The sequence below is a fragment of the Sphaeramia orbicularis genome, chromosome 3 (genome assembly GCF_902148855.1).
Source record: "Sphaeramia orbicularis chromosome 3, fSphaOr1.1, whole genome shotgun sequence".
In the NCBI taxonomy this organism is placed as follows: Eukaryota; Metazoa; Chordata; class Actinopteri; order Kurtiformes; family Apogonidae; genus Sphaeramia; species Sphaeramia orbicularis.
This window is the reverse complement of record NC_043959.1, coordinates 36,942,533-37,177,774: the sequence shown is the minus strand read 5'-3', so window position 1 is coordinate 37,177,774 and position 235,242 is coordinate 36,942,533. Positions and strand designations below refer to the sequence as shown.

Genomic DNA, 235,242 nt, shown 5'->3' with positions numbered 1-235,242 from the left:
CATACGGAAAAAAAGCATGAATTTGTCCACGTTACCAAAAATAATGATATATTTTTGCACTAATAATAGACTGTAAATTATTTATTAAAAAAAAAAAAAATTAAAACAAATAGAACATTGATTTTCGTTTATGCTTCTCCCCTTTTGTGAATCAAAAGCAGCCACTTTCATCTGAGACTAGGTGTAAAAATAGCAATAATACGTTAAATATGCACCAGTTCATGTCTCGCCAACCTTCTTTCAACTCCTCCATGCTTCTCAAAGCCAGGTGCTTTTCTGTCTGTCTGTGTGGGCAACTATGTCAGTCCTTTTCAACTCACTCCTGCTCATGAAAGTGCACCGTACAACGCCTGTGTGGCTGCCTCCATGTATCACCCGACGTTAAGTGCTCTCTCAGGGTTCATCCAGATTGCTCATAACATGTTTTGAATTGTGCTGAAAAGTACTCTTTCCATTGTTCCTATCCGAACACATGTGAAATACAGGAGAGATTTTCACGGATAGAGCAGCAGCAGTGGGAGGGTGGTGCAAGGGCAGATTGCAGGGGTCTGAAACACCTGTTACATATTACCATTACAGACTTTGATCAGTGTCTTCATTAGTTTCCTTTGTAATCTCTTTTCTTTTATGGTAGAGCTGACCCAAGTGAGCCGGGTGCTGTGATTTAACACACATGTTTCTTTCACCTGTCTTGTAAAATGCTCAAAAGCTCTCCCACTTTCAAAGATGTCTGTGTCTCTGGCATCCCTTACTAATAAACGAAGGGGGTTCTTTTGATTCCTATTTATAACCTACATTTCCTCTCCTCTGTCCTCGTCTTTCACGGGGAAAATATGTTTGAAAAAATACCCTTGGAATCATTTTCCGCAAACTAAATCCATGTGCACCCAATTTTTTTTTTCACATAAACATATGGGAGCCTATAGCACCTTTTAAAGCTACTATTGGGGGAAAAAAATACGATGTTGTAAATTATGTCTTTGTTTCATCTCATGATGTCAAAAGCTGCCTTCATCCAACCTCAATCACCCCGATCCATCATTACACCATGTTCTTTTTATGCGTCAAACTATCAGTCACATATTCCCATTGTGAATCATAGCTGTGGATATTTTCAAGGAACAGAGGGTTCTCTGCATGATTCTTTTGGCTGGGATTGTCAAATCTGGGGCTCTACGAGTGAATATTAGTGCACAGGGTCTTTAAAGACAGTCAGACCACTTAGCTTGTCTAAGAATTCATGTACTCGTAGAAGCTGGGGGTTTTTTGTTGTTTTTTTTTTTAAATTCCACTGCGGGTGGCCCAGCGCTGAAATAGTATTAATATTCCCTAAAACTGAAGAGTCAAATGGCACAGTGGGCCCTATTAAGTCATTCATAGAGTGTATAAACCATCTTATACATACAATATAGGCCTATAGGAGTTAGATTTGCTTGGATATTAAATAAGTGAATGGTTGTCTTTTAAAGGTGGATGTAGGTAATGGAGAGATTATCATTACCATAATTGTAATTTAGTGCTATACACGTGTACACAAGCAAGTCTCTGATTTTTAGGTATACTTGCAAAAATGCACAAAATTTCAGCCACTCAGTGCCTCATAATGTGTTTGTGTATTCGTTGACATATAGCCAGGGATCATGAGAGTTGTTGTTCACACCTGTAAAATGAAAATTAAATTCTGAAATGATGATCAATCTGACTTTATTCAGATAACAAAACAAAAGGTTTAGTAACACATCTTTATGTTTCATCCTATTCCACTCTGATAAAAATAGTTACGAACAATGCATACAATATACTCCCATGCAACCAAATGAAATGGGCTGCTACAATCAATAAAACTACATAATTTTGAACACTGTTGGAAACACATGTAAAAATGTGAGTATACAGGTATATGTTTTTCAGTATATTTTATAATTTAATGTGAAGATTTTACACATTACAGGGTGGGGAAGCAAAATTTACAATATTTTGAGGCAGGGGTTGAAAGACAGTTTATGACCAATTAATTTATTGAAAGTCATGAGAATTTATTTGCCACGAGAAAATTTACATAATAGAAAATGTTTTTTTCAATGTGTCCTCCTTCTTTCTCAATAACTGCCTTCACACGCTTCCTGAAACTTGTGCAAGTGTTCCTCAAATATTCGGGTGACAACTTCTCCCATTCTTCTTTGATAGTATCTTCCAGACTTTCTCGTAATAGTTTTGCTCATAGTCAGTCTCTTCTTTACATTATAAACAGTCTTTATGGACACTCCAACTATTTTTGAAATCTCCTTTGGTGTGACGAGTGCATTCAGCAAATCACACACTCTTTGACGTTTGCTTTCCTGATTACTCATATGGGCAAAAGTTTCTGAAAAGGTATGGATAATAGTGTTAGTTATGATTATGACATCAATATATGTTTGGTTTCAAAACAGTTGACGTAGTGCCTGCTGAGAAAAAACAACTAAATGTTCATTGTAAATTTCGCTTCCCCACCCTGTATACCTTAAAATACACTACACTTTAGCTACAATGTTAAAAATGCTTTTTTTGTGTGTGTTCTGTGATGTAAAAAAAAAAAAAAAAAACCCCCCAAAACCTCAAGCTCAAAATTGGTTCTTTGATGAGCCTCATTCACATGTTCTCACTGTCAGTCAATGTGATGAGGAACATGTCATAGAGTAGAAAGTTCTCTGGATCTTTTTGGCTTGATGGTCAGATCTGAGGATCTGTGAACAATCATAACGTACAGGCTCTTTACATGGAGGGAAGCCAATTACCTTCTTCAACAATGCCTGTCATTTGTCCTACAGTGAATCAGGCTCTGAAGCAGGCACCTCTCCTCTCATGTCCGACCTGCTGGGTTCAGCGCAAGGCAAGGTCACCCCTGTACACATTCTGATGTGGTATCCTGCAAGGTAGAGGAAAAAATCACTTTGAACTTCTTCTGTCATCATATAGCCCTCTCTACTGGTCTGGTGAATATGTGTGCGCTCAGGATGGGGGTATGTTTTCTGTTATTGTGCATTGCATCAGCTCAGGATGACCCTTTGACAAGGCTTCTTTTTGTGATATAATGAGCATCTAAAGGAACTTGGGAAGAATAAAATATGAGCAGAGCACTGAGCCAGAATGTGCTAAAGCAGAGTAAAGGAAGACAGAGACCATTGTGTTGTGTCTGTATTAAAACCAGAGCCCACAGCCCTGCAATCATCTCCCCCTGACGCTCCAAACTATTGTATGACCTGCAAAATCAGAAATACAAGAGACAGGCCTTTTTGTGAATAATGATATCTTTCCAGTGCAGGAATTTCTATTGGGCCACCTAGATTTTATTATTGCGTTATCAAGTTAAGCTGTGGTTTGTGTATGAAAGAGAGGAAGCAAACTACTGGGAAAACTGAAAACAATACAGTCAAGCTTTGTCCTGCACCACACAAGACCTCTGGTGAAGGTACCGTTAAGAATTGTAAACAGCATTTTTCACCCACCGCAACTTTGTCCAAGGACTATCCTCGACATATTGTGCTGCCTCCATGAAGGCAAGCTTTTCTTTAATTTTTTTTTTTTTTTTTACTATTTTTATTTATATCAAATAAGCATATGGAACAAGTATGTGCCTTCTCTGCTTGCTAGTCTTAAATGCTTAGCCGTAGGAAACTGTTATTTGTCAGTGCTATAAAGCAGATTGCTGCCCAGTGGTTTCAATTAACATCAAAGAGCTCTTCACAGGCAGTAATAGTTATATCAAAACCTGAAATGTATTATTTAGGTTATGTGCTGTAATCCACCAAACGATTATGCCCTTGTGCAGAAGGGGGTTTTCGTTTTTATTTTTTTTTGCTGAGTTTTTCCATTCCATATACTGCACCGCCTTGGCTATATTTCTTTGAAGTAGCCCCACATCCCTCCTCTTTGTACCACCAGGATACCTGCGTGTCTCACACCCGGTGGCCTATTAGTTACAGGGCATTAAAAGTGGTACTGCAACAGATAGAGCAGATTAAAAGTCCGGTTTGCTGAGTGGGTAGATTTGGGGCGGACTTTGGAACCACTTCCAGGTGTAGCCATTTAATTACCCCTGAAACCATCTATATGCTGATGGTCCTATTATTTTACATGTGTTATAGTATAAAGCATTAAAACAGGTGGAAAAGGTTCAAATTTGAGAATGCTAAATGCTCTGTTGATATTTTTAATCATTTTTTAATGTCAGTCTTTGCCTTTTTGTCTTATATTACCAGGTGTGGACGAATCGGAGGAGGCCCAGACTTGGTGTGAATTAGCTCACACCTCAGCTTGTTTCTTGAGCCCACAAGGACAAAAGTGCCAGAACTGAGAAGCACCTGCCGTCTAGCTGATGTATATAACCTTTCTTTAAATCTCACCGGGAAATATTGTTTCTTAAAGCCCCTATAAAAGCTCTGCAGGGACAGTGGCTTTTTTTTTTTTTTTTTTTCTTATTGTCTTGCCTTTAGCTAGAATGTCATTAAAACCTTTGCAACCCTGTGGCCGAGGCTTAAAGTGCACAGAGGGCCTTTTAAAATTGTTCAAATAGTACATACACCATTCAATACATGTTGATTAAGCCTCAATAAATGATCACATAGCACCACAGGAAGAAGCCCTTTGGTTAGCGAACAGAGAGAGCGTGCAGCCTTAGTCTAAGATGTGGTACACCTCCTCGCCTGGGATAACTTCCAGACACCGAAATGAGGAAGCGCTTTGCTATTGCTGTGATTTGAATACCATGATCACTGAGCACTTTTATAGGAAACCCATTAAAAGTGAGGTTTTGACATACAAAAGAGCCCCTGTTTAAATCTCACGCACAATGTCAGGCTGAAAGACATTATAAAACTCTATACAGAAGCATACATCCATGTGTGTGTCCTTGCCTCGCGCGCCATCAGGAGGGAATATCTTTTGTAGAAGCAGAAATGACCCTTTTTTTTTCTCTGGAAAAGCCTGTACCCTATCGCTCAGCACCATGTGGCAGATTAATCGCACATTTGTTCAGTGTGTGATACGATCACTCAGACCAGACTTAACTTTTAACAAAGACGGCTGGATGAAATATGCTGATTTGTCAAAATACACCGTGATCTAAGGAAACGGGGCAGCTGAGGTGGACACAATGGCCCAGTGTGACCCCTCACTCCACCTGCTCTTGACAGTGTTTATAAAGTGCCAACTCCTCTCATTAGTGTTACCATTACCCCAGAGTTATAGCAGCACTGCAGATCAAACGCAGCCTGAGAGAACAATGGCTGAAATGGCATTAATATGATATGTAAGAGTTCAACAAATATTTGGAGGGATCTCTTTGATGGGGACTGTTTTACATTAAGGGCTTTTTATTAGGGCTTTTCTGGTCTTTAATGTGCATGTTTTCCCCCTGAGTCAGTGTTACCAGGTTTAGGTCTTGTGTGACCAGTTGCTGAATTCAGTAGAAAATGCACATGCGGCAAACATACATCAGTACTTGTTACACTCAGGATATTAAATTGGTTCTACATAAGCAAAACAATGTCATAAAAAGGGGTCTTTTTTATGTGCAAATCAAAAACAAGTCGAGGTACATGAAAATCTACTGTAGTCTTCTGTCATTGTTTTCGGGTTAATTTTGTTCTATTCTTTGAGATTCTATTTTCAGTGTCATGTGTAAATGAAACCACACAGTGCAGTTAATTTGTTGCTAAATGTTAAAAGTGTGCTGTAATAAATGTGGAAGCAAGTCACTAGAAATTCATCTGACAGCCCGAACTGTACCCAGACCAGACAGAACACTGAAATGAACCCTGAAAAGTGTTTATTTATCCGCACACATTTTTCCTCATTTCAAAATTAGCTGACATTACGGAGCGTGCTTGTAATGACAGACATATTTAACACAAGCTGAAAGGTATAAATCACACCCAACTTCCCATATACAAAGCTTCTTATATTCTCATCGAGGCCGCCTTCATATCTAATTACTGTACGTCCAGCTGAATGGCAGGTTGGTTTATAGTAGAACATAGGCACTTTACAGCCCCTCTTTTCAGGCCACCCTCAAAGGTTAAATTGAGATTTTGTAGAACTTGTGTAACATAAATTCTGTCTGTTTTCGTTTCCTTCTCATTTGGTCTTAGTGGCTTTCTTTGCTATATATTCTTTTCTTCTCCTCTCTTTTCCTAAAGGCAGTGGAAATAGAGTTCACGAAAGAATGAGGTGCAAAGGAGTGCAAAAGGCATATCTAGAAAAACAACTGCCTTTACTTTAAAATAGATGAACTGTGTGCTATAAAAGTGTTTTAACTACACATTCCCTATTACTTTAGCCACATTTCGAGACTGTCCCCGAGAATTCCACTCTGTCAACTGTCTCAAATGAGATGTTTTTGCCGCCGCCATAGGTTAGTCAAGAGGGAAGAATTAGATTAGATGTAATGTAGCTATAATTCTCTAAACAGTATTGAAAATCTTTTGGACGCAGTGCCACATGTGTTTGCATGTCTGTTTGGTTTGGCTACAAACTGACAGCAGCTTCTGGTTATCCAGAACCCATTAGATGCTTTGATCCCAAATGGGCCTTGTTTCCATTTGCTGAAAATAGTGTTCTGTATTTATGCTGCGGTACATGGATCGGACCTCTGTGATTTGTTTCTATGTGTTAAATATGATGCCCTGCCAGCTCTTTTTAGGAAATGCGGGAATGCTGTCATCTCCCTGCTCCTCGAGGGGCGCATTGTCATCATTACCGTCATCAATAAGTGACGCTATTTTAGAAATATGACTGAAAAATGATCATCTGTTTTGGAAACATCAGGTTTAGGTAGTTTCAGACATTTCCAGTATAATTGACAGTGTCTGTTCATTGATCATTTTCTAGGAGATTCAGTGCAGCGTGTTTGTGTAATTACTCATGTTTTGATGATGTCACAGTGTCAAACTAACATCCTGACCTCTGAAAATCTGTATAACATACATCACAAACGTACCACACACCTAGAGGTAATACTTTCCATGCACCACCAACACAAAAGCAGCCCCCGGCTATAATTTGAAGCCATTGAACAGTTCTGCAAATTATGTTGTTTTGTGGTGTATGGTTGAGGCAGATTAATAAAGAATGTGGCTTGTCCCGCTGGACTGAGGACAAGCATCTGACAATATCAGGGGAAAAAAAGAGAAAAAAACGCCACAGCTTTTTTACACATGTAGATCATATATATCACGGAGCCAAGTCCCTATTTCAACATTGTGTCAAAGGCTGCTCTGGACCACATCCCAAGCTCTTTGCTTGTTTGTCTTTTGTAAAAAAGGACAACTACCCCAGCAGTGCCAAAGCACCCCAGGCTCTTTGATATGTGAAAGCCTAACAGTGGGACTGCTCCCTGCTCAGCTGGTACGCAGATGTGTATGTGTGCGAGTGTGTAGGGGGAGCCCGCTGTCTGAACCGAACACAGATTAGTGACTCCTTTTTTTATTCCTAATAAATAAACCCCAGTGCATGCTGGGGTATGTGTGAGGGGAAAATAACATGCCACTAGCCAATCAGAAGCAGGTGGTAGGGCTTGGTGGCTCTAGACCCCGTAGCTCTTATCATAAAACAACTGCACTTTTAACTTTAATTGTAGTTGTGGATATATTTTGGGGTTTTGGTTAGAAGTGTTTTATTACTTCAGACTGGAATCAAAGGAACAGAAATATAATTATGTTAAAAACAGGCAACAATTTTGTTGTAGTGGATGGTGGCCAACTTTCAAGCTGAACCCTTTGATAAGAGTCCTGCCACATGCAAAAGAAAGAGGAAAATATGTTTTCTGTATGTTGTATCAAAAACCTATTTATGTCACTGTTTTTAAATATATTAAAACTGGTCAGAATACTAAATATATTTTTAAGTTTTTTGCTTGAAGTGGCATGATCTTTCATTTTCAAAGTGTAAAATATTCTCTATGAATTATGTGTGTTTCGTGGTGCTCACAGTCTACTGTTTGTATGGCATTTGAGTGTGTGTTCGTCTGTGCAGCCTGTCAGTCATCAGCGAGTGCACAAAATAACAGCTGCATGGTAGAGGTGACAATCCTGCTGAGGCGGTCAAACACACACACACACACACACACACACACACACACACACACACACACACACACACACACACACACGGATACATCCACACAGGCACTTATTCGACTGTACATTTGACTTCTTTTGCTCTCTTCCAACTTTTGAGATGTTAGCTGTTAATCCATAAGCTCGCTGTATAGTGAATTGTCGAAATAGGCCATAGGTAGATCCCTGTGTGATGTTCCAGGCTGCAGTTCGGGTTGATGGCCTCCAGTGAGCGTTCCTCTGAACATAGTGGGGGAGATTATGATGAAAGGAGCAGAGAATGAGATGACACACCCTGTCTCCATAATTCGCTGCTTCATCATGAACAGAGGCATTAAGCGCCACCCTTTCTTTCTCCGGAGAATCGTACATGTCACACTGCACAGTGGCTCTATATGAGTCAGTCACCTCAGGTGTTTCGCACACACATCAGTGGAAGCTTGGCAGGTCGTCAGATTACTTCATCCACAGCATCTGAGATCACAGAGGGAAAAGTATGATTGATAATGCCAATCACTGATGCTTTGCTTCTTTGCAGAGTTTCCCCAGCTACTAAAAAGCATGGTTGGATTCTGTGCCTTAAGGGTCTTCCAACATTTACACAACAATTTCATTTTTTTTTTAGGATTTCAATAACGAGTTTTAGTGTTTCTTTGTTTCACTGCTGAAACATATGAGATTTTTTCAGCTTGCCAGGAAACTCTTGTGAAAAACTACCCCGATTTATGACACATTATACGCCTTTGCTTCTTTTATATACTAAAGGACCAGACTGGATCCTAATGCTTAAATTCACACCCGAACCATACATTTTTAGACTGGTGTTTCATGTATTCTAAAGTCAGTCTGTAATTATTTTATCCATTTAAATGATTGAATTACAGCTGCTTGAACCACTGACATACTGATAAATAGAACTGTTCCATGCCAGTAGTAACATGCACTCTGAGTTGGCAGCACTTGAAAAGGACATAAGCATAATATGGGCAACAATAAATACCATAAATACATATCTTTATTATTTCTATACTGTACATAAATACATTTTTGTTTTTGTCCTGCACATTGTCAGTGTCTCTAATTAAAAACCAGAAAAAGTTGACCTAGTTTTGACCTGTCTTACATCTGACCCAAGTTTCACACTGTAAATCGACAAACAATTAAATAAAGCAGCAATCCAAATGCTGAACCACAAAAACATCAGACTGCCATTTTTGGGGCCTTTCCCATAACCCTTAGCTCTTGGTAATTAGTCAGCAATTGGAGATAAAGCATGTGATTGGGAGTGAAAACAACGTGGGGATCGCAGACTGTGGTTTGGAATGGCAAATTCCTATGGGAGACACAAGTCTGTCACAAAAGGAAACACTTGATTTAAAGGCGTTGATTCAGTAAATTGCTCTCTCTGAGAGACAGCACAAGAGTTTTTAATTGCAAACATTAAATTACAGACTGAGAAACTGTGGCGTGTACTGTGCAGTATGTATTTAGACAGACTTGCAGCTGCAGCTTTGGTCCTGATAAGTGTTAGCGTCATCAAGATCAAAATTGTTGCTCATGGTGTTATCAAAATGTATAATTGATTGCACAGACACAGCCGTTTAAAATTGCTCCATCTGCAATAAATTAAAAAAACAAAACAATGTTTATTTTACAGGTCTGTTTTCTATAGATATTACCTGGGTCAAGTGAATAATACATTTAGGCTTTTTTGGGCCTTTAAATTTACAGGTGGCTTCAAAATCAGCTGGTTATACTAAAAATATCTCTGTCATTGTATTTACATTGCATATTATTGTCTTTTTTGTTTTTTGGTGGACTGTGATGCTTATTGTATTTGACTAATTCCTTTTTTTTTTATAACAATAGTCAAATTATTTCTCAAGAATACTAAGGGTTTTCATTCTAAATGATCACAGTAAATATTTTCTCCGCATCTGGCATGTTTTAGTGTGTGGTAACCCATTTGTATTGTTAGTATGTTGTATATAATTAACTCACTTATCCTCTTAAGAATCGAAATGTTCTCTCACATATATCCTTTTTTTGGTTTTCAGAGCAGTTGCACTAATCTTCCAGTGGCACCAAACAGATTTGTGTCTCTATATTGGGCTTGGAAATGGTTACCACTCAACTATGTTGATCACTTTGTGGACGGATGTGTGTTTTTATGCTGTGTGTGTGCTCCAACCCAAATGTAATGTGTCCTCTAATGTGTGAAAGTGTGTGTGGATGTGCACACATGTAGGCGAGTTGTAGTTGGGTGTAAATGACTCGGTCCTAACTGTATGTGCATGTGACAAGTGTGTTGTGGGGGAGGACTATGTAATGTCAACAAACAGCAACAACAACAACAACAGTTACGCTGGCTGCCACTGAGCCTCAGCTATGTTGTAATTAGAAGTGGATGAAAATGTGGGACAACAGTGCCTTTAACCATAACCAAACATTTCTCTCAGGCGGAGGATTACAGACAGAAACTGAATGTGGTCTGCTCGCCCCTCTGCGTGCCACATGTCACCGCTCCTCTGGCCACCAATCCTCGTCCTCTTCTCAGCCACCGGCCATTTAGGTCTGCACCCCAGATGTGTGATATGGTCACCGTCAACCACTTAAGTGACTCACCCTGTGTACACATCCGTGCAAGTGCGTGCTGTGCAGTCCTATTATCCTCCAGTCTATGCTGCCTCCCACTGGTTGGGGATGATACTGACACAGTGACACTAATGTCTTTTAAAACTTTAGCCTCTCTAGAGAGACAAATAAAACTTAAATTATAATCCAAATTATACATTTTGAGTTTGTTTAGGAGTTAACAACATAATTTGGATGTCTCTGTGGTTTAAGAAATGCATTTAATATACTTCACGTATCAAGTCCCAACCATTTGTAAGTACAAGAAGTTAAATAAATGTTAACAAGGAGGTGCAAATCCAATGTTACCTCATGTCTGTATTTCTCCATGTCACAGAGTGAATGATTTTTCACTGCAGCTGGATCTAAAACAAGACCACCACATGCATGAATGAGTGTCAGACTTTGAGCTCTACCACCATGTCCTGGCATGGGGAGCACATCTGAGAAACTTGTAAACAGTCAACCATAATCATATGTACCCCGAACAGAGACATGATTAATCTAATCCCCGCCTGTCGGAAAATGCCAGAAAATGTCTCTATTTTGGAAAGCAATCAAGACATGCTTGCCCCGTGAATATACATCGTAATGGCTGTGAAAAGATAGAGTAAAAGAGTTTTATCCAATTTACTGAGTCGATCAGGTTACAGTGAAGGCATGCTGTGTTTAACCCGGTGAAATGTGTAGCCTGGGGATTACTGAGGTCTGTTAAGTGTTCCTGCCCCTCTCTGTTTCCCTTGCACATCTCGGGCTGACCTCTGTGCATCCTCTCGAAGACAGATATCAAATTCAAGTTTAATTGGCTGCAATAAAACAACACAAAGCCTGCTTTGTTTTCCAAACACTCCATCCAAATAAGTGAGTCCGTTGCCAGCATCCTGAGCCGTGCATGGGACTGCATCTCAGCAGGGAACGAGGGCTGCAAGTTTAAGTTTGGGTCTGACCCTCTACATTCCTGTTACCCATGTTTGTCCTGCTCAGCCTCCTCTGGGGTTGGGTCAGGTGGGAGCAAGCCCCGAGCCTATACAGCAGCAGCAGGAGAGGGGGTTTGAATGTGGACAGAATGGTTTGCTCAGCAGCCTGTTGCTTTGGTTTGTTTGGAGCTGCGGTCCTCTCTGGAATATGTAACTGAATTCCTTTCCCTGTCCCACAATCAGAGTTTGCTGCCAGCTTCCCTGGCAATGAGGCCCTGAATTAGGGCCAGTCCTCCTGCTCATCCCACAAAGCCTTTCATGTTCCCAAACCGCAGCCTGAGCGAGGCGCCTCGGTTTCAACAGCAGCAGACCAGCATATGTTTGCCTAATTCCTGAGACATGATGACAGTGGTCTCCCAGCCACGAAAAGACAGCTTCACTTTTTTTTTTCTTCATCCTGCACTTTAATTATTATTTTCTGTTGTTGATGACTTCCAATAGTTACACACCACATGTTTTCTCATTACATATGTTTTTATTCTTTTTTTATGAGCAACCCCTCAACCCACACCCCTAAACTTTTCCTCCCCCCCTCCTCCTCTCTCTCCACCTCGGTCACCCTTCTCTTCCCACAATGCTTTGCTAACGCATGACCCTACGGCTGGAAAAAAACCAAAGAGCAGCGGGGGAGGCTTTTCATTGCCCAGCAGGAGATGGAATTATGGTTGGTTATTACCCACAACTGCTAGGTGTAAGAAAGGATCACAGAGCTGAGAGGTGGACACAGTCTTCCTGCCACAGGTCACAGCAGATCACCAAAAAAGCCAGGCCTGATCTCATAAAGACAGGGCGTTGGAAAACAACACCCAGTTCTGCACCCGCCGATGCCCTCTTGAACTTGCATTCACACTAACTGGCGCCTGGTAAATAATCAGAGCCTTTGTTTTGCGCTGTCTAGGGAGGTTCACTAATTTTACATTTTTATGAAATATAGAGCACTTTAATCAGGCGCTGTAAGTAGGATTACAAATTAAATATACTGTACGTCTTCACCACAGTGGAGGTGGCGGCCAGTCAGAGCAGGATGGTGTTCACCGAAACTTTGCGTTTGATGAATGAATTAGGCTGGATTCGAACTTGCAACCTTGCAGTTTTTTTGTTTTTTTTTTAACCTAACAGCCAAGACCACTCGTCAGAAAAACAAGAACAACACCCAGTGACATCCCATGATCCCTTCTTGACCTTCCCTTCACACTTACTGGCGCCTGCAGTAGCGCGTAGTGTTAGAGACTTTGCCTTTGGTGTCTGTGGAGGTTTTATTGATGCCGTGATGATCATAAAACCCACAAGAAGTGCTGCTCTTAATAACCACACAATCTACAGTGTAATCTTCAATTTCATTCTTATTAAACACAGAGTCTATTTGCTGGTAAGGTGAAACACAGAGCCACAAATCTTTTGCAGAGCTAGAAAAGGCTTCTGTGCAGCCAAGAGAAATAAGCAACAGAATCACAGTGAAAATAATCAGAATTTAGTGGCACATAATGGTTTGCTTTGAAGGGGAAGGTATTCATTTTTTCTGCTCTTTATTCCACTTATCAGTAGCCCTGCTCTCTTTCCCCGCAGGCCAGTCTTTTGGGAGCTAAGACTCTTTGGCTCACATCAACTGCCTGTGGCTGTCATTGCATGTGTTGAGTTTCACCACTAGTTTCCTATGGCTTACTGTGGCCCTGCTATCCTCTCAGATGGCGTGTGACACACACTTATCCCAGGCAAATCTGTGCCATCCCCTCCTGCCAAGTCAAACAGCTCTCTGTATATTGCTGATGTCCAACCCAATATCTGTGGACTTTTACAGAGGCATGCTTTTTTCTGCTTTTTCATGTACAAATCTGACCATAGTTCCAAATACTCAATCATTAAATTCTCAGTACTGCTTGCTGAAACATTCAGAGTTTATTTTATTCCTGCATGTACAGACAGCCGCAATACAATTTTAGCAGCCACGGCAGGAGCCGTGTGTATTTTAACGCGCTGGCCATATGTGGCACCCTGACCTCTTTCATAAACAGAACAGTCTGCAGTGTACCATGGGTCTGTTTCACCCGTTTGCAAGGGAAAAAAGGGGTGGTGAAGGGACACTTTAGGAGGGGTTCTATTGGGGTAGTTTCAATGGAAGTCATGTTGGAGCTGTTCCCCTTTGAGGAAAGATGGGCAGCACTTGAAACTACATTTAACTGGGGTCCAGCTCATTCTTGTATTAGTAAAGCCAAAGACTTCATCCGTCTGTTCACCAGAAGGTTGACAGAATTAACTTGAAAAGGATCCCCTGTCCTTAAACTGTCAGGCAACATCCAGTCCTTCAGGCAAGTCCAAATATATTGGACTATTTCAATTCCAATCCTCTGTGCTTTGTGCTTTGTAGTGCAGTTTTGGATGTAGAACAGTAGCTAGGTAGAACAATTAGCTTTCCACGAATAAACAGTTTTTTCCCTCCAAAACAGATGATCATTCTGTGTGTTAAGGGGGTCTTTGATTGATGTGGGTGGCCAGAGTTGAATGCTAGTACTCAAAGCAGACCCCTGGGCCTTTGAGCCCTATCATTGCAAGGGCCCCCCTGTGGCGATCTACCTGCGGGTATCAGGTGTTCTGAGAGCTTTCGTGGGGGGTGAGGCGGGGCAGGGTGGGGTGTAATTACACATGCATGTGAAGGAAAGGCCTCTGAGGGTAATGAGGTTTGGAGGATGCTGCCATCTCAGAGGGTGGTCCCTCCCTCCACTCTGACACCGATCCCCTTGCCTCTGTGTCTGCGGCTGCTCACGCGAGTCGCCCCAGACCCCGCGGTCCCCTCCTTTCCCTTTGCCTGGACAATCGGATGGGCTTCGGAGGGGGTCTGGAAGTGGCACATACCCCAGTCATTCTAGCCAAGCGGGCTCCTAGAGCTGCTTCCAGGCATTTCATCACATTACATCAGATCAAAAGCAATAAGCTAATTACAAACGACTGTGGGCATGCAAGCAGTAAATACAGAATCAACATAATTGATTTAATCCTCTCAATGCTAAGTGAAAAACTTATCAATGCCGGGGCCAAAATTACAGCCCTGTTTTCCAGGGCAACAGTGACAATTGGATAAATTAGAAGATCACATGAAGTTCATTCAACCAAAGTAAACTCCAGTGACGCCAACACAATTCATACAGAAACGCTCAGCTAAATGGAAAATGAGAGACATGTAATTTTAGGCCTCAGCCTTGTGCCTAAGACACATTTAGACTTACTTGTTTTGTTTGTTCATCTGTTTTCTTTTGCCGTGAAGAGATTTTTGTGCGCACAAGTTTCTTCCATCATTCACTGCTGCTGCAGACAGGGGGGAAAAGGATGTTTTATGCATGCTTCAATATGCATCTTAAAAGCAAAAGCATTAGGAACGATAGCGAAAATGCAAAGGGTTTTCGTCAACGTTTACTTATTCATGATGCGCTGAGAAAAGCAGCGTATTTTAGAGCAAATCCATGTTATCATTGGAGAAGCTCCCCCACAGAAGTCATTTTCCACCTGAGGACATGCGCTTTAATGACAGTTTGAGGTGATGCCGCTGGAACAGAGATACAGCCTCCATGTTCACAACACATGCAATATCAAAGCAGAGGGGAGGAGGGGAGTTTTCCATATAAAACTTCAGCTGTATGATAATGATGATGGGATTCTTCTCCGTCTTATCTTCTTTTTAATCACCACACTGGAATGAACGTGCACCTTATTTATCTGCACCTTAACAGCTGTGTCTGAGTCTTTTTCTTTTTGTATTTTCACATTACCTCATATCTAATTGCATTATGACATTTATATTCAGATTTTTATTGTCTTTATTACGTCCTTTAAGATTGTATTTCAAGTGCTAAAAATGCCAGATGCACTTGTTTAAAGACCTTTACAGTGATTCAGTGGAGCACTTCATTATTACCATTTTCTGATCATGTACACTGCAGAAGACGTGAAAGCACGAGTGTGTATGAGTTTGTGTATGAGCAATAATGTGTGTCAATTTGGCTTGCCCCCTTCCTTGTCTTTTGGCTTTTGCTCAGCGGTGGCAGCCCTCTCCCTGACCTCTCATATGTCACACAGCGCTCTTAGCCAGCATTGTTTTCCTGGAAGATGTAGACTGTGGCCTGATCATGAACTATGAGCCTCCAACCTCACCAGTGCACTAGCTGGGACTCAGTAGAACAAGTAAGCCATCTAATGGACAACAATGGAAACAATTTTGTTTTTGGTCCAACGCTTATTCTATCTATCTATCTATCTATCTATCTATCTATCTATCTATCTATCTATCTATCTATCTATCTATCTATCTATCTATCTATCTATCTATCTATCTATCTATCTATCTATCTATCTATCTATCTATCTATCTATCTATCTATCTATCTATCTATCTATCTCTGTGTCTGTCTGTCTGTCTGTCTGTCTGTCTGTCAGTCTGTCAAGGGTTTACAGAGTTTGTGAAAATTAGTGCTCTGAAGTGAAGTAATTGCAGTAAATGAATGTCCAAATAACAACCAGTGTCCCCTGCACTGCTGTCTGGGCCTCGTTATTTTCTTATTTATCCTGAATAAATAACCTCAAATTATCCATAAAAACATAATGCCTTAGAAATCTTCCCACTTCATCTGGTTCTGATTAATGTTTTTACAGCATGGAATTAAATGTGCTGGAGACACGATCCCGTGCATGTATGGGCCCCAGAGGAGGGAGCAGAGCTGTGACTCCTTTAGAGGAAAAAAAAAAAAGTTCCCTTTGTTTTCTGTTCGGGACACGTCGTTCTTAACTGCTTCCATGTGGCCTCAGTCAGTACGGATCTGAAGAGTGAGGTGGCAACAGATAATAACGCAAATAAAACGCATGGCAGTTAAAGCGAATATACCAGCTGTGCTGTTTGAAATCGCTCGTCGTCACTCAGCCGGTTGTGTAGGCGTGTGATTGGTGGAATGGGACAGAGCACAGTGTGATAAACTTACAGTCTCACTTATGGAAATGTTTGCATGAGCTCTTGACGGATGAGCGGCACTTGTGTTGCTGCAGTTTAAAAGAGTTCCCTATCTGTGTCTACCAAGACCACAGTAGCAGGTGTCTAATGTGACCATTTTGGTTATTCAACACATGAGTCCATTATGACCGCTGAGCCGTGAGAAGAATGGGGGAAGGAGGGCTGCTCCTTTAAATGGAATCTTTAATTTCACAGGCCTCTTGATATCCCGCCGCAGTTGCGATTGTGTAACAGAAAAGAGGAATCAAGGCTTTTGAAAGCACATTAAGCAGAAAGCAATTAACCAACACACAGTAGTTAATTTTTGTATTAATACTTCAACAGCTGGTGCAGATTGCTTCCTCATTTTTATCTCCGCTCCAGCTGTTCTTCCACCGACAAGAACATTAAAGAGGATTTGTCCGTAATAAAGTGGCTCCATATATAGATACCTCGCTGAGAAACAGACCCGTAGGGAACGTGGATTTACATATAGAGAAAGTTGGAAGAACCGACATCTTTTCAATACCCTGCTGGTCTTCCTCTCAGCGAGCACCTCCAATGGGAACTGTTTCAAAGACCCTTTTTCTTGTCTACCGAGTGTTGGCGTTGGTGTACATTTCAAAGTCCTTTATTGACATCCTCTACAGATGTGCTGCTCGGAGGAACATTTGTTATATTGTGAATTGGCTACTAAAGGCAAGGCCCAGGAACATTTGATTAATGCTCATACATATGGTTGAACTGCCTGTGTGTATCTCAGTTCTATTCTATGAAGCCAGAAGGCAGAAGGATAAAAAAAAAAAAAAAAAAAAAAAAAGAAAAAACAAATTAAGTGACTTTTTTCATACTTTTCTCTGGGCAACAGCTTTCCATATTTGAAGGATAATGTGGGTTCTATTTCTGTCTCTGAAAACCAAATGTATTATGTTTTTAGATCAGGCGAGGTAAGAAGGGTCTGCCCATGGGGTCTTAGCTGACTGTCAAAACAAACATACCAGGAACAAGTTAAGACAGGCTGCCACTAGTGCCACATCCGTCCTGTCTTAAACCAGCGTAAACCACAAGACATATACTTATGCACCCAGGCAGTTGCCACACAATGCCACATGCCTACTTGATTAAGTGAGCGCTGGGTACGGCTGAGTGACAAGCCCGAGGCTGGAGAAGAACTGTTTTCACAGACCATCGTCTACTTTTGCAGCATTAATTTCACTGTTAGATGTCAGGTCCTTGTACGATGATTGTCATGTGGTCTCATATATATTTACTCGAAAACACAAATGTTACTTGTCGTAGGTCAAGACCTCTCTCTGAGTCAACCAATCAGAAAAGGTTTGCTTGACAGAAAAAAAATTTTTTCTTTACAGCAACACACTCATGATAAGAGCAGAACTTGTATGAAAGGAGGATTTAGAAGATTTATGTTGTGCTCTGTAAATGAACATAATTGAGAAAGTGCCTGACACTTGATAAGGATTTATAGTGCCACTTATCTAAAAAATGTTTTTCTGCTGGTTTTCTAAATGCTCGTCTTAACCGAGATCACTGAGTTTGTTTATTGGCGTATCATGATTCTCAGCGCTAATTAAAACAATATTGCGTGGGCAACTGTGTCTTTACAGTCATCGGAGTGTTTAATCATTCCAGAGAAAATTATTTACAAAGGAGCACCTAATGATTTTTGCAATCTCAACACACGCTGTATTTGCTTTGTTGCTTAGATACTTAGTGTTAATAAAAGTGATGCACAGGGAAGAAAAAGTGCACTGTTGCTGTTTTTGTAGCACAGAATTAGTGGCAAACATTATGAGAGAGCAAGCCATTAAAGTAAGAAATAAGTCTTAATTTATGGTTCTGGTCTGTTTGTCATTTGGCTTGGCTACTGCTTTGTTGCATAAGCATGTGTGGAATAATTATGGACACACTAAGATGGGATTTATAACGAGTGTGAGGATGATGAGGGCTGTGTAGGGGGAGGAAGGGACTGCAACCCTTTGCAACAGCACCTCCAGATGTGCAGACGGAGGCCGCAACCTTTGTGTGGTTCTACTTTAAAAGCAGTGGGAGAGTGAACATGGCCCGTGAAGGTGATGCACCAGGTCTAACGTGTGCATTCGTGTGTGTTGGTACAATCTTACGATCAAGTATCTCAACCCACATGTCACGGGAACATGTGTGTGTGTTTCAGAAAACGTGTTGGCCGGACTTTGTTCTCGCAGCTGATAGTTTTACAGACGCAGCCAGAGAAAGCTGTGCTGTCTGTAAAGCATATGTTAAAGGACACAAAGATTTATTGGTGACAGGTTACCTGATTTCACCCTGCTAGTCCTGACACACAATCAAAACACATTCTTTCACTTACACACAGACGCACCAATTCCCCCAAACACCCAGCCTCACCTTGATGTTTAAAAGTCAATGCTAAGTGCCTCTTGCCCCAGATCATCTTCTCAGCTGCTTTCACTGGTAATGCACTTCAACTTCAAGTATCCAGCAGCTGATTGTCGTCCAAGCCACTCAAAGAGGGACTGCACTATCTCTGGTACTCACTATCCCTTTCCAGGGTTCTGAATGCAGCTCTGGGGAACCAGGTGTTACTTCCTCTTGCTCTTTTTCAATATGATGGAGGTGGCAATTCTGGTCAGAGGGATGGAAAGCATTAACGCTAAGGCCGCAGCTTTGTTAAGTCAACTGGTTTTTCCAGCTGCTCAACATGAGAGCGAAACAAGATTCACAAAGCAGAACATTTATTAGCCTTTTTCCTTTGTCGGAAAAGAACTGTTTTGTCAATTTTTACTCTAATTGTCATGTTGTGTGCATTTTTTTTTTACGTCAAATCTGTGCATTTCATTCAAGAAATATTAGAGCAAACAACTGCTTCCATACAACTTCCACAACTTCCATAGTTTGGTCTGAAATTTTGCAGGATTTTTGTATTTAACCCTTTCATGCATGAATTATGAGAACCACAGTCAAGATTTTTATTCCTCTTAGGGCATGAAAAAAAACCCCAATGCAATAGAATTTTTTCTTAATGAACCGATTTTTCATGGAGTTACAAAAATGTCCACTCAGCTGGACACCAAGTGTTTATTCATTTTTGAAGCAAAGAAACATGTATTTAAAACGCAATATCAGAAAGTGATATACTGTGTGAAACCTATGACATAATATTTTTAATGCAGCAGATCTGATGTTTTCTCACATTTCATCATACTCTAATAGTAGTTATTACTCACTTCATGGAAATAATATATATTTTAAAAAAACTTTTTGTTTAAGTAACCTGTTAATTACAGTCTAGTAACTGAAAATTGATTTACACTCAAACATGTTAGTGCAGATCAGATTTATCAAGAACAGCAAAGATACAGTAATGGTATGAATGTCAGTGTATGGAATGGTGCAAAAGTGTCCACTGTGTTGGCTGATATAAAACTAAAACAAAATCCATAAATATACAAGAGAACAGCTGGAGAATAGCTGTCCACTGTAGTGACCAGTATGCATGACAGGGTTAAAGCTGCAGGAGCTGAAATCAGGACACTGTATTAAATGTCTTGACATGTATTTCCTTCCAGAGTTGAATTAACATTTGACCAAGGACTTAAACTGATGATCGGTTGCAGCGCAAAGTCTTCTCTGTCACATTCAACAGATGCTCAATAGGGTTCAGGTGTGGACTCTGTGGTGTTCAATCCATGTGTGACATTCTTGAACCACTATGTCAAAGCCAAGGAACTTGATGATTCCTGGCATTGTATGTTCATGCTGTTTGGCAAATTAATAGTTGTTTTAGAAATGAGATGCAACTCAATGCATCAGTTAAATAATTAATTGTAGAAATGATCAAATGGAAGGCTCTTACCTATTTCCTTTATTAAATCCAGGTGGGGATGTTTTTTTGGGTGTTTTTTTTTGTCTTTGCCAGGCAATATATAAATGCAAATGAGCTGTTGACGTTTCATGCTGTTATTGAAAAGAGAAGCCACGTTTTCAAGCTTCTGTTTCGAGACATGGAGTAAAGCAGGTCACATCTGACAGAGTCCGATCAGTGATTGGTAATTACAGCTGTCAATCATGCATTTAAACAGCCCCTGCCTGTCTGAAAATTCCTGTGATGAGCCAAAATCTGTGTGTTGTGGGATAGATTTTCTACATCTGGAAATGACATATAAGGAGTAGATGCATAAGACTCAGACCACTTTAATTACAATTTACAGAAAGGAAAAAAACTATCAAGTACTGGATCTTTAAAGGTCCAGTGTGCACTATCTCATCCTCCTGGTGACTAAAAATGTGATAAACATGAAAACACAAAGAAGAGAAAAACCATAAAAGGTCCATCCTAGAGTCTGTAGTCGCTTCACCATTGGACATCTGCGCAAAACTTTACCGATATTTACTAAATGTCGAAAAAATAGAAGTGCGTAATGTCGATTTTTCCATTAAATCACAAATGTGATGATTTGTTTATTTATTATCGCAAGATGACACGAAAAGTCATTCCATAAACATGGCAACAAATGTAAATATGGTGTTGATTGACAGATATATTCATTATTATTATATATTACCCCTCTATCCCGTACTAATTCTAAAATGATTGGGTTTCCTGGTGTGTCCACACATACCATGATTCTTTTAAAACTCTTCTTCTCTTGTTGTAACGTCCGTCAACATCCTTTTTTTTTTTTTTTATTCACGTGACTCTACTTGCAGAAAAAATTCTTTCCATTGCAGTTTTGCGTGATATACCAATTGCGCTACACCCAAAAAACCACCTCTTTTTTTGGCGAAATATTCGTTTTTCCATTAGTCAAATTTTTATGTGCAACTAGAGTCACGTGAAAAAAAAAAAAAGGATGTTGACGGACGTTACAACAAGAGAAGAAGAGTTTTAAAAGATTCATGGTATGTGTGGACACACCAGGAAACCCAATCATTTTAGAATTAGTACAGGATAGAGGGGTAATATATAATAATAATAATAATAATAATAATAACAATAATAATAATAATGAATATATCTGTAAATCAACACCATGTTCCGTTGCAGTTTTGCGTGATATACCAATTGCGCTACACCCAAAAAACCACCTCTTTTTTTTGGCGAAATATTCATTTTTCCATTAGTCAAATTTTTATGTGCAAGTTATATTCACGCAATTTGAGGGTCAATGGAAAAGTGACTATTGTTTGTTTTAGTCTGCGCTTTTTGGTTGAGGATATAAGAACTGTTCTCCTCTCTTAAACATAGTTGGCACCACCTGCTGCAAAACAGAAAAAAAAGAAGAGGAAGTACATTGTGGTCTGCAGATCTTAGCTCCTGTATTAGATATAAACAACTCAGGTAATAAACTGAAAACATAATGATGACTATTAGAGTATGTTCCATCTCCTTAAATATTACTCACTCAACCTTGCATAAATCATTTTCTTCCTTGTGCCAGCCGGTAGTCTCAGATGCAAGTTCTTTTGTTGGTAATAACAGTAAATTGGCAGTGCTGTAGTTGTATATTTCTGCGTTCCAGTTCTGACAACTACATCGGATAAATCCAGTGTCAGTGTGGGTGCCATTGCCACTGTTTTAGCCACACACGCAGCTGTGTTAGGACACGGTGGCCCTCTACTTCGAACTATGGGCCATGCACCAACTCTTTCCATAACTCCCAAGTGTTGTATTAAGACTTTATAGCCCTATATTCAAGTATATGTGAGCATAGGTTTAACATGCCAAAACAATCTGCCCTCTTTGTACTCTGTCAGCAGCTCAGACTGTACTTTTTCCATGGCTGCTTTTATTCACTGAGCATGTCTCCTGACTTTCCTGTGATCACCTGTGATATAGTAATAGAGCGCAGAGCCTTTGATGGACTGAAACAACAGCCAAAATGATGATTATATGCCATGCCTGGTCATGAAGAGACGGCAACAAAGTTCACATTTTGTTCTAAAAAGCTTTCCTTTGATTTTTCCATTTCAAAGTCTGGTATCATACAAATATGCCGGGCAGAGATTATGCCCCCCCCCCCCCCCCCCCCCCATTTTATACATGCTGCTCTCATCACTGAGAATAGAGTGTATCCATAATAACTTGCACATGTCCCACTTTTGTCTTTGTGGTTTTCATTCGGCTATAAATTGAAGGTAGACACTTTTTTTTCTGGGTCTCTTTGGGTGATGTGTAAGACAGGTTTAAATGGATGTAATTTCACTTTGAAGCAATTGTGTGAGTCATTAAGTGGTGCCAGTTTGCTGTACATTGCTGGTGGTTTTTGGAGCAGCGTAAGGGCACTCCAAGTCACCGTACTTCAGGTCCATATCCCAAAAAAAAAAAAAAAAAAAAAAAGACATCTGGCAGTCATTCTGGTGAGAAGGCGAGTGCCAACACGAACACATTAGGCGATGGACCAAATGCTCTAAACCCTAGACTAACACAGAGCGCATGACAACCAAAATCGAAACCTTTCGCGAGCTCCCGCATTTGCACTTTATTCCGCGTTGTGTTCCTCTAAAGATTTCCCTTCCCTGACGCCAGCGCTCTCTGTAGTGAAACCGATCCTTATTGAATTATGAAGGAAGCATTCGCAACCGTGTAGCCTAGCCACTCTCAAATCCGCTGTGGTCGGCATAAAGGAGATGGTTAATTTTTACATTAGAGGGACTAGGAATGATTTGGTGAGTGGCATGTTGTCACTACTCCCCAAATGACCCCTAAACCCTCTGGTTCCTATTGGTACATCATGGTTACAGTTTAGTTGACAACCCACATATTCTAGGAACACAAAATAACATGTTTTTCCTGACAAAGATGTTGAAATCCCTGCTTTCTGATTTATCCAGTAGTATCCCTGGTTATTTGTTCTACAATATTCCTTTGGACAGCATATTTGCATTTTTTGTACACCCTTTTATTTATAGGATTACAATACACTTGTAAAATTTTGAATTACTTGACTTTAAATTCACTGAGTGAGAGTCATTTAATAATCTTGGCCACATTTATCCAACTTCTGATCATGAATGTTTAATAAAGAAGCTACATGGCTTGTGTCCATCCGTTTCTCTGAAGCAGCTTCAAATTTGCTTATCGTAATTTATCTTAACAGCGTTTTGCTTTTGAATAAAACTTCTCCCTAAACAATTTTATAAATCCTTTCTGTCAGACAGATTTGTGGTATTTGAATCGAAACGCTCTCTGGAATCCTTTCACCCAGCAGATTTATAGTACATCATCTGAATCAGCGGGGCTGGTGTCGTTTGCCAATAACACTCTGGAAAAGGAACCGTACTGCTTTTCAGTTATTTTTCAAAACTGGTGAAGAAATACCCTTTGAAGTCCTGAAGTGATAAGTTGTAAATCAGTGACAAATATATACTCTTAACCTGGTATCTATTACATTTGAAGGCGAGGTCGAGAAATTAGAAATGTACATTTTGTTTTTAAACTCAGCACTATGTAAAGCACATTATTCAACACAGTAACATAATAAAAGTCCGTAATATGTTATTTAATTCAAAATGTTGCTGATATTTTATTACTGCAAAAATATTACCAGCTACCCTCCACTTTTTCCTAATCTTTTGTTCTTTACCCAACTACCCAACAACCCACCCACCCATCCAACTACTGTTGCCCTCATCCTTGTCTTCCCACAACAGGACTGGGGCCTACTGGCAAGAAGCTCAAGGTAAGGCATCGTTTTTATCCCAGCAGAAGATATCTCATTTCAGACCAAAACATCTTGAATGTGACTCTGGATGGAAAAATCTGGAGCAGTGGTCCACTTCTGACCTTGGGGAAATGCTAACTCTGTGGCTTCACAGAGATTTAACAGTTGTCATGAAAACATTAAATTGAGACCACTGCATCTGGCAGTCAGACATTAATGCCGGTACATCACAATGCTGCTTTTCAGTGCCAAGCAGCGGTGACTCATTTCTGATAAACATCTGCATCATAAAATAAAAGCGTGGCCTTGCTTGCATCTCTGCAATGGTACAGTGAATATCAGTAATGCGAGCAAGCAATTTTTTCACTGAATTATGCCTTTATTCAAAGCATACAGCTGCAACATATTGGGCACAGCTCTGGAGCAAAAATTGGGTCCTCTTTCATGGTTTCATTATAAACACACAGATTAGTCAATTATTGGTATAATTAAAGACGTTCTAGGCTACATTTCCATAAACACACTGGCATTGTCTATATTAGCACTGAATATGTTTGTATTTTACAATATATTTAATTGAAGAAGTGCAAACATTTGACACTCATACATCTTGGATACAATGAAAACTGGCTAAACTTTATTTACCTCACCTCACAACTTTTTGGAAAGAAGTTGGCTTGTGCAACGGAAAAGCTGAAACACAATGTATTATGCGTACACAAAGGCATGAGCCCTATAACCTTTCCATAATATTTTCACTTAAATATAAATCATACATGATGTTGGTCATATTCTTTGGGGTTGGATTTATTAAGAGTACTTCAAAGTATTAATAAATTAAACTTTACTTGATGTAAAAGGACAATGATGAATTTCCCAGTGGAAATTAATGTGGCTTAGAGCATTGAAGGGACCCCAGTTGATTTTCAATTCCTGGAAAAAAAAAAAAAAAAAGTTTACTTAGACTGAGTGCATCTGTAGAAGTCAATAAGATCACTTAAACGCAGTTTGTTGATGATTGCACTGAGCTGCAGCAGAAGACTGAACTTAATCTTAACTTGTCCCTCCACATGCCAATGTCTGTTCCATTAAGTGGTAGACACAATTTAAAAAAACAAACAAACAAACAAAAAAAACAACAACTCTGCAAGCCAAGTGATAATCAATAGCTTTCTCTCTTCTGTTTAATCAGATGGTGATATTTTTAATTTGTTTGTTTGTTTGTTGCTCAGATACATGGCTGTATCTAGATATTCATTTGCCCCAGAGGTTTCTCTTGCTTTGGTTTGAGTCAGCGTTTTGCATCGTTTGCGCTCCCTGTGGAATTCTCTAATGACAGTCCCAATTTGGAGCTTTAATGCAGCGCTGAACAGAAATCACTCTTCTCTTCAAATGGCTGGTATGAAAAATTGCCTCCATCGCAGGCCAAAGCCATTGTTTTACAAGTGGAAACCCCAGCGACAATTATGCCTTGCTGGTTATGGTTTGGCCGGCTGAGATCGCAAAAGCCTTGTGTTCATGCTCGTTTTCAGAATGTGGCTTTCCACAGTTAAGGCGAAACAAACATACAAAAACAAACAAACAAACAGACAAAAAGACCAAAACTCTGACAAACTAGAGGGGATAACATCACCAGAGATGCAGTTACATGGGTGAGAGTTTCCAGAGCTGTCATTCTACTGAGTTCTAGAGATGTGATAATGCACATAAATGGAGGATTAGTGGTCAACCTTGGAAACACATGTGCTGAAAGCAAAGGAAGTGGAGCAGAGAAGGAAGTTTGGCACGTGCAGCAGCTGTGTGGTTTTAGGCGCTGCAGGGTTCTTTGATCTGCTGTACTCAGGTGTGACAGGGCTTTGGCAGACGGCGAGCCTGGTGCAGGCTGAGGCTGAGGCTGGACGAGCCCATATGGTCTCATCGAGAGCATGAGAAAGGGCACCTGCCATGGAGCAAAGAACAATGATGGAGCTCTTAACATGTACTGTAACTTCTGGGGTAATATTAGCACCTAGACCTTGTTATGTGGGCCCTGAAATGAAGATCTGGAGACTCTTTGAACCTCCTTGATACTTTAATTGTTCCCTTCCTTCCTTCCTTCCTTCCTTCCTTCCTTCCGTCCTTCCTCCTTCCTTCTATCTATTCATCCATCTGTCCACACAACTGAGGGACTGTTGAAACCATGCCACTCCAAAATGCAGTGAAAAAAGCTGTGGAATAATACGTGTGAGCTGATAGTGAAGTGGCATATCACCTTTGAATAGACAGAAAAATTGGCATAATGCAGGAAAATGAAGACTCGGAATTTTGCCAGTCTGAGTGTTCCAACATTCCAGCTCTTTTCCCAAAGTAATACCTTTAGAAAACATCTCAGGAGTTTTCTCATCACAGTGAGGACGTTACCCAGACCATCATCTCCACCAAGCTGAAGGAGATACAATATGGGCAAGGAATAGACTCCAGGGAGAAGAACAGTTAAAGCTATTAGTATGAGTGCAGGTATACTCTGAAATTACAAACCAAAACTCCTTTTTACCACAGAGAACACTGAGGGTTTAAATGTCTTTTCTTGTCCATTTTCAGATACCTAAAACTGCTTTTCATGCATTTGAAAGACCAAAATGCACTGTGCACTATGGAGGATGATTACCCCAGCATTACTGTAATGGTCCCAGGGCTGACTGCAACTGTCATTGTGTTGACCCTTTCATCAGCAGTGATCAGCTAAGCTCCAAAGGAGCCTAATAGGCTGTGGTATAAAAACATGGTGCCATCATCAACTCAGCAAATTCACAGTTCGTCTGGTAACGCGTCTTATGGTCTTTCAATAAATCAGTCCAAGTAAGGATTTATGAAAATGACTGAGTGAACCCGGAGGTCACAGGCAGTTTAATTTGATACTTGGCAGTAAATCCTCTAATTGTTTCTCAATGCGCCTTTACAGTTGTACAATAATACCACAAGAATACTAGCTTGCATATCTGGATACATAAAAGGAAACAAAATATCATTTTTATGTGCTGTCTGCTGGACACACCTATGTTTAATAAAACTGTGCATTTGATTTTGTCCTATAAACCTTGTCTGCAAAATAGGAAATTAGCCTGTTACTCCGATGCTTAATGAGCTGCATGTTTTTTAGGAATCCAAGTGAACCATTACTACCATTTTGTCATGATTTGGCGGGCTGTGTTTCAGTCCTGGGCTCTATTATTTCTTATGGGCTAATTAAGACATTAGCCATTATAGAAATTCCTCCACACTCTTTGTGGAGTCAAACCGTAGACTTGTCTTTCGACTTGTTCCAACTCCCTTGGTGCCTGGGCAGAGCTTAGGCCTGAGGTTTTCTCCCTCTGCAGCTGCAATTTCTTGAGCAGAGATTCAAGTTAGCAAATGCTGTGACCTTTCTGACCCCGTCAGTGGCCGTCCAACATGACAACCAGAGGATTTAGACAGATAAAACTTACACTTCCTTTAATGTATCCTGAGCAGTAAGGCCCTCTGTTTCTGTTCCAGCTTCCACTACACCCTGACTGGAGTTTGTTAACTCTGTCATTTGCAGGGAGACTTTACAAAGGTCACTGTCTGTGTATTTTTCATTAACAACCCAGCGCTGCTCACTCCTCAGCAGGATAATGAGAACCATCGCCTCGGCAGATCTGGAGAAACATTTTTGGTGTCAGCAAATGTCGCAGCTTGATGGCATATAAATGTAATTTATCAGCGTGTTTATGTTGCCGGTTTAGTAGGACATTTTTATGCCCCACTGGAGCAGGGATGCTGTGTCAGTTCATAATGACAATGTCACTTGCAATAACAGACAGATTTGGTATTTGTGCCGTCATCTCATAAAGCAGCCTTGCACAGTTTGTGAACTGTGACAACTTTATGATTATATTTTACTCTCTTAAGCATAACTTCTCAATATGAATATACTGCCACATTGCATGAGAAAGAACTGTGAGTGAACTCTATTTGAGACTGAAATACCCTTTAGGTTCCTTTTATTCTTGGGCTATAGGAATGTACACAACAAGCGTGTCTTTTTCCTTAAAAAAAACAAACAAAACAAAACTGGGCATTACATCCTAATTGAAACCACTCCATAATGTGTTACACAAAGAATTCACAGTAGACAAATGCAATTGGTCATTGTAGTGTTAAACTGTAGCCCTGTGTGCATTTGGTACATGCATATCAAGATACTGTAATCTTCAAACAATATGAGGGATTGATCTTCTCCAGCTCTCACATCATATCTGTGAGGAAGGGACAGTTTTATGGCAGCACTAAAAGAATCTGGCTGAACTTCTAGGTTTGATCCTCCCAGGGAGAAGAAAAAAGGGTAACACTTTAATCATTTCAATACCTTTTGTTTTTTGCATGGACTTAACCGCATCGTCACTGAGTAATTGTCAGACTAATTTTGCCTTTTAACCCAATTCCTTTGCAGATGCAAAATCTTCCAAAGCATCGTCTTCCTTTTACTTTTAGTCATGTCCCTTGTGTCGTGGGCCAAACGATGCTGTCAGTGACAATTATACAGACTGACAGCTACTAAAAGGGAGGAGGCTCCGTACTAACTTGTAAACAAGTTGCAAAATGGAAAAGAATAGTCTAAGCCTCAGCAAGGCCTATGATGCTCTTAATGGTTATTACTGATCAAAGACTTTATACTATTGGATAATGGCCATGCTTGCAGTCCAGCCATTGGCAAGCCACCATGGAGAAGCTTGATAACAGAACTCATTAGAATTTAGCCTTCTTGCAAAAGAGGTTTTGCATGCCAGCTTATTCATGAGGTGTGCATTCCCCACTGCTGCTGTCATTGCTGCTGAGATGGATTTCATATGGATGGCTGCCATTATATCAGAACCAGAGCAGTCTGACAATTATCACTCTCTCAAACTGATGGCTTGTGCTTTTCTTTCAAGTGAAAGGAACCAACAAGTAAAACAGAACAAAATATGGAAAAAAATACAAAACAGAAAAACACTGAACCAAGAAACAGAGTGTGCAATGGCAAGTAGAAGAGTCATAAATCCTTCCCTGGGTTTGAATGTAATCAACAAGAGTTTTTCCCCAATTGTTTGCTGTTGCCAGATTTGATTGATAGGTCAGCCATTTTTTATGGATCATTTCACTTCCAGTAAATATGTGCACAATCATGCTGCCTTCTTGAAATGAGAAAAAGAAACATGATTTCTTTTTGTTTTCAATCTTGTAAACCACAACATTTGTATGTTGTCCAGTAATGACAATGTCAGACCGAACGAGCCCCTGAGGGCTTTCTGGGCTTGAGTTCTGAAGGCCATGGGCTGACAGATACATGCTACGAGAACAAGGCCGACAGGAAGCTTCACCATGACTCTGGGCAACCACCACCCCTGCCCCTCAATAGTCTGCTTTTATGGTGACCGGGAGAGTATAACCTCAACTGAATGATATATTGTGATGGCAGACACTCACAAAGAAATGTTGTTTTTATGCAAGTGTGCGACTGTTATTTATCACCAGCATTTCCACAGCGACTGCAATCTATCATTTTAGTCTTTGCTGAAAGTTCAGCCTGATGAACTGGGTCAAATACAGAACCATATGTCTTTCATTAAATTTAAGAATTAATGTAATGTCTTTACACCATCTCTTGAATCTCGCCAAAAATGGGAGGGAAACAACAGCAGAAAAAGCTACATTACTCTGATCCATTTATCTCAACTTGTAATATGTTTCTGTTGGTATATCCTCTTTAAAATAAGAGGAAACTGTCTTTAACACAGCAGGTGTTACAAAACAGGTCAATAAACAGAAAGTCAAACAGACCCAAAATATACACAAATGCACACTAATTACTGTAGTGATTCCTATGTTTTTACTTGTAACAAGATCTTTAACCCTTTAACTGATGCAGCAAGTTGCTTTTCACTTCTTAAACAAACATCAGGTTAATAGATAACAGAAAGTCACAGGAAAAAAATATTAGACCACTCTTGTTTTCTTCAGTTTCTTGTTCATTTTAATGCCTGGTACAACTAAAGGTACAATTGTTTGGACAAATATAATGACAACAACAAAAATAGCTCATATGAGTTTAATTTCAGAGCTGATGTCTATCCATTTTCCATGTTTTCTCGATAATGACCAAAATCAGTTAATTTCTTACATTAATATCAATGGCATTGTACTGCTAAAACAGTGCTTTTAGGCATTCCATGTTTTCCTTTCTGTCTGTTTTAGTCACATGATACACACAGGAGTTCGTACTTGACTGGATAACCACTGTTTTTGATGACTTTTGATGGTCTAATAATTTTTTTTGCAACTATATACAGGGGTTGGACAAAATAATGGAAACACCTTTAAAAATCAACAAAATATAATTTAATGTGGTGTAGGTCCGCCTTTTGCGGCAATTACAGCCTCAATTCTCCGAGGTATTGATTCATACAACTTGTGAATTGTTTCCAAAGGAATTTTAAGCCGTTCTTCAGTTAGAATACCCTCCAACAAGAGACGATGGCGGTGGAAATCGATGTCTTACTTGAATCTCTAAAACTGACCATAAATGCTCAATAATGTTGAGGTCTGGGGACTGTGCCGGCCATACGAGATGCTCAACTTCATTAGAATGTTCCTCATGCCATTCTTTAACAGTTCTAGCTGTATGGATTGGGGCATTATCATCTTGAGGTGAAGGTGTTTCCATTATTTTGTCCAACCCCTGTATTTTAGAATATGTTTCAATGGAAAAGGGCCAAGTGGTCTGATGAGTCCAGACTGACCATTTTCCAGAGTTATGGATGCATCAGGGTGAGAAGAGAGGTAAATTAAGTGATTACCCATCATGCTTAGTGCCTACAGTACAATCGTGCGAGGACAGTGTTGTGATCTTGCGTTGATTTGGTTGGTCAGGTCTGGGTTCAGCAACGATATGTATCCATAAAGTGAGGTCAGCTGAACCAGAATATACTGGGTGACCAGGTTTTGCCATCAACCATCACTTTTCTTCCCTGATGGTACAGGTATATTCAAAGATGACATTACCAGGATTCATCAGACTAAAATAGTAAGAGTGGTTTAGTGAGCACAAGACACTATTTTCACACATGGACTGGCTACCACACAGTCCAGACCTGAACCCCAGTGAGAATTTTTGGGATATTCTTGGGAAGACTGCACATAGTGGTCTGCCTCTCTCATCATCCCTCCCTCCCTCTCATCTCTCCCTCACCCTCACCTGCCTGGATGGACCTCCTCACCCTCATCTGACTAGATGGATGCCCTCATGTGCCCCCACCCTACTGCATTTTTACAGACTGGGACTACATCAGCAAATGGATGTCCATCAGTCCTGGTCTCATCTATAGCCTGTCCGCCCATGGGAGTGGATCTCTCCTTCACTGAGGTTTCTCTTTTCCAACTGGGTTTTTGGAGGTTTTCCTTGCTGAGAAGGAGGGTCTAAAGATGGGTGATGCCCGGGACATTGATCCATTTGCTTCATCGACTGTTTATTTGACTGTTGCTAATTTTCATATTCAACAAATTCTGTAAAGCCCTCTGAGGCAACCTTGTTGTGATATTGGACTCTACAAATAAAACTGAATTGAATAGAATTAAAATTGAATTTAATCATCAATACAAAGTCTTAGCTAAAAATGAATCTAACAATTCTGGATGGAAATAAATGTTGTGACATTGCATAAACATTGCACTGCAGAAATGATACCACAGTGAATTTGTCTTGTAATCAAAGCTAAAGGCAGTCCAAAGAAATATTGTGTGTAGGGTTTTTATTTTCTGGCCATGCAGTGTATTTCTCATTGAAAACCCAGTTTCTAAAAGTTTTGGGACATTTTTTGTTTGTTGATTTGTGTGATTTTTTTTTTTTTTTTAATCTAACTGAAAAGGTGTTTTTGCTAATCAGCTTAGGTCAGGACAGAGGCAGATTTTTCATTTATTTATTTTCATTTTCCTGTACTTCTGCAAGTGGAATTTTTGCTTACTCTTTCAGCATGTAGGATTTTATATCTGTTCATCTCGGACAGTCCAGTACAGTCTGTGACTATGAAGCCACACGGTTGGAACTCATGCAGAATCACATCTGAAATACACCACAGGCTTCATGGAAACAAGTATATTTTCAACTTGACTGCAGCATATGTCTCTGTAAAATATAAATGTACAACTTCACATCAGTGTTACCACAACACACAACACACTAATGCAACCCCAGACCATCACAGATGCTGCTTTTGTACAACTTACCTGATGGTGTTTTTCATTTCATTTTTCATCGTTGGTCTGTAGAACCAGTCATCTGTACAGAATCTGCACCAAATTGACATAGGGCTTCCTCCAGAGTAATAGAGTTTCTGATTGCATCTCTGGATGCAACGGTAGACTCTGTTCTCCAAACCCACATGGCTATATTCAGCATATTAGGATGACAGTTTTTCATATCATGGCACCTGAGGGCTTGAGGGTCACTGACACTTTAAAGTGGTTTCTTCCCTCAGATTTCCCCAACCTCCCTGGAAATATTTTTGCCTGTTAATGTTGACATACTTACTGTAAGTACTTTGCAATTTTGTGTTGAAAACATTGCTTTATGAACCAGAATGACAATTCTCTCACTGAGCTGAACTTGATCTGATCCTTGTTCAGACTGAGCCTTTGGTTGTGGATGCTCCTTGTATGTCCAGTCATGATTCCTTCAACTGTTATCAAATAACCTGAACTGTAGAATCTAACAGAACGGTGTTTCTACAGTAGTCTATACAAGTTTCACTCCTCTGTTGTGTTTATCTAAAAATTTAGTGTTAGCTGGCATCGAGATTTAAATTTGTCTATATCTATAAAATACAATTTGGATGGTCTGTGAAAACATTAAAAATATATTCATTGTATTTATGTATGGTTTAAGTGAACGAATAAATCACAGGTGTGTTGATTTGTTTATTATTTCTATCTTTTTAAATTGTCCCAACTTTTCCGGAACTGGGATCTGTAGACCACCAAACTACAAAATACGTAACATATAAGGTGTGACATATGGAAGATTCTCTCTCTGTAATAAATTTCTGTAATTTCTACAGTAAAAAATTACAATAGCTTCTTGTTCTAAGAAGTTACAGTGTGTAACTGTATATTGCAATGCATTCTGGGTAAAAAATAATTACAGTAACTTCAAGCATTTAGTTCACAGTATCACACTGTAAAATTACAGGATGGTTGTGTTTTCACTTGGTTCATTACACACTGTTAGTATTAGAAAGAGGACATGAAGGCGAACACAGGGGAGCAAACCCCATGTCCATCCACTCACTAAAGTGTAAGTAAGACATTATTAACCCACAAAATTAAAATGTGATTCAAGTAGTAGCTTCATGTAATACAATTTGACCATGTAGACGTCTATTTTAACTTGCTGTGTGATATAGAAAAGTCAAAACCAGCATTTTAGTAAGAATAATGTTTATTTATGTGAGTGACTGTATTTCACATTATTTTATTTATCTCAGTCGTGTTTCATACGGAATATATGGGGTGTGGGACTCAGAATGCATAATTTTTGCAAATGTTAGGTAGCGAAAAACTGTTTAAGTTAAGCTAATGCTAGCTGCATGCGTTAGCCCTGTTCAAAAATGCCTCCGATAGTCCAGGCTCTGTTAGCACCGTTAGCATGACTACAGTCAAACTGGAGCAGTCAAAACTAAAAAAAACTAAAATACAATTAATGGTTGTTTCTAGTACAAAATAACAATACACTGCTGTAATTTATAAACTGCACAAACCTGTAAAAAGTATCCAGTAATATACTGTAATTTTTAGAGTAATTAGCAAACAATTTTACAGCACTTTATTGGCAACTTTTTTGTCTGGTATTTACTATAAATTCTACAGGAAATTTGTTACAGTGTGGTACTCTGGCTTCTTACCACTGTCCAAAGATATGGACTTAAATGGACGTATGGATGTAAATCTAAATCAACCATTGAATGTGAGAGTGAATGGTTGTTCATCTGTATACGTTTACACCACCTTCACCCAATGGTAGCTGGCATAGGCTAAAGCAAACCACAGCACCCTTGAAAGTGAAGCCATACAGAAGATGAATGAATGAATATGGCTGATTCTGTGAATTTTACATACACACCAGCTTGACTGACAACATAAAAATAGATGATAAAATATTGTAAATCATTTAACATCTCAAAGGTTGTTTCTGTCCCATTAATATTTATGGGTTGCAATATTTAAGCTTTTAAGGCAAAATGTAAGTTAGGTAGCACAATATTTTGATCATGATGGAAGTCTGGACTGTCACAGTCTGAAGGTGTTTGGGCTTAATCCCAGTTAAATCCAGATGTCTAGTCCATTTCTGGGGTTTTAATATGGTTGCCATATTTAGCACAACTAGAGAAAAGGGAGATAGAGAAGCAAGTTCACTACATCAAAGGCTGCTGGACCCTTTTTTTGTTTTGTTTTACTGATTCCATTTGTTAAATAGACCAAGGTGCAGTTGTACAAAAATGCATGGAGACAGGTTTAAAACATATGTTTTCAAAATGGGTGATATGCATTTTGCAAAATAAAGTATGTCATCGAGTTAAAAAAGTGACATTTTCTTTGATAAAATGACTGGAATATTAAGCAACACTTGTGATCATTTTATACATTTGCTTCTTGGAGAAAAATGATGTGAAATAAAAACACATCATATATGTGAAAGAGCCAGGACTGTCAAAGTTTCTTCATTTCCGCGACTCTGAGAAAACACAGAGCTCCACTTGGGCCCAGAGCGGATTATACCTGTGTCAAAATGCTCAATGCATCTTCACAAGTCCCTCACAAGTGCAAGTTCTGCATAACAGTGAGATTTCAAAGACTTACACCAAGAGCTGTGATAGTACACACAACTGACTGTGTAAGTGATGAATCTTTACAAAGAGGCCTTCAGCGTCCCAGGAGATGTCCTCATCTTGGCAGAGAGAGGTAACACAGAGGACAAACCATAGCAGATACTGCAACTATCTCTCTAATGTATATTTATAGCACTTCACTTTCATTTAAAAAGTTTAAAAACTTATCAAAGAATGCTAAAGATCTTTCATGTCCCTCTGAGTCTAATGCAAACAGATAATTATGTTTACTTTTTTATGCCTTGATATATACACTGTTTTCCCTATGAATGTTCCAGTCACTATCAAAGATAAGACTGCTCCTACATGGAAGCTTTGTGACTACTCTCTAGTCTGCAATTTGTCAGAGTAATATTTATATTTGCTTTCATGTTTCCACTTGTAATAATAGCTTCTGGTCCAATATATGAGAAAAGACACAGGAAAAACATAAAGTAATTTATTGGTTTGGCTGGTTCTTTCTTTATTCTCTTTCTTACAATATATATAAGGAGGGGTTATGGGTTAAACATATATCCTTACTGAGCTCAGTTATAAATGATGGATTCAGCCATTACTTCTTTAAATGCTCAACTTTAGAGTTTAACCAGCCATCAGTCAATGCTGCCGACTCTGTCTGTCTCCTCCTGTTTAAAGATAAAATCAACTTGAGCTGAAGCACTGTACATTCTAGGTCATTTTCTGCACTTAATTAATTATTAATATACCAAAAAAAATCAAGCTAAGAGGATAAAGTCATAACAAGCATTAAAATATAATGGAGGACATTATGGAGTGGGTTTACCTCTGACAGCTGATCAGTCGCGCTCCTTCTCCTGAGTTTGATCTGGTCTCTGTTCCATGCTAGTCAATCATCTGGAACAATAAACTAAGTTGCTGCAGGCGTGACGGCGTGGAGCGCAGAGAGGAGCACGGTGGCTACTCGACAGACTAATTAACCATACAGACAGGGCCTGGCGCCATAACCCAAGACAATTCCAATCTGAGGGGCTGTAATTGAAGTGACAAGTTAATTACAGGCTGATAATATCGTGCGTTCCTTGTAACACCCCTCGCTAACCCCCTCCCCACTTCTCTCTTTCCTGCTTCCTCTGTCTTCCTCTGGTCTCTGGAACCTGCTCTACCTCCCATCCTCAGATGTGTTAATTAACAACAGTGGCCCAACAGGTTTTGAGCTTGCGCACATGACCCCCTATACCCCTGACCTTCTCACCTGTGCTGGATGTATAATTAAACGGAAATAAGTCCACTTTGTCTCATTTTCATTTACAACATTTATGAGCTGCACTTTGTAGACTCCAAACTCCCAGTAGCCACAGCGGCAGCACTGCCACCACAAGCCCCTCAGCACAGCCCTCTCCAACCAATCCCACCCAGCACCTCTCTGCACCTCTGTAATTAGTGTTAGCATCTTCTTTAAACAAGCTACATAAAGTTTAGTGGCAGGATTAAATCAGATCATTACCATAATATGGCTGTGCAATTTGCCCCTATCTTTCTGCTTTTCCGCCACATCAAAGCCCGGTGGAGCACTGGTGTAATTGGGCCATGCCGCCTTGTCAAGATGATTCAGCCTGATGGCTGCTCCTCTCCCTGAAAAACCTCCTGGGCATGATAATTAATGGAGAAGAAAGTCAAGTCAACGAGAAGAGAAGAAGGAGGAGAGAAAAGGAATTTAAAAAAAACCTTTGGACAGCTCCACATAAATATTTCACACCTCTGACTTATTCAAAATTAACATTATCAATTTGATGTATAATGGATATTAACTTTGTCAGTGCTGTTTCCTTTTAATTCAGATGTGTTTTTCATGATGTTCCTCAATCTAATTCCTTATGCTGTGACCTTATGAATGGATCTAATGATGTAAGTGAAGAGAAATCAAAGTTTGTTTGGCTCATTGTATCCCTTTCAGATCACTGTTGTCATTTTTGATGAGGTGTCGACATATAAGGACAGATGCCATTCAATGAGTTCACTTGGAGATGATTTTGAAGCTGATTTCCCTTTGGAGTTAAGGTAACAAACAGTGCCTTGTGTATCTATTATAATTTCCTTTTTGAATAGTCTCTTGAGACCAATGCCAATGGCATTACAACAACCTCGGCGTCTTACACTAAATCAGTTTTCTTTGATAATTTACATCATTATGTCACCTTGTAGGAAGAATGCAAATTATAGGCCTGCTGTGCCTTTGTTGACACTCTTTGCCAACACACTTTGGTAATGAATAAGGCAAGGCTTCAAACACAGACAGGTGCTGGGCGTCTAGTAACTCTCACTATGAATATCCGAAGTAGAAAGTCAGCCTGGGTCACTGTTGATTTGTTGCAAATTAGCACCATATGTTTTATCTCTGCGTTTACATATGAATGACTCAAAACACTGAAAGGGAGGCTGGAGGTGGGTGAAGGGATGAATATCGATGATTCCTCTGTATGCTGGGTCTGGGGGGGAGAGGTGTGGGGACAGAATGGAGCCTGCCATTCAAATGTCCATCATCTGTTCAGCCAGTGAGGGAGGAGAGACAATGCCAGTGACAGTTGGTGACAGAGACAGCTGGTTGTCCCGCTAGCCCCGGCCTGTGATCCACAGTGAGGTGACACCTCAGCCGAGAAAAGAAAACCAAAGTGGAAAAAAACATCTTTGACTAATCAAAACAGCAGGCCAGACGCTCTGCCTGCGCCAACAGGAGACCAATGCCACGAGGACGCCTAGCTGGCACATCAGACAATACTTCCTCTGTCACAGCGCCCCCCTTCTCCTTCTTCCATCTGCCCTTGCTTGAATCTTCACCCACCAGCGTAGGGGCACTGGGGGTTGTCAGCTAAACCAAGTAACCTTTTCGCTCTTTCATTTCTTCCACCCCAAATTTGAATATGAAAAGGGACTCTCTCTTACCCAGTCAAAGACCATCACTTTAATGACATTTGGCAGTCATTTGATTTATTAGGTTTTGGAGGGAGGGGAGAAGAAATCCACTAAATATTTCATATGCCATGCTAATCCTTGTAATATTGCCAGCTGAAGCCATGTACCTGCACTGCTAAGACGTGAAGCACATGGATTTCTCGCAGTGAGATGGCTGGAAATGCCTGTGAGTCTGCTGAATAATAAAATAGCTGTATTGAAATATTTAGACTTTGATTCCCATTAAAGGAATCTTTAAAACATGAGATTTACGTTTCAGAAAGAAAAGAATAGTGATAGTGGAGACAGCAATCACACTACACTCACACCGAGAACCTTCAGCCAGTCTGGATAACAGCGTCTCCCTCTGTGCTCCCTCTCAAAAGTGGATTTGGGGAGAAACAGACGGCATAAGTTCAAACAAAGAGCACGCTACCAAGGCAGAACAAATGGCTCACAAGAAGCGGTTTGCGTGATAGCATGTGTTGTGTTTCTACGGTTGACGTCGGGTGAAAAGCACAAGTGAAGAGAGATAGGACCTATACATATATAAAACATTCTCTGACAAAAGTAGCTTCAGAACTGGGAATGAAAGGAAATGAGGTGTCAGCAGTTTCATCCCACTCGCGACACTTCTCTCATCTCAACCCTGTTTGACATTTCCACAGCTGCTCCGAGCAGTAAGTGTCGCACTGAGGATAGCAATGCTGCCTTTGTTTTGCAGAGCACTTTGTCCATTTGACTACGATCCAGATACACCAAGAGAAGAGACAAAGAATGACAGAGACATAAACGGAAGCATGTGGTTGAATATCTGCATCTCCAGACCTTGAGGCCTGCAGTTGGCTGACAGTACACTGCCTGACATGCTGGTGCGTAGGCGAACGTGCCACATGGTGCCTTCTTGCTTCCCATCTCAGGACACTTATGTTAAATTTGTCTCTCCCCACAACTCCTTGGCAGCCACTGCTCCTTCTTTCATATTTGACATTGACCTTGCTGTGACATCACCCCCTCTGGGCAATGTGGCATCACTGAGCGATATGATGAAAGCATCCAACGGCAGGCCACCATGACTACACACAAAACAGACGCTACTTTGAACTCTCTGTCTCCTTTTGTTTTCACTGCAGTTTAAAAGTTGGGGTGGTCAGAGGCCAACGCAGCTCCTCGTAATGTGCGGCTCACATGTGGCCAAAGCCTGAGTAATGCTGCTTCTTTGGTCGAGCCATGTCAAGAGACGTGCCACAAATATCCGCAGACTGAAATAACAACAACTGTACGACAATAAACGCTAAAGATCTAACATTTCATTTTTAACCAACCAAAACCGGCGTACTTTTCTATTCTGTTCCTCCTAACTGCACTGCTCTAGGCTATTTGCAGTATGCAATACCCAAAGGCTTTGGAGCTGGTAGGATGAGAATTCGCTCTGTTGACTAGAGAGGAAACTGTGATCTTTGCGTTCCCTGAAGATTCTTTTACTTTGGGAATATGTGTCATAGTGGCATATGTCACATAATAGTACTGTTTGTAAGTTTAAATCTGTATTCACCTGCATTCCTGTTAAGAAAAGATCATGCACTTTAGATGTAGTGTGAAATAATTACATCTAAAATATATATATAACATGTCACTTATTAGTTGATAGCTTCACCAAGCCCATTGCAGAGCAGACTGAAGGTCCCTAGGAGGCTTTAAGAAGAAGATAAAAACCCAGTGGAGACACTATGAGGTGAATCTGGGTAATGAAGCAGATGTGTGTCTGTATTTGTGTGTAGCGATGTACTGTATATACTACACATGCATGTGCACGGGTGCTAATGCTGAAGCTGCTAGTTATACATGCTAATCACAGCTACTGGGTGTGTAATTGGACATAACAGGCGTCACTCGGATGGGGTGGGCGGGAAGAGGCAGTGCAGCTCCTTGAAGGCCCAGCGAGCTAATTTGCACACAGTGATATTCCCGCGTTGACAACTGGAGGCAAATAAATGAGATGGGGAAAGGCAGCCAGACAATATGCCACTGTGCACCCGCTGCTTGATTTGCCACCAGGGCTTCGGCACCCAGGTAGCACAATTACTGCCCATCCTCTCTCCCTAAATTGTGAAGCGGAAGAGAAGTGACACCCATAAGGCGTGCATCACTGTAATCGAATCTAAATGAAGGCTGTGCATAACCAGAGCTCCCACCTGAGACAGTAGGAGAGATGTGACCGCGCCAGCCTGTCAACACCGTGTCAACACACCCGTTCACAGCCCCGTCCGCATGCATAATCACACCGATCATTACAGTGTCAATGATGATAATGTAAAAATAAAGAGTGGAAGCAAGAACGAACAAAAAGAGAAAGGTTGCAGGAACGATGGGCAAAACCTCAAATTAGAAGGCAGAAATAGTGACCGTAACCAACACCGATGTGACAGTGTGAAGGAAGATGTTTCAGCTCAGTTTTAATCTGTACCGTAACATTAAAGCTGTGTTACATAGTTGCAGTACAGGTATTACGAGCACATACTACACTTGTTGAAAAACTCTTGCAACACGGTGGATTGTAACTTTTAGCCAACATGTCAGTGTCAGGTGATGGGATGCTGACCACAGTACACTAACCTTGTCATAATGTTTAGGTGATGCCATTTAAAAAGCAACCCCGTTCACAATATTATTAAGGAGTGAATAACACCCTTCTCAACAGCCATATTACCCATTATTAGCTAATATGGCCTTGGCAGTGGTGAGCAGTTGACAGAAAAAAAAAAATTGAGCACTAACTCAAACGTTCACAGTTTATTGATGTGCACTGTGACAGCTAAATGTAATTGGACTTTTTTTTTTAAACACCACTGTATTGCATGTTACAATCTCAAATAATGAGCTATATGCATAAAATACGCCTAGCTTCTGGTTTTTGACATGCTTTGACTGTGACATGTGTAACACAGGTCATTGCACATGGTTGTATCTAATAGCTGGTTAGCAAGGTAGCTTGTTAGCCCAAAAATGCTGCACAGAAATTGTACACTCTTGTCACAAAGCCAATTACTCCTATTGAAATCTATACAAAAGAGCCATCACCTGGGCCCTTCAGTTTTCCTGCCATTGGTATGCTACTGTATGTCACATCTTGCTTGTCTAGAGTTGGGCAAAGCACAAGTAGGCTACAATCTACTTGTACTGCAGAAATTCAGGTAGACCATTCTACAGTTTAAAGATACTACACTGTTGCTCATAAAGTTGGAATAATTTGGTTTTCAGACACATACCTTGCTTTATTGCTATTTATACACATCGGTAATGGTGCAATGATTACATACTGAGTCACCGAGTCCCAGTTACACTTCATCTAAGAAGAATAAGTCTCAGGGTCACAATCATTTTATGAGAAGTGGTAAAAATATTTTTATCCAGCTTTATGGTTAACACTGTATATCAGTGGTTCCCAACCTTTTTTTTAGCTCGTGACTCCATTTTAACATCACAAATTTCTGGTGACCCCAGACATTCAAAACTGAGACAAAACAAATTAATTTGTTTCTGATCATGTAATAGTTTGTTGTTCTATGTTGCAAATAAATGTTAATTTTAGATGACATTTAGGCTATATAATGTATATTATTATGGACGGAGGCAGCACAGCCAGGTGTAGATTACTGCACAAAGTGAGAATTTTATTTTCCTTAGTCAGGATATGTACAGTCAGTCCAGCTTGTATTTACAAGGCTGACAATTAATACTGAACAAAGAAGTCAAACTATGAATTATGAAAGAACTGCAGCATCTGAAACCGACCACAATGAACATTTGAAAGACAAACAGTACCACAGTGCTTCAGTTTCAGCTTCAGAGTTTGTCATGTCTTTTATGTATTATGATTGGCTCTCTCAACTCACCATATATTTTTATTAGTATTTTTATTTTAATCAATTACTAGAAATTTTAGGCGGCCCCATTTGAATTCCAGTTGACCCCACGTTGAAAAACACTGCTGTATATGCTATTGTATATAACAGCATCATCTCCCTTTTGGACATTGTTATGATTTTTGGACATATATAGGTTATCGGATATGTAGCCAAAGTGCCTTGTTTATTCTCTGCGGTAAATTATCAAGACAGAATAGGCCTGAATACCTAATACTGACTATCTGCTAGTAGTCTCATGTATAGTATGGATGTATATATCTGTGTGAATGTGTTTCACTGTGAAGGCCTAACTGAGTTCTTGACATTTTAATGGTTTTTACCGCCATGACCCACGTTTACAGGTTACATCAGTCCATTGATTAATGGTTGTTGTCCTTGTTAAAACTGAAGAAGCCAACTGGTTGTGTGAAGCATCATTTGGACACAAAAGCTGTGTGTGTATGTGTGTGTTCGTTTGTCTACCTCTGTGTGTGTATGTGTGCGCCTACGTATGAACTTGCTCACCATTGCAGGAGTTTAAATCATTGCTGATGTCAGAAGGGACACGCTCCATGCCACCCAGCATCATTATCAGCACTTCCTGGTGCTAAAGGGGAAGCATTAAATCCACTCCACCACCCCAGCGATTGAGACTGTCACTGTCATTAACCTGAGGTGACGTCGGTGCGGGCCGCTCAGCCTGTTAGCCATGATCCCCATTGACATCTACACACTACTAACCTGCCAGCAACAGAGACGTATGTCTGTATAATGCTCAAGCCTGAAACCAAGCTGTTTCTGTTACTGCCACGTCTGGAATGAAACTTAACTCCGCTGCTAAATAGAGACCACTATGAACCTTATAGGACTTACTGGTGATGAAAAGGAGTTGCAGGTAACATCTGCTGGACTTTGCAGCTGAGTGGACTAGCATATGCACAAGATGCTTTTGAGATCATCAAGGTTAAAGGTAAATGTGTGATGAAAATACGAACGGGTTATATTTTCCATAAAGTTAAAAAAAAAAAAAGTAAAGGTCAGTCAGTTTTCACATGTGACTCTGTAAACTGAAACTAAGAGCTTGAATAAATGTAAATATCTATATATGATATTGAATAAAAGACATGTATTACGTAATATGTGATTGTGCAAAAATATTAAGTTAAATTGTCAGATATTCCGGTAATACACCAATGTAAAACTAACTTAATGTGAAAAAATGTAACTGTCATGCTATGTTTGATTTAACATCACTTCTGTAGCCAAACAGCAAGGTGCTAAATTTGGTTTTCCGTGTTTTTGTTCCATAATCCAATCATTCTTGTATTTCAGTCATCCTGTTGGCCTAAACAGTCTCCTCAGCGAGTGATTTCCTTCCCTGTCATGAGCACCAGTGGGGGGAAAAAAAAACAATAGACAGCACAGTTCTGGTCAAAGTGAGGATGGCGACACCCAGTTTAACGGCGGTGTGTACTTGTGCTGTAAGCGTAACACATGATTTACAGTACAGTGGATTTATTTTAAGGGATCCGACTGCCTTCTTGGGTGATGATGAAGTGGCAGAGCAGGGATATAGGAAGTCGGCCAGTCTCTCGAGGCTTTGACCAGACATGTTTTTCTCTTTCTTTAGCCCACAATTAGAAGCGATAGTCTCCCACTCCTACGATGGCTCCCTCTCCTCAGCAGAGATATATTTATCTGAGGATAATTGGCCATTAAATCCTCACTTGACAACTGTGAAAATGCCACCCCAAGAGTAATCTGGCTGCCAGAAAATGACAACGGTTGGCAGAGCTGTCGACTGCTGGGAGCCACATCAGGAAAGGATGGATCTATTCCACACACTCACACCCATTCACATACACATCGAACAGAACGGGCTGTCCTAATCAAATTCCTTACTGTTCACAGGCATGTGATTTTATTTTTTATTTAGTTATTGTTTGAAAAAGGAAACCTCTTATTATGATCCTTATTAAAAGACAGGTCTCAGCACTTGGATAAAACAGCATCCTTTTAAACCCTTCAGTCACTAAAGAGGAATGCACATTTTAGAGTTATTTTCATTAACTTTGCAAGCTCTGTGCTTTGATCACTTTATCGTGGCACTCTATATTCAATTACTGATGTCGCACTTCTTTGAAAGTCCTTATGTAAAATTTGATTCTTTATAGCCTAACGTCTGTCTGAGTCAAGCTGATCCTTATCTTATGGTTCAAAGTATCTGAGCTTACCAGCTTTTCGAGGCTGTCGAAAGCCTGGCCAAAGCAAATGAGAAGACAGGGATTGCGCTATACATTTCTGTTCTTTCCATCCAAGTGCCTTGGCTGTCTCACAAGCTGCTAACTCAAATCAGACCGAGCGGCACATACAGTAAGTGTAATTATTCTCAAAGGACAGGGAGACCAGATCTTTGATTCTGTTTCAGATACTGGCCATAGTTAGCCCCTGGCTGAACATTTTTCTGTATACACTATGTATTGTCTCTTTCACTCAAATCCATGCCAGATCTTTTCTACATTTGAAGCATTAATTAAATTTTGTTTGGATAGAGGGAGTGTTTGATGAGAACATCATGGAAAAGGTGGAAACAAAAGTAAATCACGTTCAACAAGGTTAGATTTGTACTTTGGGTGACTGTGGTTGGGATTGTTGTTATTGACATTTTGGATCAGCGAAGAGTGTGTTTGATTGTCTGGCAAGAAAATCGCTGACCATGACAGAGCGGTTGCCATTGGAATGTGAACATTATCTCTCACAGAGGAGGTTGAGGTGGTCTCTTTCACTTTGTCTGGTAAACATGTGTTGGAAATAGAAGGCTGATTGAGTTACTGTATTTGTTGGGGAAGTGTGAGGTTATGGCAGAGTGACAGAGTTTTATAAAACTGCCATAAATTTATGGTTGGAAAAAGTGTGTGTTCAGTTTGTGTCCCCTGCAGTGAAATACTTTTCAGTGCAGGATTAGAAAGCCATGTCTCTACGCTGCTTCCAATCTAGGCCAGAGCCTGAGCACGACATTTACAGCACCTCACCTGTGTAGGAGATATTGCAGGCTTTTAGACAAAGGTAGCTGAGAGAATGAGGAAACTATGCTTTGAGTGTAGCCTGTCTTTTCAGATGTCATTTGCGTTGCAGATCTGGGGGTTACTCGGATCGCAGCACCCTGCCAAAGCATGTTTCAGGAAACACCCATCTCTGATTTCCATCCAGGAAGCTGAGAGCTTTCTTTAATATTACTCAGATGGTACCGGACAAAAGGCGGAGGATGAAAAAGTAATATTACTTATAATATGGTGAGCTTCAGGAAAAGGGTGGATTCTACCCTAAAAGCTCTGGAATATGATGTTTATTAATTCAAAACAGTGTTTCAGTTTCACAATCCATGTTATCAAAAATTCCGACATTGTGTTGAGTGCAATTTCATGTTGGAGTGATAATGGGACAGAAAGTACAGCAGAGGTGAATAGAAGGTATGTCGCATAAACTATTCACTAGAGAGAATTGTATAGGAGGAGAGGGAGTGAGAGAAAGCAGTGTTTTTCTATTCCCCTACCTCTGCCCACCAGGGACAACACCCAAAACAGACGCACTTTACGTTTTAACAGTTTGTCGAAGAAGCTTTTGTTTGTTCCATTGTGTTTTTTTTCCTCTGTTGCTTTTTTAACACCCCTCCTTTCACATCAGTCCTTTACTCTGGAGGCTTCCTTGCCGCTCACAAACAACAGCACTCTCCCAGTCGGCTCTGTTTGATGACCTACATTACATTCTCTTTGCATGGAGGTACAGCGGGCTTACATGTTGTGTGTGCATAAACTGTGGTGTAAATGACTTGAACAAAAGGGAGGAGCAGCCGTATGAGGATGGAAATGAAAGTGTGTACCATTGTAGGGGACACATTTCATCAAGAGAGCTGAGTGTAGTCTAAACACCACCACTGAGGGTTTGTGTCACTGATGATGGCTTGCATTGGTACGACGTGTGTCTGAACATGTTCTGTGTGAGTGGGTGCTAGTTTGTACATACAGGACACGTGTGCTCATCACATGTTTGTCCCTAGAAGATAAAACAAAGATAAAACTCCTCCGGGACCTACCGGCAGCCACTTCTTTCTTCAGGTTTGACAAGTTGTATGTAAAAACAATTCACAGTAGTTCAGTTCAATTCTACCTTTGGGGTTGGGTGTGGAAGTGTCAAACTAACGTGCATCTGTGGCTCTGATTCAGAAAATCAGACCAAATGGGTTTCATCTGGTTAGATGCTGACAATACTGGGACAAGCTTTGATCCTATGAGCGTGCCCCAGCGTTGTGCAGGCCCTCCAGCACCGTGCATCATGGTTAAGTCATGTACTCACTTCTATTGTATGTAGTGATTGTGCTCAACAACCCAGTGTGCCTCTTTGAGCAAAACCACATATGTTCAGCATGGCTGAAAAGTCAACTCCATGATGTTCATCCAACAACAGCCTCTTTGATTACTGCTTTTCAAGCACGGGCAATTTCGCCATCTGAAACCCATGTCTCTGCTCTGCGCAGACACAGCGTACACCCATGACAGTGTCACAACTTGTGTAATGTGTCATGTGGACGTCTGTTCATTTGGAAGTAAAAGCTCACTTCTGAAAGAGCCGTCACACAAATTAAACCCCTTCATTTCCCCTATCCAAAAACTAAAAGTTTGGTGTTATCCCTGAGAGCAGCACTAAAGCAGAAAGCCGGTTAAGCCCCATTAGGAGCCTGTGCGCTGTGACGATCTCATTGGAAGTGCTGGATGAAAATTGCCCGGATTAATGTGTTAATCCACCTCTTTAAAATGCTAATGTCCATTTTATGCCCATTAAATCTCAGTGTGCGTTTTCTTTGATGCGTGCAATTTCTATCAATTAAACACAGAGGAGTGAAACAGGCAGGAGGGAGATTAGTTTCTTTGCTTCAAGCATGAATTTCTCCTTTTGGTTTCATATTTATCTTGAATGGGGAGTAGGGGGGGTTGTTTGGAATTGGCTTGTGAAATACAGAAGGAGCAATGTGGTGATACGAAGAATTCTGGAAGGATTGCGTGCCTTTCACAGAGCTTATAACAAACCCTCAAACAACCACCAGTAAGAGGGAATATGTAAACATATTATGGAAGTGATTTTACATTTCAATGGTGTATCTGTAAAATATGACATACAATTTAGCTATGCATTTAAAACACTCTTTAATATCTTTTCTTTGTATCTGTTTTTATTTCTTGTTTTAAATACAGTATCTTGTATATTTTTGACAGCATCCATTACTATATGACAGTGTTACCTAAACTTTATCCCCTTGAATCCCGAAAGAGAAATTCAGTGTTTCCCTGGGACTTAAACTTACAAAACTACATCTTAAATTGCTGTGTGTGTGTGTGTGTGTGTGTGTGTGTGTGTGTGTGTGTGTGTGTGTGTGTGTGTGTGTGCGCGCAGTTGCGTATTTTACAATATGTTATTTGTTATCTTATATTATAAAAGGGAAGTGACAAACTGCAGTTTGGCATACTTATGTATGTTTGGTCAAGGAAGAGACTTGCGAAAACGGCAAGCTGATAGGACCAATATTTTGAGAGATATTAGTAATTCTGGAATACAATGGCCTCCCAATGGCCAATCACGTTGCTATGCCCAGAATCATAGAATCATCAGTTGAAATGAGTTACCTAGCAACAGATAAACAATAGGGCCACACTGCCATGGTGTCAAATTTCATTTGCAGAAACAGACATGCCAGCTGAGAGGTTATCCAACTGAAAATGCCAGTGGAATGTAGAAAGTAAAGGAATGAACTGTATCAGAGGATCTAGAACCTATGGTTCCCTACAGGTCAACGCGCTAGTAGCAATATAAGATAGCAATGTTTTACACATGCTATGTGAGAAAAGTTTCTTGAATTGCAATTTCTGCCAATATGATTCTCTTAAATAAAAAATGACATATTAGCGGTAAAATAACATAGTAGTAAAATGTTATGAAGCAGTGTGGAGTAAATCACTCAGGCAAAAATCATGTTTACATACAAGATAATGCATCACAGTTTATATTTACTTTATATTTGGTATATATTCATGTAATTGAATTTCATTATAATGAAACAGTTTAAAGCTGCACATGACTTTCGTCACCAATTTCTCATTATATCTGTAAAACCCGAGTCATAGCCTAAGTATCACGAATCTGTAAGTCTTTTTGTGATTACTCACCTGAATCTCTTCCCTCATGGTGAACAATTTTGAAGTGTACTTTACCATAAACAACCCATTTGTTTACAAACACAGCTGGTAGGTCACTTGGGCATTTTCAGAAATTTGTCACGACTTGCACTGTGGGAGGTAGAGCTCTGTGCAGCTGCATTATGGCCGCGGTGGCAACAAACAGGGAAATGGCTTCATTGCCTCTTGCTATTGCGGCTACGTGTGGCTCTGCTTCTCACAATGCACGTCGCAACAAATTTCCAAAAGTGAGGGAAGAGATTCAGGTGCGTCAGATTTGACGAAAAATTGGTGACGAAAGTCATACACAGCTTTAACAGTATAATGCCATAAATGAAACAGCTCTTACACTGAATACAATTTTCTTAGATTCCTTTGTTTTTACAGTGTTTATTTTTTTTTTTTTTGAAAGAATGCAAGTTAAAAATATGTCATGCAGAACTAGTTGTTTTACATTTTTAAATGAGAAAATGTTATGATATAGGTTTAAACCTGCATTGAAATATGCTTTTTAATTAGCAGTTTGACATATAAGTGTGTGCATTACTTTGAACTCACAGTGAATTATAACCTCATTCTGCAGAAACATTTTAGTGTCTTTCACTTTCCAGCAGCAATTTCACCTGCAGGTGCATGTATAATACTGGGCTTCTAATTATAATCATTTTATTTCTGAACATCCTGAATTGTCAGATTTCATCTTTTGTATGTACACTTTTGTACGACCAGCTGATTTTCATGGATATGATGCTGACAGTTGCATGACGTCATAAACATAATGTCTGGACCTGTTATTTCATTTTTCTCAATAGCTTTTCCAACACTATGACTCACAATCAAACATAAACAAATGCTGAAAAGTTTATTTAGATATTAATACAAACAAACACATTCTAAACTGGTCCTGGAATTGACAGATAAGGGGGTGTGGATGTAGTTACCAGTGAGGTAATAGTCAGCACCTTATTCCTATAACACTGACTAATCCATTTTCAGCTTAGTCAGTGTGAAGCTCCGGAAAGCCATGGGTATTGATTATGGACCACAATCACAGTCACAAATTACCGAGCTGAATCATGTGTCTGCATGAGCCTGCAAATAGAATAAGCAGTTTGGATAGAAATGAACTATGCGGTGAATCCTGTGGAATTCCTCTTCCCACAAATGTAGGGATGACTCGCGGATGCCCTTACTGTTGTGCAAAGCCTTTTAAGACCAGGAGTGACATAGCTTGTCCAATCACAGAGGCCTCTGCGGCTGACCATAAAATGCTTCCAGATTTGTCACACACAGACACACACACACAGACTCATTGTTCAGAGTTAAAATGCTTCCAGTAAACTCGCATTTATCATGTGAGCACTATTTTTGAGGTAGAACGCAAGGAATGATTTATGGAGGCATTTCGACTTCTCTTGCGCTCACCCTCCATCATGAGCAAAATATGCTGCCGTAAAAGTAAAATACACCCTGTGCTACATGGTGAAAATGTACTAACTCATATTTTATTTACTCCGGCATTGTGTGACAAGTTGCAGTGTGCCAGTGGAATGGCCAGTGGCTTTTTGGGAGGTCCGGGCAGTTATAAGAATAGATTATTTAAATGTGGAAGTACCAGCCCTTGCAATTCAATGAAATTACTAAAGATAAAACCAAAGCCTCGTGCGCAAAAACGAATCCAAAGTCACTCAAGTGCTGAAATCCCTTTGCCGACGCACCCACCACCACCCTCTCCACTGGCTAGTCCTTCCCACTAGCAAAACAGCCCCTCCTCCTCCACCGTAGCCATATGTGGACGATTCAGTGGGATGGGTAATTTATTAAAATCAACCTAATTTTCCGTGATATATTAAATCTCTGCCTCAGTAATCGCGAGCCCCATTTCATTGAGCGAATTAGGTGCCCAATGCTTGGTGCGATCAGAGGCCTGGAAAATGAGGCCCAGTCTGGTATTAGTGAATGTTCACAGCCTGCTAATGGTTGGGGGATGAAATAGATTACCATAACATTCATTACAGTTCAGTTGAGCAAAGTTGAGGAGCCAAATATAAGTACACGGTCAGCACTGTCATTACAGCGGCCTCTTTAAACACACATATGGCTCCTGAAGACATTCAGTATGTAGTATGGAGATTTTTTTATGATAGAATGAGGCTGTGCTGAATAGGTATCAGTTACATACAATTAATTCATTCCTATACATTGTTTGGAATTTACCTTTTACCACAAATTTAAAAAAAAAAAAAAAAAGCTGAAAATGGCACAGATATCTTTACAAAATACTTACACAGATACATAATCATGAGACTGGGTCACAACCCGCAGGTGGATTGCAGGAAACTGTTTTTTTCATTTTACTTCATTTATTTTGTTCATGGTTGTGCATTTCATCAGCAGACATTCAGTAATCATCAGGTGAACAAACATATACACAACTATGCTTGAAAAGGAGCAGGATGAAGAAAATCTTAAATTTCCTGCCCTATTCTAAATAATAATAGCCTTAATGGTTAGCGTTACACAACTAGTTATAAAATCATACTGTATAAAGTCAGACAAACCAAACAAAACACATTCAAAGATTTTACAAAATGAATACAAAACCAAGTGCAAAACTACTTGTCCAGGATGTACAAAGCAAACAAAACATTGGTAAATATATACCTGACTAAATGATGCAAAACAGTTACAATACGAGATGAAAATAAGCAAATAAATATGTCACAAGATGCAAAACAAATACAAAGCAAAGTGTAAAAACTTTCTGGGTCACTGATAAATTAATTTATACACAGATTTGGGTCCCCGTTGTTTGTTGTTTTAAAACTGCATCCTTAAAAAAAAAAAAAACTCTGTGAATGACTGTGATGTCTCCGAAATGTGGCACTGCACACCCTGTTAAAAACTGGATGTATTTGCTGCCCTGTCTTTGTAGTAAACCACTTTGTAGATAAGAATAAAATCTGTAAGGTTTACAGTTTCACAATGTCAGTGATCTTCAGATCTTAACCTCTAATGTCACTGTGAAAAGGGGGCAGAGAGGAGGAACATCGTGCTGCAGGATAGCGGATCACAGTCTCTCGTTATGTATGAGCTTAACCCATAAAGACCCAAACAGTCACTGGCAACCAAAACCATCAACTGATGTAAATGTTTAATACCTATTGATCCACTAATCCTATCAATCCATGCAAATAATTGGTGTAAAATGCAGTTTGTCATCTTCTCATGGTCATCTGATATGACCCTTTTGGACATTCAGAGGCTCTGTAGTTACCGTGGAAACAAAGTCATCTTCTACAACATTGATTCACCAGTAAAACCCATGGAGTTTGACAAATGACAGTGGATGACACTTGGTTTATGTTCAGTTATTCATAGATTTTGTTGAAAAAGTCACGTTTTCTTAATTTTTCTCTGTTTCTGATATTATGACGATCATCTGTTATTGACATTATTAGGACTCTAAACAAATGTAACTTTATCATTAAGGAAGCTAAAGTAATGTGTTATGTTCTATAATGAGAGGTGGGGTGGGATTTAATAAGTTTCCTTCTTCCCACTCCTTTTTGAGCAATACATATTGAATTTATTTTGTTATTACTTGTGTACATGGCAGTTGCTATATTGTCTTGATCACCTCTATTTATTAATGTATTTGCTCTGCTATTAGTTCCTTGTACACATGAAAGTTTTGGTTTTTTTTTCTTCAGCTCGAAACAAATAAATGAATGAATGAAAATGAAATGACGATCAACTTTAATCCGATCTTTAATGAACATCTACATGATCAGTAAATTAAATATAGGAAAAAAATCTGATTTTCATTGAAAAAGGACAAAATGTAGAGGATAATATTGTAATTAATGGTGATAAATCACTTAAGAAGTGTTAAACAGAGAAAAAGTAATTTGGGAATTGACACAAAAGTAGCACTAGGTCTTTATGGGTTAAAATAGGAAGCAAATGCTGTACATAGTATAGCTTAGCCTAGCTTAGCAATCGGGAAATAACAAATCCTCTCTGTCCAAAGGTAAAACATTTGCCAAATCTTCTAAAAGCTCATTTATTAATATACCAAATCCTACATTTCCAGATGAAAATGTTTGGACATAATGTGACTTTAACACTGTGCAGAAACTGGCCTTTGCATTTGATACTCCACATAGAAAAAAAACCTGGGATATAAAATTGTATTGAGCTGGATGAAACATCAGTCAACTAATTCCTCACACCCTTTAACATTAGTATTTCCTTTCTAACATCTAATAGAGGATGACACTAATCTAATCCATGATCAGCCATATAAACAGTGGAATTCAGTCAGTAGTGAAGTTTCTCAAACACACTATGGCACCAAAGCGAGCGCTGTGTGCTAAGCATAAGTTTGTTCATGACCCAAAGTCATGTTGGATAAAATAGAAGAATACAAATGTGCACTTATTCTAAAAACTGTTCACAGCCTAGCAGAAATTGGATAACTACAAGTATAGCTCCCCTCACTTGTAGCCAAACCTCACAGACCATTTTGCGTGGAAACAGACAAAGCCTGGTCATTGTCATGTTGTTCTGCTTGTTTTGGGGTTGAAGCAAAATTAGTTGCAACTGAGTTTGAGGTCCAGAGACAGCACGCTCCCACGAGGTTCGGGCCACCATTTGTCATTATACAATTTGTCGGTACTGTTTTCGACAAACAGGAAGTCCCTTAAAACTAGCAGAGGACCTGGCAAGGACGTGTTTCCACCGACAGGCTCATAGTGGAGGACTGATGGGATTGGACAGATTCAAGATGGTGTGGTTATATCTGATGGCTGGGACTTTTCCCTCTCAGTTATTCTGAGGAAGGAGCCAGTACACTTGAACAGCCTGCCAGCCACTTTAGCTCGTGAGAGAGCAATCCCACAAAAAACATTGTCATTCTTGTATTGCTTTTGCCTCTGTTTTTTCTCCTGAAACACAAGCACCCATGCGTTCCAATAACTGAAGCAGCATTTTGGTTTACACTCCAAGATTTCCATTACTTCCCCTCCCTGTCTTCCAGTGGTTCCAGCTGGTGTTGTTGGATTGCATATTGCAGCATGATCCTCAGGGAAGGCATTGTTATGGAAGTTGGGTCTACTGCACTAGAATCTATTCTAACTCCATTCAACAGCCTCCCTGTCTTAACACCACAGCTGTCAGCAATGTCACTACATGATGAGCCGTGACACCACCGAATCTAGCAACGCTTTGTCACCCTGATACACTTAAGCATTGGTTACAGAGCTCCGGCTCGACAAAGACATGCTGTCAAGTAAGGAAAGACCATTATCTGCAATAGACACAAAAGTACAGGGGATCCCTGCAGACACAGAGATGATTAAGGGCTAAGTGTCATTCTTCCTGTCTTGGTGTATTTTTTTTAAAGCACTGTATCTCTTACTGTCCTTTTTACCATGCGCCTCAGACTTATAGTCCTATCTCTCATGCCTTCTCTGAAGGGACACAGACCCTGACAACCATGTTGGAGTATTATTCTGAGGTACCAGCTGTGGTCATACAGCACTTCTCCTCAAAACAACCCAAAGAAGAACAAAATATGAGAATGAATCTATGTGCAGATTTTTATGCATGTGGAAGGCTCTTGGTGATGAGCACCAGGACAGTGTGAGTGGAATCTGCATTGATGGGAAAGTATTTCAGGAATGCCCACCCACAACACCCCCCCCACCCCCACCCAAAAAAAAAAAAAAAAAAAATTGGCCCTTGGTTCTGGCGGCCAAAATAATGTAGCTAAGCCTGAATGACATGGGTTTGGTTATTGGTGTCTGATTTCTCAGAGATAATACTGCTAACATGCCTGATTTAGAAGTTAGATTCCCTACGGGTCTAACGCTGCTCAATTCATACGGTCATTTTAAAATAATGGAGTCTATTTAAGACAAACTGGAATGCATTGCTGTTTGATTTCTGACAGTATGATACAATCACACTTAAAATGTGATGTGGAAAAAGACCAGAACTGCAAACATTATTCTAAACATCAGGACATTGCTCAGGGGACCATCAGTAGTAGGTAACGGCAAATTTTTCATAATTTGTTCATTTTGCCCCATATTCCACAGCCAGTATGAAGCTCTGAACAGGAAATCTTAATGTAACAAGCCAGCTTCGCCAACCTCTAGGCTAACATGAATCTATCTAACAGCCCGAAGAGTGGCATTAGTATTCACAGAGACAGACAGACAATCAGAACCCAGTTTTATCACTCAGCATTTGTAAGAATCAGATCTGAGACGGAGAAGTATCAATAAAAGATCTCATTTCCAGCTTCACTCGAACAACTGCGCCTCTTTCAACCTACACTGTGAGTATCAATTGTGCACTGAATAATGAAAAGCAATTATGTTGCTAAACAAAGCCATGGCAGTAATAGGCCTTTGTTTTATTTTTATCCTCAAAATGAAAATAGATTTTTCGGCTGTGTGTGGTTTTCTTTTTCTAGATCCGGTGGGTCATGTTCAGGACACACTCCTCCTAACACCAGTCTGCCTGCAGCGTTATTACAATAGAAGTTCCAATCCTGATGAATTAGACAGCAAGTCAGTATGAATCTGGGGACAGCGGCAGACAATCTGGCTGAAATGAAGAGGAAACAGAAGTCGGCCGCTTAGATTGTGTCTCGATTAATTATTCAAGGACAAGATTCTATATCCAATGACCCCGGTAAAGAAGCACAAATTATTTAGCAAGCTGCCACATCGGTGCTTGGTGTGAGACCATGAAGCGTGGTCTCTGACTGAGGTATCATAGGAGGCATGTGAACCCCTGCACAGGCTGATTGCTGCATGACACATAGCCTCATGGGTATTGATGGTTGGATCAGGGTACAGGGCTTTGGTTTCTCTCACCGGTCACCCATCCAACTTGGCCCATATTGACCCGGCCTAAAAAGGAGGGGAAAATGTGTCCACTTGTTAACAACACTGAATAATTTTAACCAAAGAAACATGAGTGTATTTCTAAATTAAATAGTGAGAAGAGTGACATTCACTTCTTGAGAAAACTAATAATACAGAGTTTAAATGAGTGATTTTGCAGGCTGTGAAAGAGTCATTGTTGGATGAAATGTTGAAAAGATTTTTCCAGAAAGGGAACAGTTTGTAAACTTTTTTTTCATAGGCAAGTGTGTCTAAAATGGTGCACTCGGCCTTATTTTAAATGGTTTAAACTATTCATGTGACTGTTTCATGCCATATCTAAATATATTTTTCATGTCTAACAATAAAACATGCAGATGTATTTGTGTAGCAGTGTCACCACGACAAAGTTCTGAACTTGATGACATACAGTGAAATGAGACAGCCACGTCTGACAGCGTGATTGTCACCCTGTTATTTTTGTTGCTCTTAAAAAAGCTATATACTTTCCACAGCCACTCAAAATGTGTTATAATTTCAGAGTGTGCCAGAGACAGAGAGGGAGAGAAAGAGAGAGAGGGAGGGAGAGTTGGATGAACAGAAAAAAAAGGGACAAGCTGTTTGCAGGAATGTGAGCACACAGATGCAGGTGTGTTTGTATACTGTGAATGTGATCGAGAGTTAGCCTTGATCTTATTAGTGGTGATTGGGGACTCTGTGAGACCTCACACCGGGCTGTGGGTGTAATTGGCCCTGGCAGGCTGGCCCGTAAGCATGTGGAGACTTAGGGTAGAGGAATGGGGAGGAGAGTTCGGGGCCTTTGTTTGCGGCAGCCGCCACATGTCTGCCTGTGTGGCAGTGCCGAGCTCCCGGGTGTGGAGGCTTGGCTTTGGGGAGATGATTGTTATAGCACTGGTGTTGGCTTTAAAAATGCCTTTTTAATGGGAATGCATTTCACAGGCAAGAACAGCGAGGTCTGGGAAGCCAACATCACAGCCGTAGGGTACAGAAGTTCAGCATGTGCTCATGTTGGGAGACGGCTCATCAGTGGAAACAGCCTGCCATCTGCTGCTGGACACATGTATAACATACAGGCGTCAAGAAAATCCCCACACTCATGTAATACAGACTTTTTCTTTCTTTTTTTTAAGTCAGACAAATGTTGTAGAACAAAAATATTGAATTTTTGCATGTAGAAATATACTATAATTTTAAATTCTATCATTTATTAGCACATTATTTGCATGCACATAATCATATTTTTCAGTTTGAAACCTTGATTTTCATTTATTCCATTTTTCGCTTGGATCAACCTGACCGTTATTGCACTATTTGTACCTTAGTTGTTGTCTTTACCGATGCTAATTCTGCTTGTAAACAAACATGATGCATATGTCATCAGTCGTGTAACTGTGGTTGTAAAGTAGCTTAATTAAAGATCCATTCAATACATGACCTTTTCCACTTACCTCAAGCACTTTCCATGCTTTCCCTTAATGAATGAATGAATTATGCAGTAACCTAGGCTCAGCCAACAAAAGGCTTTTGCTGCCTAATGTGTTTGCCTAAATAGCAGTGAAGACCAAGCCTACCTTTAAGTGGATAAGGTACCTCTGTTCAGCTTGCAGTAAGTGTCTAGTTTAATTTAATTCAATAATCCTGATAAATGAAATAAATCCCTTTTGGGACATCCATTCCTTGAGTAGTGAGATAATATAAAATGAGGTTCACGGAGAAAAAATTAGGACATTATGGTTGATTGAGCTTTTACAAAAAGCAGAAATATTAATACAGAGATATTCTTTATGTTTATAATTTTGCAATAATGAATGAAGGCATCCATGTGGAAAACAATCAGAGCTCAAAATGGATGACAGTGATTGTGAGGCTTAGTGAAAGAATGCATTAGCATTTTCACACACTCCCAATGCAAATTGTTTCACTTAAACTTTTTAAATAGCATTTTGTGTTCCGACTTAATTTTAATAAGTTTGTAGATAAGAAAGCATAAGCATAGACTTGAAAGGCAGATCGTGAGTCGCTGCAACACATTTATTCACCATTTGATTCATGAGAGGAAAGGGGAAAATTGAAAAGAATGAAAGAACATGATCTTCTCTGAGAAATAATACACTTTGTGCTGAATCAAGATTATTTAAATATAATATCCATATCAAACATTAATTTGAATTCAGTATAGATGCTTGTATAATTGAATGCGCTACTTGCCTCAAATTAAGCAGGCCTGTGTGGAAGTTAGTCATCATTATACTGAGAATGTTTTTGTTTTTTTTTTTGCAATTTCACTTTTACTGAAATACATCTAAAGAATACATTTTGTACACTACATTTGTTTGTTTTAAATAACAGTCAGACTAAGTTTGTTTGTGTCTGACTCAGCCAGATGACTTAAGAATTTAGCACAGACCCTATAAAGTACATAATTATGAAGTGTAGCGCTACAGAACAGAATCCATTTGTTTACTTTAATAAAACTTGAATGTGTATATAGCAAATGCAAAGTGATTTTAAGCAATAACTTAAGCTCATAAAAGCAATAACTTTAATGAGCTTTAAGCTGCCAATTGTTAAAACTGCACCACCAAATCTTCTGATCATTTGGTAAACATCAAGAACATTTTAATTCATTAACTGTGTGTTTTAGTCACAGTGAACCCAGCCGTGATCTCACTCTGAATAATGGACTCACTGTGTTTGATTCTGATGTTCCTCTTTTTTTTTACCTGTACATTACCACACTGAACTGTTTTTATTTAACCCTTCTGCCTTCCCTCACATACCTATCACTTGTTTCCGGTGACTGCAGCCTCTTGTAAGTCAAATTGATTGAGTTGTCCTTGAACATCTGTTGTTCAGCCAAGCCTCAAAGGTAATCCTGCTAATGGCCCTCTAAGCTATCCACATAAACACACACATAAATAAAAATGTTTCCAAAGAGATTTGGTCATTGACTTGCTGCTAATCAATTCTGGAGCCGCATCTGTTGATGAAGGTTTGGGAAGTACCGAGCAAGATATATGTAGCGATCAATGCCTGGCACTGGGTTGGCTGAGCAATGAGTGACAGTCACAGCTCCACTGGGAGTCAACATTTACACACAGATGGACCGGGCCTGTCGGATGTCTTGGCAAAAGCCTGCTGTACACACACAAACACTGAATGACTGACCGACAGAATGTTGTCCATCAATGACACAAGAAGGAAAAATTACGAGCTTGTGTGAAGCGGAGTCAGTAAAGTGAAGAAATGGCATTCAATAATTTGAGCTGCAAAGCTCTGACACAGACAGATATGACTACTGCTGGAAATATGCCATTCCAAAACGCTGGAGTTTCAAGACTATGGACAAAAGAGGGAAAAGACGTTATAAATTTTCACCAGCTTGATAGAACTTTTGTCGTACGGGGGTTTTCTTACTTTACCTGTGTTATAATGCAATTGACCTAAGAATACACACTTACTGAATATATGAAGGTTGAGCAAAAACACACTGTACACATTCAGTAAATGTGCAGTACATGAAAAGAATGTTTTGCAAATTTTGTTAATTTTGTTAATTATCATGGTCACATTTATTTATGAAATGCTGTTTTGTTTGATTCACGCAGCATGATTTTTTTTTTTCTAATGAAATAAAATAAAATAAAATCCACAACACAACCTGCTACTTTTGTAGGAAATCAAATAAAACAACTAAAGAATGTCAAGACCAAAATAATACGCATACCTTCTGCTATTTCAGCAGGATACTCTCAGGGAGACAGTTGGATTTTTTTTTTTTTTTTTTTTACACCTATGCTTACAGCTAGAAAAAGATCTGCATATGACAGACCAAGCTGGGCTTTTTTGGATCACTACTCCTGCCAAGCAATATTCATAAATTTAATTTCCAATCTGCTCTGCTTTTATTAGTTTGGGTGTTATTAAATGAGATTGCTTCATCTTAATATAATATATTTCCAGGGCCTGCAAATGTGGCTTGGAGTTGATATTCAAATTCAATAACATGGCCTGTACTTAGTGCATGGCACTAATAAATGCCAATGTATGATGCATATGGAGATAGGGCTCAGTGTAGAAGTCAGAGCGGGCAATAATAATGCTGTGAAAGTCCTTCAGAGGTGAGACATGCCTCTTTCCAGCCATATACTCCACCGCCTGAGGAAGCCCAGGTGACCTACATACAGATATAGACAGGATGGAAGTACTGAATAGAGGAGAGGTGGGTGTTCATATTTCCTTAGATTTTATTAACTAGATGATACAAATCCCCGAAGAATGTATATAGCAGTTTTAATACAGTATGACACAGAGATGAATCTTAAGAGTGACCAACCTTGAACCTTGGCACCTTCGACACCAGAGGAACCTTACCCGACACATTAGGTCTACTGTGTCTCTGATTGGAAAGTTATTGAGAGGAGAAAGTCATACAAATGACCAAGGAGTTACAGTATATTTCAATAGCCTCAGCGTCTCATGTCTTTGTCCCTGCAGGGTTAAAAGTTGACTACTCTCTTTTTTTTTTCTTTTTTTTTATTTTATCACTGGAACCTGACAACTGCTCTTGCAAAGGTTGCAGCTTAGAAAGCTTAGCCGTAGCAGTGAGTGACCTTTACTTTTATTATGAATATTTCTATTTCATCATTATTATAGAGTGAAATCTATGCATATGATCAGCACAATGGATTTCTTTTTCATTAGTTGTGTAAAATGCCAGTCAGTGAATAGAGGGGCAGCCGGGGCTGAGTGCCAGATTACCTCCCTCCCCCACTGGAGGGATCTGACAATTGGAATTAATATGCGTGAAGCTTTCCCTCTCCATTTGTTGGCTGAGGTTTTCTGGGCAACTTTATCAGGGGTAACATTATCGAGAGCTTTGCTGAGAGCTTCTTCATCATGCTCACATCCGAGTCTGCCCAACACTTGTCACTGTCAGTCACAAGGTGATAATACACAGATGATTCTCTCATTTGGTTTAATAAAATCTCCGGGCTTATTTGAACTGCAGTCATTACAGCAAATAATTGCTGCATTGAGGTTTTAGCCAGGCCATAGCCTCGGGGATAAGAAAAGACTATTGCTATATGAAGGATTTGGCTGATGTTTTTTTTAACCTTTACTCCCCAGTTGTTCATATTTCTGAAATGAATATTACATTTGAATCTGGATTTGACATTTTTTATTCAAACTAACGTTGTTATTACATATTATCTGGACATGGAGTCATCTGTTTTCACTCCTATATGTCTGAGCTGTCAGGACAGGTTTCACTGGGGACTAGCAATTGTCATTTTTAACTGTCATTTAACCCAAACTGCAGATCTGAATCAGTGTTCCTAAAATTCTCTGAAGAAATCGACTGCCAGAAAGGTACATATTTCATGTTGAATTTGAATTCTGGCAGTTGCTGAAGCTGTACTGCTAAAACCACAGCATATAAATCTTTAAGACACAAACAATCACACAATAAAATATCCCACTTGACCCACACCCCAAATATATACATATATATTTATAGATATATGGAGCTGTTGTTGCTCTCTATTCAAGTGTGTGCACCGTATCAGTGTATACTGTTACAGTTAGACTAGACTAGAATAGAATACGTATCAACACTTAGCAGCACAAAGGGCTCTTCTAACTTTTGATACATATTTTAATTTCTTTCACTGAACTTAAAGTAGGATGTTATGTTTTTTATGTTATGTTTCTTCCCCCAGATGCCAAGGATGTACCTGAAAGTATTGTTTTCCAGCATAAAAGAAACACAACTATTCCTGTGGGTCACATATTTAATTAGCTAATCCAATCCTTCCACTTACACCCATAATTACTTATTAGTATATTTGTTTGACCAAACAAGGTCACAATAGTTGATTAGAGAAAGAAACAGTAGCAAAGACAAAAACTCATTACAAAAGCAGTGGTGTGGATATTTGCTCCCTTGTTTGTGTCAGACACTTTATCTCAATGTCGATGAAGGCAAAGCAGGCATAAACTTATTTGTTTTGAGGGGGTCTTTGATTTGTATGTGTCAAAAGAGTGCTGGTGACCTTGCATCGCTGGCTGCCCCAATAAAGAAGCAGGACACTAATTAGCTTTGTCACTGAAGTGTACTTGGGACAATATACAATCGGATAATAAATAATGGCGTCAATAATTTGTATTTACTCTGAAACTTGGACAATGTCATTTCTGCCAATTAATGCAATCACTCATGCATTAAATTAGTTTTTTTTCTAACTCAAAAATTAATTAGTGGTAATTGTTAGAAAATCAATCAATCAACAGAATGAAATGCCAGTGAAGCGTGGTCCAAACTAAAGTTCTGTGTGACACAGATGGCATGGACGCATCTTACCCTCCAGGGACCTTTGGTGTACAGTACACTGGTTCATTGAAATTTAAGTGAAAAAAACAAACAAACAAAAAAAGCTTAAAAAACCTGGATTATTTTCATGGTATCCAAAAGTCCTAAATAGCAAAACCTATGTTCATCTTTGCAAAAACTGTATTAAAATAGTTGTCAAATAATCAAGATTTGGGTTTCTGCAATTTCCTGTTGAATGAATATCTATCTATCTATCTATCTATCTATCTATCTATCTATCTATCTATCTATCTATCTATCTATCTATCTATCTATCTATCTATCTATCTATCTATCTATCTATCTATCTATCTATCACCGGCGTTGATTGACAGTAAGTCAGAATTCCATTAAACTCCCATTCCATTTCAGCTGACCGAATTTAAGCCAATAAAATGGGAGGACGTTATCCCGCTGGACCAATGAAAATCCGCACACATACACCGAAACGCCTCTTTTTTCAAGTTAGATTGACCTCCGGTTTCTCTGTCAAATTATTTAGCTAGCAAATGTTAGCTAGTTAGCTGGGATGTCACCGAAAGGAATGGGTAACTGAGCAGTTTCTGAGTAAATAACTCCAGGTCAGCGGTTACAGTTTCCATTGAATAGTATTTTGTAGATCCATATCAAGTACGGTAAGTCACTATCGCTTACGCTGAATCGGGTAAATAAAAAAATAAACAATGCAGTTTGTAGCAACACCTAACGTAGCTTCGTAAGCTACTATTGTAAATGTCGTTAACTCAAGTGGGTCAAGATAGGTGAGACAACATCGGTATGCGAACATGAACTTTTTAAATAAACTAGACACAACGTCTGCGAACTTAATTTCCAGCTGTCACAGAAAATACTCAGCGAAATTGGAACTACCCATTACAAGTTAGCTGCATATCGGTTGCTAGCTTGGCACTGTAATATCAAGTTGAACTGAGCGTTAAGCGTAAATTATTCTGTCGCAAATGTCTTGAAATGAATGGCATTTCTTATTTAAGAGTTATTAAAGCTTTGTATCACCACCCTATGACAGCCCAACTTAGCTAAAGGACAGATTTAGTGAAGACTAGCAAGACTTCAACAACTAGCATACTGTAACTGCTAAATTAGCACAAAGCTAAGTTGTCTTGAATTTTATTAGAGAGCTTTTGTTATTCATTTCTGTGTAGGTCTCACTGGATATATGAAGCATGTTGCATATTTTAACAGTAACTGTCAAGTCGTGAAAAGCTATACATGGTGTTAGCTAGATACGTTTAGATCAACTTGAGTTTGTTTACAACTTTGGGTATTTGACATCAGCTGCAAAAACAGTCGCTTATTTCATCCCGTTTTTCCATGACAGCAACGAATGGCCCGGGCGGCTCTTGTCGTGGGACCTACATAAAACGAGGGACACCTATTCCAGCTCCTTATGAGTGATGAACTTAAACCCCTTCTGGAGTATGTCTGCCAATACAAGTCGCAAGGTAAAGTTGGCTACACCCAAAAAAAAAGCAAACATTAACGACTCATTTAGTCTTGTACCATATAAAATGATGGTAAAGATGTTTCATTATGACTGAAATAAGAACATGAAACACTCTTAATGAGCCATATCTTAGTGTAGCAGGATACATACTAGTAGCGTCTCTTTCCTGATATTTCCTAGATAGTTGTTCTTGTACAAAATATCTCTTTTATTTTCATTTGTGCAGAAATACCAGCTGTACTTGAAAATGTAATTTTGATGCAGGTAGTAATAATATAAGTCTCTCATTCTTGTAGTGTAACCCACAGCTGTGATCTTAGTTGAATGATTTTCTCGGCAGTGAAGTCTAATATAACAGTTTGTAGGTTTTTTTTATGTGATAATAATCCATTTGGTGTTCACTCTTGTAACTTTCCAGTGAGCATAACTTCTTAGTGGTTTTAAATGGCAAGCTACTGAATTTTCACTGACAACAGTATGGGTACAGTTTTACCATACTGGTGCAACCCTGTGTAGTGGGAGGAGACAGCATTCTTTCAGTATGGGTGTGAGTTAATTTTTTCCTGCCTTGTTAGACAGGCATTTCAGAAACTTCTTTAGTCACCTCTGACTTAAAAAAAAAAACTGCACAGGCTAGATGTGTCACAATAATTCACCTATTACATCATGCGTATCTGTCATAGTTACTATATTCATCACTCGTAGCAAAGGCTGGAGAATCCTTCCTGTGGTGAACTTGATGTGCACAGTTCAACTCCTTTTATCTAGCAATATGATAAAGTAACAGGTGTTCTTAAAAATGCTGGCACTTGTTTGAGCTTCATTTCCTGATTAGGTGCAAACTAGAATTACACTGAAACCTGAGAGGTTAGTTAGACGTGGGTGTTTCTCTGGCCAATTGTCTAACAAAGATTAGCCTTTTTTAAACGTAAGCCTTTCTTCTTATTATGTCTTTTGCATCACAGTGTAGCTAGGAAATTTTAATATTTGTGTTACTTCTGTTCCAAAACTGCAGAGACCTGACAACGAGGAGCAGAGTGGGCATGGCGAGCAGAGAGCCAGTCCAGCCCGACTGCCCTTTGGCAAAAAGCAGCTTCCTGCTATTCCCAAGAATGCAACCCCCATCACAAAACCATCCTCAACCGGAACCCCAGCCCAGTCAGCCAATGGTACACACGCCTCCTATGGCCCCTTCTACTTGGAGTACTCTCTGTTGGCAGAGTTGTAAGTATTTGTCAGTTGTTCCCTTTGCACATCAAGTTTTCAATGTTTATATTTAAGGTTTTTCTCTGTTACGGTAGCACTTGTGTTCTTCAGAAATATATCAACTGTTAATACCAAACTGAGCTCAGTATATGTTAATTATATGCATACGTTCAATAATACATGATTTCACCCCTTTTTATATTGATCTGTTTTCTGTCATGTGACCTGCAGCACGTTAGTGATTAAGCAGAAACTCCCTGGAATTTATGTTCAGCCATCCTACAAGTCAGCTCTGAGTAAGAACCCTCTTTGATATTTCTGAACTTTGAGATATTGCATGTACATGTTCAATGCATAGATTTCAACGGTAATGTAGAACATCTGTTATTTAAAAAAAAAAAAAAAAAAAAAAAAAAAAAAAAGATCTGAAATTTTAGTGCCTTTATATTAATTATTTGGTTTTGCTTAATATCTACACTGTATCTGGTAAAGTATGTACACTATTACACGGCTTGATGCTCACCCTAAATCCTCCTTTATGATCATATAAGTAATTGTTTTTAAATACTGTATGTATTTGTTTTTTTAAGTGTGGTTTGGGGTCATCTTCATCAGACATGGATTATACCAGGATGGTGTCTTCAAATTCACAGTCTATATTCCAGATAACTATCCAGATGGGGAATGTCCTGTAAGTAGTTTCTTTCAAAAGAATGAAATACAGTTTTTCTTTTGTTTTGGTTTTTTGGTGGGGTTTTTTTTCTTATCTTTTGGTGATTTATAGTGTGTATAGTATGAGTGCAGATTAAAAAAAAAACTAAAAAAAAACCTTAGATTGTGAAGCACATGTATTTGATAGCTGTTAAAGCTGGTAAAATGTGAGATCTAAGGTCTGTGTTTAGGGTGTTAAAAGTTTCTTGTTTTTTTTTTTTTTTTAATTTTAGAAATTAGTATTTGACATTCCTGTCTTCCATCCCCTCGTTGACCCTGTGTCTGGAGAGCTTGATGTAAGAAGAGCTTTCACCAAATGGAGGTATACTCTTGGTGTTTGTACTAAACTGTTTTTTGTTTGTTTTGTTTTTTTTTTTTTGCTGTAAGATGCATATTCAAGTGAATAACTTATTTTGTGCAGTAAAATCCCCTACAGCATACACTGTATTACACTACAGACATACTTTCTTTACTTAATTAACTAAGCTGAACATTCACTGAAAAATCAACTGTTGATGCAGACGTAGTTTTGGTCATGAAGTGAAATTTGTCATTGCAAATGTTATTTCTTTGAAAGACAGGAATTTAGGATTGTATGAGTGAAATTCTATGATAATGTAGAGTTCATTTTGATAAGCCGCCTTATGTTTTACTTGATTCCTTTTTAAAATATTAGATTCACTGTATCCAGAATTTTCAAGCTCCCTTGTTCCAAACGAAATTCAGTTTTATTTGCAAACCACTATGTTTTCTCTTATAGACGAAATCACAACCATATCTGGCAAGTCTTGATGTATGCACGAACAATTTTCTACAAGATCAACACTACAGAACCACTCAATCCTGAGGCTGCTGTGCTGTAAGTTCTTTCATGAAATAAAGTCCTGACTAAATAGCATTACGACCCTGTTAGGATATAGCATTCACCTGTATTTGGTGATCTAATGTGGCCTTCTCTGAGCCTGACATACACTTTACTGATGATTAACTCTTCAAGCACTTCAGATATGCACGATAAGTTCCACTGGAGTATGTGAACTGCAGATTCTGTATTCTCACTTGGAGACAAAAAGTGGTGTTCTGATATGCTCAGGCAGTGCTAAACATATGAAGCACTTTGTGGGCTTTTATCATTTTTTTGCATCCCAAAATACCTCTAAATGTGATCTGAAAACTTGTTCATGTATTTACATCCATGTGGACTAATGTAATGCAAGGTACTCTATCAGCTTGGCATCCTTGTCATATTTAAATGTTTTAAAGACATCTGAAGTCTTCAAAAAGTCTGCAGAGATGTATTATAAATGGTTAATATCTCTGGTGGTTTCTGAACATCTGAAAGACCCCCAACATTCCAACTTTTTTTTTTTTTTGCCTCTTTTGAAGAAATGGTTTGTACTGTACACATACATCAGTGGAAATTCCAAAACATGTTTTAAGTACATGGAGATGTAGACATCACGGAAGGTTATGTCTTGCATGAGAACAAATAAAATACACAGAATAATCAAAGTTGTCATGATGGTGTTTAAGGTGTATTGATTAAGTCATAGTGTCTGCTTATGCAATGAGTAACAGACTGATAACACCATAATAAAACCGTCATATAGCACGGAATTAAATTTGAAAAGAAACTTGATGAAATCGGTTCAATCTGAAATTAACTCATGCTGTATTTTAGGCTATAGATGAGCTTCTTGATTTGCATGTGAATGAATGAATGAATTTATTTTTGGGTTGTACATTAATCACTGGACTTAGTACAATAATCATATCAAACTTAAAAAAAACAAAAAAGGAATAGGCTAGAAGCAAGAGCTTAGTTTTTGCCTGTCCTTTTCACCTGATACACTGCCTACATTAAACCAAATGTGTACAGCATCGAGCATGACACCATAACAAAAAAATCAACAACAAAAGCATATCTATCATCTCAATTCAATATTCCTAAATGATTTCAAACTTAAGGCATTTTTTAAAACTTTGTCAAAGAGGTGAACAACCTAAATTCATCATTAAGTCCATTCCATAATTTCACACCCACAGCCCAAATCCATCTAGACTTATTTGTCCTCACTTTAGTCCATTCACAAATATAAAGATCTCTGAAATTATAATTACCCTCTCTTAATTCAAAGAAATCTCAAATGGTATAAAGTCAGATCTGATCAAAAGAAAATCACTCAAGTCACAACTGGTGAAACTTTCTAAAGCCAGGGATGAAAAGACACACTTCCACCCAGCCACTTGTATTTAGATTCCACAGAGCAGATGTTACTGTCAGGTCTGAACATCGCCTCTGATACTAGTCTGTATTGTAACACTTAAATGTCATAGCAAACTATCAGTGTTCCTCCTTGGACTAGTTTCAATTTATTGGTTCCTTACAACAGCCTTTTGTAGCAGCAGACATTTTGACCTGTAGCAGGAACATTAATTGCATTTAAGTGTCCCATTAAGCCAATCCATTGAGTGAGCATGACAGTGTGAGGGCCTGAGGTAGGGCCTAGTAATTGAAATCCTGTCCTATTAATGCCTTAAGTTACATCACTGCTGTTTCTGCTTTGTTAAGTTCAAATGTCTGCTGAGGGGAAAAAAGGCAAATTTGCATTTCAAATGGACTTTTTCAGTGATGGAAATTGTGTGGAAAAATTATAACAATTTGTCTTTTCTTTGCCACAGCAAGTAAAATAAACCGGGATGTTGTATAGGGTTTCATCTATTACTAGAGAGAAAAAAAAGCATTACTATTATGTTACTTTTTTCTCCCTTGTGTCTTGTTTATATGTAGCTACTATATGCCAACAGCTCAGGAAGTTTACATACAAGGCAACATACATTCCAAACTCAGAATTTATCTTCCCTCGGTTAGCTGAGTTGGTCTGACTTCTTACAGTGATATGGGTGCTTCTATAAAACTAGTCCCTAAAAACAGAATATGGGGCTAAAAATCCAAACCAAATGCACACTGATGTTATGAAGCAAGTTTGGAATCACTTTGGGTCTAATTTAAAAATAAATATTTACTCAGATAAAAGAGAAACTATTCTTCAAATAAAACACATTTTTATATAATTTTTATATTTTATACAAAAATCCGCATGACACAGTTAAAATTACATGAAAATGATGCGCTACTATTTTTTTTCCAATATCTTTTTATTCTCTCACAGGTACATTTTGGGAATCGAGCTAATTATGCAAGGCAGAGTGTTTCACAAAAATGATGTTGCACAATCACTCGCAATTTATATCCGTTTAAATGTTGAGTTACACATGAAACCTGCAATGAGACTGTCCATTCATGAAAAAGCCGCATGTCTGGATTAGAAAAACCACTAGGATCGTCAAATTTAACACAGTGTCTTTATTTATAGTAGTATGTAAGACCATTTCAAGCCATGTTTTTCAGATCAAATGGACTGACACCTAGGTAGCTTTTCATGTGCCAATTTGGGTTCTATTTTTGGGTCCAATATTTCATTAAAAATTAATTAATTTTGGGTTGGCTCAGAGCAAGAGTATAATTCTATCTTATTCTTGTATTTATCTGAGGTCATCATTAGGTACATCCTGGGGGGAAATATGTTGAAATTTCTCTTTTATTATTGAGTCTAAAAAGCTAGTAAAGCGCCAGGTACCAAAATGAACCCAGTTTCATGGAAGCACCCATATATGATTTTTAATTTCAGTTTGTACTTGATCACTTAATCAAAGTGTTAAAGTCTGGGTGCAGTTATTTAGATTTGTCTCATAACAAGCAAAAGTACGCCCTTATACACATCTATAGGTCGACCCCGAGTTGGTTCCAAGTAGGGCCTTGTACTTTAAGTGTCGTCTGGCTTGCTGGAAGCACTCTTCCAGAATAAGGGTGTGTTACTATTTTGAATATGCCATTCATTATGTGAAAACAACAAGGTCTGAGCTCCAGCAACACCGTGAAACTGGGAAATTTTCTCAGTCACACTTTTTCTGTGCATTTAGTAACTGTAATACCATGAAACACTTCCTCATGCAGCACTGTTTTGCACATCACAGCGTCCTGCGGTCAATGCTGCCTAAGAACTAGTCAAACAACCCGGATAAGCTCTACCCCTATTTCAGTTTGTGGAATTAGCCTGAACAATCTACAGCACAGTGCTGACAAAATGAGCAGATAGGTTTGGTTATGTGAGACTATTTAAAGTTAAGATCTCAATTCTTTGGAAGCTTTTGAGCCTGTTTAAAGACACTTAGGGAATGTAAATGTTTGACTCTTCCAGAATGTAATAAATAAAATGAACACAAGCGAAAAATTCTCTACAATTCTGAGATTTCACATAAATAAATCAGTTGGAGTATCTGAAGGTACTGAGGAAACCTACTGAAATGAAATGTTTGCTATTGTGCAGAACTGCTGAATGCATTTAGTGTTAACTCTGTATCAAAATGACTTTATGCTGGAGACCCTTTTAAATTTAATGCTAATCTTTATGAATTTATGTCCCCCTCAGCTATGAAAAGGATGTTCAGTTGTTCAAAAGCAAAGTGGTGGATAGTGTGAAACTATGCAACAGTCATCTTTTTGACCAACCCAAGATAGATGATCCCTACGCAATAAGGTTGGTGATGTCCTTTTTTTTTTTTTTTTCCTCCCAAATTCTTCTCAGTTTTCACCACTGGTAGAAAATACCCTGGAAAATTTCTCCCTGGGGATCAATAAGATTCATCTGTATCTGTAATCCTAAATTATGTTTGTTATGGAAGTCTAAAAGAAAGAAGGTTGTGTTCTCTTACAAATTTTTCCGCTTCCATCCATTTGCAACAGTTTTTCTCCTTGGAACCCTGCAGTTCACGAGGAAGCAAAAGAGCGGATGTTCACTTACAAAGTAAGTTGTGCCAAACTACAGAAATCAAACATGTCGGTTTTCAGTTGTGCACAAGCAACAGAGTGCAGTATAATGTGGTTTTCCTTCAAGTCTTTGAATCCTGAGGGTTTGGTAAAGCCAGTGTGAGCTATGAGCACTTTGATTGGATGAGCTGTTCCTGTTGTGTAACTGCTAATTTGCTCTTGTTGCCTTAGAGACGGCCTGAGGATCACCACAAGGGAACGCAGGTGTCAGGCCTGTCTTGGGTGAAACCTGGATCGACACAGCCCTTCAGCAAAGAAGATAGCCCTCCCCAGAGCTGAAGCTGCACTGTCACCGCAGCGACCACTAGAGGGAGGTACAAGCCTCTGCCATGCCACCGGCTTGCATCAGCTGTTATGTGAACTGGATCCTTGAAACAGGAGAACTCGATATTAACTCTCCATGTTATTGCTCAGCTTTAAAGGCTTCGTAGGCATCTTTTTAAAACAGCTTTAGAATAAGGAAAAAGTTTGTATCATATGTAAATTGACGATGACAAATGGATGTCGCTGCAACACTTAGGCTGCGGTGCGAACAAAGAGCTTTGTCATTTTGAGTTTGGATCCATGCGCATGTTAGGCTAGGTGACAAAATCTTTCCCCATGGGAGACAGAAAAGTATGAACAAAGCAAATCTGCATTCGCATCCATATGTGAGTTTGGCGGACAACAAACCACTTGTTGAAATTGGCTCAGGACTGTTTGCTTGTCAGACTTGGAATGTTTCAAGTAACAGCTGATTGAAACATCCTCATCACTACTCCCGGTATCCACACAGACCGACAAAACCTGCTTTTATTTGTTTCTGTTTGGATAGTGATTTCTTTTTAATTTTACTGTGTAAACTATATTGTCTTACATAGTTTATAATATATATATAAAGCAGAGTGGGTGAGGACGGTTTTAAATAAGATGTTGAGTGAGCTCATGTATTTTATTGTCTTTTTTTTTTTTTTTTTTAACCATTTTTGAATATTTTATGTACCCTTGACTCATGGTTATTAAAGGTTTGATCTGTACATATTGGATGCTGTGCTAAGGTTTGACTTCCAGGGACATGTTTGCATCAGTGCTTAGATTTACTAAGTGGGTGTTGGTTTTCTTTGCAAATGTAAGTTTAGCTCCTTTATATTATTATTTCTTCACAAGAGCTAGATATTACTACAGGACTGTGTACGCATCTGATACAAATCAAATGTATTTTCATAAATTCTAGTTATTCACCTATTTTTAAGCAGCACAAAATCAATGGCATACTAGAGTACTAGTCGGCTCCAAGACTCCACATTTTCTATAGTTCCAGGTGAAACTGATTTTATATTTGATGTCCTGATTTGTGGTGGGATTTAACACAAGAGGAAATATCACCAACTCCTATTCAATATGCAAATGTTAAGTTAAGAATGTAGAGATGGTATGGAATAATTAAAATGTGTGGGAACAAATAAAGACTGTATGACAGTAGACGCGGTGTTGGATCAGTTAATTCTGGATCTGAATGGCAAAGCACTTAAAGTCTGGTATGGGCTGCGTGGCTTCAGCAAACAGAGGAGCTGTAATGTGTTCTGTAATGAACCATTTTTCCAGTTTGTGAATTACATTAGATTCAAATGCTTTTCTCTGAAATCAATAAAATGATCCAAAACCAAGTCATACTTTGGGTTTTTACTTTTTGTACTGTCTAATTCAACTTTATTTATAAAGCACTTTAAAAACAATACAATTGGCCAAAGTGAGGTATGCAAATAAAACATGAGAGTTATAGACCCATAATACCAGAATAAACTAAAGTGGAACAGTAAAGAAAAGCACTATTTAATATATTTTCTGGCTGAAACTTGTAACTTATGCAGATAAATATATTGCCTTGAGTGAAACTGAAAATGGTAGTTTATTTAATCAGCTTTATTTGTTGACTGGTCTACATGTCTGCTGATGTTTAGTTAGTTGCACCTCATAACTATTACTGTATTGCACTACCACTGTTATTGTAAATAGGTTTGATTTCTATCTTTAATAGTCTATCATAGTTTCTTTATTCTATTTAATTGCAAGTAGCAAGGCAAGATGGATGAAATCTTAATGCTGTGTATGTCCTGTGCATCTAGTGAATTGACAATAAATAAAAAAGCTTTGAATCTTGAATCTTTGAATGTTAACATCCAGATCCTGACCCAGATTTGATTAAAAAAGTAAATAAAAAATGCTGTCCACTACAGAGAACATTAAAAAAAAAAAAAAAAAAAAAAAAATGTAGCTGCTGTTTCCGGTCAAGACAATTATTTAATATTTAAAAAGCTGCTTTTACTTTCTTGGGTCTCAAGAGGATAAAATCTGTCTTAATACTCAAAGAACAAGTTTAACGAATATTTTTTTTTTTTTTTTCTTGAACAGTGCTTTACTTTTTTTTTTTTTTTGTTTTTCTCCAACTTTATTGAAAACATTTGAGTATACATTACAAACATTTAAACAAACAAGATGTCAAAAGGAAAAAGCATTTAAACATATAAGTTTAAGAAAATAATACATAGATTTAAAGACACAAAGTATAATATATAAATAATAGTATAAAAAAGTGAATAAATAAAAATAACAAATCTGACAAATGTAAATAAGTGCAACAGTGAGTTCAGTCAGTATTAAAGAATTGTTTATAAATAGCCATGGTGTTAGAGCTTTTTTATTATTATTATTATAAATAAATTCTAAAGATTTAATATAATTATCAAATTCCAATAGGAAGATTTTAAAATTTGGGTGTGTTTTAGTATATTTGTTTTTATGTATATGAAATTTTCCAAATAATATGAACAAATTTACAATAAACTCTAAATTGTTAATATCATGTTTAAAATATGTAATTACATTTTGGGATGTTATATTTATTTCATTGTTACTTTTAGAAATGATATATTTTTCAAGTTTGGACCAGAAATTAGAAGAATGTTCACATAAAAAGAATAAGTGTAGAGTAGTTTCAGATTCAGAATGACGAAAGTTACATATTTCTTCCACATCGTAGAATCAAGACAAAATAGCATTGGAGGGATACATGTTATGTTGATAAAGTCACAAAAATGTAATCAATTTTGTGAGAAGATCAAATTTTTCAAAATCAAATTAGCAAAAAAAACCTGACCTGATTGAGAAAAACAGATGTCCTTTTTGGATGTAGCGGTGCAAAATGGTCCTAATTCAGTTGAAAAAACCTAGACAACTTGCAAAAAACATTTTTTTTTATAACCCAGTGTAATATTTATTTACTGCTGTGCCAATTAACCCTTTCATGCACAAATTATGAGAACCTTAATCAAAAAATTTTTCTGAGTGTTTTTATTCCTCTTTAGGCATGAAAAAACAATGTGATGGAAAATTTTCTTCTGAAAAAAAAAAATAAATAAATAAATAAAATAAAATAAAAATAATTTAAAAAAAATTTAGAAATACATTAAAAAAGTAATAATGACAAAAAAAATTCATATGAATCTATTTTTCATGAAGTTGCAAAAATATCCACTCAGCTGGACACCACATGTTTAATTTTTGACACACAGAAACATGTACAGGGTGGGGAAGCAAAATTTACAATGAACATTTAGTTGTTTTTTCTCAGCAGGCACTACGTCAATTGTTTTGAAACCAAACATATATTGATGTCATAATCATACCTAACACTATTATCCATACCTTTTCAGAAACTTTTGCCCATATGAGTAATCAGGAAAGCAAACGTCAAAGAGTGTGTGATTTGCTGAATGCACTCGTCACACCGAAGGAGATTTCAAAAATAGTTGGAGTGTCCATAAAGACTGTTTATAATGGAAAGAAGAGAATGACTATGAGCAAAACTATTACGAGAAAGTCTGGAAGTGGAGGAAGCAACAAAAAACATACCAAAGCTTTTATTAAAGCTCTCAAATCCAAAATCCTAAAGGATCCAACCAAATCCATGAGAAAAATGGCGATTGAACTTGAGGTAGACAACAAGACTGTTAGAAATGCAGTAAAATATGATTTGAAGTTAAAATCTTACACCAGAACACCAAAACACTTGTTGACAACAGCAACAAATCCAACTTTAGCAATTTTTGGGAATCATGTTTATGGCCGCCTTCTAGCCCAGATCTAAACCTTCTGGATTCTGCTATTTGGGGTGTTTTAGAACATGCTACCAATAGAACATCACACAGCAATGTCGACTTTCTTAAAGATACTATTAAAGAAGAATGGGAGAAGTCGTCACCCGAATATTTGAGGAACACTTGCGCAAGTTTCAGGAAGCGTGTGAAGGCAGTTATTGAGAAAGAAGGAGGACAAATAGAATAAAAACATTTTCTATTATGTCAATTTTCTTGTAGCAAATAAATTCTCATGACTTTCAATAAACTAATTGGTCATACACTGTCTTTCAATCCCTGCCTCAAAATATTGTAAATTTTGCTTCCCCACCCTGTATTTACCGATAAATTGTGTGAAAACTGTGGGGAAGGCTTGTGATTCTGGGGGTTTATCCTGAGGAGAGATCTACATAATGTTACCAATTCATGTCAGAAAAGACATGTAGTGTCTTTAAACTTTAATAAAGATATGTGTAAAGAAAAAACAAAAACAAAAAAAACAACGAAAAGAACAACAAAATCCACGAATATACAAGAGAACAGTTGCAACTGTAGTGACCACAATGCACGAAAGGGTTAAACACCTTTAAAATGTAATGTCAATCATCACATGTAGGCTATTTAGTCATTAAAACATTGGTGTTTCAAAATAATGTAAAAAACATAAAAGAGCCAATGTTTTGAACAGCTCTTTTCAGTGCCATCCCTACTGACGGTACAACGGATACATGGGAATAAGTTAGGAGCAGTATGTAACTTTAGCCACTAGAGGTCACTGTACACCCATAATGACAAGTGCCTTTCCCATTTCAGTCATGTTTGCACTGGAGGAAGACTCGGGTCCATGTGCGAAAGTAAGAGCTCTTCTGATTGGCTGCGGATCGGACGCGGCCATCTTATGCGACCTGTCAACACAAGGACGTTCCCCGTGAACCTCTGATTTAATCACACACTCTGTGACTACAGCCGAGGCAGCACCGAGTCAGTAGTTCCCCTACAGAGTCAACCCCCTTTGAATCCGACAAGTCATAGTGAAATTGTGGCTCCTTGTCTTCGGGCCAATCACAGAGGAAGTCACTAATATGCAAATCGCGCGTTATCACAGTCACGTCAGCAGCGCTCGAGCCGCTGCGCCGTGGTCGCCAGCAGGAGTACAACTAACAACACAACTTCGCCGATAACACTCTTCGATACATCGACGCCCGGAGTTGCACTTTAGGGTTTGTTTCAGGTAAGAATTAGCACTTCTTTGGTGTTTTTTAAAAAGAGACGTTTCAGACTCGAGGGGTTTTATTTCATTGAAAACCGGAGCTGTCAAATTAGTGACAGTGAGTGTGAGGCTCGTCTCAGCTGTCTGATGACACACCGCCTTGCTGAGTGTGGATCTTTCCGATAGAAAGAAAGAAGCCTGTTGACGGGACTAACTTACCCGGGTTATTTTAGCCCGCAGTTCGGTTTGGGAAACAGCCTATGTCATTGTGCGCTCGCGCATAGTTGCCGGTTAAATGAATTGCGCGTGGCTCCGGAGTGGTCCTCCTCGGTTCTTGGTCATGGTGGTCCTGAACTGACAGCGACCAACTGGGTTCAAGTCAGCGCCACACTCCACTGTGGTCGCTGGTTCGATGCCAGGACGGCGGACGCAATATTAGAAACGCAAACTTAACTAATAGAATAAACTATTTGTCATTATCAGAGGCTTCATCAGAGCCGACCTCTTCATCCATCTCCACCCCCTCCCTCCCTCCTCTTCCTCCCTTCCTCCTCTTCCTCACATAGGAAGCGTCACGACACCTTTGAATCCCGTGGAGCTCTGGCAAAAAAAAAAAAAAAAAAAAAAAAAGGGCACGTGTGACCCGTCCGCAAAGACACCCGGGGCTAACATTTATCCCTGAACCAAGTGTTCCGCATGCGTTCGTTTTCTTTCCACTTTGGCGACGAGTTGTGCTTCAAGGAGCGCAACATATTGGTGCTTTGCTGGCTTGTTGAACAAACGCGCCCACAGCAGCCGAAGCCATTGCATGGCGAGGATGAAGAGGATGCTCCTGACTTCACAGATGAAGTCTCTTCAGCCATGATGAAAGTAAGACTCTAGTGTTATGTGCTCAGGAAAAATAGAAACAAACAAGACAAATGCGCCATCATTCATACCAATATACTTTCACACCAAACCTCTCTAACGAAACACATTTTGATCTAGTTCATACCACCACAGTTTACCATGTTTATTTCTGCTGCTACTTGTTGGTTTGATGATGGTTGACCGAGAGAATCATTTTCAGGCACATGTGTTTTAACTGGATTGCAAACTCTGCGCAGTTATCTGCACAGTTCTTGTTGATATTATGCATGGGCTGCACGTGTTTGGATGATGCTTCCAACGTCATTATTATTATGGAGGAAACAGCTGGAAGTCGACAGAGGCAGCGGGCACCGGTCTGCCTCCGGGCCAGATGGGAGTGTTAAAAGGTTGCCAGTGTCTTGGATAGCTGCTTCAGGATATGCTGCACTGATAAAGAACATATTGGAAGCATGATATAGTTGTTGACTTAATATTTTATACACTAGTTTTCATGTGGAATATGTTTATTAATATATAGGGAACATTCTGACTTACAACTTTATTATTTTTTATTTTTTACATGTATTTATTTACCAGGAAAACATTGGGAGTAACTTCAAAACAGACAAAAAAGAAGAAAATATATTGTAGTAACATTTCTTTTTTTAATTTGGCATAAGTCCCTCAAGGTTAGTTTGGAAATTGGCACTACACCTATTGAATAAAAGATGTAATTTGTGTTGTAACTAAGTTACTGCACTGTGCCAGATTCTTCTTATGCAGTGATTTTATATGCCTCATTAATCATATTGACAAATCCGTTTGAAACCTATAGGAATTATGGAGTAAGCATCGTATAAGTGGTAACTCGGGGCAAGTCACAGTTTGTATACAGTCACATGTTTTCCCATATAACAGGTTAGCACATGAACTCCTCATGAAAACCAAGACTCAGCATTAAAACAGAAATGGCTTCATGTCATTGATTGGGGAAATTAGAAATTATATAAACTAATTAGCTATTAGATTGATGGTACATTTTCTCTGAATCTCTTTGATTGGTTTAGACCAGGCTCTAGGTGTTAAATACATTAAAATACGTGCTGTGTTTCCTAACAGTAGAATTTAGTGTCACAAATTAGTTGTGAGTTCAGAGACAGCAAAAAGAAGTATTACAGTTTTTCTTAATGGTACAATATTGAAAAGATTGAGTGGGTTAAGTGAAGTGTGAAAATGTATGTTTAGCCCTCCATTGTAGTAAAACTAAAATGCAATAATCTAACAGCAAGATAGTAATATTTTGAGAAGTTGAAAATAAATGGTGACACTAGAGACTGAAGTTGCAATGCAGATTTTAATTGGGGCTTTCTATTTGTTCTTATTTTGTTCTTTTTGTTAATTGACTCCTCCATTTGTGGGCCCAAGACCCAAAAATCAATGAGGTCTTCTTGGAAAAGATGAGGAAAGAAAAAGAGAAATGCTTCAAACAAGGAACCATAGGTGTTTTTTTATTTTTTATTTTTCTCAAAGAACAGCAACACCTTTATTAATTGAAAGTTGAAGTGACAGGTCAGTAAATGGAGTGGCAGGCTGTAAAAATAAGAGTGATAATATTAGTATTGCTCGACTATAATACTGTGCCTGCATTATGTGTAGAAACAGGAATAAAGGCACCAAACATGGTTATAGAATATGATTGTAGGCCAATTTAAAAAAAAAAAAAAAGTAGCATAAATGTAGGAAACAGAGCATAGAATTGCATTTCATATAAAGTAAAAATAATGAATGATAATGCTTTTTTTTCCACGTATAACAATCCCGACAGTGTTTGCTTTTTCATATTCCCAAGGTGAATGTTCAGTTACTTAGCCTATATGTTATAGTTTGGTGGGCATGTATTGGAATCGAAGAATGATGAACCTTCTGTATGAATCTACCGAGTTTCTTCAGGAGTCTGGTATAAAGAAAACATGATTTTCCACACACTTAACAACTTGTCAGCCTACCTTTCATTTGAAGAAAATACACTAGTATCTCTACAAGTTGGATCGACTGTTGGAAAAGTGGCTGTGTCTATTTGTGCTTTTATATATCTGAGTGCATAGCAAGTCAGCATATAATGACTGACCTCAGTGAGTGTCTGTCATCTTCCGCTGGTTTGTGGTTGCAGAACACACACACAAGTACACAATAGACCTCATCTGCCTGTGTCCCTAGCTGTTGAAATTCTATCAGCTGTCTGCACCTCCCACACAATCTGCAGTAGCAGGGCAAGCTGCTTTCATGGGTTATGGGGGTGGAGGGTGAGCAATTGAGGTGCGTGTGTTTGCGCAAAAGGGGAGGGGGTACAGGAAGAGGCACCTGCTGGTGGCTGGTGGTTGATTTACACCAGCTGCTTTGCTACACACATGAAAGGTATTCGTGATAGGTAATTGACAGTACCAGATATCTCACACAGCCTGGCTATTACCTGGCCTTTAAAAGCATTTTCTTTTAAGGATCATTTAGGCAGAATACTGTCTGTAGTCTACAAGCTTGTATGAAATGGATGATAAAAATGTATGGTGAAGAGTGTATATTTTTTTAAAGTGGTTTCATCTAAAAAAAATAAATAAATCTTCGCCTGTGTCTATCTTCATATTGATACTGTAATGTAGTCCGTACTTTGAACATGGAGTTTGCATTTTTCCATATTAATGCTCTGCTATAATATTTTCCTCTGTTTTCAGGGCTGCAATGTAATGGACATGCTGTAGCTCTGTGGGTTGTAAGGCTCATAGGGACCTGCTTTGATCCCGTGCAGTTCCAGAGGATCCAGTTACCTTCCAGACTCTGCCATGGACTTTTTTGATGACCCCAACCTTTTTGTTGGAAGTTTGGAGGGGCTGGACGAGGATGGGTTCCCCTCAGGACCATCGCTTGTGGATGAGCTAAACCTTACTGCTGACTTTGAGCCCATTCAGGTGGAGCCTTTAGGCCGGGGAAAACACCAAGACATGATGCCCCCACTTTCTTCCACATCTACCCATCAAACCATGCCTACTTACGGTCAACAGATGGGTCACTTTATTGGCGTTAAGTCACAAAATCCCATAGGTCATGCTTTTCCTGGCCCTGTGGACACAGGTGGTGGAGCCGGCAGCGGCAGCATGATTGCAGAGCAACATGGTCAGTACCACAATGCCACAATGAGCCAAATACCTCAATCCAATGGGTTGTTCTGCAATGGTGGCAGTCCAATGTGGGGCAACCAAGACCAGAATGCAAATATGTACCACCCCTTATCTCAACAACAGCAACAAATTTGTCATCAGCAGCAGCCACTGCACAATCAGCAACTTCAAATCCGACAACAAACACAACAGCACCACCACCAACCATCCCATCATTCACAACAGCAGCACAGGATGCGACAGCAGCACCTGCAACAACAACAAAGTCATCACCAGCAACTGCTGAACCATGGTCAGCACCAACATAATATGTCCCTGCAACAATCACAGCATCATAACTTCCCCTTCCACCAGGAATGTCGGCCTCAGAATCAGCAACAAATTCACCATAGTCAACAGCAGGGTCAGCATCATGTAGCTGTAGGAGGCCCCAGGCTCCATTCAAGGGCTCTACCAAGTAAGGCCTATTTGGATAATAAAACTGCTTCTCTGAATGTGACATGCTTACAACAACAGCAGCAGCAGAGTAGCTATCAGTTGATGACAGGAGGTCAACCAGGAGACAATAACTTGCCATTTCCCATGCATTCTTCGTCTATGGTTCACTCCATGCCCAATTGCTCTGTCAGTTCTGCCACTGCTTACCAGCCACCTCAGTACCCTGCCTACCCTGGAGAGCCAGAAATGCCCAGTCTCAGTCAGCAGTCTCTGTCCTCAGCTTCGGTGTCTAGGCCCTTGACCACTACTGCACCCCTCACTTCCACCATGCCTGATCTCTCAGGAGCACCATGTCACTTCCCATCCTCAACAGCTGTTAGTCAGCAGAATACACCAGTAAGTCAGGCAGAGGAATGTCCTTTCCAGGCTCTGCGTTGTTCTGGAGAAACACAGGGAAGCTGCAAGTCCTCTGAGATGTTTGGGGACTCTATGAGCTGTTACCCAAGCATGGCCAGCCAGACTCGCTATGAGCAGGAGCACCAAAGCTGCAATGCTGTCAACACAAATGGATACCAAGATTTGGGAGACAGTCTCCTGCATTCAGAGGCTCAAGATGGAGACTTGGAAGGACTGGAGCCTCCTGACCTCCTGCCTGACCTCCTGCCTCAGCTGGAGGCTGCTCTTAGCCAAGAGGAAGAATCTAACTGTTCCTGGGCTGATTCCATCCAGGAGAGGGGACATGAGAGGAAACCACCACCTGTTGAGTACAGGGAAGAAAAGGTAATGAAATGTTAAAACTGTATTTGAGTCATATTGTGTTTACATCTAAAGCGTTCATCTGAAAAGCTAAATCCATTAAGTTCTTGTTCATGCTCATTGCAAGTCACATGCAAGATCAATGCATCAGATGAATTGTGGAATTTTTTAACCATCTTTAAATGTTGAGTATTTGCTTAGCCCACCATAATTCCCCTTTGTCCTCCTTAACTTGATCTTTGTAGATGTAGGCAGGTGGAGGGTAGTCAATGTTAATACCTCGAAAGCAGTTAAAGAAATTGGGTATTATACTTGATATCATTTAAAAATATGGTGAAAACTTTTATTTGCAGATGGATGAGTTTAGGATGAGTTTGTTTGCTCCATATATGTCATGGAGCACAATTTATCAGCCGTGCATATAATGTTTGACTAATAATACCAGATACAATACGGGCTTCTCTAGCAGCAAACCTGTGACCACTGGTGAATTGGAGAAAGGTGGAGAGGCCATACCTAAGGCTGCCTTAGCTTTCCTAATGGCCTATCCAGCCTAGCCGGTCTAACTGCCCAGTGGTCCGACAGCAGGTCAGGCCTGATTAGGCTAAGAGTGGCAGGAGTGTCTTCAGGACTTAGCTGTAAGCATACTTAGGGCTATATCAAGATGTGGGTCAGGGCAAGCCAGAGGCACTTGCTCACTGCCTCGCTGGAGTGTGGGGGAGGTTGCATGCTGTTGTGGTAGCTGCCACAGTTTCTGTGTGTCTGTATGTGTGTATGTGTGCACGTGTGAGTGAGTGAGAGGGCGGGCGAGAGAAAAAGAGCATGGTGAAGGAGAGTGGTTAGCACTTCAAGCAGGGGGAGGGGGGTTGGGGAGATGGAGAAAGCAGTATCTCATGGAAAAAGGACCGCTTAGGAAAGAAAAGGAGAGAAAGAGACAGAGGAAGAGCATGAGAGAGACAGAAGAGAAGCAGAGGGGGAGGTTGGGAGAATGCATTAGCTGGCTGTAACAGGCTTGAGGCAGTTCCTGGACCTCAGTTGGCTAGTAACTTAGCAGCATCCAGAGAGCTCCGTGGCCCACAAGTGACACATGACCAGCAGCAAAAACAGCAGATGTTATATCATGGCCTGTACTCTTGAAAAAGATGTACTTTATATTACAACCTAACAATGTTATTTCAAAAACATATGTTTTCCTAATAAATAAGGAATATTACACATCAGAAATGAGCAGATTACTTTTTATACCAACATGGTGAGCAAAGCACAGTGTTTCTAATTGGCACCGATAAAACAGGAGTGTTTTTTGGCTTTGTCTTACCAGACCCCCCTTGGGGAATTTTATCCTATCACAGCAAAGTCAGTATCATTTGCTATTTTTTTTTCTAATCTGAGTAACCCATTTAAATTTCTCTAAATACTTCTTGATGGCAGCTGACCCCATGGCTTCATTCTGCCCCCAGTTCTGAAACTAAATCTATGCGTATGAGTCAAAATGCGACTGTGAGCTGAATGCGGCTTCCACTACAAGCAACAGGCGACAGTAAAATCGGTGGTCTGCTTAAACCAGGCTCATCCACCCAGGCCATTTGTCCATCTGCAAAGGTCCTTGATTGAAATAAGGGCATGAACCAGAGCCATACAAACAAGCCTCTCCCTGTCTGTGTCAACATCCAGCCCTGTGTTGATGCTTACAGGCTGACTGTGCTATTCATGTTCACCGATGTGTGAAGAGCCTGCTGATAGTGTGTTTGCTGAACAGGCAAGGCATCAGGGGATAGCTGCCCACTCTTCACTCCCCCGCAGTGGATGTGGCTAATTAGGATTTCCAGTGGTTGTAATGGTCAGCTACAGCTGTGATGAGCAGTTGAGCAGGATTGAATTGTTCTCACTGGTTGTTGTACATGGAGTTGAAATTGAGCAAATAATGTTTTAGGTGCTGTTATGCATCTAATTTCATTGAACCAATATGTTTATACCTCCAACATGTTTCATGAATCATTTGTGGAGTATTCAAGATTGCTAGCGGCTTCCTCTGAGGGGGTAATTTAAGCTTATAGATGTCAAACCCGCTAGTGAGACATCCATTGAGCTTACAGGTGTTTTTTATGCTTAGGTGCACTGATGTGAAACAGCAGGGGGTCATTATGCTGTGAATGATAAGGATTCAAGAATGGCTCTCAGATCTGATAGATCTCATGATGGAGTGGGAGACAAAATAATTGCTAAATCTAATGTAACACAGTACATTACTTTGTGGTAGACCACAACTTACAGCATGGAAATTATTAGACTGTGGTTACAAAGAAATAAAATATTTAACATTTTTCATAAATATGACTTTTAAAAACATCTGTGATTTTTATGTGCAAAATGTGAGGCTGAAATCTAGCATGGGACACATGACAAATTTGCTTTCCAAATTTAATAGAAAGAATTTAATAAAAAGCATAAGCTGTATTTAAATCAATGACAACAAAACCCAGTTTTCTCAATAACAAGTAATATGAAACTGAAAAATATCTGATCTTGAAAAACAATGAATCAACAATTAATATTCAACAATTAAAATGTATTACACAATGGCATAGTGTATATCTTTATGTAACTTGCAAACAGTTTATAATTCGCAATAAGAAAATTGTTTGATAGGATGTTTAATAACTTTGTTAATTCTGAGCTGCTATGAAAAAGTACATGACATACACAAAGCTGGTTTGCAAGAAAATCTCCCACGTGTCCTGCCACCCTGGCTAATAAACAGAACATCATATCCCTTGATACTGGAGTGTGTTACAAGTGACACAAAAACAGCCAATTCATTTAACGGGTATGTTGTTTTGGTCACATCTTCACTAAGCTTGTGAAAAGCAATATATGCTGGTGAAACATGAGAGAGAAAGTGTTTTTTAAATCACACACAGCTGTGGCATATGTAGTCTTCATTGGAAATACCAGCAATTTTGGATTTGGTGAGTTGAAATAAAGGTAGCTAACTGTCATAGCCATGCTGTTGACGGCAAGACAAGTTAATGTTTAAAAGAGGTTGTTAATACCGTACAAAATGGAACTGTAACACCACCTAAAAAGTGTGGCACACTGTCAGGCACTGTAGAGCCCAAACGCCGTATGATAAAATAATTAAATCAACATTGTTCATTCGGTGCTGCACTCACTACTCTGTGTGAGAGCAGAAATGTCAAACTGAATAAATGTCTCTTTAAAGCTACATGAGCCAAAACCAGGGAAAAAATGTCAGAGTTTGAAAGTAGATTCCCTCCTTTTGCAACTCTTTCCTCTTGGTCCAGGTTAAATGATAAGATGCCATGTTATGTTACTTCACTTTTCCACAGTGGCTGAAAATGACAAAATTTGAACAGCAAGTTACTCACTTAGTTAACCCTCCAGTAGGTCTGAAAAATACCAGTGAGCTGCTAGATATTCTACGGCACAAATGCAGACATCAGATAATGACTGATATTCACAACTTTAATCTGGTTTTCTCTGTCAAACAAAAACTCAGTCAGTCAAAATAACACTATTTTATAATCTTCATCTGCTGTGTCAGCCAATAGTTTACATTATTGATCTTTTTGCTCTATTTTAAGACAGAAGACAACCTCAGTAAAACCACAAATCACCTCTGTTTTCTGTACGGTTTGTGTTGTCTGTAGCTGCACTAAAATATGTTTTTTTAATAATTCAAACATGATGATAAATGCCACCGTTAACACTGAAACATGAATCTACAAATGACACACTTAACAACAAATCAGAGTAACTTTATACTTTCATAACCTTCATACTCAAACTCACCAGACTAGAAGAAATACTCATTCTTAAATTTACAGGGACACAGCAACTCATGGCTGTGAATAAATTCACTGCACATCTCGCAATACAACACAGTGACATCTTGAACATAATGTCAGAACTCTTAAGATAAGATAAGCTTAGTCCCGCAATGGGGAAATTACCTCTGTTGCAGCAATTTAAGGGAAGCGAAATGAAGTAAAAATTACAGTAAAAACAAAAATAGAAATCTAAAAATAAATAAAAATATAAATAAGTTAAGAAGCAAGACATTAACAGTATTGACAATACAGCTTACACATTGCTTAGGAATATTTATACTACAATTACAATATTTTACAGCTGCCTCTCCCAGATTGGGTTTTGAAGCTGTAGTTATTGGGTCACTAAATTTCAGAGTAAAATACATATGAATAATGTGTGAATTAATTTTCTAATTAAGGTAGAAGAAGAAGTTTTCTGTGGAACTTTATAAATGTTTGCAGCAACTGCAGCATGTGAAAAAGTAGAGGAGTAGCATCAGATGTTAGAGATGTAGTGAGGAGATAATGACATAAAAGAGACATCAAGATTAAACTTTATATATATGTGTGTGTGTGTGTGTGTGTGTGTGTGTGTATATATATATATATATATATATATATGTATATGTATATATATATATATATATATATATATATATATATATATATATATATACACACACACACACATACACGTAATTCATTGCATAATTATTGTAAATTTGGATCCCGATGAGACACAGCTTGCATAATGTATATCTTTTACATTTTAAGCTGGAAACGTTTGGGACACAGTGTTTTAAGACTTTAAGTCTGATGAGTTTGTATTCGGGTAAAAGTCAAAGTAAGCCCCAGAGGCCAAAAGAAAACTGGTTTTTGAGAATTGTGGTGCAGCAAGAGCTCATGCAAATTGTCCTTTCCTGACAGACTCAAAGTGAAAGGTGATCGTCACCCTTATTAGTACATGAGCCGTCCTTCAGTTCAGAACTAACACAAGGTTCATTGCACAAAAACAGGTTAGTGGGAGGCAAAGTGACCAAAGAATGCATCTGTAACATGGGTGATTCTCATGAGCTTTGTACAACTCATAACAAAAAAAATCAGTGACCATTGCATATACCTATGTGTCCCACATTACATCAGAAGTGTCCAAAGTATTCACATTCATTACTCAGGTAGAAGTATAGATACTAGGGTTTAAAAAGACTTCTGTAGAAGTGGAAATATCAACTCTTTTCACTCAAGTAAAAGTGTAAAACTACTGGTTTCAAAACTACTTAAAGTATAAAAGTAAATGTAAGGGGAAAAAAATGCCATTAGGCCAAAAGCTTGTCACTCCACAGGGGCCTATAATTCACTACCTATGTCCTTGCTGGAGCGTGACATGATTTGTGTCATGTGCAGGTGCGATGGATCGCATACAAACCAATAGTGTGTCAGAATGGTATATGTTTATACTTCTCATCTAACCACAATCAAATTTGCTCTATACGGATAGCGCGAGTTATCTGGGTTTTTTTTTTTTTGAACAATGACAAGCCGGAATGAAAATAAGATGAAATTAAATGGAGTAATGAAGCTATTTTTTAAAATGTAAGGAGTAGAAAGTACTGATAATTGTGTGAAAATGTAAGGAGTAGAAGTAAAAAGTTCGCTGAAAAATAATTACTCCAGCAAAGTATAGATAGCCAAAATTTCTACTTAAGTAAGGTAACAAAGTATTTGTACTTCATTACTTGACACTTCTGCATTACATTATATATTATTTAATTTCACTACGCAATGTGAATCAATGTGTAATTCATGTGGACATTTTTGATTTTACTGTGTGTTACGAAATAAATTTATTACTGCAGCACATTATAAATCAGAAATATGAAGCCGTTCTTCTTAATGACAGGCTCATCTGTGTGGTCAAGAGTAGTGGGTTAACATATACTACTTTTAACACAAAGATATTTGAATGCAACCAGTTAGTGCAGCGCTAGCCACTTTTCCGTTGGATACATGCACAAAATTTTACCGATATTTACTAAATGTCAAAAAAACCCAGAAGTGTGTAATGTCGGTTTTTCCATTAAATCACAAATGCGATGATTTCTTTATTTATTATCGTGAGTTGACATAAGAAGTCATGCCATCATCATGGCGACGAAGGTAGATATCGATTTACAGATATATTCATTATTATCTATTACCCCTTTATCTCGTACTAAATTAAATTTAAAAATTATTCGGTTTCCTGGTGTGTCCACACATACCATGCCATGTTTCTTTTAAAACTTAAAAAAAGGTCTTTCCTTTGCAGTTTTGCATGATATACCATTGCACTTTGCCCAAAAAACCACCTCTTGCCAGTGCAAAAACTTTTAATCAAAAAACAAGAGTTTTGGCGAAATCGTCGTTTTTCCATTAGGTAAATTTTTATGCGCACGTTATATTCGTGCAATTTGAGGGTCAATGGAAAAGCGACTATTGTAATATCCAAATATTTTTCATATCAGTTTTCATGGTGGGATTTCAAAGTATTACAGTGAATGAAATACATATTAAAGAGTTAAAGTCCCACCCCTTACAGTATATTCCATGGGAGATAACTTTGGAAAAAATAATGAGAAGCGGTCAGTGACAAGAGCCAATTTGTTTATTTTTTCATCCTGTTCAAATTGTGCTGCAGTTTTCACATATGATGTTCAACAGTATAAGAGAAAATTTTACAAGTCAAGAAAGTCACAGTTTATGAAAAAAATAATAACTTAACATCTAATTTTGTGTGACATGGTTCTGTGGACCATATCTCTCATCTCTTACTGGTGATACACATCATCATTATGGCACTTATCTGGGCTTATTTTGTCTCAGAAAGGTAAAATAGTATTAAAAGAAGTGAAAATCACTGCATTCTGCTCATGTTGAACAGCTTCGGCAAGTTGGAACAGAATGTGGACAGTGAAAGTTACAATGAAGTCGCATCCACAGAATTCAGATGTATGGCACTTCAACAGTTTTATAACGAACACCAACTGTCTTGACTTGTAAAATCATCTTTTAAACTGACAAACATATGTGCAAATGTTAGAATCCAAGATATTGCCATTGTAATAGGGCTGCATGATATTGGAATAAACTGACTTTGCAAATTTTTTTTTTAACCCTGTGATATATATATATATTGCAATATGAAAAAATACTCAATAAGATATAATAGCTGTGTGGTGTTGACGTAAATGGTCAAACAAATCAGTTGTGTTTCCTCTCGTTGTGGCAACAGGTGCAAGACACTGTCGACACAGAACACGTGTTTCAATATCATCCTTCTTGTAGCTGAAATAATTCCAGATAACTGACGTTGCTTTTCTTTTTGGCACCAAGTCTTCATTCACGGTGATTTTCTCTTGTTCGTTGCACATTTTTCAATGTTATTACCAGCGACTCACTCCAAACTGATTAAGAACGATCATGATTGGTGGATCACTGTGCACAGTGTGTGTCAGGTACCCTTAAAATTAGATGAAAACACATTGAGTTCATTTGCATCCTACATTGCAGGACCTGCGATGTGACTATTGCGCACACGTACATTGCGATGACGATGCTCAAACAATATATTGTGCAGCTCCACACTGTAATACTTTTTTTTTTGTTTTGTTTTTTTCTCACTAGGGGGAAGGTTTTAGTCTTTAGCTCTCAGTAAAGTCAATCAAGATCCATCTTATTAGAGAGATACACAGCTGGTCAATAATAAGATTTTATGGGATACTTAAAAAAAACAGACTAAATATTCCAAACTGATGGATGGAAAGATAGAAGTTTCCTGTGTGTCGGCCTTACTGCATTTTAATTCATCTGTATTCTTGATGATCAAAATGCTTTACTCAGCTTCAGCTTTATCAGACCTGGATGTAAATGGCTCCACTGCTGAGTAGAACAGAAACAGAGATGGAAGTGGAGACTGATGGATACTGATGAGTCTATAGCCACCACAGCCCCCTCCCGTGCCGTGACACTGAGCAGGTGCCTCTATCCTGCTTGCTTGCATCGCTGCGTTAGATTTATTATCTGGCAGGGAATCGCTGCTTGCCCCTCTCCACACTGCCTTGGCCTCTGAGCTGTGTCGCCACAAAGCAACTGAGAGTAGGTTGTGTGCTGCTTGCGAGCAAGGTTGCTGAATGTACGCGTGACATGCTAGCTTTGTTGCTTCCTCCTGACCTTCCTGAGGTTTATATAACTCCCAGCCAACAAGCCGACCAGACAGGGCAGGCAGTACCATAGTCAGCCCTGAAATTTGATACTGTGCAACACCCCGGCCCTCACCCCACTTACCCGCATGCACCACACACATGCACATACACACCCCTGGGAAACCTGCTGCTTCTGTTTCCACATGCTGATAGGCTGTCTCATTCACACACTTTACTGATCACCTCCCCCAACATCCACACACACAACCCTCTCTGTCTCCACGTCTCTCTCTCTCTCTCTCTCTCTCTCTCTCTCTCTCTCTCTCCCTCTCCCTCTCCCTCCCTCACCCGCCCGCTCTGTCAAGTGTGCTGTCTCTTAGCATCCGGCGTCATTGGCCTGTCTGTTTGGAGGCCTGCCAGATAAGGGCGGGGGATGGCTAAGGGTCAGAGGTAAACAGGAAGTTAGGCGGTCTTTGCTGTCGCCGGAAGGGGAGGGCTCAGTGGAAGGCGGGGGGGGGGGGGGGGGGGGGGGGGGCTGAGAGAGAAGAGGGAGGAGGGAGTTGTACTTGGGTTGAGTGTGTCAGGAGCATGTGGGAACATTGCCAGCCCAAACTGCACAGTAGGTCTGAATTTAAATTATGCTCCTTTATTCCACTTTGCTTTCATTTCTTCTTTGTCGCCTCCTCATCCAGTCACTAAATGGTTTAGATTTTTTCTTCAGTGGGTTGTGAGTTTGTGGGTGTTGTCAGATGTGGACGTTTCATTCTCTTTATGTGTGTGCTGTGTGGCTGGAATGCTAAGTCTTTTGGTTGTGATGTGAGATAACCCTGCTGAACTCACTTTAACCTTTGATTGATACGGCAAGAAAGCAGGAAGACTACATTGCCACAGCGTCTGGGTTCTAAGAAACTTAAAACTTTGATGAGGAACACATCAAATCCTCGTGCCGTACATAAACCTCAGTGTAAGGTCTAACAGAGGAAATAAGACGAGCCATACAGTGAAAATGACCCCTTTGCCCTTGTGTTTACAGCTGACACAATGGTTGTCGTCTCGTAGTATAAAGCAGAGACTAAAGATCTGTCAATAACTTCAGCTAATAATAAGACCTTTCTATGAAATAAAGCTCAAATAAATGTAGCTACAATCAAACTACCAAACATAATGGGCTGGATTATTTTAGTTCTTCTTTATGCATCTTGTTTATGGTGTTCCTACCACATAGTTTGACTTTGAAAGAATTTAATGTCAGGCTCATTGTCTAAAGAGATGGCGGTTGGCTTTCTGGTTACTGATTTGTAACTTGAGCAAACAGGTTTCTGTCAGTAGGAAGTTATTAGCAAGTTGTCATGGACACCGACGTTGTAAGTTGAGACTTTGTTTGAGTGTTGTGCTTGTAATTTCTTATGACGGGGTAATTTATTTACTTGCTCTTTCAACTGTTTACAGTAGGAAGGTTCACCGTAGAGAATGGAGGATGTCGGTACCACAGGATTCCCGTGGTTATGAAAAATGTGGAATCTTAAAAGTGATATCATTCAGGAAAATCACGTAGAGTTTTGTAAAAATGAAATTCTATTAAAAAGAGAGAGGAACAGACTAAAAACTTACTTGAATGTATCAGTGAAAGTATATATGATTGTGTCAGTGCTTTCTGTTTTCATAATCTTGTACAAGCAATGTACACAACCTTCCTTGTGCTAAACAGCTGACAATAAATCAGGACGATTCCATACATAGCACATTAATTCACTAGAATATACCACAGCTTGTCTCAACAGATATATCACCAATTGGACAAGGATTATTTTTGATAAATCTTTTTTTTTGTTTGTTTTTGTTGTTTTTTTTTAAGTTCATATTGCTGTTTGTGTTCAGTTTTTTCTGATGCTTGAAAGCTTGTCAGGCTTTGTTGAAGCATTTCGCAGCTCTTCAATCATCTAAAATTCAATCATCTGAGTTCACATTTGCCTTTTTAGAACTTAAATAGATCCGACTATGAAGATTACCTCCATACACTTCTGTTAATTTAAGTCCGTCTTTTTAAATGTGTTTTATGTAAAATTGTGGCAATTTTGATTCAGATTAATGGTCCTTTAATGGTCATGGAATAATTTTGAGATTATGCCTGAAAATGTGAAGGAACCTGTGTCACCTCAGAACATAAATGGATGATAGAACAGGTAAAGACTGGTTTAAGTTTCAGAGAACCTATGTCAAAAGCTAAAATTAAGTGTATTTATTTCTGTGACATTATTGCAAAGTATTGTGCAACAGCAGTTTTAGTGTCATCTTATTTATGTTTATGTTGCGTAGTGCATCTTATCATTACTGTTTATGAACTATGGCCTCTTGCAAACCATATGGTTCTTGAAAGTGCTGTTCCATACGAGTCCATGATTCCCCAGTTTAATGGCATAATGAGTGATAGCTGGCAGGGTTTGTGATTAAAATGGAGCTATGTATTGATCTATCAACGTACTGATCTATCTAGGGCAGAGGGGCCTATATTGTTTCAGCTTGTGAGCTACTTCTAAAATTAATCAAAATGATCTACCTACACTAAAAATTGATAAATACATATATTTACTTCATATTTAGCCTCAAGCAGATTTCCAATTACCGTCAGTCATGACTGAAATGTATTTGGCCTTAATAATCTTTATATGGGAGAGGTGACTGCTGTCGGATTAACAGTGACTTTTAGTTCCCTCACCTTACTGTTTCTCACCTTACTTTTCAGAGTAGTTTTTATGATCAGTTCTAAATTGCCTCTCCACATTACCCTCCTTTGGAAGAGCAATGATAGATTGACAGATCAGGCAAACACACTTAGAATATGACAAAATGAAAAATCGTCTTCCTCCCTTTCCACATGTAAGTGGTAAATTTTTGCTTTCTTACTTGGCCCAGCTCTCTCACTCATCTTTATAGCCCTTTGTTAGTAGATATAAGTTGGATGTTAACTAGTTCATTTAGGCCATGTCCACATGAACCTGCATCTTTTCCTATGCAATCTTTTTCTTTGGTGTTTTCAAAAAAGTGCTCCGTAAACATGGAGTCATTTCTGGAGATATCTGCATCCACATGAAACCACAAGAAAATAACTGAAAATGATGTAGTACAAATACCAGGTCTGTATGTGCTGTTGTAATGCTCTCGCAAAAAACAGAGAAGATGATGTGGAGCATGCGTATAAAGCTTGCTTGGTTCTACCGGGTCTGATCCAATATTCCCTCCTGGTTGCCCCTCTCCACGGTAGATCCAAGAGCATGTTGGAATATTGTTAGCTATGGTTGTTTGTTGCTCATTGTAATGAAAGAGTAGCCAAAGATTTGGGTTCTGTATTTCTAATAAGCTAATAGCTGTTGTAGTACGAGCACTACTCTGTGGTCCGCCATTGTTGTTGGTGTGAAGGGGGGTCTTACCTCTGGGGTGAAAGGTTAGAGAGGTGGGGTTACGTCATCATCATTTTAGAAAAGTTGAGGTTCGGTCGTATAGATGAAGACGGAAACCGGCGTTTCCAAATGTATCCACTCTGGAACCAAGTTTCAAAAAGTTGCGGTTTTAGTGACTGAAAACGCCGGTTTTGTGTGGATGAAAGGTCTATCCGATATAAAACTTTTGTTTTTGCAGATACAATCGAAACAGTCTTCGTATGGACAGGGCTTAGATTGCTGGAGTTTGCAGTAGATTACATCGGTAATAGGGTTGCAAATTATCGATTAATCCATTAATCATTAGTTGGTTGACCTTATCGATCGATTAACGATTAATTGATAAGTGACGATTTTCCTGAGAACCCGAATTTCTCTTTCAATATGGTCTATAACAGGGGTGCCCAACTCCGGTCCTCGAGGGCTACTATCCTGCATGTTTTAGATGTATCCCTCTTCCAACCCACCTGATTCAAATGATAGGCCTATCATCAGGCTCTGCAGAAGCCTGATAATGACCGTCAGGTGTGCTGGGAGAGGGATACATCTAAAACATGCAGGATAGTAGCCCTCGAGGACCAGGGTTGGGCACCCCTGGTCTATAAGAATAAAAACTAAATATTGTTTATATACTTCATGAAAAAAGCATGTCATATTCCTTAATGATTGATTTATTGAACCATTGGATACAAACAGTGTTTCTTGTGGAATTCATCTGTTGATGTGGTGGTGTGTAATGGGGGGGTACACGTGCGTTTCGTCGGTGGGTGGGGGGATGCACACCCTTGCGTTTTGTTGGTGGTGGTGGTGGTGGGGTTACTCGGCTGCACGTGGGCTGGGGGATGCGTGCGTGTTGGTTGTTAACTACACACGTGTGTGCGTCACTTTCCGTCCTACTTACAATACTATGGGGTTATGGGGCAGTGCAGTCCGTGCTCCCGCACAAGTATAAGTGAAACTTTTTGTTCATTTATCTTTTCCCTACCCCCTGAAGATTTGCAAACTTTAATTTGCCCCCCCACACACACTTTTTCCCATGACCACCGGGGTGACCGCAGGACATAATGTTCGACATACCTGTGTCTCAGATCAGGAGCCTGGAGGATGTTTTCAGCTTCTGTCTCACTGACTGTGGACAATACCAACCTCCAGGGAAAATGCTCTGATACAAACCCTGCATTTGTGCATGTATTTAGGTGGGGGTGCACCGCTCCCACAAACAGATGGGCCGGTCTGTGTTTCGCCCCACCATATCCATAAAGCCATTCTAACTCATCAACGCCATGATCTGGTTTTATGACTGGCTATCCCAGCCGCGGCATCACAGCGCAGACTAACCAGCAGCCTTTGGACAGGTGTGGACAGGTGGACAAGGGCAATTAACCAATAATAATTTAATCGAGCAAATTCTTATCGACAATTAATTGATAGTCGATTAATTGTTTACATCCCTAATTGGTAACCACACATTTTATGATGTATGGTGACGCTGTGTTAGAAGAGAGGAGCTCTCTGTCTGTATGTCAAAGTGTTGAACACCATAGGGATGATACACACCTTGACAACCTACCGGTCGATCTGATTTAACGTATTGGGCACCCTGATCACTATGCTCAAGACAGACTCGGATTATATTCATAATAAGATTTAAAGGAAATATTTGGCCTCTCGATACTTTATTTTGAGAGCTTTAGTGAAAAATGTTAGGGGATGAAGGCAGAGAGGTAATTTAAGCACATTCATAACAATCTAACCTAAGCTGTAGACCACAACAAAAAAGGCTTATTGTTGCCCAAAATAAGTACAAGTAATTCTAATAGGGCAAATGTTTCAATAAAAATTGATACATAAATAAAAACAATAATTTTACTGTCACATGATGGATCTGTATTTAATCATGACTTATTAATGTATGTTATTATTTATGTATTTATTTATTTTTTTGACAAATATGAAACAGAAAACACAACATCTTTAACAGTAGCCTTCTTACCCTCTTACTGACAAACAGTAATTATGTGTGTTTTCTTTTTTGTAAATAATGTAATTGTGATTAGGGCTGTTCATTAGGCATTGTTGCATACTGACAGCGTGACTTGTGATAAATAAACAAATTAACCTTAGAGGTGTCACCAAATTCATGCTTTAATCTGAGGGTACTTTTCTAGTGTGGTGAGAAAGTGGTTTGAAAGCCTGGGCCTTGCATCCAGGGCTGCCTTTGATATGTCCAACACTGAGTGTGAAGGTGTGATACATGCAAAGATAAGAATATTTCTTAGTCATTGTGTTTTAGTACCACATTTTTATCATGTATGTTCACATTGCAGTAACAATGAAAATGTGATGTATTGGCCAGCGCTTATTATCATATAAAAGAGGTAAAGATACATTTTATTATAATATCTGTCTTGTTGGAAGAAAGCCTGTGTACCTGTGAGGTTGTTTTCACAGACAGTTGTCTTGCACTAGCAATCAGAGCAGGAAAAACCTTACTTCATCTGATTTCGTGATGTGCACAGCACTTCTTTTCAGTGTACGGATTCCTTAGAATCAATAAAAAGGTCCATTCACACAATCATTCAGTACTTGACCTGATCTCTACATAGTTCCACTCATTTATCTCAGACACACTGTACTTTTCAAAATCCCCTGCTTCTGTAACTAGAAGTGATGTTATTTTGACAAACATGCTGAACTCTTTTTTTTTAATTTTTTTTTTTATAATGCTAGATATTGTTTCCTCACTGGATGTCAGAAATGAGAGCTGCTTTTCATTGTAATTTTTCTTTAACTGATCTACAGTTCAACATTTCTCCTGAACTTGCCGGGCATATTTCCAGCAATATGAGCTACTATAATTCAGACTGTAACTCAGCTCATATTCAGTGTGTAGTGAATTCAGTGAATGAAGCCCTGAATATGCACTGTTCCCTCGCAGTGAAATGATCTGAGACTGTCCTCAGCCACCTGTTCATAGAGCAGCAGATGAATCCTGTTCACAGCGATATGCTCACTCACCTGCAGGTTTGCTTCCAATTGTCAAAGAGCTCAACTGAACTGAAAAGATGCATTCTTTTGAACTAATCAGTCACGAACAACAGAGCACTAATCAGATCCTGACAGCTGCAGGTGAACCACATGTGCATGGTTGCCTGTAGACAGACGTAGGCCCTGCTCCTTCTATAATGAAGGCGTTGTGAGGGGCTGGCAGTAAACCCATCCTCCATTCCTTTCACCCTCATCCCTCCCTCTGCTTCTGTCTCCGTCTCTGCCTGGCTTTCTTTTTTACTCCAACGGACTGAAGGGTCCGATGGACTGTTAGTATCAGTTGTTGTCCATCCATAAACAATTTTTCAAGAATCTTCTTCTCCGGAACGGTCAGTCAGAATGACTTGATATTTGTTGTGGAACATCTTCGGGGTAAGGTCTACAGTTGAAGATACTGATATAATTACCATTGGCAATAGATAAGAAGTCACATATGGGCTTTCATTTGGTGCCATGACCTTTGACCTTGAGTGACACTGAAAGGTCAAACCCTAGGTCATCTATGTGCAGATTTCTACAAACTTTTTCTCCAAAATCGTCTGCCAGAATCAATTAAAATTCATGGCGGAGGTTCCTTGAGGCAAGGTCTACCAGATTTGTTCAAAGAATTAAGAAATGTTGGTTTTTGAATTTTGTATGAATTCTTGAAATGTTAAAAATCCCCATGGGTTTTGGCTGTAATGGGAAACATTTCAGAGTGTTATAACTTAAAACCAGTTTAAGATATTGATATAATTACTATTGGCAATAGATGGGAAGTCACATATGGGTTTTCATTTGGTGCCGTGACCTTTGACCTTGAGTGACCTTAAAAGGTCAAATGAATGTCAATTAATGTCTTTAAACATGCCGTTGGACTACAGGACCCTTGGTCCTATATTTTTTTTTAATCACCCTAAGGTACTTTCTCTCCACTCACACAGTTCCTACCGATGTTCCCATTAATGAATGGCATCATCTGGCTTGCTCATTTTGCCAGTTCAGTTTCACTTCATTGCCCGATGAATGACCTCCTGTGGAGCACATCATGAGTCAGAGCAGCTGCCATTAAATACTAACCTTCAAGAAGAAACTTTTCAATCTGTTTGAGACACATCATAAAAAGTAAACACTAGAAACCTTTTAACATCCAACATTCAGAACAAATTTAGTTTATCTCTTTTTGCTTAGAGCTGTAACTTTTGAAATTGCCAGTTTGATTTCCAGTAAATTAGACTTTATTATAATTTCATTGTGTGAGCTATGTTCTTTCTTTCTTTCTTTCTTTCTTTCTTTCTTTCTTTCTTTCTTTCTTTCTTTCTTTCTTTCTTTCTTTCTTTCTTTCTTTCTTTCTTTCTTTCTTTCTTTCTTTCCCTCATTTAATGTAAATCCTTCTCATCTAATTATTATTATTTATGATTTTTTTTACCTGTTATTTTTACCTTAGTTTGTGCACACAGTTTATTGTGATACATTGCTTCTTGATCGACCTCCACACATACTTAAATAATATGACAGGACTTGTAAACAACCATGTGAACACTTTTATTATACTTTTATTATTTTATTATTGACTATTTTTTGCCCTCTGTATTTCAGATTTCTGTATGAGGATGTTAGTATTGATAAAAGAGACTGCAGCAATTTGCAAAACTTCCCCTAGAAGGCTTGAGAATTTACATACACATGAGAAAATATGAAATTCAGAAATATTCAAATTAAATACAACACTGATAAAATTATAAGGAAGCTGGCAATTACAAGATGTTAAATTACATGGAGCTGGTACATAAAATATCAATGCAAAATTGGAAACCACAAGATGTTTTGTTACTCATCCACTCATCAAAGTGTATGAAGGTAGAGGCCATTGAGTGCCATAATGTATATATCATATTTACGTAAAAGTGTAATTTAGGTTGAAATTTTTTAATTACTAGAGGTGTGTGTGTGTGTTTTTGTGTATATGTATGTGCCCAGTATCAGAATATGCAGCTACCTCTGTTCTGTTGATAAAACTGTGAATCAGGACATATTTTATTCAACATATCTCCAAAACTGCACAAAGTAAGTGAACAAGTAACACAGTGTAAACAGATTTTTAAAACTTTCCGAAGTGTGTGCTTGTCTAAGCTTGCTTGGGACTTTTTCCTCATTTAACATTCAAGCATTTTCATTGAGTTATGGCTGAAGTTCTAGATTTAGAAAAATGTGAGTGCAGACTTCTTTTAACTCAGTCCATCTCTGCCTTTTCTCGGTTCTCTCTCATGTTGAAGCCGGTCGAACAATGATAATTAGGTCTAACATACTGCACCTGTAACAGTTCATAAGGATATGTGTGTGCTCATAAAGCCTCTCATCAGGAGTAAAAATGACCGTCTATGCTCGGTTTGATTAAAGAATGCAGTCAATTAGCTGAATGCTTAATAGAGAGCTAGTCTTTGTTGAAGCTTGTTGAATGAAAGTTGCTTGGGAGTGCAGCTGGGCTTTATGTGATGAGGTATGTCACATCTATAGTTGGACCAGTTAATTAGTTGAATCCTGTAGACTAATTGCTGCATTTGCACAGAATCACTCATGCAGGGTATTTTACAGTGTGTATGAGAGGATGGAGACTGCGTAAATAAGCATTTTTATTGGTGTTTGTATACAGCCATCCTCAACACTTTTGTTTTACGGTTCAATCAACACAGAAAAATATCAGTGTTTGTCTCATGCAGATTTTAACCCTTAAAAGACCCAGAACTATTTTTGTGTCGACTTCCAGATGATTTTTTTTTTTTTTACTACATTTTACATACATACAACTTTCCTAAGAGATTCATAACCATTTACTGTAATATTACACTCTGTAGTTTGCATTTTTAAGTTAATTTCAGGTATTTTTCAATATTTGATTCACTGATGTTCATTAAAGCTGATGATGAATTTAAGTTGTTCACTCTGACAAAGTAAAAAAAAAAAACAACTTAAATTTAAAATCATTTAGCAGTATTGAATTGAGATGGTAGATATGTTTTTGTGGTTGTTGATTTTTTTTTTTTTTTTTATAGTGTGAATGCTTGATGCTGTATATATTTAATTTAATGTAAGCAGTGTATCAGGTGAAAAGGATAGGCAAAAAAAATAAGCTTTTGCTTCTTGCCAATTCCTTTTTTTTTTTTGGTTTTTATCTTTATTATAATTATTGTACTAAGTGTAATGATTAATGTGCAAACCAAAAATAAATTTTTTCATTCATTCATTCAAAGCTCAGAATAAATTCAAAGTTTAATATATCAAAATGGAGAAAACTGAAGAAAAAGTAACTTTTAGAAAAATATATATTATTAACTGAACATAAAACAAGTGTCTCCAACCAATGCCATTTATCAGACTATGTGGGTGTTACTGGTGAATCAATTTTGCAGAAGCTGACTGTTTGCATTCCGATGATTATGAAAAGATGAAAACCTGCATTTTACCTCAATTATTTCCATGTTATGATAGGATTAGTGGATCAACAGGTATTAAACATTTTAGATCAGTAGATGGTTTTGGTTGATGGTGACTGGGTTAATAAGCATTAGACTGGCGTTTTAGTAACAGTAGACTAAAGTTGGTGTACAATCATCATGTGACCAATAGCAGCTGGTTAGTGAAGGGAAAACAGATATCATTAATGGCATCTCCCCAGCTTTCTTTTTTCCCTTCATTTAGGTAAAGAAATCCACTACAAAGCTGCATCAGTGGTTTGTATTCAAAAATCAGCTCATCATTACATGTAGTTAAATGACAGGTAGCATTTATCCATGATCATGAGTAAAGCCAGTTTTAATAAATTGATCCAGTATCATCTCATGTCTTTGCACAGTATTTCCATATGTCCAGAGAAAGGTATCTGGTCACAGCGGAATATAGGCCTGGCTGTATAAAGGCCAGAAGCGTGCTGCTCTGTCAGACTTGAAGCAGATTCTCCAGAGGGCACACTTCTCAACCCCAGCTACTTTACCTCTTGGCCATGTGAAAAGGATCATTAGTGCATGGTGCAGTATTTAATTGGTTGAGGAAGCATTGCTGTACATCATGTCTCTTTTCATTTATCAGCTCTGCCACTGCCTCACACCGTACTCTAGTTTGTCTGCAGTGGCCTGCAGCCTCAGGCCTTATTAGGGCACCTAATTTTTTCTATTCCTAATTATTTCCAGTGAGGGATGGGCCGAAAAATGATCATGATAAAATTCAATATCATATCGTGATTCATTATTTTTGTATTATATGTAATAATTAACAATAAATAGTGTTCTGTGCATTTTATTTTGTCCTTTGGGTTTATTTATTTTTACAGTTATAACACAATTTCAAGCTTTTATTGTTTTATTTGACTTTACTATAATTCTCAGCCACTAAACCTGAAATCATTACCAATTTCACATTGGTTATGATAATTGTTATAATTGACTGATATGAAAAGCTTTTGCAGCCTCATTGCCCCCACCTTATGTTTGCTTACCCGTATGTACGAGCACTAGTTTTTGTTCATTAAGGAATCTGTTCTTTTACACCTTTAATTAATATAGAAGATGAACAACATTCCTATAAAAGCGGACAGAGACATGTTTTCAAGTTAAAGTTCAGCAGCTGTTGAAGAAGACTGTGATGAGGATCTATCTATCTGTCTGTCTGTCTGTCTGTCTGTCTGTCTGTGTCTCTCTGCTTACTGCAAATGAAACACATCTGAGAAGCACATGCAAATCCTGCAATGGGGAAAACACCCTTCTTTCACAAAGCACTTTCTTGATACAGTCTGTTAATTCTAAAGGGGAATATAGATACTTATTTAGTCAATACACCTCTCAGGTTTGATAAAGACTGATGCCTATGCTCACATGTAATCCTGATTGCACACACAGATATGGGTGAAAAATGCTGGCGTGTAGGGAAATTAACTAAGCCAAACATAGATTTCTCTGTTTTATACTAAGTATTTAAAAGTGTACTAACCCTGATATGTCATTATCGATATCCCAAACTACTCAAAGCGGTCATCAATTTTGGTAATAAGATGCGCCACATATAATGTTGCTATTTACAAGTGGGTGACATTCGCTGTGGATTTGTCGCTGCAGACTCGAAAGCACTGATGGGATCTAGTCATCTTGTTATTTTCAGTCAAGACATTGCAAGCTCTCATCTTTCATTCACCTCATCTTGAGTTAGTGGGAGCTCAATATAAAAAATGGTGGTAAAAGAAAAAAAATGAGAGCAGGACTGGTCTAATACAGGCTCTTTTGATGAGGAAGTAATGGGTTGTTCAGAGACAGACACCTGTGCCTCTACCGCCACCATACCTCAAATGTGCACACATGGTTTTTTTTCCCTCTCTGTTCCTTTTACCCGATTTGCTACTCCCCTCCCCTTCCTCTACTCCCCTCCCCTACTCCTCCTCCCCTCCCCTCCCCTCCCCTCCCTCATGTGTCCTCAAAGGAAGCCACTCCCCCTCATACAGAGCTGCCAGGGCTGTTTGCATATTAACTGTTCAGTTGCCAAGGAGCTATACCTTCATGCCATGTGACCACTGAGGCATGTGTATGCTGTTCTTCTTATCTTTTTATTCTCTTGACACAAACACACCTGCCAATGAAGAGAAAATAACAGAAACTTGTCCTTTTATGGCTTACACGTCTGTCATCATTTGCCTTGTTACCCATCATACAGGCTGTAGTTGTCACTGTTTTAGGTCCATGTTGGTAATACAGAGTACATGAGTTAAACACACCCGTTGCACTTTTGATCGGTGTATGTGTGTTGTCAAAGCCTACCCAAGATGCTGTTCCCTAGTGGGCATTATCTGACAGTGGATTTGTTTAGCTTGGGGAGGACGCTGTTGCTCAGCTCTCTGTACGCATGTGGTTTGCTTTTAAGTCCAAACTCCAAGGCCTTGCCTGGCAGGTGTATTCGATCCCTGCTTCTGGTAAAAGCAGCCTTTGTCATACACACACACTGAGGCAATTCTCCATCCTTGTAAAAGATAGAAATTGCAAAATGCTAAAATCCTCAAATCTCTAGTGAAGAGAGCCTCTAGTGCTCTTGTAGCCCCTCTTGTGCACACAAAACTCATACACATTTTGAATAAGACTTTCCACACCATTCAGTAATTTGCATATCATTTTTATTTTGGTAATTTGTTCAACATACAGTGTTAATTTAAATGCAGCAATTTTGTATTTAAATGAACTTAACACAACAGATGTGATTATACTGACGTCTCATTGTTACACCAGGATTTGCTGTTTACGGGGCTGAGTCTAGCCATCAATGCAGCTTTCACCACCTCTGTTGAAAAGGCTTCCAAAGCATGCCCTCCCTGCTGGTATGTGGGTGGCAGCACTGGTTGACCTGGGCAGCTCACAAATGTAAACCAATATTGCGCAGCTGCATGAAGAGGGAAAAGGGGGGGTGGCTGCATGAGAACCAAGCACATTCAGCTGTTTTGGCTTAAAAAATACAGGTTCAGAAGCTGATGAGTTATCTGTCATTACTCAAGCCTTACTCACTAGAGCTCTGTACAGTACTGGCTTCAGGCCAGGTATGTGTCTCTGCAAAACTCCCAATACCATGTGCCAGCCAGTGCACATGGCCCCTGTATCATGCTGTCAGGAGTCCCCTGAAATGCTTGCTTGCTTTTCCTCTCCTGGCGCACACAGAGGGTGCACATTCTGGACTCATCCCAGTTTCTCATGGCTCCTCGGTCATGGTCAGATGACCCACTGCTGACCCTTGACCCTCAGTATGACCTCTGGAAACTGCGGCTTGTATGGCAAGGAAGCAGACAGTCTGCTGGTGTGTGCAATTCTAAATGTCTGTACTGTTTATATCACAAATGCATTTTTAGCCTCTGAAGATTTGTTTATCTATTGGTTCCTCCGTTTTCTTTTGGTCGATGCTGTTCCATAAATAAGTAAGCGCATCATTGGCAGAAACCTACATGACGACAAAAAAGTCCACAATCTGTGGTGTATGAGAAATCCAGAGCTTTGGGGGTTAAGCTGTGAAAGTTAATGTAATAACTGCTAGCACCATCTGCTGGCCTACTTCCTTACAAAGAGAGAGAGAGTGAGAGAGCGAGTGAGTGAGTGAGAGAGAGAAAAACGAGTCGGGTTTTAACGACATCTCTAATATTCATGCTGATGCATTTTGCTGCTTTGTGCTTTCATTTTCTGCCACTCTGCCTGCCAGAGTCTCGAGTTCGCCATACACGCCTCAGCCAGGGAGAGGGGAGGGCAGCGAGGGAGAAGAGGAAAAAGACAAGTGGGGGAAAAGGAGGAAAACACAACCGGCCAAACAAGAGAACAAGCTAACACAAAAGCCTTTTTGTGTGTGTTTGTTTGTTTTGGGTTTTTTTTTTTCTCCTAAAAAAAAGGGGGGAAAAACCTACCTTATCCCAGCTGGTGAAGAGGACGAGTAGAAAGGGAAAACAGCAAAGCGGAAAAGAGCAAGAAAGACCGAGAAATAAGAGGGAGAAGACTCAGAGAGGCATCGAGAGCACACGCGAAAGGCAGGCGGAAAAAGGAATCAATGAGAGGGGAGGAGAGAGGAGGCAGGGGAAGGCAACTCTGACACATACGCTCAGAGAGAGAGTGAGGGAGACTTGGGTGAAGCCGGACGACAGCGAAGCAGCACGCAGCAGCAGAATGAGGGCTTCCTGGACTGCCACGCACCTCCTCTACCGCCCACAGCGCTGCTCCCTCATCACCCTGTGAAGAGACAAACGAGGGTGAGAGAGAGAGAGAGGGAGAGAGAGAGAGAGAGGGCTCCCATGCGCTCCTCTTGAGCCCTGCCCGCTGGGGGAGGAGGAGACGAACGGCTCCAGCGCTCTCACACTGCCTGAGGAGAAGAGCTGACCGGGGAGGAGAGAGAGAGAGGGAGGGGAGGGGGGGACACACGGCTAAAGGAAGAGTGAGAGAAAACGACTGTTGAAACAGAAAGAGTGAGTGTGTTTGTAAGAGAAAGTGTGAGCGACCAACGGGGAGAGGAAAAAAAAAGAAACCCGGCGAAAGGGCAAGGCTTTTGTTAGCCGGTTGGAGAGGGGGAGGAAAGAGGAAGAAAAAAAAAAAAACACCATGTCTACAGTGAAGAGGCCAAGAGGAAGGGTAAGTGAGCTGCTCTGAGAGCTGGGAGGGAGGAGGGACAAGGGGGAGGAGGAGGAGGGGCCGGCAGGAACTGAACAACCTCCTCTGCTACTGGCTCATGCTGCACTGCCGCCATCTTGAACTCATTGCTGCTTTTTTCCTCCCCTTCTTACTCATTTGCTTTGCCGTGTTAGACCTTATCAAGGCACACACTTGATTTACAGTGTTTTCTTTTCCCCACCCCCACTGTCTGTTCACTCAACACATTGCTCTCTCATTGCGCTGTGAATTTTTCCCTCCAAGTGATCTTGCGCTGTAGTTTATGTACAGTGTGTGTGTGTGTGTGTGTGTGTGTGAGAGAGAGAGAGTGTGAGTGTGTGTGTGTGTTCGTGAGTGTGTGTGTGTCCTCCATGAGTTGAGCCTGTCAGTCACTAGAGACCTTACTACATGTGGAAATAAGTGAGGAATGCTACCCAACCCAAATGGAGCTTACTCTACCTTTTGATGGGCTGTAATGGTCCCCACCGTTTTCATGGGACTACTTGCTGCTAGAGAGATTGAAATCACTGCAGTGCTGGCAGGCTGTAATTTCAGTTATTTATAGATGTATTACACAGCTGCAGTGCTCTCACTTTTGGTGCATTTTATCTTTTCTCTCCCCCTCTCTTTCTCTCTCTTTCTGTTTGATAGAATGTCGTTTTCAATTTTTTTTTCCATCCCCTCGCTGTTTCTTTCATGTACCCTCATGTTCTTCCGCTCCTAAGCATTACTTTCAGCCCCTCCCCCTCTTTTTTTTACCATTAACTTGAATGAGAACATTCCAGCATGATCCAGTAAATTTCTTCCTAATGGCCTCAGCAGTATTGCACACGTGAAAATCATAATGTAGCTCTTGTGTGTGTGTGAGTGTGTGTTTTCCTTTCCTGCTAAATGAATTGCTAGTTCAGTTCAACTCCCTCCCCCTATTTTGTTGGTGAGGTTGAAGCTAATTCTCTTTATTTAGATAGCAGCGGAGGGGGAAAAAAGCAACTGGCCATGCCATGTAGGCATACGCAACACATTTTTAGATTAGGTCATCCATTTATGGGTTCCCTCTGCGCTGGGCTCTTGGCCCACCACAAGGTGCTTATGTAGGCATAACCGCAGTCACGCCATCTATTATTCACATATTATCACGTATCAAGGAGGCTGGATTATTTATGTCTGAGTTTCTATGTAGCATGTTTCAATGAGCTGATGTTAAACTAAATTAATTTTATTTGCCAGGCTTAGTGAATGTTTGTGCCACATAGTTTGCGGAGTTTCAGAGTCCTTTCTAACTGATGACAAATTATTCTTTTGGGGAAACGGGGCTTTTTCATGTCAGAGGTCTGACTGTAGACATGAAGGTGAGTTGTGAGAATGATGCAGAGCCACACAGGGCCACCCCCCTCCCCCGGTGTGTGAGATGGGACAGCAACAAGCTCTGCTGTCTGTGTGGTTCACACAGCCTTCGTAGTTGTGTTTTTCTGAATGAATGATTCAGTGGTCACATCACACCATCATTGTGGTATTTTTTTTCTTCGTCTTATTTGCCTGTTAGCTTAGTGTTAGCTGTATGATACTCATGGACTCATACTAGAGAACGCTGTTATTTTGTATAGCGTTACTCCTTTCTGTGACTGTGAATAAAGAGGCATCTTAAGCAGTAATTACTGTTGATCTTTTCATAGTGAGCTTAAATGAAAAAGTGTAAAATTCATAGAAAAGCCTTACCACGCTCAGCTCATGAAAGGTCAATGTCAAAGTCCTTGTATGACTAGACCGCCTTTTACACAAATAGCATCATCATTTTCATTCTGTGTCATCCAGAGAAGGCTAGATGGCATCATTTCTGTAGGAGCTTTAGGATCAATGTGATGTGAGTAAATTCTTACCACAATTTTCTTGTTTTTCTTACTCTCCTCAGCCTCGAAAAAACGCTAATGGTCCTGGGAGCCAGGTCCAGGTCCTCAGTCCCCCAATGAAGAGCAGCTCATCGTCATCCTCCTCTTCCTCATCGTCCTCTTCCTCATCCAGCTCCTCATCAGAGAAGAGGACCCAGCGAAGGACACATCATCAGATGGAGTCAAATACACAGGACAAGCAGGAGAAGGCCAATAGGATAATTTCAGAGGCTATTGCAAAGGCTCGGCAGCGTGGGGAAAAGAACATCCCCAGAGTTATGAGTCCTGAGAGCTTCCCCAGCTCTTCCTCACAGTATAAGACCCATCGTGACCGAGATCATAAAGGAAACGGCAAGGCACGGCCCAAAGAGAAAGCCTGTAGGAAGGCCTGCATTGTTCCGTCATCCAAGTCCAAGCAGAAGGCCAAGATTGGGTAAGTAATCACACAGCTGTTACTACTGCTCTGTAACACCACTGTGAATAATGAGGAGAAAAAAAGCACCAAAATTCACGTGTAGGAGACTACACTGTTCACTATGGGTTTGACTGAAAAGGTTAGAAGATAAAATGCATAAATTGATCTATAGATATGCTTTCTATAGATGAAATAACTCAGAATAGGTTAGATGCACTTGGTATTGTTAGAACAAAGCATAGCAGCCTCTTTGCCTCATGCATCTAGTTAATATGCATAACCTAGGGCAATCTGATTTATGTCACGAAGTCTTCGTAAATCCAGATTTGCAGATGTAGAATGATGCCACAAAGTTTCACATTTGCTATTTCATTCGCTCTGATTTCGTGGATATGAAACTTGACTGCATTAATCCTGAGGCATTTAATGAGGGTGGTGATTTTTTTTTTTTTTTTTGTCTTTCTTTTTTAAGCATAAGATGAATCATGAAGCAGTTAGTGGTGGTAAAATCTGCGCATTGTTATTGGCACAGGTTGCAGTCTTATGACATGGACAAAATCAGTAAGCTGTCCATGTACTGTATCAACTGGTGCTATTCTAGAGGGAATGATCTACAGAATGGAGTTTCTTTAGGATTATTTGTATCAGTGAAGGTTGTCTTATGTGTAGATGTGGATTCATCAGGCCACATTTGCTGCTGTTCTTTTGTTTTTTTGGTTTAGCAGAGGTCTAGGTGCTGATGAGTGCTAATTATCCATAAGAAGCCTTGTCAAAAAGTGGTCTATTTTTCAAGCCATGATTACTTACACTGCCGTTCTGTTACCATATTCAGACATAAGAAAGCAAAGTGATACGCTGTTGTGTTCAACTGTTGTGCCTACACAACAGCCATGGAACCTTGTAGTGGTTTAGCCCTTTTTATGTACAGGTTTCTTAAGCTGGTACAGTTTTTTACTAGCGTACATTTTCTGCCTGTGGTTGCTGAGATGGAAGCTCAAAGTTCAGCTGAATTTACAGCACGTCATAACAATAAACCAGGCTCAGTCATCAGCATAGACATGGGAGGAGCAAACAGAGGCTGCATTTACATGCGAGACGGTACTGCTGCAAATATTCAGGCGAGTAGTGCTGATGTATAGATACTGCCTCCCATCCCCCAGTTTTTTAACTGCTATAAGCTATGTGTAGCTATAAGCCACACCCTACACAAGCAAATGAAATATCAGCTAGTGCTGGCCCAGCTGGTGAGCTGCAGGAAACAGGGGATGTAAAGATGTAGTAATATCAATTTTGGCAGAAGGAATAAGAGTAAAATAAGCTTCCACCGATCAATGTGAAGTCCTAAATCTGTGTGGATATCTCATGTGAGACTGATTGACAGCATTGAACATTAATTTCTTGCTGTATGATGGGTTGATTAATAATTAGATGAGCCAGAGAGAGGGAGTAAAGCTGTGGCAGAGAGTGGATTTTGCTTTGTGCGTGCGATAATGACAAAGTTGAGGCAGTTCTCATGTTTGGGAGATGAGTGAGAGGATGAAGGCGTCACTCATGGCAATACAGAAAAACTAGCTCTCAAGCTTAAACTGGCTGTGCTTGTCTGGTCATGGTTACAGCAGCTCAGGTTGTTTAGCTGGCAAGCAATTGAAAGGACTGTTGATCTGAGAGGATCACTAAAACCTCTAGTTTTCATTCATTTTATCTGAGTGAAGTTGAGCTGTGTTTCATCATGATGATTACGTTTGAGGCAAAAGTCTTGAGATTATTTTTGGGATGATTTGTGATATGGTTGGTCAGTGCAGGTCCAGTCTTTTTTGATAATGCTGAACTTATAGGCACTGTTCCTAAATACAATCTAGACTTGGTAATAAGAAAAGGTTTCATTTGGCCTACATTCTGTCATTCAAATATGTCAGTGAAAGGAAGCCTTGTTGTTTCAATGTATAGAGCTGTGTAACCCGTTTTAATTCAGTGATACCATATTTGGCCTACATGAAGAAAAAAAGCATCAGATCAGGATGCATGCAGCATAGCCCACTTATGAAGCCTAATATTGTTTCAGCCATCTGTTTATAGCACTCATTACAACATGCAGTTCACACATTATCAAACATCCAACTAATTTCATTTGGTCAGATAATAGATTGGCTGAAGCTTACAGAAAATGTATGCTTTTGTTAGTATGTATGCTCTTACTTAGCTTTATACCAAATCTCATTCCACCATATTTTAATCAAAATCATGCATTTGGCTGCGTTTTTAGGATTTCTATTGTTTTCACATACTCACAGTTGTGTACACTTGCACATTAGTACAATGAGATTTTAGAGAGATTATTTAAGAACACATTGGAAGACTGTTTAAGCCTATTATCCCCAGTTTTGCTTTCTTTTGCTTTTTTCTTTGAGATCATATGGAGTTTGCTCTGGTCTGTGTGAAACATAGGTTTTTGTTGAGAAAACAAGTTCAGATGTTCCACTGGACTCTTGGTGCAACTGTGGTAATGACGTTTAGTTTTGCAGCTTGTAGGAGTGTGTGAATATTTATTTTTAGGTGTGAAGATTCACATTTGGCAAAAGCTCATCCTAATGGTTCCTTTGTCTCTAATTAGGACTGCACTGTATAGAACAGATAGAGTCCATCGTTGTCTTCGGAGCTGTATTTCATTATGAATGTTTTCTTGTAAGTTAGAAATTCTAGCATAGTTCTGTTAACTCAGAAAATTCAGCTTGACTGAAGCAAAAAGGGCTTAAATAAACATGTCTGAACAGATGCTTTTTTGTGTTGAAAAGGAAATTGCTGGAAATTAATAGATAGTAACATTAGGCCAGTGGCATCATGAATTTCAGTGAGATGCATTCCTATGATTCAGTTTTTATGTTTGACTGAATCTCATGTAAAGACGTCAGTGCCCTCTGATTCTTGGATCTGTAACACAGCCACATTCAACATACTTGGTAACTATAGTAATTGTAGGGATCTTTATTCTTTTCTGGTGTAGTAGAGGGTTTTATTGGACTTGCACCGATTACAGTTTTTTGGGCCAATCCGGATTTCTGATTTGCAGGATGCTTGGATGGCCGTTACCGATTTTGGCCAATTCCGATCTCATTTTTTCCAAACACAACACACAAGACATTGCAATGTAACTTTCACATTAGAACATTTATTTTAAAAATAGAAGAAAACTGTGCAAAAAGGTGCCAAGTTTTCTGTATGAAAACAGGTGCATTGAGTGACACGCCTGTTTTTTAGTGAGTCCCGTATTGTACCAGCAGCTGAAAATTATCATATTTGAAGGAAAATTATCATAGATGCCCAATTTTTATTCTGACGTAGCTCAGACCATCTGCTTTAGAAACACATTATCATAGACCGTACATATTACACGGTGCAACCAAATTTTACTTTTTAAATAATCTAACAGAACCTTGGAAAAAAGCAAGTGTCTCTACATATGTGGACCACAGGATGAACCCCTGCACTGAATGGACCAAAACACTGTTTATACATTGATAACTTCTACATGCTTTGGGCTGAATCAAGGTCCTGCCTCACGAGTAGAGAGGCACATGAGAGGATGGATAAAAGCAAGTGCAGCACTATGTGAAGGATCCGTATCTTATTTGTGTTTGGTAATTAATTAATTTAGTCATGTAATGAAGGAGTCCAATTATCATACATTATGGGATTTTTGGAATTATTGATCATACATCGTACAGAGGGTAAAATTACTGTACATATACACCAATTATCATACGTCTGGCAGAGCCCGGTTCTGGGAGGAGGGGGGGGCAAGATTGGGCAATGCCCCCTTAAACAAACATCTTGCCCCCTCAAATGAAAGTTTCTGAAGGTAGGGAAAAGGAAAATGAGGTGTGCGCATACTCAGTGTGGGGTACATATGGCATGTACGCCCCCCCCCCCCATGGCGTTGTGTGTCCCCTTCACATTCCTGATTGCTGCCTCATATATGACTCTCTGGAACCGGGTCTGGCTATGCAGCGCGGCAGGAATTTGACCTGCGCTCAAAATTGGTCAATATCAGACTGACCAGCTGGTCACAGGTCATGGCTGAAAATCGGCCAATTTGTGTGTGTGGCTGATTAATTGATGCAAGTCTAGGTTTTATTTGTCAAAAGTAAAGTATGTATAAGCGTAGATAAGGTGTACACTTCCAGTAGGTAACTGGTATATATTTCACTGTCTTTCCATCATGGCACATGTTGGTAACACTTGGTTTCTACACCTACAGAGTGGATAGTCTGTGTACATGATGAAAAGAAGCACAGGAGAGAGATTCAAATTGGAGGAGAGTCCTGTGCATATGCATGCACCACCCTGGGTCTTCTATTAAATATTAATGCATCTCGGCTACTGTTACTAACCTTCTGCAAAAGTCATTACCACAGTCTCTGCTTTGTTGAGGGTGTGTACAAGGCTGTCATCAGAAATTGTGAGGTTTGTGTTTGTGGAGAGGGAGTATGCTTATTTTTCCACTGCACTTGACTGTCCTGTCTTCAAGGACTCGAGATGAGACTTTCCTACCAGGGTCTGTTTTTCTGAGACCTCTGTAATGCCATACTGGGTGTCTACTAGACTCATCAGTTCTGTTTACATGCTAGTTAGTGCCTTATGGACTCTTTAGCTGGGTGTACACTTCCAGCTGCTTGGCAAGCAAGGCAAGGGTGATGCAGAAAATGTGTTTAATAGATAAGGAACATAAATAAGAACAGCTTATGAAAATATGGATGTACCAGCCGCTGTGACAGGTGGACAAGCAACATAACATATGCAAGAAAAAAAAAGTGTCAAAGTGAATAAAATGTATATGTTAGTGTTTAGCATTTTTAACATCCAGTAGGCCTAGTGGTTTGAATGACTTTGACAAAAATACACTTATACACATGCTGTGTATTTCAGTTACTAAAGTATAGGACTTTTTGATAGCGATTATCTATTTTAACAAAAAGAAAATTGCAGTACACATTGTGGTCAATTTTAATTTTCTGCTCACTTGCATTTTTCTGTAGTCAAAGTAGTTTAACAGCATAGAAATAAACCTTTTTACCACAAACTGTAAGTCGTCTATTGCATATTATCATTATTGAAAAATGTATTAAAGCTATATGGTGTATGCAATACCAGATCAGAATCAAACAGAACTGTATCAGGCATTTTTCGGTGCTTGATGGCATCTAAGCATGAAAACACTGAAGTTCATTTCCAAGCCCTGCTCAAGTATCTACTAATGTTTTAATTAGCTAAAAGAGGATGTGGCACTTTGAACTCAATGAGTGGATTTGTACAATTTGCCTAAATTGCCTTGACAAGTATTTAGCCTCAAAAGACAACAATGATCGTACTCAAAGTTCACACATTCGTGGTGGTGAAAGCCATGTGAGATTGTAAGACTGTGTTTTTAGTAAAATACAAATAAATGCTCTTGACAGCTGGGGCTTGAGCTCTGAGCCGAATCACAATTTTCTTTCCATGTTTAAGGTAAAAGGTGAGAGGCCATGAATGTCACCTCAGCTATTTAGGAGGCTGATGACCACAGGACCTGTTTGTTTCATGTGGAGAGGGTTCGAGTTATGATAGCAAACTACAGAAAAATTTGGTTCCTTTTAAGAAATGAAACTAAAAGAAATGTAGGTTTTAAGCTTTTCTCTGAAACTGGTGCATGGATTGTGTATCAAACATTATCATAATATGACAAAATATACCTTTAGGTGATGTAAAGGTTTTTTCCTCAGGCCAGGATTGACTGATCACAGCTCTGGCCAGGCTGGTATTTGCTTTTCTAGGCACCATACCTGCTGAGAAATAACCTCATATAATCATTAGATAAAAGTACTCTGCAGCTCATTCCCTTTTGTGTTCCTCCCCCACCCTTACGCCCACCGTCCTCCTCCTACTTCTCCTCCTCCTCCTTCTCCTTTACATTTTTTTTCCTAATATAAATTTGGTTCTAACAGCGTGCTCAAAGCTGCGGATCCAGTGTTTCCTGTGAGCAGGCATGTTATAAACATGCTGATAGTACAAAGCAGCAGGGAGCAGTAAAATATCAAACAAAATGGAGCTCATGAGATCAATTACATGATAGAAAATGGAGGTTTAGGTCTAGCCTATATGCTGCAGCATATACAGTAGCTGTTCATATTTCAGGGCTTGCCTGCTAGTGTCTAATCTCTTTTGCCTCACTTTTTCATCAGGAAAAGCCAAAGCTGTTTTTTAATTAAGTGTTTTTTTTCTAGTTAATCCCTTGCAAGGGTGTGTATGTGTGCATGTTCACATGTGTGATGAAAACCACGTATGTGTGTGTTCTGTATCTTCATGTTGAAAGTCCTTCAAATATACACATTCTTATTTTTTAGTATGTGACCAATGCCTACTATTAAAATCTTGCTGAATAAAGCAACAGTCCCTTGTGAAGCCATGTGCACTGTACTGATACTGTATTTGTGTTTGAGTGGAGGCTTGTGGCTGTTGTTACTACTCTTTCCAGTTGCGTTCTGTGTGGCTCTGAGATTATAGTGTTCTATTCACAAGAACGGGGATTTCCTGACAAGGACCAGTGCTGCTGTCTCAATAAGCCCCTCAGGATGAGAGGCTGAGACACACAGCATCAGAATTTCCAAGGTAGACCAACTTAAAGGGCGATGAAGGCCTCTCTGAGATGCTTAAGCACCATATTGTGCTCTTGGCCTGCAAAGCACTATCATTTCTTGATTCTATTAAAATCAAACCCTCACACATGCACTCCCAGTGGCGGCATGCCAAGTAGGGCAGGACAACACTGGGGGGACAAGGAATGGAGGTTATTTGGCACAATAGGAGGATGGGAGCCAAGCAGGCCTTGTTAAACGACCAGTCTATCACTCTCTGGAGAAGTTAGTGGTATCCTAACATGAGAGATCACTCTGTTATGTCAGATCAGGGGCAACTGTCATCTAGAGATTTAAGATTATATGTGGAGGATGACCTCTTTAAATCCCGGTGGGGAGGAAAATAATTCACTTCCCCTTCAGAAGTGTATGTTAATAGTGCCGTCCTGGTGGAAATGCATCCAAATATGAATGAGCAAGTAGAGTGCAGTTGTGAAATGAAGATAAGCTTGTGAGGGCCTAAAGGCATCAAGAGGAATGAGAAATGAAAGACTGTATTTACTGTGGTAGTATTTTTGTGTGTGCGTCAAAACATTTGTACTGAAGAAATAATTAAAATGCCACCAAACAAATGACAGAAAATTAAATTAACTATTTTTTAGACGTGCAAAGGGGTTTTGAAATGAAATGTTTGTTTCTAGTTCTAGTATCAAAATAATTAGACAAAAATCAAATGCAGCCTTCTACTCATACACAACACAAGCACAATCAACACTCTGTTTACTACTTTGTTGCAATGAAGACTTAACAAGAAATTCCACTCATCCAAGAGAAATATCTGAGACCCAATCCTCTTTGTGATGTGTGAGGATCTGAAAGTATGGCTCCTTTTTACTAATATTAGTGAAATATTGGTAATAATTGGATGATATTTGTTTTAATATTAAAGCACTCGCTAACCCTAAGCTGTTAATAGTCTGTCCCTAATTTTTATGTACTTGCATTGTCCTCTCTGATGACACAACACTGATTGCAGCCTTTTCTTTTTGTATTCTTTTATTTTGGCTAAATATTATACAGCAGTTGTTTTCAATGGTTTTGCCAAATACTTACAAATTACTTAAGTGCCTCAATCTACCCAAAACCAGCTTTTGAATAAGTTTGCATAAAATAACTCATTAAAAAGATAAAGCCAAACATATAGCTACATATAGTTTTGCAGGGAACATTTTATTGGGGTTTGTGCAAGCTGATAAACTGTGTAATATAAGTTAATCATATGAATGTTTTACAATAAGGCCAGTATTGGCCCTGAATTAATAAATATTTCAGATATACAGTAGTTGAAATGCTCACATTTTCCAATTGTACTGGACAGTCACTCTCTTTATGTTGCCGTGCATTCAAGCAGCTTGTACCCCTCAGGGTGTCTTTTTTTTCTCAGTAAGTGGTTCACCTGAAAGTTGGAGTTTTCTCTCTGTCATCAGAGCTCCTATATGTCAGCTAGTGGGGAGGCTATTGAGTCAAATGGAGTGTGTGCTCCACTGCTGCTAAACCCCTGGGTGGCCCTGTGTATCAGCGACAGCAGGCTGGAACATGCTGTAGCCCCCTCACTCAGATGTGACTTAGGCTTGTTTTTGCACAGTTTTCATCCTTGCATTATCTGCACTGTGCTATGTTTAACGTACAGTGGAGCCACCTTACCGCCAGTGTTCTGTCTGCTCCAGTTCGATTGATGATTTCAGCCTTAAGTATCTTGTTTGCAGGTTTTCCCATATGGGGATTAGAGAGATGCTTTAGCCCTGTTAGATGCTGTTAGCTGCTGAGCTGCTGCCTGGTGATGTGACACTGTTATTCTGCTGGGCCCATATCCCCGCCAGCTCTTATTTGGTCGAGGTAGAACACTGTGTTCCGTTTGATTGAGCTGCTTTATAATATTTTTTTCTATCCTTAGGTTCACAGCTGTTTCGCTCAGTTTTGTCTTTGTTTTTTGGCTCCTGGTTTTGTCGCTCTGACTCGACACATTTCTCAGCCATTCATAGTGTCACAGGACATGTACCTGCTGGTGTTGGTCACAGGAAGTGATGTCATTATGAACATTGCCACCCACAATGCCAGATACACTCCCAAGGGTGCGTTGCATGGCAACCATAAAGTGTCATTGTCAAGAGGATTTGTGAAATGTAATATCATCCAGAGGGGGCAGGGCCATCAGAAAGAAGGGCTAGCGCTTTAGCTCAGTGCCTCTGTATGAAGCTGCTGTTTTCTACTTTTCACACTCAGATTGTGTTCAACGGTGTGTACTTTAAACATTTTTAATAAAGGTTACAGTTTAGTCTTTGTATTAGATGTTGACAGTAATATTTTTCCACATTTAAGATATTTAGCTGGCGTTACACCGACAGGTTCATTGTTAATGTGAAAACTGGTTACAGTAGTTAGACCAGCTTATTTTATCATGAGAAACCATTGACCTTTGAGGCTTTTTTTGTTTTATGTCATATGTTGGCTAATAGGGGAACCAATCAACACCTTACTCATGTGGTTGGAATAGAAAGCTGCATAAATTTGCACTAAAGTGGATTTAAAAATAGTTTTCTTCTGTATTGTGCACAGGTTTGTGGCTATTGATGTCAATAAGGCTTGGGTGAAAAAAGAATCTTAAATTTGCAAATCCTGACAGTAAGTTTTGGATGCTTTAACTCTTTGGATTGACTGACAGCTTGTAAAATAGCAGAAATAAAATTAACATTCACAGAGGGCCATATGTGGGTAGATTTGTAGAGTAAGTTACAGAAGGTGTAACAGCACACTGGCAGGTAAAATGTTTGTTCTAAAGTAGTCATGCAGTAAAAGAAACTCTCCTTAGATCATATTTGTCATATTGCCCATCCCTAATTGTCAATAATTTATCATGTTGAAGGAAAAAAGATCATTGTAAAAAGCAGAACAAATTAGAACAGTTTTCCTTTACAACACTGTGCTCTTCATCTAGTTTGTTCTCTGTCTTGGCTTGCGTTCGTTTTAAGGACTTAACAGTTGTTTAGCAGGCTGTTCTGCTGTCAGTTGGGCCTCCTTGGTATCCAAAAAATGACTTGTTGGCTAACAAAGATGATATTTGCTAGCAAGGGAATCTTTATTCATGCTCAGTATATTTTTAAGCAGTTGTCACACTGTAGTTTTTTTTTTTTTTTTTTGCAAGAAAGTAGCATATTTGCACAATGGTGTTTTGTGGTGAGACAGGTAAGATTCTGTTAGTATGATTGCAGCATTTTTAACTTTTTCCTCATTACAATCACACCAAGGCAGTTTTTTCACGCTTTTGGCTTCCAAGATATAGTGCATGTGGAGAGGCGCAAGATGGGAAGTCTGTGCATATGTGGTGAGAGAATATATGAGGAAAGGTCAAAGAAATAATGTGTGACTTTGTGAGCAACAGATGAAGAGAGAGTGAGAAAAGATGCAGTACTAGGAAAAAAAGGCTTCACAATCTGTAGCAGCTTGCCTCTATTCACTTCCAAGTCGTAGCTATACATCGCTCACATACTAGTAATGTTAACTTAATAGTCACAGCTTTGTGACCGAATTATGCTGGTCTAAATCCACAGACTAACTGTGAGCTTTAGCAAAGCACCAAATTCCTAACTCCATAAACCTAAGTAGCTCTCACTGTGAGCATGCTAATACGTGGAAGCATTTGCTACCATAGTCATGTATTTTATTTATATATAGATACACACAGACTGAAGTGCAAAAGAATGTAATGTATGAAAACAGTCTGACAGTCTGCAAGTTGGAGAGGACAAACATCTGGTGTGGAACTTATAGAATCTGTTACATAGTTGTGGATGTTTTTCTCTGTAATGCATGTTCAGCTGTGATGACATGATGCTTATTAGCTTGTTTGCCGCGGTCTCCTACTGTAAGCCTGTTGCTGTATGATGACACAGGGCCTTTCTTCTATTATAATCCTGTAAAGATAGTCCTTCACCCAGCCAGTTTCCTTATCCACAGGAAAACAACAGTTAAAATTCCTCCCCAACAAACTCTGAAGGACCATCTGTGACTAGAACTCCAGACTGTAACTAAGAACTTGTCTTGTGTTCTGGAATAAAGACCAATTGTTTTTGCCAGAATGGGTTTTACTGTAAAGAGTGGATACATAAAGAGTTTACATCAACAAAGCAGGCATACAGTTTGTGTTCTCTTTCATTTTCGTTCCTGTCTTCAGCACCACTTTATTGATACTATACATCTAAATAAAAATATTCCTTTAACAGACTGTTGTACATTAAAATTCCTGTCTAGTAAGAATGGCCTGGTGTTGGTCATATTATATATATTTTTATCATTTACACTAAATGTACAGGCTGTTGATGGCTGTTAAATTATCAAAATGATTTGAGAGCATTTCATGAGAGAACTGGCAGCATTTGCAAGGCTCAGTATTAACAGAATTAGATAGAGATTTTGAAGTACAACAAGCTAAAAATATAAAGTATACCCTGACTTGTCAAAACAACAGTGCATTAAACCTTCAGTACTACCTTTAAAATAGGTTTTCATTTCTCTAATGACTGTCTCATCATGCTTATGGTCTCTCTTTTACCTTCCTTTAGGAAAATTGTCATCAAGATTGGGAAGAAGAAAAAGCGAAAGCCAGAGTCTTCAGACGAGTCGGATGATGAACCTCCACCGCGACATATTTCCAAGGATGCAGACTCTGTAAGTTTCAGCATCTCCATATTATCAAAAAACACACATTTCAGCCGCTCCTACTCATAAGCTTTTGAGTGCTTTATTTCAAGTGGAATCAAAATTGTAACAGAGAGTGGATAGATGTGAGAATGTGGCTTCCCCTTTTCACCCTTGCGTGTTTCCGAAACAAAGGGAAAGCGTCTGAATGCGTTTCTATTAACACCCTGGTACAACACAGCCAGTGTAGTGGCGTCCTCGGCTTGACTCTTCACGCTGCTGCATGGCCGAGGGGAAGGCTTCGCAGCTTTAGGTTGATCTCGGGAGGATTGGCTCTGTGGTTCATGTGGAGGTCATACAGTGGGTGGCTATCTCAAGTGCACATTCTTATCTCTGATGATGGAGCTGACTGACAGCGCAGAGGCATTATGTAGGTCAAAGCATAAACAATAGCACCCTCACAAGCACCTACTGTACACACACCTTAATCATAAAAAAAAAAGACATTATAATCATGGCACATTTGTGCGAATATCCAATGTTGTTTGAAATGCAGCAAATTATATTTCAGTTTATTCAACTGTGGCTTTGTCTTTGCTTCTGCCTTAACCTTTTTTCCAGTTTGTGTAATAACATAACACTTGGTAAAATTAAATTATCACTAGCCTTTTCCAATCCATTATTTTATTTATAGCCACTTGGTGTCTCCTGCCGAGCACACTGTGCAAAATGTGTGATCTGTGTAATTTATTTTATATTACTGTGTTAATATTTTGGAGGTGGTGAAAAATAATGATGATTTAAAAAATCTACAATGTTCACATAATTTGACAAAGAATAATACAGAGGATTACAGCTGTAATTGAATTGAAATGAAACTATGAACAAAATATGTGTGTTTTTTATGATATAACAGTTATATTTTAATTTTTGCTATTTTTTTCAAGTTGTCGTTAATCTGTGCAGGTTAGGAGATGTATAGTACATTAGTTATTTTAGATAGAACAGTTTCAATGACTTTTAAACAAATCCTGCATGGAATTACACAAAAGAGCAGCATGTTTTGTTGGGGACAATTATCAGTTATTTGCCATTTTCAAAGGACTTGTCTGAAGGAGCATCACAGCAAGAGCTACTTCGTTTGTCCCATCATCATCCTCATCGTTCTCTCTTTCGTGCCCTAATCTGGCTGTTAATTATGCTTGGTAAATGGTTTTAATTAAAACAGTCTGTTGATGACTCATTTAGGGTGATTCTGTACAAAAAGCCAACACAAAGTGGTCACCGGTAACAAGAAGGCGCCGCCGCCGCAGGGGTTGAGCCCCGTTGTTGTGGCATGTGGCAGGTTTGACTTAGCGGCTTCTGGTCAGCTTGGGTTTGAGGATGTGAGGGTATATCTCCATGGGGATGTTGTACTCCACACCTAATTAATTTTGGCTCAGTGGCATTTATTCCTAATTAACTACATATTATCATTAGGAGGGGCTCGTGTATTGATGCAGGATAGAGCTGCCCACGCGTTTGGTAATTAGAAAGGCTTGACAGGAAGGAAAAGAAAGAAGCTGAAAGTTTTCAGATCTGTTTTTGAAATCACGTTTGTTTTTTTTCATTTGTTTTTTTTTTCCTGAGTCTGTACTGTAGTGATACACAGCTCTGTGAGTAGTAGTGCTGGTTCTTAAGTTACATATTGATTCATATGTTGTTACATAGGGAAGGACAATATGAGCTTATAACATGTTGAATATTTTTGTAATGTTTTCCTCTCTCTTCTTCTTTCTTTTATAGAAGAGGCGATCTAATCGCCAGGTAAAGAGGAAGAAGTATGCTGAGGAACTGGAGGCCAGGTTGTCAGATGAGGAAGTCAAGGTTATCGTCAAAGCCAAGAAAACCAATGCTGCAGGGTCCAAGCAGCCTGCTGTTCAACTCTTTGTAGTAAGTGTTTCTAATATATTTAGTTTTAACTTGTATATATCCTGTATTTGTTAAAATGACATAATTATTATAGAATTATATAACTGAATAATCTCATCAAAGGTTTGCAATCTACGTACCCATGCAGAACAAAATGATAAAGATTCCCTATAAAGAACACGTATTGTAAAACAACAGGACTGTATGCAAAGCACAGTCTGTTCTTTTCACCACATTGTGATGTAGAAACCAGAGAACCCTGCAGTAAGCCTGTACAAAAGGGATAATACTTATTCAGTACCCATTTTTAATAATTCAGCTGCAGCAGTGGAGAAATTAGGAGAAATATTGTGACGAAAGCTCTAATAAAAACATTTTTATAGCAGTGTTAAGTCTCTAAAGAATCCACCCTGGTTTCTGTTGTCTAAATAAATCGTACCTTTTCATCTCCTTTGCACAAGTGGAGCCAGTATGGAACTAGCCAAGCTGGATTAAGCAAGATTTTTTTTTATTGGCAAGTCAGTGTTATTTATATCCAGTAATTTTATTGTACAAATCACCACACTTTGTCCCCAGACCCTCCGTCGACGAAAACCCACTAGCACTTTAGAGGGGAATGAAACCCCAAGACGAGCAGCAGCTTATGCAGATTCCAGTTTTAAGACATTATCGTGAAATGGGTGTGCATTCTCGGTATTAGAAGTGTGCTGAGACTCATGCAGAATCATGCTTTTTGAAGATTCAGAACTCCACATCAAGTATTTCATGTGCACTGTATTTGTAGGAGAATCCCAGTGAAGAGGATGCAGCAGTTGTTGACAAAATCATGTCCTCACATATCATCAAGAAGGAGGTAATGATTTTCTAACATTTTTTGCCACTTTGTAGGATTGTTAAGATGCAGTTGTCATAGAAGACAGCAAGTAAATATTCAATAAAGATGAAAAACAGACATTATCATAAAAAAAAACATTATATGTGTTTCTGTCATGAAATACACAAACTGGTATGTGTAGAGCTTAAATACTCAATAAATGCACATTTTTAGATATAAGTGTATATAAATGTAAAAATAATACATTTATTAGAGATGTTTCTGTGCTTAACATTTTCTTTCTTTTTAACTCTATAGGTTTCTCCAGGAGTGGTGGTTGAAGTGGAGGAGTTTTTTGTTAAGTATAAAAACTAGTAAGTTCATTGTTTTTCATTATAAAGGCTTTGCAAAAGAATATGAAATAAGAGATTTATTTTTGAACAAGTATCTGAAGCATAATTTTTACAGCATTCAGTATTACCATGTGTTATGATCGGAATTTGTAATGAATGGTGATTTGATTTTCTATTTTCACACTAAGATTTATGGGCCATAGCTTACTATCTCAGCCTCTCAGAGGCATATATTTACTACTGGCAGATAATTTGTCATCAGCCTCGGTAGCAATTATTACTTATTGTGTTTTTTCAAATAAAACCCAGTAGTCAATTAAAATCTGACTCCCCACTGATGGTCACAGGTGTGGTCAACACAAACGGATGAAGCCTCAAAACACAGGCCATGGATAAGCAAGGGTGGATAAACTGATTTAGATTAAATGAAACTACACTTCATCCACTCTGGGTGTATGTCTCTAACAGCAGCATCACAAGATTCACATGCTGTCTTTTGTAGGTCAAAAAGCTCCACTGCTTCAGATAAAAGCCTGTTACTTTGCATTTAACCCAAAAAGGCCCTTGTTATGATTTGTAGAAATACAGTATCACACTGATTGTGAAAACGTGGAAGATTGTTAATCATGCTTGTACATGTATGCAGATACGACTGAAAGAGATCAGTGACTACAGAAATAGCATCAGTAAATGCTCCTGTGACCACATCTGCAATCTGTGATCACACCTGCTGGTCTCAGCGGTTGCCCCATATGCTGTTCAGAAGGTGCTTTCAGGGTTTCTCACCCAGACCTGATATTGTGTGTTTGTGTGTGTGTCAGCTCTTACCTACACTGTGAGTGGGCCACAGAGCAGCAGCTGGTGAAGGACAAGAGGATTCAGCAGAAGATCAAACGCTTCAAGATGAAACAAGCACAGAGGGCGCTCTTCTTCGCAGATGTAAGGCTTTGTATCTTTGGACGCACATATGCTTTGTATAGTTTACATGCATCAAATATACCGTGTGTGGTTTTGTAATGTACTGTACGTGTGGTTTGTTTATGTGGGCATACACATGTGTGTGCATACATTTGAATATCTTTACTCACAAGCATCAATACCGTATCAACTGTGTCTCAGATTCCAGATGGTGAGTGGGCACTCACAATTATTCTGTCTTCTCTTTCGCTCTTATTTCTCTCTCTGTCTTTCTCAGATGGAAGAGGAGCCCTTTAACCCTGACTATGTAGAGGTAGACAGAGTGCTGGAGGTGTCTTATTGTGAGGACAAAGACACTGGAGAGGTAAGTGAACCTCTTTCATTTAGTAATCATATCTGTGGGAGGTATGTGTGTTTGTGCTGGCATGCCTGATTATGTTTTACTCCTTTACAGCGTTTTGTAGTTGCATTCCTTTCAGTACATTCTCCACTCCAGAGATGTCTTTGTATCTGAACAGTGCCCAAGGCCATCCTAATGGGCTTCCTCGCAGCCTTTGTTAATATTATAAAAGCAGTGCTTGGCCTTGCTCTCGTCTTTTCCAGTACTTATTCTCTTTCGCCTGCTGCAGGAGGTGGTGTATTACCTGGTGAAGTGGTGCTCCCTGCCTTACGAGGACAGCACCTGGGAGCTGAAGGACGATGTGGATCAGAACAAGATTGAGGAGTTTGAGCAGCTGCAGGCAGCCAAGCCAGACTCTCGCCGGGTGGTAAGTCATGCCCACCCACATTCCTCGCATATCACAGCATTTGCATTTTTCCTGTGACGCTCTTATATTGATTGCATTTGGTTTCTAACGCTGCTGGTGCAGGATAGAGACTTGCTTTATTTTCAAGTGCTGATAAGGGATGTCCTCTTCTAAAACAATTTTATTTTTGTAGTAGTTTATTATGGGGAGATTTGGTGAAAATGTGTGTTTTGGGGAGATTTGTATATTGAAATTAATGGGACTCATTAGCGAACATGAGAGTAAAAATAGATAAAGAAACACATAAAATAGAAATTAACATTTTAGGAAATAAATGCAAACAGCGGCTGCACATCGCCTCAAACACACTGAATGGTGTTTGATCTGGGGAAGGTGTTATTAATAAATATTAAACTATTATATTTATCATGCATTAATTTCATTTGTAACCAGTATTATCTGTAACATGCTAGGAAAGAAAGACATTTTTATGTTAAATGTTATAATTTGTATTACCGTGAATAGGCAAGATTTAATTTTACACATTTTTCAGATTTATATTCCATCTTTCTTCCCCCTTTTTGACCCATGTTACTGTTCACTGAAAACACCCATGTCATATACCAGTACTTTTAACTATAGCTCAGTCTAAACATAACAATTTGTTTTGCAGTTGTGGTAAATAAGCATGAAAGGTCAAGACTATAAACCCAATAAGTGACACCTTTCTTTTTTGTTAATACACACATCATACTGGCCAGAGATGATAACCTTCACTAGTTTATTCTCACTAGTTGTCATAACATGCTTGCTTACTTCATATTACAGTTGTTCAGTCTATTATCATATGCTGTTATTTATACAATATTTTACTCTGAAGAAATGTTTTGAGCCAAATGGTAAATTGACTTGCCATATAAACTCTAACAATAAAATTTGCCCCTTAGGAGCGGCCCCCAGCCAACCTGTGGAAGAAGAGGGAGCAGTCGAGGGAATACAGGAATGGCAACAGCCTCAGGGACTACCAGCTAGAGGGTGTTAACTGGCTCCTCTTCAACTGGTACAACAGGTCAGTCCCATACATGTGTACAGTTCTGTATTGTTGAGGTTTTCATGGATATGACACTGCTAAGTTGTGGTATGCCTGTTACATTTAATTGCTGCTGGTATTAATTAAACTGGAATCAAAAGTGTTATCAAAATATAATGCAATATATTCAAATAATGTGGTGGATATTTCTATCCAAACAGAATTATTACATGAATAAACTATTATGCACTGTGTATCGTTCCATTCCTTTTTCAAAAGGAGTGTTTCATAATGTGGATCTGCACTATATCAGGTGTTTGTTTCTTCCTTAATGTGGTGAATTGTAAACAGTGCAACTTGTGCAGCAGCATGGCTAACAGCTGTAGGCCAGGGGCGTGTGTCTTGAAGCAGTATTAAGGAGGTAGCGTAGTAACTTCTGATTTAACCCTTGTTTTTCAATATGACAAAAGAGTTTCACCTCTTACTGGGGCAAATGGTCATTGTTACTGACCCTGTAAACATAACCTGTAGGTTAAGTGTGAGATAGCAGGTGAAAATGGCTAAAAGCACCACCTTTTAATCGATCAGTTGGAGTTTTTTTAAACATGTTCTTTTGCTTTTCAGACTGTTACATAGTGCCAGGGTTGAAGCTTGAAGAATAAAGCTGCCATGGTTTCACAGTTCACAAGAGTACATTAATTTAACAGAATACAAAGTCATAATTGTATTCAGATTTACTCGTGCCAGCTTTCCTTCTGGCTTTGGCTGAAGCCACTGTGTTATTGTATTTTTATATCCCTCATATCTGCCCAAGATTATAGTTTGTTTTTATAAGAAATTTAGAGATCTTGACATGTCCATTTATGTGATTGGTCATCTGGTGCTAATTCCACTTTTTTATATGAATCAATAACACTGGTTCAACTGTGCAAGTTTATGGCCACCTTCGTGTGAATATTCAGTTTTATTGGGCTGTGTAACAGACAGAGATGCCAGACCCCTGGTTAGTTATGAAGCCAAATCTGGTGTCACTGATCGACTCGTGAGGATTTGACAAAGAATAACCAAGGAATCAAAAGCAGGAGAGAGGTAGTCAGACATATCTTCACACTTCACTGTGCCAGTCCTGTCGACACAGTTTATTTCAATCCATGAAATAGAAAAAATTGTACCTTTTTAATATATATTGTGTTTTATCTTTGAACATTTATTCTAAGAAACATTATAATTAAATTTGTGGGTTGTGATTGCCATTAAAATCAATGTAATAATATGATGTTTGTAGCCAGATCACCCACTCCTATTCTAGATGTCAGACAAAATGTAAAGTATCTAACTAAATATAAAATGTCAGTCACACCATGCTGATGTTGTGCTGCTCAAATTACCAGAGAGGCTTTAGAGATTCTAAGTTGTAGAAGTCCCTAAAAGAAGTCCCTTTTCTGTGTACTGGGGCTGCAGATAATGAATAATGAATAACTTTTCATGTTGTGTGTGTGTGTCGACCACTGTGTGATTTAGCTGTATTCACATTATTTGGTTTCGCCTGTGAGGAGAGTCAAATTTCCTGTCAAGGTGCATGCTGCTGCAACAACAATTGCTTTTCTTCGCCCACGATCACAAAGGAAGTGCTGCACAGTACATCTGGAGTACACAGTGTCAGTGTGCTTGCATTAACCCTGGGAATTGGCTTTGTGAGTTTGTGTATGCCTACGCAGAGAGATTCATCAAAAGTAGAGAGCTGCTTAAGAGGCCAATGGGACTATCTGCACATTGCAATTAGCATCAAGACATAATACCCCCACCCACTGGACAGCTGAATAAATGGTTTGCCAGAGTGCAGAGTATACCACGCAGCAGAGGCAGTTGTATTCACCATTATGTTGTATCTTAACGGTTTGGTCTATTATTACTGCTGATGATGTTGTTTTCCCTGTACAGTTTTCCTTTTTGTGGAATTTTTGTCTTTTCCCTTGTTTTGCCTTCTTCTTTGTCATTTCTTTGTCATCGCATTTTTAGTATCAGCTCACTTTTTTCTGCTTTAGCCATTACAAGAATTCCAAAACAGCAGACATGCTCACAAATGAGCATTGTGAAATGAATACACACCACTTAGTGAGATACAGACTGAATTTCTTATGCAGCAGCGTAGTGTTTCCTCACACATGCCAGATGCTGGACACCCGTGATGCATTGTCATACAATGCCGTTCTCTTTTCTTACTCACTCGGCCCTCCTTTCTATTTTTGCCTTGTTTCCACAACAACTCTCCCTCCTTCCTGTCCTCTAACCCTTGTTATATCCATCTGTCAGACGAAACTGCATCCTGGCAGATGAGATGGGCCTGGGAAAGACTATCCAGTCCATCACATTCCTTGAAGAGATCTACCGTGTGGGCATCAAGGGGCCATTCCTCATCATTGCCCCACTCTCCACGATTGCAAACTGGGAGCGGGAGTTCCGTACTTGGACCCACCTCAATGTCATTGTCTACCACGGAAGCATGGTCAGCAGGCAGATGCTTCAGCAGTATGAGATGTATTTCAGGGATGCACAGGTAAACATACATCAGCACAGAAATCCACAATGGTCCGTAGCATCTAAAGAAATTTGAGTATTAATTAGTCAAGTGTAAAAGTTCAACGTAAGACTCTGTTTATTTGATAATACAATATACCTCCCAGTAGATCTACATACAATATATAAATATTTGTGCAAACTACTCTTCAATGGAATAAAAATGTGCTTGGACTACATGAAGTCAGCTGCCCAGTTCATATTGTTGTATGTTTTAACAGAGAACACAACTGTCCCAAAACACCATCTGTGTGTTTTATCTCCACAGTATTTTTTATTTGAGCAGGGCAGAAACAGTCATGGACAAACAGCCAAGCATACAGCTTATCTTGTCAGTGTATTTAATACAAAGGTGTTATAGGGAGGCTTGTGAAACCTTTACTTATTAAAATATTTCTTCCTTGCACACAAACCAGCAGAAAGCACTTCACTTACCTGTAGTGCAGAAAGCAGTAATTCACTTTGATTAAAATAATCACAGTGTTTTTTGAGGAAAAGCAGCACTGTGTCAGCAACATGAAGTCCTGTGAGTAATCTAATGATATGTTTCAAAACAGGAGGCCTGCATACAATAGGAGTCGGATATTGAAAAACATGGCAGGACATGATTATCACAGGAAACACAAAACAGGGACTAACTGATGGAGCACACTCTCTTACCACATTGTTTTAGAAAAAATGTAAAAGGAAAATGGGCAATAATTGAAGGACGGTGAATGTACTATCAACCAAATGTTTCATCTGAAATCAAATCTGTTCCATTGCCAAGTGAACAGCATTGTAACAGACATTCACAAAATCGGTCTTATTTAACTTCATTGCTTACATCATTCAGACGTGTATAAAAAAAATCTGCAGGTGAGGCCTTACAATTTTCCAAGAAAAAAGTCTAATTTGAAATAAAGGAGCTGGAGCACATGAAGGCTAACACTAATTGAAATGTGAGATAGAATTTCTGAATATTTGGTTTATAGTAATCTCACAGCAAATAAGACAAGAAAGGCACATGGTGACTATATATAGGTTCGTAAGTAGGTAGTGAGTCTCAGGCAGAGGCTATCTGTGGCTGGCAGGCCATGTGATGTGTCACAACAGGCGGTTAGGAGCTCTTAGTAGGTGTAATGAAAGCAAGCAAGAGTCGAACACAGCAGAGCCGCCACGAGGCTGTCTCCCAGGCAGCCTGTGATGTCATAGCAGCCCCCAAGGGGAAGTCTCTGTCAGCACCGCTCAGGCATATCAGAGGGAGAGGCTGCACTACGCTGGTTTGTTGGCTGGCTGGCTGTGGGAGGGGATTACTACATATCTGCATATCCCTCAAGGACTGTTGTCAAGACAATAAAGACAAATGGGGAGGCGGGGGAAGTAAAGCATCCCCAGACAGACAGACAAATAAACAAATAAACAAACAGCATAAAGACCCACTAGTGGGTGCACGTTACATGACGGTTATACTAGATTGATTTCCTACCTAGAGATGTGTTGACTTCACAATGAAATTGAAAATTGAAGCAATCAGTGTGTTTGTTGTCATCATTATCAAGTTTCAGATTGATAGGTGTCTAATGTTAATAGATATGAGGCAGACTGTCAGTGATGATAATTACAGATGTTGTGTTCTCTGCACATTTGATGTGAGAACACATGAATATCATTTTCTCAGTAAACAGTTTCTTTCAGTCAGTCATCTTCTGAACCTCTCTACCCTTGAGAGGGTTGTGGGGATGCTGGAGCCGATCCCAGCTACCTCTGGGTGAAGGCCGGGACAGTTCATTTCAAAGAGCCACGTTTGACACTATATAGAAATGATCCCACAAAAAATTTACAGCTAAGCATTTGAAATTTCACTTACTTTTGCCAGTAAAGTAACATTTTTTTGCATACTATCACAAAAAGTGTGTATTTATTTTATACGTGTTTTCTGAAACAGTGCTGCATTGCCTTACATTTGTCCCTGTTTTTTCTCAAGGGTCGTGTGATCCGAGGTGCCTACAGGTTTCAGGCTGTTATTACCACGTTTGAGATGATTCTTGGTGGCTGTCCTGAGCTCAATGCCATAGAGTGGCGCTGTGTTATCATTGACGAGGCTCACCGTCTCAAGAACAAGAACTGCAAGCTGCTAGAAGGCTTCAAGCTCATGAGCCTGGTAAATAAAGAATCCTCTCAGAAGGAGAGATGAGGATAAAACTCAGGTCCGATATACTGCATTAAGTGGTATAAATGAGTTTATATTGTAACATTGTCTTGTCACACCTCTTTCAGGAGCACAAAGTCCTGCTGACAGGCACTCCTCTTCAGAACACAGTGGAGGAGCTCTTCAGCCTGCTCCATTTCCTGGAACCGGCCCGTTTCCCTTCAGAAAACACCTTCATGCAGGAATTTGGAGACCTCAAGACTGAAGAGCAGGTGAGCGGAGGACTCACATTCTTTGGAAATATGCACTGAATGTGTCAGAGAAAACATAAAGAGCATCTAAATAAATATCTACAGAGATAAAATAAGATTTATATAATTTAAGTTGGCATGTGTGACAACAATGCTTAGTACTGTCTAAGTGTTATGTGTTTTATTCGGTGCGTGCACTCTATAAAATAAAAAGGAAAATTGTTATATTTTTCTCAACCTCCACAACACTGGTGAAGCTCAGATATAAACATCCTACTGGTACAGATGGAACCCATGAAGTGGGACTTTTTCTAACTAGGCCATGGTGACATTGGTACACACTCTCACACTCGCATTCACTATCAACATATGGAGGATAATGATAACAGATAATGAGGTATTATGCTGCTAATTGTTGAACTACATATCGACAGTGCTTACAGGAAAGGTATTCTTTACTCTTCTTTGTGCATATTGTTGTCAGAGAAAGGGTTTAGATTGTAATATTAGATTTTTTTTTTTTAATTTACACACAACATAGGTGTCAAATTACTACTAATAGTGTTTGGGTACAGCTGTTCTACTGCTGTAGCTCTACTAGTAACCAGGATGTGATGCTTTACCAGGAACTCATGAGTGGTACTTTTAGAATTTCAGTTTCCCGAGAAGGTGTTAAAAAAAAAACCCAGAATGCTATGCCTGTATTTCTAACACTCTTGTCATTTCTGTGGCCTACAGGTACAGAAGCTTCAGGGTATCCTCAAACCCATGATGCTGCGTCGGTTGAAGGAGGATGTGGAAAAGAAGCTGGCTCCTAAAGAGGAAACCATCATCGAAGTTGAGCTCACTAACATTCAGAAGAAGTACTACCGCGCCATCCTGGAGAAGAATTTCTCTTTCTTAGCTAAAGGTGCAGGTCAGGCAAATATGCCCAATCTGGTCAACACCATGATGGAGCTGAGAAAGTGCTGCAACCACCCCTACCTCATAAAAGGTAAGATGGTATTAAACAAATGGGAGTTTGAAAGTTATCTTATCAGAAGATGTAGAGGCAGCTTCTTTGGACACTTTGTGGCCTTGGTTTAAGAGCTCTTAGTGCTCACTACACTATAATGATTCATTTGTTACATCAAATACCATGTACTGAAAAAGTCTGAACATATTCTGCATAGAGAGTTGTCCTACTGTTTTACCTTTGTTCCCTTTTTATTTTTGGCCATACCACCAGAATTAAATCTGCAGGGTACTTCTCAAGTAATAATGACAATAGATGCAATCTTTGTTGACAGGCTTGAGAAAAATAGTCCTTGGATAGCCCTAGAAATGGTTGTAGTTTAATGCTAAAAGTAAGATCAATGTGAACCACTGCCTGTTAGACTCGGACTGCTGCTTCTACTGGCATTGCAGTGTATTGGGTCTTATTATTAATGCATTTATGATAAGAAGGAAATTGTATAAGCGTAAAAAGTGCTCCACTAGGTGAAATATTGGTCTTGTAGGAAGAATATGTGAAACTTCACTTTTTGCTGATGTCTCATTTTCTTTGCTTCATCAGGGGCAGAAGAGAAGATCCTCGAGGACTTCAGGGAGGTCCACAGCCCCACTGCCATCGATTTTCACCTGCAGGCAATGGTGCAGTCTGCTGGGAAGCTTGTCCTTATTGACAAACTGCTGCCTAAGATGAAGGCAGGAGGGCACAAGGTGCTCATCTTTTCTCAAATGGTGCGCTGCCTGGACATCTTGGAAGACTACCTCATTCAGAGAAGGTAATGATGATGGATGGTGAAGAATTTGTTGGTCATTTCATGCAATTAGGGTTTGCCATAGAGGTGTACCTGTCATGTCATACATGTTAATTTAATGTCACTTTATTCCACAGCTGTGAAGTTACCTCTGTATAAAACAGTGCAGTGGTCCTGTCAGATTATAAACATGATCGCTCATGATTGGTTTGTGTGGTGTCTTGGGGACATAAATCTGTTTACACAGTTTAGCTGGAGGCATGTTGTGGTTAGATTTGGTATCCACGAAATAAAGGTCAGTGTAACTGAAGCACAACATGTGTAGCTGTGTTTTTATGTGGATAAATGTTAAATTTACGCTGGGTAATTAAATTACATCTGAGATCAATCTGAGTATGATGACTTAGTTGTTGATTCACTTTTTTGGGGTTTTTTTTTTTCTGCTTTTTTGGGCTGTCATCTCTTTGCCTGTCTTATGTCTTCAGTTCTGCCAGTCGACTTTTCTTCTGGCTTTCCACCAGCAGCTGGAGCAAACCTTAAACTATTGTAAACTTGTGAGGTAGTGCAGAGCATAGAGCACAGACCTCAGACAGAGTTCAACAGCAGGTTACAGAAGCCCTCAGGGCTCCACAACATTAGACAGGCTGGAGTTTGTGTGAGGTTTCTACTGACTGGAAGTGGCTTTCCCCAGGGAGGGCCAGGGGTCAGACTGTGGGAAGGGGTGGGAATGAACAGAGGGATGAAAGAACATAACCCATTCTTAAAGTAACAGTTTGATCGTTAAAGATGTACTTTTTAAAGCTGTAATGAGAGGGAAAAATAAGTTTTTGTCTGGTCCAGTAAATATGTCTGTATTTATTAGTTATCAGAAAGTTGTTTTACTGAATCAAGTTCTTTGTGTAAACCACAAATACAGGCCAATGCATTGTTTTTAAAACACATATCTTGAAGTACTGTTTATTGCTGAATTAATGTAATGATCACTGTGGATCATTCTTGTGTGCTGCAGGTACTTGTATGAGCGGATAGATGGACGCGTTCGTGGAAATCTGCGACAGGCTGCTATTGACCGCTTTAGTAAGCCTGACTCGGACCGCTTCGTTTTCCTTTTGTGTACGCGGGCCGGTGGCCTGGGAATCAACCTCACAGCAGCAGACACCTGCATCATCTTTGATTCTGACTGGAACCCACAGAATGACCTGCAGGTAGAGCAAAACACTCAGTTTACATACTACTGGGATATGCAATGTTAGATTTTGACAGACATTCAGCACACTAATAAGTAGTGTCCTGACTGCCATCTGCTCATATGAACACTTGCCAACAAGACTGACCACCAGGGCATCTTCTTTATAGTTTCATTTTGTACTCATAGAAATACATTATTCATAACTCAAAATTAAATTTTCCTAGTTTTGTTTAATCTATTTACTGAGGATCCTCTGCTTTCCACAGGCCCAGGCTCGCTGCCATCGGATCGGTCAGAACAAGGCAGTGAAGGTGTACCGTCTCATCACCAGGAACTCTTATGAACGAGAAATGTTTGATCGTGCCAGCCTCAAGCTGGGCTTGGACAAAGCAGTGTTACAGAGCATGAGTGGTCGAGATAACAGCCTGGGAGGAGGCACCGGGGGAGGGGTGAGTTTGAGAATCATCCAAATGTTCTGGAATAGAAATGACAAATAATGTCATTAAATAATTGAAATCATTTTTATTCAGATTTCAAAGAGGTGTTTGTTTGATGACAGTACTGACAATGAATGAAATCCATTTCATGAATTGACTTTTTCTGAACATTATATTAATTGAAAGATTCCATTGTTCAAACTATTACACAAATGAGCAGCAGAAAATGTCATTATAGCACTGTGATGATCATAGTCCTTTTTCATACAATTATTGCTTCACTTTCTCTAACCTCTGAGATCATACCTTCTGCGTTGTAAAAGAAATACTTTTTTAATGCACTGCTTTCTGCCAACACACCATATTATAAGAAAACAAGGATAATACTTTTACATGTTTTTCAGATTAGAGTCATGAAAACATTTTGTTTTGATCATTTTTAATATCAGTTTGGTATTAAACTGAAATATGTTAACACTTTTATCAGATGACATCAGTCCTGAATAACATCATGGAAACACAGTAACATATGGCGGACAAGAAGAAGAAGAGATGCCAAGCAAAGAGAAAGAACTGTTCACAAATCCTAAAACTTGGAGCTCACTCTTTAAATTTATGCTTGAAGTGTAACCGATCCTATTAGGGTCTAATCTCTTTGTGAGGGAGTTTGTCAACAGTGTTTGAAGTGTGTAGGTGGAGGCTGAGCTGTAGTCATCTGAGACTTGTCTAAACTATAAGGGGGTTGAGATATTAGCAGGTCCCCACATCTGGCCTGACTGAACACATCTGGGTTATATACAAACCTGCAGAATATTTTGAAGGTTGTAGGTTATGTTTGCTCAGATCTTGCATCTAGTTCTGCACTGTATGTGCCTTAGATCATTTTTACAATCTGTTTGTTCAGATTTATTTGATGGGCATAGTTTCTTTGTCCTAAATCCTTTCTTCTTGTGTCCAAGGCGGCGCAGCAGCAGCTTTCTAAGAAGGAGATTGAGGATCTTTTGCGGCGTGGTGCTTATGGGGCCATTATGGATGAGGAGGATGAAGGGGCCAAATTCTGTGAGGAGGACATTGACCAGATTCTCCAGCGCAGGACAAAGACCATAACCATAGAGTCTGAGGGACGAGGATCTACCTTTGCTAAGGTGGATAAAACATTAAGATTTTAAACAAATACACACATAACAGCTTTTGTTTAAAGGAATTATGCATGCTCTTGGAAACCAGAGCATTAAAACATAAGAAAAGCATAGGTCCTAAGTGAATATTTTAATTTGACTAACCCTTTTGCCCTTTTCACTTTTTGCCACAAAATCTATCCATATCAGTTCTTGCAGACTTGTGTTTTGTGACACTTGTTTTTTGCAGGTCACTAGCTCCCCTGATCACTGACCAGGAGCTGCTCAGAAATACAGGCACTCACAGTGGCAAATGTGATTACGATGTGATATGATTATGATGTTCATGTCTGTTTTCAGGCCAGTTTTGTGGCGTCCGGAAACCGCACAGACATTTCTCTGGATGACCCCAACTTTTGGGACAAGTGGGCCAAAAAGGCTGATATCGATATGGATATGGTCAACGGCAGAGTATGTATCCAAGTATAATAATTTATTTAGATAAAGTTAAATCAAATATTACTGATAATGAACCACGAATAAAAAACATTCTGCCTTTGAAAATGTCTTAGTGACAAAAATAGCAGATACAAAGTTACTGTCAAGTCCTCATAATTTTAAAAAAATACAGGATCAGTTGTACATTAGTCAATCAATTGCTAAGTTTAGTTTCACTCATACAAAGCCTTCTGTCAATGTTGAACTATCTCTGGAACTAGATTGGCGCTGTAGCTCTACAGCAGGTCTTTAATGTGTACTGAAGGTCTTTGCTGAAATGTTGTTTTGCCTTTTTTGATCTTTACAGAACAGTTTAGTGATAGACACTCCTCGTGTCAGGAAACAAACAAGGCCATTCAGTGCAACCAAGGATGAGTTGGCAGAGCTTTCAGAGGGCGAAAGTGAGGGTGATGAAACCAAACCTAAGCTAAGGCGCAATGACCGTCTCAACAGTTACGGACGCACTGAGTGCTTTAGAGTGGAGAAGAACCTGCTTGTTTATGGGTACACTTTTTAAAAATGTCTTAATAAATCATTAAAATGAACAGCAAAAGGCTCTTTCACCTTTGGCCCAGTTTTCTTAACCTTTCTTGTGTGTTTATGCAGGTGGGGTCGTTGGAAGGATATTCTGAATCATGGTCGTTTTAAGAAGCAGCTGACAGAGTGGGATGTGGAGTCGATCTGCAGGGCCCTCCTGGCCTACTGTCTGGTCCATTACCGTGGAGACGACAAGATCAAAAGCTTCATGTGGGACCTTATAGCCCCTACTGAGGATGGCCAGACCAAGGAACTGCAGAATCATCTAGGTGAGAGTCAGGACTTTGAGGCTATCATTAAACAAATCTTTATGCAACACATTCTGACATCTGTATGTCATCGTCAAAAGCATGTTGTGCTATTGATTTGCTCTGCTGCACCTTTAACTTCTGAACTGTTCTTCCAAAAGGTTTGTCCGCTCCAGTCCCACGGGGCAGAAAGGGCAAGAAAATGAAAACCCAGTCCAGCAGTTTTGACATCCACAAGGCAGAATGGCTTAGGAAACACAACCCTGAGCACATGCTTCAAGATGATGGCTACAAGAAACACCTCAAACATCACTGCAACAAGTAGGTGTTTCCTTATGTCATTATTACACAGCACTTGTAAGTTAGCCCTTAGCATTTCCAAATGTATCCTTCAATTGTCCACTTAAGATGTTTTTTCAGTGTTTATATTACTGATGCATATCATTGTACACACCATATGATTTGTTAAAACGTATACTCCTGTGTTGTTGTGTTCATTCTGGATGCGGTCATTATTTTCCTTTAGTGCAGTGTGTTGTGTTTATATTTAATAAAATGAAGCGTTAAGTGTGTAAAATTACAATTAGCGTGTGGCTCAGATTTTAAGCAACAATAATTATGAGGGACTGAACATCTACTGGAGCCATCAGCTCACTCACTGATTTATTCAACGGATGTGCATCACATTTAGACCAGCTGACTGATATGAAGCTTAATGAGACTTCAGCACAGCTAATGGCCATCATAGATCTCTCTTATTTACAGACAGGGAGGAAAAGATAGCCGCTGCCATTGTGATATAAAGCCAAATAGATGGCTGCTTCTTTTTAAAACGAGGGCTTGTGTCCATAGGGCTTTGGACATAGAGCATTGCAAGCTTCCATGGAAAGTTCCCCATTGTTTTCTTGTCCAGTAGTGCTGAATCCAGGGATTGTCTGATATGTGACATAGCGGGCAAATGGGGACGCACTGCCAGAAGGCTTTGCTGACTCCTGTGTTTTCAATGCGAGGAAGTGGAATGTGACTGGTGGAGAGTGGGGCATGCACTGGCCTCCTTAACAAGACCCTAAATGTAGGACAGAGCTTCTACATAGGGCTAAAAACAATAGGGAGCAGTGAGAATTGTTCAGATTGTCTTAAAAAGCCTGAGTGACATAAAGAGGGTCCAAAAATCTGCTCAACCTGGATCATTATGTTGTGAATTTCTGGTTCCTTCGGCAGTCTCAAACATCAATACTACTTTTACTTTGTGCAGGATTTTTGAAAAATCACATTAACTCACAGTGTTTGGGTTTTGAGTCAGGATGAGCATCTGGGTTTTCACAGTGTGTTCTGGTTTTTGCTTGCCAATCATTTCATGCATACTTGGCTTATCTTTCTTTTGAAATGATGACTGTGCTGAGATCCTCCGCAACCTTTCTGAGTGAACCGCATCACACATACACACACGCAGACACTAACAAAGGCTTGGAAAGAGAGTGATGAAGGGCTGTGCTGACAGGCAGAGGAAGCAGCAGCTGCTCCTGGGCGGGTCCAGTCACACAGGAGGATTTGGGTGGAGGACGAGGGGGGAGGAAGTTCAGGACTTTGATTTACCACAGCTACAAGTCTTGACTGGTTGCTACAGATGTCCATCACTCCTGCAGACAGACCTGGGAGCTTTGCAATTTTTCCTGGTCTTGTCATTGAATCCAAGGTGGACTTGGAGCTCATTTATATCAATATGTAGCTGAGTTAGTGTACGAATGATGGAATGCCTGGTATGCTATATTTCAGAGCAACAGTCCCTGCTCTCAGTCGACTGAATGCTGGACAAAGATTAACTGAGTGTACTCGGAAAAAACAAAAATATTTCATATGGTTTTTAAAAAGCCATTTGGTGTTATGTTTTAACTAAGCATTTTCAGCATTTTACATAAAAAAACCTACAGATGTCAATTTGGATAAAGGTCTGACGCCTAATATTCACCACTGATTTGAAAATGGCAGCTGAAAGGTATCCTCTGAGATGTAGCTGTTCTGTAAACGGTAAACACAACTACTCCGTGGAGAATTTAGCTTTCATGCCAAAAACCTCTCTGCCGCATTTTTCCAACAGCAGGCATTACATGATGGAATGAAAAATCACATTATGTTTATACAAAATGATTACACACAAAGCTCCTCTACATTAAGCAAAATCTCAAGGCATACCAGACGTTTGAGTGTGGCACACCAGCGCACCACAGTTCCCACCACTCCGCTGTCTGTGCTCAAAGCCTGCTGGCTATGATGTGTGATCATGCATCACAGAGCTAATGTCTCCCCTGTGAGTCAGCCTCTCTCTACCTTGTCAGCCTTGACTTCCCAGCCTTCATTCTGCTGCCAGAACACGACCACATTATGAGAGAAGAGAGACTTCTGTCTGTTCATTCAGTCCTCAGAGCCTGGCTATGTAGCTGCTCATGAGATAATGTCTGCTTCAGTGATACAGAAATGTACAGAGCTAATTGATCAAACGTAGCATTTATCCTGACGCTGTAATGTAATCATTCAGATGCACAAGTAATGAAATAAATACATCCTTGAAATCACTCGTGTATGATGTTGAAACAAGTACAATATACAGTTACATGCTGTTCAGTTGCATGTATGATCACAGCGTGTCGCTCATTTCATTTGTGTGCTTTGTGTTTTAACAAATTGCTGTGTGTTCTGAGAATGTGTGGGTGTGTGTGTGGGGGTGTGTGTGTGTGTGTGTGCACGCATGTGTCAGTTCTGCTCGCTCAGCGTTTGTGTGTGGTCGGGGCTTTGTTGTGACGACTAGGTTTTCTCTTTGCAGGGTGTTGCTCAGGGTCAGAATGCTCTACTACCTGAAACAAGAGGTGATAGGAAGCCAGGCCCAGAAGGTACTAGACGGCATAGACTGCAGGTGAGCTGAACTTTGACCTCCTCGATTGTTACAGTATCTTGCATCCTCTTTCTCCTTTAAGCTTCAGGGTTGATGCTATTTTTCTGCATCCATTTGTCATTCTTAAAAATAAAGTTAATATATTTAGACATCTCTTAGAGTATAGTTGTGCTTGTCACTTCTTCTAAGTAGAGAGAGTCTAACAGGCTCAGTTGTAGAATTCCTGAACAGCACAAGAAATGGATTTTTTCCCATTTTATTTTTTTTATTAAATATACCAATAATGTTTGTTTGATTTCTATCCTATTAGTAGTTCTATAGAAAACAGAGCTACAAGCCAAACTGAAGTTGATTTGCAACTATAGTTGGAAAGGAAATTTTTATTATATCTCAAAAACCAACCCTCTCCAATTGTCTTTTTATATCAGGTAAATGTGAAAGTGGTGTGGTCTCTTGTATATGGCATCAACCTGTTGAACAAAGAAACAGCTGATTGGTCAAATAAATAAGAAAATGGCAGAGCTCCACCTGCTGGTGGAAAAAAATTATTGTTTTTTCAACACAACTGTTCATTATGAAAACACTGTCGAAAATTACACATGGTTCTGTTTTCACAATTCTTCTTTTGTTAATTTACAAGAAAAGACATGTTGGTATGTTGAATCCTTGGCTTCCAGAACTGCTTGAAGCTTGAATATTAATGATTAATTAATACAGAAATGGGATCGGATCAGAAGAAAGGGTTGCTTCTTAAAATGTAATGTCATTAGGATATTCCAGATAAAGTCTTTCATAAATAATAGAATAATTAAAATCATCAGACCTCAAGAAAACATTTTTGTTCATTTGCATAGATTTACTTCACTGCCTCTCTCACCATGATGCTCAAATATCCGTCTGTCGAAGTTCCCCGCATAATCTCTGCCTGACTCTGTCTCTTCTATAGCGAGATAAAGATCTGGGTGCCAGAGCCTGACCATTCAGAGCTGCCAGCTTTGTGGTGGGATGTCATCTCTGACAAGTGTCTGCTGCTGGGAGTCTACAAGCACGGTACATAATCTCATATCTTACTGTGGTCGAATGGTTTATGTAAAATAGAAATAAAAGAAATTTGCCTCAAATGTTGTGATCATTTTACAAGCAGAATGCATCAATATCCAAAATGTTTATAATACTGACTTTTTGTTGACAAGTAAAGGGTTAATAAAACCTTTTTATCAATATAGAGAGACTGTGAGAAATCACCAGCTTGTGTATATAAGAGTTTCCATACTAACTTTGTTGTTTGCTTATCCTCCTGTGTACTCATAGGTTATGAAAAGTACAACACTATTCGTGCAGACCCTACACTCTGCTTTCTAGAGCGGGTTGGTCGACCGGATGAGAAAGCCATCGCTGCTGAACAGAGAAGCAATGATTTCATGGACGGGTATGTACATGTAAAGCATTTTCTTTTCTTTCTATCTGCTTGGGTGAAGTTTTCTAATTCATAAAATGACTTTTGTAATCTTAATCTGTGTGTAGAGATGTGGATGATCCAGAATACAAGCCTGCTCCAGCTCTGATAAAGGACGAAATGGAGGTAAGGCAACAGAAATTGAAGCAGCATCTAATACAGGCTATTAATTACCTTCACACCCTGATTATCTTAGATTTTTATTTAAATGGGATGTGTCCTGTCATTAACATAAAGTACTTTCTCATACAGGACGACGCCTCCTCTCCAGGAGACTTGGTTGTCACTGACAACGCTGGAGGTAAGTATTAGATGCTTGTAATCCACAGCGGATTATGACTATCATCGCACTAAAACCAGGTCTCCCATAGGCAGTACAAATCTGAAAAAGGTGTGAACAGATTAAATAATGTGATGAAATATAATAACTTCTTTTTTCTTACACTGAATGGATCCTCTGCTTCATACTTTTATTTAGATGCAGTTCCAGTGACAGAGGGTAATAGTGCATACTGGCCCTCTCCATCTGTGCTGACAGCCAGGCTGAGACGTCTCATCACAGCCTCCCAGCGCTACACCAAGAGCCGGCAGATCCTGCAAATCCACCAGACTCAGACCCAGTCCCAACAGACCATGATCCTGCCTACTGCACTCTGCCCACTGCCCCCCACACTCAATGAAACACTTAACCCGAAGATGGTTGCCAAGATTGAGCGCCAACAAAGGTCAGAGTGCAGATCTAGGATGGATTAAAAATTGAAATGGATTTATTAGAGGTTCTTATTCATGAGAAACAAGACAGTTGGATTCTATTATTTCAAGAGGAGTTCATGATTGTGCTGTAATAACTATCCTGTTTCACTATCTCTCAGATGGACCAGGCGAGAGGAGGCTGACTTCTACCGCGTAGTCTCCACTTTTGGTGTTGTTTTTGACCCAAGCCTCGGCCGGTTCGACTGGACCAAGTTCAGGGCCATGGCGCGGTTGCACAAGAAAACTGATGAGAGCCTGCAAAAATACCTGTGTGCTTTCACCGCCATGTGCCGAAGAGTGTGTCGTCTGCCACCAAAAGAAGGAGGTCAGAAGCCTACTTGATATTTTTGACATAAAAAATGGTTATTCAGTCTTTATTTATTGAAGTTTGAAATTAAAATCCAAATATTCTGGGAATCATGCCAACATTTTTTTTGCTTGTAATAGGTCTGTTACCTCACAATATCCTGAGTCGGTTATCTCTTTTAAACAGATTTTAGATTTGATGAGTTACTTTTCCGTTTCTAAAATCCTGTTATAATTTCTTCAACGTTCATAGATTATTGTGAAGACTTATCATGGTATCATTAGCATTGCTGCACATAGTATTTTCAGGAGGTGGTGAGGGGTTTTATTTCAGAGAGAGGTAGGTAAAACTTTAATAATCCACCAGGTTCAGCGGGACTGAGATAGGGTGGTGATAAGGTTAATGATTTGTGGAAATACAAATAATGTGATGTTTAAACTTCTGGCACAACTGGTCCTCTGGGTGTACCTGTACAGCAGTCTTTATTTCCTCTGACACATTCTCAAGCTTATTTAATTTCCACTTCTCTGTTCCAGATTCTGCAGTGGACCCATCTCTGACCATCCAACCAATCACAGAGGAGCGAGCGTCCCGTACCCTGTACAGAGTAGAATTACTTCGACAGGTGAGGGAGCAAGTCCTTCGGCATACGTTACTTTATGAGCGTCTGTCGCTGTGTCAGATGAGCTCTGATCTACCCGTCTGGTGGGAGGCTGGTACCCATGATCGTGACCTGCTGATTGGTGCTGCCAAACATGGCGTCAGTCGTACAGATTATCACATCCTGCGAGACCCGGAGCTCAGCTTCATGGCAGCCCAGCGCAACTACAGCCAGACAAAAGCACAGCAGCAATCACGCACATCCACCCCACTCCTCCACCCTCAATACCAGACCCCCAGCTCCCAGCTGACCGGATCTCCACTGCATCCACCACCACAGAGAGACGCAGACCTGAGTGGGGTTGTACCCAAAGTGGAACCTGCTTCAGAGGGGGAAGAGAGCAGGGAGAAGCAGGCCAACAGCTGGAGTCCTCCTCGAGCACCCGCAACTCCAACAGGTCTGGAGGAGAAGCCTGTTTCTGAGACGAGGGACAGCGAGAGACAGATGGCAGCAGCGAGAACTAAACCTCTCACACCCAACTCATCAGAGAGGAAACCCAAAAAGGCCAGTAAGAGGAGCCGCAGGGAGGCCAGACGTGGCTCAGACTCTGATTCAGATGGCTCTTCCTCAAGCTCCTCATCTCGCTCCTCATCATCTTCCTCATCCTCTTCTTCCTCGTCACATTCCGGATCTAGCTCCTCATCCTCTTCATCATCTTGCTCCTCTGGCTCTTCTTCATCGTCGTCATCCTCTTCATCTTCTTCTGATGACAGTGATAGTGAGGGAGAAGAAGGGAAGAAAAAAGGTGTGTACATGTAACTCTAACAATTTTTCAAGTATGGATGCTGAACAAACAGTTGTCTCACATGTACAGATAGTATATTTCACTGCTTTTCTAACCAGCTCTATTGTTTAAGTGAGCTCTACCATGAACTACTTTTCTGCCAGTACTTTGGCTTCGTAGAGTCGTTCACTATTTCTTGACGATGTCTTGAACATTTAGACGCGATATCTTTCTTGCACTGTAAAACATTGTGTTTCTAATTTCCCTCTCTGAATGATACATCCTGTTACTCTTTTAGCAGTTGCAGCAGCAAGTGTTAAGGGCTTTGATGAGGACAGTGTGGCATCTATGAGCACAACCCAGGATGAAACACAAGACACTCATGTAGCCAACGGCATCACCGGTAACTCTTCGCATCCTTTCCAGGGAGGAGGATACATGCTCGCAGCATCCTACTGGCCAAAGGTGAAACACAGTGACAGCTCATGTCTAAAAAACAGTTGAGCTCCTTTTTAATGATTATAGACAGGTAGCACTGTTCACATAGCTCATACTTCAAGCTTTTATTTTAAATATTTTTGAGCTCTTGAGTGCATTAGAATGAAGCTTAGATACATATTAAAACAAAAGTATTTTATCATTACCTCTGAATATGTGTTCATCCTTTGTTTCAATAGGGGTTCAGATATCTCATATTCTGATATATCCAGATAATGATACGCAATTATTATAGCACGGCATTTAACAAATAAATTGTTAATGTAAAATGACATGGAAGGAGTTATACGTAATATACAGAAAAGTTTGTTACTCATATTTAACTAATTTCTCCTTTTTATATAGGGTTGCACCAGTATATTGTCTGGAGTTCTGTAATGGCCAACATTTGCCATTATTACTTATCAGCATCTAAGATATCATTACCCTGATGGTAGTGGTAGATATATATCTGTTGTGTTTCATTAATTTGTATTATTAATTTTCTGCTCATTTCATGAGATGAAAGGCAACAACATAAAAAAAAGGAAAATAATATCAGCATTTTGTATTCAACAAATTGTCATTTTAAATATTGGCGTCTGTATCAGGTCAGAATTTTTTAACTTCCCTAACCTTTGTGTAAAATTAAGCATATCCTCCTGAGACCCAGCAATGCATTTTTGTTCCTACCTCCATCAGTGTTGTGTGGGAGTATGCAAACACTGTGGAAATGATGAAAAATACTGCACCAAAGAATTTGATTACTTACATAAACTAAACAAGAAGGTATAATATTGAAATGATAGATATTTTTTCCATTGTAATGCTGTATATGTCTTCATATTATGCAGTAATAAGAATGGTGGTGATGGACACAAACACGCCATAAAAACATGCAGTGAGATTTTTAGGAAATCTTAGTGATATACATATGGAAGTGAACTGATTTCTGCCGCTTTGGTTTATTTAGGATCGTGTGATTATCAACCGCCTGGACAGCATTTGCCAGGCAGTGCTAAAAGGCAAGTGGCCAGGAACACGTCGCGTCTACGAGCCCGGAGGTGCTGTGGCCTCTTTCTACACCACCAAGCTGCTGGACAATGCAAACAGCCTGTGCGAGGACCCCTCTGCCTCTCCACAGGGGTCAAAGGTGACGAAGCATGTTGCAGAAAACAAGGAGTTCTCAGTAAAGCTGAACGATGTATGTTGATTTCTCCCCTCCTCCCTCTCCTCCTCCCTCCGCTTCGTCCTAACCGTAGGACCCTACCACTTCTGCTGCTGCCATGACCGGTGTTAGCTGCCGTGTTCAGCATGTTTCTCTGGTTTTCATCTCTCTGTCCTTTGGGTATGATTAGTGGTTTTGACTGGCTGGCAGGAGGAGAGATTAATTTAATAGCAGCCTTCCTTTCTTTTCCCACACACTCAATTTGAATTGGGCTCTGAGGCTGTGATTACATGAGCACAAATCACTCAGTCATGAGAATATAATAAGGTTCAGTTTGAAGCCTCTCTAGACTGAAGGGGTCTTACGTATAATCTGATTGAAATGGAGACCTTGGCTGTGGGTGTTCCCTAATATGCTATTAACCGTACAGGCTTGAGACTCGCTTTCATTAATTCCTTGCTTTTTGGCAATAAGGATCTTCTCACAAACTCATATTCTTTACCATCCTTGACAGTCAACACTTTTTTTGCTTTTTGCTTTTGAAATCTTGATATTATACGCTGACAGCAGCTATCTCTTTGGCATGGCTCCTCAGGATCTAAACACTGAATAAACTTTACCCAGTCACCCTTTTAGTTACTATCCACTGTGTGTCCGTGTGTCCCAGTACCACTAACAATACAGTACATGACAAATATTTGATGCTGTTGTAAGAAATTGTAATTGCCTACTACAATAATATTTGAGCCATCAAAGTAAAATAGAAATATTGTGTACAAATTAAGAGACCTGAGGTGGAGTCAGAAACTTAAAAATAATATTAATACTCCTGTAATTCTTTCTGTTTGCCCTGTAACTTTGTCATAGTCTTAGCTAATACTAGTTGTGTTTTTCTCTGTGTGTGTGTGTAGCAGGAGGGAGGTCTGAAGCTGACCTTCCAAAAACAAGGTTTACCTCTTAAGAGGCCCCTGGAGTCAGAAGAGGGCCCCCAGGCCCAGCAGCAGTACCTGGCCCGGCTTCATGAGCTGCAGAGCGCTTCGGACACAGGCCTGGCAGACATCACCAAACCTCAGTGCAGCTTCCAGAGTGGTGTGTTCATTTCAATATTTACCTGACGTTTGAGCTCAGACTACACTGGTTTTCTTTAGTTATACCACTAGATGGCGCCATAAGATGAAGTAAAGTTTTTTTGTGGCATGAAGCCAGTTTGACCTAGGAGTTTTTAGTTTAATTAGGCTTTTGTTAGTCTCCTATTTTCATTTTAGACGAGACTAAGGCTACGTTCAGACTGTAGGCAGATGTGGCCAAAATCAGATTTTTTTTTTTTGCCCATATGTGACCTGTATGCGATCTGTTAAAGACAGTCTGAACAGCACAAATCCGATTTTTTTCAAATCCTACCCAGGCCACTCTCATATGTGGTCCTAAATCTGATACATATCAGATATTTTGCAATGCAACTTCAGTTTGAACGGCCAGGTCACATTTATCCGACCTTTACATCACTGAAATGTGACAAATGTCACAATTCTGCGTCCCAGGAGTGCTACTTCCATAAACACAGTGTGTGCCTGCATGGTCACGTGTTACGTCAGGACCTCTTTTGTGCATGCAGGTCACTTCAGGGTCGCATTCAGTTCATACTCAAAACTGATAGAAGTCGCATTTAATGTGCAATATGAATGAGCACATAAAAAAACAGATTTCACTAAAAAAAATCTGAATTGTGCATTAAGATCTGCTGTCTGAACGTAGCCTAACATGCTGGTTCTTCTGCAGTTCCTCAAGGTCTTGCTGGTCAGATGAGGATTAATGGAGTGTTAGACGGCCAACCAGTGGTAAAGAAGCGGAGAGGAAGGAGAAAGAACGTGGAAGGCATGGACCTGCTCTTCATGAACAGGAGCAGAGTCCCCACTGTGCTCGATCAGGTAAGAAGTTGTTTTACGGTACCAGCAGGGGTCCCCTGGGGTCTTAAAAATCTTACAAATCTGCATTTAATACTCTACAAAGGTCTTTAAAATGTATTAAATTTGATATGGTAGGTCTTAAGCTACGTTGCCATGAACTTGTTCGCTGTATTGTGTTTAAATGTGTCTGGGAAATGTCCAAGCTGGAAAGAAAGTACTGTTAGTGTCAGTCTCAGGTCGAATCTGACAATTTATATTGAAGTTAGGAACCAGTTATCGCTAACTTTGCAGCCCCTGGTGAGAAATTACTTAGAACAGTGGGAATCAAGGCATTGGAGTAAATAAATACATTTTCCTAAATTCTAGGACTCACAAGATTTTTGCCAGTATGGCTGTGAAATGAGCATTAAATTCTGTTCTAAGTAGTCTTAAAAAGGTCTTAAAAAGTCTTAAATTTAACCTGTTGGAACCCTGACCAGAGGATAAAGTACAAATGAACAGCTTGAAAAAGAGATAATTCTGTTACTTATTTTTTGTAAAATGACTGAATGTATGTCCTGTACAATAAGCCTGGTGTATTAATAGTGATGAAACGTGTCTCCAGGTGCCTCCAGGGTGGGGTGGTATAGGCCAAGTGGGTGCGTCTGTGGCCTCCTTACCGGGCTGCAGCCAGAGCACAACTCAGGGCCCCTCTGACACCGAGAGCAGGGTGCCTGTCATCAACCTTAAAGATGGCACACGGCTCGCAGGAGACGACGCTCCCCGTAGGAAAGACCTGGAGCAGTGGCTTAAAGAGCACCCTGGTTTTGTAGCAGACACAGGAGCCTTTATCCCTGTGAGTCCTTTTCTTCTGTTCACTCAGTCACATTTCTGTACTTTGTGCGTTCTGTGTAAACCTAACTATTCTTCTCCTTCATGTCCAGGGGGTAAATAAAATGCAAATGCAGTTCCACTTCCAGGATGGTCGGCCCAAGCAGAAGAGGCACCGCTGTAGAAACCCCAATAAGATTGACGTGAACAGTCTGACAGGAGAGGAAAGAGTCCAGATCATCAACAGGAGGAATGCACGCAAGGTGTGTTTCTGCATGGCTAGTGTCCAACACTTAGCTATTAAAACAGTAATGCATTTTATCTGCTTTGCTCAAAGTGAAACATCTTAAATCATATTCATCTTCTCAATTACAGCATTTAGTGGTCAATTGTTTCCTAAAAGAGCTATGTATTATTTTACAACTAAAAAAACATCTGTTGCATATTTCTTATGATGATGAAACTCCATATCTACTTTATATTTTAGAAGACAAGTCTGTTTTCTACAATCAAATCCACATACTTACTACTAGTCAAAGGACTGTAAACCTACAAATACATATGTCAATGATTTATTTTGAGTCTTGTTTCACGTTTCCTGTGATTTCTGCCTGCAGGTTGGAGGTGCATTTGCTCCTCCTCTGAAGGATCTGTGTCGGTTCCTTCAAGAAAACCCAGAGTATGGAGTCCCACCTGAATGGGCAGATGTTGTCAAACAGTCAGTAAGTAACAAAAAACATGTCCTTTAGATTACAGCAGCTGTTCAATGGGGCAAAGGTCAATCATCTAATAATATTGTAAATATGTTTCTGATAAGCCTCAAGGCTTGATTTGATTTGATTATGGTGTCAATGTGACTTTTATGTGTTTTGGACAATTATATCTCTTTTATTATAACAAAACTAAAAAATGGTCTGATCCGATTTTGGAACACCCAACTAGTGTATCATATCTGGTGTCACATCTCATTAAAAATATGTAATTATAAAGGAAAGGCAAAACAACGAAAGAGAATTCACTCAAAATAGGAATTTTGGTTATAAAGTTGTATCACCTGTCAGGTCCTTCATTTTCCCAGTGTGGGTGTAAAGTAGGTCATTAGTTATTGTAGGAAAAGGTCTTAACTTCCAGAAATCTTGTTTTTGACAACTTACTGTACGGGTCTGTACTGAGATATTTAACGATGATCATTTGTGTCTGCTCCAGGGTTACCTTCCAGAGAGCATGTTTGACAGGATCCTTACTGGGCCCATCGTTCCCGAGGAGGTGAGCCGGCGTGGAAGACGACCGAAGAATCCTCTGGCTAAAGCGGCGGCAGCGGCTGCAGCGGCATCAGCAGCGCCCAATCCAGCTGCCACCGCCATGGGCCTGAACCCTCTGCTGAGCAACGGCCTCCTCGCTGGAATGGACCTGACGAGCCTGCAGGCCTTCCAGCAAAACCTCCAGAACTTACAGTCCCTGCAGCTCACAGCAGGCCTGATGGGGCTTCCATCTGATGCTAGCAACCTGGCCGCAAGCAACTTAGCTGCAATGTTTCCCATGGTGCTGTCTGGCATGGCAGGATTGCCAAACCTACTGGGCATGAGTAGCCTGCTTGGGAAGTCTGCTCAGGAGGTTGCAGCAGGCTCTGAGGACAAGCCGAAGGGATCTGCAGGTAGTGGAACAGGAGAGCAGGCCGCCTCCAAAGCCCCCTCTCACACCTCAGACACCAAAGGAGAAAGGACAGAGGGCTTAAACACAACTCCTTCCTCCGTTTCCAGCAGCACGTCCTCTGCCACCGCCCCACAAAGTGCTTCAGCTGCCACTGCAGCCTCTGCTCATGCACTGTCTCTTAACCCCTTGTTACTCTCCAGTATGCTTTACCCAGGGATGCTTCTCACTCCAGGCCTTAACCTTCCAGTGTCTGCGGCGCAGCAGCAGAGTGCAAACGGTGACCCTGGCCCTACTGCTGCTGTTCCTCCACCAGCCTCCCAGACGTTGCTACGGGACAAAGAGGAGCCTGCAGCAGGGAAAGACGAAGGGGAGCAGGACGAGGATGAAGCACTAGAAGAGACTTTGGAAGACGAAGAAGATGAGGAGGAGGAGGAGTCAGCAGAACAAAGAGTGAACAGTGGTCCTGAAGGTTCAGGAAAAGCTGAGTCATCATCTTCAGAGTCTGGAAGCTCTTCTTCATCATCAGATGATTCAGACTCCAGTGATGAAGACTGATCTATGAATATAATTATAAATTTATTTATGTATTGCCTAGAAATGTATACATATATTCACATATATATGGATTTTCCAGCACTTAAGTTGCAATTTCTTTACATGTAAATACAAGAACTAACTAAACGTTGTGTAATAAAAACTACAAAAACCTAAAAAGGAAAAAAAAAAACAGTAAAAAACCTGAAATTAAAAAAAAAACTGAAATAAAATTTCAGTGTTTGTTCACAAGGTACAGTCCTGTTTTGAGACATTTTGCATGTCAGACTTTAGTAGATTTCTGAACTCTGTGAACTTGTACCACACGATTATGTACAATTGCAAAAAAAGGCATTATTGTAATTATGTCAGGATTTAATTTTATTAAAAAAAATGAAACTACGTCAACATGCTCGTTGAGCTGTACTATTAATATATTTTGATTGTTGGGGACTGTGGGAATTACACTTGACAAACACTTAGTTCTCTTGTAAATATACAGTACTTTTACAGGTTTGTTGACACTTATGCTTTGCAGATCATACGTTGGATATGTCAGCAATAACTTGGGCAGCTAATGAATGTCACTGAAGCTGTAGATTCTCTGTCTGCCATATTCCACCCTAGTGCACAACTCTCTCAGCCTCACTTACCTTCATATCATAATCAGTGCATTTCTACATTCGTTCACAACCATTTCGCAAACTCGGATGTTCCCTCTTTAACATCTCTTCAACTTGGGGAATTCTGTAGAAAAGGTTTTTTTCCCCCAAACAAGACCATAAGCTAAAATTCCTCAAAATGGTTCATGATTTAATTCTCTGCTGTTATTTCTTCTGTCATTTATCTGATTTTACAAAAAGTTTTCATTTCGTCATTTGACAAACATGTCACATGTCCAAGGCGCACTTTAGTTACCCACAGTACACTTGCACCTCTGTTGACTCTGACTACAACGTCAGAGTTTAATAATCCCCCTTGAGTTGTGGGGACAGAAAACAACCTTTTTACTGTGTGCCAAAACTGCCCTTTGACCCTTGGAGGTCTTGACCGGGTCTCGTGGTCTCTGTGTTGAGAAAACATTCAGGATGACATGAATAATAATATCACAGCCCCGGTGTATTTGACTGCATCTTACCTCGACTGCGCTAAATGGATTGGCTTCACTGTGTAAACGTACATGTGCATGGGTGTGTTATTTCCATGTACATAATGTCCTTGTTCCTGCTGGAATGTGTGTGTGTCAGAGGCCGTTTTTGTACTGAGAGCTTCCACGGTGTTGTTCTGTCCGGCTGGCCTGCACCCGTCATCTGCTATTTACTGCTTCCATAACTTTCCAGTCTGAATGTTGTTGCTTACTTTTCTCCTGTTGATAAGGAGGGGAGGGGGGGAGGGCCTTGCAAGCTATGACTAGCAGCGATCATGCTAGTAACGTGGTATTACGTGTTTTTTACTTTCAAAAGTGTCTCCATGTAAACTTGGAGGAAATGTAAGTCTCTGGATTTTGTGTTGCATGAGCACCTGTCTAACAAAGTCTTACAGAAGATACGTGGCACAAGCACAAATGGTTAAAATTGTGGCTAAGATTGTAGAAAAGCATTGTCTTTGAGTATTAAATTGTACACAGTGCCACCACAGGCTAGGCCTCTAGGAAGTGTTTCATACCGCAGCTGTGTTGCTGGGAGTTTGCAGCCTTGTGTGCATATTTCACTTAGTCTTCATCTCTGTTCTAGTGATGAATGGAGCTTCAGCTAGATGTAGAAGTGCCCTTATCCTGTACCTCACGCTGTCATTCAACCATTCGCTCAGATCGGTCTGCAGTGTCCGCGTCTCGGCACATGTTCAATGTTCATTTTGAGCTCTAACCAGTATACACACACACATACTCACACGCAAACACTGGAAATCACTCGAACCAGAAGTACCTTTGTAATTTTTTCTCGCACACCAGTGCTCTAAGACTGCTGTTACTCAGTGGACTGTTAAATACATACAATATTTCAAAATTATGTCTGAAATAAGGCAGATTCTCTGGTTGGGACTCGGGGAAAGGCCTGACCGGTTCCTCCTCTGTCGGAGAAACCTACTGAATTAGCTCAGTTTTAGTCCTTAAGTATTGCTGTAGCATTGTCTCTAACGTGTTAAACCCTGTGGTCAGAACACAAAGACTGAAGACACGTCTGATTTATAATGTTGCTTTAAAGTGGTTTTCTTGTATGCCTGTTCTATTGCCCCCGACATGGGTTTGCTTTTTATATAATTACTAACAGTACCATATTTTTCTATGTCTGGGCAAACAAACTTAAACATGCCACTGTCATTTTGTATATCTGCACCTCTGCTCAGTTTAAACTTGTAGTGCCCTTATGCAAACACCCAGCCATTGCTTCCTCTGCTGTAGGTGAATGAATCATTTCGCTTCCTTTGTTGCCCCGCAGTGATGAGCTGAATTTCTGACTGTGCTGTGCCTCTGTAGGACACAAATAGTGGACTTAAGATTGGACTTTTTTCGCTTTTGCTTTTGTTTTAGATTGTACTGTACAAGGATGCCCAATGCACTGCTAGTGCTCAACTGACTAGAAGCAGTATTTAACTTTTAGACACAGACACAAGGAAACAAAGACCAATATGCAAAGAGAGTGACAAACACACTACTGCTGTACAGGGAGGTTTTCTTTTCAGTTTTCATTCACTGAGATGACAAAACTAGCAACGTTGGTTTTGTATTTTTATTTCAAGCTTGATATTATCCTCAATGTCACCCTGGTCAGTTTTTGTCTTTTTTTTTTTTTTTGTTGTTTTGAACATTGGACAGTTGTAATATTTGCAAGTTGTGGTCTGTGTAGTCAAATAATTCTTTATGTAGTGCAGGAAAAACACGTCTTAAAAGTCATTTGTAATTTATTGGATTGCTTTCTATGAAGTTCTATAGAGGAAATTGAGGTTTAATTATTTTTATTAAACATATTCTTCTGACTATCCATAAAGTGTGCCTCTGTCTGTTAATTTGTCTTATTTAACCAGTGTTTGGCGTAGTTTCACCGTGACGCTGCACATATCAGGGTTAGTTTTGTGCGTTTATTTGTGGAGAGCGTGGAACCAAGTGACATCGTTCACATCAGTGGATAAAAAAAGAGAAAATGGCCTTTTCATTATGTGTTTAGATAAAATATTCAGTGTCATCTATTTTTTCTAACACTCTAAGGAAGCTTCAACTATTATCTTATTTTTCTCCTTATTTCAAGTACAGCGTTCTAATTCCAAATCAGAAAATTCGGAACATATTTAATGTAGTCAGCAAAGTGTAGAAAGAAGCAACTTAACCCATAATCTGGTAGTAGAAAGAAGATATACTAAGACATTCTGATGCAAATCAGAGTCTGCTCAGCAACTAAAACGGAAATCCTGTGCAGATGTGGTCAAAAGTTTTAGTCAGTGATGCAAATATTGTTTTGCAATTTTTGCCACATCATTTTTCGATTCCTTTCCACATATTTCTGGGGTACCCTGCTGAAAAATACAGTTTCTAAGACTACTGGCAAATATTTTTTATTATTTTTTTTTTTACAATCTGTCAATGTGTGTCACGTGTGTCATGACAATAAAAAGTTTAACCCATAAAGACCCAGTGCTACTTTTGTGACAGTTCTCTCTATTTAACCATTCTTAAGTGATTTATCACCATTTACTACAATATTATGCTCTGTATTTTGATTGTTCAGTGTTAATCAGGTATTTTTTCCCCTATATTTAATTGACTGATCATGTAGATGTTCATGAAACCCCAGAGTAATTCAAAGTTATTATTTTGCAACTGAAAAAAAAGAGAAAAAAAAGTGACTTTTTCAGCAAGGATGTCAGTAACTGAACATAAAAAGTATTTACAACTTCTGTCATTGATCCAATTCCATGGGTTTTACTGGTGAATCAATGTTGTAGAAGATGACGATGTTTCCATGGTAACTACGGAACCTCAGAACATCCAAATGGTCATATCTGATGACCATGAAAAGATGACAAACTATTTTACACTAATTATTTACATGTATTGATAGGATTAGTGCATCAACAGGTATTAAACATTTTAGAGCAGTAGATGATTTTTGTCGCTGGTGGCTGTTTGGGTCCTTATGGGTTAAAGTCACATAATTAAAGTTTGCTTCAAACTTATAGAGAAAACCTCGTGAAAGAAATTCAACTTTTAATTTCAACTTCAGCTTTTTCCATTTAAATTTTCACACTTAGGCACAGAAATACAAAAATAGACACAAAATACTCAATTTGTGCTGAAAAACCCACATTTTAGCCAGATATCAGTGGATCAAGTATTTAATATCTGATAGTGATGTGCGGAACGATACTGAAATATCAATATCTCCAATACCAGATCTTTACACTTTAATCCTTTCATGCATGAATTATGAGAACCTTAAACACGATTTTACCCCGTTTTTTTTTTTTTTTTTTTTTAACCCGCCACCACCCCCCCTCTTCGGAGGACAACTTTATTTTTAATTACAGCTTGTGTTTAACTAACAATCTCAAACTTCATATTCGCATGTTCATCCATTCCTTGCTTGTATACATATACATAGAGGGAGGGCTCATATAGCACTGGTCTACAATTTTTTAGAAATGATTTGCTTCAGATTAAATGTGCTAAATGTTACATATTTTAATAAGATTTATTGGAAAATAAATGACAAAAGTGCCAGTTTGCTGATGTTTTCAAGGTATATGATTAAGTGTTATTACACATATATATTGGTTTATGTACATTTATATAACAGTTTTATAAATCTTCCACTAAATAGAACCTGTAAAGTGAATGTATTCTAATGTGCAGACAGTGTTTTGAAGTAGATCTTGTAGCTCTGAGACAAATACTCCTTTTGAGTCAAACCCATTCTCTCGTTAATTCTTGAATTTCACATTTTGACCCAAGGCTGCATCTTGGAAAGTTCAGCCAACCAGCATTTTTTACTTGATTTTTCTTTATCAGTGACTCTTATGTGGTAAAATTTCATTACTTTTATTCTGGAAGCATTTTCCTTGTAGACCAGTGTAGACGAAAGTGTACAGGGACAGGACGAGACAAGACAAGACAGTGGTTCCTCTTTAGGCATGAAAAAAGCAATGCAATTGACTTTTTTTTTTTTTTAATGAACCTATTTTTCATGGAGTTGCAAAAATGCCCACTCAGATGGATACCATGCATTTAATATTTGAAGCCAAGAAACGTGTATTTAGTGCACTGTGTAAAAACTATGAATTAAAAATGTTTTTAATGCTGCTAATCTGGTGTTTTCTCATATTTAAACATACTCTAATACTAGTTATTACTCACGTCATGGAGATAATATAAAAATTAAACATTTTGTTAAAGAAAAAACTGTTAATTACAGTCTAATAATAATCAGCAATTGATTTACACTCAAACATGTTACTGCAGATCAGGTTTATCAAAAACAGCAAAGTTACAGTAATAGTATGAATTGCAGGGTATGAGATGATGCATAAGCGTCCTCTGTGTTGGCTGATATGGAACTAAAACAACAAAATCCATGAATATACAAGAGAACAGCTGCAGAATCGCTGTCCACTGGAGTGACCACTAAGGGCTAGAATCGATTCACAAATCAAAATATGGATATTTTTGATACTTTGATTATTTGAGGTATTGTATATCAGGAACACAGTGGAAAGTAACTAAGCTATTGGGGTCTGGTCCAAATGATACGCAATTGGTGGGAACTACTTCTACTTCCGTATGGGTAAGTGTGAGATGCGTCAGTCAGTTCTTCCCAGGCCTAAGCAGACTAGCAGTGAGATACCTGGAAAAAAAAGGACCAGTGTTCCTAAGGTGCCTTACCTGTTGTCTGTTTTTGTTTTGTGTACTTGTTTTCTTTATTTTTATGTACATTTTTTCTTTGAAATATCAGCCCTTACAATGTTCCAAGTCTTAGGAGGTAATTCTGTTCTACTTGTATTTGTTAAATATTTAGGAGAAACACAAATCCAATACCTCTGTATTTTTATGTTATTTTTAAACTATTTTATTGTTTGGATATAAGCAGAAATGACAGTTCTGTATGTAGAAGATATCTTGGCTGAATCACAAAAAAAAAACAAACAAAAAAAAACCTTTGGGGATACCTGGGAATGACTTCCACTTCTGGACCAGCACAGAGGGCCTTTTCAAAGGCAGGAGAGGTTCTGAGCAAAACAATGGAACAGACCAAAAGGGGAAAACAGTAAGTCTGTTATTGTTTCTGAACAAAAATTTGTGAATGAGGGAAAGTGTCAGTGTTGAATGCTTTTGTTGAAGTGTTCAGTATTTTCATATTTCATGTAATGTGAATTAATATGCAAGTTTTCATAGTTATAATAGTTATTAATAATTCAGCAATAATTACTCTCATGTCTTGTATTCTTTATGACAGTGTTTCCCAAACACTGTGCCACGGCGCATAAGTGTGACGTGGGAAATCATCAGGTGTGCCGTGGAAGATTATCCAGTTTCATCTGATTGGTTCTATAAGCGACCGGCGTGATGTAGATATGTACAAATGCATGCACCAATGATCCACTCTACAACAACAGTCTCCCTTTGCAAAGTGAAAATGAAAGTGAACCGGCCCCAATGCAGTGCGTTCTGTTGATAAAGCCCCCCTCACTAGTGATGTGCGGAGTCACAGATCAGGTTGGGGTGGGGGGCATATGCCTCTATTATACGGATCTCAATCCGTAGGCTGGGGTTTGATGATGATGATAATGAAATTCTTTATGCAGTCATCACATAATAATACAACCAGTGTCAACACTACAAACATTACCACCAGGTTAATGACTGAAAAGGCCCAGGCAGAAGTAGAATGCTTCTATTAATGCCTGTCCTACAAAACAAACTCATCTACCCTGCATTCAGTATAGGAAAAAGAAAAAACAATAATGCATACAACCAAACAAACAATCAAAAACATAAAAAAGTGAAACTAAACCAGAAAAATAGAAAACTTAACCAACCAAATTAATGGTAATTTAATGTAGAATCAAAAATTAATTATTTACCTATTATGAATTAGATCTTAACAATTGTATCCTTCAAAAATTGCCTTACGTACCTTTTTTTTTTTTTTTTTTTTTTTTTTTTAATCAATAATGGGCTACCATTCTTAAATCCATGCTGGCCTCATTCCATAGTTTAAGTCCAACAACAGATATACATCTTCTTTTAGTCTCTTTTTAAACTTTTTGTACAACAAATTTACAAACATCTTGCAAATCATATTTAGACTCATGTGTTGAGAAGAACCTTTGTACACAGACAGGTTCTGTCCGAGGGGTCGCTGATGCACTCCTCTCAGCTTTCTCGTTCCAAATGCCCCGCGTCTTTCTTCAATTCTTGCAAGAATATTAGCTTTTTGTTCAACTAAACAGGCCCAGGTTTCCCACTGAGTAAGTACACTGAGACTAGATTTACATTATATGTCAATACTTTTTGGGACATTTTTGTGGGCTGATGTGCCTTGTGATTTTTCAAATGTAAAATATGTGCCACGGCTCAAAAAAGTTTTGGAGACACTGCTTTATGAAGTTATGACATGAAATACACCTTATAAAAAACAATTAACCCTTTCATGCATGAATTACGACAACCTAATCAAGATATTTTTCCTAAGTGTTTTTATTCTGCTTTAGGCATGAAAAAAACAATGTGATTCAACTTTTTTCTTTTTTTATGAACTTATTTTTCATGGAGTTGCAAAAATGTCCACTCAGCTAGACACCATGTGTTTAATTTTTGAAGCAAAGAAACATGTATTTACTGGCGTACTGTGTGAAAACTATGAACAATTTCTTTTTAAAATGTTGCTAATCTGATGTTTTCTGAAGTCACATTTTAACATACTCTAATACTAGTTATTAATCACTTTACGGAGATAATACGCGAAAAAACAACTTTTTGTTTAAAAAAAAAAGTTAAATAAAGTCTAATAATAATAATAATAAGATACAATTGATTTACTCCAAAACATGTTAGTGCAGATGAGGTTTATCTAGAACAGTAAAGTTACAGTAATGGTATGAATGTCAGTGTATGGGATGATCCATTGTGTTGGCTGATATGGAACTAAAACAAATCAAATCAAATTTTATTCATATAGCACCAAATCATAACAAAAGTTATCTCATGACACTTTACATATAGAGTTGGTCAAAACCAGACTGTAAGCCAATTTACAGAAACCCAACAGAATCCTCCAGGAGCAAACACTTGTGACTGGTGACAGTGGCGAGGAAAAACTTCCCTTTAACAGCAGAAACCTGGAGCAGACCCAGACTCCTGAAGGATGGCCGTCCGCCTTGACCAGTTGGGGTTAAAGAGAGAGAGTAAAGGAGGAGAAAAGAAAGAGCGATAGAGATAGAGAGAGATTGGGGGAGAAGGGGGGAAGTAGGGGGACACACATGAATGCAGTTGATGCACAGATAACTGAACTAGAACATCTATGGAACTATATAATAAACACCATCATAACTATATGGATAAGTGAGTGATGACGATGAAGGAGGAGAGAGGCAGGAGCATAGCAGCAGGTCCAGAGATGATCCTGGGAAAACCTATGAGGCGATAAAGCACAGAGACTCCAGGAAAGAAGTCAGGTCAGTAACATATATTTATTGTAGAAGAGAAAATTAGGAGAGAAAAGGTCAGGGAGAAAAGAGGAGCAGAGAGGAGGTCACAGAGGAGGAGGAGGAGCAGAGAAGAGCTCAGTGTATCTAGATGAGTCTCCCAGCAGTCTAAGCCTTTAACAGCAAAACAATAAAATCCATGAATATACAGAAGAACAGCTGTAGAATAACTGTCCACTGTAGTGACCAGTATGCATGAAAGGGTTAAATTGAAAATAAATAAATAAATAAATACACCTATTTATTTATTTATAGACTTCCTAGACATTAAGTGTATTTGTACAAAGTATGGGCCTGAATTTGACTGAATCTGCAGCATGGAACATCACTAATATTTGAATGCCAGGGTTTCTATCTCAGTGCAGTTGCCTGTTTTCTCCTCTTGGTGGCGCCTGTGGTCTGTAAATGACCCTCTGCTGCTGCTGCTGCTCAGTGTCTGCCCCAACAACAACCAGATACAGATGACAAGTTGAGGCTTGTCTGGTTTAAAGGGGCCAATGGGCTGAACTTCCTCAGCCTGTTGAGCAGCAACAGTAGGACTGTTCTGATCCATGCTGGACTTCACTACAGTTTATCAGTCGACCTGAAGGGACACACAGGAGGTTCTGACTGGAGGAGAACCTCAGTCTGACCGTGGAAACTGACCCTGAACCCCCACAGACTCAGGTAAGAGGCTTCTACAGGTCTAAACCTGGGTGTTGTTGGTTTTCTGACAGATATTTTTACAAGTTTAAATAGTTGGATTGTAAAAAAGCTGTACTTGTATTTATATATAATGTAAAAATGCAGTTTATTTAAAGCCTGTTTAAAAGTTCAACATGTGCTTTAAAGTGAAAGTAGGATTTTGTTTGGTGTAATGGCCTGTCACAGTGAAGGCCAATGTGGAGAAAACAGGAAGTGGGTGTGAACTAAATGTGGCGGGAAAAGATTATAGCATTGCATAGGTATAAATAATTCATAACTGTATCAAAAAAAAAAAAAAAAAAAAATCAAATACCAGTACTTTTAATGTGTATGCTGCTGTGTTATGTTTTGGACCCATCAAGTTTTTCTCCACTGTTTCATGTACTTTGTGTATTAAAAACAAAAGTCATGTATAAATCACTTTTGCCCAAGTTGTGTTTCATTCTGGTTCATTGCCACTCCCATCTGAAGTGTCACTGCAGGGAAAACGTGCAGCGCAGACTGTCCTTACTGTGTTTCCACCCACAACACTACTACGCCCTGAAGGAAGAGGTTTCACATCGAAACTTTAAAAGTGCAAATTATGACAGATTTTTCAGCAGTGACTCAGAGCCTTTGAACAAACTCTGATATAGTGATGCAGTCAGGGGGAAGAGAGGAAGTGGAAATAAGGAACATACAGTCGCGGAAAACATTATTAGAGTAGAAAATTAGAATAGAATAGATCTTTATTGTCACTGTTATAGGAACAGTGAAATCTGTTTAGCAGCAAACACTTAAAGTGCAAAAAGACTATATAAAAATATTACACCAAATACTGAAAAAGATTGGTAATGTGCAAAAACTACAAAGATAAGATATTAAATGTAACAATACTACTAAAATATGCAAAAAGCTAACTCTATACTACAGATAAAAGAAATATAACATGTAGTTGCAGAAAAAATTATCAGACCACCCCATGTTTTCTTCAATTTCATGTTCATTTTAATCCCTGGTACAACTGTAGGTACATTTGTTTGGACAAATATAACGATAACAACAAAAATAGCTCATAGTAGTTTAATTTAAGAGCTGATATCTAGATATTTTCCATGTTTTCTTGATAATAACCAAAATCAGTTAAGTTCTTACATTAATATCTATGGCATTGTACTGCTAAAAACAGTGCTTTTAGGGATTCCATGTTTTTTTTTTTTCTATATGTTTTAGTCACATGATCCACACAGGAGTTAATACTTGATTGCATAACTATTGTTTTTGATGACTTTTGATGGTTTAATAATTTTTTCTGCGACTGTATTTATGTTTAGCTGCTCTAAGGTTACTATACCTTATCAATAATGTTGTTAACCTTAAATTTGTTTGTGTATTTTTGTAGGGATAGTCAACATTAATGAACATCTGTTTTATAATAATATAAGATATAAACATGTCAGATTATAGTAGAGGTTGCTATTTAAAATCAGGTTGCAAAACACAGACTATTACAAGTAAAAACATATAAACAAGAATAGAAAAAGACAGATTTATTTTACTTTGAGTCTTTATTTCAGGCTTTTATATTGTTGAATATATTGTAATGTTAGAAATACTAAGGACATCAAACACAGCCTAGACCACATTCACATCACAACATTTATTTCCGTTGTTTTCTTTTTGGATACACAACGTTGCTGAACCTAGACCTGACCAACTGAATCAACCCTATATTGTACAGGCTTATATTGTAGGCACTAGGCATGATGGGTAATTATTTCAGCAGTCTGGAACAGGGTCAAACTTACAGAAGAGGATTAGGGCCACTGGAAAAAAAAAAGACAATATAGGTCCAATATATAAATATATATATTTATAATTTTTCTGACTTTTTTCTCAGAATTCTCACTTAAATCTCAGAAGTTTGACTTTTTTCTCAGAATAATACAAAAAAATATATAATGGACTTTAATATTTTTTTCTCCAGTGGCCCTAATCCTCTTCCGTCCCCTTCCATTGACACACGGTCCAGTTTTTAGGCCCTTGATCAAACTGATGGTTGTTTAAGAAATGAGAAGCATCAGTTAAAAAACTTGTTGTAACTAGAACATATTAATCATAGCAGTAATTATCCAATGGAAGGATCTGAACTGTTTGCTTAGTTAAATCCAGGTGGATACTGTGTTTTTTTCTTTTTCTTTTTTTTTTGTTTTGTTTTGCCTAGACTGTGTAATAATTGTCTGGAGCTGGAAAAGGCAATTAGATGATTACTTGGCCACTATTAAGAAACTGACACTGTTGAAATAACTTTGACTTTTACTTGAAACTGGATAATTACTGATGTAAACATGTTTGTCAAAGGAATAAAATATCTAAGAAATGCTGAACACTGAAAAAAAAAAAAAAACATCTGAAACTGAATATCAAAGTATGTGGACTCCAGCCAGTAATGATGCCTTCATGTGCTAGGGGAATTATGGTAAATACTACTTACAAACTCAAAAATAGCACATGAATGCCTCCTCATGTTGTATTTTCCACTGGGGAACTGGGAAAAAATGTTGATACATGAGTTGCCAAGGTGAAAATAACCTTTGAACTTTTCAACATGGCAAATGATAAGCACTGCTTTTATTAACGTTCTGCTGCTGTTCTCTGATTACTTTGTCCTGCTCCAGGGGGTCTTAAACTTTTTACAGTGGAGTACCCGCTGAAATATATATTTTTTCACCAAGTACACCCAACTCTCGCTTCAGCAATTTTGACTGAAAAAAATGAGGCCAAATTTGTTCCTGTGCCAAAGGTGTCTGTTTTTATTTTCAAAACTATGTAAACAAACAACATATATTTAACTTTAATATAATAAAAATAACAAATCTTTATTAGAACATTTTGTGCAAAATATAAACTGAAAAGTACCCTCTTTCATTGCTAAGAAAAATTAAATGGTCATGAATGAATAAATGAGCCTTTCATCAACAAAAAATAATTACTTAATTGCACAAAAAAACTCATCTTAAATAATATAAAATAGAAATGTTTTTTAAAATGCAACCAAAGCTTAAACAAGATGACAGATAATAATAATAATAATAATAATAATCATCATCATCATCATAATAATAATAATCATAATCATAATTTGAAAAAATGAAAAAATTGAAATGAAATAAAGTCAGGAGTGTCAGTTGTATTATATGAGTGTATTTATTGTGGGGTTTGGTTTTTTTTTAATTTCAGCATTAATTCTCATTATCAGAGGTGTCAGAAGTGTTCCCATTCATTCCTCAGGTAGAAGTATTCATTCCTCAGGTAGAAGTAAGAAGCTGAAGTATCAGCTCAAGCTTTTTACTCAAGTAAAAGTGTAAAAGTACTGGTTTCAAAACTACCTACAATACAGAAATAAATTTAAGGGGAAAAACGCCATTAAGACAAATGTTTAGGCACCACAGGGGCCTATAGTGCACTACCCCACCTCCCCGAAAAAAAAAAAAAAATTCTGAAGGCCATAATGACTATAATGTTATATTAAAATGTTAATGTTGAAACATTTGGGATGTACTAGGCTACCTGTTTCAGCCGCATATATGCCCCTCATTTTAGTCCAATGCAAATGTCCAATGCAAATGCAAATGATGACGAGTTGAATATACTTATTATAATGGTGCAAAAAGTCAAGGTTTCGAAATGGTATATGTTTGTACTTCTTATCCAACCACAATCAAATTCACTCTATCCAGATGGTACGATTTATGTGGATAATTTTTTTTTAAATGAAAACAAGCTGAAATGAAATCAGAGTAACGAGGCTATTTTTAAAATGTAAGGAGTAGAAGTAAAAAGTAGACTGAAAAAAAAAATTACTTCAGTAAAGTATAGATAACCAAAATTTCTACTTCAATAAGGTAATGAAGTATTTGTACTTTGTTACTTGTCGCCTGTGCTCATTATGTGTTTTGTATTCAGTACATGATGATTTATTTAATGTATTTTACCCCTTGGGCTTCTTCCAAGTACCCCTAGAGGTACGCGTACCCCACTTTGGGAACCCCTGTCTGACTGGAACCTGCAAAACTATTGAAGCGAACATGTATGTCAAAGGAATAAATCTCTAACATCAACCCTTTCATGCATAAATTATGAGAACCTTAGTCAAGATTTTTTTTTTTTATTGAGTGTTTTTATTCCTCCTTAGGCATGAAAAAAAAATTCAGATCAAGTTTTTTTCCTCATGGAAATACAAAAATGTCCATGCATTTAATTTTTGGTGTAAAGAAACATAAACCCAATATCAGAAAGTGAGATGAAAACAATGAAATAAAAACATTTTAATGCTGCTAATCTGATGTTTTCTCACATTTTAACATATTCTAATGCTAGTTATAACTCACATCATGGAGATAACATGCAAAAAAAAACCAAAACAAAACTTTTTGTCAAACAAATAACAATTGATTTACACTAAAACATGTTACTCCAGTTCAGGTTTGTCAAGAACAGCAACGTTACAGTAATAGTGTGAACTGCAGTGTATGGGATGATGCATAAGTGTCCACTGTGTTGGCTGATATGGAACTAAAACAACAAAACCCATGAATATACAAGAGAACAGCTGGAGAATAACTGTCCACTGGAGTGACCAGTATGCATAAAAGGGTTAAAATAACAACAACAAAAATTCCATCTAAAACAGAATATCAAAGTAAATACAGAGAAAAGGTTCTGTATGTGGAGTCCAGAAGCCTAACATTAGTGATCAGACACTAACATCATGCAGTTTAGATCGTTTATAAGGCATCACCGACCAAACCAGAGAATACATCAGTCCATATCAGTGACATCAGTGACATCTTTTAAATCACTTCTTAAAACACATTTTTATAGACTTGCTTTTATGTGATGTCTGTCCCCTTTTTAACCTTAATTTTTAATTTTAATTTTTTAATTTGATCCTGTTTGATAATTAACTTGTTCATACATTTCTCTAATTGTGTTGCTTCTGTTTTAGTGTTTTTGCTTGCTTCGTGTGTCCTGCTGTTGTGCCCTCTGTCAAAGCACTTTGTAAACTTTGTTTTTAAAGGTGCTATACAAATAAAGTTATTATTATTATTATTATTATTATTATTATTATTATTATTATTATTATTATTATTATTATTATTATTATTATATTCACAAATATCTGAAGACTATGATCTGAAGTCTGTTGGACACACTGAGGTCACTGACTTACAACGATAAACAGCACATGTGCAAATGATTAGAAGAGCACACACACACACACACACACACACACACACACACACATACACGTGCATATTGATTCACTGTAGGCGTCTTATTAGTTCTATTACTAATATAGGAGGTGTACTGTTGTCTTCACTCATACGTTTTTTTTGCACCATAACCACCTGTCTGGGTTTATTGCCTTCTTCCCCTTGTTTAGGTGCTCATTCCTGTTCTACCTCTCATCCTGTGTTGAAGTCACCATGACAACCACACCTCCGGGCACCATGGGAAAGCTAATGTTTGGCCCCCGTGACAGCCTGTCTGCTATGTTTAGGTTAGCACAATCTGAGTATGTCATACTATCACACAGCATCTACTCTGACAAATGAATGTTTGTATTGTTCTTTTTGTTTTACTGACCACATTCTTACTGTGACTCTCATAATCCAGGACGTGTTCCAGAGATCCAACTGAGGCCGTTAACACGAGACTGAGACGCATGCACCACACATTTATGCAACACCACAGGAGCAATGCAGGCAGTGAGAAGAACAAAAGTAACCAACCTATTTAATCATCTAATACAGTGCTTCCTAATCTTATTTCTCTCGTGACCCCATTTTAACATCTCAAATTTCTATTGACCCCAGACATTCAAAATGGAGACTTTTTTTTTTTTTTTGCTAAAATTAATTTGTTTTTGATCATGTAATAGTTTGCTATACTATGTTTCAAATAAACGTTAATTTTAGATGACATTTAGTCTATATAATGTATATTATTATGAATGGAGGCAGAAAAGCCAGGTGTAGATTACTGGGCAAAGTGAGAATTTTATTTTCCTTGGTCAGGATATGTACAGTCAGTCCAGCTTGGATTTACAAGGTTGACAGTTAATACTGAACAAACAAGAACTCAAACTATGAATTATGAAAGAGCTGCAGCATCTGAAACCGACCACAATGAACATTTGACAGATAAACAGAACCACAGTGCTGCAGTTTCAGAGTTCGTCATGTTTTTTATGTATTGTGATTATCTCTGTCTCAACTCATAATATTTTTTATTAGTAAGTTTTTATTTTTTATTTATTTATTTTATCAATTACGAGAAATTTCAGGTGACCCCATTTGAATTCCAGGCGACCCCACGTGGGGTCCAGACCCCAAAGTTGAAAAACACTGATCTAATAGACATGATATTAATACAGAAGGACCCAGTGTGACTTTAGTGGCAGCTCCTCAATGAAATTTTCTCTCTATTTAACCTTCCCTAAGTGATTTATCACCATTTATTATAATATTACCCTCTGGATTTAGCATTTTTTCCAGTGAAAATCATCTATTTTCCTTTTTCTAATTGACTGATCATGTAGATGTTCATTAAAGCTCAGAGTAAAGTCAAAGGTTCATTTATCAAAACAGAAAAAAACTGAAGAAAAGGTGACTTTTTTAGTAAAATATAGCATTAACTGAACATAAACCCAGTGTGTCCATCCACTGTCATTGATCCAACTCCATTGGTTTTACTGGTGAATCAGTGTTGTAGAAGATGACATTGTTTCCATGGTAACTACGGAGCCTCTGAACATCCAAATGGGTCATATCTTTATATCTTTATATATATATATATATATATATATATATATATATATATATATATATATATATATATATATATACATATATATATAATTTTACTTTTTTCATTTGGGAAAATACAACAGAGTAAAACAAAAAAACAAACGACTAAGCACATTTGTATATCATGTCTGAAAAATCAACAATGGTAAAACATGAAATTGAACTAACACATTCCATATAAGTTCTCTGTTTCGAAAAAAAAAAAACAAAACAAAAAAAACTGTCAAAATAAGTTTTCCCTTTTTTTGGTTATATTTTGTTAAATAACATACAGTAGAACAAAAAATGTCCCATTTCCCCCTTATTTTCACTATTCTTATTTCAAAATCCACACAAGTTTCAACTCCGTTACATTCAACCAGTTCAGCTATAACTTGTCATTCCAGTTAAGTTAAATCTGGCCTCTGTGGGGTGTTATATACAATCCATTTTGACCACATTTCCATAAATTTATCCTGCTTTCAAATGGGTCATATCTGATGAGTGTGAAAAGATGACAAACTGCATTTTACAGCTGTTATTTACACGTATTGATAGAATTTGTAGATCAACAGTTGATATCAGCAGATGCTTTTGTTCGACGGTGGATGTTTGGGTCTTTATGGGTTAACTAACTGGTAACTGATGCATGTGTAAGATGGTGGCTTTTACTGCACTCCAGGAAACACTGTTACTGTGTGTGGAGTGTTTCATGAGGACAGATGTGGATTGTTTGCACATTAGAGCTGGTTTAGGGCTTCAATTTTCTGTATATTCATTTAAACCCTGCACGGAAAACTGTGCCTGGTCACGAGACAACACAACATGAGCGAAAACCACAGGTCAAACCCAGAATGTACTCTAGAGAACAGTGTGTCTTTAAGATGAGTCTGCACATCTGCTATTTTCAGAGAGAAAACTATTTCTGCTATTCTGTTATGTCTCAAGGTTAGATGTATGAAACATAACCTTAACTATTTTCACATCAAAACAAGGATTTACTATATTTTAGCAATAGTGTACTGAATATAATTAAAAGACTATAAAAAAGAAAAAAAAACATACATCTGACCCTGTTTGACCCAATGTTACCAACTTGGGTAACAAAATAAAACAAATTAATGGTAATAAAATCCTACAATAGTATAAAAATGTTTCATATTAAAAATGCATAGTGACTTTTATTCAATGCAGCTGAATGTGAAATAGAGAACACTGTTAATTTTTTAAAATTGATTTATTTTGAATATAGAAATGGTACAAGCTTCCTGATTGCTACTGATTGACTTCTTTGTACAACATAATATAGAAATGAAAATTCAAGGAAGCAATTTTATTTTATTAATGAGAAATAAAGTACAATAACAACAATTAGTGTCCAATTGTTGATGTCTTAAACATATGATAAATTTGTTTTTTGCTCACCATAAGTAATAAAGTTAAGTCTTATAACTAAAACGTGGGTCAAATTCAACTATAACAGCTTGATCCCAATAGGACGGTTGATGATAGATGGTAAATTGAGGCTTTAAGGTCTTTTTGCTGATACTTGCCAGTCTTCCACAGCGTTGGTGAAGTGCTGCTGTGAGGCTGAGAGGTGGTACTACAAGATCCTGGAGAACCTCCTAGAACAAGAGAGGAAAAGGCCTGACTTCAGGGGCTTCTCTGTGAGTGTACTGCCCTCCTGTGGCCACATCTGGAACTGTTAACTCACCCATCAGATCAGGAACCACAATCAGAACAATTTAATTTCAGTTGGGCTGGATCAGTAAAATACTAACATTACAACCCAGTTTTTTACCCCGCCCCCTGAAGGGAAGGCAAGGGGTAGTGTTTTTGGTTGGGTTTGTTTGTTTCTTTGTTTGTTAACACTAGCAGCAATTAATTCAATTCATATCAAATTGGGTTTATAGATTACCAGTGATCCAGAATCGGGAAAAGTAGATCAATGTTCAGATTTTTATGATTTTTAAAAAACTTCCCATTTACTTATAGTGGGTGAAATATAGTCGCGGAAAAAAATGGTTAGACCAGTCTTGTTTTCTTCAATTTCTTGTTCATTTTAACCCTTTCATGCATGAATTATGAGAACCTTAATCATGATTTTTCGCCCCTGTTTTTATTCCTCTTTTTAGGCATGAAAAAAAAAATGCAATTGACAGCTTTTTATGAACCTATTTTTCATGGAGCTGCAAAAATGTCCACTCAAATGGATACGATGCATTTAATTTTTGAAGCAAAGAAACATGTATTTACTGATATACAGTGAAAACTATGAAATATAAACACTTTTAATGCTGCCAATCTGATGTTTTCTCATATTTAAACATACTCTAATACTAGTTCTTACTCACTTCTTGGAGATAATATACAAAAAAAACCCATTTTGTTAAGGAAAAAATTATAATTATAGTCTAATAACAATTGATTTACACTCAAGCATGTTACTGCAGATCAGGTTTATCAAGAACAGCAAAGTTACACATATGTAACTTCTTTTTTTTTTGGCAAAAATTTAAATGGATTTAGAAACTTAAGATGTTATACTATTGAACTACAAAAAGTTTGAAATCATTATCTCAATTCTAATTTTTTGATTCAACGTCAACAGGCACGTGACTTGACCCATATGCATAAGTGTCCACTGTGTTGGCTGATATGAAACTAAAACAACAAAACCCATGAATATACAAGAGAACAGCTGGAGAAGAACTGCCCACTGTAGTGACCAGTATGCATGAAAGGGTTAATGCCTGGTACAACTAAAGGTACATTTGTTTGGACAAATATAATTATAACAACAAAAATAGCTCATAAGAGTTTAATGTCAAAGCTGATATCTAGACATTTTCTATGTTTTCTTGATAATAACCAAAATAACTAAAGTTCTTACATCAATATCTATGGCATTGTACTGACAAAAACAGTGTTTTTAGGCATTCCATGTTTTCTTTTCTGTCTGTTTTATTCACATGATACACACAGGAGTTAGTACTTGATTGCATAACCATTGTTTTTGATGACTTTTGATGGTTTAATAATTTTTTCTGTAACTGTATGTACAAGGGGTAGGGTTTGTTGTGTCTGGCACCACTTGTTTTCTTTTTGTTTTAGTAAAAAAATAAAAAGGTAAAAAAAACAAAAAAACAAAAAAACCCCGAACACACCCGAACAAAAAAAAAAGTAAAGTTGTCATTATTTCCAGGTTATTATAATAGTATTTTACTGGTTAGACCCACTTAAGATCAATTTGGACTATATGTGGCCCCTGAACTAAAATGAGTTTGACATCCTTGATTGATAATATATTTAGTGTAATTTCTTTGCCTCTGAAATTCATCCTCTGGGCTGGACTGGACCCTTATGTGCATGTTTTTCACCCCTGCATTAGAGGAACTGAATTAAACTAAATGTGTAGTAGATGTTTGTGTTCTTCTCCAGTTTTTGTAAAATAATGGGTTGACGTGCATGTGTTTGATGCAGGGTATCTTGGAGAACGAGCTTTTCCACTGCTGCCTGGTGGTGTGTTGTCTGGAGATCACCATGTTCACAAACCACCTACCATGTGACTTCACTCTGCTCCTTAACATCTTCAACCTGACACCATACAACTTCTGGAAGGTGTGTATGCCAGCTTACACTGTCTAGGTGTGTGTGTGTGTGTGTGTGTGTGTGTGTGTGTAAATGACAGATTTCTGCATCAAGTCTTGGATTTGCATCAACGTCCAAACGGACCATTGACTCTAACACCATGAGGATACTTAATGCTGGGTTTTGGCGTCCGCTTGTCTGACAGGTGATAGAGCCGGTGTTGCGGGCTGGAGTGGTTCTGCCTCTCACTGTCGTTTCACATCTTGGCAAAGTAGAAGAGAGAGTTGTTGAGGGCTTGGCCTGGAGTGGGGACTCTCCTCTGTGGCAGGAAACGAGAGCCAACGAGTGTCGTCTGCCCACCTGCCAACAGGTTGGCAATAACCCACAAACACACTTTTCCTGGCACCAGGAATTGTGTAAGATTTAATTCTAAACATCCTTCCAGAGTGATGCTGAAAAGGCTTTTCAACAGGGATTTGTACGGGATATGAAATAAGAAATATTGGCGTGGCTGAACAAACCCACAGCATGACACCAGAATGTTCTGTTTTCTGTAGGTGATGCCTCCTAAACAACTTGAAGATCCAAGTGGAGCGACTCTGCAACCAGACCAGAACCTACCAGGAGGTAAATGTAGAGTCAGTACACAAATGAATGAGTCATTTATGCTGGTATTATTTTGTGTTATTACTAAATTATTGCCTGTTTTTTTTTTGTTTTGTTTTGTTTTGTTAGCAACGATCTTTTTTGGATCACGATCTTTTTATTGAAGTTTTCTCAATATAATACAAGTGCAGTGCTGAATGGTCCTTACAGAAATCTTAAGTAAGCATGGGTGTAAATCAATCGCTGCTAGCACCATAGAAAAAAACAAAAAAAAAAACAGAACTAAACAAAGCAAAGCAGCGCAAACAACAAACTGTACATAAAATAATCCCTCCTCAGTCATTGCCAGTGCACTAGACATAATAAAAGATCACTATCATGACAGAAACCTGTGTTAGGGGTAGGAGGGCGGAATCGATAAGCAGAATCATTAAGCAGGCAAGCAAACAATTCCAAGGAATTGAGCCACTGGGAACCGGTTCTCAAAAAGAACTGGTTCTCAATTCCCATCCCTACTTATGATTGTGTAAAGTTATTATTATTATTATTATTATTATTATTATTATTATTATTATTATTATTATTATTATTATTATTATTATTATTATTATCTAAGTTCAGCATTTGGTGATTCATGATTCAGACTAAACTGTGACAGTTCTGACCTGGTTTAGATAGTTCCAAACAGATCTTTAGTGCAGCTATTGACAACACAAACTTTATGGAAAATGGAACTGATTTGTGGTTTTTGTCTTAAAACAGAGCTAAGCTAACAGAGCTATAATGTCAACTATCGGCTAATGCAGTAACCCAAGTACAGATTATAAGACACAGTGTTAACCAGCTATGAGATTTTGTATGAAGAAGAAAACCATTGTTTTTGTCGACTTTTGACAGTCTAATAATTTTTTCCGTGACTGCATAACCCTTCATAATGGTCATAAAGATTTATTTAGACCAGTAGGTCTTAACCTGGGGTGTGCCAGAGATCCCAAAGGGGGCGACGTTTTGTCTGCATTGAGGTCGTGAAAAATATAATTAACAATAATTTGTGCATGTTAAAAAAAAAGATACTTATACATCCAATAAGACTATCAAAAGTCTGTATGACCCTACTCAAAATATATTTTGTCCACATTTAAAAATATCAAGCTATTTTGTTGCCTCACCTTCTTGACCTTGGAAACTTTGTGACCCCCACAGCCAGAACAACTGTCTTGTTCCTCAGATAACTATTTCTTCTAAGTTGTCAGTGTATCATCATATGTATAAAATGCCATGTCTGAAAAACATACAAATGAAGGTGACTTATCAGTATCAAAAAAGAAAGTAAGGCACTATCATGAGAGTTACCTTAACTTTTTAAAATTATTTTATTTTATTTATTATTATTATTATTTTATTGAAGGATAGAACAGTTTTAGCATGGGATTGGGGGAATAGGGGGGGTGGGGGTTGTCTTGGAACCACTGATTTAGACTATGACTAATGAGCTTTTCTTCTTCTGACAGCAGAAGTCAGTTTGGAGTCTTTAACAGTCGACAGACCCCAGACAAGCAGCACTCTCTACATATTCACTCGCAAGGTCAGTGTATCATCAAACTAACCTCTAACATTTACCAAACATGTCTAACTACAACCACGCCAAGATGCCCTTTTAGCGAATGCATTTTTGGTATGATGCTCAAAAACAAAAACAGATGTCATTAGCTGTTCTGTGTCCATCCACCCAGTACAGCTCTACTCTGAGTGTTCTGATGTAGTATCAAAGTGATTTAGTGCTAAAAATGGGATTAATATGCGTAGTTTGTGACCTGTTGAAATACAAGTGGGACCAAAATGTTATTACTTAACCCTTTAAGCCCTGAGACATTATTCCAGGTAAACATGCTTGTGTTCCTTTAATTCAGTGGCTTCGTTTTACTGTGTGTTTTAGGGTCAAAACAGTGTGAAATAACAGAAAAAGACAAAGAGAAGAATTGAAGTTTGACAGGTTTTGACTAAATAAGGCACTTAGAATGTACATCAATAAGACATTTAACTGTTTCATGCATACTGGTCACTACAGTGGACAGCTATTGTAAAGCTGTTTTCATGTATATTCATGGATTTTGTTGTTCTTTTCGTTTTTTTTGTTTTTTTGTTGTTTTTTTTTAACACATATGTTTATCAAAGTTTTAAGACACTACATATCTTTTCTGACAAGAATTGGTAACAATATGTAGCTCTCTCCTGAGCATAAACCCCCAGAATCGCAAGTGTTACCCATAGTTTTGACACAATTTATCAGTAAATACATGTTTCTGTGCTTCAAAAATTAAACGCATGGTGTCCAGCTGAGTGGACATTTTTGCAACTTCATGAAAAATAGGTTCATAAGAATTTTTTTTTTTTTTTTTCATTATTATTACCTCCGCCAAGGAGGTTATGTTTTTGCCAGGGTTTGTTTGTTTGTCTGTTTGTTTGTTTGTCTGTCCGTTAGTGTGCAACATAACTCAAAAAGTTATGGACAGATTTGGATGAAATTTTCAGGGTTTGTTGGAAATGGGATAAGGAAGAAATGATTAAATTTTGGTGGTGATCGGGGGTGGGGGGGCCCACGGGGGGGGGGCCACTGATCAGCCTTGGCGGAGGTCTGCGCTCTCCGAGTGCTTCTAGTTTTTTTTGTGTTTTTTAATTTTTTAAAAATTATTTTTATTTTATTATTATTTTTTAAATTTATTTTTCAGAAGAAAGTTTTCAGTCACATTGTTTTTTTCATGCCTAAAGAGGAATAAAAACACTCAGGAAAAAAATTTTGATTAAGGTTCTTATAATTCGTGCATGAAAGGGTTAAGATGTTTAACATGAACTGTGAACTGGAACACACTGAACAACAAGTATTTGAATTTTGGCTCAGTACTTTTTGTTTTGAGGCTCTTTTTTTTCTAAATCAGTCCAGCTGCTTTTTGATACCTGGTTGAACGCCAAAAAGCAGTTTCATGATCAAAACTTGGTCAAAACACAGTAAAAAAAAAAAAAAAAAAAAAAAAAATCATAAAAGGAAAATCACCACAACACTGCAAACAAAAGTTAAAACAAAAACCATGAGGAAAATGGAGTTAAAAAAAAAAAAAAAAAAAAAAACTGCTCAAACCATCTGTTTTCATAGTGAGTCGTTCTCACTCACTGCTCTGTTTTGCCCCCCATCACACATGTGGTGGGGGGTGCTCTGAGCATGCTCAGATGCCTATGGAAAGAACATCTATTCTATCAGCACAATTTAACATTTGACTTACTGAGCAAGCGGTTACATTTTATGAATATGTAAAATAAATCATAAATCAGAATGCTCACCACAGACACGTCAGGGGTTAAAGCAGAGGTCTCAAACATGTGGGCCAGGGGCTAAGTCCAGCCCACCAAAGGGTCCAGTCTGGCCCAGGAAATGAATTTGTGAAATGCAAAAATTACACTGAAGATATTAAATTCAGGTTCCACATACAGACCAATTTAATTTCAAGTGGGTCAGATCAGTAAAATACTATCATAATAACCTATAAATACTCACAACTCCAAATTTTTCTCTTTTGAAAATTTAAACATTTTCATGTCATTTCACAAAAATGTGAATAACCTGAACAAATATGAACATTCTGAAATGTGTGAAGTGCAAGTTTACCAATATTCTGCCTGTTATTAAATGTTTTGTGTATTTGTAGATCCACTGTGATCAGTAAGTTGTAATTTATATGTGTAATTGATAAACTGAAGCATATTATTGTTAAAATTGCACTTAATTTTCTCAAGAAATTTCAGTTTGTTCATGTTATTCACATTATTTTAAAGGATTTTCATTACATAATTTTACTTTTTTCACTCTAAAACACAGAAGAAAGTTTGGAGTTGACATTATTTATTTATTACTCAGATGAAATTTGGCTGAATGTGGCCCCTGAACTAAAATAAGTTTGACACCCCTGGGTTAAAGGGTTAAACATTTGTGGCTTGGAGTAAATGTGCAGGCATTACCTTTACATTACCCATGCACCTACATGATGTCTATGTAACTATTTATAAAGTGAGTGTACACAGTAGATGCTGACCTGGTATCCCCTTTGGTTACTGTAATTTTAGACACTAAAAGCAGACTCTAATTTCTCCAAGAGGGCTGAGAATATGTAGAGTTGATGTTAATGATGAAGACTGATCTTTGCCATAGGTTTACAGTTTAAAGGCTGAACGTCTGAGGAAGATGTGTTCTTTACTGGACGTCCCCGATGAGCTGAGGCTGAAGATCTGGACGTGCTTCGAGTACTCCCTGGTCCACTGCACTGACCTCATGGTGGACCGCCACCTGGACCAGCTGCTGTTGTGTGCCCTCTACATCATGCCAAAGGTAAATATGACGCTACCTCAGCTGTGCATGACCGCAGCAAACCACACTTTGCCTATGATTCACTGTTTTATTACTGTATATGCTTTTTTCTTTCACAGATTACCAGGTTTGAGCTTCCCTTCAAGCAAATACTGAACTGCTACAAGTCACTGCCAAACATTAACAAAAGTGTAGGTGTTCCATCTCTTATAAATGCAGTAGCATATTCTCTGAATTGACAGTATATCATGAAAAAAGGGCATCTACAAATGAAATACAATGGTGGGAAAAACTCCTTAGAACCTGTTAAAATGTTACACAATGTTAAATGTTATAATGATATATTTGCAGAAAACAAAATGCACAAACAAATTTATATGGATTTGGGTCGTTGTTAAAAAGAAAAAATAGCAAAACTAGAGAGTTTCAACATGTCATGCCCTGGTTGTGTGTCATTATCTTGCTGAAATATCCGATTTTGACCTCGATGGAACAGAGCATGTGCAGAGGAGCCCATGTTGGTTTTGAGAATCAGAATCAGAATAATTTATCGATCCCAGGGGGAAATTATTGTGTTTAACAGTCGCTCCATTCAAGTGTAATAGAAAGTAGTAGGAAAGAATTATCAATACAACAAAGAAGAAAAATATAGAAATATATATAAAGCTCTAAACATATACATACATACATATTAAAACACTCAATTAAGGCACAAAATTAGAACAGAAATGTGTACGAGACAATATATTATCAATATGATAATTAAAGAAATACTAGTGTGTTGACCCAGGGGGAACTATGGGTTCTACATCCTCTGATGCAGTTCAATCCTTTACTTTCTTTACTTTCTTGGTAAATTCCACTGGCATTTTCAGTTGGATAACCTCTCAGCTGGCATGTCTGTTTCTGCACAAGAAATTTGACACCATGGTAACATGGCTCTATTGTTTATCTGTTGCTAGGTAACCCACTTCAATGATGATTCTTTGATTCTGGGCATAGCAACGTGATTGTAAGGCCATTGTATTCCAAAATTACTAATATCTCCTAAAATCTTGGTCCTATCAACTTGACGTTTTTGCTAGTCTCTTCCTTGACCAAAAATACATAAACATGACAAACTGCAGCAGTCAGCTCTGTCTGGATTTTGTGTGATGCCCAAGACACGTACACAGAGTCCACTTCCCTTTTATAATATAGATACATAATAAGTGTGCAAAAATATTGTTGTGTGTAATTATAATTATGTGGTTATAAGGTGGACTTAAACAGTCTGATGACCACAAGCAGGAATGATTTCCTGTGTTGTTCAATGGTGCATTAAGGTGATATCAGTCTTTCACTGAACATGTGACTGTGACTGACCAGCATGGCATGGAGTGGGTGTGTGGAGCTGTCCAGTATTGTCTTGATTTTGGACAACATTCTCTATGACACTACCGTCAGTCCATCTCCATCTCCACAGCATTACTGGCCTTGTGGATCATCTTGTTGAGTCTAAAATGGCCTGATACTTGGCATAGTTCAATGATTTAAGAGTGATTCTTAATGCAATATATCACAAATGATGTCCAAAAACATTTTTCCACCACTGTAAGTCTGAATTCTGTAACAAATCACTGTGACCTGATCAGTCAGTACATGTTTATGTCAGTGAGATGATTTAGTTTGAATGTATGCTGTTAAGTTCAGATAAGAAGGCTTCATATGATTTTTTTTTTTTTTTTCCACAGGTCTGCAAGAAAGTGCTCATTTCCAGTGGTGATGCTGAAAATGCTCCAACTGAAAACAGTAGGATTACTCATAATTAAACTCACATCAGCATATAGTGAAGTAGAATATATACTGTACATTCTTTTGATTTTATTAGTTTATTTGGTCAGGACAGTGCACATTATTGAACATCTGCACTGAACATCATCAGATGTAAATATGCCAGATTATAGCACAAATGCTAATTTCCATCCATAGTCCCTATAGGCAAGTAACAAAAAACCTCATAATTAGAACATAGAAATAGAACAAATAAAGTACAACACATTCAAAGGTTCAAAGTTAAAAATGATCACCAGGCTGGTTTACTTTTAGCTAGTGTTTGAGCTGAGTTTTGAAGGTGGGTATTTGTGACTGTTTCAGTGTTTAGTTCCATTCATGGAAAAGTGGACAGTAGAATCAAGATTTAGTTTTGTCATATTGATATTGATACATATGAGACAACCAAACTGGCACAGATTTATAACTATATTATAATCTATAAACGGTGAATGCATCGTTTAGCTCTTATAACCCTGAATAAAGTGTTTTAATTGTATTGATATTTATACTTATACACATGTTAATAATGCTAATTTAATAATAGTTATACTCACTTTGCCCATGTTAAACAGATATACTCTGTGTAATATGATCTGTATTGTATCAGTAATGTGATTTCTTTTCTACTGTTGCTGATTTTCAGACCAAAGTAGCAGTTTACCCACCCCAAACACACCGTCAACGCATTATCCTGGAACTCATCAGGGAAACAGAGCAAATCTTATAGATTTCTACAACCAGATATACTCATCACGGATGGAGAACTTTGCTAAGCAGTTTGAGTCGAATGCTGCGGTGAGGGAATTTCTAAATCCGTTAGTAAATCCTGAAAAACACAATATAAGATGATACATGATAATTATGCATTTACTGTATGTGTTTGCCTTTTTAGACTCGATTGCTGGGTGATACTCCTCCATTGTCTCCATACCCGAAACAACACATAGCAACTCCTCTCAGACATCGACTTTCTGACAACCACAACATCTATCTTTCCATGCACAACACTGAAACAACACCACCACCTGCGTCTGGACTCCTCTACATCTTTAATTCAAGCCCCTCAGAGGTCTGACCCTTCTCTATGATCACTGGTCATCGTGTTAATCTACACATGCAGTGATACCGTACACCAGGGGTGTCAAACTCATATTAGTTCAGGGGCCACATACAGCCCAAAATGACCTGCAGTGGGCCGGATCATTAAAATAATAACATAAGAATATACAGGGTGTCCCATAAGTCTCCATACATAGGAAAAATAAACGTTTCTTGATATAAACCACTTTTATTTATATAATATGCTCTATATGACTGCCTTTTTTTTGGTAACACATTTCAATGCGTGTCCTCCACTGCTGAAGAACTATAAAGAAGAAATATAAAGAAATACATGTTAGAACCATATATGTATGGAATGTATTATGTCTCCTATGTATGGAGACTTATGGGACACCCTGTACAGATAATATCAATTCCAAAATTTGTATGTCTAACTTCTATGTTTTAGAGTGGAAAAAAGTAAAATTATATTATCAAAATGTTTACATCTACAAACTATCCTTTAAAAAAATGTGAAAAACATGAACAACCATGAACAAAATAAATTTATTAAGAAAAAAAAGTGCAATTTTAACAATTTATGCCATTATTAGGCCTCAGCTTCTCATTTTCACATGTTCATTACAACTTACAGATCACAGTGGATCTACAAGTACACAAAACATTTAATAACAGGCAGAATATTAGTGCAATTACACTTAATTCTCTTAAGACATTTCAGATTGTTCATATTTGTTCAAGTTGTTCACATTTTTAGTAAAAGGCTAGTCTGTAAATGTAAAACTTTGTGTAATTTTCCTTTTTTTTTTTTTTACAATTAAAAAAAAAGAGAAAAATTTGTGGTTTTCATTATTTATAGTTTATTATGATAGTATTTTACTGGTCTGACCCCCTTTAGATTGAATTGACCTATAATTATTTTAACATCCTTGATTGTGAATTTCTTCAGTGTAAGTTTTGTATTTCACTAATTCATCCTGTGGGCCAGTTTGGACCCTTTGGCGGGCTGGTTTTGGCCCCCGGGCTGCATGTTTGACACCCCTGCCGTACACAGTAAAAAATGCAGTGTCAGTATATCAGAGTCCAAGCTATTTTAACCTAGATAGAGTATTTATAGCTCTATGGAGAGTAAAAGTCAAAGTTCTGCACTGATGCAGTGTAGAATTCAACTCTACAGAGTGATGATTAGTGCCAGTCTGCCACACTGCATTGTGGGTAGTGGACGTTTTCTCATTGTGTTTTATTTTATGTGCAAAGGTTCAAGGGTGGTTTTGTGTAAATGTTTATTTAGGTTAATGCAGTGGTTCCCAGCCTTTTTTGGCTTGTGACCCCATTTTAACATCACACATTTCTGGTGACCCCAGACATTCAAAACTGAGACTTTTTTTTTGCAAAAATTTATTTGTTTTTGATCATGTGATAGTTTGCTATACTATATTGCAAAATATTATTTTTCGATGACATTTAGTCTATATAATGTATATTATTATAGATGGAGGCAGTAAATCCAGGTGTAGATTACTGCACAAAGTGAGAATTGGATTTTCCTTGGTCAGGATATGTACAGTCAGTCCAGCTTGGATTTACAAGGCTGACAATTAATACTGAACAAACAATAATTCAAACTATGAATTATGAAAGAGCTGCAGCATCTGAAACTGACCACAATGAACATTTGACAGATAAACAGAACCACAGTGCTTCAGTTTCAGCTTCACAGTTTGTCATGTCTTTTATGTATGTGATTGTCTCTCTCAACTCAACATATATTTTTTTATTAGTAAGATATTTTTCATTTTTATCAATTACTAGAAATTTCAGGTGACCCCATTTGAATTCCAGGTGACCCCAAGGTTGAGAAACACTAGGTTAATGTGTCTGTTTTATAAGGTTTATTGGCCTTTTTATGTTTATTTTTATTAATGTGACACCATGAGTCAAACCTGTAGACAAAACAAGGCCTTCCCTGATTGTTGCTGTGAAGCTATCATGGGATCACAAACGAGGAGGACTTTGCTCTTTCAAAGGAAAATTATCCCCTGAAGTATTTGAAATCCATAGAGCAAATTATCTGACATTAAAATACTTAAGAACCACTTCAAGAGAATTCTGAATGTCATCTCACGACCCCCACCTTTGGAACCCCTACATTTCTACATTGTTTCAATATTAATTAATTAATATTACCAACTAAATTTGGAGTAAAAATAACTCTATAAAGTGCAATCATATTACTTTCAACATTTGTGAAAACACCACAATGTTACATTTTTTTTTTTTACACATTTCATTGTTAATTTTGACACTGAATTCAGTACAATTAACTCTGAAAATCTGACACTGGCCAAAAAATAAATTTTAAGTGGGACTAAATGTTATCTGAAAGAGAAATAAATTAAACTGTCTAAGGGTTAAACTGACAGTCTTACACTCAATAATATTGTTGTGTTTTTCAGCGTCTGCGTGAGATAAATAATATGATCAGATCCAGCTCGTTACTGAACAGACGAGGTTATGCAGTATCACTGGATGAAGGCGAGGAGGAGGATGGGGACGGCGGTCCTTCAGCCAAGAGGCCTCGTACAGACGGACAGTCGGCCTGGCAGAGGAAACTCAGGGAGGTCATCAACGATCGCAACCAGAGAAACAACCCAGACTAGGACCGGGATTAGACATTTCAGAAACAGAACCTAACCAGAACATGTACAAAATGAATCTAAAAAACATCTGACTTCAGACTTTTATTGGTGATGTAAATATGAACCTGATTCACACTCACAGGGATTGATTTTACCAGCAGTAGATGAGACTCTGTCGTCTGTTTATTACAATATCTGACCCCATCCTATGGTTTTATAATCATGACACATTCTTTACTGGAAAACTATACTGAGCTCTATTATATTTTTCAGGACAGAGTCTGTGAAATTTTAATACATTTGTCATTATCATTACCCATCTTTCAGCTTAAACTCCTATTTCTAGTAAGTAAAACATTTCCTTTTCACATTCAGTCAGTATAAGTATATGTCTAATGAACACTGATTATTCATTAAATCATGGAATTACTCAATAAAATATTATCAGCTTCCATTTTTGGCCTCATTTGTTGCCTTTTACGACACAAACAGTTCAGGAATGAACTTAACAACTACAAATTTGAAGCTCTTGTACTTTCACATATTAACATTTTATGCATTTCATACTTCTACTCTCTTATATCTCAGATGCAAATATTTTCATCCGCTATATCTATATTTGAGAAACAGCTTTAGTTACTTTGCAGATTACAATTTTTCACCTTCTTCCAGGTCAGTGAAAACTGTATATTTCCAAATGTGTTGGTTGTGACTGTCTGTAATTAACAGAATAATTAAATATTCCAGAAAGGGTTGAAAAAGTTACCCATCTGAACTTAATAAGTTCTTTAAAAACCTACTTGTATTATTTGGAAAATAAATGGACACAAAGCAAACAACAGCTTCTCTGAGCTCATGAAAAGTTGACTTCAGAGATTTTTTAGATTCTTCTCTAGAACGAAACACACTGATAGAATAGAATAGAATAGAATAGAATAGAATAGAATAGAATAGAATAGATCTTTATTGCCACTATTATAGGAACTGTGAAATCTGTTTAGCAAACACTTAAATTAATATATTACACAAAATACTGAAAAATATTGGTAATGTGCAAAAACTACAAAATAATTAAAGAATTAAATAAAATAATTAATAATTCAATATAACAATACTACTAAAATATGCAAAAAGCTAACTCTATACTACAGATAAAAGAAATATAACATACAGTTGTGGAAAAAAGTATTAGACCACCCTTGTTTTCTTCAATTTCTTGTTCATTTTAATGCCTGGGACCACTAAAGGTACATTTGTTCGGACAAATATAATGATAACAACAAAAATAGCTCATATGAGTTTAATGTCAGAGCTCTTGTCTAGCCATTTTCCATGTTTTCTTGATAATAACCAAAATCACTTAAGCTCTTACATTTATAGCTATGGCACTGTACTGCCAAAAACACTGCTCTTATGCATTCCATGTTTTCTTGTCTGTCTGTTTTAGTCACATGATACACACAGTAGTTAGTTCTTGATTGCATAACCATTGTTTTGGATGACTTTTGATGGTCTAATATTTTTTTCTGTGACTGTATAAGGATATAATACACAACATATAATGATAGATGCAGGCCGTATAGGAAGAATATGATGTAAAATAAACTAAATAACAGTATAAAGCTTAACTTTTAGTATCTACCCCAGTAAAATGCCATATTCAGATCAATGCTGTAGAAATGTGGAACTAAAATCATCCAGCTATACTTTTCATGCTTATTACTTGTATATTTTTACTGATGTAAGTTATTTTCACAGTGTGGTATGGGGACTTAAGCGAAGGATCTGAAGCCTTCTCCCACTACGCAAAGCTGTTTACACTAATTATCTACAGCTCTCACTTCCCTTTGGACTGACTGGATTGGACAAGTTGGCATCTGATGTTAATAAAAATTCACAAACCCCTCTGATCTCTCTAAAAACTAAAACTCTCAGCACATTACCAGCTCGGAGCAACCCGCTGTGAGAAAAGTGGTAACCATGGCTGACCTGTGATTGACACACAGTCCCCTTCAGTGTTTATCAGTAACTATGTTTTGGCACTCTCCTGAGTTAATTCTCAACCAGTGTTGCTTGGCAGGCAATTACAAAAAAAGGCTGTACTGCACACAGACAAAGGCTTGTAAACTAAAACCAGAGCCCAACACAAAGTCAGGTACCCAGACTCAACAGGAAGTCTCAAGGTTGCCATAGAGAACAAAGACACCAGAGCCCACAACACTGGTAAAGGTTTTAAGGTTATGACCGCTGTTTTAACTTGTGTATACCTTTGGACTCCTATCAGCTGAACAACACACTGTGGATTCTTCAGTTCTGCCAAACTATGGGGTGTAGCTCAAGCAGGGGCACTACGGTGGTTGACCCCTCGGAGAAGCCGGAGGAAAGGCCCAAAACCGCCACTTCCACTAAGGACGGATCTCCAGAGGAAAGCAATGGAACGGCAGAGAAAGAAAAAGTCGAACAAGTGGAGAGTTCCAGCTGAGTGTGAGCTGAGAACCACTTTTACCCTTCACTCTCTCCACAGTAAGAAATCTACAGTGTATATTTTTCCCATTTCTGTGTGTGTATGTGTATGTGTGTGTGTGTGTGTGTGTGTGTGTGTGTATGTGTGTGAAAGCTCCATTGTTTTCCTCTGCGTTTACAATCTGCATGAAAATACATTTCACCTCTCGGTTGATGATGTCCTTTTATTCTGTTTTTCGATTCTATCAATGGGACAAGGATGTAGCACCTCGCCGAGAAACAAGCAATTTATGACCATCGCATTGGGGTCACTTTGATACAATCACCTTTATAACTTGACCGCCATGTCTCTCTGAGGCTATTTGACATGACAAATGGGCTGTGTGGTGACTGAGATGGGCTCTGTGTGTCTGTGTCACAGTGGGTACAGATTGGCCTGTCCAGGGTGAAGGAGGGCCTGTCAGCAGGAGGAGGCGACGCTGCACTACTGTCCATCAACCTCTGCATCGGCCGGACCAGACACACATACACACACCTCTCAAGAAAATCAGCTCTTTTGTTAATATTCCAGGAACGACTTTGTAATAAACGCTCTTCTGTACCTGTGTTGTCTTTATATTCCTTTATTTATTTATTTTTTTAGCATTTACTTAGATCTTTCTCCACCCCCCCACGGCATATTTCACATTGCCTTTGTTTGCTTTCAAAGCTGTTATATGTTCATTCTCCACTCCTCCTCCTCTGAAGCGCTTACACACCTCTGGTCAGGGCTGATAGTTACAACACACTCTTTCAAAAGCATCCAATTCTGCTGCAGGCTAAAGCAGCAACCCTTTAAGATAGTCAGCTTATGTTTAAACACTGGATACCTTGCAGCTCTCCAACTAGATTGCATGCTCTGCATATCAGGAGACTGCTGCTGCTCATTTGGACAGTGGAAGACAGTGAATGCTTTACACCGAAAATAATGAAACACTGCCAAGTCAAGGGATAAAAAAAAAGAAAAAAAAAAAAAAATCTTCCAATCTCATTCCACCTTTCAGTCACCAGGGGGCATAGATAGATATGCACTGATGCAGTTCATATAACCGCCACCAGGGAGCAGAAGTGATCTTTCTACACTGCTGCTGTGGGACATCTGAGGCAGGCTCCATTTGCTGAAGACATTTAATCTGAAATATAGGTTGTAAGTTTATTACCAGCTAGTGAATGGAGCTGGAATGGAATAGCCATTTCACAAAGCCATATCAAAAATACCCATCTCAGAGGCAGTGGGAAATTACATGAAAATATTACCATTATACAAATGGAGAGTGTGATTGAATAATGTGTTGGAGAAGATAAATGAAAAGCACTTTGTTGGAAAACGTGGTACTAAATAGGTTTTTAATTTCAGTAGTGGGATAAAAGAAACCCATTTTTACCCCATTTCACTGCCAATTGATTAGTGGTTCCACACCTGCAGATAGAGAGGGGGGTCTTATCGTCTCATTATCAGTTAATTAATATGCATGCACACATGCCAATTATCTTTCCTTTACCATTTAGCAGAAATGAGACATTGATGTTTTAATGGCACCAGAATGGATAACTCCTCTGTTGCTTTAAAGACAAGGCAGGCACATTGATTGACATGGGCAGGAAATGTTAAGAGAGACAATTGAATTAAGAGCAACCTGAAACTCTTGATTATTATAATAATACTTCTATACTAATGTCGTCCATTTCCACTGAATGTAATCCTGTGATCTAGCAGAGTTTTGAGATAAACTCTCTTGTGAAAGATACAAAAAGGGCATGGCTTATGGAGCAGTATATGTATGTATATATATATATATATATATATATATATATATATATATATATATATATATCTACCAATGAGAATTCATTATGGAAACATTTTATTTGAAGGACATTTAGAATAGCATGCTATTAAATTTTTCCACTGTGCCATGACTATTAAAGGACCCAAGGCCACACCAAGTGAAGCAACCCAAAGATGAAAGTTATATTAATCATTACTCGCTTTACTGTACTGTATGATCTGAATTTATGTTCATGAGTCACAGGCCAGTGCTATAAGCCGGTGAAATAGGCAATATTATGGAAGGGACTACTATTGACATTTTTCATTTCTGCGTAAATGCTCCTGGTTGCACAAGATCCAAGGCTGTTTTTTCTTAAATCACTACTCGCTGAGCTCAATGCCACAATGCTGTAATGTTAAAGTGGTTTTATAGGACAAAAACAAAAAGATAGCTATATCCCAACCTAGGATTCATCATGTCTTTCCACACATAAAAAAAAAAAAAAAAAAAAACATCAGAGAGGACAAATTCGGTCCACTGGAGGCAGCTGTTCCCAGACTGTGCCAAAAAAAAGAGAGCAAACAGAAAATGAGAAGGGCAACTAAAAAAAACTCTCTGGGGTCTAATCTCCTTACTCAGTAATAGACCATTTATATGATATGTATAATGGGCTGCCACAAATATTCACAAGTAGTGGTCTTATTTTGAGCCAGCCTCCCTTTAAAGATGTGTTCTTCACAGGGTATCTTTTGTAAATATATGATCAGAGGCACGACAGCCCCGGTCTTTAATCTTACACTGGCCTTGAAGAATGTCACTGATTCCAACCAGGCTGCCTCCACCCCCACACACCCCCACCACCATCACAACTGCAGGCTACACAGCCCATCCTATTGATGCTGCAGTACCTACAGAAACACATCTGATTGTTTAGAGGACCATCAGATTCTCACAAACACAAAAACACTAAATATTCAAAGACTCTTGTCACAACCATCTGATCATAAAGTGTGGTCAGGTTTTTGAAGTGCTGGTTTGTGATTGAATTCTTCAGGACAAATTGCCTTGAAATGAAACTATGAAAAACAATATCTTCCAGAGGGGTCAGAGAATTCCCAACATTTCTTCTCTGTGGTAAATCAGGTCATTTTTGATCCTCTCTGTATGACTTTCAGTCTATTTGTGTCTAACATTGAAACTGTGGTGTTCTGTTGTTAATATCAAGCATAGGGGGCCCTCTAGTGGTCAAAATAAGTCGCAGTAACCTATATTTTGTCCTTTCGGTGTTCCCGTAGTCAGGTCAGAACCAGGAGGAACTGAACGTACATGTTTTTCTCACTGTCTGTATGGCCAGAGAACCGTTTGCCTGTGAGTATTTTTACGTTCAGTTGTTGTAGAAATGAATACTAAAAAAATATATCTGCTGTTAACCTTTGTTGTTGGATAACGGGACGTTGTAAATCTCCAGTCAATTTGTAAATGCTAATCGTTAGCATATCTATGGAATTTCCCATTGAAGTTAGCCCTGAGTTAGCGATTTCATTTCTATTCATTTGGTATATAATGCCATGTAAATGTACTAAGGCAATGATATAAAATATATACAAAATATGTGCTGGTAATATAAGATAAATACAGACAATATGGCTATATACAGGCAATAAAACAAAACAAACAAACAAAAAAACAGGTGAAAATACCCCCCCAGAAACATCTTAGACTGCTACTGCATGACGTCAGGGGTCACGTGATTTGTTTATTCCGCCATATTGAAAGATAAACCACGAACAAGAAAGAGGAGTGCCAGGCTTGTTTAAAAGAGAATTGTAGTTATGGTTTACTTCTATGCAGTCGTAGCTGCTCAAAACAGAGCGGGGCATGGTGAAAAGAAGCCTTTCTATTGGATCATCTCTGTTTTAACCAACCACTCACTACACACTAACCAAACTCAGTGCCCAGAGACAGAGGGAATAGATTGCAGCCCTGAGAAGAGCTGACCTGAATACAGAGAACCTAGGCCAGTACTGAGTAGTGCACCTATGGTCACCTGTCAGCTGTATATTATGTATAACCATTAAACGTGGTGAACATTAGGGATGCAATGGTACAGGTTATCCACGATTCGGGTTAGGGTTAGGGTTGGGTTCTTGAGTCATGGTTCACGGTACGGCCTCTGTGTTTGAACCATACTGTGAACTGTGACTCAAGAATCGCAACAGGTGACCATAGGTCTACTTTGTGTAGTAGTAGTGATATGAAGAAAGGCCTAAAAACATGTATGTGTACGCTAGGGATGTAACGATTTCCGGTATAACGATAAACCGTGGTAAAATTGCAGACGGTTAGTATTACCGTTAAAATTCTAATTATCATGATAACCGTGTTTGATTACTGCACTTTTTGCGGAAAAAAAATCCTAAGTAAAGATCTGCTTTTATGTCAAATAATTGAGTGTAGTTTTAATTTATTACAATTTTGATTTGCTGTACCTAATATTTTGAACCAATATTCACTTTTAAAGTCATTGAAAAGGTTCGTTAAGCATCTTTGTATTATTTATGCAATAAATTATATACATTTTTCAAATGGGATTTTATATATTTTTTGTGTTTTCTGTCCTTCTATGTTGATATAGTAAGTTAAAGTGAAAAAATAATAGACATATTATATAGATGAAGTTGTGCTGAAAAAAGTTATGAAACATGGGTATTGTAAACATTTGTGTATAAAAAGGCAAAATCAAAAGGACTGAAAAACGGACAAAATAGACTCAGACCACTAAGGGTTAATATTTGAATGTTTCTGCAACAGAAGGTACATTGTGTCTATTATTTTATTTATTTATTTTAAATACAACTTGGTTAAATTATTTCAGTGTGTATTAGAACTTTTTGAGCATTTTGAGCACAATTTCAACAATACCGCGATAATAATGATAACCGTGATAATTTTGGTCACAATAACCGTGATATGAAATTTTCATATCGTTACATCCCCAGTTTACGCATCTAAAATAATAATTGTTTTGGTCTGTAATATATCAGAAAAATTTAAATGTCATTAATTTGAGGTGTTTCTGCTCCCACTCAGCACCAGTATCTTTATAAGGGTCAAACCCATTAATTGCAGCCAGTTTCTCAGCATACCGTTGTCTTTCAGCAGGGTTCACAGTTTGAAAATAGTCTATCATATATACAAATGGTAACAAACTGTAACTAATAACCCATTAAAAATATCTGTATCACTGATAAAGCAGCAGCTAAACACACACTCTGTCTCTCTTTTGCCTCCACTTTTGTCTTCCAATAGATCTGCTTGTTTGATTTGCTTGTTTGTTCTTGTTTTTTTTTCTGTTTTTAATTTGATCTTGCAGTATTGTTATTGTTGTTAACATTGTTTTGTTTGACTGTTGAGTGTTCTGAAGAAGGAAATATAAGAGTGAATCACATTGTTTTTATGCTTGTAAATGGATACTGTATGTCTGTTTGGAATGGGAGGACCCCAGGAGGAGGAGTTGATGTCCTGCATCAGCTAATGGGGATCCTAATAATAAATAATAAATAACAAATGAATAACAATATGGTGGCATATTTGTTTGCTTCTGGTAGTAATGACGTCACTCATAGTGGTCTATATTTTGTATTTTTTCAGTGAGTCTTAAGTAAAGCTTTGGAGAGAAGTTTGATGTCCGGCTTTTCTTGGGAAACCTGTTATCTATCTGCTGAGGTAGCTACACACACACACACACACACACACACACACACACACACACACATACACTAATATCAGTTTTACATCACCCCTGAGAGTTTCCTATTATTGAATAGTTAACACTAGCAACTCCACCAACTTTTTTATATTGAAGTATTTTTATGATTTGAGGAACTGCTTAATGGAGCATACACCGCAAAAAAGTAATCTCCTTGAACTATGGGGAAAATGTCCCTGAAGCAAAGCTGCTCACAATCCATCTACAACTGCTTCCAAAAGAAGTCACTCAAAAAAATCGACCGCAAATGAATACAGGGACTGAAATATCTTACCATTAAGTTTTTTTGTCAAATGTCATAGCAATGAAAAGTCTGTAGGACACTGCAAATAGATTATGAACGAGTGGAAGACCCTATAAAGTCCTGAAGGCAAATAAGATTTAGCTGAAGATAAAGGTCAGGGCGCTGGAGGAGAGACACATAGAGGCATGTGGACAAAGATGACTTGATTATCCTGGATGGGAGCACAAAGATACATGTCCTTTTGCAACAGGGTTATAAGAAATACCATCCTTTAATAACAGGAGCAGAAGTGCTAGTTAGTGAAGAAGTATAAGAAAATTCACATAACTGAGTAAATTTGTAAAAATATGTGACAGGGGTCTTTTTTCTGCCATAAACCATACATACAATATATATTTTCTTTTACTTTTCCTCATTTCTTGATGTGATTAAGCAGTTCACCACAGTGCAAAAATAATCTGAAGTCCCGAATCGCAGCAATTTGTTGTAATTTTAAGCAATCAAACTTTCCGTGTCAGTATGTGCAGCCGCTCTTCACCTTTAAGTAGATAAATGTTTGAGGAGTCAGTTTGTGTAAGTGCTTCTGTTTCCCAAAACGAGAGGAGAGTAATCCAGCTAGTCATTACAGTATATGTTACTCACTGCAGCAAAACACAAGAATTTAGCGACAGGGGGAAAGCGATTTGTATGGGTTCTGTGGTGGCAAATCTGCGGACGTGTGCATGGTGCATTCATGTAGAGTAATACCTTTCAAAGGAAATGGTGAAAAATAGGAAATTGTACTCTAAATGTCATTCATTCAGCTTGGATGTCAGGGTGACCTTCAGTGGAATCAGCTCTTCCTATTGTGAAGGTGGACTCGGCAAAATATCACATTTGATAAGAGAAGAAGTGAGTGTGAAAGCAAACATGTGATGGTCTCCACTGTATGTTGCCAGTATGGATCAAGATCAAACTTTCCCTTATCCACATCTCTGTGTGTTTTGCTTTGATTTGTTCAGATGACCTTTGTATATGCAGTGTAATGGAGCGATCGCCTATACACACCATGCAGGTTGTTTAATTTGGATCAGGTATTAGCCCATAATGAAATATAAATATAATGTGCCACGTATCAGTGAGACAGTCTGATTCAAAAGGCATGCCTGTTTGATGTGTCACATGGTTTTTCTTTATGCTTTTGTATATTCATCATTAAGCAGCACTAGAAACAAATCCATTAAAATAAGAAAGGCTTATATCACAATAATTTCTCCCGACAGTTTGCTGGCGCCTCTGTGTTCACCATGACAACGAGTCTAATACCCCTGAACATTACTAAACCATCTGTAGACGGGTTTCTTAACGCACATCAAATAACAATAATAGTCTGCTAATGGTGTTATTGCCCGCTGTGTCATCATGCCATAGTCCTGCATGCCTCGAGGGAAAAGAGAAATCTGCTCCTTTGTTCTAAGTCATAACTCTCATGGTCAGAATATTAAGGTTCTTCTTTATTTGTTCATTCTTGTGTATTTTGACATTTGTTTGTTTAAATATGATCATTATTACTGTGCACAGACTCCGCTGAATGGACGCCTTTGAGTCGACGTGTTTGTTTGTCCTCAGATTGTTAATAATAATCTCTCCTCCCTCCACCAAGAATGTGACCTCATCTGTGGGAAAAAAATAATTAGGCCTGCTGTCCAGAGTTTACTCCAAACCCCCTCTTTTCTGTCCCAGAAGCAACAGTGCACAAAGACAGTTCTCTGTTCCTGATGGAGCCCCCACCTTGATTTTTCTGTCTGGCTAAATAACCTTAATCTTTGGAGCTAAAAGAAAATAACATTTGTAGCTTGAAAAAGCACAGCTGAGCTTACAGCAAGATTAGCCAGAGCAAGCAGAGGCTTCAAACTGAATGCAAAGGCTGATTAATTGTTTCACACAAATTAAAGCACCATGTCAGTTTTGATGTCTTTTCAGACGATAAAAATGTTGCAGCATGCTATTAGTGTCCAATTATAAAGACTATATACTGCTGAGCAATTGTCATAAAACACAAAAGTAAGGTTAAAGGCAGAGAGAACATTTATATTTGATCACATGGAGGACAAAAGAATGCCTTTAATCCACAATACACAGTTTGAAAGATGTACCTGTGCAGAGTTTTCTATTATCAGACTGTCTTTACAGGATAATAATGAGATACTGCTGTTGCTTCTCATAAAGTGTTATTATGTCACGTAATTACTGTCTGCATTGTGTCTCCTTTACACGTCGATATGATTAAAAATAAATTTGCCTACAGATCAGACACTTACTTGAACGTCTTTGATGTAGATGCTCACTAGAACAAGTTACTTAGTATGTAAATATAGGTAAGGTTTCTCTTATGACGGAGATATTTGATGTTGCCTGCTTTCATCTTGCTCCAATTTCACAGTGAGATATACATCTCTGCCTTTTTCACACCCAAGCCAAATGAATCCTAATGGTCATTTGGAGGCAACGTTAGTCTTTTAATTAGCTGGAAAGCCTTTAGCCAAACTACTCTCATCCTTTACCATCCTTCAATCTCTACACGCGAACCATTATGGGAGTCTGTTGTAAAGGGTGTAATTGCCAAAGGTCCTCAAAGCGATCCACTGTGAGGCTGCTACACAGACAGATGTGTGTAGGCATTGTAGTCTGTGCACATTCATGCTTATACCTGACTTTTTACAGTTAATACAAAGGATGGTTTATTCCTACCACCTCATGTAAGAAGAATAAAAGGCTTCTTTTTAATATTCAAACCTAAAGATACTTGAATCTGTTTAAACATACAACATGTACCATCCACACATTAAAACGACTAGTCCTGGATTAAACATTTCTTAGTTTATGTATTTAATTTCTTTTTATAAATAATTCACAACTACTTTTCAATTCAGAGAAGTTCTTAAATTTATTAAATGTGGATCTTGAAAACATGGGGGAGACACAGGCAGACTGATGTCAAGAAATGGTGTTGTATGTCACACCAGTTCTTATGGCATTTGGTGTGCTATACATATGCATTTTCGACCTTTCGTGTGTTATTCAATGCCATTTGATTGCGCGCCAATTTACACCAAGATCTCCAGTTCACATAACCCTAACCCTCAGTGTGTGGTATTTGACGCATCAATTCAGGTTGGACAGGGGGCTAGTAAAGGCGTGAACATACATGTGGAAAGCTTATAATGTGCACAGATAGCACACCAATTAAAAGTGGCGTTTATATTTACATGAGTCATGATATCACACTGGACACAGGGTTGGTGAGAGGACTTTGCATTGGGCATAAGTAGACAGTATGTGGGAAGAACTCATGAACTCTTTGAAATTTCTTTTTGAAGTTTTCTCTAAGAAAACAAGGAGTCATCATTATGATTCACTTACATTTCCAAACAGCACTGTCAGTGTTTAATGCCTGTATTCAATAAAGACACGGAAAAGCAATAGTTTATGTGGTATTGGTTAAGAACATTTTTGTTTTTTGTCTGTACTTGTGACTTCGATGCAGATCATATCACCTTTTATGAACAATTCATGCAGAAAACTATGAATTGACTTGGCCTATATGACTTCACATAATTTATCTTGTTTATGTAAAATAGGTGCTTCTATGAAACTAGGTTCATTTTGGTATCTGACACTTTGTCAGTTTTTTAGACCAAATAATAAAGGAGAAATTTAGACATATTTTCCCCCAGGATGTGTCTAATGATGACCTCAGATAAATGCAAAAAAAAAAAATTATACTGTTGCTCTAAGACATCCCAAAATTAATGAATTTTAATAAAATATTGGGCCAAAAATAGAACTAAAATTGGGACAGGAAAAGCTACCTAGGTGTCAGTACATTTTATCTTGTATCTTGAAAACATCAACTGAAATGGTGTTATATACTGCTGTGAATAAAGACACTGTGTTAAATTGACGATCCTAGTGGTTTTTCTAATCCAGACATGTGGGTTTGTCATGAATCAGCAGTCTCATTCCAACTTTCGTGTGTAACCCATTGTGTCCACTAACGTTACATGCGGAACCTGCCGATTTAAACACTTATACATTGCGAGTGATTTTGCAACAGTGGTCATTTTTGTGAAACACTCCGCCTTGCATAATTAGTTTGATTCCCAAAATGTACATGTGAGAGAATAAAAAGGTATTTGAAAAAAATAGTAGCACATCATTTTCGTGTCGTTTTTACTGTGTTAAATGCAGACTTTTGTATAAAAATGTATTTTATCTGAAAAATAGTTTCTCTTTTGTCTCAGTAAATATTTATTTTTAAAATAGACCCAAGTGCTTCCAAACTTGCTTCATAACATTAGTCTACATCTGGTTTGAATTTTTAGCCCCCATGTCCTGTTTTTAGGGACCAGTTTCATAGAAGCACCCATATGGATTCAACTAAAGATCTATCCAAGAACTATTTGTTGTTATATTACAACCCCAGTGTTAAAAACCTGTGCCTTCCTGAATCACATCATATGGATATTCACTTGCAATGGTGATGGAAAAAATAATCATAATCACAACATGATTCATAACAATTTATGTGCAGTCTATGTTGGAAATAGCATATACTATCTTCTATTACTGCTGTAAGTGACTACTGACTGTGACCAAAAGTAACACGCATAATGTGACAGCTGTAAAAATGTGCAATATGCCAAACATACCTGGATGAATAAGCTGCTATACTGGCCAAATTTCACACAAAAAGTGTTAAATCATGACTTGTCACTTTGTGCTTCCAGGTCCAAACCTGTTCATTCATCTGTCTGCAGTGTGTTGCAGTACCGTGTCTGAGTCCATAAAACACATCCAGTTGTCATTGGAACACTTTACATGTGATAATAAAGAGCAGAGGAAGTGAATGATGGTAAGTAAAGTAACAAGTCTTAATTGAAGGACAAAAATTGAACTTTCCCATATAAACTGCTTCATTTGTCCATTCAGGGGAAGGAATGTAAAGTAAACATTTATGTCAATAAATGTCACAGCTGAGCATAAAGTGAAGTGATTCACTGCTGCATATGAACCAAGTGGTTAAATGAAAGTTAAGCCACTTAATATCACAATCTACTGCAGCTAAACACTGACTATGGAAAACTGCACTAATAACTGTATTTGAATTAAATACATGACTTTGGCCCCTTTTGAACCTTAACTAGTGCCTCATTTAAGACAAAAGGTGTAGTAACCCACCACACAGGGTCTTCCATTGTTAATTGTTGGACCTGGAATAAGTTTTATGACACTGACAAGAAAATACAATGATGGACCGATGTACCAGTGGTCTGAAATGCTTTACTTCCTGTTTCCTTAGTGATTGCAGTCAGTAGACTTATATATGTGGTCCAGATTAATGAAAATAGATTAATAAGGACTGAATAAAAGAATATTATCCTTAGATCACATTGTATAGCCTACTGGTAAAATTGGGTACTCGTACTAATGTTGTATTTTCAAAATTATTAACCCTCTCATTGCTGAGACACTAACAGACACACAGGAGAAACATGACATTTTAATGTCCAAGTGTTTAGAAGATACCCCCGTAATAGCATGTTCATCCTAAAAATCTTCCCCAACTGCCCCAATTCTTTCAACACACTTATATGGTCCATGATGAGTGTGTCATTTAAAGAACTCTCCAAACAATCCAGAAAACCTTTACCCCTCCTCAGAGAATGATAGTGGATCCTATCTGCAGCGTTGGCAGCGTGCTAATGAAATGTGGAGATAAGTCTGGCTATGTAACCTTCCCACGTGACACTGAGACAGGACATCACTTTTCAGTGGACCATCTTGTTCTCAACTGTTCTTGTTCCACAGTATACCACTTGAACTGTGCATCACGGTCATCTTTTTTATGACCTGGCAACTAGAGTTTAAGGTGTATTCAGACCTACTTCATTTGGTCCGTTTGAAATGGACCAGAGTTCGTTTCCCCAGAAAGTCCAGACTTTTTTTTAGGTGTGAATACAAACATGTGAACTCTGATTCGAATTAAACAAGCGGACCAAACAAACTTTGGGCCGGTTCACTTCTGGTGTGAATACAACCGGCCTCAAGCCGAAACAAACCAAGGAACCATGTGCCTTTTTGTACTTGACGAGCCACCGTAGCCCCTGGAAGTAGCTGAGCCGCACGAGTAGTCAGAGCTGAAAGATGTGGAACAATGAGGAGACTGAATGTCTCATTGACATTTGGTCAGATGCCTATATTGCGAAACTGGCTCTGAGTAAGCTGTTCTTGACATTATTTTCATAAATTTGTGTTTGTAAAAATAGAATACATATTCCGAAAACGATAACTGTACAATAGGACCTCACGTTTGTTTTCATCAACACCGGCCGTCTCTGATTCACCCCACCCCCAACTTTTCTGTCCAATGCCAACACAGTTCGTCACATGCGTGCTTCTGTGTACACATTTTGGTCCACTAGCAAAAAGTGCAATGAGAATGCAAGATCCAAACGAAAAAAAAAAAAAAGTCTGCATTCAATCCGAATCAAATAAGTGGACCAAAGGACTTTCCAGGTGTGAATACACCCTAAGGTGTATTATCACCATCTGTAATATGGGTCAGAGTTCCCTATTTACATTCATTAAGTAGGAATATATTGTTCAGGAAATTTAATCAACAAGAGTAAGTACATAAAACCATTTGCTATAAAACAAAAAAGGAATCATACCCATGCACTGGAAAACAAAAGAACTAATAAACCAGCAGCTGACACTAATATCTTATATTGCTCATCTCAAATGAACCAATTTCACATAGACTTTTGTGTAAGACATAGTTTAATGTAAGCGTATGTAAACATGATACAGGTGAACAAGCTATTATTATGGTGATAAGCCTGGTTAATACTGTAAAAAAAAAAAAGTACATACTGCACTACAGGATGTAGCACATGGTAAACCGAAGTATACAGTATGTAGTGTCCTGTGTATACACCCCTGGAGGTAGAAATAGCATGTACTGTGCGTAATGTGTAATGGTTGAAGTTGTCATTTTAATTAGGCCTTTGGACAGTCTGGGGCTGTTTGTGTGCATGTACGAACATATATCATTGTAGTCTCTCTGTTTCTTGATGCCCACCAGTTGTTTACCTTAGCTAATGCTAAATCTTGTGTCTTTGTGTAGAAAGGCCCCTCTGTGTGTACATGTGTAGTCTATAGGTAGCATCTGTTCATTGTGGGCTGTGTGGTGCAGTGTGTGTCGGCGCTCAGGTGCAGCTGCTCTTGTCTCCTGTTGCTGTGATCTCTGAGCTGAGAGGCATTATTAGCAGCCTGAAGCTCTTGTAGCCTTTTCCACCCTAATTACATACCCATCATTAAAATGCTAATTCATACTGTTAAAGGGGCAATTAAAAGGGTAATTAAAAAGGCTTTGTTCCACCAGTCTACCTGCATGAACAGTCTGACCACTGCTGGTCCTCTTTTGATCTTTGCTATTTCCATAATGCCTGGGGTCTAATCCCTTTATCCAGGTTCAACTGGGTGTCACTGGCTACTGGTGGAGGAAGCTTTAGAGGCTAACAGATTACAATGTACAAAATACAAAAAGCGATCTAACACGGTTATTGGGATTTATAAAGCATTAACTAACAGGAAACAAAAGGTGATAAAACCAGACTTATAATTTAAATTCCTCTCGTGTGATTAAAACTACACACGGGTTATTTAACAAATTATTTTATTCTGATTTTAATTATATGATCTGTCATGTATTTCAATTATCGTTGAGCCATGCCTATAAACCTTTTCTCCTACTATCATTGTTTTAGTTTTGTCTTCTATACCAGTGGTTCTCAACTGGTCTGACTTCAGGACCCTCTGTCGCCCCTCAGTCACAAGCTGCAACCCAAATTGAGAAAAGTTCAACTTCTCAAATTTGTTTAATGCAAATATGGTGTGTTTTGAACCTGAGATAATACAGAATATTACGGTATACCAACACAGAAGTCAAGTTTAGTGATAAACCAAACTGACCAGCAGGTGGTGATGATAGATATGGAAATATTTCCTTTTACACTAAATTGGGTGCAGTTAACCCAAAACCAAAAATGTGCACTCAGTTAAAAATTAAAAGTGCATTCAGTCACTTATCGGCCTGATCACAATTAAGGGTACCAGAAAGGGTGCACATATAGATAAAAAATAACAATGCTCTATCAAAAAATCAGACAGGCCATTTTATTTGTCTGATATTTCTCTTTTAAAGTCCAAAATATTTTTGTATTATGGTGTCTACTAAAAATTTCGCAGGCTTGTACCCCTCTCAAATCAGAAATTATTTGGTGTATGGACACTACAGCCTAATAGCCTCCACATTTAATGCCTACAAAGATATACAAATGTTTCAGCACTCAGGATAATCATGCATTGTTTATTGCACAGATGTCGTGTCCAAAGCATGCATGTTGAAAAATTCCATATATTGACAGAAACAATAAAATTAGACCCACATATTTTGAATATGGTGTACGGACACTACTTGATGTACGGACTCTACAAGATTGGAATGGAAATCTGGCTTACCACATGGTCGCATCTCTGTTAGATCTGTAACTAAGTCCTCCTGGTACAGGAGGAAATAAACATTTGTGAACAAGTTATAACGATATATCTACAGGGTGGGGATGCAAAATTTACAATATTTTGAGGCAGGGATTGAAAGACAGTGTATGACCAATTAGTTTATTGAAAGTCATGAGAATTTATTTGCCACAAGAAAATTGACATAATAGAAAATGTTTTTATTCTATGTGTCCTCCTTCTTTTTCAATAACTGCCTTCACACGCTTCCTGAAACTTGCGCAAGTGTTCCTCAAATATTCGGGTGACAACTTCTCCCATTCTTCTTTAATAGTATCTTCCAGACTTTCTCGTAATAGTTTTGCTCATAGTCATTCTCTTCTTTACATTATAAACAGTCTTTATGGACACTCCAACTATTTTTGAAATCTCCCTTGGTGTGACGAGTGCATTCAGCAAATCACACACTCTTTGACGTTTGCTTTCCTGATTACTCATATGGGCAAAAGTTTCTGAAAAGGTATGGATAATAGTGTTAGGTATGATTATGACATCAATATATGTTTGGTTTCAAAACAATTGACGTAGTGCCTGCTGAGAAAAAACAACTAAATGTTCATTGTAAATTTTGCTTCCCCACCCTGTATAAGGCATATACGCCATATTATTGATGGAAGTATATTGGTGTACGGACACTACATGAATTTTGGTGAACAATGCGCCGTTGAAAACATGCGGTTCAACGTAAACATCCGTTTGCCACATTGTTACCAAATTTTGTGCAGCCAGGGAGCAGACCAAAATCTGTCTAGTTGTGCATATTTAGTCATAATAATACTTATATAACAGGTTCCCATTCTATTATTACAATTAAAGGGCTGTAAAAGAAGGGTTTTCAGAACAAAATGGTTGATTGTCTTAATACTGAAAATAAGAACTGATAATCAAACAGCTGTTCAACAAAAAGGATCAATAAATGAAAAGCAATGTGATGTGTGTATTTTGTAATAAAAAAGAAACAGGAGTTGAGTAGTAATTATTTATTATTTACTGTGTTACAAAACATTATGTACAATAATTCTGCTCTCTTATAACAATAAAATTATGCACGTTTTCACGCTCATTGGGTCGCCATTTTATCAGTTTTTATCCGATTTTCTTCAAATTTGGAGGATTGCAAGATCTAGTAATAAGATGGCCAAAGAAACATTTTGGGAATGGTTTTGGGGGTATCTTTTTTGCAACACTGATTAATAACTGATGCAAATATACTTGTGCACCTTGATTGTGATCAGGCCGTTATTCAAGAATGAAACACACTGAGGATTTATTCTCCATGTAGGTAAAACTATATCTGATATAGTCGTCATCCCTGAGTTCCACCATGATATGAATAGAAACTTTTGAGTCTTCTCTTATGCTGTGAAATATATGGTATTAGTTAGCATTACAGCGTATTACTGCCACCTACTGTTGGGGAGTATGAATGGGCGATGTTCAGCTCCGTAAAAAAATAAGGTACAGGATTGGCTTATTACCCCGCCCCCGAAGGAGAGGTGTTCAGTATTGTTTTTGGTTTGGTTTGTTTGTTTGTTAACACTTAAGCAGCAAAACTACTGTTTGAATTTATACCAAATTGGGTTTATAGATTGCCAGTGACCCAGAATAGGTGTGATTACATATTGTGAAAAGTAGGTCAAAGTTCCAATTTTTTGTTAAATATTTAAAAATCCTTTTCCCTCCATTTCCTTATAATGGGCAAAATTTCAAATTACTATAAAAACGTAAATTTGTATTGAGTTTACTTAAAACGTTGCAGAGATATACAGATTAATTTTAGACATCACTCAGCAAAATATCTAAGTGATAGCTTGTTTTTGAAATTTTTTGCAAAATGTTTAAATCTTTTTTTTCCCCTCCCATTTACCTATAATGGGCAAAATTTCAAATGTCTATGAAAACATACATTTTGTTTTAATTTACTTCAAACTTGGCACATATATCATTTTTATATTTAACAAATATTGAATATGGATGAAAGAGTTGATCTATGCCAAAATAAGCTACAATACGTGTGAGGGGCGGGGTTTGTTGTGCCTGACACCACATGTTAACATTTTTTTTTTTTGCTCAAAGGCCCACGACCCACTGAAAATGGGTTTGCGACCCACCAGTTGAGAACCACTGTTCTATATTATACTACAACTACTATACTACATGAGACTGACACTAACCACCTCACAAGAAGCTACAAGAAAGCATATTTTCTTATGTTTCCTGAAACACAAAAACCCATGAGAAGTGTATTTGCCTACCAGAAGTTTTTTTTGGATCCTGTTCTGAAGAGCAACAAATCATTTCTGGGACGTGGGCATGTTATAAAACTCAAATGAGTCATCCAACATATCTTTTCCGTGTGTGCTGTTCAGTGCCAGAAATATCGGATTTAAATGGGAACACACAATTGTTTCTTTGAGTTGATACAGCGTAACTTACTGTAGCGTTCACTAATGCCAATAATTATTGCAGCCTGGTACATACAACAAGCAGACATGTGCCCATATGGTGTGTATCTATTGCAATACACTGTATGTTTTCGTGTGATATCATACACAATTGGCCCTGGTGAATAAATAGTGCAGTGTTTATCTATTGTAAAGCAGTTCACTGCAGATACAGCCAGTGTTAATGAAAGTTAGCACAGATGGAACCCTCTAAAAATGAGAAATGATGGATTCGCTCCAGCTTGCTGATGCTGCGGGCCCTATTTGGTTTCAGGGCCGGTGAAGTGTCAGTGGTTTAATTTTATAGTGCGTAGTTTTCACTGATTTCCCCCCGGAATGGAGCGCTGCTGGAGAATGCGGAACATCTGCCGCCACTCAGAAAGCGATACATATAAAAAAACACATCATTCCTATCAGTGCTAGTTGCAGCCGAGTCAAGGAAGAGAGCCAAGCACACATTAGAATGGCTGCCTTTTTTCCCTGTCTCATGTTGGCTCCCGGGGATTGGCAGTCAAAAACCTATTAAATTATCCTGTGTTGCTACAGCATTTGTAGCATTTCAAATATGAGCCCCTAGGCAACGCTGGCTAAAGGTACGGTATCAAACACCACGGAGAAGGCCTTCAAACTCCATAGCATGATGTTATTATTGAACACAAGATAAAATAATGCTCTTATTTTTACATCACAGTTTTATAGTTCATTGAATTATCATTTCTGTGGGGGTGTAAAATGTTTAAATATTAGATCATAGGACACACACTCGGCTATTAAACAAATACCTGCCATTTTATGATCACAAAACTCACAATAACTTTAATTACCAAGTAAAATGAATGGAAAAACATTTATCTTGCAGATACTGATATAGCTGTTAATAAAAAAAAAACTGCATACACATTAACAATGGAAGATTTGTGACATTTAATAATCTTCGAAACAGATTATATAACTTTTTAAAGGATAACTTTTCTTACAGAGGTTTATGAATATACTCAGTTTGGCATCTGTTCACTATTAGCTTGCTTGATGCAATTATCGTTAAAGCACAGTCTGTTAACCACCAAATAGTTTTAAGTAATTTAGTTGTTGATGCACAATACGACATTAACGTCAAAAGGCTTCATGGGCCTGCATGATCAATATAAATGTTCTGTCTGACACAGTGAAGAAAAACATAATACACATCATCCAGGAGTCATTGTGTCTCCACCTAAATGTAATTTGCCAGGACAAAATGGTCGCATTTAAACAGAATTTGTAGGAGACAGGTTATACAGAGTTTTTTATGCCTAGAAAATACACTTCAGGACACAATATTATAAAAGCTCTATTCAAAAATAAAAAAATATAACTACTTCCATTTTGATTCCATAAACAACTTTAATCATGTCTTCTCTCCCTAGTCAGACTGTTACTGTGGAGCTTTATTGCATCATGATTGTATTTTTTGATAGTTTTCCCTGTTTCTCTATCTGTTATTTATGTGACAGTGTTTTTTTTCCCCTTTTTTTTACTGGGTGTATGTAGTTCTTCTCCAGAGTAGAATTGAAGTCATTTAGTCTGTCATGTCTGTTTTCATTTCGGGTAAATCAGACAGAGGAGCCTGCAAGTCATTAGATGAGAATGAAGCAACAGACTGTGAAATGTAATGTATACAGAGAGAAGAAAACAAACAATGACCTTCACTAGAAAACCAGAAGGAAAATGAAGGTTAGGTTTGCTGTGTGGAACGTCTTATTTTTTTGTAATAGAACACACAATAGCTCTTAGAATAAGAAGCAGGACATCACAGCACAGTTAATCAGCTTTTTTTCTCCTCCTCTTCTTCTTGTGCTAAACTACAAGTAAAATGGTGTGCAATTTTATTCATGATTACCACACTTACAAAAACATACAATGTTAAAAGTTCTATGTAAGCTTTGTATGTATCAACATTCCTGCAGAACTGATTGTGTTAGAATTGTTGTTTTTCTTTAAAGTCTATGTTCTGTGCTTCACTCTCTCACTGTGGCATTTAACCCTTTATGGGGCACTCATAGAAATACTCTGAAATTCAAAATTTCAACCTTAGGGTGGTATTGGAGGACATAAGCAGACTTTAGTATTTTTGTGAAATTTTTTAAATTTTTTTATTGTTATGTAGAAAATCAAAGTGAATGAAGTTACCATATTTGGTTTCTTACCTGTAACTGGCAAAAAAAAAAAAAAAAAAAAAAAATTAAAAAATCCAAGAAGCAAATATAAAAAATACAAAGAAAACACATCATTAGAGTATTATAACATCATTTTTAGATCATTACACTTGTCAACATCCGCATTATCCCTTTGAACATCATTACTTACATTAGTACCATTACTTCATGGTGGGGTTAGGGTTATGGTTCAGGGCCTTCAATACAATACGGAAGAATACTGAACGAATACATGTAGCCTATGTGAAGAAGGTAAACACTTGCCTAAAGTTTCCACACGAACCTTGAAGTGGAACGTACACAATATGAGCAGGGTGGCCATAACCAGAACCCATGTGCAGGGTTTCCCCTATATACATTCTCCGCTGCAAAAATCCCCCAAAACACATGACAACAGAGAGTATAACAGCGGCACAGAAGCAAGGCTGGACGTTTGAAGCGTGTTAAGTTTCACTTTTGGTTTCCGGTAGTTACAGAGCACTAGGGCTGCACAATTAATCGTTAAAAGATGGCAATCTCAATTCACACATGTATGTGATCTCATTTCTAAACACGGACAATTTTTAAGCATTTTATTTTACGGGCTGCATTAAAAATAAATGCCCACAAACGCAGAACTGCCGCCGCCTCTTCCCTCAACCAATGGTAAAGCGTCTTTACAACATATGAGCCTGCTGCTGTCGGCTGCAGTTGAGTGAGGAAAGTGAATTACAGTGGTGGAACATCTGTGGCAACGAGAGTGACATGGATGAAAACCCCAGTGGTAGTGTTGAGTCACCCACCTGAACTCCTGCCCAAGTAAGGTTCACATTCGGCGGTGTTAATCTCATGTCAGTCTTTTCTGTTGTCCAGATCCAAGTGTGTTTTCATTTTCACTTCTCTGACTTCTGTGCTGTTGTTCTTTTCTCCTTTTTTTTTCTTTGCCGGTGAGGATAACTCGGCCTTTAACCAAGAATCAAAAGTCTCACCCTCTCTAAAAATTGTATATCAAAAATATTCCATTGTGCCGGCTGGGAAGTTTTTTTGCGCTGCAAACTTTCAAAGATCAGCTGATGTCACTTAGCAACCGGGACCATAAGTGCAGTGTTTCCACTGGTAAGGTTTATCCATGCCACCACATCAAACATTTCATAGAAAAAAAATCATCACCATCGTGTATTATACATATGTATAATACATAGTAGGCCAGGACAGGGGGGTAGGGAAAAGATAAGTGAACATAAAGTTTTGCTTTCACTTCTGCAGGGGGCACGGACTGCACCACCCTGTACCCCCATTGTATAAGCAGGATGGAAACCGACGCACGCGTGCAGGTAACCGGCCGAAACGCATGCACATGCAACCCCCCTCAGCCGAACTGTGCGTGTGCGGCCAAGCCCCCCCCCCCCCCCCCCCCCCACACACACACACACACACACACACACCAACCGAAATGCACGCATGTGCAACCCCTGCCAGAACGTGTGCATGTACCCCCCCATTACACACAGCCACACCAACAGATCAATTCAACAGCAAACACTGCATAAGTGACCAGATTACTTGCAGAGTGATATGAAAGATGCAAATCAGAGGTAAAACAACCCATTTTCCTTTACAGGGGTGCAACAAACATTTTGTGAAAAAAAAATCGTGCCAGAGAATCATGATCTCAATTCTAAGCAAATGAATCGAGATTCACATTTTTGCCAGAATCATGCAGCCCTACAGAGCACACTCCCCATATCCCCCCTCCTTTTCACTGGTCTCCTTCGCTGTACCAAAAATGTATCGAAAATGTATGGAACCAAAGACCCCTGTACCGAAATGTACTGAACCAAAATTTTTCTGTGCCCTTTACATCCCTTAATGTTCATGCAGAGGTGGACCTTGCAGACCCTGTAGACCACATTGTGCTTAACATTGTTGCCTTATTGTCCTCAATCTAAAAATGACCAAAAATAGTCACTTGCCTGACAAAGGGTAATGCCTGCAGCAGGTATCTGAGTTCGTAAAAAATGTGTGACCCTGTTCAGCACCATATTCCAAACACACAACAGTAGAACAGGTGAACAGAGTCTCCTTAAGTATTACCAGCATTAGCAGTGGTTGTAGTATGAGTTAGAAGCTGATGCTGTCCACTGGTACTGCTGCAGACCCAAGAAGAGCAAAAAGGAAGTGGAGTTCTGTACATGTTGGACCAATATCCACTACATAGTCAGAAACATGACTTTGAATGATTCATAATGTTGTTCTGCTGCTGCTGTTTGTCCATTCATAGTGTTTCGTGTTACCTTCCAGTAAACCTTTGCCTGGTGAAAAAGGACATTACTATGAGGCTACATGTAAACGTCATGGGATAAAAGTAAATGTATGAAATGTAATGGATCATCATGAAACAGTTACTTGAAGGAATGTGTGAACACCTCTCTTAAGTGTCACCCTGTTCTTTTCTAACAGGTTTGTTTTAGTTTATATTTATACTATTTAAAGTGGTGGAAAACACTTTTTGGACACCCCATGCAATTGTGATAAGATAAGATATAACTCTTAAGTTACTGAGCTCTGCCAAGTACTGTTTCATTCTCTAAACCCACATACTTCCTTCTGCACATGCTCTGTTCTGTCAAGGTCAAAACTGGAAGTTTCAACAAGATAATGAAACACATCCAGGACATGACATGTTGAAACTGTCAAGAATCTAGTTTTCGTTTTTCTTCTTAACCCTTTATAGTTCACTCATAGAAACACTCTGAAATTCAACATTTCAACCTTAGTGTGTTATTGGAGGACATAACAAAACTTTATTGCTTTTGTGAAATTTTTCAAAATTTTTCATTGTTATATAGAAAATCATGGTCAATGAAGGGAACATATTTGGTTCCTTACACGTAACTTGCAAAAATAAAAATAAATAAATAAAAACACAAGAAGTATATATATTAAAAAAATACAAGAAAAACATCATTAGAACATTATAACATCACTTTTAGATCTTTACAACAACATAAGTGCTGATCCAGACACCTGTCCACATCCACATTATCCCTTTGAACATCATTCTTTCCATTAGTACCATTACTTCATGGTACCTAACAAAGCAGATACACTCACTGTTCATGCAGAGGTGGACCTTACAGACCCTACAGACCATATTTGATCTAACAGTGTTGTCTCATTGTCCTCCCTGTAAAGGCCCCCACAGAATCTGATGTACTTGACTCTGCGGACATCCACGTGTACTGGAGGCAGACTCAATGCGGACCCAAAGCAGATGTCCGCTGGACACGTCCGCACAAAGCTCAACTGCGTACACGTTCTCAAAGTACACAATAGACTCCTCAGCAGGAAGTCTTTACATCGACCTGTTTTAAATGTGACACCAAGCTGATACGACTTGATTGGTTCGCTCAAATATGAAACCTCAAACGTCCGCTCACAGTATACGCACAGTACGCTTGTTTCTGTGGGAGCCTTAACTGTTGCTGTCACTGTCTTGTAAAGTATGCAGAAATTATAAATAGTCACATGCCTGATAAAGGGTTAATAAGAAACAAAAAAAATATTTGCATTTGTTTGTGTCTGTCTGATACTACCACACTTTTTGAAAAAATGAAAAAGATTTCTCCTCAAATATTTAATGCTAACATTTGAGATTGTGTAAAATTTTAATGGTGTCCAAAGACTTTTCCACAACTGTACATCTCCATATCTGCTGATAAGTTAGATTTTTTTCCAACCAGGTCAGTCATTTGGTTCCTTGTACAACTGGACTGAATATCTGAGGAACACTGGGCCAAACACTGTACACCACAGAATCATGGGATATTTGAGATGAGGTTGCCATACTTGATGGTGCCACTCCACCCCCACCCCCCACCCCCCACCCCTTGCCCCCCCACTTCCACCACTTCCAGGCTCTTGGTTCTGGACAAATGTGATTTGGACCAAACTTGTCCCCAATCATTCAAAAACTGGGCTGTATTGGAGGTACAGAGATGCGTTTGCAAATGTCAAATTGGTCATGGTGCAGAGTGGGAGAGGAAAAGACAAAACAAATAGACAGCTGGTTCCAATTATGGTTTTACTAGGCGCTGATGGGCCAGTAATTACAGGATTAGAGACGTGTAACTGCACACAGCTTTGGGCGCTGCTCTCCAAGTTTGGAGAGGCAGAGAGATTGTAGGCTGAAGCCAGAGCAGCTCAAACAGAGACTGCACATTACAACAGCAAGGTCTCGGCACGTCACTCATTGTATCAGTTGGCAAAAGATCTGCTGAGGCTGCAGGCTAATGTTTAAGGGTTACTCATGAGTTCATTTGTACGAGCTTATGCCCTAAGTATTTTGTGTCAGCAAATTATATTGAATAGAAACAGACCAACATGGGCATCGAAGTAAGAAATGAACCAAGACGTACTGTATATCACATCACTGTATTTCATCACAATAATATGTTTTCCTCCTTGTACCATGAAAAGCTTAAGATTATTTACTTTTGATTGATGATAGGTTTGTGGATACAGTGGCTTAGTATTCAGTACAAACCACCATAAAACCAAATGTCTGGATAGTTTTAATCCACAAACTTTCCAAAAAAAAAAGGTGAGTTATAATTGGAAGATATGGGACCTAAATGCTGACTCCAAGTCAAAACCTATCCACCTGCTATTTGTAAAAAGAGAATGATCTCCAAACATTCTGACCTAAAGAAGATTGAAGGGGATTTTGTTAAGAACACACACAAAAATTGAACTTTTGCTCAAGTCCACAGAGGTAAACACACATTGCTCAGAGCCACAGCTCCAAACACCATCCCTCCAACTATTCTATGTCTCTGTCAAAACTAGCCACATTTTTCACTCTGGTGTTTTGATTAGTTTCTATGTCCACATGGTCGACTAACTATCATGACCTCAAGACAAAACAAGTGGTGTCAGGCGCAACAAACCCCACCCCTCGCACGTATTGTAACTTATTTTGGCATCGATCCAGTTGATGTCATCATGTCTATGCATGTGCTGATGTCAGCATATCAATTGCTTCTATATATGTACCAAGTTTGAAGTAAATTGAAAGAAAATTGATGTTTTTATAGACATTTGAAATTTCACCCATTATAAATAAATGGGAGAAAAAAAAGATTTTCATTCATAAAAAATTTGAACTTTGACCTACTTTTCCCAAAATGTAACCACATCTATTCTGGGTCACTGGCAATCTATAAACCCAATTTGGTATGAATTCAACCTATAGTTTTGTTGCTACAGACATTTGAAATTTTGCCCATTATAAGTACAAGGGGTGAAAAAAAAAAATAAATAAAAAATTCATAAAAGATTTTAACTTTGACCTACTTTTCCCAAAATGTAATGACATCTATTCTGGGTCACTGGCAATGTATAAACCCAATTTGGTATGAATTCAATTAATAGCTTTGCTGCTAGAGTGTTAACAAACAAAGGAACAAACTGAACCAAAAACAATACCCCTTGCCTCCCCTTTGGAAGGTGGAGTAAATAATAAAAGTCCCCTTATGGATTTAACTAAGCTAAAAGGTCCACTGATATTGTCTGCAGTGATCAATGTTTAAACTGCAATAACTTCTTTAATCCTTTACCTGATGCAGTCTTTAACAACCATCAGTTTGATAGAGCATAAAGATTGGACTGTGAGTCAATGGAAATAGGTCATGTGATCTAATGAGTAAAAATGTATCCTGTTCCAGAGTGATGGATGGGTGAAGTGATTACCCATCATACCTAGTGCCCACAGAACAAGCCAATGGGGGCAGTGTTATGATATCAGATGACACAGGCATGTTCTAGATTCCCAGCTTCATCAGGCTCAAATTGTGACTCTTTGCTGGAGAAGACTTTATGCAACAATACAACTCTCTCATCATCAGTACGAGGCCAAACATTAATGCACCTCTGGATAGAGATAAATGTTGTGACATTTGTTGTAACACTGCATCGGCATTGTGTGACAAACAATACCACAGTGAATGTGTCTCTTAATCAAAACCAAAGGGTGTCCAAAAAAAAAAAAAATACTGCGTGTGATGTTTGAGTATAACATCCACTGCTCATGTCAAGTTGGTGTCATGCTGGGGGCCAGTCATTTGTTAACATTAGGGGACTTCATGTACAATATGGCGGTTGAGGGGAAGCAGCAGCTGTGTTCCCATAAAATGTCAAGCAAATGGGAAGTAAATTTTTGAAAAGTTATAAAATTTAAATTGTCAATTATGTGCATTTCCATAAACAAGTTCGGAGCAAGTAACATATTCTTTATTATATCTCCAGCAGGTGGCGCTGTTGGAAAAGTTACGCATGGCAGTCCCTCCAGGAATTCACGATGTTGCGATCGCAACTATTAACGCAAATTCAACCAATCACCGCAAATTCTGCAAGGCGCTGCAATTTCGTCCAATCACCGCGAATTTGACTAATCACCTTAGCCCCCTTTCGCCCACCCCTGTCTACGTGACATGTACGTCATCACGTTCACTTCCTTGTTGATGGTTGAGAAGATGAAGACGTGCGATTCAAAACACTCATATTTACCGACAAATATCACTGCCAAAATTCGTGCAAGTCAGTTTCCAGATGTGTTACACAAAAGCGGAAGTATACTGTTCTGCACTGCCTGCAATATTGTGGTGGAACACCAACAAAAGTGGCCGCTTCACCGACACTTTTCAACCACAAAACATGCAGGAGAATGGCTGAAACTGGAAGAGGACAGACGAGACAAGTCCCATTGACAGAGGTTGTTGGATCCAGAACAATAGTAGGAGCTGAAAGGGTCAAGGTTAGCACAGATATACTCTATTGAGGTTTTGCACAAACGTCACATGATCACGTGGTTTTCTGTTTACAACGCCATATTGGTAGGCAACCTTTCCTTGGATCGTACAACGTGTTAAATGATGGACCTGCTAAACTCCTGTGTGCCGTTTATTACTTAGCTTTCACCAATTATCAGTTAGGCATAAAGACCACTCGGTTCCATTGGTGGGAGCGGTGGTTCTGTTCTGCCGACTGCTGTTTATAGTTATTACTGCGGTTAGCGTAGCTTCTCAGTATAGTTAGCTTGCGTGTCTGTTACGCTTAGCGGCGTGGAAAAAAAGAATTGTCATCATGTGGTATGGTGATGAAGACCCCTTTAAACCTACCAGGAGGGTTTCCCCTGGCCTATCACCCTATAGAGACAGAGAGATTGTGGATCTACCTGCTCCCTTTGAGTTTCCTCAGCTGGAAGTGGCAGTCGGAGCTACAGCGGGTGACACCGGTGAGTTCAGCGGGGAGCTGGTCACAATACTCCCCACCCATCTGAGCAAGTCTGCTTTTCTACTATGGGACAGCCTTCCCGATGCAGTCAAGTCAAATTATGCGTCCATGAAAGAGAAGATGGGATCAGCTTTTGGACAGAGACAGTTAATGGACCGTTTTAGAGCTAACATATCGGCTCGTTCACGAGTTCCGGGGGAGAGTCTGGAGGTGTACGCGGCTGATGTGAGCTGGCTGGTACTGGTGTTTTTGCCTCCAAGTTGCGCGCACATCACTGTTGTTAGTAAACATCTATGGTGCCTTTATCACAAGCAGACATACTCACAAATAACAAAACACGCTAGCACGAGTCCAAAGAAAAACACGATATAAAGCAACAGTTCTGACTTTGTTGATCCAGATAGCATGCTTATCAATATGGTGGTGTAAACAACAATCACATGACCAATGATGTCAGCTGCAAGTCCTCAATAAGGCAATAGAAGAGAAGAATAAAGAACCTGTGGACGCATGCTTTCCTTTCTGTGTATTGTGCGTGTGTGTGTGTGCCATATTCCTGTGACTTTAATAAAAGAAACCTCAAATCATTGCAACTTTCACCGCAAATTTTTGGAAAAGCTGCCACAAAATCAGTCATTTTAGGCCACAATAAAAAAAAAAACAAAAAAAATCCTGCGAAATCCTGGAGGGACTGATTAATAATGTACTGCATGTATTTGGATGAAAGTGATGTTCTACATTGCATTTGTATATATAAGTTATTTATTAAAAAAAATGTTTGTTATAACTGTGTAACAGCACAACAGGAAAGAGAAAAACTAAGGATCAGGCTCTCAGGTTCTGTGATCCTATGCGCTCATTGGCTGGTGTTCTTTGATGCTGTGCTCTGATTGGCTGGTGTTTTGTGATGCTGTGCTCGCATTAGCTGATGTTCTGTGATTCTGCGCTCTCATTGGCTGGCGTTCTGTGACGGTGCGCTCTCATTGGCTGATGTCATGTGACGCTCCACTCTCATTGGCTGATGTTCTGTGACGCTGTGCTCTCATTGGCTGGCGTTCCGTGACACTGCGTTCTCATTGGCTGACGTTCTGTGACACTGCACTCTCATTGGCTGGCGTTCTGTGACGCTTCGCTCTGATTGGCTGGCATTCCGTGATGCTACGCTTTCATTGGCTGATGTTCTGTGATGCTGCGCTCTGATTGGTTGATGTTCTGTGACGCTGTGCTCTCATTGGCTGGCGTTCTGTGACGCTGCGCTCAGATTGGTTGATGTTCTGTGATGTTGCACTCTCATTGGCTGGCGTTCCGTGACGGTGCACTCTCATTGGCTGACGTTGTGTGACGCTCCGCTCTCATTGGCTGACGTTGTGTGACGCTGCGCTCTGATTGGTTGATATTCTGTGACACTGCACTCTCTTTGGCTGGCGTTCTGTGACACTGCGCTCTCATTGGCTGAAGTTCTGTGTTGCTCTGCTCTCATTGGTTGACGTTGTGTGACGCTGTGCTCTCATTGGCTGGCGTTCTGTGACGCTGCGCTCTCATTGGCTGACGTTCTGTATTGCTCCGCTCTGATTGGCTTGCGTTCTGTGACGCTGCGCTCTCATTGACTGGCGTCCCGTGACGCTGTGCTCTCATTGGCTGACGTTCAGTGACACTGCGCTCTCATTGGCTGATGTTCTGTGACGCTGCGCTCTTATTGGCTGACGTTCTGTGACGTTGCGCTCTCATTGGCTGGCGCTCTGTGATGCTCCACTCTCATTAGCTGACATTCTGTGATGCTCCGCTCTCATTGGCTGACGTTGCGTGACGCTGCGCTCTGATTGTTTGATATTCTGTGACGCTGCGCTCTCATTGGCTGGCGCGTTCATTGGCTGATGTTCTGTGACACTGCGCTCTGATTGGTTGATGTTCTGTGACACTGTGCTCTCATTGGCTGGTGTTTTGTGATGCTGCGCTCTCATTGGCTGACGTTCTGTGATGCTCCGCTCTCATTGGCTGACGTGTGACGCTTCACTCTGATTGGTTGATATTCTGTGACACTGCGCTCTCTTTGGCTGGCGTTCTGTGATGCTGCGCTCTCATTGGCTGGCGTTCTGTAATGCTACGCTCTCATTGCCTGGTGTTCTGTGATGCTCCGCTCGCATTGGCTGCTCAAAACAAATAAATGAATGAATGAAAAAAAGCCTCTTTTGTTTTGAATCATGGCTTCCTGGTGCTTTTTCAGGCTAAAAACTCAAAAAAGACTGTTCTAGGTAATTTGCAAATGCCCATTTCCAGTGACTTTAATTAAAGAAGCCTGAAATCCTCGCAACTTTCACCGCAATTTTTTGGAAAAGCTGCCGCAAAATCAGGCGTTTTAGGCCGCAACAATCCAAAAAAAATCCTGCGAAATCCTGGAGGGACTGGCATGGAGCAAATAAGCAGTAGAACAAGCAGAGCATTCTGTTGTTGTGATCTATCTATCTGAAATGACTGATGTAGGTCTTTGACAGATCAGAGAGGAAAAATGTGGTTTTCTTATGAGTTCTATCTATTTTACTACTATGATTTTACACTTTCTCAGATGATTTGAGATGTTTCCATTGCATCTCTTTGCATTCAGTACATATACATTTATATATACGGTATTCATTTATTTATTTTTGGTAGGAGCGGGGGGTGTGCAGCGGTTATATACGTAGGGGTGTGGTCCATAACTAAGGTAATAACACTGGCGTGAAACGAAAGTGAAACTTTACATACTTTCAACGTTCATCTCCCAGGTTCTATTCCTCTATCATACATGAAGTTTTCACAACTTCTAACCCCCTCCACTGCTCTATGGGCCCGCTACAAATACTGGACACAAATTAATTTGTCGCGTTTAAACCCCCCCACACTTCTGTGAACATTTTTCAATGTGAAATTTCAAATGTTGAATAAACGTGTTTAAAGAAATGTAATTAATGTGATATTATTGTGGAAAATCCAACTGATGTCCTGTATGTTGTAGGGCTGGGTAAAAAAATCGATTTAATCGATCGTAGATCAATTTCGTTTTAATTTTGCATAATTGATTAATAGTGGATGAGATCGATTTTTCAGAGCAGGACTGGGAGTACGCAGAAGCGCGGCTGGATCCATCTTGCGAACCCCTTGGTCTCGCCTGTGACGGCTCTGGCGCGGAAAAGACACAGAGGAAGGGTTGGGAAAACCCCTCCGCTGGAGGTCTTCCCAGCCTCAAACTCAAACAGTGTGAAGGAACTGGCCGCCCGGAGGTTCTCCAAGGCGAGTCACGGAAGCCGGTCGTTCTTGGAATAATAACTTGGATCCATACTATCGGTTATGGCTGAGTATGGAGTTAGAGGAATAGTAAAGCAACAATGCCCGATCGCTACACTACCACTACCCCCCCCCCCCCCACACACACTCCCCAACCAACAATCATGGAGCACACGCACCCCCCCCCCCACTCCGACCAACAAGCATGGAGCGCAACCCCCCCCCCCAGTGAGTAGAAGCCAAACCAGCCATAAAACAGAATGAAGATGATGAAGAAGCTCGTTCTGAGCCACTGTAGAAACATGGGAATGTTTCTGTCCCATTCATTATTTAAGAGCAGATTCAGCTACTTCCTGCTGAAATGTCATATTTATTTCCTTTCTAATATCAATATTGATACCAGTATTGATGTGTTGCATGACTGCGGTAGTCAAATAATCAGGTTACAACTCACAATTGAACTTTGATATCACTAAATTAATCTGAATCAATCAATTAATACTGAATCGAATCGATATTGGATTGAATCGAATCGAATCATGATTAATCGATTCAGAACCTCATGAATCGAAATCGAATCGATTATGGAAATTGGCCGTGATACCCAGCCCTACTATGTAGAAATGAGTCTAGAGACTAACTTTTAAGACACCTTACGATTTGTTGACAGATTGGAGGTAAGAGGGATTAATGCATGTATATCTTCACAAATCTTAACATTGAAAAAGATGGAACCAGGCTTCTCCCCCAGGTCCTATCAGATGAGAAGACAAGCGGCGCTGTGGACGGGCCAGCCTGAGGTGTCTTAATACATTTTAGGCAGAGGGGACTGAGATGTCTGTAGGGCTTGTGTCTTCTAATGGGGGCTGTGGAGCCACTGGTCTGTGTCAGTACCAGTAGTTCCAGAGCAGCTTGATTTCCAAGTGTCAAGTACAGTTAACAATAGCAGATGCAGGGTTCGAGCAGGAGAAACCATGGCCCACAGAGCTGTTACATTCTACCTACATATAACTTCATGCACTGAGTAATGACTACTGAGGAAAAAAGATGATCTGTCAGATTCTGCATTATTTTGATCTGTCTGTATAGGGGAGAATGACTTAGAATGCACATGTATTCATTTACATGTTCACACATTTGTAGAGGTATGTAAGAATTTTTTTTGGGATTTCACACTGAATACTGAAAAAATGTCATCTATATATAAAAACCTATTACATTCTTCATGCTTCTGGTTCCTGGACATAAAAATAAACCATGATCCTCTGTTTTAGAGCTACTACATTGTATGTCACCTATTTAAAAGCAGCTTTATGTTGTTTTTCACTTGTTGTTTATTTTTGGTTCTTCATTTTTGCAGTGATTTAACAATGTTCTGACAAAAATGGTTAAATTTTATGGCAGCTTTACAACAGGAAATGGAATAAAACAGAAGTGTATGAGTACAGAGCTAGTAAAAGATGCAAGTGAAGTTTCAATCAATCAATCAATCAATCAATCAATCAATCAATCAATCAGTCAATTTATTAAAATGAATCTTGACATGAAAAACAAACAAACAAAATTTTGCTGGCAATCATAAAATGAACCTTTATTTATACATAGTGTTTTTTTTTCAGTATAGTGAGCTAAGGTGCCAGTTACAATGTTTTTTGCTAGATTTGATAGATTTTTACCATTTTAACCACGACCCTGCTCTAACCAGACAGTGACAATGAGAAGTCAAACAGCTCTCTGGATCCTCAAAGCCCCAGACTGAGCCCTGTGGCCCCTGGGACCATGTTCGATGTTGTCCCCCTGGATCAACTCAGGGACAGTCCTGCTAAGATCCACAGATCAGCATCGCTCCGAAGAGAGAGCTGCTGGGGAGCATATGTTGGATGTGACACATTGTTGTACTGAAGCACATGTGTGTGACTATGCATTTACAGAAACCACAACCCCCTACCTCCCTAAGCCCTCACACAAACAAACACACACAGTCCATACAGTGCCTGAAAACAAGCTCAATACACAGGCTTACATGGGTCCACAACAACAATATAAACACTGTGACCAACTTATACTGTATCCATGCACACACACACAGGAAAACATGGACTCCCTCACTCCCATCTAAATCTCCAGTTAAACAAATCACTGTTTCCCCAGCAGCACATACTCTCCCAGCCCCCCTCGACAGCAGAGGCAACAAAACCATAGCAACCAGTTGGATTACATCCAGCATTATATGTATTAGATTTGATGGAGTCAAAGCGCTGGCCACAATCTCATTAAAGCTAATGTGTTTATATTTGTGTTGTGTGCTGCTGATTGCAGTCTCTGTGGACTTGAGTAGGGTAAGGCTGACATGATGAGGCCAGTGTTTTGGCTGCTCAGATGTTCCCTGTAATTGAGGCCACTGAGTTAGCTCACTCTGATTGGTTGGCTTTTGGTTGTTCTTGTAAAACAGCCGCTATGTAAATATATACATAAATATATATGTAAAGGCACACGCACACACACCCTCACACACACACACACACACATATATATATATATACATATATATATATATATATATATATATATATATATATATACACACACACACACACACACACACACACACACACACACATATATATATATATATATATATATATATATATATATATACATATATATATATATACATATATACATATATACATATATATACTACTACTACTACTACTACTACTATGCACAGACGTGTGCTTGTGTGCACCAGACACACTTGTGATCCAGTATTTGATGTGCATATGTTGGAGCAGACATGGAGTCATTTTGTTCAGAGGCGCTGTGTCCACCAGGCGTGGATTTGGCATGACAGCCAGGCTGGAGCCTCGTGGCATTTTCCTTTATCCACTTCTTTTTCTTCTGTCTGTCTCTCTATCTCTCTTCTAGTGGTTATGGGGGTGCAGTGCTCTAATACTGTGTTAACTCATATTGCAGACTAAAAACTATTAATAAATGACTTAAGGCTTTAGACGTTTTTTAATCTAGTTTCACAAAAGTGCTTCTTATCTTTCCTTGTCTTACATGCATTACTCACAGCTAGTGATTAATATCAAGTCTTATATACAGCAAGTACATACATACGGAATGTCTCTATGAATACTTAAGCTTGTTTATATGTGAATATGATCTATTAAGATGTTTCAACTCATAGGATAAGAACAAATCATTTTTAAAGATGCACATCCTCTCTGCACTGTAAACATGATAACTCACACTGTGAGGTTTTCATATCGCGATGACGCAGAGTCAATCTGCAGCAGAGTGCAGTGTTGGATAAAGTTACACTCCTCTCAGCCTTGTAAAGTACAGAGTGCCCAGCTTTTGCAAGGTAACCATCTTTCTTGGCCGTCCGTCTCATTCACTTGTAAAACATAGCTATACTTTATAGGCTTGTTACTGCCACAGGGTTACTCTTTTATTTATTAGCCTGTCCACAGTGAATGGATGTGTTTCTGTCTGTGATGTGAACCTCTTAAAGTGAGCCTGATTCCTGTGTTGCTTCTATCAGGGTTGGACAGGAATGCTAATGCTATCAGACAATCAGTCCCCTGCCTGTGGGTGGATAAGACTTGTGCATGTGCTTGTGTGTGTGTGTGTGTGTGTTTGTATCAAAAAAGATGTGATTGAGACACTTACTCTGACATCTAAATGATTCCTTTATGTATCCTTGGATTGTAAATAGTAATAAATATGTTTTTCTGTCCAGTATTGAAAGTATCACTGTTGGGTTCACATTATGTTCACACTGTTTCACTGATTGAGCTGTCGGAATATTAAATGTATCTGATAAATTCTGGTTATATCCATCCACTGGATTTTGGGGGTTGGGGGGCAGTGCCTGCCAAGTATGGTGACTCCATGCATCTCAGACCACTGAGCTTCAGTGCGCTAAACTCCAAGATAAATGATAAAAGGGAGCTAATCTTCACTGGCATGCCATCATAGCTCATTTCCATAGCAGCCTCTTTCATTGTAGCAGGATCAAATCTGAGCTGGCACAGAACAGTTGTTTCCATTTGATATGCCCCTCTGCCCACTGCTCCATAATGGCTCCTCTGCAATAAGGATATACTTTTTGATTGCCAGTGAATATCCTGCAGCGATTTAACGCTTTTCCTTCTGACGGTGTGTGAAGCCCATTCTGTTTCTGTGGCTGAGTTCATCTTGATTTGGACAGGGAGGCAAAGGATGGAGGGGAGAAGAAAAGAGAAGAGATTTTAGTGCACTCTCTGTTCTCCAGGATAATGAATGCTTTGTCAGGGAGAATCCATCAACGGTCACTGTGGGGGGAGGAAATGTCAGGGAAAGTTATGGTTTGTTGGCTTTTAACCCACGTGGCCCAGCCCCGCAAAGTAATTGAAGTACAGAAAATGTCATGTTGTTGCACTTCATCTATTTGTATAGCTGTCTCACAGGATAAATAGAAATATTGCTGTGGCAACACGATGAACAACAAAGCCTAGTGTCTGTTTAGATCTGCAAAGTGTGGGTGGAAGGTTGATGTACCGTACAATACACCACATTGCACATCCCCAATGTTGCAAAAAGAGAATCTCTATCGATTCTTGTTCTTCTACTATTTGAGCGCTTATTATGCTCTTGTGCCTCTTTCAGAAATAGCTTCTTCTTTTGTCAATTTGATATTGTGCAAACCCGACTCAAAAATCAGGGCTTGATGATTGCAGCCTTGTTGAAAGCAGTCGGGTATCTGTGTGATATGGACGGGGATGAGCAGTTCACAAAGCATGAAAGAAGGAAATCTGTGTATGGCGGGTGCACACCCTCTCCCAGGTATTACTCTGTGACAAAGGAATGGCAAGATGCTTAAAAAGATAGTCTTTTCCACTAGGAGTATGATGATTATTGGTACCTCCTTGAGACCTTTCTATTCTCAATTGTAAAATTCTCAATTGACACCATACGTGAATATATAGTTTTCTCCGATAAAGCACAGTGAGGCACACTATTCAATATTAAACTGAATGTTGAAAGTATTAACAACCCACTACATCAAACTATTACCAACTACTTAACTCAGCATAAGTTTCTCTACTGTGCTTTCCTAAGTATTGGATTTTAGCCTTTTAGTGAGCTGGTTAGTTTCTGAGACCTCCTTATTTTCCTTAAATTGGCCAATGGAGTTCAGCTTCTGTCTGAAACAGGCTTTTTAAGCTCCAGCTTCCTAAAGTCCCCACCACAAAAATCCTGCTCTGTTCTGATAGGCACACTTTCACGAAGTCTGCCTTGTGACAGAACACATTGGGTATAAAATGTGCATCTCAGTCTCCCAGAAATTACAATCATCTATGTCTAAATTGCAGCTGAATCATAATGTATCATAAATGTAATGACACCTGCACGCTTTAACATAATTAAAGTGGTAAATGTTATTTCCAAGTAATAAAGATGCTGATCCTGAAAGTAAATGTAAATTGTTCACACACAATAAATTTTGTTGGTTTTCCGTTACAAGCTGAAATATGGAAATTCACTCCAATCTTCTCTTAGATCTAACAAAAAGCACTTTTATTGGATAAAACTAAACTGCAAAACACATTTCCACCCATTACACCAATGAGAAGACCTGCACTGTGAATTATGCATTTACCTTTTCATGCCAAAATTGATTGCACTAATAAAATCCCTGGTTTGGTATCTTTTTCCCCCATCATATTTGTAAAGACAGATTGTGGGTCATATAACCTACAATAGACACTGACAGCAAAAAGCAAGGAGAAGAAGAAGAGCTGCTACTGGAGCCGTGATGTGCAAGCACAGAGTGGAAAGAATGAAGTGGGTTTTTTTTAGGGATAGAAATAGGACAGTGGTGTGAGGTGTCACAGTCTGACATATTACTGAGTAAATATTGAGTATTTTGACTCTTCCAGGAGTCAGGACTCTGTATATATAAAGTCGAATTAAGTTTTATTATTTTAAAAAATCAAGGTCCTGATTGTGTTTCTACATTTTTGATAAAAAAATTAATTGCATTTTTTCTTCAGTCACTGTATGAATGCCATTTCTGGGAGTTATAGTTGGACATGGCTCCATTTATCATCATTTGTAAATGATATGTAGAAGAATTTCACTTATGTTTTTTTAGTTTCTATTAATCCCATTCAAAATCAGCCTCTGTAACTGAAATGAAGGGAGGCAATATATATATTTTTTTTTACTGGTTCAGGATATAAACAGGATACATAAATCTGTCTAAATGGGTCTGTTAGGTGGGTGACACAGTGCATTTTGTGTATCTACTGTGCGTGGGAGGGATAACATTTATGAAAAATAGGACCAAGGTTTCCTGTAGTCCAACGGCATATTTAAAGACATTAATTGGCATTCATTTGACCTTTCAGGGTCACACAAGGTCAAAGGTCATGGCACCAAATGAAAGCCCATATGTGACTTCCTATCTATTGCCAATAGTAATGATATAAATGTCTTCAACTGTTTTGAAGTTATAGCACTTTGAACTTTTTTCCCCGTTATAAACCAATGGGGATTTTTAAAATCAATCAAAAATCAATATTTCCCAATTCTTTGAACACACCTGGTAGACCTTACCCCAAAGATGTTCCACAAGAAATATCGAGTCATTCTGACTGACGGTTTTGGGGAAAAAGATTCTTGAAAAACTGTTTACGGACGGACGACAACAGATACCAATAGTCCATCGGACCCATTTGGGCTGTTGGACTAAAAACCATGACAGACTGACATCAGCATGTATGAAAAATGTATGAAAAATGTTGCAGAAGCCTGAACTTTTGACTCTTACAGATTACATTTACATATGCTTTCTCCCTGTTTTGAAACCACATTTAATAAAGCTGTCTGACTTTGTAACATTATACTGGAAGTCAGACAGAAAATAACAAAAAACATAATATGTCTGATTTGAGGCAGTTCTGTGTTTTTTAAGCTTTGCCAATTTAATTAAAATCACTTTGAAGTTGGACCTGAGAGTAAAACCATCCATGTCTAACTAAAAGCTGGTGGATGAGTCGACACATTGAAGCCAGTTCTAATTGTAGAGGGCCTGTCTGTCTGTGTTGTTTAGTGATCCATGGATGGACCCTTTCCTCCAGTTAGAGGTAGCCGGGCTTGAATGACACCTCCATATTAGTGAAAGCTGCACAACCTCTAACTGCTGAAGCATGGCTTCTTGTGTAGCCTTTCCTTCCTGCAGACTGCCTCATTCCAATTCTAAGGCCAGAAATAACTGTCAGCGTTGGCCAAACTGGGCTCCTGGAATCCAGACTCTGTCCATTGCTGTGGGGGCCTACATTCTTTATGTGAGTAATGGGAGAATGTGTGAGGCTTTATCTCCCATCCATTCCACATATTGTTTGACTACCCTGCCCCAACAATGTAAACTCTCCAAGTCAAAGTTCACTGAGGTCATGTGTGGTATTTATTGACCTAGAGTGAGAAAAGACAAAGAACTATGAGTAATATTTCGCAGTGGTTTAAAATTGACGGAGACTGAAGCAAACAGAATGGTTTGCAAACAACTGCTTTTCTTTTGGAAATGGCCTGTCATAGACATCAGCGTCACATGATCACAGCACTGAGCAGCTGACATGTTTTGATTCTGGCACTGTTTGTTGAGCAGCACACAATGATTTGATTCAAATGTTATGATTGGAAGGATGGAAAAAAAAATCTGCAATCTTCAGTAATTGTTCCCCGGAATGAAATTGATTCACACCCAACCGAGCATGAAATAACATTGGCAGATGACACTGCTGTTACTGTGCCTGAAACACAACATGATTCTAATAGGAATAATCAGCACCTTCTTGCAGAGAGGAAACACACACACAAACCACAATACTTGGAGATTATTTTATGCAAAGTCTTTACCAGGTAGAATTATTATAGATTGAATTAACTGAATTTATTCCTAAATGGATCTGAAATACCTGATTTTGCATCATTTTTTCCAAGCAAATAAGTTTTTAAATTGCATTTTACATTTCCACTCACTTACAGAATGAGTGGGAGTGTGGAGGATGGTAGTTTATCTGCTTTAATGTAATGAGGACTTTCAAAAGCAATTCTAAACAAACATTAAAACAAATGTGAGCTGTAAAAAGTAGCACAGCTCAAATTCCACATAAGATTGTCAAGTGTTTAAAGGCTAATTATGTTCTTATGTAGGTTTAAAGGTGCAATAAGTAATATTTTCATGTCATGAGCAGTTATGTGAGTTTGTGCTTTTAGTGGACTTCATTTCTAAGCTAATTTAACTAGTGTTGTGCACAGTTGCTAATGCAAAAGAAAGGGATCAAAGGCATGAGCACAGGAATTTTTGTACAAAATTCACCCCAAATTGTATCATGGACCATTTTACTGTGGATGCAGAAAACTGTAGACAGTCAGGAGAAGTGATGGTCTGAACATTTTGTAAACTTTTTTTGAAAAAGTTACCAAACATTTTTTTTTTTTTTGCAAGTCAAAAGTGTATCCCAAGTTGAAGGAACAATAAATCTGACTTTTCTGCAGTCTTGCATCATTGGTTCTTCCCATTTATTATCCATCACCATCCTAAACAAACCATGTAGTCACTGTACAAAAATGTTTCCCACTTTAGACGTGTATTTGCGCTTGTATTTCATTTTCAGTATACAGTCACTTAGACCACCAATACAACACTGGTGCACTAAGGCTGTCTTTGAAATGTGCGTCTTTGTCTACTGAACTGACAGTTTGCACCATGCATATCACCGTTTCTAACACGTGATCACAGCTTTTAGCAGTTATGCTGTTAGAGTTTGGCCCAGGGCGGTGTGTTCTGAAAACACTCCCCACACTGTAGCTCCACTCTGCAGGCCCAGGGCTGATCAGTAAACAGACTGACCTGATTCTGATGCTTTGCCTCCAGCTACTCAGCCTGGAGTCATTGAGCAGAGCTGCTCTTTAACCAACACTACACTCTTGGTATTTAGTTGGCCTCACACTGTCCATTTCCTTCTGCCTAACCAACTACTTAAGCAAAGCAAAATGTTTTTTTCAGTTCAAGACATTGTTGGTTTGTTTATGTAAAGTAGACAGAGATTACCATCCCTCGATCAATAGCTCCAATTGAGTTTGCTTGAGAATAAAGGATGGTGAGACTGACTTTGAACAAAATATCCATCAGACATCATAGGTTTCTTCCGAATAACCTGAGGTCATCTTGTGATGCGAAATACTTTCTTTGGAATGTTATTTAATTGCATTTTTTCTTCACGGTGGAGATAGACATTGAAAAGACAGTTAATGACCTCCAACAAATATATGAGCTGGATTTCAACTGCAGGCATTAAAAGAAACATGACAAGTTTAACAATAGAATTCAATTAAATACACTGGGGAACTCAGGCAGCAGATATTCTAAAACGCACAGAATCCTAAGACAGGTTGGTGAAAATAGAAGGCAGGACACATAAAACTCCTGACAGTAAATGGTTTATTTTAGTGTTTAATATGTTTTTTTTTATTTTTTATAGCAACAAAAACTGAAAAATAAATGAATAAATGAATAAAAATCTCACCCCATGCAAATCTGAATTCTGCATCCCCAATGTCACTTAAAAAAGAAAACAATCTGTAAAACACAAATACGTAGACCTTCAGTAAGCAAATCAGCCAGAATACTGAGTAAAGATTCATTCTAGTACCTTTGTCGATGGTTGGTTAAAGAAAGTCAGAAAGGTCTTCCACACCTGACGGAACTTCTTTTCACAAATCTAATTTTCTCCAGTTTAAAGGTGCCCTGCCAGACGTATTTCATTACTTTTGTGGTAATGTCTGAAGTTCTACTATGGACTCTGTAACATTTTTTTGTGGAAAAAATACCTTAGTTACCAAGTTCAAGCCATTCTAACGTGGTATTTAAAGCCTGCAGGAAGACAACATGCTAATCTGCTTGACTCTGATTGGCTAACAGCTAGCCAATGAGAGCCTGGCTTTTCAGCATCCTTTACCCTGTGCAACAAGTAGAGGAACTGGCAGAAACTGAAAGTGAATCTTAACATGCATTGAATGTCCGCCTCCCGGCTTCTATGCCTCTCTTGTACGGCAGACTCTACACAGAATTTTCACAACTTCTAACCTGTATCCACTGGGCCCCCTCCACTGCTCTATGGGCCCCCCAGGAATGCTGGACCCCATGAATTTGCCATGTTTACAACCCCTTTACAGCGCCCTAGCTTGCTGGAAACAAAAACTGTCACTGAGCTAGAAAAATTCTGTGGGCGTGGTCTCACCTGGGCGAGCTCATGAATAGTAATGAGCTCAGGTATTAACTCAGTGTTTTTCAACCTTGGGGTCGGGACCCCACATGGGGTCTTCTGGAATTCATATGGGGTTGCCTGAAATTTCTTGTAATTGATAAAAAAAAAATGTAAATAAATTACTAATAAATATTTTTTTAATGATTCAGTATACATTTCATTATAATTAAAACACCACATATTTTTCCTAATAAAAATCAAATTCAGATAAAATGCAGGATATAACATCTGAGAGGGCATATCTTGGTTGACCTGATCATGTAATCACCTGCGTTACTATGCTTCAACCTGCCCGGATATAGTCAAAACCGGACCGAACAGAGAATGGAAAGATTTCTTCACCCGTCTGGCCCCGCTAAGACATCTCTGAGAGAAAAACATCTCTGTTTTGAATGTCTGGGGTTGCCAGAAATTTGTGATGTTAAAAAAAATAAAAATAAAAAAAGGTTGAGAACCACTAGATTAAGATGTCACATTGACCAGCTTGTCTAATTGACCTGATTTTTTCGCTTATTTCTTTTCAGTGGCAATAGCAGACGGAGGAGGTAGCGGTTCATTTTCAGATTCACTACATAACACAAACACCTATGGACCTAACCTATTTTAAAAAATACAAGTAAAAATGGTTTTGTGTGGCAGGGCACCTTTAAGATGAAATACAACGTCTTTAATCCAATGTGATACCGTAGGTGGGGCATGAATAGTTTATTTTAATGATGGTTTTATGGTTAGGTTCTGAGGACCACAACACAACTACAGTCCGGGTCTTATTGAACTACACAGTCAATTGCACTCATTGAGAGTAATGATTTAAGATAATCTTTTGCATCTATCTCATATTGACTTATTAAATGTTCGCACAGTGAGATACACCATCTCTATATCACCACGTCTTCAGAATAGACTCAATCCCATGAGCAATCGGTGCAGCGTTTCCATTGTCTCTCCTGGAAATTAGTGGGGGAAGGAATTAAAGACCAAGGTTAATTAAGAAAGAGCTTAAATCACAGCTGCTAATCACTGCAGCTTACACACAGAGAGCAGTATCTACACTCATTTCTGTTGAGAGTGAGGGAAGAAGATGCGATTGCACAGAAAAGTGCTGGAAACAATAGGTGAGAGGCTCATTAAACTGCTGACAGTACCTTAATTCTTTCTCTATAGCTGGCAACACACGCAAATGAAGTGAGGGAAATGGTTCCTCCTCAAAGTTAGTCTTCGTAGTTTAATTAGAGGTCACGATATGTTAGGATTATGCATCAGCACTGTTGAGTTCAGCAGAATGCATTGGTGAGTTTGTACCAGTACATGAGTGCTATTAGGTATAGTAGATCTCCTATCTGTACATGTATGGGTTTAGACATTAGAAGTACAAATACACAGGTCACATTTCAATACTGACTATTAATAAGTTCTTTTCTTTTTTGTTCTCTTCTCTCTTCACTTAAACATAAGCAATCATTTCAATTTGATATGACAATATGGCAAAAAGTGACCTTTGAAGATACAGTGAAAGCAAGTCACATGACATTAAAATGATGCACCTCTGTCCACATGCTTTAATGTTATTCATAGAATTGGCCCGAAAACATATCACACAGGCACTACATTATGGGCTGCTACTTTTGTTACCGTTCCATGCATAACACCTGACTTTCTCACCTCATGTCTCATCTTGATCCTATTGTTGCCAGTTTTTAAGAAAAGCCACATGCAGGTGAGATATGTGAATGTCTGGGAACAAACATGCAGCCTCATACCAGCCTTGGCTTGAGACTGGCATGGACGGGCTGCACCAGCTGCTCGAGAAACCCCCAGTGTGGGAAAGTCTCTCCTCGGCTAATGGAAGACAAACACCTCAGAGAGTGGTAGAGATAGCATGAAAGCGATTAAAGCGTGACCCAGATTCTGTTGTGTCTCTGGCCTTTCACCGCAGTTGACAAATACAGGAGGGGACCTTGCTAATGAAAACACCGTAGAAACACTGGATGCTAATGAAGACAAACAACCTCATCATAAGGTGCAGATGGCACAGGCTTTGACAGGAAAAGCACTTGTCAATAGACCTATTATATTAAAATACAGCTATGTTGTGTATAATTTAATCACAAATGCTCCAAACTAATTTGAAATCCCATCCAAAGTTACTGAATAAGAGCCGAGGAGCAGCATTGGAGATGCTTCTCTGTCATAGAAATGAAAGGCAGTGCTGAATAATTATACAGTGCATTGGCCCGCATGGTTCAGTATATAAGAATTAGAGGGAAAACTAACAGCACAAATGCAAAATAACACATTTATATTTACGTTTTCATTAGTGTATAATCATTTGAAAGTAAGAATCGTGTTCTATTACAATGCATAATTTATTTGCAGATGGAGGTCACCTATACGGAATCTGCCATGTTGAATTAGCATGTTTCTAAACGAGCTCAAAGCGGACTTCCTTTTGTTTTCCTGTTTTCCTTGTGCGGCATTAAGACACATTACCATTATGGACTATGTTTGACTGGGGGGGGCACCAGGGTTAATATTGTGAACACTTGCAAGAACTTGCTCTAATTTGGACCTTTCCAATTTTTAACGGCCTCCCAAGGGGACAGTGAGGTAAGGGGTTGAAATCTGTAACTTCACAGCTGCTACAATGAAAGGGTATTCACCAAACCTTTGCAATCCCATATGAATCAGTGTTAATATTAGCTAATGTACGCTAGTAGGCTGGGTAATTAAGTACTGGTAAACTTCATGACAGAATCTTCTCTGCTCTTTTTAGCGTCATCCTATAATTACAGCTACAGTCTGTTAGGAAGAAAAATATGTTTTATTCAATAAGCAGGAAGTCGAATGTCATGCTCAGCAGCCAAGCTAGCTGTCAATCAAAGTTAAGACGATAGACACTCACTTACCTGTCACTCAAAGCAGCCACGCCCTTAATCATGCCAATTTGTAATCCAAACCCACCCCCCTTTACACACAACAAGGAGGAGGAAATTAACAATATGGCCATAACCTCTCTTATTTACATGTAAATGTTCATTAATACAAACTGTCCCATTGTAAAAATAAATAAATCATTCATTCACTCAACTATACACTGTTTCTGGAGCTGCTGTATAATTAGATATTTTACCATGGATTTCTAAGGGAGTTAACTCGCTCTTGGAAACAGCCTCAAGTGGATGTTCAAAGGGGCCTCCCTAATCCAAATGACAAATGGCATGGAATAACAAATGACCTAACCCTGACCCTAACCCCTAACCCTAACTCTAACCCTAACCCTAACCCTAGTGGTCATTCGTTATTCCCTGCCATTTGTCATTCAGATTAGGGAAGCCCTGTTCAAAGCACTGGAGTTTTTACATTTCAGCCCCTGAGGTTGATGCTCAGATGTTAGTCAGGTAAACCTCATGTTAACGCACATGGCTTGTAGCCATGTTTTACATATTTACATGTTTCACATACAGTTAGTGATGCATATTCATATAATGTCATTTCATTCTAATTAGATTCTATGATAAATGTCAGACATGATTTAAAGAACAAATGACACAACTGACTAATGAAGAAATGAAGCTGTTAGATTAAATAAAACGACTAATTTCTCTCAACATATACACTGTTGGAAAAAATTTGCTTTAATGCAAGTCAGCAAATTATATAATGCAGGTGTTGGTGTTTTTTGAGATTTGTTACATATTATTGCTCATTTGCATGTATTTATTCATTCTCAGTTTTAAAAAGGCATCGTGTCTTATAACACATGTCTATATACAGTCACAGCCATATACAATCTTGTTGCATAACCTGTGAGGACACCTGTGTAAGACTGTTATACTGGCAGCATCTGAACCTATTTATGTCTTCAACAATTACAGCTTGGCACTTGCACTAGTGCTTTCTCCTTCATGGTTTTTGTCTCTGTCAGTAACTATTTGTCTTTGGAGACAACACTGCAAAAAGAAATCTTTGTTTTAATAACTTCTGGCGTCTATCTCTAAGCTTGTACTGTAGCTGAGCTGAACACTCACAATCGTCCTGTTGTTAACTGATTATATTGTTGCATTCTGTACACCATTCTGCAACTCACTTTTTTTTACTTGTGAACAGAGAAACAGATTGAAAATGAAATATAAAAGGAGCAATAGTCTTTTGATGTTTGCTGGTGTTGAAGCAGTGCATGATGGGACTCTAGGGAGAGGTGCTCGCATCCCAGCAGGGAAGTCAACCCGGGCTTTTAGTTGCAACCATGCTCCTGCATTCTGCTGGGTTAAATACCAATAAAGCATAAATGATACACGGATGACCAGGCTCTGTACTGAGCAGATCTAGTATGGACAGTTGAACCCTAAACCCTGCTTTACTTCAGTTTACTATCTTACATACAACATCAAAACACACAAGACACCCTTAATTTTATATCTCTATCACAATTGATACATATTTAATATCCCCCTGAGGACTTTTTTTCCTTTTTTCTTTAAGATGTCAGTTACTTCACTTTAATTTGTTTCTTGCACATAACCTCCCATTTCTCTGTAATATCTAAGCGTAATCACAGAAATATTATTAAACTCCATCAAATATGCAACATTATCGTGAAGAATCTGTGTGGACTCACTAGAGGTTCTCTAAGTAAACTGTGTATGTGAAATGTTCAAAAAAATACGGAGGTAAATTGGACGATTCCTGGTATGTACACATGGCAGTACAGTGGCAGTGGAATCCCAGTCATAAGGGATTTGTTTAGAAAATGTTCCCGCAGCCCAGAAGAAAATCTCGGAGCCCAGTCCAGTGTTTTTCTACAAGCCCCTGATGCAATACGTGCCTGGAATCAACAATAGTGTATTTCCACTGGCAACCAGTAGGGGGCACTGACATGATACAGGACCCTGCCAATCTGTTATGCCTGGCTGGCCCACAGAGATGTTTGCAGTAATTTAGTTCCACTGCCAATATATAAATAGGAATTCTGCTGTTAGCACAAAAGAGCGGGGGGAGGGGGAGAAACATACTGCCGAATGAATGTGAATTGCTCCCCTGCTCCCATTTCAACATCAAAGTAATCAAGGAAAACAAGCTTTTTTAATCGAAAGTATGCAATTAGAATAAAGCAGAACTGTCCTGGCTGTGCAAACTGCCAGAATGAAGAGATTAAATGGGTAAGGAGAGAGGAAAAGCACAATCAGTGAAGCAGCAGCTATCGGACTGCAGTCAGAACAGATAATGTAACACCTTTCATATATTGTTAAGCCAAAGACTGGCTCAATTCTGGAGCCTTCAAGGGCAGAGGAAATGCCAATCATTACAGACAAGAGGCACAGCTCTTTGCACAAGCACTAATACAAATGCGATACTGTTACTCATACGACACCACGGCACATGATAAATAAAAAAACCCCTCATTTTTACCTCTGATTACTGATCGCATTTCCTCTCCGACCTCAAAGAGAGTATGCATATCCTTTATTTGTGTTCCAACATTCTAGTAGTAGTACCACTTTCTCTGCCTTTTACAAATGCACACACAAACTCGACCCGCTATCTATAGGCATACCCCATGCTGCCCTATCCTATGCAGTGTCAAAACAATGATAAACATTTGGCCGCTATAGGAGTGCTCTGGAAACCAGCCAAGCTGAATGGGCTGTTTTGTTTCACTGAACAATGGCCCTGCTAAAAGTACTTAACAGCTGTGCTATGCTCTGGGTTCCCCACAGACCCACAACAGTAGAACATACTAGGAAGTGTTGCTTTGTGCAGTTGTTCACTTCTTTATCCAGCTGGGAGCTACAGTATCTAAAAGGCTTCTACTTAGAAATGCCGTAAATACTACTATTGAATGAGGAGAAATGACAACAAACGCTGTGTCAGGCAGGTGCTGCATCTCTTGTCAAGGCTATTGTTGAAATTATTACCTTTTAATTTATTTGTTTATAGAATAACAGCTTATGAATAGAAAGAGAGGGGGTTTTGTTTCCAGCGATGACATACCATTTTAGAGTAAAGTACTTTATTTACTCTGCAGGGGTTTTTTCTCATCTGTTGTTTTTCTCTTTTCTCAAGTATGATTATATTGTAGTGGTTATGGTATATGTTGAGTGGAAGCTAGAGTCATTTTTAACCCATGAACCCTCAGTGCTTAGGGTTGGGCTTATAACAGAAATGTAAAGACAAAATACAGGTATTAGACTTAATTTGTAAGAGAATGCATCATAGTTGTTGTGTTTTTCATGTGGCTAAAATAGAATCTAAACTACATCAGTTCAAGCATGACCTTAACAGTTTGTTATGTATATGTTATTTGTTACATTAGTGCCCTATCAAGTGTCTAACCATGTCTTTCTCCTGTAAATGTTTTTTTGTTTTACTGCCTTTTTAAAACTTGGCCAGGGGACTACAGATGAAAACTAGCCTTCTGGCTGATTCTGGCTTTTTCTAACCACGTGTAACCATGTGTTTTATGAAATTGCATTGTCCCCTTTCAAATATACTAAACTAAACTCCTATTTCAACGTGATATCATGAATGGCATACAGATAACACGCCACTTTTAATTGGCCTGTTATCTGTACACATTGTAAGGTTTCTGCGTGTATGTTCACGCCACTTAAAATACCATGTGATTAGCGGTTAGGGTTAGCGGTTACGGATTTGTAAACCGGAGATCTTGGCATATGTTGATACATGATCAAATGGCGTTGAGTAACACGCAAAAGGATGAAAATGTGTACGTATAACACAGCAAATGCCATAAGAACTGGTGTGACATACAGCACCATTTCATGAGAACAGTGTGCATATTTAACCTTAACCCCTATCCCTACCCTTTAACTATGCTTCACCTTCTTTCTGCTGCTCTCTCCTCTAAGTCCAAATCAAAAGATTACATGTAAATATAGAAGATCTGATGCAGTACAGTCACAAGTGATAGATTCAGCAACTGTCAATCACATATTCACAATTTTACCTGCCTGAAAACACCCATAAATGACTTAAATCTCCCATCAGTAGATTGCCTACAACCTAAAAACATAGTCCACAGAAGGAGAGAGGATTTTTGTTTCCTCTCAGACCACTGGAATTACAATATGCAGAAAAGTAATTATGAGTATTTTGCTAAAATAGTTACCACGGTGTGTGAATTATCAGGTATATATGAAAAAGAATGATTATAGTATAGCCATACAACAATATACAGTGAGTACAGTACATATTCTACAAACTGTGTGAGTGCATATGAATAGACAATATATAAGTGTTTCAGTGTGTAAATAACTGTTCTTTAAACATCCTTCTTCCCCTCAAGTGTTCCTCTCATTCAAACATAGATCCAGCTGGAGCTATAATATAACAAGATAACACAGCCTATCATAGGATCTCACCTCAGATTGCTGAACACAGTAACTCAGGTGGACTACTCAGTGGAGCGTCTACTGTGTACAGGTCAACGTCAGTTTTCACAGGATTGGACTTAACAGCTGTCATTTTAGATCGATTTCTCCCTGAAGCCCAGAGTAATAAACACTTGACAGAGTCTGTGCTTTGGTGATGTGCGAGTGTAATGAGGCTCTGTCACATGACTGACAAGTAATGTTCTTGCCTCTTGTTCTTCTTCCCTAATTTAGATGAGCAGTATAGAAACCATGGACATCTTGTGGCCCACATATTGGCTATTACTGCTACAGGCAAACCGCCAGAGACCAGATGAAAATAATGTTCTGATTCACAAATAAATATGAAAGTGAAACACATGCTGGAATTTGTCTTGCCCACTGTGCAGCAGACATTAAAAAGTAGCAACATGCAAAGCTTCAGGGACCATAGAACCTCTCTATACACAACAAAGAAATGCTACAAATAACAATAAAACCTCTGTAAATGAACACATAAAAGGATAAACATTGTTTGCAGTCTGTATGGGCTGCTTTGACATGTCTCTACAGAGTAGTTATTTATTTATATGATGTCATTCATTTCTGCACAAAATGGAAAAAATTCCACCGATTTGGAAACTGTCCAAGCTCGATTTATAATGGCAAAAATGACACTTTAATTTGATTAAGTGTCTGTTTTGTTGTCTTTTCTTTGTATCCAAGTTTAATGTTTTCGTCTCACTGGGCACATTATTTTATGCTGTGCTTACTGTCAATCACCTGACACCCACAGCAAGAAATGGAAGCCTCAGCCAAAAAAATAATAATACCTCAAACAATAATAATACTTCATTGTGTCATCCTGTGGACTTGTCACATTCACGTCTTCTTACTCAGACTGATTTTTGTTCATCAAGACTGCAGTTAATTTTCCAGATATGGTTTCACACAGTAAAGCTCATCCTGCAAAATGTGAAAACACAACAAACTGTGACACTTGGTGAAAAATAATGTATTTGGAAAACAACAGATAGGCAATAAATGACATCGATATGCTATTATCGTTGTGTATGTGGGTGTGCAGGGACAAGCGGCTCTGCAAATACTACAGTTGCAGTGGTAGTGTTCATCATGTTTACTCAACTATGTCCAGTCACAGACACACACTAAAAATATCCTCATACTTACTGTGGTGCATAATTAATCTAACAGCAACTGTGGAGTGTGTGTGATTATTTAACTACAAAAGACTGTGATTATTTTTTAAAAAATAGTACTGCGTGCAGGTGTGAATGTATAAAACTATTGTTGGTTTTATGTACAGTTTGCTTATTTTCTATGATCATAATAAAGACACGGCCAACCTGAGTCTGTTTAGGCAGTGAATCATGTGCACTGCAGGGTCACATGACTAACTAGGCTCTTTAATAGTTTATATTTAAGCTCAAACAGTAAGAGTCACTACATCGTGCAGCACCTCCAGCAGAAAAAAACGGTGCATTTTCTCTCACAACCAGTGTTGTGCAAGTTACTTCCAAACTGTAATACATTACAGATTACTTGTTACTGTTATTTTAAAGTAATTTCTTACCTTACAATATGACTATCTCAGAATTGTAATGGGTTACATGACTTCTGTATTACTTTTGAGTTATGCTGCGTTTCTACATGGTACCGGCTCGACTCAACTCAGCCTTTTTGCGTTTCCATTTCATAAAAGAAGCTGGAATCTGGTATCTTCAGTGTAATTTTTGCACGTCGCAAATTCATCCCACCAGATACTGCCAAATTAGAACCTTTTGCAGTCCAGTTTTAGCCCATTGGCCGTATGTGTTACAATCCTAGTTTATAGTGTTCTAATATTATTCTTGTCTTTACTGTAAATGCATTTTTTTGTTGAAAACCCCAACCAGGGATGGGGGCTGCAAACTAGCAGAATGCTCTCTACTCTATGTGCAGAACATCAGCTCTTCTATATGTCCACTATGTTTCACTACATTGTCCCTTATAAATAAATGAATACATAAAAAAATAAGTACATTTCCCACAATAATTGCAGTACTCCACACCTACAAATGCACTCCCACATCCTCTCATGTCTGTGTACACTCTGTCATCTGCCACATCACTAACACTGAGTGTGGAAACCCAAGGGGCTGGAAGTTCATCCCCTGTTTGAGCAGAGCTTTAACAAACAGCCACATACTTGTCATTCATTTAATTCACCTAATTAGCTTCATAGCTCTGTATATTTAAAGCATTGCTCTATTCACTAGACACACATTACTTTCTTCTTCTGTCCTGGTTTTGAAGACATGAGGAAAGTTTGAAAATACTGACCACTAACGTATTAACACTGGGCTCTGCCTGTGTGATTGACAAGCGCATTAATTATTTTGGTGGATTTAAAATGATGGAGGCTTGCTGACAGAGCTTTAGACTTGAGAGTTGAAGAAAGATGAATATATTTGTTCTACTTTGCCAGTCACAAAATGAGCAGTGCTTATGGCAAGAGAGCCTTGTATTTTGTAACATTATTTACTGAATAAAATTTCACTAGACCTAGCTGCACTCTAAAAGATTTAGTGCGTTTAATGTATTAGAACAATCAGCAGTGATTGTGTGAAGAAAAAAAATATACATCAGTAACAAAAATTTGTATATAATGTATGACATGCATTAATACTTAATATATTTCATTTTTTATATCACAGAATAAGTGGCAGGTATAGAACTGACACATTATGATAACAGACAGCAGTTAGAAGTTGAAACATAATGACCACACACCGCTGCGTGTTCTCCAATCCTAACCCCTGTTCCTCCTTTATCGTATGCACCAATCGTCCCTTCCACTCCCAGAGCAGGGAGACCTCATTAAGGCAGGTTAAGGCAACCCACTAATGGTTCCTCTCAGTGCTAATAACATGAGGTCACCTAATATTACACACTGCTTTGTTCCATTCGTCTAGCTATTTATCATGTATTATTAACAGCCAGGTAACGCAAAATCACTACAATAATCATAATGACGTTCCCATGGCCTCGGTTAAGATGGGCAACACCCAGTGTGTTAGCAGGTGACTTATTATGGGCAGGAGAGTAGGCAATCTCTCCACCTGATGAATATTTCACTGCCAACTCAGTTAGATGCAATAACAACTCAGTGTCAAGCAGTGGCTTTTTTTTTTTTGCTGTGTGCAGTTTTAATACCATCATGGTGGAGTTAAACTTTGTTCAATCTGTCTATCTAAGTTTTATTTCTAAAAAGTCTATGAGATATTTGTTTGAATAAAGTGAAGGTTTGTCTCATGTTGTGTATGTTGATTTCACGATCCTTGTCCTTTACTCCTCAAAATATTCAGAGGCAAAGTACCAACGCTCAGTAGCTTTTCAGCATCTGTTAAGAATTTGCAGCATTCTGTTAAATCACATGCAGACACTTTCTAGACTTTGGGAGTCGGTCATTGTAATGGGCAACGTTGCATTGCCAAGCAGGAAAGCTGATGTGATTTAGCATAATTTGAATAATGCCATTCATGGAAATGTGCAAGGGTGATGAAATTTTAATGGAGCTTGGGATAACACAACTGCTCCTCAATTACAGCAGCTTTCTCCTAGACTCTACGGCCTCTATCGTAACATGGCTTATTTCATTACTGTACTATCAATGTATTTTATTGGACTCCTTTAATTACTCTGCAACAATGGATATCTGCATTGTTGCAGAGTAAGACAAATCTGCACAGCTTCGTTTCTCTTCAGTTAAAGTCAATAATACAAGGTAGTGAAAGATGCTGATTTATATTGCAGTTATATCCATGCAGTATCTATCTATCTATCTATCTATCTATCTATCTATCTATCTATCTATCTATCTATCTATCTATCTATCTATCTATCTATCTATCTATCTATCTATCTATCTATCTATCTATCTATCTATCTATCTATCTATCTATCTATCTATCTATCTATCTATCTATCTATCTATCTATCTATCTATCTACAGGGTGGGGAAGCAAAATTTACAATGAACATTTAGTTGTTTTTTCTCAGCAGGCACTACGTCAATTGTTTTGAAACCAAACATATATTGATGTCATAATCATACCTAACACTATTATCCATACCTTTTCAGAAACTTTTGCCCATATGAGTAATCAGGAAAGCAAACGCCAAAGACTGTGTGATTTGCTGAATGCACTCGTCACACCAAAGGAGATTTCAAAAATAGTTGGAGTGTCCATAAAGACTGTTTATAATATAAAGAAGAGAATGACTATGAGCAAAACTATTACGAGAAAGTCTGGAAGATACTATTAAAGAAGAATGGGAGAAGTTGTCACCCGAATATTTGAGGAACACTTGTGCAAGTTTCAGGAAGCGTGTGAAGGCAGTTATTGAGAAAGAAGGAGGACACATAGAATAAAAACATTTTCTATTATGTACATTTTCTCGTGGCAAATAAATTCTCTTGACTTTCAGTAAATTAATTGGTCAAACACTGTCTTTCAACCCCTGCCTCAAAATATTGTAAATTTTGCTTCCCCACCCTGTATCTATCTATCTATCTATCTATCTATCTATCTATCTATCTATCTATCTATCTATCTATCTATCTATCTATCTGTCTGTCTGTCTGTCTGTCTGTCTGTCTGTCTGTCTGTCTGTCTGTCTGTCTGTCTGTCTGTCTGTCTGTCTGTCTGTCTGTCTGTCTGTCTGTCTGTCTGTCTGTCTGTCTGTCTGTCTATCTATCTATCTATCTATCTATCTATCTATCTATCTATCTATCTATCTATCTATCTATCTATCTATCTATCTATCTATCTATCTATCTATCTATCTATCTATCTATCTATCTATCTATCTATCTATCTATCTATCTATCTATCTATCTATCGATCTATCTAAATTGTTTTTTGTTCTAGCCATTACTATAAGCGAACAACTGATGTCATCTACCATTTATCATCCTCATATCAACCTCCAACACTCTGAACATTGCCTGTCACTGTGTTGCAGGAAAAAAAAAAACCACACTGCTAAATGTTTGGTAACAAGCTCGCATGGACTTTAACCAGATGATCTGTCCAATCAGGGGACACGGGCCAAAATGCCTCATCGTCTCTTTCACCCTTACTTCCTTAGAGATTATAACACTAATTAGACTGCTGTTTCATGACATTCTCCCATCAAAGCTGCAAAGCGGTTAGTTTTATTTTCTACTTCAAAGGGTATTATTCTTTTGTTTCTCCTTTCAAACCAACATCTGCCCTGAGGATGTGAGAATTTTCTCTTTCATTTTCTCTTCTTTATCCAGAGTCAAACAATTCTCTGAACCCAGGCGTAATGGAACTGGCAATGCAACTGGGAGACCAATCATAGTAGGACCAAAGAGATACCAAACTGTTTATTGTCTTCTCTTCATCTTCATTTTTCTTTTTGGTCCTCACTGCTTATTTTTGACACATTGTGTGAAAAGTATAAAATCTGAAGGCGGGACCTGCTGTATTAGATTTATGTGGGGAGCACATTGCTACACAGCACCACAGCCATGTACGGAGAGGGGGTGTTTAAAAATGCATGATCCATGTGCATTATGTATAATAATGTTTTAAATATAAGATCTCCTTTGCTCCTTTAAGACTTTTGTCTGTAAAGCTCAGGTTTATCTGGAGTGATTGGTGTCAGCTTGACTTCAGAAAACATGAAAATATCTAAAGATGAGAAAGATGAGAAGATGAAGAGAAGAAGAAAGGCTGTGATGCAAGTTTGAAACTAAATAAATGCATTATTATTTATTGGGTAGTTGTGATGTGTTCGCAGCAGCATATATGTTTATGTCCTGCTGTTGTGTCAGATTATTCCTGATAATGATGCATATGAGATACATACCTCATAGTGCTTACAATGAAGAAAGGCTTTTTGAATGTGTTGATTGTCTCCATACCACTGTTAGTCCATCAGGATAGTTTAGTTTTTAGTGAAGTTTATTTCAGACACAAACATAATACAAAACACGGGAAAAAAACAAAACAAGACAAAACAAAAAAACAAAAAAAAAAAACCAACTGAAAATGGAACAACTGTTGTGCCTGGAAGGATATCCTTTATCTTTCTTATATTTAATATTCTTGTATATATTTTTTGATTGATGTAGATGAGTGCGTGCACGCCTCAATCCTATATTTTCTTAATACAATACTGTGCTAAAGTCTTCGGCAGCCTTTAGCTTTGTTGCTTTTGCATCGTTATAATGGGTGTGCATCTGTATTTCTAACAAGTAAGTAACTGTTCTTATGACATGCGCTGCTGACCTCTTGGCTAGGTCACCCTTATGAAAGAGACCCTGATCTCAGTTTGTTTTATCTGGTCAAATAAAGGTTAAATAAATAAAATATGTGCACAATATTGAAACCAAAATAAATAAATACATACATATTTGATCTCAACAGCTTCTGCCATTTAAAGTCAGTATTTAATGTGAGCTCCATTTGGATTCAGTAAATCTTCAACTCTCTTGGGTCGACTGTCTGGATGTTTTCTTAAATAATCTTGTGTCATATCACAGACCTTGGGAATGTTCCAGAAGCTTTCTTTTATCCTTTTCTCTGTCCAGATGATACCATATAGCTTCTACAATAAAAATTCCTTTTTACTTTAATACTGTTTACATATTTTCCATTTATTCCAGTTGTACATATATTACTGCAAAGATTGAAAAATGCATGTGTGACCATAATCTGGCTCAAACAACAAAGCTAAAGGCTTTCTAAGACTTTTACACAGTACTGTATATGTATGACAATTTTCAACACAAATGCACAATGCTGAAGCTACAAAACGTTTGATGAATATAATAATTTTTCAGTATTGTATACATAACACCCTGTGGTTTGTCCACTAACCACTGATGCTGCAGGATGCATTCCTCTGTTGAAGATATGCTTTCAGAGCCTTTTCCCGATCTTAGATTTGTTAAAATTACATCAGATCATCTTTGAGCCCAAGTGAAAATTTGGGCCAAATTTGAAGAACTTCTCTCAAGGGAATTTGAGATACTGTACTCAGGAAAACACGGTGGACAACCTAAAGATATGCGACCTCCAACTGTGGCTGTGTGTGTTGATGCAGGTTCAGAAACATAAAAATGCTTTTAAACAACCTGTTAATCTTAATGGTACCGCTGCTGTCCCAGATCTCTGCGGAGACGTTGGTCTATAAAATACTCACACTTAATTATACTTAAATACATATATTTGTTTTTCTTACTTCTATAAATCAATTGAAACCTTGAAATGACTACTTATGTAAAACTGCTTTTGTTGAGACATATGGTTCTCATTGTAATGCTAACTGATGTGTTGTATTTCCATCTGTGTGCTAACCTACACCTTAACTGTTCCCTGTGCAACAAGAACATGACACGATTCCTGGTTCAATTAATTTAACCAGGTTGTTTAAAGCTGTTTGAACCATTAATACTGTTGATTTTCTGGATACAACATTCACTATAACTCTCCGGAGCCCCGAGTTAATCCCTTTTATAGCCCATCTCAGCTGATCAATCTGTTAGACAGATCAGAAATGCTTGTACACAGTACAGTAGGCTGCTTCATTCCATTAACCTAACATAGTTGTGGAGTAAAACTGTAGTGCAGATGAAAAGGCTGTACGAGCTGTATCATCCATCCTCGACTACCAACTAGAAGAGATGGTGTCACTGTTGACAGCTCTCATACTATATAACATGAGCAAGTGGTGCAGAGGTGAAACAGAACAGAGTGTGTGCTGTGTTTCTTTGTGACCTCTGGGATGAAAATACTTCATCACAAAATACAGGATTTTTTATTTTCTCATGTCAGCTAAATGACGGAAGTGTATATGTGAATGTGGAAATGTTCATTTGGGGCTTTTCGTTTTCATTTTAACATTGTTAACATGGAAATGCACAAAAACTGCTGATGCTAAATAAAAATAAATGTAAAAATAAAGGACAAAGCATCTCCAAGTCGTCAGTTCTGACAAAGTATCAGATGTTCAGAAGATGTTTTCACAATAGGTAATAGATTTTCTTTTCCCAGAACCACACAATAACATACAAAATGCAAAATAGTGACTCCAACGGGCATATACTCTGATCATACAGTCTGTATTACTTTACATATGTAGCACATGTGAACACTGTGTGAACTTAAAGGGCTGGATAGAGTGTATATGAGTGCCCATGGTATTAATGGACACATATTATGCGCCTACATTTAAATATTAATGTCTATGTTAACAGAAAAAAAGATGCCGTGACCTGCCTGATGGTGGTAATAAAAAAAAAAAAAAAAAATCCAAACTACTTCTACCATTTATTATCAGAAAGGTTGTGGTTTTCTTTTTACCATCACAAATCTCTGCCTTCCTCTTAATTTTAATAAAAAACCTGACCTTTACAGAAACAGGTTCCAAGCTCAAGTTCCATTTTATAATATACATATTAATAGTAATCTTAAGGTCAAAAATGAAAAATGTTTCAGGAGAAAACCTGCACTGAAGCCAAAGTCAAACTCTTGGGGCATTTTGATCTCTTGAGGGAAAGGATTTTAGATAATGAAAGTCAAGGTTAGACAATGTTGTCCTTTCCTGAATTGAATGAGCTGTTATATACAGGAGAATCACTCTACTCACTC

The 235,242-nt window shown here is 38.6% G+C and overlaps 3 protein-coding genes across 16 annotated transcripts; all 3 read left to right on the top strand.

The window, feature by feature from the left end:
- Nucleotides 1-62,100: 62,100 nt before the first annotated feature.
- aktip (akt interacting protein) lies at nucleotides 62,101-71,534 on the top strand. Of its 4 annotated transcripts, none has more exons than XM_030125873.1 (10): nucleotides 62,101-62,250; nucleotides 62,955-63,078; nucleotides 64,096-64,304; nucleotides 64,518-64,582; nucleotides 64,877-64,977; nucleotides 65,231-65,319; nucleotides 65,758-65,856; nucleotides 69,491-69,598; nucleotides 69,805-69,865; nucleotides 70,060-71,534. In XM_030125873.1, the coding sequence occupies exons 2-10, from the start codon at nucleotides 63,031-63,033 to the stop codon at nucleotides 70,165-70,167; spliced, it is 888 nt and encodes a 295-aa protein (XP_029981733.1). In that variant the 5' UTR covers nucleotides 62,101-62,250; nucleotides 62,955-63,030; the 3' UTR covers nucleotides 70,168-71,534. The 4 variants fall into 4 exon arrangements, with proteins under 4 accessions (XP_029981733.1, XP_029981713.1, XP_029981715.1 ...); XM_030125853.1 differs by having other exon boundaries at nucleotides 64,093-64,304; XM_030125855.1 differs by having other exon boundaries at nucleotides 62,107-62,245; nucleotides 64,093-64,304.
- A 3,437-nt stretch (nucleotides 71,535-74,971) lies between these two features.
- On the top strand, nucleotides 74,972-146,909 carry chd9 (chromodomain helicase DNA binding protein 9). Of its 8 annotated transcripts, none has more exons than XM_030129551.1 (39): nucleotides 74,972-75,234; nucleotides 78,792-80,453; nucleotides 104,967-105,376; nucleotides 116,586-116,691; nucleotides 118,447-118,593; nucleotides 119,357-119,425; nucleotides 119,705-119,760; nucleotides 120,561-120,678; nucleotides 120,935-121,021; nucleotides 121,287-121,424; nucleotides 122,351-122,472; nucleotides 124,747-124,990; nucleotides 126,977-127,153; nucleotides 127,270-127,413; nucleotides 128,131-128,386; nucleotides 128,948-129,158; nucleotides 130,144-130,339; nucleotides 130,590-130,772; nucleotides 131,720-131,905; nucleotides 132,239-132,349; nucleotides 132,684-132,880; nucleotides 132,983-133,182; nucleotides 133,323-133,482; nucleotides 135,983-136,072; nucleotides 136,998-137,101; nucleotides 137,363-137,480; nucleotides 137,576-137,633; nucleotides 137,760-137,808; nucleotides 137,986-138,232; nucleotides 138,380-138,585; nucleotides 139,104-139,973; nucleotides 140,254-140,417; nucleotides 141,403-141,633; nucleotides 142,509-142,686; nucleotides 143,377-143,525; nucleotides 144,109-144,339; nucleotides 144,428-144,577; nucleotides 144,932-145,036; nucleotides 145,521-146,909. In XM_030129551.1, the coding sequence occupies exons 2-39, from the start codon at nucleotides 78,900-78,902 to the stop codon at nucleotides 146,520-146,522; spliced, it is 9,024 nt and encodes a 3,007-aa protein (XP_029985411.1). In that variant the 5' UTR covers nucleotides 74,972-75,234; nucleotides 78,792-78,899; the 3' UTR covers nucleotides 146,523-146,909. The 8 variants fall into 8 exon arrangements, with proteins under 8 accessions (XP_029985411.1, XP_029985426.1, XP_029985418.1 ...); XM_030129566.1 differs by having other exon boundaries at nucleotides 140,251-140,417; nucleotides 141,403-141,582; nucleotides 142,512-142,686; XM_030129558.1 differs by having other exon boundaries at nucleotides 140,251-140,417; nucleotides 141,403-141,582.
- Nucleotides 146,910-155,622: 8,713 nt separating this feature from the next.
- Nucleotides 155,623-177,507, top strand: LOC115437197 (retinoblastoma-like protein 2). 4 transcript variants are annotated; one of them, XM_030160410.1, is made up of 15 exons: nucleotides 155,623-155,861; nucleotides 161,305-161,421; nucleotides 161,538-161,644; nucleotides 164,276-164,376; nucleotides 166,193-166,330; nucleotides 166,506-166,670; nucleotides 166,858-166,927; nucleotides 168,418-168,491; nucleotides 171,108-171,284; nucleotides 171,383-171,454; nucleotides 172,997-173,054; nucleotides 173,722-173,873; nucleotides 173,971-174,147; nucleotides 176,597-176,831; nucleotides 176,876-177,507. In XM_030160410.1, the coding sequence occupies exons 2-14, from the start codon at nucleotides 161,348-161,350 to the stop codon at nucleotides 176,798-176,800; spliced, it is 1,569 nt and encodes a 522-aa protein (XP_030016270.1). In that variant the 5' UTR covers nucleotides 155,623-155,861; nucleotides 161,305-161,347; the 3' UTR covers nucleotides 176,801-176,831; nucleotides 176,876-177,507. The 4 variants fall into 4 exon arrangements, with proteins under 4 accessions (XP_030016270.1, XP_030016279.1, XP_030016262.1 ...); XM_030160419.1 differs by having other exon boundaries at nucleotides 168,421-168,491; nucleotides 176,597-177,507; XM_030160402.1 differs by having other exon boundaries at nucleotides 176,597-177,507.
- Nucleotides 177,508-235,242: the final 57,735 nt, after the last annotated feature.

Bases quoted from the DNA above. Each gene is read 5' to 3' on its own strand.
- aktip (XM_030125853.1), top strand. From the start codon at position 63,031: ATGAACTTAAACCCCTTCTGGAGTATGTCTGCCAATACAAGTCGCAAG. The intron at 65,320-65,757 runs GTATACTCTTGG...TTTCTCTTATAG, and splicing joins AGAGCTTTCACCAAATGGAG to ACGAAATCACAACCATATCT. The intron at 65,857-69,490 runs GTAAGTTCTTTC...TGTCCCCCTCAG, and splicing joins AATCCTGAGGCTGCTGTGCT to CTATGAAAAGGATGTTCAGT.
- chd9 (XM_030129537.1), top strand. From the start codon at position 78,900: ATGGACTTTTTTGATGACCCCAACCTTTTTGTTGGAAGTTTGGAGGGG. The intron at 137,102-137,362 runs GTACATAATCTC...GTGTACTCATAG, and splicing joins GCTGGGAGTCTACAAGCACG to GTTATGAAAAGTACAACACT. The intron at 137,634-137,759 runs GTAAGGCAACAG...TTTCTCATACAG, and splicing joins TGATAAAGGACGAAATGGAG to GACGACGCCTCCTCTCCAGG.
- LOC115437197 (XM_030160410.1), top strand. From the start codon at position 161,348: ATGACAACCACACCTCCGGGCACCATGGGAAAGCTAATGTTTGGCCCC. The intron at 173,055-173,721 runs GTAGGATTACTC...GCTGATTTTCAG, and splicing joins AAATGCTCCAACTGAAAACA to ACCAAAGTAGCAGTTTACCC. The intron at 174,148-176,596 runs GTCTGACCCTTC...TGTGTTTTTCAG, and splicing joins TTAATTCAAGCCCCTCAGAG to CGTCTGCGTGAGATAAATAA.